The sequence below is a fragment of the Gopherus flavomarginatus genome, chromosome 3 (genome assembly GCF_025201925.1).
Source record: "Gopherus flavomarginatus isolate rGopFla2 chromosome 3, rGopFla2.mat.asm, whole genome shotgun sequence".
NCBI lineage: Eukaryota > Metazoa > Chordata > Testudines > Testudinidae > Gopherus > Gopherus flavomarginatus.
Window position 1 is genome coordinate 245794309 of NC_066619.1, and position 288358 is coordinate 246082666.

Sequence of the window (288358 nt, forward strand, 5' to 3'; positions counted from 1 at the left end):
GCATCCGAGTTCAGATTGCTGTTCAGAGCGGTCACAATGGTGCACTGTGCGATACCGCCCGGAGGCCAATACCGTCAATATGCAGCCACTCTAACCCTAATCCAATATGGTAATACCAATTTCAGCGCTACTCCTCTCGTCGGGGAGGAGTACAGAAACCGGTTTAAAGAGCCCTTTCTATCGATATAAAGGGCCTCATTGTGTGGATGGGTGCAACGTTAAATCGGTTTAACTCTGCTAAAATTGGTTTAAACGCGTAGTATAGACCAGGCCTGAGAAATGTCTTCACCAGGACAAATACCACCACCAAAGTGTCCGCCAGAGTCTCAAAGATGCTCATCCTGATTCCTGGAATAGGTGTGAAAATGTGAACAGGCAAAGTCCTTCCACTAATGCTGGATCTATGTTGCTGAATCTGTTTGAAGGGAGCAATAAAAAATGACTCAGCTGGATATGTTGGCATGCTAAAGGACTTTCAGTCAAGTGCAGCAAGAATGACAGACAAGTTCTCCCACAATACACAATGAATCAATCCCTAGAATGGCTACAGCTAGCAAAGGCACCAATAACCCTGGAATATGCCCCCAGAACCAAACACCTGCCTTGGGTCTGTATAGTGCAGTAGGGATGTACTTGGCCAGCCTTGGGTCTTCATAGTGCAGTAGGGATGGATCAGCATGGGTATGATGCTTGCATAGCAATTCAGTGTGGACACAAGCTTGAAAAGAATAGACCTTCAGGCACAGATCCCAGAAACCCAGGTTTACCAGATTGGAGATCTGGACAATTTTGTATTCAAGTAGCAAGGCCAACCCACCACACATGCTAACCCCAGCTACACTGCTATTTTTAGCATGATAGCTCAACACCTGCCACATAACGTTTCTTGACAGCCACAGAGATGGGAGCCTGGTTGCTCAGCACCCCCCAAAGAATATTTTAACTTTCTGCTTATGGACAAAAACTAATACTAAAATGAAGATATTAATGTTTTCCAAGAAATATATGTGTGCACATATGTAAACTTTAACATTAGAGCAAGACTTCCAAAAGCATTTGCTTCCCATTCAGACACCAAAATAAGTGATTAGCTAACAGGCCATCAGAGTCACAATGCGAGCTTCAGGGTGCTGATCACTTTTGAAAATCTGTCACTAATCATGGGTGCTGAGTACTTGAAAATCTGCTCCTGAGCTCTTCTGAAATCCTGTCCCCCGAGGTCAGGAAAGTTTTAGTGGAAAAAAATGAGAGCGAGAGGTGCAGAGACAGACATAGCTACTTTATTTAACATTTGTGAAGTTGACTTTAAAAAATTACACATTCTAATAATCTCTGTGCAAATGCAAACTGTAGCAGCCTCACTTTGCACATTCAAACTAATGGCAATGGATGGGACTAGATGGCAAGGAATAGGTCTTTCCATTTCTTTGACCCTGTGAATGTAAGTATTGATCTCTGCATCCTCAGCTACTGTAAATTGTCATAGCTCTATAACTTCAGTGGAGCTACACTAATATACACCAGCTGGCTCATTATTTTTTAAAAAGTATCTTCCTTGGCTAGAATTGTAGGGGTTTGGGGAATATTTAAAGCATGAGTTGGTCTCTAACTTCTTTGTGTTATTTGTGAAAAAAAATGCCTAAATTTACATGTCTACTGCTGTGTGGGTATTTCATTGATAGCCAATCCACATTCTGGGCATTATCATGGGGATCCCCCCCCTTTTTTTTTTAATCTATAGAAGGGTTTATATCATTCCTGACACAGAATTATTGCAATATTTGATTTAAGGCTTTGTGTGGCAACTGTGCTGGAAATGAGGAACTACTTGAAATTATAATGAAATACACAAAGGACTAGGATCTCAGATAGCAACTACTTTGCATAGAGGAATGGTACATACGGAGACCACAGGGTCCAAGTCTAACATTTTCATACAAGTTTAACTTTACATAAGTGCACAGTGGGACCACTGTGTTTGCAGGAATAAGCGCCAAAGCAAAGATTACAACACTTGGGGAAAATTAGTCACTTTATGTTTCTCTAATAGCACTGGTCTACAATTTTTGAGAAGTCGTCTGCTTCAGAGATAAAATGTACTATTTATTATGTATTTTGATGTGCTGAATTCAAATATGACGATTAAAACAACTGACTGGCTACTGTTTCTAAGATATTTAAGTTTTTACATTTTATGTCTATGTATATTGTGTAGATAGCAGAGTTTTAATCATAAATTGTAAACTTAGGTCTTTTCTTGTGTTTATGGTTGCTTTACATGATAATATTTCACCTGTCCTGTTTATGTAACACTTTAAAAATCAGCAAAAGGGTTCTATAAATAAAATTTATTATGAAACAAAAGGCAAAAAACTATTCTGTACATCGTTTAGTCCTATTCAGTGTCTACTCGGCGCTTCTTGGCTTGTCTCTTGTATTCATGAAATGGAGCATCTCTTGTCACTGTCCAGCAATAGTCTGCAAGCATTGATGGGCTCCATTTGCCCTGATAGCCTGCCAGGAGATTCCACTGCTGTAGTCTGGAGCCCAACAGCTCTGCCTTACTCTTGGGTAGTTCCAAATCCCCGACAAGGTCATTCAGTTCACCTTGTGTTATGAGATGTGGTTCAGAGGAGGATGGGAGAAAATGTGGGTCCTGTGACATTGATGGTTCAGGACCAGAAGCATCAGCCTCTTCCTCTTCCTCGTCTGACTCAAGTGAGAATGATTCTAGTGCATCAGGAACCGGCAGTCCTTCTCCATGGGGTACTGGGCGTATAGCTGATGGAATGTTTGGATAATGCACAGTCCACTTTTTCTTCTTTGACACACCTTTCCCAACTGGAGGCACCATGCAGAAGTAACAATTGCTGCTATGATCTGTTGGCTCTCTCCAAATCATTGGCACTGCAAAAGGCATAGATTTCCTTTTCCTGTTCAACCACTGGCCAAGATTTGTTGCACAAGTCTTGCAGCATATGTGTGGGGCCCACCTCTTGTCCTGATCTCCAGTTTTGCAGCCAAAAGAAAGATGATAGGCTTTCTTAACCATAGTGGTTAGACTGCGCTTTTGTGATGCAAAAGTCACTTCACCACAAACATAGCAGAAGTTATCTGTACTGTTCACACAAGTACGAGGCATCTCTGCTCACTTTGGCTAAACAGAAATGTGTCCCTTTGCAAAATCAAACACTGATAAAGAAGAGAGCACGACACTGTATGATTTCTAGAGCTGATATAGGGCAATTTGTTCAGCAGAGTGATGTAAGCTTCGTTATGATTGCATCGTCCATGACTTCTAGGAATAACATGATGCAATTCATATAATGTATGATGCAATACCAGCTTCAGATTGCATCATTCATTGTTTTGCCTAAAAAGCATGTACTGTCCAAACCCAGTCATAGATTTATTCATAGACCCAGCAAAGATGTATTTTAGTCATTTCTGGTTTAAATTGAGATCCCTTCCCTTTAATCCAAGAAAGAAACCAACAGGACTCCACTGGCCATCACAGACAGCCCCCAGCTAAAACCCCTCCAACGCATCATCAAGGATCTACAACCCATCCTGGACAATGATCCCACACTTTCACAGGCCTTGGGTGGCAGGCCAGTCCTTTCCCACAGACAACCTGCCAACCTGAAACATATTCTTACCAGTAACTGCACACCGCACCATAATAACTCTAGCTCAGGAACCAATCCATGCAACAAACCTCGATGCCAACTCTGCCCACATATCTACACCAGCGACAGCACCACAGGACCTAACCAGATCAGCCACACCATCACTGGTTCATTCACCTGCACATCCACCAATGTAATATACACCATCATATGCCAGCAATGCCCCTCTGCTATGTACATTGGCCAAACTGGACAGTCTCTACGGAAAAGGATAAATGGACACAAATCAGTCATTAGGAATGGCAATATACAAAAACCTGTAGGGGAGCACTTCAACCTCCCTGGCCACACTATTGCAGACCTTAAGGTGGCCATCCTGCAGCAAAAAAACTTCAGGACCAGACTTCAAAGAGAAACTGCTGAGCTTCAGTTCATCTGCAAATTTGACACCATCAGCTCAGGATTGAACAAAGACTGTGAATGGCTTGCCAACTACAGAACCAGTTTCTCCTCTCTTGGTTTTCACACCTCAACTGCTAGAACAGGGCCTCATCCTCCCTGATTGAACTGACCTCGTTATCTCTAGCTTGCTTGCTAGCATATATATACTGCCCCTGGAAATTTCCACCACATGCATCTGAAGAAGTGGGTATTCACCCACGAAAGCTCATGCTCCAAAACGTCTGTTAGTCTATAAGGTGCCACAGGATTCTTTGCTGCTTTTACAGATCCAGACTAACACGGCTACCCCTCTGATACTTGACACCATGCAAGGCACTGCATTTAGCCGTATGGAGTGGAAATCCATCAACCTCATGAAGAAACTTGCACAACTACAGACAGATATCATCTTCCTTTCCAAATGCAAACGGATGGACATCATACCAAATGGACTAAAGGTAAAAAATCCACTGCTATCTACATACTACACAGACCACAGTGAGAGATTATGCCATATTCTATCAAAAAAACTGAGGAACCACCTGATCAGCATCCTATACAGCAAACAGGAAAACATCAAAAAAGAGCTCTCCAACCTGGAGACTCTCATTAATAACCAAACTTCTATACAAACGGACTTCACTAGAATAAGACAGGAGATCTACATTACTCACTTCACCTCTCTACAAAGGAAAAAGGACTGTAAGCTGTCTAAACTCCTACCTGCCACATGAGGCCACAACCGTGGTACCCCTAACCCACCCAGCAATATCGTCAATCTATCCAACTACACACTCAGCCCAGAAGAAAAGTCTGTCCTATCTCGGGGACTCTCTTTCTGCCCTGCCACCCCCACCAACATGATACAGTTCTGTGGCGATCTGGAAGCCTACTTTCGCCATCTCCGACTCAAAGAATACTTCCAGGACAACACTGAACAGTGCACTGATACACAGGTGCCCTCCCACCAACAGCACAAGAAGAACTCCACATGGACTCCTCCTGAAGGTCGAAATGACAATCTGGACCTATACATTGAATGCTTCCGCCGGTGTGCACAGGCAGAAATCGTGGAACAACAACATCGCTTGCCTCACAACCTAAGTCGTGCAGAACGCAATGCCATCCACAGCCTCAGAAACCACCCTGACATTATCATCAAAGAGGCTGAAAAAGGAGGTGCCGTTGTCATCATGAACAGGTCTGACTACCAAAAGGAGGCCGCCAGACATCTCTCCTATACCAAATTCTACAGGCCACTTCCCTCAGATCCCACTGAGGAATACACTAAGAAACTACAGCATCTACTCAGGACACTCCCCACACTAACACCAGAAGAAATCAACATACCCCTAGAGCCCCGACCAGGGTTATTCTATCTACTACCCAAGATCCACAAACCCGGAAATCCTGGACGCCCCATCATCTCAGGCATTGGTACTCTCACTGAAGGACTGTCTGGATATATGGACTCTCTACTCAGACCCTATGCCACCAGCACTCCCAGCTATCTCCGTGACACCACTGATTTCCTGAGGAAACTACAATGCATTGGTCACCTCCCAGAAAACACCATCCTAGCCACCATGGATGTAGAGACTCTCTACACAAACATCCCACACACAGATGGAATACAAGCTGTCAGGAACACTATCCCTGATGATGCCACAGCACAACTGGCTGCTGAGCTCTGTGCCTTTATCCTCACACACAACTATTTCAAATTTGATGACAATATATATCTCCAGATCAGTGGCACTGCTATGGGCACCAGCATGGCCCCACAATATGCCAATATCTTTATGGCCGACCTGGAACAACGCTTCCTCAGCTCTCGTCCACTCACGCCCCTTCTCTACCTACGCTACATTGATGACATCTTCATCATCTGGACCCATGGGAAGGAGACTCTGGAAAAATTCCACCACGATTTCAACAGCTTCCACTCCACCATCAACCTCAGCCTGGACCAATCTACACGGGAGGTCCACTTTCTTGACACCACGGTGCAAAACCTACGGACCGCTATGCCTACCTTCATGCCTCCAGCTTCCATCCCGGACACATCACACGATCCATTGTCTACAGCCAAGCACTGCCTTCCCTTTATAACTCACTTATCCTCCACCATTCCCAAGTCAAGGGTCGTATATACTGACCCAATAGCATATCTTGAAAACTAGAGCCAATCAACAATTTTAAGCATCACTTTCGTTCTCAGTGACCCAGAATTAGTAAAGTTGGACTACATTTATTTCAGAAGCATTTTGGCTGTAGTGTAAAGGAAGCAGAAAACTGGTGCCATTTTCCAGATAGGGATTCATCCAGTGAAGTCAAACTCCTAGTTGGCTTCGAGGCCATACCCTGCAACTCTCCTAGAAGACAGCACGGTGGGTAAAGGGAAAGCAAAGAGTGCATTGTGTTCTGGCACTCTCCAGTTGGTAAACAGCCATTCTGCAGTCATAATCAGCAGGTGTAGATCAAAGCAGTCCTGTGGCTACTCTAAAGTATGCTGTGACGGGTGCAATGAACCAGCCTTAGGAAGAGGGAGACCTAGGGGTGTCTACACTGCAGCTGGGAGCGGTCCTTCCAACCAGGTTAGACAGACTTGTGCTAGATCCTCTCAAGCTAGTATGCTAAAAATAGCAATGTGACCGTTGCTGCATAGGCTATCCACCTGATTACAGACATGCAGGCTGAGAGGTGGGAGATGTTTGGCAGGCTTGTACTCAGGCAGTTAACCCAAATCACCACCCATGCTGCAATATCCACACTGCTATTTTTAGTATGCTAGCATTAGAGGAGTTAGTATAGTTCTGTTCAACATGGCTGGAAGACACATTTCCAGCCGCAATGTAGACATACTCTAAATAACTCCCTGCTGCACCCAGAGAATATTAAGTATAGGGGAGAATTTGGTTTATTCTGTGGTAAAAATAGAAAATATCAACTAGAGCACACACAGTATTGTTCCCTAAGAAAAATTCAAAACTAAGCCATATTTATCCATGTCCACTGTTAGAAACTTTGGTTCTAGATACAACAAAACAAAAATAAAACAAATAAAAATGTAATAGTGAAGAAGTAGCTAGTTCTGTCTCTGGAGACCCTGTAGCTGGAGATTGTTAATCACACACGGAAGTTTAGCTTTGGAAGTTAACAAAGCTTTGTGATAAGCAATAGAACTCAATTTTCCTGGGTTCAGCCACTTCTAGTTCACCTAATGACTTTTTCTTCCATATCTCCGTGGTTTCATTTTTCTTTCCAAGTGTAAAATGGATGTAGGAACAATTCTGAATAACAGAGTAGCTTTCAATGACATTAATATTAGTTGATATTAGCCTCTTCAATGGCCCATTTGAAGCTCATTACATAATTATTACATACCTATTATATATGAAAGAAGGTCACGTACATTTTACAACAGATATCAGATTCAATTTAAGGAATACTTTTGATACTACGGAAATATAAATGAGAAAGAGTAAAGTATTCTGCATGAAACAGCAGATTCTTTAGGCAGTGAGGTATTCATGGACAACTCAAGGTGTTACAGTATTAATTTGTGGAGTTTGAAGTATCAGGCTGGCAGTAAAAGTGGAAAAGAATTAGTTCAAGCCATTGATCCATTTCTATAGCATATCATCCACACCACAATATGCATCCCATGTTTAAGCTGGATTTTTTTATTATTTGAAACATGACAGCTGCTTTGGAGATTCTGGCCTTGCCTTCACTTATTGTCTCCCCTGATACAAAGGAAAAAAAGTGACTTGATAGATCGGTCAAAGTTGTGATTTATGCGTACACACAAAAGTTTGTTCTATGCTTTCGCTTATAGGCTATGCAAAATCATCATATTGGGACTTCTCTCCCACATTTTAACAGTTAGCCTTTAATCTTCATCTTCAGTTGGCATTGCATCAGATTTCTTAAGACTGAAATAATGAACTCACGCTGAAATTATAAATTAGGAAGCTTATTTCTTCAACAGCCCATCACTGTTCAAATAACCATTACTATATGATTTGCAGAGATAGTGAAATTTATTAGCTGAAAGGCTGTGAAAAATTATTGTAATACATAAAATCTAAGGATCAAATTCTTGATTTTGACATCTAGAAGCCAAAAGCATAATTCCAGCAGAGGGATTTAAAGAGTCTGCTTTTTGCTGACAAAACTGCAAATAACCCTGTATATTCTGGCACCCAAACTGCAAAATCCTGCAAACAATGTCCATAGAAATGTGCTAACAAAACAGAGCTGGCACCTAGGAAACTCTTCTCTGGAGATAGGATGAATGGCTTGTATTTGTAGGGAAAGTAGTTGGTGTTGCAATTTTTAGTTGCTTGAGAAAGAGAAAAAAGAATAGAAGTTGAAGGACTTGAGATACTTTGTGTACTTTCAAATGAATTGTGTGCTGTATAACCTACAGATAAAGCTGAATAAAAAACAAAAAGACAATTGAACAAGAGCAAACAATAACCTATGGCAAACAACTTGACTGTAGATGGACACATATATCACTAATGACATTTCAGAATGTGACTTGGAAACATATGCTGCAAGGGTAGAATAAAAAACAGGAATTAATTTAACTTTGAAGTCTCACAGGATGGACACTCCAAATCAAGGACAATCAGTTCCAACATATCTGTCTCTTCTGCTTTCCTGTTAGCACTCTAAGCTTAAAAATGACAGTGGATTCCTTTACAACAGCATGGTATACTTATTTCTAAAGGGTAATTCAAGTGTGTCATATAACAGGCAGAAGTGCAATTTGGCAGGGAATCTATTAGTAGCATATTCTTACTAAATATATTAAGTTCTGCTGTAAAGAGATTTTGTTGGTTTAGAGTATTGGTTAAAAACATCTAAATGCAAAGGTTTGCAGAGTGTTTTGCAAACATAACTTCAGGGTCAAATTTATGATTTTAAGGTGTATGGGCATTGGGTATTGTTGATATCTGTTTGTTTATAGCCTGCTTTTCATTGAATATATAGAAAAAGGAATATATGAGTCAGAACCAGCAAGTTGGGTATATAGGTTTCAATCCAGCAAATACTTAAACAGCTGCATATCTTTAAGCACACAAATATTGAAGTTAGTTGAATTGTTCATGTACTTAAAGCTATGCACATGCTTAATTATTTTGTTGGATCAGGGCTAGATAACATATGTAGTCACGCATTCTTCCTACTCCTGTTATCCTTGTACACCCTTCTTCATTTTCTGCTTTTGGCTTCAATCCTGCAAATACTTACATACCTGAGTTATGTAAGCTGCATGAGTAGTTTAATTGAATTTGATGGGGCTAGTCATATTTGTACAGTAAGGGAGCAATTTATGTGTATAAACTGCCCATGAGTCAGGTTTTTCAGGCTTGGTACCTTTTGTTGTTGTTGTTATTTTGTTTTTACAACCACTTATAATGTCTTATCTGAAATTAAATTGTAATCTCCTTAAGGCAGGGGCCATGTCTCTGAATGTATGCACATAGCACTGTATGATTGGTGATCTTTGAATGATCAAATTAACATCCCCCACTACATACTTAGGTCACAGAAATATTGCACATGCCCATTTACCTAGTTATCTGTTCATATTTTATCCCTAGCTTTTCAAATTAAGATGTCTTGATGAAGTCCTTTCTAATTCTTTTATTCTTTGCAATATATGAATACTGAAAACAAACACAGAAAGCAACACAGTGATTTAAGCAAAGAAAAATCTTCCCCTCCCTCAATATCCTAAAATATGTGTAAATTTCCTTTTACATGTTCTAACCTGTTTAATGTGTTTCACATAGTATACATTCTCTTGGACTAAGCCACAAAACTATACTAAAGCCTCTAAAACTTCTACTGTCAAAAGCCTTTTTAGAACTGGTTGGGCAATTGGCTGTCAAAAGGCTCCCTTGTTCCTGGTTCTGAGAATCATCATGATAGCATACCAGCATGTAACCTTTTCACTCATGACATCTTGAAATAATTTGTTTCAAGATACTGCTTACAGGTAAAAACTTTATAACTTTCAGATTGTTTTTTCTGTCTTCAGAAGAAGAAAGCAACTTGAAACTTTAATTCTAGTTTCTATTTAAACAATCCAAATGAGCAGTCTACTAACAAGGTCACCCATGCTCCACAGAGAATTTCTGTTTTAATTTTGGCAAACTCATATCCAAAAGCAGAACAGGAGAATGAATCACGGGCCTAATTCTGCTTTCACTAATACTGGTGTAAATCTGGACCTACACCAGTATAAGAAAAAAGAATGGGGGAGAGAGAGCTCAGTGGTTTGAGCATTGGTCTGCTAAACCCAGGGTTGAAAATTCAATCCTTGAGGGGGTCATTTGGGGAACTGGGGTAAAAAATCTGTCTGGGGATTGGTCCTGCTTTGAGCAGGGGGATGAACTAGATGACCTCCTAAAGTCCCTTCCAACCTGATATTCTATGTTTTCAGTGTAAGAATACTGTAAGTGCCAGTAGCTAAAAGGAAACAGAATATTTTAGTGAAACTCTCCCAGTGTTTGCAGCATTTCTTCACCTTTACAATTAGTTCTGCTAGGGTAGAGATGCTGGAGGACGATATGACTTTCTGTTCTGTTTACCTGAAGTACCATACAGGAGCCTGAATTTGCAGAGAAGCTAAACAAACAGAGTCTGTACGCAAAAGGAAGAGGATAAAAAAATTTCAAAGATACTTAATGCTTCAGCACGCACAAGCCAGGGAGAAGACTGCAGGGGAATACACTGGAACCTACTTTTTGTGAGCTTAGATACAGTGAAACTGTGTATTGTTCATTTTGAACTTCCATCTTCTTACTTCCATTTTTACTCAAGCAAAACTTTACTTACATGAAGGCAGGAGGAGTTTACCAAGGACAAATTAATAACTGAGTCCTAGTTCATTTCCCCTATTCCCAATTTGCAAAAAGAAGTTCACATTTGTGAGCAGATCTCCCAAATCCCAAACCATTTTCATTACATTGTTTCGTCTCCATACCACTGCAATGGAGGGACCTCTATCAATCCATGGTAGGGAGAAGGAACAATATAGTGAAGTTGGTGGAGAATAGGCTGGGACAGAATGGGACATACCTCATTGCTTCTCTAGCCCTGTGGAATTTGTACCAAAAAGATAATATATCCCAGCACTGTAGTATCTCTTCATGGAACATTGCACCTCAGAGGACCTGGTCAGCTGAACTCCACAAAAGGATCATCACTGAGATTTCCTCCTTCACAGGATGCTCACTTTTTAACCCCTACAGGAAGGCAGGATACAGGCAGGAGCTATGTTTTGAGGGTTTGCTATTAAAAGATGGTTTCACAGTATGGTTAAATCAAGTTCTGGAACTGTGAAGTTCTGGAACAGCATTCCAAGGGGAGTAGTGGGGGCAAAAGACATATCTGGCTTCAAGATTAAGCTTGATAAGCTTATGGAGGAGATGGTATAATGAGATTAGTCTTTGACTATTAGCAGTAAATATGCCCAATAGCTTGAGATGGGATGTTAGATGAGGTGAGATCTGAGTTACTACAGAGAATTCTTTCCTGGGTGTCTGGCTGGTGAGTCTTGCCCACATGCTCAGGGCTTAGCTGATTGCCATATTTCAGGAAGGAATTTTTCTCCAGGGGTGATTGGCAGAGTCCCTGGGAGTTTTTAGCCTTCGTCTGCGGTGTGGGGCACGGGTTACTTGTTGAAAGATTCTCTGCACTTTGAAGTCTTTAAACCATGATTTGAAGACTTCAATGGCTCAGACACAGGTTTGATACAGGAGTGAGTGGGTGAGATTCTGTAGCCTGCGTTGTGCAGGAGGTCAGACTAGATGATCATAATGGTCCCTTCTGACCTTAAAGTCTACGATTCTATGAGTCTGAATACAAGATTCTCTGAGCACCACTCAGGGAAAAGGATATTTGGCTTTACATCACTTTTATATATCTTTCCTGGGACCAGTGCAATATAAACATTTATGCCATCCAACTGCCTCTCTATAAATGGTTTAAATAAACAGAAATTATGACTTATCAAACCTGAGCGGCACGGTGTCTGATTTGTTGAGGTGGTGGCTGCTCTGGTTCCTTTCCTGTTGGGTGATGTTGCTGTCTATGCTCTGGCACTAGTTTAAGACCATGAGCCCACCCTTTGCCAGCCTCCAGAAAAGAATCCTGGAGTTTCTCTTTCCAGGGTTGTACTGGGTCTCCCCTTTGTTTCACAGGGAAGGGTGAACAGAGCTTGGTCTGTATCTACAGCCAGGTCCATACCTTCCACCTTCAGGCTCTGCAGAGACTCCTTTATACCACACGTATTCCATTATTATGGAGCATGCTTCCATTATTATGGAGTGGTGCTCCATTATTATGGAGCACCACTTCTCAGGGCTCCGATAGGACTGACAGCTCTTCTGTCTTCACCCAAGAGGTCTCCCCTGAGACTTCTTGGAGCTGCCAGTCTTTCACCAGGACCTCCTCAGAACCCAGAAGAAAGTTCCAACAACCAGGTCCATAGTGAGTGCCAAAGGAGATGATGTCCCCGCAGAACCCCTCCTACACAACCCCATCTTCATGTGCAGGTGGTGGAGTCCCCCTTGGTGTGTCAGAGAATGGTCCTGACAGGTCATCTTGCTCCCTAACTTCTCTCACTTACCAAGAGTGGGTCCTGTGAGAGGGCATTCCCTTCCCACCCCATCTCATCTAGAGCTCATTAAGGGGCCCTGACCCTGTAAGCCTCCCTGGCTGCCCCCAGTACACAACTTGATTAGACTCAATACCATCCAGCTGGTGTATCTCCAAACCACACCCAAGAAGCATATGTACACCCTTGTGCTTCATACTATCCATATCCTCAACCTCGTGTCCTGCCCTGACACCAAGGGGTGGGACCTGTTGCCACCTATAGAGGTAGGGGAGCCCCAGTGGGCCAGATTGTACACCACTCTGGTTCCAAAGGCTGTTGGGGATATTAGCTGGCAGCTCCTCCATTAAGCCATGAGCACAGGCATATTCCTGGCCTGATAACTGTTGCTGCTGCGGCAAGAGGGTGACCCTGGCCCCCACTTACATAGAATGTGCCAGGCTGCAGACCTTCTTCCAGCTCCTCCAAAGCCACTTATTGAAGTTCTGGCTGCACGTTTTCCCACACTTACTTATCCTTGGACACCCTAGCTGTGGCCCTTTGAATTCACAAGACATCTTCATCAACCTCCTCCTGGCACTTGCCAAGATGGCCAGCCATCATACCAGAAGGAGGAAACTAGATGATGGTGCTTGTGACTATGGGACCTATTTCTAGTCCTTCATCTGATCATGCCTCTAGGTAGCATTCCTCTGGGAAGCGTCCACTGACTCCTTGGGCACTTTTGAGGAGCAGTGGACATTGTTAAGGGTTCTCTGCTAGGCGTTGCTCTCTGATCCCTCATTTTTAACCTTAAATTTTATCTGTCTTGTTTTTTTGTTTGTTTTCCCCAGTATTCACTTATGGCATGGATTCAACAGTTCCTGTCCCTCAGTTGAAAAGGCAGACTTTTAGCTTTCTGCAGACTTAGGCCCTCCTATCTGTAAGCCCAATGGGGATAGATCTGAGTCTTCAATATTAAATACCACAGTAGAAAAACGAGGCCCTATATTTGTCTTTCCTGAATAATATAGCCAATAAATGACAGAAGTGGTTGGTCTCTAGTTCAAAGCTGGTTTACTGCTTCGTTGGTTGGTCTTTCAGATGCCATTGGCTTATGTAGAAAACTATTCATCCATTATGCAAGCAGTAGGTGCAGGTGTCATGAGACAGGTCTTATAACAGGTTAATGGGTTTTAGGAGAAGACTGTCTGACCTGATAGAAGATTGTGTGGAATGGCAGAATTGGTGAAAATCCTCAATTCTTTTTAGAACTGAGAAAATGAGAGTGAAACAGATCCTTTCACCTGAGGACCTACTCAGAAAACAAAATAAATATCCTTAAAATACTCACCTCTCTGGCCTTAAAGGGGAGGGAATACTTTTATTAGTAATTTTTTTAAAACAGGGTTGAAGGCAGCTTTTTTTATTTACTAGCCAATACAACACAATGATTTTTTTTCCTACCGCCGGACAGGACTGTAATTAAGAAAGCACACAAAAATTATGTTAATGTGTCTGAAAACTCTTACAAGAACCAGGCTCCATACATTTTAATACAGATAAGTAGTAAAAAAATATAAATGTAAAGATGAACTTCAAAACTATTTTTCACTTGGACAGAAAGAACACACTCATCTTTAGCTATCAACTACATGCCCTCATGGATTTTGCTTGCGCCATCTCCATAAGTTTAACTAATGGCAAATCAGTCGCAAGTGATATGTTTGGAGTTAGTGAATATATACTATACTACTTGCATCAAATAATTTATATCAAATAAATTATTTAAGTAGCTTAAAATGCTTAAATTAGATTAATAAACTATTATATATTCGGAAAGCTATCACTACACAGGCCATCAGAACAGTATGTGGTATTGCAGAAAGTTTTCAATAACTGGAGGTATTAGGCAACTCTTGTGATACAACTATATTCCCACATTTCAAACATTATTGGACCAGTTCATTCCACTTTTAACTTCATATTTTTCACATAGATTCATGACATTTTGCCTCCTTGAATATCAGGTATGAAAGTATGTTAGGATTAATGCAAACATTTGGTGCAGTGTTCTCTATTATATGTATATACAATCTTTAGCATAATGAGGCATTGGCTCTGACTGAAGCATTTGGATGACACCCTAATATTAATAAACAACAACAAATAGAGTGATAAAATGTGTGTAAAGGGGTTAGTCACAAGTGGTTTAGCCTTGCCTTCCATAGTTGCACTTCCATTGATGTTAATGGGCCCTGTAGGTACTCTGAGCCTCTGAAAATCAGGCCACTTATTTAGCTGCCTAAATATGGATTAAGGTGCCTAAATTGTGTCCCCCAAATTTGAAATTCTGAGTTTACTTCTGGGAGTCTTGTTTTCCATATCCATAAATTGGGGACACATGTATATATCCATTATAAGTAGTATTACACCAATTACAGACATATGAAATTGGCAGTACATGTTAAATATAAACAGATAATAGACAAATGAAAGGTAGATGAGAGTTACAACAATGAAGTATTGTCCATTAACTATCCTGGGTTGTTTTGCTTGTTAAATTTTAAATTAACAGTTGAAAATCTGGGATGGAAATCCAGGATGGGAGGCAAATGTACTTCAGAAAGGTCTTGTATAAATAATTCCTGTGGGTGCTATATAATAGCAAAGTATCATTCACCTGTCAGTAGCCATGACTGAAATAAAATGCAGCAGTTTGAAGCACTGAATACATTCCTATAACCTACATGACCTCTTACACCATCACCTCTTCCACAATTCACACACCGTTTTCACTCTGAGTGAAATATTTCTGCCAAATTGCTGCAGATTCAAGCACATAAACCCAGCAAATTTTGTAAAACTAATAGACAAAGATCCTCCCGTTCCAGCAAAATAGACATTATTATTTTAATGGACAGCAGTTATGCAGTATTCATAGGTCCCAGAGTTAATCTCTCTTGGAGATAAGATATACCTGCCTTTCTTGAAGCCAGTAGAGTAGTTTTTTATAAAATTCTAACAAGAGAAATAATAGAGCTCATGCACCATATTTCACCAGGATGGCTACAGTACTATAAACTTACCTAGTAAGCATTTAAAGCAATAGCAACTGGGGGGGAGTGATAGTTCAGTGGCTTGAGCATTGGCTTGCTAAACCTAGCATTATGAGCAGGACCGGTGCTAGTGTTTTTAGCGACCTAGGCGCACGGCCATTTCACCGCCCCGCCCATTATTGGGGGGTGGTATTTTTCCAGGGGGTGGGGGGGGCAGCAAGCGGCTCCGGTGGACCTGCCGCAGCCGTGCCTGTGGGAGGTCTACCGGAGCCATGGGAGCAGCGGACCGTCCACAGGCACGACTGCGGCAGGTCCACCGGCAAAATGCCGCCCCTCCAATAATCCTGGCACCCTAGGCGATTGCCTAGGCTGCCTAAATGGTAGCGCCGGCCCTGGTTGTGAGTTTAAACCTTGAGGGGGCCATTTGGGGAACTGGGGCAAAAAAATCTGAGGATAGGTCCTGCTTTGAGCAGGGGGTTGGACTACATGACCTCTTGAGGTCCCTTCCAACCCTGATATTCTATAATTGAGTAACCTAAATAAGTCTAGAGTGTTTCAGATTAAACAGAGAATGTAAAAAATGCTTTAGCTTGTCAAAGCTATATGTGCATTCTTCATTGTGCTATCCACTACTTATGAATTTGCATAGAGGTAAGAGCATAAATGTTAGTTCTGGCATAGACTCCCATGAAGTTTAGAAAATTATTGTCCTTTGAAAGAGAATGCCAGTGCTTACAATGAATGATATTTATGGGCATGCCAGAGTATACTTAACCAACGAGTTTCCACATGCAGCACCAAGGCAAAATTTGCAGAGGATACATTTCCTGAGTAGAATAGAGCAAAAGCTGTCATTTTAAACCATTTCCTTTCATCTTAAAAATAGAAATCACACACGCAACCAAAAAAATAATGCCACAAACACACCTTGGAGGGTCATTTTTAAAAATGAGAGGATTTGTTTGTAGAAGCTACCAGCAGAAATATTGAAATTGCATTACTAATTAGAGATCTGATTGTGCATAGCAAAGAAATAGAACAGGATGGAAAAAAATCAGCCTTTTTCTCTAAAATGCAAACTCACAGAGAAGCACAAGACCTAATAGAAATCTATGAGGTGTGTTGTGATTTAATTTCTTTACTGGTAATTATTTTGTAGGGAAAAGAAAAAGTATATAACTAATGGGTCATATTTATAAAAATATAAAATGTTTTGCAATTTTGTTTGGCTCTCTTGTCATTATGCCCTGGATTCCTATATAGAAATATGGTCCAATCTTCTTTTGAACCTACTATAGAATGACTTTGTTTTGTCCACATTGGAGTCATGACCACATTTACTACAAATCTGCACTAGCTGACAACATTATTCTCAAGTTGGATATTATCTTTGGAACAGGTAGTTTTTGTCATCCTCAAACAGTAACAGAGGAACATTTTCATGTATTGATGCAGAGGAGGCATCTGCATTGAAGTCATCTTTCACCTCATGCCTTTTTTTAAAAATTATATTGGTTCATGCCTTCCAGCCACTAAAACAGGCAACTATAAAAGAAAATTTACAATGCAGAAAAACTTCAATCTGAAATCTCTTGCAGCAAAATTCCCCTTGGAAAATGCAAGGTCTGATTATTTATAAAGCAACAAGGGACTACTTAGTACAACACATCTAGATAGTGAGTACCTTTTACTGCTTAATAATGAACCCTCCACATCAGGTTTCTTCCTTTTTCATATTTGTTCTCTTCCTTAGTACCCATTATTCTGGATATCAACTTACTATAACTTGGTCTTTCAAAAACATATCAGCATTAACACAGCCAACCTATACATAAAACTATACAGTAATTAAGCTTCCAAGAATGAATTGACACTAATAATGGCAAATGCCAGAAGGTTTGGTTGATGTAAGCCCTCAGACATCTGGATGCTTATCTAAATTATTTGATTCTTTACAGGTTTTCAACAGAGTTTTTGTAACATTTTTGGGCATCATAACATGCTGCTATTGCAGATCATTCTAGTACCACTTGTAAAAACGTATGGTGTTATTTATTGAATGAAATATTTATTTTCAAGCTAATTCCACTATTCATGATGGAAGTGATAGTCTCCCTTAATGAAAAAGGGGTGGGGGAAAAGCTTAATTAGTCAAATCAGACTGACTCATCTCTATGATTAAAATAATATGATTAAAAATGGATACTTGAGTAGAAAACCTTATGCTTAAGTTAATTTATAAAGATCAAACAGGTTTAATAAAATCAAGCCAAGCCAAAAAGTTATAAATGTCCAAAGAATATTACAAATTCTTCATTTCATTCAGTTGCTAAGTTCCCCCTTTCCTTTGTTTTACACCAATTGGAGAAATCCTTAGTTGGGTGGAGTGGTCTTTTCTTTCTGCAGTCAAAGAAAATGGATAGGTGACCATGTCATTTTAACATAGCTTTAGGATCTGTATACAAGGTCTGAAAATAATATTCAAGATAATGGTGGTTGTCTAACCACTGATTTTACTTATCAAGATAAACTCATCCAGATGTGTCAGTCCCCTCTACTTTATGCCCTAACAATTGAACATTTGGCCTAAATGTTAAGAGAAGGCCCAGTCATCAAAGGGAATGGACAATAGAATTGCATTTTATAATAGCTTTTACATATCCATGACACTGAAATAGCATTCCCTAGTATTATATATTTGTGAGGAATTAATAACCTTCTCCAACTTTAAAACTGTGAATTTTACAATTAGGGCCTGAGTCAAAATCTATTGAAATAATTGGAAAGGCTTCCACTGACTTCAATGGACAATAGATGAGTGCCAGAGTTAGAATTGCTTCTTCTCCATATGACAGATCCCCAAATAAATGAACTAGGTCATAATTCCCCTTCCAGTGAGCCAAAGCTTGTATTGCATTCCTAGGGACGAAGTAACCCAACATTTTAACTATTTCTATAAATTAAATTTCTAAAGCCTTGACTCTGATTTCATACAATAACCATCTTATGAGACATCTTAGTATGCCCTGGTTGGGAAAGCATAACATTTATAAAAGAGATGATTCTCCCTTCTGCCCCTCCACATCCTCTCCCCCCACCCCCACACACCACATTTGTTTCCTGCAACAGATTCCTCACTGTTCTTCCTGATTTCCTTTTTGTCTTTTAGAATAAAATATTTTTCAGGTCCTGTGGGGATTATAAGAAGGAATATATCTAAAGCTCAGAGTGTGATGAATTCCTTAAGGAAAAAGGAAGAATTACATTTCCAAGTATAAAATATTGCTACCCGCTTAGCACTCTTGCTCACTGGCACAAAAAAGGATATGCAATATTATATACAAAGTCATTTATTTGTATTACAGTAGCACCTAGGGACCCAAACTAATACTGGGACCAAATTGACCCAGGCATTATACAAACATGGAATGAGAGTCAGTCCCTGCCTTGAAGAGCTTCCAGGGGAAAGAAATTATCTTTTGCTTTAAAACTAGAATAAATACCATTTTCTGATACTGATTTTATTTGAAGCACATGGATTTCCAATCAATTTATTAAAAACACAGTCAAGATATAGTGGAAAGTTGCTAAAAAGTTGCATCTGACAAAGTGGGTATTCACCCACGAAAGCTCATGCTCCAAAACGTCTGTTAGTGCCACAGAATTCTTTGCTGCTTTTGCTAAAATGAGTAAGTTTAAAGTATATCTATCCCCTCTAATCCCAGTTCTAGCCAATCTAAGCTTTTGTTCCTGCATTCAGTACTAGAGTTTCAAAATTCACTAAAATGTGACATCATTAGTATGTCACAAGTTTTAACTGGTGCTGTTGTAATGACTAGGAACAAGTGCAGTATATCTTGGATTCCAATTCTAACAATATTTTCAGATATATCATTATGTTCTTTAAAAAGATTCAGGCTCCAATCCTGCAATGAGCTCTCTGTGGGTGAACCCCAACATGCACATGGAACACACTGTAGGATCACAGCATTGGTCATTAACAAGGAAATGCATTATGGCACTATAGCCCACATTCCCATCTTACCTGGTTGTTACCTCAGTCTTGGATACTACACTATTGAGTGCAGTACAAATGTCTAGGTTAGAGTGAGAAATTGAGGAATGTCCAGCTACGGAAAAAAAAAAAAATCTGGTCCCATCTTCAGTGCACCATTTCGCTATATAAAAATGCTCCTAGGGAACACTTTAGCACAAGTTCTACTTTATGCTCTTCATGTTGCAATCTCACTAGTATCAGTGAAGTCATATAGGATATGTGTTTGGACAAAATTTGGCCCTTTTTATTTATGGAAATTCTACATACTTGAAGCCAAGAAATTTTAAAACGTGTGGAGCTTGGCAGGGTTTGCTTTTTTTGCCAAAGCTATTATGGAGCTACTTTAAATGGCAGAATTCAGAGGTTTATACATCTCCTTTTTTGATTATCAGTTAGCAACGTTACCAAGTTTTTTCCCCACAGTGGAATCCTTTGTGTGTTCTTAGCTTCCGCTACTGTGAGAGAAAAGAGTTTCATTTTGTATGACTTGCAGCAAACATTGAATCCTCTTCCTGGAGTACATATGGACTATCAATGGAATAGCATTATTGTCCTACCGTGAAGCATGAAAAAATGATTTACTTAAGAAATAGAAAATGCTGGGTATTGGCAGGGGTTTGGAATGCTGCAAGGCCTCTGCTTTCCTTAGCCACAAAGCCAGGAAACACTTCTCATTACTTTTGAACGCCCCCTCCTGGATAACACAAAAGCAGGTTGGCAAACTCTAGATTAGAGAAATTGACCATAATGAATAATCATTTATTAGGACTGAAATGTATGCCTATGAAAAAGGACCTCAACATAAGATTGATGTGGGACTTGAGTGGTGAATAAGGCCTCATGCTATCCCTTTCTGCAGAGTGAATTTTACTCAGTTTGTAATTCTGTTGAAATATAGGATTAGACCTTAATTTAATGTGCAAATTTCTTCTTCTTTAAAAAGGAAGGGGAAAGAATACTAATGTCACTGCATGGCAGCTATAGTTTTTGCCATAAATAGAGCATCTACTAAAATAATATTGTATGACTCTACAAAAATATGAAAGAATCAAGTTCCAAAGCTAGGTACTATCAGGAAACTCCCAAGGATTAACTTTCACATTTCATTCAGTGCATGCGGGCATGATAATGCTCTTTGTTTACTATTGTGGTTCAAGTCATGATTGTGATTTAATATGTACTGAGATTGGGATACAAATTTCATATATATCTCATGTTTAGGGTTTAAATCAATCTCTAAATGTTAGGGATTAGCATGAGACCTCCATGCAGGGCAATTATCGCACATCCACTTGCTGTAGGGTTCTTGTATTTTCCTCTAAGGCTTTGTCTACACTGACAGAGGCATGTATGGAAGTATAGCTACATGGCACAGTGAAAGGCGGGCTGTGTCCACACTGTGGCATGTAGCTACATGCAGAAGTGAAAGGCTGGGGGGCAGGGGGAGACACACACTCCTTGGTTATGCAGAATATTTAACCTAGGGTTCTGGAGTGTCTGTATTCTACTCTCCTAAGCAGCTTTTCTCCATCTACATTGCTATTTATACCCATGCTACCCTCTACACACCAATATAAGTGTAGACATTGGCCAGCACCACCTGATTTAGTCTCTATTAACATAGAAGATTAATGTGACAGGTTGGATCACAGAAACCCCCTGAGAGCTGCCACCCAATGTGCCAAGACTACTTGCATCCCTGCTTTCCCTGCCAGCTCGGGACCCCAATACACTGTCTTGCTGAGTCAGACACATCCGTCTGTTCCTACACAGATCTGGGGTGTGAATTACTTGCCCCAAAGCTGCAGGTTGACCTGAAAGCAGCTAACAGAAGTGTTCCTGTCTTTAAAACTCAGATGCCCAACTCCCAGTTGAGTCTAAACCCAAATAAATCCATTTTACCCTGTATAAAACTTATACAGAGTAAACTCATAAATTGTTCGTCCTCTATAACACTGATAGAGAGAGTTGCACATTTGTTTGCTCCCCAGGTATTAATACATACTCTGAGTTAATTAATAAGTAAAAAGTGATTTGATTAAATACATAAAGTAGGATTTAAGTGGTTCCATGTAGTAACAGACAGAACAAAGTAAGTCACCAAGCAAAATAAAATAAAATGTGCAACTCTATGTCTAATCAAAATGAATACAGATAATCTCACCCTCAGAGATGCTTCAGTAAGTTTTTTCCTCAGACTGGACCCCTTCCTGGCCTGGGCACCATTCTTTCCCCGGTACAGCTCTTGTTCCAGCTCAGGTGGTAGCTAGAGGATTCTTCATGATGGCTTTTCTCCCCACTTTGTTCTGTTCCACCCCTTTATATATCTTTTGGATAAGGCAGGAATCCTTTGTCCCTCTCTGTGTTTTCACCCCCTCCTTCTGAATGGAAAGACACCAGGTTAAAGATGGATTCCAGTTCAGGTGACATGATCACATGTCACTGCAAGACTTCATTGCCCACTTGCCAGCACACACGTATACAGGAAGACTTACAGGTAAAATACACCCATCTGTAGACAATTGTTCTGGTTAATGGGAGTCATCATGGTTCCAAACCACCATTAATGGCCCACACTTTGCATAATTACAATAGGCCCTCAGAGTTATATTTCATATTTGTAGTTTGAGATATAAGAGTGGTACCTTTATAGAAATAGGATGATCACACTCAGTAGATTATAAGATTTGTAATGATACTTTATGAGAGACCTTTTGTATGAAGCATATTCCAGTTACATTATATTCACTCATTAGCATATTTTTATAAAATTATATGGACTGCAATGTTACAATGAAGGTTGGAAGGGACCTCAGGAGATCATTTAGTCCAATCCCCTGGTCAAGGCAGGACCAACACCAACTAAATCATCCTCGCCAGGGTTTTGTCAAGCCAGGCCTTAAAAACCTCTAGGGATGGGGATTCCATCACCTCTCTAGGTAACTAATTCCAGTGATTCACCACCCTCCTAGTGAAATAGTTTTTCCTAATATCCAACCAAGACCCTCCCCCTACCTCAACTTGAGACCATTGCTCCTTGATCTGCTTTCTGTCACCACTGAGAACAGCCGAGCTCCATCTTCTTTGAAACCCCCTTTCAGTGGTTGAAGGCTTCTATCAAATCCACCCTCACTCTTCTCTTCTGCAGACTAAATAAGCCCAGTTTCCTCAGCCTCTCCTCATAAGTCATGTGCCCCAGGCCCAGATCATTTTGGTTGCCCTCCACTGGACTCTCTCCAATTTGTCCATATCCTTTCTATAGTTGGGGGGCCAAAACTGGATGCAGTACTCCAGATGTGGCCTCACCAGTGCCGAATAGAGGGAAATAATCACTTCCCTTGATCTGCTGGCAATGCTCTTACTAATGCATCCCAATATGCCTTTAGCCTTCTTGGCAACAAGGGCACACTGCTGACTCATATCCAGCTTCTCATCCACTGTAATCCCCAGGTCCTTTTCTGCAGAACTGCTCCCAGCCTGCAGCAGTGCATGGGATTCTTCCATCTTAAGTGCAGGATTCTGCATTTGTCCTTGTTGAATCTCAGATTTTTTTTGGCCTGATCCTCCAATTTGTCTCTGGACCCTATTCCTGCCCTCCAGCATATCTACCTCTCCTCCCAAATTAGTGACAGGATACTACAGTTTGATCCTGTCTGGTAGTTCTTATGTTTAAATCTGCTTTTACTATTCCAAAGGTCTTTCCAGGCAGTATGCTCAGAAACTTCATGAGTGTTTCACCAACAATTCTGGGAAACCTTCATTTTTGTTTTACACTATATATATATATATATATATATATATATATATATATATAGGTCATTAATTTATATATATAAATTGTCTAGTTTGCAGATGAGAGTCTTCCATAACTCACGATCTCTGTATTTTAGAAAGAAAAATAAGGCATTTTAAAAATTAAACAGTTGTCAAAGTGAAGCTCCTGATTGTATGTTGCCTATGATTGGTCATATTTTCATTTTCAAATATTGGTGTATATGTAAACTGAATATTGAGATGAATATTTGCAAGGAAAGGGAGAAGGGAGAAGAGAATACATAAGTTTATAGTTAATTCCTCTCAAAACTTGAGATTCTTTCCCTTAAGCATAACTCCAAGAAATAGAAAGTGAGGAAGAGCATGGAGTCTGCTCGGTACAACAGTTTACGTGCTGGTTTTCTTTTGAATTTCAGACAGAGATTTAATTAAACTCTAGGCTCACAAGATAAGCAATTTTCTTGAAGTAAGCTTGCTTACCTATAAAACCCTGTCCAAGCTCTTCCAAATTAATCTGCAGTCATTTTCATTAGTGTATCCTTTAATCCATTCCAACTGGTTCATTTACTATAAGGATAGATAACATCACATCTAGCTGATCTGTGATTTATCGTAAACCTCCTGGATAATCTTGGAACCTAATACAAATTAAATCAAACTGACCCAATTTTACAATTTCATACTGTTCACTAGAGTAGACTGTGTCTTTAAGAGAAGTTTAGTTTATGAGGAGGAGCACTCTCTGACTGTAATAAACAGAGAAGTCAGCTCTATATCTTCCTCGGCATAGATAGGCAGACACTGATGCCTAATTTAACAATTTCCAGTTACTTCTATTTTTATTTGTTTGGTTTTAGGCAGTCTGGTTTATCAGCTATGCGTAATGATCAAGCTATTCTGGGAGGCTTTGAGAGATACCACACCTTCTCATTTACCGCTGACTGAAGTCCAATAAGCTTCAAAATAGCTCCGTCAGTCCAGATATCCAGCAGCCTTTATGTGCACCAAAGTATAATCAAAGCTTCAGCAGTCAATGATAGTGTTAGTTAGTTATAAGTAGAGCTGGGTAAATAACTAATTATTCAGTACTCTGACAGTTATAAATAGAGTTTGATTCTTGTCAAACAATCCAGAAATTCCCTGCAAAAAACTTAGTTACCAGGTACTTATTCACGTATAAACAAAGGAAAATAGGGCCCTAGACTCAAAAGTCAGCTGGAGGAGGTGGTGCCCCTTATAGCTTTTAGCCCAGTGGTTAGGAGATCTCAGTTCTTTCCCACCTCTGCCCATTGTGGCGTAGGGATTTGCACTTGGGTCTCCCACATTGCAAAGAGTGACTGAGGCAGTGGACTATAGGATAGTCTTATGGAAGGGAGAAGAGAGCTGATTATAGCCAAACAGTTAGGCGCTAACTTGGATGGTAGAGGACCCAGATTCATGTCCCTGCTCTAATGACTAATTGTTTCCTCACAGTGAAACAGCTTCAACAGGAGAATCTTTTAACCATAACCATTGACCTAAAATGTATAAGATCAGCATTTCTGCATCTGCCTATTTTGTAAATAGAAGGAAAGGCCAAAAAAATTCTTTTCCCCCCAGAACTGTTAGCTGAATCTATGTTAATTCATTACTAGTTTCCAGTCACCTGAAACTGCATTTTTTTTGCCAAATGAAATATTTGTCTGAAAAATTTTGGCCAGTTTAGTTATAAGTCCTATCTTTAACCATCAGAGGTAGTTACTATTTTGAGTCACTGGATTTAGGTCTTTGGTCAGTGCTTCTACCACAATTGTTGGTAGGAGCAGCATTAACAAGGTGAGTTTAAACTGGGGTTAAATACTACCAGATGCTTACCAGCTAACTATTTTTAGATGATGTTGTAAAATTGTGAATGCATTGTGCTGCAGACAAATGTATGTTGGATTTGGAGTGTGTATTTTCTGTGTTTGCATGCATATGAGTTTGCAGGCTCACAATCTGCCTTCTGGATGGATAGGAATTCAAATGGTAAATATACGGGCTGTTGATAAATTTGAAATTAAAGACAATAATTAAGAAAAAAGATGCTTACCTTACAGTACGTTAAATACCCACAACTGTCCCATGTCAGCTGATTCAGACTTGTGGGTCTCAGGCTGTAAAATTACAGTGTAGATGTCTGGGCTTGGGCTGGTGTCTGGATTCTGGGACTCTTCTCTCTCCAGTCCAAACCCGAATATCTATGACAAAATTTTACAGACTCACAGCCCAAGCCCAAGTCAGCTGACACAGGCCAGCTGCAGATGTTTAATTGCAGTGTAGACATAGATTAAGGGCCTGTACACACTACCACTTAAGTCAGTAAAATGTATGACTGACTTAAGGTGAATAAGCCACCTCCTTGAGCAACATCAATTACACCGACCTAAGTACTGGTGTTGACAGTGCTGTGTCGGTGGGAGAGCTTCACTTGCTGACATAGCTACCATTGCTCGCAGAGTTGGTTTGATAGCCCAGTCAGTTCAGATATCTAACAGCCTTTATGTACACCAAAATATAGTGAAAACTACACTATAGCAGTACCATGTAGCACTTCTAGTGTAGATTAGCCCTTAGTGTATAGATTAGTGAAGATCATTCTATTTAACTTATTTGCTTTGTTATTCCACTGCTGAACATTTTGACTGTGAAATGATAATATCAGAGGTGAAAGTAAGCTGGTCCGGTCCAGTATGGCGTACCGGCAAGAGCCAGTATGCTGTGCTGGACCACATCGACTTCCACGGCGAGGATTGAAAGGGCTCAGAGCTCCCCGCTGCTGCGGGCAGCCCAGAGCCCTTTAAATCCCAGCCGTGGCTCTGGCAGCCGGGCTGGGGCCAGGATTTAAAGGGCTCCGGGCTTCCTTCAGCGGCTCTTTAAATCCCTGCCCTAGCCCCGCAAAGCTCGGGGTTCCCCCTGGCAGCCAGAGCCCCGGGTCCTTTAATTTGCCACTGAGCCCTGGGGGGGTCCCAGCCACCTCTGCAGCTGGGAGCCCCTGGTTGATTTAAAGGCTCTTGGTCTCCCAGCTGGTTCCCCAGGGCCTTTAAATCTTGAGAGGACATGCCTCTTCTGGATGAGGCCATGCCCCCCTCAGGACTCCAGCAGTAAGCCCTGTAAGTTACTTTCACCCCTGGATAATATGTTTGCTTTCCATAGGGTGAATCAATGCAGTTTAGGACAGTGATACCCTGGCTTTCAGCCTGTGTGGATTTTATAAGGCTCTAAATCTGCCAGTCAGGAGGTAGGACAGAAAGGTAACAACTGCTAGTTAAATCAAATTGCTTCCACTAAATTGGACTCATTTGGTTAGCCCCTGATGCACCCTGGCCCAGGTCCATGTCAGCAAGGACAACTGCTGAAGCAGACTAAATTCATGGGTGAACAAAACACACTCGAAGGATGTCATAGCATGTGTTGACTAAGAAAGCATTTTTATGCAAGCAAATGGAAGTCACTTAGACTTGACATACAGACATGGCTAGAAACAAGGACTTGAATACTCAGTATAATAGACAGATACAGAGTTTTCCATGCTTTAGCAAATAAGAAACATCTTTATTCAGCTACTTCTGAATTTTAAACTGATACCTACACATTGTTAAACCTACACATTAAACTTCTATTTTTGGAAGACGGAATGTACAATGTCAGGTATGTTGTTCATAGAAGAATCTGGTAGCTATATATGGCCCTTTTCATTGTGAACAAATAGTAATTACTGCATTTATTAGTAAACAGTACAATCTTACCAGTATACAGCAACACCATCCACAAATTACATAGACTATATATAAGGGATCACATCATCTGACACTGAAATGCAGCCACCTGTAGTGTGAGACAAAGCAGTTTAACAAAGCACACAAAAATACTTTAGGACAGAAAATGGAGTAAAATAAAATACTGCATTTAAATGACCCTGCAGGGTAAATTTAAGTAGGCAGAGTTTAATGATGCCAACCACAGTCTGATTACGACACTGGGGAGTACACATCTGCTTCTGCAAAAAGGGCTATAAGATTTTTAATGATAATCTTTTATAATAATATGAAATCTTGTAATAAAGATTCTGAAAGAAATCTTTCCTGAACTTCCTCTTCTGGTATTCAAATACTCACCGCTCCCACAAACCTTGTCAAGCTAATCATCAAAAGCAAGTTCCCTTCAGACCAGGAACAGACCAGACAGTAAAAATAGAAGAAAAACCTGCAGTCACATCTCCATTACTGTGATGATCATTATCACCCCAGAATACACCTTTCAAGACCCATGGGTCTTACATATGCCTATCACAATATGGAGTACCTCATCGAGTGCATCAAATGCCCTAACAACAACTACGTAGGTGAAACTGGACAGTCATTATGCTCTTGAATGAACCCAGGCAGAACAAATGATAAAAAGCAAAAACACTCCATTATCCACAGGTGAACACATTTCACAACATAATCACTCCATAATCTGTCCTCAGTCCCCATCCTAGAAGGAAATCTGCACAACATCTTCAAAGGATGACCCTGAGAGCTTAAAAATTCACAACTCTGCTAGACACTAAAAAAAAATCAAGGATTCACTAGACACATTGGTTTTGTGTCTCCTTACAACAATTTGTAACTCACTAAATCTCCTTTGTCCTATAACATCTGAGGTGTTAATTGCCCACTTCACTTTGAATGGTTATTTACAATGTGCTAACTTCTTATGCTCAACAATCTGTTCCACAGTGTACTTAGCTGTGACACTCTGGGCTTGGCTACACTGGAGAGTTGCAGCGCTGGTGATGGGTTTACAGCGCTGCTACTTACTCACCGTCCACAGTTGCAAGGCACATAGACCGCTGCATCTCCCTGGCTGCAGCACTGGCTGTACTCCTGCTCTGCCTGGGGTATAACGATTGCAGCGCTAGTGATGCAGCGCTGCTCCACCAGCGTGCCCACCAAAATTGCTGTAATTGGCCTCCCGATGTATTCAGAGTTATCCCAGAATGCCTGTTCAGCCACTCCCAACAGAGCTGCAAATGCTGCAAATGTGGCCACACTGCAGCGCTGGTAGCTGTCAGTGTGGCCACACTGCAGCGCTTTCCCTACACAGCTGTATGAAGACAGCTGTAACTCCCAGCGCTGTACAGCTGCAAGTGTAGCTATATCCTCAGATTACCTTGCCCAGATCTCAAGAAGAGCTCTGTGGCGCTCAAAAGCTTGTCTCTTTGACTAACAGAAGTTGGCCCAATAAAAAAATATTACCTAACCACCTTGTCTATCTTATAGTAGATATAGCTGTGATTATCGCTCTTTACTGGCTAAGAACTGTACAGATACTATTATGTCAGCCTGTCTCTAACAAGTATCTAAGGCTTTGTTACACTAGTACTTTTCTCTGCAAAACTTTTGTCAATCACAGATGTGAAAAAACACACTCCTGACCAATATAAATTTAACTCACAGAAGTGCCAGTGTGAACAGGGCTATGTCAGTGGGAGATGCTCTCCCATTGACACAGCTACTGCCGCTCATTGGGGGTGAGTTAACTATGCCTGTGGGAAAGTTCTCCTGCTGGCACAGAGCAGCTACACAGGAGACCTTACAGTGGTGCAGCTGCAGCTGTACAGCTGTGATGCTGTAAGACCTATATTGTAGACATAGCCTAATATTAATAAATACATACATACATGTTTAGTTATCCTTTTTATGAATCCACCCAGAAGTCAAAACAAATCCCAAACCAACAAAACTAACCACATCCACACACACACACACACACACACACACACACAAATTACTCTTCTATAGAGATATTTTCATAGTAAAAATGAGTGCTAATCAGAAAACTGTTATAAATCAAATATATATTGTAATGGGAAGACTTGACAAATTTAATTCTAGTTAGTATTTCAAAGTTTGAAACAGATCTTCAGAAGTTCCTCAACACCTTCACTAAAAGTATTTTAAAGAGAATCTAAATAGTCTTTACCTTTTGCCCTCTGCTCTAACAGTGAAGGTTCTGATATTTGTCACTGGCAAGGCACAAAAATATTTCTTCTCTGAGATCAGCGATCCAGAAGTGTCTGCTAGGTCCTGGTTACAGGACTAAGGAAAAACCATGAGTGATTGAGTCTCAAGACTTGAAACTGAACTTTAATCATTCTTTATGACTGAAATTATAACGTTGTGTAGGTTGGAGAGAATACACTTGCATCCGGATAAATGTTTGGCAGCAATGTGCAGAAAAGCAGAGTTGTTCCAAAACAATGAAAAATAAAATGAGTCTGGGAAACAAGAAAGTGAGCTAGAAATGCTATCAAATGATGGAGATCATGATCTGGCAGATACAATAGCAGCTTGATGCAAATATTCTCCTAACTGGAATGTTAAAATAGATGCATTGTATACTGAAAGTTAAGACATTTTAAACTGCCACTATCCATCAAAAGTGTTTATTGTTTAATAATGAAGAATGTGATGGAAAAATGCATCTGCTACAGACCACCAATAAAGGAGGAGGGTGAGGGGAAAAAATCCTAGATGAATTTCAAAAGTGTTTCAAGATGCATGAAGATGTACCCAGGGGAAATTTCTCTGTACTTTTGGGGTAACAAGGAGACCCAAATACTTATAGCCAAGGAGAGTCTTCAGTTATTTAGAAGATAACTTTGTACTTGATTCAGCAATGAACTAAGTGCCCTTAAGTACTCTGTTGTATCAGCAAAAAGAATAGGAGTACTTGTGGCACCTTAGAGCCTAACAAATTTATTGTAGCATAAGCTTTTGTGGACTACAGCTCACTTCATCGGATGCATGTAGTGGAAAATATAGAAGGAAGATATATTTATATCTATCTATATTATATCTATCTATCTATCTATCAATAGATATAGATATAGATATAGATATAGATATAGATATAGATATAGATATAGATATAGATACACACACACACACAGGGCACATGAAACAATGGGTGTTACCATACACATTGTAAGGACAGTGATCAGTTAAGGTGAACTGTTGTCAGCAGGAGAGAAAAATAACTGTTTGTAGAGGTAATGAAAATGGCCCATTTCCAGCACTTGACAAGGAGATATAAGGAACTGTGTGTGTGTGTGGCGCGGGGGGAGATAAGCATGGAGAAATAGCTTTACTTTGTGTAATGGCACATCCACTCCCAGTCTTTATTCAAATCTATTTTAATGGTGTCCAGTTTGCAAATTAATTCCAATTCAGCAGTCTCTCCTTGGAGTCTGTTTTTGAAGTTTTTTTGTTGTAATATTGTGACTTTTAGGTCTGTAATCGAGTGGCCAGGGAGGTTGAAGTGTTCTCCAACTGGTTTTTGAATGTTATAATTCTTGACGTCTGATTTGTGTCTATTTATTCTTTTACGTATCATGGTTTTAAAGCAAGAAAGCAGAGAAGCCAACAAGAAGAGGAGCCATACTGAATTGATTTCCCACTGATAGGAAAGAACTGCTTTTGAATATGAGAATAACAGGATAGCTTAGAAACAAGGTCCAGGAGCTATTAGAATTTATCATAAGACGGGATGAGTTCAAAGACAACAAAATCCAACCCTGTGCAGAGAGCCATCAAATGGTATATGCATTGTTTAAATCATGTTAAAGAAATTTAGAGATAATCTCAAATTGAGAGTTGGGGTAAGTAACAGATAGATCAGATAAATAATTCAAAGGCACTTAGAGCATGTCTACACCAGAAACCCTACAGCAGCACACTGCAGTGATGCAGCTACACCACTGCAGCGCCTCTGGTGAAGAAGCTGTATGCAGATGGCTCTCCATGAGACGTGGTAGCTTTGTTGGCGGGAACAGCTCCCAGGGGGAGTGATTTATTCACATCCCCGAGCGACATCAATTATGCAGACATATACTGTAATGTAGACATAGACATAGTCTTGGAGAAATAAGAAACAAGGTCAAGAAAGAAAATAAGATTCGTCCTGAAAAAGTGAGAGCTAATGCAGACACAGAAAAATAATCCAGAATAAGAACTTTTCATAGGAAGGAGAAAAATCATCAACTAATTATAGCTGACAGCAAACTTCCCATGTGTTTGTAACATGGTATGAAAGGATAGAAAAAAAAAGAATCATATGTGGGCTGCATATGCAGAGGCATCATGCTATGGAATTGAGATGCAACAATCGCTGTCTATGTGATCTCACCCAGAATACTCTATTCCATTCTGAGTAACAGTAAATATAGACAAAAAGGAAGGCGTTCAGAGAAGATCAACAACATTTTTCATTGGACTGAAGGGATTGACCTAAAAAGGAGAGACTGACTTAAAAGGAAAGACAGTACTTATATATCCATTGGTTAGTCAAGCTATGTCTAAAACTTTCTGAAATAGTTGATCAATATTTGAAGTGTGAAAATTCAAAGGATATAGAGGAAATTCTTATGGTGATAATAAAAAGAGTAACCAGAAGCAGTAGAATGAAATCTAGACAAGGAAAACTTAGGCTGACTACTAGGAAAAATGTCCCTACAATGATATGTACTACCCTGCTAAATGGTCACCCAAGGAAAGTGTGGGAGCCCATTTTGGGGGGATATTTGAACACTGGAAAATTGCAGGGACATGGAACAAATGATTTTGCAGTTCTTTTCCATCTCTTACCAGTACTTCCGTTGGACTATGAACTTGAAGTCAAAAAAAGGCTCTTGGTCCTGTTGAATGTTTCTACAAATCCCTTCAAGCCTATTGCTCCTGAGAAATCTACATTCAAAGGGCCACTATCTTGCTGGTGTGGCCAGTGTCAATCCTGCCCACAAGTCCATTGGGCAACCCTTGAGGGGGGGTAGGTGGAATTACCCTGAAAACTGCAGTGGGAGAAAGAAAAAAAAAAACACTTTATCCACCACTCCCTTTGACTCTGCATACTATCCAAGCCTGAAGAACCAAAGGAGCTGTATCTGTTTCTGGTAGCTAGAAGAAGAAAGAGTGGGCTGCCTAAAGACATCTAAGAATATGTAGGTCTGGAGATTATAGATGGTCTGTGTCCCTGAGGAGAAGAATGTGAGTAATCCTGTTGTATTCAGAAGAGCTCAAAGAAGAGCTTGCTTGTTATCAGCTTCCTGAAAAAAACTAAGGTTCAGTTTGCATAATCCACACAAACCAGACCCAGCAAGGTTTGCCCAGCACTGGTGTCAAAGCTGCAAAAATGAAAAATAATGGGAAAAAACTATTAAGAAACCTTATCTGGATCTCATAAAAATATGATTTAAGTCTGGAAAAAAACAAACATTCAGGATGATTACTTTTAAATCCTAAAGCATTTATCCAGCTCTGCTAGCAATACTTAACAAACACCATATGGCATGTACTGTATATCGATAATAGCTACAGAAACTTGAAATCTTTCCTAAGAAGGGATGTATTTCTGTTTTTGTTTCTCCTCTCTATTCCCCCTGTGCACACACAGCCCCAATCCCAACCCCAGCACACCACTGCATGTATAGTGTAATATCAGATATTTACAGTGACTGTTTCAGGCTTTCTACCCACCTCTACCTGCAGCTGCTGGAATACTAGGTACCATCGGCAACTTCTGTAAACATGAGCATATCTTAGGCCTGGTCTACACTAGGCATTTAAACTGATTTTAGCAGCGTTAAACCGATTTAATGCTGTACCCATCCACACAACGAGGCCCTTTATAGCGATATAAAGGGCTCTTTAAATCGGTTTCTGTACTCCTCCCCAATGAGAAGAGTAGTGCTAAAATCGGTATTACCATATTGGATTAGGGTTAGTGTGGCTGCAAATCGACCGTATTCGCCTCCGGACGATATCCCACAGTGCACCACTGTGACCGCTCTAGACAGCAATCTGAACTCGGATGCACTGGCCAGGTATATAGGAAAATCCCCACGAACTTTTGAATTTCATTTCCTGTTTGGCTAGCGTGGAGCTCTGATCAGCACAGGTGACCATGCAGAACTCATCAGCACAGGTAACAATGCAGTCTCCTGAGAATCGAAAAAGAGCTCCAGCATGGACAGCACAGGAGGTACTGGATCTGATCACTATATGAGGAGAGGATTCTGTGCTAACAGAACTCCGTTCCAAAAGATGCAATGAAAAAATATTTGAAAAAATTTCCAAGGCTATGATGGAGAAAGGCGACGCCACGGACTCAGTTCAGTGCAGAGTGAAAGTTAAGGAGCTCAGACAAGCCTACCAGAAAACCAAAGGGAAGGCCTGAGGCAGGGCCGAAAACATACCGCTTCTATGCTGAGCTGTGTGCAATCCTTGTGGGATGCGCCTCCAGTACCCCCCCCATCCATGAATTCGGAGGCGGGGGTTGTAAACTCAGGCAGGGCTGAGGATTCTGTGGACAGGGAAGATGACGAGGAGGAAGAGGAGGACGAGCTTTCAGAGAGCACATAGCACTCCATTAGCCCCAGCAGCCAGGAGCTTTTTCTCACCCAGACGGAACTACCCTCCCAGCCCTCCCAAGCCACTAGCACAGACAGTGAAGCCATGGAAGCGACTCTGGTGAGTGTACCTTTGTAAATATAAAACATGGTTTAAAAGCAAGTGTTTTTTAATGATTGATTTGTCCTGAGGACTTGGGATGCATTCGCGGCCAGTACAGTTATTGGAAAAGTTTGTTAACATGTCTGGGGATGGAGTGGAAATCCTCCAGGGACATCTCCATGAAGCACTCCTGGAGGTACTCCAAAAGCCTTTGCAGAAGGTTTCTGCACAAGGCAGCCTTATTCTGTCCACCATGGTAGGACACTTTACCATGCCATGCATGTAGCAAGTAATCGGGTGTCACTGCATGACAAAGCATAGCTGCGTATGGTCCCGGTGATTGCTGGCATTCAAGCAACATCCATTCCTCATCTCGCTGTGTTATCCTCAGGAGAGTGATATCGTTCATGGTAACCTGGTTGAAATTCAGGAATTTAAGTAAGGGAACAGAGATGGCCATTCCTAGTGGGCTGTTTGCCTTTTGCTTAAAAGAAATCCTTCCTTGTACGTAGCCAAGCGGGGGGAGGGGAGGAAGGGAATAGTGCTGAGCTTTTTCGCCATTGGCTATCAGGGATATTCCCTGCTACCAGCCACGCGGTGGGGGGAGGGGTAAAGTGATCATCCCACAGAATTGGAGGGGGGGTGGCTTCTGCTGCTGCATGTTAACAGGAAAGAAGCATCACTGAATGGGATTTGCTTGGTATTTGGGAAAGGAGGGCACTGTTTATATGAAGGCTGCAGAAGCCGAAAGACAATGGCTTACCATGGCCACATGCAAGCTGAATTCTGATGCCCGGGCCTGCGTCTGTGAGATCTGTAACACCAGAGCCACAGGCACTCAATATTAAGATGCAAAATGAGACCTTGTAGTGAAATCACATGTGCTATGTAAGGTGAATAGTGTTGTTCACTGTGAAAGAGTATAACCATTGTTCTGTAAAATGTATCTTTTTAAATACTTCTCTCCCTTTTTTCCCTCCTTCATGCAGCTGCACATTTTTCAAGCCTCCCTACTCCATCCCGAAGGCTATCTCAGATAAGGCAGAGGAAAAAGAAGACGCGAGACGAAATGTTCTCGGAAATTATGGAAGTGACCCGCAATGAAATAGTTCATCTGAATGAGTGGAAGGACGTGGTATCAAATTACAGGAAAGATGACAATGAATGTGAGAATAGGAGGGACCAACGTGAGGATAGGAAGGACGAACGTGAGGCTAGGAGGGACACTTGAGATGAGAGATGGCAGTAGGAAGATCAGAGGTGTAGGCAGAAAGATCAACGGTGGCGGGATGCAACACTGGGGCTGCTGTGTGATCAAACTGATATCCTCCGACATCTGGTGGAGCTTCAGGACGAGCAGCGGGGTCACAGAGTGCCACTGCAGCCCCTGTGTAACCACCCTCACCACTCACCATGTTCCATGTCTTCCTCACCCAGACGTGTAAGAACGCGTGGGGGAAGGCTTCATGCACCCGCACACTCCACCCCCATGGATAGCCCATCCAAAAGGCTGTAATTACATTGAAATGTTTTTAGTGGCCTTTTCCTTCCCTCCTATCCTCCTCCCAAACCACACTCGGGATACCTTGTCAGTTCTCTCCCTCTTTTTATAATGATTTCTTAATAAAGAATACATGATTTTGAAACGATAGGGACTTTATTTCCTTAAGCAAGCTGTAATCAAAGGGGGAGGGTGGGTTGCTTACAAGGAATGAGTCAATCAAGGGAGGGGGTTCATTAAGGGGAAACAAACACAACAGTTACACGATACCCTGGCCCGTGATGAAACTCGTTTTCAAAGCTTCTCTGATGCGCACCACTTCCTGGTGTGCTCTTTTAATTGCCCTGGTGTCTGGCTGCGCATAATAAGCGGCCAGGTGATTTGCCTCAGCCTCCCACCCAGCCATAAAGGTCTCCCCCTTACTCTCACAGAGATTGTGGAGCACACAGCAAGCAGCAATAACAAAGGGGACATTGGTTTGGCTGAGGTCTGAGTGAGTCAGTAATGTGCGCCAGTGTGCCTTTAAACGGCCAAATGCACATTCTACCACCATTCTGCACTTGCTCAGCCTGTAGTTGAACAGCTCCTGACTACTGTCCAGGTTGCCTGTGTATGGTTTCATGAGCCATGGCATCAAGGGATAGGCTGGGTCACCCAGGATAATTACAAGCATTTCAACATCCCCAACTGTTATTTTCTGGTCTGGGAAGTAATTCCCTTGCTGCAGCTGTTTAAACAGAGTAGTGTTCCTGAAGATGTGAGCTTCATGAACGCTTCCTGGCCATCCCACGTGGATGTTGGTGAAACATCCCTTGTGATCCACCAGTGCTTGCAGCACCATTGAAAAGTACCCCTTGCGGTTTATGTAGTGGGTGCCCTGGTGCTCCGGTGCCAAGATAGGGATGTGGGTTCCATTCCACAGTTAGGGAATCCCATTGCAGCAAAGCCATCCACTATGACCTGCACGTTTCCCAGAGTCACAACCTTTCGTAGCAGCAGCTTAATGATTGCTTTGGCTACTTGCATCACAGCAGCCTCTACAGTAAATTTTCCCACTCCAAATTTATTCCCGACTGACCGGTAGCTGTCTGGCTTTGCAAGCTTCCAGAGGGCTGTTGCCACTCGCTTCTCCACTGTGAGGACTGCTCTTATCTTGGTATTCTGGCATTTCAGGGCAGGGGAAAGCAAGTCACAAAGTTCAAAGAAAGTGCCCTTACGCATGCGAAAGTTTCGCAGCCACTGCAAATCATCCCACACCTGCAAAACTATGTGGTCCCACCAGTCTGTGCTTGTTTCCCAGGCTCAAAATCTGCGTTCAATGGCTAGAACCTGCCCCATTACCAGCAGGATCTCCAAAGCGCAGGGGTCCGTGGTCTGAGAGAATTCTGTTTCTATGTCCTCATCACTCTCGTCGCCGCGCTGCTGTAGCAGCCTCCTCCTCCTCCTCGCCTGGCTTTGTAGGTCCCAGTTCAGCATAGACTGCATGAGAATGCGCGAGGTGTTTACAAAGTCCACGATTGTGGTATTGATCTGAGCAGGGTCCATGCTTGCTGTGCTATGGCATCTGCACAGTTCACCCAGGAAAAAAGGCACGAAACGGTTGTCTGCTGCTTTCACAGAGGGAGGGGTGAGGCTGTACCCAGAATCACCCACAACAATGATTTTTGCCCCATCAGGCACTGGGATCTCAACCCAGAATTCCAAGGGGCAGGGGAGACTGTGGGAACTATGGGATAGCTAAGGGATAGCTACCCACAGTGCAACGCTCCAGAAATCGACGCTAGCCTCGGACCATGGACGCACACCTCCGAATTAATGTGCCTAGTGTGGTTGCATGCACTCGACTTTATACAATCTGTTTTACAAAACTGGTTTATGTAAAATCGGAATAATTCTGTAGTGTAGATGTACTCTTAATCACCCAGGATACAGTCATCCAGCAGTGAAGAAGCCTATACCCACACCACTATCTGGCAGAAAAACAAACCTTGATACCTCAGGCTGAGGTACAGCACAACACAAAGATGATAGCATTTGCTTTTCTTTATGCTGATGAGGGTAAAGAGATATTCACTAACAAACCTTTCTAAACTTGTTTGTCTGAAGACTGGTGCAGTAAAAAAAAAAATCAGGAGAAAAAGCCAATAAACATCAACTGTTCCATTGCCAGTCACCATTCATAATGCTCAGAAGTTTCTTGGTAAGTTCTCTGTTACCTGGACAGCTGCTTATGCCCTGACAGTCCTTTAGCAGATGCCTTAACAGATATTTGAAAATCCACAGAGAATCAGAATATTCAATAAAAAAAGAGAAACATCAGTTTTCTACATAAAATTTCTGAAAAATATTAGTACCTGGTGTTTGAAGCCATTCCTACAGATTTAATATAAGCTTTAGAGGGCACCAAAACGAAATCAAAAGATATTACTTCTAAGAAGCCCATCTCCACACCTACGATTGAAATGTAAATGTATTATATATAATACATTGCATTCTCCCTACTTAAAATACTATACCAATTCCAAACAATTTTATAATATTTGGTTTAAATAACCAACATTAACAGAACATTATATTTGCATGGTGTTTAAAAGTTGAGAAATGACAGTATAGGTTTCATGTACAACCTTAGTGCTACCTCCTTTTGTGTATATAATACCATCATTTATTTTATAATCAACTACATGAATTGAATTATTTGCAATCCTTTTTCCTAAATAATAAAATATAATATGTTATCTAAGCCTTAAATAGGGTTGCTGATGTTTATTCTTCTATAAGTGAATGGGAGCTGTTAGGAGCTCAGCATTTTTGAGAAAGAGATTACTTATTTAAGTGCTTCAATATGGATTTCAGGTCCTAACTTAAGCCCTCCTCCCCACCCATTTCGAAAATCCTATCCATAACGTTGAATACTTATCCATGACCACATGAATAATGTGAGTTAAAGACCACATGGAGCAACCAATAAGTAATGAAATATTGTTTTCTATATTTTTTGCAACATTGTGGTGTTAATTTGCCAATTAAATAAATACAAAACCCTATTCTATCTCCTTTGTTTTTGTTATTTTTCACTTTTCTCTTTTCACTTCATTTTCTTTTTCCTCTGCTATATAATATAGTGGCTCTTTTTCTGTCCTCTTTAGCACATATTTTCCAGTCTACTTTCTATGATTTTTACTCCATTTTCTATTTGTCTCCATTCATCTCTTTCTAACGCCTCTGTTCATCTATTTTGTATTGTTTACTCCCATCCGCCAAGTTTTCTTTCAGTGATTCCCTACTGCACTTCAATCTTTCTTGCCTTCTCTAGCATAGTTCCCCATTAGTCTCAGAAGCACTGATGTAAGAAAGGGAAAGAAGATTCAGTGCTGCAGTGCTGTCATTTCACACTCACACATAGGTGATACAACAATAAGACAAAAAGAACAGGAGTACTTGTGGCACCTTAGAGACTGACAAATTTATTTGAGCATAGCGCATGAAAGCTTATGCTCAAATAAATTTGTTAGTCTCTAAGGTGTCACAAGTATTCCCGTTCCTTTTGCAGATACAGACTAACATGGCTGCTACTCTGAAACCTAACAATAAGACAATGTTTCATACAGTACAATCATTCATTGATTTTTGTGCTTGAAAAATGTGTTAAAGATTTTAAATGCCAATAGACTTAGAGAAACCATCTGCAAAATGGACCAAAAAAAGTTATTCTATGTGGTTCCACATCAGAGATGGTAAGGGAGGGAAGGGTCACAGATAAAAAGTTGTATTATTATCTCTATCTTGTTGAATAGAGATAGACCTATTAGTAGGTGCCTTTATTAACTTGTCTCCAAGATCTTGCTATTCAGGAAGGAGTTAGAGGGTGTTATTTGGTAAGTATATGTGCGTTGCTTGAGTTTGATATTCATAGTAGACTCAGATACCTGATTCCAGCAGCTACTCAAAGTGTCAGTAACCATAACACTTGAAGAATTTATTTTAATCACAATTTTTAAAGTTTAAAATACAAACTTAATTACTGAACACTGAAGTGTTTTTCCATTCTTGGTTATATGTTCTTGTATTTCCAATATATATGTTTTCAAGTTCATCTGAAGCGTGAATTATGTGCACCATAAGGCTGAGCACACCAGCATTAAAAACATTCACACATCTGTAAAATACTATGGATTGGTTAATCCAGAGATTTGCAATACATAACAAAACTGAGGATTGTAAAGGTATTTGCAGTGAACAAGTTAGTAAATCATTATAAATTAATCCTTGGAAGTTTTGTTTTTAATAGTCTGTCCTATTTGGGGGCTTTTAAAGTCAGTTCTAATGTTCTGATTTTAAAGGAGTCACAGTCAACATGGGTTTATAGAAAATAAAAGCTATCAAACTATCGGTTCTATGACCTGTGTTGATATCTTTCTTTGATGAGATTACAAGTTTTGTAGACAAAGTTTTGATGTAATATACTTATAATTCTGTAAAGTGTTTGACTTAGGACAGCATGATATTTTGATTAAAAAACTAGAAAGATGTTAAATTAACAAGGCCTATAGTCAATAGATTAAAAACTGGCTAACTGATAGGCTTGTAGACAGAGAATCATCATCAGGCAATGGTGATTACAGTGGGGTCCCACAGGGATTGGTTCTTGACCCTACACTATTAGACATTTTTACTAATGACCTAGAAGAAAACAAAATCATCTCTGGTAAAGTTGGCAGATGACAAAATTTGGGAAAGCAGTAAATAATGAAGAGGGTAGGTCACTGATTCAGAAAGATCTGGATTGCTTGGTACACTGGATCCAAGCAAACACTATGTGTTTTAATATGGACAAATGTAAACATGTTAATTTAGGAACAAAGAATGTAGGTCTTACTTACAGGATGAGGAAGCAATGACTCTGAAAAAGATTTGAAGGTCATGGTGGGTCATTAGTTGAATACGAGTTCTCAGTATGAGGTGGCCAGGAGAGCTAATATGATCCTGGGATGCATAAACAGAAGATTCTTGAGAAGGAGTAGAGGTTATTTTAACTATATATTGGACACTGCTGCAACCTTGCTGGAATACTGTTCCAGTTTTTGAGTCCACAGTTTGAGAAGGATGCTGATAAATTGGACAGAGTTCAGAGAAGAGCCACAAGAACAATTAAAGGATTAGAAAACGTGTTCTATAAAATAGACTAAAAGAGGTCTATCTATTTAGCTTAAACAAAAGGTTAAGGGTGACTTGATTATAGTTTAAATGGAGAACAAATATTTAATAATGGACTCTTCAATCTAGCATAGAAAAGAATACCACCACCCACTGGCTCGAAGTTGAAGGTAGACAAATTCTGAATGGAAATAAGGTATAAAATATTGACAATGAGGGTAATGAACAATGGGAACCATTTACCAAGGATCGTGGTAGTTTCCTCCATCACTGACAATTTTTAAAATCAAGATTTGATATTTTTCTAAAAGATCTGCCCTAGGAATTATTTTGAGGAAGTTCTATGGCCTGTGTTAAACAGGAAGTTATACTAGATGATGATCCCTTCAAGTCTTAGAATCTATGAATCTATAAAAGAATTCACAGCTAACAGGACCAAGAATTAAACATATAGGATTTGTGGATGGCATTTTTAATGGAGATCCCTCTTCTCTGGAATTTACTTTCCCTGTTTACCTGAGATGGTCCAAGTCAGTTGAAACACAGATCTCAGTGTGTGTCCCATCTCTTTGCTCAAGCATTCGGTTGATGGGGAGGTTTGAAGGGAGAGTTCCTTTTCCATTCTCCTATTAAAATTAGAAGGAAAAAATCTGTATAACTTAATGCATGCATCATTGTACATGAGCTTTGAGATATGTCATAAATAGAATATATTTTTATATTGTATATATACTCATTGATAACTTTGCAGGAAAAAAAAACAAATGCAAGAGTGGCCCTTTCAATAATCTGGACCATTATACATTAATAGCTGCTGTGTCATGCTGACTCTTGAGGACAACATCTTCATGACATTTGAAGGAGGACCAGTTGGAAGTATTGTAACCTTTTAGGGGAAAACAACAACAAACATCAAAAACATGCAATGTCAGAAAAAAAAATGTTATTTTTTGAAAATCAAATGAAAAACAGAAGCTGGCTAGAGTTATGATGGCTGACAGCACTAGCTCTGTGAATGAAATTTTTAAGAATTGTATTGCAAAGATTGTTTAACTATACTTCATAAGCATGCAATTGTTCTGGATATTTCCATAAATTAAGCTGCCAGTTTTAAATCTTTTTTTTTTTTCAAAATAAGGACACTTTACAACACTGAATATCAGTTATAATCTCTTTTTCTATCTTTTTTTTTACTATGAACAGTGCATAAAATTAATAAGTGAATATCTACAGTACTTTTAAGTAAAGCCAACCCATCCTGGTGCACCCTGAGATGCCTGGAATTGAAATTATCTGAAACTTAACACCTTCTTTCTATATAATTTCTTTCAAGGTACAAGGTCATCCTGACACTAACAATCTACTTTACAAGAGAGAGGACTTTAAAGAGGCAATTTGCATATTTTCTGATTTACCTCTGAGTTAGTGGTTTTCTATTCCGAGAAATTTGGAAAGAAATTATATCTATTCAAAAAGTAGAAGTTTCCCTTTATACTACTTTTCAAGTATACATATTTTCAAGCATTTTATTAGAGTGTACATTTTAGCAGATGAAGTACAGATTTGCAGGGAAAGGCATAAACGTGAATGAGTATCAGACCATAACAGTATAAGCAGGGACTTTGAGCTCCATATATGTTAATTGAATTGACTGTAACCAATAAGCAATCACTATAAGCTTCCTATAAAGACACTTGTGCTCACCTAAGTGACCCTATGCACACTCCCGGCATTGCCTAAGCATGATAACAATCTATAAATCCCAAAAATCAAGTAAGCCATAAAAGCCTAAAATTGGATCCACTGAGACAGATTAGGAGCACAGAAGCCCACTCCCATGACAATGGACCTGGGAAACAAGACCAAGGCTTACTTATCTTTCTCAGATGTGCAGACATACAAGAGAAACATATGGTCTCACATTCACCCAGACACACAGTCAGTGAGGGTATGTTTACACAACAAACAAAAACCCATGGCTGGCTCCTGGGGCCCAGGCTAGAGTGGTATTTGGTTGCTGTGTAGACTTCCAGGCTCGGCTTTGGAATCCTTCTACCCTACTAGTCCGTGCCCCACAAGCCCAAGTCTGCTAGCATAGGTCAATGGCAGGTTTTTCTTCGCTGTATTGACATACTCTGTGAGAATGTCCACATCAAGTGGACACTAAGAGATAGTAACACCTGTACAATGGCATGGGGCTGGTTATGACTAGAGCTGGCTGAAAATTTTTCAAAAAAAAAAAATTCTGTCAGAACTGGTGTTTTGTGAAAACATGCCAATTTTGACAAAATTTCCATTGGGTCTTGGCAGGAATTGAGACAGACACTACTGCAATGCTCGAATAGCCTGATGGATAAGGAACTACCCAAGCAGGTAGAAGACCAAGTTCAAGTCCCTGCTCTAAATTTCTTTCAAAAAAGCCTTTTCTATTGTTGTTGCTCCAATGTGAAACAAAAACATATTTCAAACCCAAGACATTTTTCATGAAATGGAATTGTTGTTTTCCAGCCGTCCCTACCTCTAATGCAACACAACATTATGACAACATCTAGAGACATTAAAATTGAAGGAAAGAATGGAAATGGTGGTCTGTAAGCCTATTGACACTAACAGCGTGAACCACTAAAGCATCCCCTCCACAAAAATGTCTAAATTGTTTACAATTGCTGCCCTGTAATTTAGACAGCTTAAAGGTAAGCAGTGTAAAGTTTCTCTTACTTCTATACATACAGAAATAATTGTGTGGCACTATCAGACTGCAAAGTAAAGAGAAAAAAAAACTACCTTCACTTGTCATTCTCAGAATATTAGTTTATTGTAAAGAAAATAAATGGGCACTGAATAACAATATTTAGAGTTTGGAATATTTATGCAGTTTTGATACTATGGTGGTAGATGATTTCTAAATGCTAGTAGATTCTATTCAATTAGAGACACAAATATTACATCTCTTATTGCTAAATACTAAATCATGTAAAATTATAAATTCCTTTGCATCCTCCAAAATGAATATGGGAGAAAAAAATAATTTACCATTGACACTACGCTATAAATGAAGTGTGAAAGAAGTTTAAAGTACAGGGAAAGCAGAGTGACAGATATATTTTTTTCTAAGGCAGATTCTTTTATGGTTTTATATATTTAAAGATGTTATATTTTAAATCAACATACAAGCAGCAATATCACTTTCTATCTCTACATAAAGTAATACAGTCACCACTTATCTTTGAATAAATATATAAACCAAAAACACACATAAAATCTCCCACAAAATATCTGTCAAGAACATCCCAGAGACAGTAAATACCATCCAGTATAGAAGTTAAATGAGCCAAATCTTTGGGGATGTTTCCAGAAGATATCCACTTTATCTTCCAAAAACCTTAATTCATGGACTGTCGAAAATGTGCTGCCAAAACATATATAAAACTCTGCAATACATTGTAAATTTGCTCATTTTTTCCTTCCATAAGCTGTGTTTTCCCATTATCCTATTCATTAGCTCTTATCTCAATCATTACTAATTAATTCTAAACATTTTAAAGTTACTATTAAAAATGAATCATCAATATATGTATACAGCCATCAAGACATCCACAGGATTCAGCTTGTGACTAACATCCATTTTCTTTTCTGTCTACCCATTTCTTTGTTGTTGTTTTCACTCACTGAGCTGTTTCAGTTCTTCAGAGAAGGAACCATTTATTTTATCTTACTATAAAGTACAGTAAGAGCACTCAATACTCTATACTTTTTAACTTTTTCCATATAAAGCCCACATTTCAGATACAGGGATGCACTCCCATTTAGCAGCGACCTAGACAAGACCCTCCTCTCAAATACCAACATGGGAAATTCAGTATGGTCACAACTACCTGACAGAAATTTGCAACCATGCTGCGATCACAAGCCTCAGATTAAGACTCCATGATATAAATAATAATGAGAAAAAAAGTTAGAAATTGAAATATAGCATTATCTAGACCATCATTGTCTAAAACTATTGTAAAACCATTTTCAAATCACAGTTGATTTGCCTTACCCCCTTTCATTTGTAAGGAAACTATTTTCTATCTATTAATCAACGTTTATCTTAGAGGTAAAGATTTTGGTGCTTACACAATTTGGCCCTATATGTCTTTTGCCTCTAATAAACATTTCTTATTCCCCCAAGCTTTATTAACTTGTAATGCCTTTACATTTAAAATCACCAGCACAGGCGCTTTATAAACTCCATTCCCAACTTTCATTTGAGGATACTAATATGCATACAGGTTGTTTCCGTATTCACACTTTAACCCATCTCTAAGTTGTCAAGTTCATAATGTGTTAGAAAGATCAGATGTCCTTAATTACAACTAGATACTTCCTATCCTTAGTTTAGTGTATTTTTTATACATCACTACCAAAATAAACCCTGGCTGCTCATTTCAACTCACAATAGAAGAAAAAAAATAATTAGCACAATTGCTAGTCAACAAATTCTGTTAAACTAAGTCCTTGTGTCTGGTGATTTTTGGAAGCAAACTGAGAAGTGCAATATTGTTTAGAAGTACAACAAAATTAAAAATAGGCCAACATTACTGAAAATGTAACCTATCTTCTCTATATTTGAATTTCCTTTTGAAAGGTCAGAAAATCCAGCTCAGACAACCCTCTGCATACTTTGTCTGCACAATTATTTTTGCCAGGTTTAGGGTAAACAGATAGTACTTTAACTTGTACTAAGAAAACACACACACACACACACATATACACAATGTCTGGGTGGCATTTGATCTGATTATATATTCTCAGACAATAGAAATACTCTTTTACTCTGACAGGGTCATTTCAAGTTAGGTTATTAGTTTTATGAAAAAAAGTCACCTGGTGTCTGCAATGATTAAATCCAATATCAAAACATCACTAAAAACACTAGGTTGTTTCTTAACAGTGTATCACCAGCTGAGTAACTGGGCCTAGCTAGGAAAAGGATAACTCAGAATAAGTTAAATAAAATGGGTAAATAGAAAAAAAATATGGCACAATAATGTTTCCCCAATTTCAGATCATACCTGTATTCCTGACTTCTACATCTGGAGGATTTTACTAGAGACTTATATTCACCATTCTCAGAGTTCTTCCTTACCATTCTGCAGAATTTCTGGGCTTTTCTACAGAAGAACTGTCTCATCTGCTGTTGATTGGTTATTGCTCCCCCTTAAATTATTGCAGTGCAGCCCTGGATGCAGCCTAATTAAAACCAATTATGAAGAGCTAATTGTGAATAGCAGTGAGAGATAGAGAGCAAACAATTAAATTTTCTTCTTCAAATAAAGGGCACATAACTCTACAAACTGGGAAAAAAAGAAGAGAGGAGACATATGAGACTTCTTTCTTCCCCACCTTGGCTCAGTTGCTATCATGTTACAGTTCTTCTATTTACTTGTTAAATAGAGATATAATACAAGAAAGCAAGCAGGAAAGAACAAACAAACAAAAACTTTCTGTATTCTGGGGAAGATTGGATTAGCTATATGGAACGTTGCAGTGATTTAGTGGGATTAATAATAAAGTACACCAGAGATTTATAATATTCCTAGTTGAAATATTTAGCTATATCTTTGCAGTTTTCTAGCATTATTAGTAATTTACAAGAGATCTAACCAAAGATTTAAAAGAAAGAAAAAGTCTTTTCCAATTCCAAACACTAGATATCAAATCCACAAGGTCTATATAAGCTTCTTTTTCCTACTCCCTTTTTCTTCACCAACTTTTTTTCTTCCCTGGGGCATTCTTTCCACCACCAGCTTATGAAATAATGCAGAGGGAAGGAAGCAAACACAACTTAGCAAACATTCTCATACCATTCAGTCGATCAAAGATTTCTGATCATGGGCCTGCTGGAGGTCAGACTTCAGATTTTTGAAGTAATCACACATTCTTTCTCACTCCTTTCACCAAAAAGCATATCACACTATATGATCAAAACTGTAACAAAAAATAAAGATTTATACTGATCCTGCAAGTTGTTTCATGTGAATGTGATCCCATTGACTTACAGGACTAGGGCCTAAGGATGTTATTCTTGATAGAATAAAATAGCCACTATACACTGCTACTGGGAAATGTTCAGAAAATACTGAATTCCTTCAAGTGGAAATGGTCTGAATTCTTCCTAAAGAGTAACTTGGCAGGTTTATTAATTTCATGCAATGGTTTAATTTTTAGCAGTAATTTTTGGTAGCAGAATGAAAAAGATTTTCCAATCACATTTGATAACATTTTGCAATCATTATAATCTTTATTAAACAGCTTATCTGGAGTATGCAAAAACTGTGAGGTGTGACAGTGTAATATGTATCAGCCATTCTACCACATAACCCCAACAGCTGCTACTTCACAGTTTCGTGAAAAGCTTATTCACAGGCTTTAGCCTTTAAAAGATGGGATAGATAGATTAGCATAGGGTGAATACCACAGAAAAACGTAATTTCAGTAAACATCCATTTGAATTTTTAAACAAATTGCTTCAGCCCCTTTCATATTGACTTCCAAAAAATATTCTAGTAAATATTATTTTCAATTTTTATGTCTGAGGCACTGAACTGGCCCCCGTTACTGTACTATCCAAGTATCTGATGGTTCTTAATGCAGTTATTCTCACACTAGCCGGTGAGGTAGAAAAATGCTATTATCCCCATTTTACAAATGGAGAACAAAATGACTTCCTCAAGGTCACATAGGAAGTCTGTGGTATAGCAGGGACTTGCACTCACATCATATGAGTCCCAGGTTAGAGCCCTACTTACCGAATCACTCTTTCTTGCACAATGATAAATTTATAGACTCCAAGGCCAGTAGAGGCCATTGTGATCATCTCTAGTCTGACCTCCTGTACAACAGAGGCCACAGAACTTTTAGAGAAAACATCCAATCTTGATTTAAAAATTGTCAGTGATGGAGAATCTACCATGATCCATAGTAAATTGGTCAATTGGTTAATTATGATCACTAAAAATGTATGCCTAATTTTTAGTCCAAATTCAGCCATTGGATTGTGTTATACCTTTCTTTACTAGATTGAAAAGCCAGTTATTAAATATTTCTTTCCCATGTAGGTATTATAAATGGTAAACTTCTCTTTGTTAAGCTAACTGGATTGTGCTCCTCGAGTCTCTCACGATAAGGTATTTTTTAATCATTTAATCATTATTGTGGCTCTTCTCTGAACTCTCTCCAATTTATGAAGATCTTTCTTGAATTGGGGGCACCACAGTATTTCCAGCATCAGTCATCCCAGTGCCAAATACTGAGGCAAAATAGCCTTTCTGCTTCTACTCAAGACTCCTCTGTTTCTGGATTCAGGATCACATTAGCCCTTTTGGCAATAGCATCAAACTGAGTGCTCAGGTTCAGCTGATTATCCACCATGACCCCAAAATCTTTTCAGAGTCCCTTCCTCCCAGGATAGAATCCTTCATTCTGTAAGTACGTCTACATTCTTTGTTCCTAGATGTATACATTTACAGTTAGCATATTAAAACACACAATGTTTGCTTTTGACCAGTTTAGCAAGCGATCCAGATTGCTCTGAATCAGTGACCTATCTTCTTTATTATTTACTACTACTTAGTTTTTGTGGCACATGCAAATTTTATCAATAATTATTTGATATTTTCTTTCAGGTCATTAATAAAAATGTTAAGTAATATAGGGCCTAGATCTGATCACTACAGAACCCCACTAAATACACACCAACTTGATAATGATTTCCATTTTATAATTCCATTTTCACACATATCAATTAGCTAGCTTTTAATCAATTTAATATGTGCCACATGTAATTTAATCTTTCTATTTTTTAATCAATCTGTCAAGCACGACATTAGATTTCTTCCAGTCATCTGGTATTCCAAAACATATTGAAAAATCAATATTAATGGTTCTCTTGTGTAAAGCTCTTCAGCCAGCTCTTTTAAACCTCTTGGATGCAAATTATTTGGACATGCTCATTTAAGCTGTTTAACTGTAGTGGATGATGTTTAACATCTTCCTGCAATGCTAGTGGAATGGAAAGAGTTATCATATGATATGACTATATCTCTGTTTTTCCCCCCAAACATAGAACAGATTTTTTTTGAATATCTGCTGTTATTATTAATAATTCTACCATTTCCATCTAGTAATGGACAAATGCCATTGTCAAGGTTCTTACTATTTTTAAATACTCCTTCTTATTATCCTTAACTCTGCTAGCCATACGTTTACCTTGTGTCCTTATCCATTTTCTACAATTCCTAGCTTCTGATTTATATTCATTTCTATCAGCTTCCCCTTTCTTCCATTTGTTACATAATATTTTATAGCTGACTTCACTTTCCCTCTAAACCAGTTAAAAAAAATAAATGGTATGGCCTTCTTCCTCCATTGTGATTGTGGGGGCATCTAGTAAGCCGTTCTTAAACAATTACTAATTATCATTCAGATATTCCTAATTCAATTCTTCCTCTCAGCTAATTTGTCTCATAATTATTTTCAGCTTTTTGAAATTGGCCCTTTTAAAACACCAAGTATATATACTAGGTGAGGACTTCATTCTTTGTGTACATTATAAATGTGATAAAGTCATGATCACTTTCATCTAATTTATTATTTTTTAGTTCTGTGATCAGTTCCTCTTTATCCATCAATGCAACGCCTAATATAGAATTTCCCTTTGTTGGATGCAACACTTTTTGAGTAAGGAAATCATCAACTATAATATTTAGAAATTCCAAAGATACTTTATATTGGGAGCAAGAGACCTCTACTATAAGTCACTCAAATTGAAGTCCCCCATAACCATGAAGCATTTTTTTCTTCATATACATTATAGATTGGCTCCTTTTGCACCTATCATGTGGTTCCTTAGTGTGATTTTGTGGTCTGTAGCATACATCAACTAATACCACATCGTGTGCTTGATCTGTTGGGACATTAATCCATAAGCATTCAATATCATTTTCTTTTGAGTTATCAGTGACTTGGAAACAGATAATGCTGCTTTGTTATAGAGTGTCACTCCTCTCCACTTGGGCTCACTTGATCCTTCCTGATTTTAACATTTCAATCATGGGAATCACCTGCACAAATTTCAATAATACCAACTAGATAAATTTATGCTTATAAATGAGCAATCCCAGTTCTTGTTTGTTATCCAGGCTCCTAGCATTGGTGTATAAGAAATTGAAGAATTATATTCAGGTCTCCATTGTGTAGGCATTTTACAATCACAGAGGTAAGCACAGTCATTGCACAAGGAAAATGTACAGTCTATAGCCCCAAACCTGCAAATTGCTGTGCTCCATTGACTATAATGGGACTCTGCATGGGTGCAGAGTTCTGCCTACATAGAACAACTGGCAGGATTATGTTCTAAGAACCCAATATTAACACATGCATAATTTAGTATTACCAATTCTAAGAGTTAAAAAAGTAATGAGATATTAAAAATAATACATTTGGGATTATTTTTATTTGTCTCCCAGTTTCTGAGCTATTAGGATGCACTTAGGTCATGTTTTTAAGCCATTCTCCACAATCGTGAAGGCTAGAAACTAACTGAGGAACTTTCTTCTCTCTTCTTCTATGTTTTTTAAATTAAAATGAGATTTTCCTGCAATCTCTTGATTCTAACAAATGAGGCCTTAAGAAAAACAACACCAAACATCATGAGATCTATGATCAAAATCACAAGAGTTGGAAACACTGATATCTTTACTCACATGATTAGTTCCAATGATGTCACTTGATTATTTTCCTGAATCAAGTTGCACATGTATTGAAGTATCTGCAGACTAGGGGTCCTAAGACAAGTGGCATGCAAAGGGTGGGAAAGAGAAGAAAGCTGTATATACATTTTTTATTTATAAATATACATGTTACGTTATCATTCCTTAACAAGCCCTTAGCTTACATATCTGTTGGCAGATTTATCCTAGGAATAGTGGCAGAAGTGAGTCTTGAGGAAGGATTTAAAGAGCCAGTATGGTAGCTGCTATATGGAGAAGTTGAGGGAAAATGTTTCATGAATAAGTGACAGCATGGAACTAGGATTTGTATGACTAGGGTAGTGTCAAGGGTGGTGTCAAGCAGGAGGTTAAAAGTGGTAGCATTGGCATAACATGAATACTAGATTTACTACTATATGAAATGTATGGATACAAAAATGCAATTTTAATCTTGCAAAATTTGCCAAAAAGCCAAGAGGAAACATTTCCAAGTTGTGAGTGGTGAGTCTTCTAAAATTCCTTCTCCTAAATTGTTTCCTACTTTTGCAAAACTACCAGTACCGCCACAGATACCAGTAGAGTTCCTTTACAGAAACTGACACGGAAGTTAATGAAAATAAATGAACTGTCACTATTGGTCCATATGCAATTTATCTTATCAAACATTTAAAAAGAAAATAAATACACTTAACTCTCATGTAACATTTTGTATCTATTGATTGCAATGCACTTTACCCTCATTTTATAGATAGAGAAAGTGAAACAACTAGCTTCAGTAATAGCAGTTCAGTGGCAGATAGGGAAACAGAAGTCTGCTCTCCTGACTCTCACTCCAGAACTCTGCATAAACTGCTTCCTATAAATAAAACTGAGTTTTCATGTGGGTCCATAAAACTCCACTTCATCCTTCCTCTAGGAACAAAGCTTTGCTACTTGTCAGTGCTTGACTGAATAAAATATTCAAAGGCTTTGCAGCTAAGTCAGCCAACAGTAGAGATGAAATAATATGGCAATGGCAGATGCTTCAAGGTGAACTATTGATAGAAAAAGGATTTTAAATAGAAATTGGCAATTATTTCTAAGAACTTGGAGGACAGGTGAGGCCTGAAGAGACTGGAAATTACACTTACTTTTCAGAGAGGGAAAAGTGGCAGGAAATAACAGACCAGTAAGTTAACTTCGATATTTGGAAAGATGTAAGAAATATAATAAAACTGTCAACCTCTTAGAAGTTAATGATTATTGTCACTGTTTTTCAATATTTATAGGATGGTAGTGCCCAAAGGCCACAGTAAAAAAACAGAGACACATTCTGCCACACTCTACACCAGCAGTTGGCAACCTTTAGCATGCGGTCCATCAGGATAATCTGCTGGCAGGCCATAAGACATTTTTTTACATTGACTTTCCACAGGCACGGCCCCCTGCAGCTCCCAGTGGCTGCAGTTTGCCATTTCTGGCCAATGGGAGCTGCAGGAAGTACCCTATAAGGGACCCTTATTCTGCATGATGCCTCACTGAAATTAATGAGGCTCTACACAGGGGAAAGGATAGCTCAATGGCTTGCACATTGGCCTGTTAAACCAACTGCTATGATCTCAGTCCTTGAGAGGGCCAGTTAGGGATCTGGGGCAAAAATCTGTCTGGGGATTAGTCTGGCTTTGAGCAGCAGGTTGGACTAGATGCCCTCCTGAGGTCCTTCTAACCCTGATATTCTATGGTTGCTGGTGTTCACCTGCTTCAATCAATTTGCAGGAATGTGCCCTGAGACTAAAACAATAATAACATGTAAAGGAGTCAGTAACATTGATGTATAAAAGTGAAACAGGCCAAACTAACTTAATTTCTTTCCTTTGAAAGGAAATCACCTTACCGTGTAAAAGAAATGCAGAGGACTAAGAGTAATTTATATAGTAATAGTTCATTATACATTTGATTTTTAAAGAGCCATCCATCTGAGAATCTTAAAGGTGTGTCTCACACATGAATATCATCAGCCTCACAACACCTATGTAAAGTAGTAACATTTTACCCATTTGCAGATAGAGAACATTTAGTGTATGAATCTGATCATGCTGTTACTGAAGTCAATGACAAAATTCGCATTGAGTTTAGTGGGGCATGAGCAAGCCATGTGACTTGTCATGTAATTGGTCACATAGAAAGTCTCTCAGAATAGGGAATACAGGTGTCCTAAATCAAAGATCTATACTATACCATCCTTAGTCCCTACCACACCATATTTCAGCGTTAAGTCCTCTCATCTAGTTCAACATGTTGCTCTCATATGTGAATGATATAACTGTAGAATACTAAAACTATTGGACCATGGAACTGTTTGGTTAAAAATAAATCAAACAGAGAATAAATCTTAAGAATCAAGAGTCTAAAGAGCAGATAGTATTGAGTGGAAATTTACAAGTCTAAGATTCTGAGTCATTATTGAGCTGCTAGAGGTAGAGAAAGGAATGCTATAATGACATAAAATCCAATAACCTCTTGATTAATTATAGAAATAGATTAAAAGTAATAAACTAACACTCAATAAAGATAAATGTAAATTTGCTGCAAAAATATGTGGCAGGGGATATGTGTGTCATATTGGTATGTTCCATACCTTGGGTCAGCTGTTAACCGTCAGACTTTTTTTTTAGTATGAGTGGACAATTATTAGAAAAAAAAAGACTACTAAAATGGTTCATGCAATAACTTGTCTGTTATAGCAATAATGTATACTTGTTCAAAATAAAATAACCCAGTTAAGATTGCTATGATTGCTATGGCTTAGTTTTAATACAGATTTAGTATTATAGTATTACACTACTAGATAAGGCAAAGTGGATTTTTAATAATAAATGATGAGAACAAAAATATATGGTTGATGATTATTTACTAGGGTTGACATTGAATAATTGTTTTAAAAGAGGTTTGTTCATCCTCCAGCAGCTCAGCTCACCCTACTTCCATACTGCCTAGTCCAACAGACCCACTGCAAACTTAACTCTCCAGACTTTAGGGAGAATTTAGCTTTAAGAACATTAAGTGTCTTAGGTAAGAATTGGCGTGTCCAGTCAATAGCGAAATGTGATGAAAACAGGACATCAGATGAAGATACTTGATATAGCTTCTTATGAGCTAGTTGTTTGATTGTCAGTACCATAAAAATGTACTTTTAAGCATATGTATTGCAGATAGTTAATAATATCTAGCTCTTATATAGTTAAGGTGGATCTTATGTAGTTAAGGTAGGCTGTTTCACTAGCTATTCTAAAAGAAAGAAACTCGAAAAAGAGATTTTAAAATTAGTTTGTAACAAGATTAACTTTTTTCAGTATATGATGCTGTGACAGAAGCAGCTCCATTTTAAGCTATAAAAATATTTCCAAAATCCTATATTTAATATTCTTCATAAAACCTAGGAGAACTGTACGGTAGGCACAATATTTTAGTAATATTTTGCCCAGGGCAGGCGAAATCTTCGTTGACATAAAACTGTCAAATGCAGCAGCGCTCTTATGCTTCTTGCCACCCCACCTTTGATCCACGGGGAACCAGAAGTTTCAAGTCAATACCAAGTCCTCATCATAGACTTGTCCAAGAAATACAGATGATGATTCTTGGAGATTCAATACTCAGAAGAATCAAAAGAACATTCTGCAAGGGCCAGGCAGAAAACAGGATGAAGTGGTGCCTTCTTGGAGCCAAGACATGAGACATCACTCTAAGGGTATGTGTACACTACGAAATTAAGTAAGTTGATTTTTTAGAAATCAACTTGATATAGTTGATTGTGTATGTCCCTGCTAAGCGCATTAACTTGGTGGAGTGCGTCCACAGTACCGAGGCTAGCGTCGAATTTTGGAGCGTTGCACTGTGGTAGCTATCCCACAGTTCCCACAGTGTCTGCTGCCTATTGGAATTCTGGGTTGAGCTCTCAATGCCTGATGGGGCAAAAACATTGTTGCAAGTGGTTCTGAATACATGTCGTCAGACCCACCCCTCCCTCAGTGAGAGCAATGGCTGAGAATCGTTTCACACCTTTTTTCCGCGCAGACACCACATGGAGCCACAGACGACAAGCATGGAGTCTGCTCAGATTGCCTCAGCAGTTATGAGCAGTGTAAACACCACACGCGTTATCTTGCAGTATATGCAGCACCAGGACCTGCAAAAGCAGGCGAGGAGGCGACGGCAGCATGGTGACGAGAGTGATGAGGACATGGACACAGACTTCTCTCAAAGCACAGGCCCTGGAAATTTGGACATCATTATGATAATGGGGCAGGTTCATGCCGTGGAATGCCAATTCTGGGCCCGGGAAACAAACACAGATTGGTGGGACCGCATAGTGTTGAAGCTTTGGGATGATTCCCTGTGGCTGCGAAACTTTCGCATGCGTAAGGGCACTTTCATGGAACTTTGTGACTTGTTTTCCCCTGCCATGAAGCACAAGAATACCAAGATGAGAGCAACCCTCACAGTTCACAAGCAAGTGGTGATTGCCGTCTGGAAGCTTGCAATGCCAGACAGCTACTGGTCACTCAGGAATCAATTTGGAGTGTGCAAATCTACTGTGGGGGCTGCTGTGATCAAAGTAGTCAACACGATCACTGAGCCGCTGCTATCAAGGGTAGTGACTCTGGGAAATGTGCAGGTTATAGTAAATGGCTTTGCTGCAATGAGATTCCTTAACTATGGTGGGGCAATAGATGGAACGCATATCCCTATCTTGGGACCCGGGCACCAAGGCGGCCAGTACATAAACAGAAAGGGGTATTTTTCAATGGTGCTGCAAGCACTGGTAGATCACAAGGGACGTTTCACCATCATCAACGTGGGATGGCTGGAAAAGGTACATGACACTCACATCTTTAGGAACTGTGGTTTGTGTGAACCGCTGCAGATAGGGACTTACTTTCCAGACCAGAAAATAACCGTTGGGGATGTCATCCTTGGGGATCTAGCCTACCCCTTAATATCATGGCTCATGAAGCCTTACACAGGCACCCTGGACAGTAGTCAGGAGCTGTTCAACTATAGACTGAGCAAGTGCAGAATGGTGGTAGAATGTGCCTTTGGACATTCAAAAGCACGTTGGCGCAGTTTACTGACTTAGTTAGACCTTAGCAAAACTAATGTTCCCATAATTATTACTGCTTGCTGTGTGCTCCACAATATCTGTGAGAGTAAGGGGGAGACATTTATGGTGGGGTGGGAGGTCTAGGCAAATCACCTGGCTGCTGATTATGCGCAGCCAACAGCAGAGTGGTTAGAAGAGCACAGCAGGGTGCATTGCGCATCAGAGAAGCTTTGAAAACTAGTTTCATGACTGGCCAGGCTACGGTGTGAAAGTTCTGTTCGTTTCTCCTTGATGAAAATCTTCCCCACTCTACTTCCCTGTAAGCCAACCAACCTTTCCTCTCACCTTTGATCTCCACTTGCAGAGGCAATAAAGTCATTGTTATTTCAAACTAATGCATTCTTTATTATTTCATCACACAAATGGAGGGATAACTGCCAAGGTAGCCTGGGCGGGGAGGAAGGAAACACTGGGTGGGATGGTGGAGGAGGGGAGGGGGGAAGGACAAGGCCATACTGCACTTCAAAACTTATTGAATGACAGCCTTTTGTTGCTTGGGAAGTCCTTTGGGGTGGAGTTATTGGGTGCCTGGAGCCCCCTCCAGCGTGTTCTTGGGCGTCTGAGTGAGGAGGCTATGGAACTTGCGAAGGAGGGTGGTTCGTTACGCAGGGGCTGCAGTGGTGGTCTGTGCTCCTGCTGCCTTTCCTGCACCTCAACAATACACCAGAGCAAATCAGTTTGATCTTCTAGTAGCCTCAGCATTGCATCCTGCCTCCTCTCATCATGCTGACACCACCTATCATCATGACGCTGATGCCACATGTCTTCACATTCATTTAGTGCTTTCCTGCACTCTGACAGTGTCTTCCCCCATAAATTCCACTGGGGTCTTTCAGTGTGCGAGGACTGCATGAGCTCAGAAAACATTTCATAGCAAGTGCATTTTTTCTGCCTTCTAATCTTTGCTAGTCTCTGGGATGCGGATGATATGGGGAACATTGAAATATTTGCAGCTATGGGAGGAAAAAAAGGTGAGTAGTTTTTAAAAAGACACATTTTAGAGAATAATGGGTAGACTCTTTCACGGTGAACCAAGCTGTTAATATTACACTGTTTCAAAGATCAGTGCCCTTGTCATAAACATATAGTTAAGGGTTAATGCCTCTTTTACCTGTAAAGGGTTAAGAAGTTCACCTAGCCTAGCTGACACCTGACCAGAGGAACCAATGGGGGAACAAGATGTTTCAAAAGGAAGGAGGGAAGTGTCCTTTGTTTAGACAGTTTCAGTTTCAGCCAGAGTGAAAAAGATCAAGGAACCAGCCTCTTATCAGAGTAGAAAGTGACAGCCCTCATTTCCCATACCAAGCATCCGTTGGGTTGGCCATTTAAAATGGGTAGGCCATTTAAAAGGCGGGGCTGCGGTTTTTGGGTTAACGTTCAGCACAAACCCAACTAACCCCCCCCCCATTCTCTGGGATGATCACTTCATCCCTTCCCCCACCACATGGTGCACAGCAGGGATGATTTCTGTTCAGTCACAGGCAAACAGCCCAGCAGGAATGGCCACCTCTGAATGTCCCCTTAATAAAATTTCCCTATTTCAACCAGGTGAACATGAATGATATCACTGTCCTGAGGATAATACAGAGAGATAAAGGACAGATGTTGCTTGAATGCTAGCAAACACCAGGACCATACGCTCCCATGCTTTGCTATGCAGTGATTCCAGACTACGTGCTGCTGGCCTGGCGTGCTAAAGTGTCCTATCATGGAGGACAGAATAATACTGCCCTCACCAGAAACCTTTTTCAAAAGCCTTGGGAGTACATCCAGGAGATGTCCCTGGAGGACATCCCTGGAGGATTTATGCTCCATCTCCATACATTTAACAGACTTTTTCAGTAGCTGTACTGGCCATGAATGCATCTCAAGTATTCAGGGCAAATTAATCATTAAACATGCTTGCTTTTAAACCATTTACAATATTTACAAAGGTACACTCACCAGAGGTCCCTTCTCTGCCTTCAAGGTCCATGAGCCCGCCTTGGGAGGGTACTGTCTTCAGGGTGATAAACAGTTCCTGGCTCTTGGGGAAAATGTTTTCTCCACTTGCATGCTGTGTGCTATCTTCAACATCCTCCTCCTCATCATCTTCCTTGTCCCCAAAACCCACATGCCTGTTGCATGAGAATCCATTGATGGAATCCATGCACAGGAGTGGGGTAGTTGTAGGGGCACCCCATAGAATGGCATGCAGCTCATCATAGAAGCAGCATGTCTGGGGCTCTGACCTGGAGCAGCCATTTGCCTCTCTGGTTCTTTGGTAGGCTTGCCTGATCTCCTTAAGTTTCACACAGCGCTGCTGCGGATCCCTGTTATTGCCTCTGTCCTTCACGCCCTTGGAGATTTTTTCAAATATTTGGTCATTTCGTCTTTTGGAATGGATTCATCTCCCCAAAGAGCAACCAGATCTAGTACCTCCCATTCTGTACATGTTGGAGCTCTTTTGCGATTCTGGGACTGCATGGTTACCTGTGCTGACCAGCTTGCCATGCTGGGCAAACAGAAAATGAAATTCAAAAGTTCACTGGGCTTTTCCTGTCTACCTGGCCAGTGCATCAGAGTTGAGAGTGCTCTCCAGAGTGGTCACATAGGAGCACTCTGTGATAGCTCCCAGTGACCAATAGCATCAACTTGTGTGCACACTACCCCAGATTTGATCCAGCAAGGTCGATTTCAGTGCTAATCCTCTCATCGGGGAGGAGTACCAAAACCGATTTTAAGAGCCCTTTAAGTTGACAAAAATGGCTTCGTTGTGTAGATGGGTGCAGGGTTAAATCAAGCTAACACTGCTAAATTCAACCTAAACTTATAGTGTAGACCAGGGCTTAGACTGGACAGGTTTCAGAAGTCAGTGGACAAGGGACCATTGGTGACAGTTCATATCAACACTAATGACACTGTTGCAGGATATCTCACAGATAGCAGATGACTTCACTGAACTCAGAAGCATGCTGAAAAAGGAGAAAGTCCAAACGATCTTCTGAGATCCTTCCTGTCCCATGAATAAAGGAAGACAGAAGGCAGAAGATTCTGGAAATGAACTTCTGGCCAAGTGGTGTAAGGTAGATGGTTTTGGGGAACACTGGTCTACATTAATAGGGTGAGAATAGGTGGTACTTTGGATGGCTTCAACATCAGTAGAAGGGGGACCAATCTTCTCAGTAACAGGCTGGCCAGAGCAATCAGGAGAGAGTTAAACTAAATAGCAAAAGGAGAAGGTAAGAAGAGGGAAGATATAAGCACTCATCAGAAAAATAAGGTGTTGATACCATAGTTACTCAAGGAACTAAAGGACATGAAGAGAAGAAATTCCTGAAATGCCTATACACCGGTGTTGGGAACCTGGTAGGAAACAAAACGAACTGGACTTGCTCATTGATGAGCAATACATTAAATCTAGTTGGTAATATTGAAATCAGGTGGGATGATTGGCATGATTAGAATGTTAAAATCAACTACTATACCCTATTTAGGAAAGACTGAGAGGGAAAAATGGGGCAGAGGAGTGGCATTTTATGTCAAAAATGGCATTACCCATTTCTGACTTACCAATAACTTGGAAGACAATCATCTTGAATGCTTATGGATCAATGACCTAACAGATAAAAGACAAGATGGGTATCAGTTGGTGTCTACTACAGACCATCAAATCATACTAGAGAACAGGATGACTGGATCTTTATGATTTTATCTGTAATATATATGGGAAATAAAACTTTGTGATCATGGGGAACTTCAGTTTGAGTGACATATTCCTGAGGTCTCATCTGCCAGTAATAGAACATCCCTGAAATTTCTAACTATTATTGATAGTTTCTTAACTCAAAATGTTGCAGCCAACATGGGGAAAATATTTATTAGATCTTGTCTTAACAGATAAAGATGAATTTATCACAGAACTAAACATGAATGGTTGCTTAGGTACAAGTGATCATGACTTGATGACTATGACAGAGTGGTGGCCATCAGCAGCTGTACCTGCACTATGATCACTGGACAAATACTGGATAAATGTCCGATAGGCTGGGCTCCTAGGCAGGACCACATCTGGTGTGATGCACCACAGTCCCCCTCGTGGGTGAACCACTACATATGTTATTTAGAGGTAGCCAGGCTCATGAAGGGGAATAGACACAAGGTCCTGCAACATCTGTTGGGGGAGAGACACAGATTAAGGATGAAAAAAGGTGAAATGAAATGTTTTGATTGGGTTCAACACACCAACATTTAATATTTTGATTTGAAACATTTCCATGTCAAATTTGTTTACAGCTTTCCCTTCCATGGAAAAAAATGATATTTCAACTTTCATCCCATTTTGGCAGGGAAGGAAAGATTGAAGTTTCTCAGAGGATGGAAATTCTGATTTTGACTAGCTCAGAGCACTGACAGAGATGAGAATTTAATTCTTAAAATATTGCTTTTAGGGAAATGTGTTATTTCAAGTGACTCCAATGAATGAAGAATGAAGACTGCTTCTGTTGTATTAAGTGTCATAGCTATAGGTGTAGATGGATGGAGGTAAGAAGAATGGCAGTCACAGTGTGTCCATAATCTATAGAGGGGTCATTTAATTACTACCAAAAAAGCAACAAATTGTCTCTGATCAGTTAGTAATCAGCCAGAAAAAGTTGTTTAATGCCTAACTGAAGGGACCCATGGAGCATACGAATAATGACAGTTTCACTGCAAGATATTTATCAAATGAAGTTCCCTTCCACATCTGCGATGTCTCATGGAACAGTGCACCATATGAGGATGTTTTAAAGTTACAAAACCTGTTTTTTTTTCCTTGTGATTATTACATCGTAAAGAGGAGAGATGCACTGCTGTTTACAAAAGCACAGCTACTCTGAGTAAATCTATTTATTCCAAATAAGCACTAGTCCAGGTAATTTCCACAGGGCTTGCTTCATTCCACCAAGTCTGTCCCTATTCTCAAATCAGATTGATTTTCTCCTTCGAAAGCAAAGCTTTTTAACCTTGCAGATCTAATCCCCTGAGCTAAAGTTCAACTGCTGTCTATAAAAGCAAAAGGGATTTGGTAGACTTCTTCCATATAGAGAACCTGGCAGCTCCAAGAACAGCACTCCACACAAGTAATTTACTTTTATAAACAGTATAAATAAAACATAAATAGAAGGAAATAACTCACCATTTCTCCTTTTACAGTACCCTGGATGGTTTACTTTGTTTCCTGCAGAAGGTCTTCAAGCTGTTCCAGCTGGCTATCTGTAGGAGGTCTCCAATCTGTTCAGGTGTAATTTAGGCAAGTAAAATTATAGGGTTTTCCTTCTTATGGAGTGGAGATACAAGTGAAGGTATTGTCACAGGCTGGTTCTTAACTGCCTGCATAATTCTAACATGTTTGTTGGTAATTTTACAGCTACATAAAAGTGTGTGCACAAATTTCTTTTAACCATAAGAATGAATTGCATAGGGAGGCTATAAGAAGTGAGTTCATGCAGTACACACATCCTCAAATAGAATGTGTACACAAAATCACTTTCCTGCATTATCATGATTCAAATGAAAATAATATACAGTAAGATTTGTCAATAGAAGATTAAGTAATTACTAGCTATAGAGCTATACCATCTGTGTAGTCAGTTTCATCAACACCCCACCAGCTAGTAATGGAGTTCTAAGATGTTTAGGGAAACAGAAAAACCAAAACAACCAATACCTCAAAGTCTGGAGACTGAACTAAATAATATTAAATAATATTAATAATATGCCTCTACCCCGATATAATACAGTCCTTGGGAGCCAAAAAATCATACCGTGTTATAGGTGAAACCACGTTATAGTGAACTTGCTTTGATCTGCCGGAGCATGCAGCCCCACCCTCTTGCAGCACTGCTTTACCACGCTATATCTGAATTTGTGTTATATTGGGTCACGTTATATTGGGGTAGAGATGTACTAATAATATTACAGTGAGTTGGAAAATATACAACTTAAGTAAATAAAAGTTTAGCATTTAGTAAATAGGACAGTAATGTTTCCCAGTAAATAAGGGATAGTTGGCACTGACCATATAGCAGTAGAATGTACTGTAAGTGCACCACTTTTCATTCTTAATAAAATGGGAAAGTGGAATATTAAAACCTTTAGTTCAACTTGGTTGCTTTGGTTTCTGCCATTTCCTGTCCCTCCACATGTGAGCAGCCAGTCAGGGTTGCTAATATTATCTGTAACATCCAAGGCACAATTTTATTAATTTATTTTCTTCTGTACAAAGTGATAGGAACAGAAATTCCTTTTCACTAACTCTGTTCTTCATAGACTTGAAAGTAAATCAGGACATTAGACACCCACATTTTCAAAGAAAATATCATTTGAATTAATTTGAAAATGTTAATTATTTGAAAACATACACCTTAGCAATATTCCATTAAGTAGTATGGGCACATAGGGTAAAGGGTAGAAGAAAGATGGCTGTCATGGTTTAATGGGGACTGGTAGTAGATAACATTTATAATATCATCATCGTCATCCTTCCTTCCCCATCAAGTGGATAAATTAGAAGTCATATAGCATCGATCCTCTCCTAGACTCAATTTACAGGTCTTTTATATTGAAATGTAATAATGTCATTTCTGCCATTATTGTGCTGCAGATTGTGTTTCTATGTTGGCTTCTTCTTCTCTTGCCCTGGGGTTGCCAAAGAAATGCTTGTTTAGGTAGCCTATTATTGGCATTCTTAACAGATGTCCCAAATACGTTCATCTCTTCTTCCAAATTATTTTTATAGTTAGTTGTGCACATTCTAGGACCTCTTCACTCCTTATTTTATCAGTCCATGTTACTTAGAATATTCTCTGTAGACATATCCTTAAATTTGCATTGATCTACCTTGAATGGTCTCTTACAATATTTGCTAGCTACTTATGCTAAACAATCTGTTCCACCTTGCATTTTGCTGTGACGCTGGGAATTCTTTTTCCAAACTTGAATAAAAACTCTCTGTGGTTCAAGAAGTTGTCTCTCTCACTAACAAAAGTTGGTCCCATAAAAGATATTACCCCTCCCACTGTGTCTTTCTAATGATCAGAATGATGTATTCTTGGCTTAGTATCAATGAACACTGAAAATCTAGCTCTTACATATTTAAATAATCCAGTGTAAAAACAGTGCAATCTATCCATGTGATAATGGAGCAATTTGGTATTGGCAGTAGTAGGTCTGATTCTCACTCTTGCTATAGAAGTATGGATCAATGTAAAGTACATAAATTATGGGGATATCCTACCTACTACAAAATATAAACATCTTCTGGACTCTAAAATGATTTACTGTTTAATGTATGTAGGACAGTTCTAGCTTTGATTTAAATATAAAGAGCAAATATTTAAGGACATGAACCTTATTCCATTCAGCTTCCAAATCACTTACTATAAATCAACAATTTTAGTCAGCCACAGCTCACTGATCACATTTACAACTAACTTTACTGAACTTCCTTGAGATTACGCTAAATGTAAATCTGTGACCTATTCGCTGATTAAACCCTTGGTATAATTATATGAGCTTGTAATTACTCTAAGGAATAATTAAACGTCAGTACACATGTGAACTTATTTCTGAACTACCTAGCCCTCATTCAGACCAAGTCATAAAAACATACCTACAATTTAGTGAGAAGCTAATATATTGTGTTTTAATTACTTATTAATTATACTAATAAAAGTTCTCCTTCCATCTTATGTAAAAGTGTAACTTGTTGAATTTTGCACACACGCAAAGAATATGTTCCTGCTATCTATTAGTAAAACTAGCATAATAATAAATAATAATAAATAATAATAATAATAATAATACATATTTATGGCAAAGGTGTAGAATATATTCTATTCTATTTGACTATATCCCTCTCCATCCACTCTTCATACATTGTTTTAGGCTCCAGTCCTTCAACTAGTTATACATGAGTGCAGGGGTTCACCCACAAGAAAAAAAACTTGCAGGATCAGGCTAGGGCCTTAAAATATAAGCTCTTTTGACTGATAATGTGTCTTCATTTGAGTTTGTACACCCAGCAACATGGCACCTTGATTGAGGCCCCTAACTATTAATAAAATATGAATGTTAAATAAGTAAGATATTACATACAGTTAAATATACCTTTACTACACCAGGGGTGTTCTACAATCATTTATGTAATGGAGTATTATATTCTCATTTCATTTTTATTATCTTTTTTCTTTCAGTATTTTGATCACTGGTATTCAGACCCTGAGGAACTAAATTCAAGACCAAGGTGGTGAGCAAACTAAAAGATTACAGTGGAGTTTATGGGATGGGCTTCACTCACGTATCCGGTTATTTGGGGAAGATCACCACTGTTTAACCAGATTTGAAATGTTAATGAGATAGCTATTCTGCCTAGTGAGTCATGCTCAGTTTGGTTCAGGACTTAATCCCAGGTACATGTACCAAAGAAGATAAAATTGTTTTATCTTCAAAAAGTATACTGTGCAATGGTTAATATTTTGCCTAAAACTTGTCCCTCACCCCCATGAAAAACCAAAGCAGAGGATAACAAGCCTTGTGGATAAGGGAGAAGCGGTGGATGTGATATACCTAGACTTTAGTAAGGCATTTGATACGGTCTGGCATGATATTCTTATAGATAAACTAGGAAAGTACAATTTAGATGGGGCTACTATAAGGTGGGTGCATAACTGGCTGGATAACCGTACTCAGAGAGTAGTTATTAATGGCTCCCAATCCTGCTGGAAAGGTATAACAAGTGGGGTTCCGCAGGGGTCTGTTTTGGGACAGGCTCTGTTCAATATCTTCATCAACGATTTAGATGTTGGCATAGAAAGTACGCTTATTAAGTTTGCAGATGATACCAAACTGGGAGGGATTGCAACTGCTTTGGAGGACAGGGTCAAAATTCAAAATGATCTGGACAAATTGGAGAAATGGTCTGAGGTAAACAGGATGAAGTTCAATAAAGATAAATGCAAAGTGCTCCACTTAGGAAGGAACAATCAGTTTCACACAAACAGAATGGGAAGAGACTGTCTAGGAAGGAGCATGGCAGAAAGAGATCTAGGGGTCATAGTGGACCACAAGCTTAATATGAGTCAACAGTGTGATACTGTTGCAAAAAAAGCAAACGTGATTCTGGGATGCATTAACAGGTGTGTTGTAAACAAGACACGAGAAGTCATTCTTCCGCTTTATTCTGCGCTGGTTAGGCCTCAACTGGAGTACTGTGTCCAGTTCTGGGCACCGCATTTCAAGAAAGATGTGGAGAAATTGGACAGGGTCCAGAGAAGAGCAACAAGAATGATTAAAGGTCTTGAGAACATGACCTATGAAGGAAGGCTGAAGGAATTGGGTTTGTTTAGTTTGGAAAAGAGAAGACTGAGAGGGGACATGATAGCAGTTTTCAGGTATCTAAAAGGGTGTCATCAGGAAGAGGGAGAAAACTTGTTCACCTTAGCCTCCAGTGATAGAACAAGAAGCAATGGGCTTAAACTGCAGCAAGGGAGATTTAGGTTGGACATTAGGAAAAAGTTCCTAACTGTCAGGGTAGTTAAACACTGGAATAGATTGGCTAGGGAAGATGTGGAATCTCCATTTCTGGAGATATTTAAGAGTAGGTTAGATAAATGTCTATTAGGGATGGTCTAGACAGTATTTGGTCCTGCCATGAGGGCAGGGGACTGGACTCGATGACTTCTCGAGGTCCCTTCCAGTCCTAGAGTCTATGAGTCTATGAGTCTATCAGTCATCTTGGTAGAAAAACCTCAATTCAGCAAAAACAGAAATTGCGTATGAGGCTATTTTTGACAGAATACAGTCAATTAACTATTCCTGAAACTGTTTTTAATTTACAACTATGATCTTTAAGATTTATAATACATATTGAACTTTGCATCTATTGTATGGCAGCTTTAGTTTCCTAATGGACTCCCCTATATAACAGTCAAAAACTACTTCTCTTTAAGAAAGATGGAGGGAGGGCTGAGTTGCCCTGCAGCCAAGGCCTTGGAATTCATATTTTAGTTCATCAGCAAGCACTTGGCTCAGGCAGTATAGTGTGAAATTAGATATGTTCCAGTCTTCTGAAATGGAAAGCTCACACATTGCATCTAGTACCACAGCAAGAATATAATATGCTCCTCCGAGCAATTGTACACAAGAATCAGCAGATGACAAAATAATGTTAATTTACTAGCAAAAAATGTGTAGTAATGAAAAGTTAAACCAGAAATATATATTTTCCTCACTTTAAAAGCTACTGTCATTTATGGTTAAATTCTCAGTTTTGTACTGACACTTTCCTCCAAGTAGTTATAGCATAACACTAAGTGTACCTCATAGTCACAGAGCCATTAGATTGAATTCAGCAAGGGACCTGCATTATCAGGTCAGTGCCTATCACTTATACGGTAATTTGTTTTCACTCTTCATTTCCCCCTTTACCAAGTTTCCTCTGCCTTTCACTTTTGCTCATTTCCCCTGACATCCCTCTGCTGCTGACATGGCAACATGTGTGCAACTAGAGGTTTATAAACAGGGATCAAATCTCTATTGAAAGTGAAGTCTCCCGTGTTGTCCAGTAAATCAAGTTAAAAAAAAATCTCACCAGTTAATGAATTACCACAATGGTTATAATTTTTATCCAGACAACTAATACTAGAGATTGAATTAGAATCTTTGGTAAAGAGCTGTAATTTGGATTAGGGTATAGTTGCTTTGAACTTTGTTAGTTTATAACATTGAAATAAGTAAGTATTTTGTTACAACATTACTAGAAAAGCCTTGGTTACAAAATTAAAAATACAATTTTTTTAAACTAGAGAAAGATTACACAAAAGATGTGCAAAATGTGCTAAAATGTTGTAATTCATAAACAACATAGTGTAACTGTCTGCTGTATACAGGCACTGGGTTAAATTCTGCTTTTTAGTAGACATATGTATATCCCACTAAAGTTGATGGGGTTTATGCACACTTAAACCTCAGGTTACTGTTTGATCATAAAAAGGTTAAATGTTATTGTGACTCTATCTGGTGTGGCTCATGACTGTGAGTGCTTACCACTGGGCATACTGTCAGAAAACAGGGCACACACCCAAACTGGGAGTGTGTTTTATAAATAGATTTCACCAAGCCAGTGACAAATGTGAACTCCTGGATTGCCATACTTGTCTTACCATGGAGTTACAGACAGTCCCCCTAGACTCTCTAATCTATCTTTCCACCCAGGCAAACTGGACTTTGTGATAAGAGCTCACTTAAACCAAAAATCACACCACATGAAGTTGCACCCCTTCCCAAGAGACCCGTAACTTACCGCAGATCAGTTGGTACTCTAGATCTTACACCAAAGACAATGCTGGAAGCCAATTCTATAGGAAACTAGCTAAAGGTTTATTAGCCAAGAAAAGGAAACGAGAGCTGCTGAGAGGTTAAAGCAGGTAAGACATGTATATGAGTGAGAGACAGTCTATAAATGGTAGCACAGATGTAGTAATCTGCCAGTTTCCAAAGAGTCTCTTAGGGCTATCCAGAATAACTCTGGGGAGCTCAGTCTTCTTGTTCACTTATTCTGTCCTGTTAGAATCCAAATAGTCCAGAGATGAAGGATCCTTCCTTGAATCCATAGCTTCTAACAGAAAACAAGCTGACGGGTCACTATCCATATGGGCTTTTCCTTTGATGATGAAGAATGAGGAATGCACTTTGATTCTTTGACCTCTGATCATTACACACAGTGACCACTTGCTTTGAAATTAACACTTTTTTGTTAAAGTTCTTCATTTGCATTTCACAAGGCATCTTTCTCGTTTGATTGCTTATTTGATAGGTTATTTAGTTACAGTGTTATTTACAATGTAAATATTTGCTATTACATTAAAACAGGATACAGATAAGTGAAAACAATGCTAGGAACATCCCATAGGGCCGACCCACAACATTTTGGCACCTGAGGCAGGGAGCTCAAATGATACTCCCATACCCCTTTGCGTGGCTCAAAACTAAGGATGGAGATTCTACCACCTCCCTAGGTAACGCATTCCAGTGCTTCACCACCCTCCTAGTGAAATAGTGTGTCCTAATATTACAATAGAATACAGTGCTTCAGATTCTTAAACCTTGCATGAAGTGCTGTAGCTATCTTCTGAAATCTCACATTAGTATCTTCTTTGAGTTTTGTCAAATCTGCAGTGAAAGTGTTCTTGCAATGAACAACATGCTGGGTCATCATCCACGACTGCTATAGCATGATATATATGGCAGAATGCGGGTAAAATACAGAGCAGGAGATCTACAATTTTCCCCCAAGAAGTTCAGTCACAAATTTAATTAATGAATTTTTTTTTTTTAACGAGCATCATCAGCATTGTCCTCTGGAATGGTGACCAAAGCATGAAGGGGTATATGAATGTTTATCATATTTGGCACATAAATATCTTACAATGCCTGCTACAAAAGTGCCATGCAGACATCTGTAAATAAGAAATGGGCAGCATTATCTCCCCTATATGTAAGCAAACATGTTTCTCTTAGAAACTGGCTGCAGAAGAAGTAGGACTGAGTGGAGTTGTAGGACTTGTGGGCTCTAAAGTTTTATATTGTTTTCTTTTTGAGTGTGTAGTAGGGTGGACCCCCGCTCTTGCCCTGAAGGGGTAAAAACAGCCCTGGGAGGGGGCTGTGGCTGGAGAAAGCAGCTTTTAGGCTGGGCTGATTGGGGGAAGTGGCTGCAGCTGGGGCCATGCCCCAAACAGACTCAGCTGGCCCTATAAAGGCAGAGAAGCCAGGGGCAGACAGAAGTCTCTCTCTGTTTGTAGAGGGAGATGGGCTTGGCTGCATGGACCTGAGCAGAGTACCTGAGTGAAGCAGGGCTGGGGACAGGCTGGGGAACTCTAGCCTGGAAAGCCACAGGCCGTGGCCTAGCAGAAGGCCAAGGACTACTAGGGGTTGCAGAGGGCAGTCCAGGGGTAGGCTAAGGCAGCAGGTCCAAAACCTCCTTGACAGTGATGAGCAGGCTGACACTGCAGTCTGCCCCAGGTCGTGGGGCTAGATGATGACTGGCAGTAGCCTTATACTGAGGTGAGGTGGGAATAGTGAGTGGGGGTTCCCTGGGGAGGGGAGACCCAGAGAGAAAGGGGTTACTGCCAGGGGGCAGCACCTCAGGTAAAAGGGCACCAGGTCCAGGGAGGGACACAGGAGCCAAAGGACAGGCAGATCACTGGCCTGCAGAGGGTGCTCCAGAGCTGGAACTGAGCCAATTCCCAGAAGTCACCAGCAGGAGACACTGCAGGAGTGAGTCTGCACCCCTACAGAGTGCAGTTATGTAACAAAAAAAATTTGCATTTGTAAGTTGCATTTTCATGATAGAGATTGCACTAGAGTACTTGCATGAGATTAATTGAAAAATACTATCTTTTATCAGTTTTACAGTGCAGAATATTTGTAATGAAAATAATATAAATTGAACACTGTATACTTTGTATTCTGTATTGTAATTTAAATAAATGTATTTGAAAATGTAAAAGAACCTTGAAAATATTTAATAAATTTCAATTGGCTTTCTATTTAACAGTAGGATTAAAAGTGCAATTATCAAGTTTAAATTTTTAATTGTGATTATTATTTTTTAATCTCATGAGTTAACTGTGATTAATCGACAGCCCTAGCTCAAATCCATTTACTTCTGAGATTTTACACCTATGTAACTCAGTGCAGAATTTAACTTTAAGAAATGTAAAACTCAGATATGTTAATAATGTGTTTAGAGGATTTCTGCATAATGTGGGTGCAATGTAACTATTACATAAGATAAAAAGACAGTTTGGTTTCACCTATAGAAAAATGCATTCTCCAGAATATCTCACTGCTGTTAATAAGCATAGATTAGTATCCTGATCAAGAGGACACCAAAGTAAATGGAACAACTCTCATTGATTTCAATGGGTTTTGAAACCTGCTATAGCTGATATTAATATTGCTTGATATGAATAATAATGGATTATAGCTACTAAATAGTTATTTTTGACTCCTGTAGTCATTGGAATGACATTATTCAGAAGCATGTTTCTTAGGGGCCTTATTCCTTCACCCTCTCACTTCCCTGGTCCTTCTAGCATGAACAGAGAGCAACAATACCCAAAGTTCAGAGGCGCAAACAATTCGATGTTTACTGGGGTGAACTTCCAGCAAGCATGATTCCAGTTTCCTTCCTTAGTGTCCCCCTCCCAGCTCTGACACCACAGAACCTTGCCTGTGTCCCTCTTCCTGTTCCCGTTTCCCCTTTAGCAAGATATGATTTTAATTCCCCTATCCCCAGTCCCTGTTCCCATTTCCCCCTTCCCCTTCCTGATTGACTGCAGACTATATAGTAAAACCTGAGTTTTGCTTAGCTATTCCTTAACCAATCATTTTACTGAAATTTAACTAACCAATCCTAATATAGTGTAACATGGTTATTTAACCAATTATATTCCACCACCTTCATTGGTTTACACCCAACAAAATTGATTATACAGCAGACAGAAACAATTACAGAACCAGACAGAGACCATGCAAACAAACATACAAACATACATAAGTGAGGATTTCACAACTACATCTATATAGATGTAAGGGTTTTCCAGCTGTGTCTATTGATAAGTGAGTTCTTGCCAGACAGGATGCTATTAAACTAAGCTTCCTTTTACATCTTCTAGGCTCTTCTCTTTCTCTGGAGGTGATAGGAATATCAGGACAGGATTGTATTCCTAATAGCCCAATAGCACCTTATTTCAATGTGACTAGTTTGAAATGTGAGGATGTGACCATACACTTCCCAGTTTATGGCTGCCTAACTACATCTTAGCTGAAGGCCTTAGCCTGTCACAGTAAGAGAAGGCCATTACACAGACAGTGATCTTTGATTCTTTCTTTTATACCTCTATAACTAGCTAAGTGATAAGAATACACCTAAATTCTCAAAGTATATGCCTTTGCAGACAGGCCTGAATCTCTATTTCCTAAAAATGTTAATCAAAATCTCAGCATTTTTTCAGTATGTTTATATTAATTAACATAAGTGATTAAAAAGTTTCAATATTTGCCCAAAGTTCTAAAGCCATTTTGTAATTAAAGTATTTCAGTATGACAGAGCATGTTTTATGGAACTGTTAATACATATCTCATATACATTACCTTGTATTCTGGAGTGTCTAAGAGTAAGTATAATATCAATCTTTAACTTTTTTGCATCCTCTTTCAAAGAGCACATATTAGTCTCTTCTTTTTATAGCTCTTAATAGTATGACAGGAGGCATTGATGGGAATGACAAGTGCTGGCTGGGTCATCTATTGCAATAGTGCAGGTTTCTCTGCTATGTACTAAATTTCCAAGCAGTTTATCTTGTATAATGTACTTTCTACTGACGGCAACACAGTGACTCACCTTGGAAATCATTCCATTTTCTAATTGATCTTAATGTTAAAAATATTTCCCTAATTTATAAACTACATTTTTTCTTTCCTAATTTCAGGCTATGCCTACTTGAAATCCTCCCTATGTCTAATCTCCTTAAAATGTAGTCATAATCAGAAAAGTTACCATTGTTGTGGAAAATTGACCACATGGTTGATTTTGGATAAGACAGCCTGAGGCTCCTTTATTTCATACAAGCATATATGCAGGGAGAGCCAGCATGGCCCCATGCAAGAGGCAAACTGCTCTGTTCTCCACAAATTTTACCAAGCTTATAAAGGCTAAAACTGCAAGCACGTAACACACTCGATACATTTTCAATTGCCTTATTTGGAATACAACGTTAATCAAGAGCAAGGTTAATAATTAGTTTTCCATATACGGTTTTTCGTGTTATTGCTATCCCTAGCCAAGTTTGCGGTTTGACTGTTCTAACACCTTTTCTGTAGTCCGAAAAGCAAGCTCAGCTGTTGTAACTTAACAGATCTCCTGCTTCCCCTTTATCCAATTCTAGTTCCTCTTTTTGGGGCCCTGACCACATCTTTCTGCCCCCACATGTCCTTTGTACAGAAAAGCAAGCCTAGCTGAAGCTCTTAAGTTTCATAGCCTTGGGAAAAGGCCTAAAGCATTGGGGGGGTGGGGGTTATCACTTTTCCCTGACACCATATTAAAATGGCACCTTCTTACCTCTTCACTGGTTTGTACATCTTCCAATAACACATGATCATGGCTTTTATCCCCATGTAGACATACATTTTGAGTCCTGACCTGCTCCTCTCCTTCACTCAGGAGGTAGGAAAGCTAAGATGAGGAGACAACCACAAACTGCATAAGACCTAGAGAGACACTTGCTCACCATGCATTAGTTTGTTCAGGATCAATGCACTTTGGCAGCCATTACAGGGATCTCAATTGGACGCTATCTAACCATGGACCCATGTGCAAATCTACCAAAGTTATGACAATTGTAATCTCCCCCTCCCTCCTCGCCCAACCCTACTTTGATGCTAGATGGAAGTTGAAAGAGCCTAGCAGGTTCAGATAAAAGGAGCTGCAGCCTAGCAATTCAGTTCCTGGCTGTGACTAGAGGGGCAAGGAACGGTGCTTCACTCTGTCCAAAGAAACTTGAGAAGTAGTCAGAGTATATTTTCTGGCTTCATTTTGCTTATCTGGATTTGCCAGTAGAGAAAGAGGCCTTAAGAATGTGAACTCTGAGATATGGATGAAGCAAAAGTGGCCAGATAAGAGGAGGCCCAGGGAAGAAGCAGCAACAAAATGGATCGAGTTCTACGTAGTTGCTGTTTATAGGGTCCCTGTGCTGGAACCCAAAATAATGGATGGGCCTGAGTTCCTTACCAACCACAGGTAAAATGGTGGAAACCTCAAGAAGGAGACATACTTAGGGGAGCCTGAACAAAGGAGTGATTTTAAAGAACTCATATCTGGGGCTGAAGACCCAAAATGAGGGCTGTTTAATGGTCTCTTTAATACCATTGAAGGTTTTCATTTGGAGATTGACTTGTCCAAAGGGCTAAGTCACTGAAGACCAGCTGACATCATCTTTGAGCCTGCAGGGATCTTCAGGGGTGAGAAAAGGATTGTGATCCACAACAAGTTGCTCAAGAGGTTAGTGCCTTTTTACAGTGTACATAAGCCACAGAGGAGAAGATGATACTGTAACTTTTAACATGAACATGCAGCAGTTTTGCTGCACAAGTTATGGCATTTTCTAATAGTAAAATATTATACAGGAAGCTTCTTCTCAGCTCCTACTAGCATCCTTCAGCAGTATTCACCTGAATTCTCCTGGTCTAATTTGTGGATGGGTTGTCAAGTGTTAATTGCTTGATAAGCACCTACTCATGCAAGTAGACCTATTTCCTTAACTGACAGTATTTGTGTAAGATAGACCTCTCCTGTGTGAGTAAGCATTGCCCTGAGCAATTAATACACTTTTCTGTCTACTAGGCCATGCAGTACCTAGAAATATAGGTCCAGATACCAAAAGGTACTTAGGTGTCTAACCTCCCATGGGATCTGAGCCCTAGGCCCTAAGCATTTCATTTGAAATGTAGGTATGCCACGAACAAACATCCCCTACTGTTTCTGGGCAGTCAGCATGCACAGCTATACTATTATGTGAAATACTTTTTTGCAGTATGAGAGGATTTTCCTCCCCAATAAACAAACACAACACAAAAACAAACAAATCCCACTAAGCAACTAAATAAACATGAAAAGTCTGAGCCAGAGCTCATTGATGTCACTGGGAGTCTTTCCAATGACTCCAAGGTCCTTTAGATCTGGTCCTAAATAATGTCAGGTATTTTAACATGCTAAATTAAAACTAAACAAACCCACTGCTAAATAACACGTTCTCTATGGAACAACTGTCCCACCAATAAGATAATTCAGGCTGTGCTTTCTCTGATCAGCCACCCACTTAGAAGATGAGGTTATGTTTCTGCCTCCTCCCTGCTCTTTTTACGTCATCTTGTACCTGTGCAGCTCTAGCAGGGAATAAGCACTGCTATCAGGAGAACACAGGGACTGCAAATGTAACTGGTCCCTGGGACACAAAGTGGGAGACTTAGGAATTTTGCACTGTATCTACTCTTTTCACTTTCACATAAGAACCAATCATAATCAGACCCTAAATGGGGGGGGAACCTGTATCATGGATAACATTGTTGGTAAATGATTACTTTTTAATGACAATCATAGTATAATGGAATCACTTTATCCACATTCCTGGAATGAATCCCAATGGCTCTTTGCCTGTATAAACCTGGCCCAGCTGTTCAGCATAGGAAGTGATGAACACTATTAGCCAAATGGTCAAAAGTAATGAGTGTTCGGAAGTTGCACTCAGCCCTTTTGAAAATCTGGTCATATATCTGGCCATATATCAGGGTTAAGTAAGCAGAGTATAAGTAGGTGCATTAAAATTGTGTAGGGATACCAGGGCTGTCACATTTCCCTTTGACACTGCCACAGGATTCCTGTCAACTTTTGGATCAAATGTTTTCATTTGAATCACTATTGTTCTCCCAATGCAATCTAATGGACATCTGTGAGATACTTCCATTATCAGCACCTAGTTGGCCATAGACTATAATGGCTCTGAAAGAGATATTATCATGTCAGTGCTTTCCTAAGGAGTCTTTAATCTGTGGATCATGGAAACAACAGACCATAACAGCACCTACAAGTTCTGATCTATTTTATGAGGCAATAATATTTTTCCTGAGTGGATAAACCAGGAGATGGAAGCCTATGTAGTTTATTGCAGTGATCGAACCAGATCACTACTGAGAACAATAGCACAGTGCTGCCATACTCCAGATCTCAACCCATGGAACCTGTGGATATCAGCCTCCTGCTGCACCTCTTCAATTTCCATCTCTGCTGCTTCTCTTCCCTCAGCAACTTCCCCAAGGCCCCAGCACCTTCTTCATCCTCTTCTCAGGGCTTTCAGCCAGCCAGTCCCAGTAGTCAGTCAGGAGCTCTCTCTTGCTCCTCTGGTCCCTGCTAGCAGCTGCTCTGTCCAAGGTACTTCCTATTCTCTCAGCATCTCAGGGATACACTTCTCACTCCCTGTGCACCAAGCAGCCACTGACTGCTCTTCTCCACAGTTTCCTTTTATGTGAGTCTGCTGGGACCTGATTGGTGGCTTCCTGTGCAGCCTCTCTAGGCTGCTTCGAAGTCTCACCCCCACTGCTCCTCTCTGGGACAGGATATGGCCAGCCCATGAGGTCTCCATTAATCCCTTTCTCTCTGGTGTAAGGTGAACACTCCATCACACTCCCCACGCCCCTTTCTAGTTGGTCATTTGTTTGTTGTGTATTATATGACTTACAGTGCCATCCTATTTGCATATGAGCCACAAGCAAATTCACAGTATGAAAGAAACAGCAGGTGGTGTCCTGTTTGTGGGGGTTTTTTTTGAAGGATATATGTTTGGGATAAAGAAACACATGTAATCCCTCACCTAGGAGGCACGCTGATAGTGTGACCATTTCATGAACGGACAGTCATAGCCAAGCCTGAGTGTAAAACATTGCAAGGATTTTATGTGACTAATATTCTACAAGATAGTTCAGTGGTTTGAGCATTGGCCTGCTAAACTGAGGGATGTGTGTTCAATCCTTGAGGGGGTCATTTAGGGATCTGGGGCAAAAATCTGTCTGGGGATTGGTCCCGCTTTGAGCAGGGGATTGGACTAGATGACCTCCTGAGGTCCCTTCCAACCCTGTATTCTATGAGTATCTTGTTAATTAACTCTTGGCACTAGAATGTGTGTTACAATTTTGTTTTATATTTAACCATTTGTTTCCAATACTTCCATTTCCTAGTTCTTGAATCTGTATGCTTTGTTAAATAAATGTACATTTAATTTTACTATAAAAATATCTAAGTGCTGTGTGCTAAGAGCAGTGATCTGAGGTGGACCTGGTAAGGTGTTGATGTACTGTTTTTTTTTTGTTTTGCTTTGTTTTTTGGTTTTGTTTTTTTTGTGGGGGTTTTTTTTGAAGCAGCAAATCTGTGACTATTGAGAGTGTACACTGAGCAGGGGCTGAATACTCTAAGGAAAGGCTTGGAAGGTTCAAGGGTAGAAGTATGCCTATCACTAACTTGTAGAGAAACAGCAGAGCCTATAAAGTTCTTAGGGGAGTGCTTGTGTTGCCCATGGGTGGTGGATCTGGAGACCTGATCCTTGGAGGGCACAAACAAGACTTCCTCATACTAAGGACATATGATAGTGAGGTGCTTAACAATCCTGCATACCCCTGGGAAGTATCACACCCAGGCTGTCAAAAAGAGAGGAACCAAGGTGAAGCGTGGGAGTGGGATCTTTTATTCACTTTGCTCTAGAATGCTGCCATAAAAGGACACGTGTATGCTCCCCCAAGTTTCTTGAATGGAATTCTATTGTCATAGGACTTCTGAGTGGGAATCTCTCAGGAAGCAGATTTTATTTTTCAGAATAGAATATCTGCACATTGAGAAGAGAGACACTATTAAGAAGGACTGGATCTAGATGAGAGCACAAATTGTACATTACTTCTCAAGCAATTTTGACAGCCTGAAAGTTGAAGATTCTTATTCTTATGTCCCAGTCTATATATAAGTCAAACTTCATGGGGAAAATAATAATGAATTATATTTTTCCTTGACTTATGCACTGAATAATTATAAAAGATGTGTCAATGTGGAAGTTTATATACTGTTAATTCCAGGAGTCACTTGGATCAAACAAATTAATTTCCAGTGCTTTCCATTTACAGCATATATTGAATTCTGCTGAAATACGTACAATAAGGTAGGTGTTTATTTGCTTTTGTTATATTCCTTGTTTTAATTTAATTTTCATAATGTTAACACCAGAACCCTAAAACATATACTAAATAGCAGAGCTACTTCAAAAATTAATTTTGTTTTATTTTGGGCCTGATTTGTAGTCCTTGCTCTTAAAGGCCCTTAAATGCTACTTTTATTGAAATATTGACTTGAATACAATCAGAAGCAAAGAATTCCATAGTTTTCTGTTTCTCATCTTTCACATGTGATGGGAATGAGTGCTTCTATTTTCCTTATTTTTGTTTAATGTGCAGCACAAGTTAACATAAAATAAGAAGCTTCTTTAGGAAAAAGTCTTCTTTCAAATAATACGGATAGATGTTCAAATTGCCTAGTACAAAAACATCTGGTTGTATAAGCTACAAAATACTAATTACAGCCCAGAGGCTTATTTCCTTAAAATCTGACCTCATAATTTTTGCTTAAGCGTTCAAAACGAGCAATCCTTTGTAGTTTCTGATTAACCATATTGCATAAATGAATAATAATATAATGGTTACATTTTTGAGGCTTGTTAACATTACTATATATGAAGATTAATCTCCTACATTAATTCCTTTTTCTGTTAATATAGGGGGAAAAGTTGCAATATTTCAGTTGTATTTCAAAATCATTTACATTTCCTAATAGGAAAATAATAAACTGCATTGAATAACATATAATATTTAGGGCCCAATCCCACATTTCTTGCTCTTTCAAGACTCCTATTGACTTCACTAACTGATGTTTCTCTTTTAAAAAGCAAAAACTCTATGGAAAAAATAAAAGCTTATGAAGTCTTCCTGTTATATCTAAACTTTAGATACTCTATTAGAAAATCTCAGCTCACTCAAGAGAAACAGATTGTTATTAATAAGGTCTTTAATATGTAGCATACTCAGCAGCTCTCATACCAGGAAACAAAACATTAAATGAAGAAGAAACTTCTCATGTCAAATAATTTTCACTGAAACATGCCTTTTCTGAAAAAGAGAGAAAAATGTGGCTGACAGGCATTTGAAAATGGTGTAGTTTTCTATAATACCTACAATAAGCAATGATGCATAGATAATAGAAAGAAAATTGGTTCACCCCATATCCCAAGATCAAAACTGAGTCTTTATGAAGAAGAAGTCTGTACTTGAATGATAGCCAGTCAGGTTTGAAAGGAAGATTACTTTTATCAGTTGTATTCCATGAATGGAGACGTGTCCTTCCCTGGCATGTCGGAGAATCAGATCTGTACAATTCAACTGCTCTTAGCAATTGTATCCAGGATGATTTTGTCACCAGTCTAGGGTTGGCTTAAAGAAAGAAATATATTTAAAGTGGGTTTGCAGGCTGGGCGAAGCAATAATTGATGTTAGATTCCACAGTTGATTTCCTTAAGCATTTTTAGAGTGTTGTAAATTTGATGCTAGAATCAGATTTAGATAGGGAACACAATAGTTGGAATTTGGTCTCCTCTGAAAGAATTGGTGCTGAGACACTAACATGGAAATGAATATTCAAGTCAGATGATGTAATGTTGATATGGGACTGATTGTGCTAATATCTGTGTGAAACCTCTGAGTATGCCAAATGGGTTTGAGCAGAGTACGTGTGTAGTTATAAAAGTGCTGAGTTTTCTGTCTTGATACATCTAATTCATGAATTCTTTCTAAATTGTTTGTCTATTTTTTTTATTATTCTTATGATATCTTATTCTTGCTATTCCTTGCATTTATCCTCTGGAGTTCCTCTTTCCTTTATTGCTATAAGTTAACTGATTGTCTTTCCTTCCAGTCCCATGTTAATTGCCTCATATTTATCCCACCCTACCATAACCCTCTTCCAACAACTCCCTTAACACTGCAGCATTCCCCAAAATCCTAGCCCTAGATTTAGAACAAGAAAAGCAAACCAACTGTTTTCAATTAAAACAATTTTTTGATCAAACAGAAAATATTAATAGAAAAATGGGACTGGTTGCAAATTTTCCACCTAACCAAAACAATTTTTGGTAACCAAAATTTGAGTTTTTGAGTAAATTAAAATATTCAGAGAAAGTGCTTGCTTTCCCCAAAACAATTCAATATTTTGTTTGGAAACCTGAAAACTCCAAAAAATCCTTCTCCTCCTTCTAGAGAAAACATGGAACAGGTCTCAAGGAATCCATTTTGAAACACTTGGAGGAGAAAAGGTAATCAGGAACAGTCAACATGGATTCACCATGGGCAAGTCATGCCTGACCAACCTGATTGCCTTCTATGATGACATAGCTGGCTCTGTGGTTATGGGGAAAGTGGTGGATATGATATACCTTGACTTAGCAAAGCTTTTGATTCGGTCTCCCACAGTATTCTTGCCAGCAAGTTAAAACAATGTGGATTGGATGAATGGACTATAAAGAGCCAGATCACTGGGCTCAATGGGTAGTGATGAAAGGTTCAATGTCTAGTTGGCAGCCGGTATCAAGCGGAATGCCCCAGAGTGAGAGGAATAGAGATAGGGTCTATAGTGACCTAGACAAATTGCAGGATTGGGCCAAAATAAATCTGATGAGGTTCAACAAGGACAAGTGCAGAATCCTGCATGTAGGAGGGAAGAATTCTATGCACGGCTACAGTCTAGGGACCAACTGGTTAAGCGGCAATTCTGCAGAAAAGGACCTGGGGATTACAGTGGATGAGAAGCTGGATATGTGTCAAGAGTGTACCATTGTTGCCAAGAGGGCTAACAGCATATTGGGATGCATTAGTAGGAGCATTGCCAGCAGATCGAGGGAAGTGTTTATTCCCCTCTATTCGGCACTGGTGAGGTCACATCTGGAGTATTGTGTCCAGTTTCGGGCCCCTCACTACAGAAAGGATGTGGACAAATTAGAAAGAGTTCAGCGGAGGGCAACAAAAATGATGGGGGCTAGGGCACATGACTTATAAGGTGAGGCTGAGGGAACTGGGCTTATTTAGTCTCCAGAAGAGAAGAGTGAGGGGGGATTTGATAGCAGCCTTTAACTACCTGAAGTGGAGTTCCAAAGAGAATGGAGTTAGAACATAAGAAGGATCATACTGGATCTGACCAAAGGTCTATCCAACCCAGTATCCTGCCTACCAACAGTGGCCAATGCCAATGCCCCAGAGGGAGTGAACCTAACAGGTAATGATCAAGTGATCTCTCTCCTGCCATCCATCTCCACTGTCTGACAAACAGAGGGTAGGAACATCATCCCTTACCCATTCTGGCTAATAGCCATTAATGGACTTAACCTCCATGAATTTATCTAGTTCTCTTTTAAACCCTGTTATAGTCCTAGCCTTCACAACCTCATCAGGCAAGGAGTTCCACAGGTTGACTGTGCGCTGTGTGAAAAAGAACTTCCTTTTATTTGTTTTAAACCTGCTGCATATTAATTCCATTTTGTGGCCCCTAGTTCTTATATTATGGGAACAAGTAAATAACTTTTCCTTATTCACTTTCATTATTCACACCATTCATGATTTTTTATATCTCTATCATATCTCCCCTTAGTATCTTCTTTTCCAAGCTGAAAAGTCCTAGACTCTTTAATCTCTCCTCATATGGAACTTGTTCGAAACCCTTAATCTTTTAGTTGCCCTTTTCTGAACCTTTTCTAATGCCAGTATACCTTTTCTGAGATGAGGAAAGTACATGTGTACACAGTATTCAAGATGTGGACGTAGCATGGATTTATATAAGAGCAGTAAGATAGTCTCCATCTTATTCTCTATTCCTTTTTTAATTATTCCTAACATCCTGTTTGCTTTTTTGGCTGCCACTGCACAGACGTCTTCAGAGAACTATCCATGATGACTCCAAGATCTCTTTCCTGATTAGTTGTAGCTGAACTAGCCCCCATCATATTGTATGTGTAGTTGGGCTTATTTTTTCCAATATACATTACTTTATATTTATCCGCATTAAAATTCATTTGCCATTTTGTTGCCCAATCACTTAGTTTTGTGAAATCTTTTTGAAGTTCTTCACAGTCTGCTTTGGTCTTAACTATCTTGAGCAGTGTAGTATCTCCAAACTTCGCCACTTCACTGTTTACCCCTTTCTCCAGATCATCTATGAATAATGCTCAGTGATGGCAGTTGACAGAACAAGAAGCACTGGTCTCAAGTTGCAGTGGGGGAGGTCTTGGTTGGTGTAAAGGCGCACGGCAGGGCTCGACTCTCCCTGAGGAAGACGGGAGCCACACCGGCCTCGATACACATCGTCTACGTCAGCCCCTTTCTTCAGGGCTGAGCGATGCTGCACAGTCGCCCGGGGCCCCGGCCTTCTGCTGTAGGGCGGGGCAACAAACACAAAGTTATAGAGGCTCAGACCGTCTTGGCTCAGGGCTGAGCAACAATAGTTCAGGCAGCTCGAGCCCTTTGGGGCAGGACCGAGCAGCGGCACAGTTAAAGGGGGCCCAGCCTTTGGTTCGGGCGGGGCACCAAACACACAGTTACAAAGGCTCAGACCCTCGTGGCTCAGGGTCGAGCAATCAATAGTTCAGGCAGCTCGAGCCCTTTGGGGCAGGACCGAGCAGTGGCACAGTTAAAGGGGCCCAGCCCTTGGTTCGGGCGGGACACCAAACACACAGTTACAAAGGCTCAGACCCTCGTGGCTCAGGGTCGAGCAGTCAATAGTTCAGGCAGCTCGAGCCCTTTGGGGCAGGACCGAGCAGTGGCACAGTTAAAGGGGGCCCAGACATTGGTTCGGGCAGGGCACCAAACACACACTTACAAAGGCTCAGACCCTCATGGCTCAAGGTCGAGCAGTCAATAGTTCAGGCAGCTTGAGCCCTTTGGGGCAGGACTGAGCAGTGGCACAGTTAAAGGGGGCCCAGACATTGGTTCGGGTGGGGCGCCAAACACACAGTTACAAAGGCTCAGACCCTCATGTCTCAGGGTCGAGCAGTCAATCATTAGACTTGATGGCCTCCTTAGGCCGGGAAGAGAGGGACTCTGCCACCTGGGAACGGGTGGCAGGGGGAACGCAGGCCCAGCCACTCCACTGCGTTCCAGCCTGGGGCCCTAGTAGCGGCTATCACCGCTAACCGTCAGTGGGGCTCCTGACCGCAACACACTGACATGGGTTCAGGTACACTTGCAGCCTGACTGGAGTCGGCTGCCCCCGGGCTACTTCCAATCTCCCCCTCTCGGTCTACCTGTTCTGTGGCGTCAGCCCCTGGGAAGTCCAGTAGCATGGGCCCCTCCCGGCTGGGGCTGGGTGGTAAATCCGGCAGTACATCTGGGAAGTCTGGCCAAGCATGCTCCGGGGGTTTCTCGGGGTAACAGCATGGATGGGGCACCTCCAGCAGTCCCTCCTCGTAGTGGGCGCGGGAAGCTCCGGCAGCTCCTCGTCGTAGTGGGCGCAGGGAAGCTCCGGCAGCTCCTTGTTGTAGCAGGCATGGGGAAGCTCCAGCCAGTCAGGGCAACTGCCCTGGGCCTCAGCAGCCTCCCAGTCACGAGCACCTTCTGGCAGGTCTGCTCCCAACGGCAGCTGGGCTCCAACTGAGCGCCGCCGGCTGGCTTTTATACTTCCGGGTCACCTCCTGACCCTCTGAGGGGTGGGTCCAGTGCCCTGTGGCCCAGCCTCTTCCTGCCCCTGGCAGGGCTCAACCCTCCCTGAGGAGGGGGGGAGCCACACTTCCTCGCTACAGTCGGATATTAGGAAAAACTATTTCACTAGGAGAGTGGTGAAGCACTGGAATGGGTTACCTAGGGAGGTGGTGGAATCTCCATCCTTAGAGATTTTTAAGGCCAGGCTTGACAAAGCAAGTCCTGGCTGGGATCATATAGTTGGGCTTGGTCCTGCTTTGAGCAGGGAGTTGGACTGGATGACCTCCTAAGGTCTCTTCCAACCCTAATAGTCTATGAGTCTATGATTCTTCTTCTGTTTTTTTGTTGTTGTTGTTTTGGTTTGTTGTTGTTGGTTTTTTGGGGGGGGGGGAGCTAAAGGGTTGCAATGCACTTTCTGTTTTTTGGCCAAACTTTTTCCATGGAGAAATCTCCATTGTCTGACCAACTCTTAGAAAGTTTTCTTTTTGGTAAATAAAAATGTTTGAAAATGGAATAAAAGAAATGAAACTAGTTCTAGGATAACTTGGGCCCCAGAAGGAAAATAGAGGCAGAGGAAGGAGCTACAGCAGCAGTGGTGGGCATGACAAAAAGGTCTACATCAGGAATAGGGTCTTTCTCGGGCAGAATTGCCTGCCTTGGGCTTCTCTCATCAGAAAGAAGGAGAGAGTTAATATGTAGGCCAAAAAAATGAGAAAGAATAAGTAACAAGAATTCAGGAAGAATGAGCCACATACCCAACCTCAGAGAACACTTTGCAAATTTTGTGAAGGGGGAAGGTATTTATTTTGGTCTCTTTCCTCCTAATCTTCTGTGCATTCTATTACCTTCTTTCTCCTCTCCCCGCTCTTAGGTTGGAGGGATAAGAAGGGGGCAATGTGAAGCATGACTCCTAACCCTTTAAGAAAGGAGAGGGTGAGAGAGAGCATTGTCTGATCATCAGCATACACTGAAAGTTGCCCTTCCCTAGGAGGCAGGGGAGTGGTGGAAAGGCAGCCAACCAGAAAGGATTTCCCTTTAGATTGATATGTTTGGACATAGCCATCCAGGAATGTGTGAAAACCCAAGATCTTGAGGGAAACCCTTAGTACCAGTAGCCCTGAGATTGATGTTGCTGAAGTCAGAGTTAAGAATTTGTATTTCAGTAAAAATTAGACCATTTTGGTGTGTGTTTTGCTTGTTACTAAACTGGAGGTGCAGAGTCTGAATGCATGAGTGGTGAATGTGATGTGTGGGTGTAATAACCTTAGTCCCAGATTTGGACCTTAGCGTCCAAAATCTGGGGGTTAGCATGAAAACCTCCAAGCTTAGTTACCAGCTTGGACCTGGTACCTGCTGCCACCACCCAAAAAATTAGAGTGTTTTGGGGCACTCTGGTCCCTCTGAAAAACCTTCCCTGGGGACCCCAAGACCCAAATCCCTTGAGTCTCACAACCAAGGGAAATAATCCTTTTTCCCTTCCCCCCTCCAGGTGCTCCTGGAGAGATACACCGACACAAGCTCTGTGAAACTACACAGAGGGACTCCCCCTCTCCGTTCCCAATCCTGGAAACAAAAAGTACTTTCCTATTCCCCCAGAGGGAATGCAAAATCAGGCTAGCGATCCAACACACAAATCTCCCCTTGATTTCTTCCTCCCACCAATTCCCTGGTGAGTACAGACTCAATTTCCCTGAAGTAAAGAAAAACTCCAACAGGTCTTAAAAGAAAGCTTTATATAAAAAGAAAGAAAAATAAGTACAAATGTTCTCTCTGTATTAAGATGATACAACACAGGGTCAATTGCTTAAAAGAATATTGAATAAACAGCCTTATTCAAAAAGAATACAAATCAAAGCACTCCAGCACTTATATTCATGCAAATACCAAAGAAAAGAAACCATAGAACTTACTATTTGATCTCTTTGTCCTTACACTTAGAAACAGAAAATTAGAAAGTAGAACTACTTCTCCAAAGCTCAGAGAAAGCAGGCAGGCAGACCAAAAGACAAAAGACCTCAGACACAAAATTCCCTCCACCCAAAGTTGAAAAAATCCGGTTTCCTGATTGGTCCTCTGGTCAGGTGCTTCAGGTGAAAGAGACATTAACCCTTAGCTATCTGTTTATGACATGGGTTTTAACAGATGGTAAAGAAAGTTCCCTACCTGCTCATTTATTTATTTATTTATTTTGCCTTTACAGATTTCTGTGGGCGGGTTTGGTACATAAATAATTTTTACTGGGTCTAAAAAAGTTTTTGTTGGTGACAATATTATACAACAAATCAACTTCATGAGAGATATAAGTACTATAAAATCGGAACACACACAGGGAGCCATGCAGCTACCAGTTGTTTCATGAGTGTCCCTTCACAACCCCCCTTGGCTCTTTGAAAAAGGCCTTTATCTATTTTATAATTCAAACTTGTTTTGGCACAGATAATATAGTGCAAACTTTATAGTAATTGAACCACCTATACTGTAAGCCAAATTAGAAACAGTAGCAGGATTATGTGAAGTTTTTTCCCCCCCTAATACTATCATGTTTGTCTTCTGTGAACAAGATTACAGAAAGCAGGCTCTGAATAAACAGGATAATCTAACTCTATTTTTTTCTTTTGAGAGATCCATTGTATTGTATTAGCAATCACAGTATATGTTGCATATGCATTGTTCACTCTGTTTTGTTAGGTTTTATTAATAGAATCCTAGTGTGTAACAATAGCATTTTTTTACTTAATATGATTTAAAGGAAATACCAATAAAATAATATTAATTATTTTTAAATTGCCAGAATACTACATTTTATTGTTGCTGTTTTTATTCATACAAATTCACTAGTTTAGGAAAACTTGGAAATGTTAAACAATGTATATAATGTATAGAAACAACATATTCAGCCTGGAAACATGTCATGCTGAATCCTTTCACATTCCAAAGGATTATTTTCTAGTGATTGTTCCTCAAATCTGATTAAAGTCCTCTGCCATGGGACGTTCTTTCTTCTTTGGCCTTCTCTGAAATTAGGCCTATTTGCAGTAACTACGGTAAAGGAACACAGCAGTAATCAACCTATTTTTTAACAAATATTCATTGTTCTTGGTTCCTTTATTGGGGTGAATGGAGCCATGCAGAATCTAGCATGGATGGTGTTATGCAATTAGATGCCTCTAAAAAAGCTGCCAGAATGGTAACTGAATGGAACCGAACCACATGACCATTTTATTGCCTGCATTGCCTTAACAAAGAATAAAGACTCAGCATGATCTGTAGGGATGGGATGGTAGCAAGACCCTCTTCCTTCAAGCGGGAATGTAAATCAGAACAAAGAAGGAGCTCAAAGACAGGAAGAAAAAGAAGGCTGGGGACTAGTAGGAAAAGAACAAACGTGTTCCTCCCTCTCCCTCTCAGGGTACCTTGACAGAAAAAAGCCTTTAAATACTTACCGGCTGAGGGGAGGCCTTTTTAATTTGCTTCTTTAAATTAATCTGTTTTTAGGGGCACAACACATTTGTTTCACTACGTAAAAGTTAAAAAATTCAGTTCTGTACTTCAGACTACTTTGCTTAGCTGCTGCCACTGCCCATAGATGTTCACAGTGTTAAAATCTCAGAACTAAATCCATTTTCTATATCCATGTTCTATTAGAATTCATATTTTTGTCCTGCACTTACTTACTAGTCAACCATATTTTCTTTGTGAATCAGGAATAATACATTGGACATGTTTTTATATGCATCACAAATGCACATTTATTTTATATAGAATCAAACTTTTTATAGTGAAAAATACAGTGTTTCAGATCAAAACGTCAAAGGTATACGCTGATGAACATATTTCTTTCCTCAAGGAAATTAGCTTTTATAGTTGACCTAACAGCAGGACACCAAATTAATTGTTTTCCATAAGGGCTATTAATCACAATAGTGACAATTTCCCAGAATGCACTGGCATAATAATTGAATATTGCCATTCACTTTGAGTATAATTTAAATCACACAGCATGGTTAAATGCTGCAGATGGAAGAGGGTGTAAGTTTTTTGGAGATGATCCATAAGCTAATTGCTAAGCAGTGGTGGCATTTTCATTTATTATAGTCAGCTCAACCATTAATTGTGTATGGTGATACAGTTCAATGGAGTTTCTCATTGAATAAGTTATAAAGGTTAACAACAGCTGAAATGAAAAGAAGACAAATACAATAGAAAATAAATGACTAAAACAAAAATTGGATATCAACTCATTGTCATATCACATAGACAATGTACTAAGAAATTATATAGAATTGTAAAAAGGCTGGTCAGTTTTTCTCATATAAACAGAAGAAATGATGAATGTGTTCATCAGAGTAATAAAACTGAAAGTTATATACTCAGATTCATGTCTGGGAAATGTGAGAGAGAAGTGATTATATCCTTATGATAGTAGTTGAGCCAAAGTCAAAGTTAGTGAACAACTCTGGTTGTTTCGGTTAATGAATTCATCAACCAACTTTTTTTTTTTAATGGCAGGGTTAAAACTAGCACTTGCCAAGCTATTATACCTCATTCCAATATAAAAATGAATGTATTATGATCATTTTTCTTCTTTTTCTTAATGAAAACTTCAGAGGAAACAACTTACCCTAAAAAACACTTTATTAGTATTAGTCATACTTTCGATAACAGATCAGGAGAACTGTAACATTACACTTCATATTTCAGTTATTAAAATGTATACAACATGAAGAAACTTGGGTTTTAGAGGGTTCTGAACTCAAGTATCAAGGGTGCTCTACTGGATTTACATGTAACTATTGTGTTATAAACAAGAAATATGTACAATATTCAGAGCTTTCATCTTGACACGTAACTTTGAATTCGGAACTCAAAAAAGCAAACCTTATACAGAGGTCAGTCTGTCCACCATTACAGACAAATAAAACAAAGAATAAATTATATGTAGGGCTATATGTTTGTCACTGTATATTGAGAGTGGTCCTGGAGTAATGGTAATAATATCATGGAAATCACAGAAAAAAGCATCAGCTATCATGACAAACTTACTCTTTCGGGCCCACATTTTTGCATATATTCATTTTAAATATTTTGGCAGTACGACCTCCTGAATGCTATACTTTCCCTTTTTCGTTTATGCAGCTTGCTTCATAGGATCAGGATTATTTGTCTTTAATCTTTTTTTAAACTAATCATGCTTTCAAATTATAGAGGGTGACTTGCTGCCAGCTCTTTTATGTTTTCCAATTGTGCCTTTTTGTTGTAGCGGTCTAATGCACAGAACTCTTTTAGTGAGTCCCCTGATCTGGTCCTTTGTGTCCCTGAAGACTTGTCACTGATGCTGATTCTCTTCTCCCTGTTAGCACCCTGTTCAGTGCTATGAGTTGTTATCTTAAGGCTTCCTGTAAGTCTGCAGTGCACAGCTGTACACCAGCTCGTTCACCTACCAAAGCAAAAATCTCAAGATGTCAGAAGTCATAGACACAAAAAGAAAAAGTCAGAGAAATCACAGAATCCAGGACTCTCTCGACAGCTGCTGTGACAAGCATTCATTATTACTGACAAGGAAGCTCTCTGTTTTCATTTTTTTAAAAAATGCCATTTGTACATAAATAGCATTGAGTCTGCTATGTACAGTATCTGTCATGAGCTCTAGTGTGATGGGAATAAAATTAACTCCTGTCACCACTACTGTAGAAGTGTGTCTGATTTTTAAATGTAGTGAGTTTGTCATCCAATCTCTCAGCTGGTTGTGAGTTGTTTATGATATCTAATGTATATCTGACTGCTGGATTCCTTAGCCTTTTTTCACCTGGTGGGCCTCTCTGAATGTAGTATTTAATCACTGTTTAGAGTGTAATATTAACAGTTGTGAAACAATGGTGCTGCCATGATAAGGTCTTGACTATGAATATAAATTTTATTGTCACAACAAAGTCAGTTATTACAGGCAGGAAGCAACAGGTACACATCAGGGAAATATCAGTGTTAAAAAGTACCAGAGGCTCTTTTCCAACTAGATACTATTTTAATTGTATATAATCGTCAGCTACAGTAAATTACACTGTGTTACACAGGAGGTCAGACTAAACGATCACAATGGTCTCTTCTGACCTTATCTATTAAATATATATATATATATATATATATATATATAAAACCAGAATCAAGGACCACTTCAGCTCAAGAAGAATTTCCATTATTGGTAACAATCGTGCATATATCTGTTTTATAGCTCTTCTCTCACTCATACTACAGTGTGAAACCATGACAGTGTGAGGTGATGTGGTGGAGGCTGTTTACTTATAATGGAAAACAACAAAACTACAGGTCTAGTCACCACCTCTTCTAGTAAGTGGAAAAGTAGATTAGAGAGGCTTTGGCCTTTTAAACATGAATCCAAATAAAATTAAATATTAACCTTTCTAATTCCATATGATTTTTCTGCATCTCGAAAACACTGTTCTGGGGTGCTTGGGGAATTTGCTCACATCTTCTTTTTGCCAGATAGAAGCACTAATGAAATTATGCTCAGATACCAATGACCCTTATTAGTAACTATTTTATTAATTAACCTTACATAGTATTAAAAAAATAGAGGAATATTAAAGGGATAGCCATACAAATAAGCACACCAGCTAGTTCCTACTCTAAGTGAAAGCAAAGTCAGCAAACTGTGGCAAAAATAAAGAACAATAACCCAAACTTTAAGGGTGACATATTGAAGACAGTGACAAAATTCTCATAGACTTCAATGGAAGCAAAGGTTTTATTCCTCCAAAACTTACTAGTATTACAATCATAAGAGGAATAGCAGCAATAGCTGAAATTACAGAGAATAAAACCAGAAACATTAGACAAAAATGCTCCAGTAGGGAGAGAGAACTGAAAAATTTAAGGAGGATAAGGGCAGGACTGACACATATATGACATAATTTAACTGGTGCTTTGCAATACTTTTCTTGATGAAAATGACTGACAAAAGCATTCCACAGTGGTGTAACAGAGTCACACAAAACTCTGGGGTTGGACTACGCTGGATTCAGCTAAGAACAGAGACAATCATTGCTGCTCCTACTCACACGTTCAGTTGTAAGCAAACTGATGTCAATGTCAGCTAAAGCTGGTTTGCAGCTGACATTGACACAGCTTATAAATAACAGTGTAAGGCTGCTAGAATTAAGAAAAAAATATTTCATATTGTAGTTGTAGTGTTTCTCAATATAAATTTCAGGAAACTTGCAGTTAGAGGCTTTAGTAATGTTGGCTATCTAAAACAGATTCTTTGAGTAACTTGTAAAGAACAGGTTTCAGAGTCCAGCCGTGTTAGTCTGTATCTGCAAAAAGAACAGGAGTACTTGTGGCACCTTAGGGACTAATACATTTATTTGAGCATAACCTTTTGTGGGCTACAGCCCACTTCATCAGATACATAGAATGGAACAATTAGTAAAAATATTATACACACACACATACAGAGAACATGAAAAGTTGGAAGTTGCCATACCAACTCTAAGAGGCTAATTAATTAAGATGAGCTATTATCGGCAGGAGAGAAAAAAAACCCTTTTGTAGTGATAATCAAGATGGCCCATTTCAAACAGTTGACAAAAAGGTGTGAGGATACTTAACATGGGGAAATAGATTCAATGTTTGTAATGATCCAGACACTTCCATTCTCTGTGCAAGCCAAAGTTAATGGTATCTAGTTTGCATATTAATTCAAGTTCAGCAGTTTCTTGTTGGTGTCTGTTTCTGAAGCTTTTCTGTTGCCAAATTGCCACCTTTAAGTCTGTTACTGAGGCCATGTCTACATCTAAAATTTTGCAGCGCTGGTTGTTACAGCTGTATTAGTACAGCTGTATAGGGCCAGCGCTGCAGAGTGGCCACACTTACAGCAACCAGCGCTGCAAGTGGTGTTAGATGTGGCCACACTGCAGCGCTGTTGGGCGGCTTCAAGGGGGGTTCGGGGAACGCGAGAGCAAACCGGGAAAGGAGACCAGCTTCGCCGCGGTTTGCTCTCGCGTTCCCCGAACCACCCTGCAAACCGCAGGGAAGGAGACCTGCTTGCTCGGGGGTTTGGGGAACGCGAGAGCAAACCGGGAAAGGAGACCAGCTTCGCCGCGGTTTGCTCTCGCGTTCCCTGAACCACCCTGCAAACCGCAGGGAAGGAGACCTGCTTGTTCGGGGAACGCGAGAGCAAACCGCGGCGAAGCTGGTCTCCTTTCCCGGTTTGCTCTCGCGTTCCCCGAACCACCCTGCAAACCGCAGGGAAGGAGACCTGCTTGCTCGGGGGTTCGGGGAACGCGAGAGCAAACCGGGAAAGGAGACCAGCTTCGCCGCGGTTTGCTCTCGCGTTCCCTGAACCACCCTGCAAACCGCAGGGAAGGAGACCTGCTTGTTCGGGGAACGCGAGAGCAAACCGCGGCGAAGCTGGTCTCCTTTCCCGGTTTGCTCTCGCGTTCCCCGAACCACCCTGCAAACCGCATTGAAGGAGACCTGCTTGCTCGGGGGTTCGGGGAACGCGAGAGCAAGCCGGGGAAGGAGACCAGCTTGATTACCAGAGGCTTCCTCAGGTATGCTGGGATACCTGCTTATTCCACGGAGGTCAAGAAAAGCGCTGGTAAGTGTCTATACTTGATTACCAGCGCTGGATCACCAGCGCTGGATCCTCTACACCCGAGACAAAACGGGAGTACGGCCAGCGCTGCAAACAGGGAGTTGCAGCGCTGGTGGTGCCCTGCAGATGTGTACACCTCCTAAGTTGCAGCGCTGTAACTCCCTCACCAGCGCTGCAACTTTCTGATGTAGACAAGCCCTGAGTGACCAGAGAGGTTGAAGTGGTTTTCGAATGTTATGATTCCTGATGTCAGGTTTGTGTCCATTTATTCTTTTGCCTAGAGACTGCCCGGTTTGGCCAATGTACATAGCAGAAGGGCATTGCTGGCACATGATGGCATATATTAAAGGTAGCAATGTTAAGTATCCTCGCACCATTTTGTCAACTGTCTGAAATGGGCCATCTTGATTATCACTACAAAAGTGATTTTTTTCTCCTGCTGATAATAGCTCATCTTAATTATTTAGCCTCTTAGAGTTGGTATGGCAACTTCCAGCTTTTCATGTTCTCTGTGTGTGTGTGTGTGTGTGTGTGTGTATAACACATTTATTACTATATGTTCCATTCTATGCATCTGATGAAGTGGGCTGTAGCCCACAACAGCTTATGCTCAAATAAATGTGTTAGTCTCTAAGGTGCCACAAGTACTCCTGTTCTTTTTGTGGATATAGACTAACACGCCTGCTACTCTGAAACTTGAGTAACTAGAGTGTCTCAGGGACAAGAATATGTTAGAGAAACAGCCTAGAAGCAGTGGTTCTTAACTGGCGGCCCAATCAACACACCACTGCAGCCCATGTCACATCCTCAGGGCCATATAGGTAGTATATATACATATGCAGTCCACACCGATAAATAGGTTGAGAACCACTGTTCTAGACCTAAAATATTCACTTTAAATTGAAAATAGTAATACATTTATTCAGACTGTAAATTTCTCGGATCAGTGGCTGTCTCTCATTGTGTGAATGTAGAAAGACTAGCAAAATAGTGTCCCGATCTGGATTGGGGCCTGTAGGTGCTATTGCAATACATACAAATAGAAACAAAGGCCAAACCAGATGTGGTTTTAAGTTTTAGTACCAGTTTGAAACTGAGACTAGATTCACCAAAGCATTTACTAATGTTCATGAATTTTTCATGAAAAGCTAGGTCCAATTTTGAGTTAAAATGAGATAATTTATGGTTGCATGAGAACATCATGCATATCTCATAGTTTTGATGTGAAACAAAGTGAAACTCAGTCGTTTTGACTGATTTTCACTTTGAGTTTATACTTTTCTTTGAACCAGAAAACTCAAAGTGAACCTTGAAGGGAGGGTGGAGGAGAAGATGCCAACCCACATGGATCAAAACCTAAGAAACTATTCACAGGACCATCTGTGAAGCAAAACTGCTAAGTTTCACATAGCTGTCTGCAGAACACATTTTGTCAAAGTAATGTAGGATCAAACACCTTTTTTTGGATTGTCTTTACTATCTCCATATCATCTATAGACATTTCCTGTGATCCTTCAGAGAAAGTTAAACAGGCTCAGGGAAAATCTTGGCTAAGTTCTGATAATATTCTGATGTCAAATACAAGATAATTAAAACTGATTAAGTTCACTCTGAAGAAACATTGTGAGACACTGTTAGCTAGAATCAAATAAATGGACAGTGTTTTTGAAATTCAAATGCCATTCTTGTACCACTTCATTTTTTCTTTCTTTACTGAATTCTTTATAAATCAATTAATTAAAAACTCTAGGTGTTCCATCTATAGTATTATTACTGTCATGTACAAACAGATAGACAGAGTCAATCACTCCCAATAGATAGATGCAACTACATATAAACTAACAACCCTAACACAGAGTTATTTTCAATAATATTTAAGGTAAGCTCAAATAAATAAGATGAGTCACATATACAGTAGATGAAAAAAACCACAGAAGAAAGCAGATTAATATTTAGACCAAGACGGAGAGAAAGGACATGGCCTACAAACAATGCAGTCTTGGCATTAAACTTGCAACCAGATATGGCTTCCTTAACATTAAAAAAGATTTTGTTTAAAAGAAATTAAAAAACAAAGGGGAAATACTTTGGGGGAATAATAATCAATGTACTAGAAAATGAGTATGTTGCCTACTGTTTGATAGTTAAATGATTACTGAATATACTCCCAACCTCCATGGGCTGTTTCTTGCATTCTATATAAATTCCTTTCACTTGAACAATTTAATAGAATTTGAATTGGAAACTTCTTTGAATAAGATATAAGAGATGACAAGTCTTTAGGACTTGTAAGTGGCTAAAACATACTGTTTTCAGTTGAGGTAAGTTAACTGGAATGTGCATTCTTTCTTGTCTTCAGTAATACATAACCTGTAGGCTTTTAATACGTCTTACTGTTGCCTTACAACTTACTTTATGCAACTCTCAGTGTTTAGATCTAGTTTGAGTCACTCAAAAATGGGGGGAAATCAATGTCTTGATTGCCTCTAATTGGACAATTACATGTATTTCAAGTGAATACAAAACTGATGCTTTTGAATAGAATGGAATAATAGGAGATACATATAACTACAATTGCTCAAATTTATATTTCTCCAGATCTACATTTTGTTTTCTTCAAATTTACTGGTGTATTAGGTGAGACAGTGTGGAAGTAGCTGGTTGCATCTGCCATGTGTTATTCTCATTTCCAGTAGTGACAGCTAACCAGTGTCAGGCAACGTTGCAGAGTATTATTAAATATCAGCTTTAGGAGCACTACTTTTGAGAACCACAGTTAAGCAATATAGTGAGACTTCCTGATTTATGAGTAGTTTGTTACTAAAACACTATGTATCCACAAGCCTTTGAACACTGCTGTGTGGGGCCCATATTTTGTTAAACTAGTCCAGCCCAATTCTAATATATATATTTTACTACTGCGTATACTCACCTATCTATGTTAAGAGTTTTCCATAATGCCCAACACTAGAGCACCTAAACACTTCTGCTGTACATTCAGCCTGCATGTGCTGGTTCCTAGTGGATTTTAAGGAGTTTTTCCCCCCCTGCTCTCTCCTCTTTAGAATACAAACACCAATTTAGTCAAGTCTCCTTCTAAGCATTAGGCTTAGATTTTCAATAATACTCTCCCTTTATAAAGCATTTTATTTTATGCCTGTATTTAAACTGTCTGTAAAAGGAACATGAAACAGCCTCAAGATTCTAGATGAAATGTTGTGAATAAGGCAATCATCATTTAGGTGTGGTAGTCTTTTCCAAAGACTAAAATGAAAGAAAATCATTCAAGCCTGAAATCTACAAAGGTCACTAAATAAATTGAATTTAGGTTGTTATATTGGAGTAAACTAAGAAGTATTCAGATCACAGCTCCCTACTAAAGCCAATGCTAATTGAGGTGAATTATCCCTCAGAGATCCCAAATCAAGTAGTTTCACAAACTTTAGGAGTAATGGGATGCATTGTTAATGATGAAATAAATGCCTTATACCCCTATTGCAGCATACAGATCTTTTTATAGTCATTTTATAATCTCATAATCCAAAATCTTTATGAACACTTAACATGTTTCATTTATTTACGCTGTCTTTTATGAAATTGAAATTGCTGATTGTCTGTATCTTTCAAAAGACACAAAATACAACCGCAATTTGCAACAAACTTTTATGTTTTCATTTTCATTTTAAAAGGTAAGTAGAAAACAATATTATGGCAGTATTTTGTTCCATTTTTATATTAGAAAGAAAAAGTCAAATAGGGTTTTACTACGTAAAGGTGTGTGTGTGGCGGGGGGAAGTCAACTGCTTAGATGTTTCATCTTCTTTTATTATGACAATTTAAAAAAATCCCTGAAAGCATGCCAGTGACCAGCTATGAAGAACAGTAAAATCCATCATTAATCCATCAGTAGGTAGAGTGAGAATGAAAGTTGTGTGAAATATTCAGTTCAAATCACAAATAAGCAAGAACTGGCTGAGGTTGCAGTACTACCTGGATGAGTGAAACTCAGAGTATATTCTCAAAAGGGCTGACGTTGCCTGTATAGCTAGGAAATCAGAAAACCTCATTTCTGTATTAAATTGAGTGATGTCAAAGCTACCACAAAGCATATGGTTAACAGCTACTCCATTATAAACTCCTGTTGTTTGACCTCATAATTTTCTTAGAAAGAGTTTATTAGGGGCTGAAGTTTCTTATGCTTAATCTCAAACCAAAAGTATTTTGTTGTTGTTGTTTTTTTAAATTTTTGAATATTTAATCAAATCAGTTAATTTATATTTGCACCCGGTCTGACACCTTCCTTAGTAAAGTTCAGCCAAGACAGAAATTTTATGGCTATATTAAAACCCCCCTCTGATGATAAAGTTCTCTAATAGAAATGCTGACAAATGAAGCATTACTGTGTCGCTATTGGGCAGTATTATAATGAATGTTGCATTCTGAAATGTTAATAGTAACCATATGCTATGTAATGGATGTTTCTATAGAGACTGTAATATGCATGTCATGTATATTGCATAGTTGCTAATATGATGAAAAATAGATTACCAAACATACTTCATCATTTTTTACCAAAACCAAACCTTATTGATTTCTTACTCCTAGAATAATGCTAATAACAAATGTAATAAAAAAATGAAACTTGTTATGATAGTAGTGCAAGGTTTGATGTTCACCAGAGTAACCCCCAAATAACTAACTATTGATTTATCTATGTCATTTACATTAATTTCAATAATACTATGCTCTGGGAGGGCAGGTTATGCTCTCTTCTGAGATTGCATTGCTGCACAATGGGTGGTAGGGTGGATGGAGACCAAGCCAGTTTATGGCTCTGCTTCCCTGCACGTTAATTAGCAGAGACAGTGTAGGCAGTCAGGAGGGAGGGGGATAATAAACTACCCCTCAATAAGGTTCCTATTCAGGAAAGCATTTAAGTTTGTGTTTAACTTTAAGCACATGCTGAACTCCCATAGAAGCCAATGAGATTTAATCACATGATTAATCTCATGTGTCCTTAGGTGCTTTCTTGAATTGAGGCCAAAGAGAGATAGTAGCAGGTAGCATAGAGGCTGCATACCTGGGAAATGTGGGAGGCATTCTGAGTGTCCAGAAGCAAAGTCCCTCCTAGGGAGCTGTGAGCCACTTCCAACATATAGCACTTCTAAGAAACAAAATTAAGCAGCCATTAAGTTCTGTATCAGGGTACTCAATTCAAACATGAAAGATGTTGTTTTTAATTTTTAATTTGCAAATCCTATACACACATCCTAAGCTCTGAAAGTCAAAATTAATTCCTTCTCTCTTGATGTCATCCTCAGCAATAAAGATTCAGTTACACCTGTGTAGTCCTGTCATCTTCAATTATGCCATCACTAAAATTCATGTAATCATATTGCCTTCAGTGGTTTTGCAGAGGCATAAATGACTATGATTGTGCTGGTCTACACTCATAGACTCATAGGCTCTAGGACTGGAAGGGACCTCGAGAGGTCATCGAGTCCAGTCCACTGCCCTCATGGCAGGACCAAATACTGTCTAGACCATCCCTAAAAGACACTTATCTAACCTACTGTTAAATATCTCCAGAGATGGAGATTCCACAACTTCCCTAGGCAATCTATTCCAGTGTTTAACTACCCTGACAGTTAGGAACTTTTTCCTAATGTCCAACCTAAATCTCCCTTGCTGCAGTTTAAGCCCATTGCTTCTTGTTCTATCATTGGAGGCTAAGGTGAACAAGTTTTCTCCCTCCTCCTGATGACATCCTTTTAGATACCTGAAAACTGCTATCATGTCCCCTCTCAGTCTTCTCTTTTTCAAACTAAACAAGCCCAATTCCTTCAGCCTTCCTTCATAGGTCATGTTCTCAAGACCTTTAATCATTCTTGTTGCTCTTCTCTGGACCTTCTCCAATTTCTCCACATCTTCCACTGATCTATGTACAAACTCTCAGGAAGGTGGATTACCTAGGACAATGGGAAAATCCCTCCAGGTGGCATAAGTAATGTCCACAATCCAGGGCTACAGTGGTGCAGCTGCGCCACTGTAGCAGCTTAAGTATAGACATACCTTTAGTTAACAGTTCTATTCATGTGCATATAAGAACTGAATTCAGCTCACTGATTTTTAGCCATGCTAGCTCTATGAGATTAGCAAGACTGTAAAACAGTAAATATTTATTTCTGGTTTCTTCAATCAGATATGATTCAAAAGGTCTCTGAGGGTAGAGGGTGCAATTTTTGTATGGTAACTTGTCAAAGTGGAACAACACTTTAAAGGTTTAAGTTTAACGTAAGTGATTCTTCCTATAAAAAATATTTACAATGTGAGATAATAGCATGCACTTTTTTAATTAGTGAAAGATGTCTTTCAACAAATTAAAGCTATACCTCAGCAATTTTTACATTTGTTTCCTCAATAGAGACAAACATATTGTCAATGCCTAAATTTAGCAGTAATAATAATAATAATATATTGGTTTATCTAACATTATGGTCAAAATATTTCACCTAAATTTTTAATAAGACACAGTGTGAACCACATATTTCCTCTTACACCTTCTTCATAGATTAAAGCTGTGAAAAAAATTGACCTTGGGTTGGTGTTTTTTGTGCCTTTGAAGATTTATCATGTTCAAATTTCAATATAACGTTTGTTAGACTTTATAAAAAAAGGTTACTCTACTTAATGAAATGAGAATACCCATCAGAGGATTTTCAAAGGCTGTGATGAGATAACTTCAAAAAGTTTTGCAAGAATCATAACATGAGTAAAGATGTTATGTATGCTACTGTTAAGTTATTGATATTATATTGTATAATGTATATGCTCTAAAAAAACTAAAATGCACAGGTTATATTTTTCTCCATTTTAGTAAAATATGTAAATTAAGGTTATCAATTTTAAGGTGGTTTTACGTATTTTGAAATTCCAAATAAATTATAATTTTTATAACCAATTAACTTTAATGTGAGATTTGTATAGTTTAAATCATCCCAAAAAATAAAGGAATGAATAAAAGTATTGAGTTTACTATAGACCCAGTTCAACCAACCACTTCCCTTTAAGCATGTGCTTAAGTACTCTTTGATCTTGGGGGACTCTCCCACAGAGCAGGAAAGGTGACATGCTCTGAACTACACCAGCATCTCCAATAAATATCTACTAAGGCCCAGCTACACAAAGCGATTTAGGACCCATCTACACTGCAGCTGGGAGCCTGACCTTCTGGATATGACCCAAGTGGCTATCCTGAGTCTCCGCCAGAGCCATAACATCCCCACTGCTATTTTGAGCATAGTACCTCAAATCCTCATTCATACGTTTATCTACCTGGGCTGGGAAGCTTGCTCCTAGCTGCAGTGTAAACGAGCCATTGTGGGTATGGGCACAGGAGCTTCTGACCATCACCGGCTAAGAAAAAAATCTCTAGAAATATATTTCAAGAAAAGTGCCTTCAAGAGAAGAGCAGAAGAACTGTCCTGAAGATCATCACACCACAGCACATAACACTACAACATCACCACTAAAGTGTGCAATGAAAGTGCTTCTGAGTTTGTAGGCAAGAACTGAGTTTGCACAAAGCACCACAAAGTGACTATTTAATTTAAACAATTTTATGTCTCTGCCATACTAGTTAGACAATTCTGGCTGGAACAGACATCCATACTGCCTTAGAGAAGGCAAGAAATATTCTTAATTGTAATTGATAATATCTCCAGCTACTGAACAATTTCTTAAGAGAGCTCAATGGGCTTTAAATAATATGACAAAGACTTTAATCTGTGGATACTTAATTTCCCTTGATAGCCATCCATAAACCTAAATTCTCTCTAGGCCAGATAACAAAAAGAGGGCCCCATTATGACAAGGGCTTCAGATATATAGATTAAATATATTGATAATTGAAACTGAATAGACTTATTGTCTGATTACTATAGTATGCTATAAGGTTCAGGAATTCACATAAAAGAGAATCAATTATATGGGAAGCTGACTGAAGAGAATGAAATGAAATTAGTTAATATATACTGACTGGGTACTTCTTATGGATGGTTATTAGTTTTTAGGTTTTTTTCCAGATCATTATGTTTATGGTTAAGAACTCTGAGTCTTAAAACAACTGAGAAAATCTACTCTGGTTTGGAAGCCTAACAGTACTTGACCTCAAGAAAAAGCCAAAACATCCAAATTCTCCCTAGAACCTACTTAATGCTTGTGTTCCCTAGAGAGGTTATCTTTTTAATAACCAAAAGATCAAACCTCACCATTTATTGGCTTGGATATCCCAGATCGATTTGCATAAAAACAGAAATGGTAATCCCTAGTATACTCTTTTATACTGTTTTATACTCTTAGTTTCAGCTAGATAACAATATTCCTTATGTTTTCTCTTAAAAACCCAGCTATGTACAGTTGCTGCCATGTTTCCAAATTTATTGGATAGGGGAATTGTTTCTTGTACATATTATCCAAAAACACTTTAGGATGTTCAAAAAGTAATTATACAACTGGAAATTTTTTTGAATTTGAGTTGTTAAAGCTCATTTGGGATTAGAACTCGATATCAATTTTAAAAATTCTACTTACGTATTTGGAATAATATTGAAAATCTCACTTTGTTTATTTGACTGTAATGCAAAGTGTTCTGTGATTCTGTTTCCATATGCTTTTCATTTTATTAAACCACACAGAAGTTCTACATAAAGTTTTTTTTTTTTTAAATTACTATCTTCCTGAAAAGACACCTAAATACTTCCTGGAACTGAAACATCAATCTTCCATGAAAAATGTAATTTATGGTCAGTTAACATTTATTAAGAAAATATCCAAGCTTGCATCACATCTCAGTAAAAATGTCATAGTACTTTAGGCATATTGAACATAAGAAGACTATGTCAATAGAGACAATGCTGCATCTCCATGAACCCAATAAAAAAGGCTAAGCGTTACCAATAAGGAAGCATGAGAAGAAGAAAAGTCATTCTTGGACTTGTTAAACATGAAGATAGTTTAAAGAACCATATTTGGTTTATTTTAATTCTTTGATGGGTTTTTAATAGATTATGTACATGTAAACTTAATATGAAAATTCATTTTATTTGCTTGGGGGGGAAAACACTTCCACTTAGAATACAAAACAATTCAAATTTTGTTCTAGGAATATAAAAGCAAATGATTTATACTTAGAAATTTGGGCAATACTACTGTTGTTCATGCAGTATGGCATGCATCACTTTATGCTTAATGAAATTACACATTATTGTTAATTAATTCTGTAAAATAGCTCTTGCTAACTAAGAAATATAGATGGTTCAGCATAACTTCACATAATGCAAGTGTGTGTCACCAGGCTTAAACAAAATTGGTTCCTCTTAAGCTCTTTTAACTTTTTACCTAAAAATATGGTAGAACTCTTCAATTTTGTCATTAGAAGACTATATAAGAAGAATCATGTTAAAATGAAATAGCCTACCAGACAACAATAAAGTATAAAACATAAAATCAGGGCTAACAGATGACAGGCTTAATTCAAAGTCAGTGAAATGATCTAGGTGAGTATCTCCATTGACTTGAATGAGCTTTGGATTAGGTCCAAAAACAGCAGTTTGAAAAAGATGGAAGGGAAATGCATGAAGAAACTGGTCAGGGATGGAAAGAAGAGAATTCCTAAAAGGAAAATAGAATACAAAGAAAGAGAAAAAGATAAATATAAAGGAAAGAGTTAGAGAGAAAAGCAGAGATAAAAAGAAACGTGATATTAAAAACAGCCAGAAGGATGCAGTGTGTTAGACTGCTATGTAAAAGATGGATGTTCAGAATCAGACTTTGCCTGGGACTACCACAATGAATATAATTCCAAAATAATGCTCTCTGTGCCCAAGTCAGAAATAAGGAGCCTTTCTGTGAGCTGTCAGAAGAGGAATGGGAGTTGGAGGTTAGGAAGCCCAACCCAAGCCAACAAAACAAAAAACTCTGAGGAATAAAAGACCAAGGAAAGAGCTTCACACAGAAAGAAGCAGAAAGGGATAGAATGTGTAGGAAACTGGAAAAAGTGGGACAAAAAAGACAAAATTGGCTGACAAGGGACAAAAATGAAAAAAAAATGGCTTTGACCTCAAGAAAGAAATGAAATGATAAAGGTTAAGAATTTCATGTAAGCAAAAAGACATAGTGCAAAGAGTATAAAAGACAAATGAGAGATGAGGAAAAGGTAATGATTTCCAGTACTATGAGCTAGATAGAAATGCTTTGTAATATAGAGATGCATCTAGATATAATCATAAATTTGAATATTCAGTTTACAGTTCAGGCAACATGACAAAATTACTGTGTAATATATTGAGCTATTTTAGTTTGTTTCAAATAGCCCACAGATGTTGCAAATGTTTTATCACAATCAGTTATAGGTCATAAATAGTTTGTCTTCAATATATTATTTTGTTTAAATTATTCCTACCATGTTTGAATTAGATATGTTTTTTGGATGTGTTTATGTGCAGCATCAATTACTTGATCCACAAATAACAGTTACTAGAGATGATACGACAAAGGTACATATCTGATCTATTTGTATCCTGTATGCTCCTGTGTTCAGAGATACCCAATAAGTATCAGACAGAGCTAACCTATACCTAAGTAATAACACTTAAATATCTTATTTAAGAGGCTTTTGTTAAACCCAAGGCTTTCTCCTAGGGACATGCACAGTTGCATACAGGCATAGAAGTTACATTGAAGAATATAGTTCAACTATTTAACCATGCTTGAAACCTTTCACTTTTCCTACAAAGAAGTGTTCCCTTCCCCCACCCGCCAAAAAAAAAACCTGGAATTTTTTTGATTTTTCAACAAAACCTCAAAACCAAAATATTTCAGCAATAAATGGGAGTTGTGGCATGCTCCTGCACTCCCATTCTCCTCTCTTGAGATCCCCAGTTAGACTACATCTCTCTTAATTCATTTCACTCCCTGATTTTGGTGAGGGGAAGCTGTGCATCTTGGAATGATGATGCTTAAAGGAAGATGTAGTCCAGCGAGACATCTGGGTCCATAGACAAGAATGGGAATAAAAGGGAACTACAACTCCTATGAGGCACTGCAATCCCCATTTTTGGCTGAAATATTTCATTTTTAACTGAAATATTTCAACAAAACCAAAAAAACTCCAAAATAAAAAACAAATTTTTCATGGAAAGCAGATTATTTTTGTGAAAAATAAAAATTTAATTTACTTGAAAACTCAGTTTTTCTACAAAAAACAGGTTTTGTGGTTGGTTGGACCCTACAGCTAGACATCTGGTAAAAGTTTAAATTCCTTCTAATAGCTATACTGATAGTTCTGTTTTGATTTTTTTGTTTATTTGTTTTGTTTACAGAAGCTGAAGAGATTCTATTAAAAAAAAAAAAACAAGAAGGGGACAGACACACCAGTAAGGAAGCAAATTTTGGTTTAAGGCTTTCTTACTTCCATCTTCTTCATCTGATCCCTTTGCAGCAATCCCAGTTCAGGTAAAATTCCCACGAGTAAATGGAGTTTTCCCTGGGAATGAAGAATTTTGAATGGAACTTTGGAAATAAATGTGGTGTAAATGTGGGTATGTCGATACTGCAAACAAAGTTCTGATTGAAGCTCAGTAGGATAACTTTAATCTAGCTAGCATGGCTAAAAATAGCAGTTAAGACTTAAAAGAAAACCTCATGGCAGTGAGTCTCAGAGCTTGTGTCAACTGACTGAGGCTTGCACTTTGGGGCTAAAATTTCAGTGTAAGGTTTCACACTTTGAGAACCGGCATGAGAAAGACTGTTTACACTGCCATTTTTAACCCTGTAGCGTGAGCTCAAATCAGTAAACCCAGGTTCTGAGACATGCTGCTGTGGGTATTTTTTTTTGGAGCTAGATATAGTGGCATGGGCTATATATGCCCACCCTGGACCTTGGATATGTACCAGTGCTTAATTTGTCATGAAAGAGGTGCCGAGGCTCAAGCTGGATGGCCAGAAAGCAACAGCTACTGGCCAGGCACCCAGCATTGAAGGCAGTGCCACCACCAGCAGCAGCACAGAAATAAGGGTGGCATGGTATGATGTATTGCCACCCTTTCTTCCGTACTGCTGCTGGCAGTGGCCTTGCCTTCAAAGCTGGGCAGCCAGAGAGTGGTAGCTGATGGCTGGGGGCCCAGAAGGTCTGGGGCTATGAACTGCCAAGCCTAGGTGCCGGGCCTTAGCTCAGGAAAGCCCCAGGACAAATTAAGCACTGGTATGTACTTATGTTACTAGCCTGCTCTAAAGCCTGTGCCAGTTTTAGTTATGCTAGCTAGATCAACGCTACTGTTGGCATACCCACCCAGGAGGCAATCATACATTTCATAGACCCTATGTAAATATTTTGAGTCCCACAGGCAACAGATAATTTTCAAGAAGAAATATCTCATCCATTTCGATAGATTTTCAAGATACTTAAAAAATCTAAGTCATTGACTAGATTATGTTGTATGTCAATTTTCATTTTTAAAATGAAGCCATTTTCCCCTATTCAACAATCTAAAATTGTGTAAAATGCTGTTTCTGATGGATTAAAACAATGCAAAAAGTCAGACAACAAGCCATTCTAAAAAAACCCAGCCAAATAATGTACTTCATTAAATTTCATCCTACCGCTAAATCTAACTCCTCTCCCAAATCCAGAGGGATAGTATTATTGTAAGTGCTATCATAAATTTAACTCTAGTGGCAGTACTAATACTGTTTGTTTATTTATTTATTCTGTTCCTGCACAGAAACATTTCAATAACATCAGCACTACTATGGAGAGATTTAATTTTTTAAAAGTCTAAATTAAAACAGACTATAAACATATCAAAGACTTAAATTACTTATTTAAAATTATAAGTTAAAGTTCAAACCAACAAATGCCAAAATGCTTCAATTAAAAAGAGAATTTTAAATTATGTTCATCAATCAACAGCCTTAACTCAGACTGAGATAATCCCAGATTTTGGATTTAAACCTAAAGAGGCTCGGCAAAGTCACAATGACATCTAGAAGGGCATTCCATAAATCTAAAACTATGTCAGAAAAAGACTATCAACACAAATGGAAGCCACAACATGAGGCATGGTTCCCTGAGAATACCTCTCAAGGCAAAGCTTACATGAGGAGATACAGGGAATAATAAATACTACAACACTTAAACACATTAACTGCCTCATGCTGCTTGATATGTCTGATACATCAGGCAAAATGCACCTCCATTAAATAATAACTGCAGTGATAACAATATTAGTGCCATCTCTGATACTTCATTCTGACATCCATGGAGTTCTGTCTGTCTCTTTATAGAATACCACTGTGTGTACAGATAGAGCAGAAAATGGCAGCAGATGCTTACGATAAACTATTTTGTGTTGTTAATTGAAATCAGTGGGGATACAACAATATGGGCAGTGTTTCAGTACTGTTATGAACTGCCCTTCCCCTAGAGCAATTCAGTTAAGTTTGAGAAAGACCAGGTGGATTTTAACCATTTATTGACAACTACAACAGAACCCAAATATTTGATCGGAGGCTACCTTACAGCAAGTAAAGTAAACAGTCTCACTCCCTACTGGGTAGTGTGGTGAGGCAGAAAAAACCTTCCTCTCTGTTCAGAGTCTGTCACCTCTCCACAACTCACTAGACATAAAAGCTTTTAACACCCTCCCCCCCCATATCCTAAATTATGCATATGCTTTGTGATGTTCACATGTCACATACATATGTCCAGACATGCCCCACCAGGGCTCCCCCTGCTGCCGGAAAATGTAAAACAAATGCTAAAAAAGATAAACATTAAACAAGAGTAAAAGTACCACACTCTGAAGAAACAGGAGTTTGTAAGGGTGCTGTCTGAATGGGGTCTCTCCAGTCCCCTAACAGAATCCACAAAAAATAACAATCTGCCTTTGGGGACTGCCACACTGAATATTGATCCTGAAATTTGCTAATAATGTGTTATGAGATACTGACCAGTCAGAACTCCTCAGCACTTGAAGCTAGATTTTTAAAAGTGCTCAGTACCCACAGCCAAAGCCACATTTTCAGAAGAACTCAGCATGTTGGGTGCAGCTCTATTTAGCCATCTGGCCACCTGTTCATAAGTTCCTGGGTGCCAAATTCTTAAAAATCTGTCTGTCATTTAGGTGCATAAGTGGGAGCTTAGGTCCACATCCTCAAAAGTTATTTAGTGCCTATTTCCCAAATAAATCTTTGTGAATTAGGCATCTAAATACTTTTGAGGATCTGGGTCTAAGCTCTGCCATGAATCCTGGGTTCTGAGCATTTGAAAATCTGTGCTTGACCTCTTGAAAGCCTAGCACCTTTGGTCAAGCATCTTTGTGCTTTAGGTCACCATATAGTTGCTGTCTGTAGTCTCTCATGTCACCCAGAGTTTAGCTTTGCAAAAATCAAGACTCCCCACAAGGTTTGTTCAACTTATTTCTAGGCCACTAACATAAAATCCTCAAATGTCAACTGTCATGATTGCTTTCCTCAAGAACTGAAAATGATAGCAGCCACAATCCTAATGACCATCTTGACAAAAATCAAACCTCATTCTGAAGCTGTCTATACAGCTGGAACAAAACTTTATTGAATATTATTTTAGCTATCCTCAGTCTTTGTAGGTAAGCAGGCAATCAGCAATTAAGGAGATTTTTACAATCTAAAACTGATAATTAAAAATTGTCAGAGTAGTACAGTGTTTGAGTCAGCAGGTATCATAATTATCAGCCACCCATCTGACAGCAAATCCCTGAAAACTACCTGGAAATAACTGTAGTTACTCAGCACGCTTGAGAGCCATTTCTCAATTTGTTGGTAGATATGACATGGACGCACACTCATAATTGCAAGACTTTGAATGACTGGCCGCTTAGAGCTTGAATGACTTTTCTGCATTTCTTATTAAAAAACTACACAGAATCTAGGCAGAAAAATACCCCATAGTGATAAATACAGCCAAGTGAATCCAAATGTTATTGCTCCATGGTGGCTTGACAAGTGCTTACATATGTCATGGGGTTTATATGTGCTCACAGAAACTGATTTTTTCTCTGGGTTTCATCAACAGCAACACAACGAAAAACTAAATTTCAAACTACTGCATTTTGCCAGGTCTAGGATTTCAACCTGAACTAGTCATAATCATAGTCCTAATATTATATAAGGGCTAACTGTTATCAGTCATAAGGTTCAGGTTCCTTACAAAACCTCACACCAAGGAATTTTGGCTGGATTCCAGGTCTTGTTATGAATTTTTTGTCTACTGCTAGTGAAGACTGTTTAGCACAGAGCAAATGGGAGTTTACATTCAAGAGTTTTCCTACAATATATCGTTGCAGTGTGTTCTCTGAAATATTGGGATTACTCATGTAAGTGCTAATCAGTATTTAGTAAAGGATTCATAATCTGGCCCTTAGCTTCTTTTCCTAAAATAATTGAGTTAGACTGTAACTTTACAATCTGCCCTGAATAAGGTGTGGTCGACATCTTCTCTTGGCATTTGTAAGAGAATGAACTGGGGTAAGAGTGTTACAATCCTTTCCCTGCTCCTATTATGCTGCACTATATTCTCGATTTCTTCCCCCAGTGCCTGGATTTTCAATCTGACCAGGGCAGAGAAGAAAAGTAAGAGGGGAGGGGAGCCTTACTCCTCTCACAGTCAAGTAAAGGCCATAGCAATCAATCCCATAGTGATCTAAAATAAAAGCCAAGTTTGATTAATATGGTTTATAGGTATTAAAGCTAAGAACATATACAGTAGGAATTTTTGCACATGTGCAGTAGAATTTTGCTTTGTAGTTATTTCACTTTTTAAGCATCTTGAGCAGAGTAAAATCTTGAAGGCTCTGATGGCTGAGTGATGGTTATCTGTTTGAAATGGTAGTGGATTTGAAAATATTTTTATGTCAGCAATGGAGCTGAACCATGAAATGTGAAATTGTATTCAGATGTTGATCCCTCCCCCAATATTTGGAGCCGGAGTATTGTATTCAATCCATTATAGAGATAGCCATCAGCCCCAAAATTAGGACTTGGATCTCAATAGTGAATCATGAAAAGTTATGATGTTTTCAGGTAAGGGACCAGATCCTCAGCTGGTATAAACTGCTATTGCTTCATTGAGGTGCAGTTCAAATTTACACCAGCTGAGGATCTAGCCTCTTGTATCTTGGATGAGCCGATATCTCCTCTTTATTAATAATTAATTAATCTAATTAATCCCAAACTAAATTGATGCAGAACATTCCTTTTTACATGTTACTTGCTAGAGGACAGTCACTACTAGCTCCCCTGCTCTGCAAACATAGATGAAGAAGATCACACTGGTCTGGAACACATATAGCACCTGATTATACAAACCTTATTCATGTAAGTAGTCTAGCAGGTAGTTCACTGACTTTAATGTGAGTACTCATGTGATTTAGTGTTCACCTGTGTGAACAAGGGTTGCATAAGCAACCCCTTCCCCATATGAATATGAGCAGTTTGCTAATGATTGTGCTCCACCTTGCTGCTGCTTGCTGTGTGGGAAGGTGGAAGAAGACTGCATGTGCTGCTGCTGCTGCTGCTGCTGCTGCTGCTGCTGCATAAATGCAATTCCTGTTGACACTAGTGCTGGTGACTGTAAGGCCAGTTTGACACTACAGACTTACACTGGTAACTGAGGGTATGGCTACATTTGGAATTTCAAAGCGCTGCCGCGGCAGCGCTGCGGGAGCGCTGCCGGGGCAGCGCTTTGAAGTGTGAGTGTAGTCAGAGAGGCAGCGCTGGGAGAGAGCTCTCCCAGCGCTGCATGTAAACCACATCCCTTACGGGTGTAGCGTGCAGCGCTGGGAGCCGCGCTCCCAGCGCTGCTGCCCTGATTACACTGACGCTTTACAGCGCTGTATCTTGCAGCGCTCAGGGGAGTGTTTTTTCACACCCCAGTTGCAGCGCTGTAAAGTGTGAGTGTAGCCAAGCCCGGAAGTGTGAAAAATCCACCACCCTAAGTGACACAATTACACCAACCTACCCCCTAGTGCAGAGAGAGCAAAGTCAATGAGAGGGCTTCTCTTGTTGGCAAAGCTACTAACTCTCACAAAGATGGATGAACTACACAGATGGGAGAAGCTCTGCCATCAGCATAGCAGAGTCTTCACTGAAGCAGTACAGTGGCACAGCTGCACCAGTGTAGATCTGCCCTAATGCTGGTGCCCCTTAGAGGGAGAAAAGCACACTACCTAGCAACATGCTATCCAAGGACCAGCCAGCATCAGTGCTCCATGGAAATTAATGGATGCAAATCCCTGAAAAACCCACAAAATCTGCAGAATGTATGTGATTCAGCAAGTTCGTGTTTCACATTTTTTGTTCTTAAGAGGGACTCTGTTTTCTTGAAGAGAGTCTCTACTAAAATTATATATCCTTTACTTCCCAAGATAACATTTAATCACTTGAATGCACAATGACATGCTCCGTACATCCATCTTGGGACAATGTGTACATCTCTATGGATATATAAACAATGTCCTTTCAAAAATCAGAGAGCTTTTTTTTCTTTAAAGTAAAACAAAAACAAGTGATTCATCCTGCTGCATCATTAGCTTGAATGACACGAGTAAAGTGAAGTGAGAGCCACGTAGCTGAGCACTCCTACAGATACACACAGACATACATATAGTGTCACATAAAGGTCAGACTTCTTCAACAAGCTATTGCTATGATATATTAACTCAGAGAAAATAATTTGCATTTGTTTACTTATTCTCTAGCAACAGATAGCAGATACAGAACTGTCTCTTTTAAAAAAGCAGATTTTTTCAAAAAACAAAACTTATTCCTTTAAAAAAGAAATATATATATATATATATATATATATATATTTTAAGTAATTTAATTTAAATATTTTCATAGCCAAGAAACTTACTGAAAGTATTAGCAATAAAAAATGTCATTCTTTGAACACTCCTGTATATTCCTTAATTCCCAATGATGCTTCTTGAGAATTTTAAATAAATATATTCTAAAAATACTTGTAAGTATGATCTTGCTAACATGACATTTGTGCCCTGCATCAAGCATGCTTTGACACTTCCAAAGCCAGAAAACGTAGAATCAAGTCTGGACTTTCTGTTACTGTTAAGGACTTGATCCTGTAGTATATACTAGGGTAATACTCCTGCTGTTGCAGTACATACTGTGCAGTTTGACAGCTAAATTCCTGTATTGTTATGTTCCATATGAAACTTAGCACAGTAGGTTAGATTAAGAAGAGGGTTTCCATGTTACTGACAACCCAAAATGTCCTTTCATGTTGTCTGGAGTGGCTCACAAATGTGAGTGTCAAGCTCAAGGCAAACTGTTACAAACCCCAAACTGGTTGTGTGTGTTATACTTTGATTTCACCAACCAAATATTAAGTGTGAACTCCCCAACACAATAACAGCCTTAACATGGAGTGACAGACTGTTCTCTTGAGTATTCTGGTCTGTCTTGACATCCAGGCAAACCTGCTTTTCTGATAGATGGCCCCTTACACCAAAAATCACATCAATATTCAGTTACACCCATTCTCAAAGAACCCATCAATTCCCCCAGGTGAATTGTATCTCAGATCTATCACCAAAGACAATACTTGCAGCCAATTCTATATTAAATTATCTAAAGATTTATTATCTAAGAAAATAAACAAAAGAGTTATTTACAAGGTTTAAGCAGGTAAAGGTATACACACAAATGAGTTACAGTCTTAGAATTCAAAAAGTAATACAAGCTGTGGTAATGTGCAAGCTCTATATGTTCTTTAGGGTTAAACCAAGCTAAATAGCTGAGGATCCCTTGCCAATGCTTAGAAATTTTGCCCTCCCCCCGAAGTCCAAGCAGCATAGAAATAAAAATTTCTTCCTGTCAGGGATTTTTATTCCCACACCCCAGAGCTCAAATGGTCTGTCATAAACAGACAGTTCAGGGTTAATTCCTCTTTTACCTGTAAAGGGTTAAGAAGTTCACATAGCCTAACTGACACCTGACCAGAGGAACCAATGCGGGGACAAGATGTTTTCAAAGAGGGAGGAGGGAAATCAGTCTTGGTCTATTCAGAAAAGTTTTGTGCTGGAGTGAAGGATCCAGGAATCAGCCATCTAACCTTTCTTAAAAGTAGTAAGTGTTTAGAGAAGGAATGTATTAGAATTTGTTTATTTTCTTTTGTGACTTCATTTTGCATAAGAGGGAGAATCAAATTGGGTTTCTTTTGTGTAACTTTAAGGTTTTTGCCCAGAGGGACATCCTCTGTGTTTTGAATCTGTTGTCTGGGAGAGTAGCTTGCATGCTAATCTCACAGAGGTATTCCTTTCACCCTTTATCTTTAATTAAAAGTCTTCTTTTAAGAACCTGATTTACTTTTCCTTGTTTTAAGATCCAAGGGTTTTTTGGATCTGGGCTCACCAGGAATTGGTGGGAGGTGAATCAGTCTCAATCCTGCCAGGAAAAGGGAATACAGATGGGGGAAATATTTGGGGGGAAGACAGAATTTCCAAATGACTCTCTCATAAAGGTTTGTTTAAACTATTTGGTGGTGGCAGCTACTAGATCTAAGCTGGTAAATAAGCTTAGGGGTTATCTCTTGCAGGTTCCCACATCTGTACCCTTAAGTTCAGAGTGGGGGTGACACCATGACACAGATGGGATGAGTGTTTGTGCATGTCTACTCTTCACAGGTATGGAGGGAACAATCAACAAAGTCTTTTGTCCACTGATGTTTCACAATGGCTTGTCTAGAGGCTTTCTTTTGTTGGGGAGGAGATGACACCTCTTGTGGTAAACTAGTATTTCACACTTGGTAATACTTCTCTCATGGGGAGGGGTGTCCAGTTTTAGAGCAAATATTTAAATATTACCTTACAACATAGAGTCCAGATACTATAAATAAGAATAATACAGGCTTATAACTCTAATATCTATTTTAACAATACTAACACACAAGTGAATCAGACTCATTTACAGCTATGCACTTGTTAGTGTTCAATGAGGCTAAGGGCCTTGGCATGAGCTGGCACCTTGTCTGCCAGCATCACACATGTATTTGTGTATATTTAATCATATCATATTTACATTAACAGCACCCAGTACTATATCAGACTTCCCGCTCCCAAAAGGTGACAGATGCAACCTTGTGTGGTTCAATGAAGAAAGAGATGACCAGTTTAAATCTCCTTCTTGAAAACCAGATGCTCTATTCTCCCTATGGTATGTTAGAGGCACAGAAGTCAACAGATTCATGCAATTTACACAGCAGAGGATGTCCCCCTTTAGGTCTAAGAAGACAGTCTTTGTCTGATGGGTTTTCTTTGTTCCCTGTTTGAGCTCCTGAATAAGACTCTGTACATTTCTCAATGTAATTCCATAAATCCAAGCCTTCATCTGTGTTCATTTGAAGGAGGAAGCTATTAGTGGTTGTTTTATGCTTAATATGGTATTATATTGCTACCACCACACTTGTCACCACACGTGGCCCGTAAAGCTTCCTTTGGACAGACATTACGGTGGTTGAATGAGGATATAAAAGCTAAGATTTCATTTTTCTCCCTCTCAAAATGTTCTAGTTAAGATACTTAGAAATTAATTAATTTGAGTTAAATACAGTGAAGCTTATGCTACAATGGCAGGTGATTTCTTACCCCAGCTGAGAAGGGTTGTTTTTCCAATTTAAAAATTCCTAGACCGTGTGGACATTGTTTAGCACTCCATTTTGGAAGGCTTTTTCTTTGTCCCTTGTCCATGATAAGTCCTGCCTTAAATAACATTCTTTATAATCTACTGCATTGGGTACGGTGCACACAGAAAGAAAGATTTCATAGAGGGTTAATTTCACATTAAGTTTTATGTTGATTTTTTGCCATGAATAACAAAGATCCCAAAGAAACAATTTTTATGAAGTCATCAACTCCCTGGTAGGTGTATATTCTATATATCCTCTTTGGCTTCCACGCTGACTGTAAGAACATTTTATAGGAGTAAACTTGCCAGTCAGTTCAGATATGCCCATATAATCGTTAAAGAACATCACTTTAAAACAATCCTTGGGGGTAGAGGAGAAATATTTCCACAATGTCACTATCCATACAGCTTGATTATAATGATTACAGCTATAGTATCATTGCTCATGAAGTTTCTACCACAGTGCAGTGTTGATTGTACCACTGCAGTGCATGACATTTTCTGGGATATCATAAAGGCTCCAGAGGCCATCAAAGATATGCTTAATGTACTACAGGACATGTCTCATAAAATTAATTACTCAGACAAGGCACTGCTGTGAACAGAGCCACCTCTAGCTTTCAAAGTGAATGTGTGCAACTGAAGCAGCAACATCTTGATTTCAAGCCAGCAGAATTTCTCGTGCACTTTCCTTGTCCAATTACCAAGCTTTATTGCAACTGGCAAGAAATAAACCTTTAAGTGATGTACGTTTGACAACATAAGATTTATCAGGATGCTTAGTAGATGTACCCAAGTTCTCATCTCTGAAACATTGGTTTGAAACACAATGAAGAACTGTGCCAGGTGAGTCTAAGGCCATATCTTCACTACCTGCCAGATCAGAGGGTAGTAATTGATCTATCAGGAATCAATTTATTGCATCTCGTCTAGACCAGATAAATTGATCCCCAAATTGACACCCATACTCCACCTCGGCAAGAAGAGTAAGCAGAGTCGACGGGGGAGCTGTGGCTGTCGACTTGCTGCCGTGAGGATGGCCAGGTAAGTCGAACTAAGATACTTCAACTTCAGCTACACGAATAGTGTAGCTGAAATTGTGTATCTTAGATCGACCCGCCCCCCAGTGTAGACCAGCCCTAAGACATTGTATAGATGAACCCACTAAAATTTTAGAGGTTTGAAATTTTGACTTAAACTTTAATATTATTTGGTTCACATTCTACTTAAAGAGACTGTGGAAGAGGGAACAGAAAAGGGGTGGAGAAAACTAATTCTGTAAACAAGTCAGAGTATAAAATAGAGCAGTGAATGGCAAGATTAAAAATGTGGTGGGCCAAAATAATATGAGTAAAAGAAAGAGAAGGCGTGTGAGAGAAAAAACAACGAGGAAATGAAAACAGTATGGGCATGCAGTGTCCATATTAATGCCCTATTGGCACACACTATTTTTGTATCTTCATGTGCAAGTTAGGGTGCCATTGCACATGCATATGTGAAAATCAGGCTTTACATCTACAGTAACATGTATAGGGCACTCTTTGTATGGCCTTATTTTGTGGGCCTTCATAGACATTTGTGCCAAAAGAGACCATTATGATCATCTAGTCTAACCTCCAGCATAACAAAGAAAATCACTCACTCAAACACATGCTTTCCTTTAGCTAGAAGATGTTCTTTCTTCAGTTCAGATCAGTCTGGAAATAAAGCAAGGAAAAAGAATGCTAAAAAACTAACTCATTTTGTGATTCTCTTCACTTTGCAAAATATTTAACTTCTAAAATTCTCTCCATCCTTTTAGATGTATGTTTCTTTGTCTCCTTTTACTAAGTGACCCCATTTAGCTTCTTTCCTTTCTTTGCAAACAACTGGCAAATTTCAGTCACGAAATGTACAAAGCCAAGCTGTTTTAGAGATTGAATAATATATCTATTATTAAAGAGGGGGATTTCAACCAGTGTATCATCTAAAATAAAGTTATAGCCATTTTTCTCAGAGCAACTTGAAAGCTCACTTAGTAAGAAACCCTACTCATTGTTCTTAGAGTACGAAATGTATTTGATTTTTTTTAAATTAAAAGTGGCATTTTCAGTGCCTCCTTCTTCCAATATGCTGTGTCTGCTGTTGGTGCAGGTAGTGGTGGTGGTGTTTTTCTGTTTTATTTGTTTTGCTGAAGAGACAGTATTTGTTATGCTGATGCCTTTATGGGAACTTTAATACATTTAAAAAAAACCCACAAAAAAAGCCAAAAAAAAATTTAAAACCAATTTCTTCCCTTCTGTGATAATCAGAAGAATAATGTTGATGTTACATTTTCCACAGGCATGATTTAATTTTTCGTTTGGTAACATCCCAACGTTTACAGTGTCCATGATATTAACACACCTAAGCCTGAATATAGATGGAACCCCACACACTGAAAAAAGACAGTTACAGTTAGTGAATAACAATGCATGAGAAATGTCATGTGAAGTGTTTAAGTAAAGGCAGAATTCAATATTTTTATGCTTCTATTTTTTTTGTTCGTTTTGTTTTAATTTTCTTTCCTTCTTTTTACTTTTGTGCATATGCACTGAAATGATCTTCCATAAAATTGTATTCATGCTCTTTTATTCATCTTATACAATTTAAATCATATTCCCATGAAGTTAATGGAGGGGCTACATATTTACACCAATATAAGTGAGAGCAGAATATGGGATTATATATTTGGGACCATGTTCTTTTAAGGGAAAGTCCTCCATTGTTAAAATGAGGTAAAAATAAAAATATTGGCAATAAAAAGTCACATAATGTCTCTATAAAAAGCAGCTGGGTTGCAGATATGAACACATTGGTTTTATCTGCTGAATGATGAAACTCACCCTATTGCCTTTGTATTACCTGTGTAAGGTAGCATCACAGTGCCCTTCTCCCCTTGGGAAGAGACAAAAGAAGACCTTTTGCACAGTCACCACAGGCCAGGGCAAATAAGCTTTGAGGAAAGGCAGGAGGGGCATATCTGGGTATGGGACCAGTATGCCCATGCAGCATATTCCCTTGCAAAATGGGCTGTATTTCTACTAGACTTTCATGTGAAAGTTAACTCAACTAGAAGCAGCATTAGTTTCTTCTATGCTGTGTCATCCACTGCCTGTGGACAAGGAGTAAGTTGTAAGCAGAGGTGGTCCAAATCCAGACTGAACTCAGGGTTTTTAAGGAGTATCACATTCCAGGGTATAATCTAGACTAGTGAGGGGTTGTGTCAGCACCTGCCCTGCAACCTATTCTCATAATGCTTTGCTGCTGTAGCTCCCAACCTGGCCCCTCACAAACAGCCAAACAGTATGCATGTCACACCCTGAGTGTCTATGTAGAGCTGCAGCCTGCCGAGAACAGTCCAGTCTCAAATTTCCCACCCCCCCAAATGTGTGTACTGTACTGTCCAGACCTTTCCTTGATGGTTCAGATATTAGAGGCGTGTTGCCTCTTTCAATATACAACAGCTTGCTACTCTAACTGGAGCTACCAAACAATTCAGTTTAAACAAAACATCTCATTAGTTTTGACTTAAAAGGAAAACAAATTTATTTAATTACAAAGACTTAGATTTTAAGTGTGTATAAGTATAAGGCATTAAACTCAGAAATGGTTACAAGAGAAATAAAGATAAAACAATTTCTAATAACTAAAATTTAACAAACGAGACTTGGTTCATGGTAAAATCCTTAACACATTTTCCCAACAACAGGGCTGACTAAATTCTCAGGTCAAAACTCCTACCAAAGTCCAATGGCTGAATCCTTTGTCTTCTTAGGTGAAAGAGAGAGATAGAGAGAATGAAAGAATACCTTCAGGTGTTTGTGTCCCTCCAGTAACCCTTTGAAATTCATTTTCCTGAGGATTACCTGTAGACAAAGTTCATTCCCACTGTGAGGATGGAGTCTCCTGGGGAAAGAGGTTCTATGCTGTTGTATTCTAAAATAGTGATCAGTCTGTTCCCATCTCCCTCCATTATCAAAGTATGACCACTCTACATATTGTTGCCCATCAGGTTTGATGACATTGGGCTAGAGGCATCAGCTTGTCCTTTGAGAAACAGGTTTACTCCATCCTCAGATTTGTCTGGTGAACACATTTCAGTCATAATTCAGCTTATTTTCATAACTATACATATAATGTTGCTACATACATTTCACTATGGTATTATTGACCAGTGAGTTGCTAGTTTTTAAATGATACCTCACAAGACATATTTTGTTCAAAGCTTATTACAGTAGTGAGTAAGGTGTGACTACAGAGGTGCATGTGGTCACAGGGAGACAAGCTGCTAGTCAGATTGACAGGAGACTGAAAAGCCGCTTTGAGAGGCAGTCTTACATATAATAGGTGATTCCTTTCCCCAGGTAACCATAAGGTTAAGAGGTTGTATCCCCTGCCTCTATCCATACCTCTAAACTTCTGTCCCCCAAGACAAATATTCAGAGGAAACTCCATGGCTGAATTCTCAGCCCCATTTAAGTCAACAGGAGTTGTAGCTTTGACTTCAGTAGGGACAGAGTTTAACCCCAGGAAATTAGCCTTTATATGGTTTCCTGAGTTCTCTGCCCCCACCCCCTTTCAGAAAGTCCGAGGGTCATAGTGTACTCACACAAAGAAAATTTATTTTAGCTGCTGTGTTCATTTTGCCTGAAAAAGGACTACCATTAACATCCATTGTGCTAGGTTAAGACATGCATAATACAAGTGTCATATATGGAAGATGAAATATGCATGGAACACGAAAGTGTGTCCTTACATAGATACAGTTTCCTTTCATTAAACCTTGAATAATTGATACTAGCATACTTTACACCATCCATGAGTTATTTTCAATTTTTTCTGGTATATGTGAGTAAAGAGTAGGAGGACTGGCCCAAAGTGCATTAGGCAAAATTTTCCATTACTGTATTTAGCTACCAGGGGAGGAGAGGACTGGCGATAATTACTATTTTAGAATTTCTGAGCCATTCTGTTGTTTCAGGGCAGGTTTTCTTGGGAAAGCATTCTGAGGTCCAAAAAACAACACTGTGTACAATGTCTACTATATAGCATTTAACTCAACCATGTCTTCTAAGCCGCCAGACCAAGCCATTCTGGGGACATGAAATGCCAAGTTGTGCAGATAGCTGTTCCCTGACTATGCTAGACTTGGAATTCTGCTGTGGTACAGAGGGTGAGAAAGAGGTTCCCTGCAACCCTCTTTCCCCTCTAGTACACCCATGTAGCAGAAGGTAGGATACAGCCCATTATGTGCAGGCAATTCCTTATCAAAAGAATGCAAATGGTAATGGAACATGAAATTAGCTTTTTCATGCTATTTTTTTATTTGATTAAATAAGCCCATTTCTTCCCTAACAGTCTCGGTATTATTGTGGATGACACACTTGAGTTGTTTTGAAAACAGCAGTGTCTTCATTAAACAATACAAGCGCTTCCTCTTGATCTTTACAACTAGCACTTGAAGAAGTGGCTTCATAACCTCTGTTTGCTGAAGTCAAAGCTCTAGAGAGTAGTCTCGGTATGTCTAGTGCATCACAGAGCCCTTATGCTATTTGTTTAAAGCCAAAACAAAATTATATCTAAAAGGAAAATTGTAATCAAACAAAATAAAAAAAAGTATTTCTTAACAGCACCTTTATAAAAGCTAGTGGATTAGAACAAACTCCTAGGAATATAGAGTTAAGTGAATATGTATCAGAATTTTATTTAACAATGAATAATATTTATCCATAGCAATTAATTAAAATACATTAAAATTAGGTTTTCCTAGCAATCTTGCTCATGAGAGAAATGAGTGTTACTCTGCATAAATGCATAACAACCATTAACAGAAGCAACTGCATTATTCTAGGTCTCACCAATATTCATTTGTATACCTGTAATTTATAGTTAGGTTATGCACGATACAGAATTTTAGAAATATTCCTCCTTTATCTTTCTAATTTTCTAATTGATTAAGTATCTAAAATCATTTGAGATGCATAATAGAACTTTGATCACATGATGTGAAACACTGAAATTATTGTATTTCTACTCTACAGGAATTTGCAATTTGTCATACTAATAAATGCATAGGCACTTTGCAAAATGTGCAATTATTTCACCAGTGTTAGGATAGGAAGAATGTATTTTAAAAAAATTACATCAATAACAAGTATTTATTAAATATCCTGTAGAAATCACTGGGTGAAATCTTTAGCCTGTGTTCTCATAGACTCATAGACTTAAGGTCAGAAGGGACCATTATGATCATCTAGTCTGATCTCCTGCACAATGCAGGCCACAGAATCTCACCCACCCACTCCTGTGTTATGCTGGATGGTTCGCTATGCCATAATGATTCATTCTAGCCTTAAAATCTGTAAAACTAGGAATCTATGTTTAAGGTCAGGGCTAGATATTCTAAGACCATCTCTGACACAAGGACTGAACATCAGAGGGAACAGCTTGTTAGAAAGACTCACCAGACCACCAACAGAATATTCCATATGCCACATTTTGGGTTTGGGCATGAATATTGTAGTTCAAACAAAGCACTAAGAGTAGGCCAGGCTACATTGTAGTCTCCAAGAATAAAAACGACGGCAGAATATGTAAATCAAATGGAACATCACAGGTCTGGAGATAATAAATGTGTTTAAGACAGGAAACAATGGAATACTACTAGATGGTGAGAAATTAAAGCAAAAGGAAACCAATAGATCCCAGAGGTAGATAAATCAATCTAAAATATAGGCTAAGAGTTTCTGGATCTGGAAAGAAATATGGGTAAAACATTAGCATGGTTTCTATGGTTATAGATACAGAAATGACTAAACTAGTATTATAAATGGATCCAAGAGATACATTTTGTTTTCATGTAAGAAAAAGGGAAGTTAAGAACATAAGAATGGCCATATTGGGTCAGACCAAAGGTCCATCTAGCCCAGTATCCTGTCTTCTGATAGTGGCCAATGCCAGGTGCCCCAAAGAGAATGAACAGAACAGGTAATCATCAAGTGATCCATCTCCTGTTGCCCATGCCCATCTTCTGGCAAACAGAGGGTAGGGATGTCATTCCTGCCTATCCTGGCTAATAGATATTGTCATAAACAGATAGTTAAGGGTTAATGTCTCTTTTACCTGTAAAGGGTTAAGAAGCTCAGTGAACCTGGATGACACCTGACCAAAGGACCAATGGGGGGACAAGATACTTTCAAATCTTGGTGGAGGGAAGTCTTTGTTTGTGCTGTTTTTTTTGTTCTTTGTTCTCTCTTGGAGCTAAGAGGGGCCAGACATGCAACCAGAGCTTTCTCCAATCTTTCTGAAACAGTCTCTCATGTTCAAAATAGTAAGTGCTAGATAGAAGGTGGATTAGTCTTTATGGTTGTTTTCTTTATTTGCAAATGTGTATTTTGCTGGAAGGATATTTTACCTCTGTTTGCTGTAACTTGTAACTTAGGCTAGGTGGCATGGAGTCCCTCTAGTCTATATAAGCTGAAGACCCTGTAAACATTCTCCATCTTGATTTTACAGAGATAATTTTTACTTTTTCTTTCTTTAATTTAAAGCTTTCCTTTTTAAGAACCTGATTGATTTTCTCCTTGTGAAAGACTCAAGGGGACTGGGTTTGAACTCACCAGGGAGTGGGGGGGGGGAGCGAAAGGGGGGGGAGGGTTAATTCCTCTCTGTTTTAGGATCCAAGGAGTTGGATCAGTGTATCTCTCAGTGAATGTCTGGGAGGGGGAAAGGAGGGGGAATGGTTTATTTCTCCTTGTTTTGAGACCCAAGGGATTTGGGTCTTGGGTTCCCCAGGGAAGGTTTTTGGGGGACAGGAAGCGTACCAAAACACTATATTTTTGGTTGGTGGCAGCGCTATCAGATCTAAGCTAGAAATTAGGCTTAGAAGGATACATGCAGGTCCTCACTTTCTGGATGCTAAAGTTCAAAGTGGGAATAATACCTTGACAGATATAGATTCAACTCTGTTTCCAGTGGAACTGCTTTTGCAATTGGACAGGATAGCTTCTGGATGTTTGTGATTGCTTATATATTAAGTTAATTTTAAAAGCTTGTTCTTCCATGATTACACAATTGTTAAAAGGCTGATAGCCTATAATTTAAATAATTAGATACAACACTTTGAGAAATTTATTACATGAACAAATATGGGTATCATCAGTTCTTCCTTGATTCCTACATAATGTCACAAAAAAACATTACAATTCTCAACTGTAATCTTCTGTCTGACATCCCACAGTGTTGCATCCTCTCCAATTCATCTATGAGACTGCAAACTTTTTCGGGGAAAGGGCTGACTTCATTTTTTGTCTAGTACAATGACAAGCACAGAATCAAGAATTAATAATAGTACATACCTATAAAAATAATCACCAATTAGTTCAATAAACTAATGTCATTTACAAAAAAAATATGTTGGCCTTCTATATTGATTCCCACAGAGCTCAACACTACAACTGTTGACTTATCAAGGCAAAACATTTTATCGTACTTGTGTTGTGTCCACTTGTCTAACATTAAATACTACATACTGTTTAAAATATTATGCCAAAAGGAACCAGCTCAGATTATGGATTGAGAGATTGAATTTCACTTTGTAGATATTGGCTTTTCTCAAGAGAAGAAGAAAAATAAGTCTAAATCACTTTGTTTTGGGTTTTGTTGACCTAAAGAAATAAAAGAGTGAGAAAAGGGAATTAAGAGTCTGATCCTATCATATCATGTTTCATAACTGGTACTGATCTCAATGGGATTTGAGTATACTTGGCTGCTCACAGGAAGCACTCATTTCCTTGCCCCTAAGAGTTTTAGTCAATACCTACAAGAAACAATTCCTTTCAAAGTTTGAGGGTCATTTGAACTTTTCTATTATTGCTGTTTGAGTGAATTCTTTTGTCTTCCCTTTAATCTCTCCTTAACATGTTATCTTCCTATGGGATTTTGCCAAGTTCTTTTTTCTCTTTTGCCCTCGGCCTTTTATTGGAAGGCTGAAGCTTAAAAAGTTTTGAAATGGAGAAGAGCAAAATGGCAGTAGAAATAGGAATGAATGATTGAGGAAATAGACAACTGGCAAAGAAGCAGAGTGGGAACCAGTGGGAAAGGGAGAAAGATAGATGAATTAAAGGAGGGAAATACTGGGACAGAGAGAGTCATGGTGGGGTATGGAAGGTATGAAAGATTAAAAAGGTGGAGAAGTTTTTAGATAGTAAAACCCTTGGAATATATAGTCTTACAAACTTATCCAGACACTATATTAAAAAAAAAACTCCAAACATCTGACCTTAAGAAGAATTTAACTTTGTTATTTTAAAATGGTTCTTGCTAAAGAAAGAGCAGAACTGAATGGTTTTGTACTTATTCTAAAGTGAGAGATCTAAATGCATTCTGCACCTCCTTCTTCTCCCTCTCCCTCCCTCCCACCACAAGAAGAAAGCTACCCTATGAACAACACATTGTTCAAAATTGTAAGAGCTACAATAACAATCTGTTTGAGGTAAGGAGGGAAATAGGTGGCATTCACATTCACAGCCTTTACCCAGCTACCTCTGGTTGCTGAATAGCGAACATGAAAAATCAATCACCCACAAGCATGTGAGAATGATGTGAGTGCAGAGTAGCTCATTATCATAATTTTGAAGGACCTCTCACTAAACTGAAAAAAAAAGAGGTCCTTTTTTGTGTTGATTTGGGGGAAATGATCATGGAGCAGATCCTCAGCTGGCATAAATTGGTGTAACTCCATTGAACTTGATACTATAAAACTAATCACCCTATCTTCTAATATGTCCTCTAACACAGTGTTATATGGATATCACACCTGGGACAGACAAAAAATATTCTTTTTAGGAAATTGTTTGCTCAGTGTAAAAGCTTGAAATAATGAAAATATGGCCTATAACACAAATACAGACCACAAAAATCTAAAAAGAGCTTTTTGGCCTCCATCCTACTGAGATGTGACCCACAGAAACTGCAGATCCTGACATGCAATGATCCTTCATCTGAACAGCCATTAACAGGATAATGGCTTACATATACATATTAGGTGTGGCTCTCAAGAAGCTGCAAATGAGGCTCTCAATTAGGCAAAGTTTGAGCGCTCTTACAAAAAGCCAGATATATTGTTGTATTGTGTTTGTTCAAGATTGTTAAAGATCATTATAGATAAAAATGCTCCTCTGCAATCTATACAGCATGTATCTTTAAGGCAATTCTAATTCTCCTATTACTAACACCAATAGCAGAGCAATCTGGAAATTGGAACTTCAAGAGGGGTTTTAACAATTTAATTTTTGCTTGACTTTCTGTTTCAGTTCATCACAAAAACTCAGCAGAACCTGAAGTGTCATCAGCCAAATTTTCACACTTTGAAATGAAACCAGATTTTTCATTATTTACCAGATCTGGTTGGGAAAGAAGTGAAAGAAAGAGATCAGTCAAAATAAACAGCCTGAATGTGCTTGAAATTGTATTCAAGATTCCTTGAAACATTTGTGTTAAAAAAGCTAGAAAGCCGAAGTTAGACCTGAATGTCAGATAGGTTAGGTGTAAGGACAGTTTCCATCATCTATTCTTAAGAAGTCCAGGGGAAGGAGACCAAAGACCTGAGGTAAGGGGCGAAGTGGGATATCAGGAGGAAGCACAAGCAGGAGAGTGAAAGAATGGAGGACTCCTGCCTCATACTGAGTAAGTAGGACAATCAGCAGGTTATCTTACGTGCCTATGCACAAATTTAAGAAGCCTGGGAAACAAGCAGGGATAACTGGAAGTCCTGGCACAGTCAAAAAATTATGATGTGTTTGGAATAATAGAGACCCAGTGGGATAACTCAAAATTGATTCCTTGAGGACTTACTCCATGATTTTTCCAGGGACTGAGGTGAGGCTGACTGGCCTGTAGTTCCCCAGATCCACCTTCTTCCCTTTTTTAAAGATGGGCTCTACATTAGCCTTTTTCCAGTCATCCAGGACTGATTGCCTGATAGCCATGAGTTTTCAAAGATAATGACCAGTGGCTCTGCAGTCATATCCACCAACTCCTTTGGCACCCTTGGATGCCATGGACTTGTGCTTGTCCAGGTTTTCTAAATAGTCCTGAACCACTTTTTTCTCCACAGAGAGCTGGTTAGCTCCTCCCCATACTTTGCTGCCCAGTGTAGTAGTCTGGGAGCTGACCTTGTTCATGAAGACAGAAGCAAAAAAAGCATTGAGTACATTACCTTTTTCCACCATCCTCTGTCATAGAGATCTTGAGGAAACTTTCCTGGAGGTAGTTTGCAATCCTCTGCCAAAGGTTTCTGGGGAGTCCTGCCTTATGTTTTCCACCCCAGTAGGACATTTTCCCATGCCATTCAACAATTTACTTCAGCAGACACAATTGCAGCACGCAGACTGAAGCACAGGGACTCAGTTTGTGGCCAGACTTGTGTAGGAGCTGTTACCTTTCAGCCTCCATTACCCTTAAGAGTGAGGTATCAGCTAAAATCACCATGCCCTGTGGAAAACAGTGTCAGTATTCAGTTTAATTGCCCAACCTGCATATACTCATGCCTGTGAACTCCTTCAGCCCCCCCCTCATTGTCCCAACACTTCCCCCCGGGCTGTACTCACCATGGCTGGTACTGCTGCACTCCTCTATGAACCCTAAGGAGAGGTGAGAATGTAATATTTGCAACTTGTGTGGATCAAGGGGAGTGAGTTCAGTATACCAAGTTTCCATGCATCTTGTGAATTCACTCACAGTAATATCTCTATATATTGTATCATTTGCAGCTGGAAATGTGGCCTTGATGGTTTCTCCATACACACCAGTGGAGCAGCTCTGCTAGATAAAGCTGTGAAGGAAGAGGACATGAGATGACATGTTCCAAAAGATCTTGAAAGCCTCTGATGCTTTGGATACCAAGCACAGGGTTTTGAGGATCACCCTCATGGACATAATGGACAGAGATAGAGCAGAGAGGAGAAAAGCATAAGAAAAGAAGACAGACGTGAAGCTGGAGATGCTAGCACTTCAAGTGGCACTTCAACAGAAATGCCGGAGACTCTTGTTGACCTTCAGGCTCAACTGACCTGTGCTTGCCTCCCTCTGCATGCCATAGAGAGTCGCTTTCCAGGACTTTCCTACACATACACCCCTAACATTCCATTTGGCATCTGCGGTGCTACACTACACCTACCACTGCACCATGGGGGAGAGTACAGACAATCACAGCCACACATACAATGACTTGTGAGAGACACAGTTGGTGAATGTATTTGTGAAAGGAAATGGCTGTTGTTTCACCTTCAATGATTCTTTTCCCTGTATTTATAAAGTTTCATTCAGATTTAAATATGCTGGTTGAATGGGTTTGGAACAAAAGTCTATTTATGGAAATTTAATTAACCTTTATTAGTTCACAACATATATTGGCTGGGGCTGACATCATTCACAGATAATAACAATGGGTATATTTTCAATGTTATATTACTACACACACAGCACTCACTACAAGGTTCATACTGGGATGCAAAATCAATGCTAGGCACAGTATATTACAGCAACATACATTACTGTGGCTTACTATTAAAATGGTCTTTCAAAGTCTCCATGAGCTGTATAGTTCTCCACTGAGCTCTTCTTATAGCCCTGCTATCTGGCTGCTCAAAATGAGCTGACAGCCATTCCACCTCCTCACTCCACCCCAGCGGAAACTTTTCCCCCTTTGCTTCACAGATATTATGAAGCATACAGCAAACAGCTATAACAATGGGGATATTTTTTTCACTGAGGTCTAATCTCATGCATAGACAGTGCTAGCAGCCTTTCAAAGGGCAAAAGGCACATTGACTTGTCATTCGGCATCTGCTGATCCTGTAGCTGAAGTGTTCCTTGCTGCTGTTGGCCGGTGCATGGCCGGTGCATGGCTTCATGAGCCATAGGAGCAAGGGGTATGTTGGGTCTCCAAGGATCAATATTGGCATTTCAACATCCCCAGTGGTAATCTCTGGTCTGGAAAGAAAATCCCATCTCACAGCTTTCTAGATAGGCCTGTATTCTTAAAGAAGTGTGTGTCATCTTCCCTGACCATTCTGCATTGATGTCATTAAAATGTTCCCGCTAATCTACCAATGATTGCAGGCCTATTGAAAAGTAACCCTTTTGTTGATGAGGCAAGGTGATCTGGTGCCATCTATCACCCCATCTCAGATCAGGAACCCCACTGCTGCAAAACCATCCACTGTTTCCTGCACATTGACCAGAGTCATAGGCCTTCATAGCAGGACAATTAATGGCCCTGCACACTTGCATCACAGCAGCCCCTACGGTTGATTTCCTAAATCGAAATTGATTCCCAACTGATCAGTAGCAATCTGACATGACCAGCTTCTGCATAGTGATTGCCACTCTCTTCTCCACCATTAGTGCAGCTCTCATTTTGTCACTGCACTTTCAGGAATGTGGCCTTGTGCATCCAAAGGTTACTGCTCATCATCCCTTACCTGCATAATGATGCAATCCCACCAGCTAGTGCTTGTTTCTCAGGCCTAGAACCGGCACTCCAGCATCTGCAGCTGCTCTGTGAATAACAACAACAACTTTGAATTGTTTCTTTCTATGTCCCACCAGCAATCTAGCCATTAAGGAATTCTCATGTTCCCTGCAGCTCCTCTGGCACGACTGGGTGTGTTGTGCTCACAACACTCATCATATAAGTGCATTGCTGTGCAGGATCGATGCTTCTCACAGAGATAGTGAATGTTTGGGTTTGCCAGACTTTTGAAAAGAGATGTAAAACATTATAGAATGCCAATAAAATTATGGGATGGAGAAAACTGCATTACTGCATGTTCCCAATCACTCTTACGTAAGTTGTTTGCCTCCATGAGGAATCGCAAACCTTTCACAAAACACCCTGCACTAGACAATGGTGAGTTACACAACGGGACAGCTATCTGAAGTGCACTACTCTCTGCATCAATGCAAGCATTGTACTGTCAACACAAGGAACATAATATGGACATGCAAAAGCAATTTAATTAATCTGGCAGCTGTACATCAACTTAGCTTGATTTAATTTTGTAGTGTAGACTTCCCCTACATCTATGGGGAGGAGAAACTTCCTCATGTGGTTTGCATCAGCAGGGTTTAGGAGGATTTAAACCAGGGATGCAGAACCATCCCTTGGGTACGGTGAATCTGGGCAACCAATTTGTGCCCTGTGGTTGGGGGGCCCCACAGGGAGGTGCGATTGGCCAGCGTGGTTGTTCCCACAAGTGATGGGTTGGTTTTGGAAGTAACAAATTCGTCACTTCCATCCTGGGCCCCGCAGCTCCCTAGGGATGGCCCTGGAAGGATGAATCTGATCCAAAGTCCAAAACCAAAAGAAATAAGTCATTTAGCACTTCTGCTATTTCTACATTTTCTGTTATTTTTTCCCCCTTCAGACCTACCCTGTCCTTGGTCTTTCTTTTGCTTCCAATGTATTTGTAGAATGTTTTATTTTTTTATCATGGTTTATTGTATAATTAGAACCTCTCAATAAGATAGCAGTCTTGAGTAACAGTACATAGTTCTATATGTTATTATTTTACAAGTAGTCCTTATTCACTGGTATCAGAATTAAATTGTCACACAAAAGTTACCCAGAGAAAAGAGTACATAACTAACAAGAACTACGCTAAACTAGTAGAGACAAATCGTTCCCACATAAAACTCTTTTATAGAATTACATGAGTGCCACTCACTAATCAATGGTAGGGGGAAGAAAAAAGATATTAAAAGTCAGAAGTGTCAACAAAGATACAATAGATTTCTTTTTTGGGGGAGTGGTAAGGGATGACTTACATGAAAGCAATGCATATTGCCATTGTTTACTGTTCAGGGCACAGAAAAATAAACAATATAAAAACAAATGAATGTGTGTATGTATATATAGAAAGCACAGATATAGACATATCTATTGTGGCTTGAAGCCTTTTGTATCAGTGTAGATGAGCTATTCATTAAAACAAAAATGAGACATTTGTATTTTATTGGTGTCAGCTGTAGAATCTCACTCTTAACTTCACTGATGCTTCCAAGTTTCAACAGAAACTCACAACTATCAGACTTCCATGAATGCACCACATAAGTTTGACATTCCGGAGATGTTCTTAGAGCCTCATATTTTATAGAAGTGACGTGGAACACAAAGGCGTCCATATTGAGAAACCCAGTATAAACATAACATACTAATATTAACACAAGCAGATCTTTACTGTAAAATATTAGCACTGGCTACTGTGAGCTCCCTGCTCTTTATCCTTGGCATTTTTCTATAATGTTATACAGACTTTTTTCTCTTCTTTAATAGATATTTTTTTCAAGAAAGCAAGTATCACAGGATCAGATGCTCAACTAGTGTAAATGAGCATCTCAATTGACTTTAATGGAGTCATGTAGATTTAGGAGTTTAGGAGCTTTCCTTATATAATCTTATTTTTTGTATATGTGTTTATATGTAATTTTGATGAAGAAACCAAATGTAATTAAAAAGAAAGGTACACCTCTCCTGAATATATAATTGAAAAAGGCTCTCTCAGGAAATAATGACTAGGGGAGAATCACATCAAACAATTTAGTGACCTGAGGTAGTTCTTGGGTGGAAGGAATAGCTGAAGTATTATTCTTAATCTAAGATGACTCATTTTATGGTCAGATCTTCAGCTGGTAAAAATCAGATTAGCTCCACTGAAACCATTTGCTTTTTAAATCAATGGAGCTACTCTGATTTATACCAGCTAAAGATATGGTCTTTAGTATTCACCAAAATGAGTTTAGTGACCTTGAAAACTGTGCCCACCACTTTTCATATCTGAGTTTTCAGTTTTTCTTAATATCTATATGGTTGTGCATAAACTGTATGCTAGTGAGACACTAGTTCTGCACGAAACTGAAACATGAAAAATTGGAGGTAAAATGCTAGAGGTTACTTTGAAGTCTTTTAAAATTTGGATCTTGAAAGCAAAGTTTCTCTCCAGCAGCTTCAGATATTCATCACATAGTAGAACTGTTTGCATTTCTTCTTGCCTTAATAATTTTGTCTTCCTTGTGTTCTCAGCAATGCAGACTACAAATACCCAAATCCTTCCTGATTTCTTACCATTTGAGAGAGTTACTTTCTTCACTATAGGAGAGGAGGAACAAGACAATTTTTGAATAGGAAATTCAGCACCAGGAGGCAGGATCATAGCAACAAGAGACATGCAGATCATGTCTTAACTGAGCACTAGGATAAAGAAATCACTCCAATAAAACAGGGACATACAGAGTAACCTCAGAGTGGTCGATTTAAAATTGACTATTCTTGCCTTCCTGTCACAAAACATCTTCTGTAACATTGTGATGGTGTGTCCACCCCCATTGGCCTGTAAGGGGTTAATGGAGCCCTAGGGAGGCTGTGCAGAAAGCAGCCAATAGGAAAGGGGCTGTGAGGAGCAGCCAGTCAGGACCAGACAGGTTTATATAAGATATGAGTCCCCCCTGCACCCGCACTCATCACTGAGGAAGTGGCTGGACCGTTGGACTGACGTACTGTCCCCTAGAAGTGGGAAGCACAGAGTGTAGCACAGCCATAGGGCTGTATCCTGAAGAGGATGCTGTAGCCCTTGGAACAACATGGGTCCAGGCGCAGGCAATACACCACCGGGAGTCAGTGTACTGACCTGTGGTGCAAGATGACCAGCAGGAGGAGTTAGTGGGGTGAGTCACAGATCATCACAAACATCTGTTAAGAATGTCTTTCGGTCCTTACTCTCTGTCAGTAATGACAGGGATCCACAACTGAATGAAAAATACAAGTCATATTGGCTGAGACTTGATTGCCAAGGCATGCTAGTCTAGCCTTCAAATATAGTGTATGTTTTCATATAGAGTTTAACTATTTTGTGGTGTCTTTGGAAGTGCAAAGAAAACATAAGAACTTCTCCAAATGCATTCTGTGTTGTGGTTATTGCCTTTTAAAAATGCAGTTGAATTTAAAGGTTATTCAAAATACAGTATCTATCTTATTAGTTTATAGAATTTTTTATTATTTGTCATGTATCTGTTTCCATTACTAGAGTTTGTTCTTTTCTTTCTTTCTCAGGTGAGGAGAGGTAATAAAGTATTAAGTAAAATAAATAAGTAAAGTATATTTATAAAGATCTTTCAGGAAGGTTTTACTGTCATGAGATCCTATTAGCATAGGTGTCATTTGGCATAAAATCAGTAGAATATCAGTGAATAAGAGTAATTATATTATTGGTTTGGCTTTCCACTTCTTTCTCATCCAACACCAATCAAAGGAAAGGTTCCTGTTCACTTGAACAGAAATTGGATCAAGCAATAAATGACTGTGAAGTGAATGTAAATACTTAAGAGTTTATAGTCATTCATAATTTTAGTGACATAAATTTCAAGGCTCCTTTTTCTGAATAACAATAAATAATAATTTGCATATATAGAGCCAGAAACTTACCTGCTCAGGACCCAGAATTGGAGCCAGAGTTTCAAAAAAGCTTTGCTCCAGTTTAAACACCTAAATAAGGGCTGGAATTTGAAAAGTGCTCAGCACAGGATCCCCCCATTATGACTCTTATGGCCAGATAGTCAAAAGAACGCTGACCTGAATGTGCTGAGCTCTCTTAAAATTCTGGCCCTGACTGTGCACTTTTTTGAAAATCTGGCTCATAGCAAACCATTTCATGTAGCGCTTTAATTAAGCATTCATTTATTAAACTACTGTTTCCGTTCAGACATGAGGATTTCTTAACAAGTGAGGAAATAACATTTGGCATTGCTATTGGAGATAGTCAGCTGAGAAAAGTTTTTTTTAATTTCAGTTTTCCAAGAAATATTTGTTATTTCCAAAGAGAAATACTGTGCAATTAATTTTCCCTTCACTAACTTCACACACTATATACATAGAAACGTACATGACAACAAAGGTTTAAAAAAAAACCGAAGAGGTGGACTGATCTAGAGCCCCAAAATGTCATTGGAAAGATTCCTATTGACTTCGTTGGGTTTTGAATCAGGCCTGTAATGCAGTATCTAAGCTAATATTAAATGTTAAGCAGCAAACTCAAAGACATAATTTTAGTATCATTTAGGTTTACAAATTATAATGTATTTTGGAAGGCATTTTTTTGTTAATTGCATAATGAACATACTCTGAAGATGTATTTTGCTGGCTGATTCACTAAGCAGCATTGATGAAAGAACAAGAAGTTCCTCCCAGAGAAATAAAAAGTCCTGCTGTAGTTATTGTCAATGAAAAATTTAAAATGGAGAGGGAAACTAGAGAATTAAGAATACGCTAAAAATGGCATCATGGGAAAAGCTATTGGATGGAGAGTTAAATAAAGTATTGAAAATTAGTATATTATTTTTCTTCAAAAGAAATCATATTAGCCATATAGTATTAATCTCCGCTGTGCACATAAACATAGACTATTATGAACCATTTCATTAGAGGCAACAAAAGGGTGCCTTGAGGCTCTTCAGCATTGATACAATTAGATGAAACTTCATTATTCTTTAACGTGCTGTGTTTTCCATTAGGCGGCGATCAAAGAGAAAATACCAAAGTAGATCTGTAGGATGTAAGATTGATTACAGACTGATTCTGCAGTGCAATCACTAGTTGGTGCAATCTCAGCATGAATGGAATCCCCAGAGAGAAGTTTGCTATCTGGTAATACTACACTGAGGAGAAAAATCAAATGACTTTTAGAACGTAGATTGGCTTGGGTTGCATTAAACAGGAAAGGATTATATCTCAGAGTGCCATCCATCCTGGCTTCCAAATGTGGTGCTTCTAAAAAACATTTCTTTTCCAGTTTCAGGTGTACATAAAACCCAAAGCACAGACCTATTTAGTTACTCAAATGAAGCTAGAACAAGACACACATTTCCTCTTCTGTGTTGTTATAAAACAAACAGAATCCCAGTCAATGGGCCTTCTGTTAGTATAGGATTTAAAATACATTTGTTCTTATATTTCTTAGCCTCCGTTTTTCGTTTTATATGAATACTTCTTCTCCTCAATCCTCCACAAACCACTGGGATTTCGTATTATAGTAGACAGATTGTATTAGAGGGTTATTTTATAACTCTAACAGCTTAAGCCATGTTGCAGGGAGAAGAAGAGATATGCCACTAGGCAGTGGTGTTGGAAGGCATTTGGCTAGTGGAGCAAACATCCACTGAAGCTGCACCCATTTACACCAGCTGAGAAATTAGCCTATAATGTTCATATAGAGCAACAATCAGCATAATGCCATCAGGAGTGTCAAAGAGGGCATACTTGTGAATGACGCTTGCTATAGTCATTGAACAGGTACAGCAAGTTCCCTCACCCAAAACAATCCTGTAGTCCTTTTCCAGTGTGCAGGAGGTGAGATTATGTCTCCTGTTGTCTTCTGGGGCACTGTGTGCTACAACTAGTGATATCAGCCCCCCTCGTCCCCCCTTGTATTCAGGGAATGCAGTAAGTCACATTATCAGGGAAGAGGAGAGAGGAGTGTTTCCTCAGCACTCCCTCTTTTCCACAGACTACTGGCAAAGGGCTAGCCATTCTCTAGTGCATAATTTGAACTAACCAGACACACCTGCAAGGCTTGCAAGGCTTGCTGTGCCTGGAGGGAGGAAGCTTATAAAGGGAAAGCCTACCACAGGATGGGGCAATAACTAGGGATAGATCAATAAAGAAGAAGACACAGCTGTGCCTCAGACATAGCTGGTGACAGGAATAGATATGCAAAGAGGAAGACAGTCTCAGGCCTTGCCAACTCTCAGACTGTATGGACCATGTACAAAGCAGGGTTATGAAAAGGTGAAGGACTAAAGAGGGACCCTAATCCTGACCAAGGTCACTAGAGTCCCAAAAGGGGTGACCAAGGAACTGCCTAATAAATTAACCAACTTCTTTTTAACTAGGATTCTCCCTATCCCCAGGGAGGAAAAAGAATCTTTCATTTGTTTGTTTGTTTGGACCTCTTGTATGACACAAGCAGGGGAAGGACTCTGCAAGTGCCAAAGAAGGGAAGCAACACAAATCATGGTCTGGTGGGGACTCAAGGAGGCCCCCACCCACCACAATCCTCGAAGGATCCTAGTGGAGTAAATAGGGAGTTATCAACATATGGTGAGATTATATCATCTCTTTTCCCCCCAAATACAAAACACAAATCATTTTTGAACACTTCTGCCTTTATTTTTGCATTAATGCAAATTCTGCTATTTCCATCTAGTCATTATTCTTTTTTTCCCTAATACACTTTTAAAAACTTCTTATTACCCCTAACTCTGCTGCCCATAGATTGCCCCTTGTGTCCCTTTGCTTCTGTTATCAATTCCTTACAGTTCCTAACTTCTGATTTATATTCATTACTATCAGTTTCCCCTTTCTTTCATTTGCACACATGTATACAGAGACTGAGAGAGAGAGAGAGAGAGCTGCATTTACCCATTGTGCTACCATCTCTGTGAAAGCTTTTTATATAAGCACTGCAAGGAAGAATATTGCATCCAGTCAAAATTGAAGGGGAAGTTGTTTACTTTGAATTGAAGCCAAAAAGGAAGTTTTGATAGTCAAAATGTTATTTAAAAGAGGAATACTCAATCTTTCAAAAAATGTGCCATGTGTTCTTAATGACCACAAAAGGTAAGGGCTTCTATTTACTTCTCAGTGAAATGATGGTACCTCCAACAGCACATTCTCACTACATCTGACTACCATGCTGCTGCACTGGTTCAACAGAAGACATGCTACCTACTGAATAACAATACTTAATGCAGCATGAGAGCTCATTGCCATGAACTGACCATGCTTTGCTTTAATGATATAATAATTCAGTGCCACAGATGGTATAGCTGTAAGATATGCTAAAGATGCATAAATCATTCAAACATGTTATGCTCGCCGAACGATTGCTATGTTTGACTGATGCGCATATGTTGGTTGCCAATAAATTCTTATTAATATTGCTGTGGTATTTGCATTAATCTGAATTATGTACTATATAGTAGAGTGGGCAGTGAAAATAATTTTCCATTTTTCAGGAAAATCTGTGTTGTCAATTTTTCGTTTTGTTCCACATCTGACTGAAATTACGACATTGTATCATTTCAGTGGAAATTCCACAATCCATTTTGGCACCTGCAAGCCTACTAGGAAGACTACTTTCTATCCAGGCGGCCCACCCACCAACCAGCCAGCCAGCCAGCAGTCAAGCCAACTTTCTGGGTAGCCAGCTGGACACTGGGGAGATGGCCAGCAGGCAAGCCAGTAAGCCAGCTGAGCAGCAGGGGAAACATGGAACTTTCCTGCTGCTTAGCAAGTCAGCAGGGCAATCAGTGTGCCCATCTGATAGGCACCCAGGAAGCCAAAGAGCAATTTGGAAATCCACCAGCTGGGGAGCTGGTCAACCCTTCAGGCAGCAGACAAGCCAGGCAATTGAACTGCCAACCAGCTGTCCAGGATGCCTGCCTGGTTCCCATTAAAGTTTTGATGATATTAAACACATTCTCAAAAACATTTTTATTTTTGCTAAATAGGCATTTTTCAATAGAAGACTTTCATCAGAAAAGAAAAGAAAAGAAAAGAAAAGAAAAGAAAAGATCAGATCTAGGCATATAGCACAGGGTACAAGGAATGTTGTGACTATCACTCACATTTTATTTCCAACTGGCAATTATAAAGCATTTATTGGCAATCACTATGTATTCTTTCTTTGTGAGATTTCCAAGTATTTCAGAGTCATGGATGAATTCCTGTTTTATCATGAAGCGTCTGTATTGGATTATATTTTCTAAGTAAATTTGCTTTTTCACAAGACATTTCTATTTTCTGCCTATCTTTTCAATCTCTCTGTCCTAATTAGTGCTTACAATCACTTCAAATTTAGTGTCATCTGAAAATCCACTTAATGCACTGTTTAATTTCCTTTTCTAGGTGATTAATAAAGAGGCTAAGGCTAGATCTAACACTGATCTCTTCAGTATCTCACTAGACAACTCCTTTGGCTTGACAAATTCTCCATTTACTATCATCTTAATTAGGGTCCTTCAGACACTTTTCAATCATGTGACTATTCCTATCAAAGTCAATTTGGATCCCATCCCCCCCTTCAGTTGCTCCTTAAAAAAGCTTATTACTCATTATCTCAAAGATATTTAATGATTTTTTTTTCATTTTTTTAGTATTTTTTCAACTATTTTACTGGGGAGAGAAATTAAATTCGTAGGATGGTAATTACCAGCATCATTATTGCCTCCTTTTTTGAACATTAATACTACATTTGTTTTCCTCTAGTCTTTCAGTATCTTCCCAGTTTTTTTTTTATAATTTAGGATATGCATTATTTGGACCAGCTGACTTGTACATGTTCAAATATTCCATACATTCACCTTCCTTTTGTTTATTAACAGTAGATATGTTTGAATTATATTCCTCAATGGATATTCAATACATTTTATGAAGTATTTGGTGAATAATTACAAATTATTTTTCCATTATTCAATCAACTCCAGTCAGCAGCTATTTCCCAAAGGTATCCTCACTTCTAAAATGTCTAAAAACTCCATATCTGTTTTTCTTCTTTAATACAAATAAAAAAGGTTCAGGATGTCTCTCATATTTGATTAATCACTTATTTAGACCCTTTCTTAATTTAGGTACTCAGTCAGCAAAGTATTTAAACATGTAGTTATCTTTATGTGATTAATCCAACTGACTTCACTTTTGGCACTACTTACATGTTTCGAGTTATGCATGTGTTTAAGTCTCTTGCTGAATTAGGACCTCAGAGATTTTTCTCTCTAGAACTTCTTCCTTTCTAATACATAAAACATATCCCTGGGGGCAGTAGGGGGAGAGATAAGTAGTAAGTTCTTATTTTTCCCATAAACCCTAAAGCAAACATTGATTCATTGGCCCAAGTTTAAGATTGCCAATTTTGGTTCGGTGTATCCCTGGAGGTTTCATCACATGGCATAATCATTAATTAAAGATTAATCTTTAAATCCTGGAGATTGCAGAACAATCTTGGAGGGTTGGAAAACCTACCTATCTTATGTTTCTTTGTCCTGTGTTATACATGAGGTCAGAGTAGATGATCATAATCTTACCTTCTGGCCTTAAATTCTATGAAACTATAGATCATTAGATTATTATATATAGGTATTGCTGGCTATATTTTAGTGCATTTTAATTTTTAGGATTCACAGTAGCATTTTAAATTTCTCCTTGAAGACTCAACATGGTAAAAACTCCAGTTAAACTTACCTACCAAGGTACAATGACTAATGTGTTTAAATGTGTGTGTATCAGCATTACTTGAGTTCCTACCTTGGAATTTTACTAAATAGATTTGGTGGGCAAGAGAAGCAGTTTGCTTGGCACATATTTCATGACAAATATATAAACATCTCTCACTTAAACAAATATCTCGATTCAAAATTTTACAAAATATATGCAAATAAAAAAATCACAAAATATTTGGGCATGCAGAATGCAAGGTGAGCTGAGGAAAACAGGAAATAAGATGTTCAGAGAGCACACAGCTCTATACATTTTTATATAAAACACTGTTATGTGCCTAGTTCTGTTATATTAATTTAGACGGAATATATGGGCAGAAGAGGTTACCATAACAGCCACTGTTCAATTTTAAACAGTTTTAAGAAAGGTTCAGGGTCTAGCACCCAGAGACTTCAGCCTGCTTAGTTCCATGTCAAACACACCATTAAACCATGCCATTTTATTAATGATACTGAAAGGGAATGAAAAACAATTCAAACATTTGAAATGTAAAATACTAAAGCAAGTTTTCACTTTAACATCTGTTGTTCCTGTTTCTGTTAGCTGATGAGAGTTTTTAGAAGGAAAAATCCCTATGTTTGACAGTTTCTTATATGGTATAAAAGAGAGTAAGTAATGTCCTTTTAGGAAGAAGAGAAGAACTGAGATGGGTTAGAGCTGTTGTTGTTGCTATTGCGAAGGTCCGATTCCATTTCCTTGAAGGCAAAACAAGACAAACATACACAAAAGAGAAACAACAGAATAACAAAGATAGAAAATACAGGTTCTTTCTTTGGTGTTTCTTTTATTTTCATCCTCACTGATGGAAAAATACCACAGCAACAGCACAAGGTCTTATCACTCTGAGACCTGACAAACTTGTACCAGCATCAGGCTGCTTAAGGCATTGCTTTTAGCCACCTCTCTGGCTTACAGCAGTGCTGAAAATATGTAGTCTTGGCTGGCTAAGCCAGACTTTTATTAGACAGAAGGAAAGGAAAAGGATAGGAAAGAGAAAAAGTAAGATGAGGAAGGAAAAGGACAAATTGGGAGGTATGAAAGGAGGGGGACTGTCTCACATCCCAGGGGATGTTTGGAATTCAGTTGGAGACAGTAGAGGTGGCAATGTCATCTGGGTCCTTTTCTCTGGCCCAGTCTGATTTGGATATTGCTCAGCAACAAGAAGAAGGTCTGGGGTCCCAGCATATGGTGGGGTTGTGCCATAGTGGCAAAGCTCACTGTCACTCTCACAGCCATTTTTTTGCCTCAATATTTATTTCTTGAAAGGCCTCGAAAGGGAGTAATGGATGGAACAGCCCATCCCCTCATTATTTTGTCCACTAGTTAGACCTAGTTTCTCACAAACCAATTTTGTTCTTTAAATGTTGGTCTCATAATATTCATGTTTACTCAATACAATCTTTGAGTTATATCAGTTAGCCTTTTTGTTTGGACTAATTCAGTCTGTCTCTCTTTCTTACCTTTTCCCATCGACATTTGTTGTTATAGATTATTGTGATATTTTATTAACTTTTCACAATTAAGCTCACAATTAAGGTAAATTTGTAAATTTAATTATCACAAGAGCTACCTCTACAATTAATGGGGAGAGATAGGCAATGAGAATATGATCAACAAAAGCCAGCACACTAGAAGGCTACTCACCTAAGGTAGCCAACAGGAGATGTTGACAAAATTGATGAGTACTAAGCCTCACCCCTCTCACAGAAATAGGTGCCTAAGACCAATCTGCAGGGAAGCACCTTTCTCTGTTATGGATCCATAATGGGGACCCCACTCCTGCAGTCAGGTAGACTAGGCACTTAATTCATTTATTGTAAGAATACAAAATATAAAATGACCAGAGGAGGTGGTAGTACTGCTGCCCACCTTGTATCTTTTACCCCAGTGGTTGGTGCACTCCCCTGGGATGTGGAATATCCATGGGTGGCGGGTACTATAGGCTGGGGGATGCTGTGCCTCCCCAAACAGCCTGGCATGGCCCCGCCAATGGTCTGCCCCCAGACCCCCACTCCTGCTTCACACCTGCAGTGTGTGCAGCAGTGTAGCTCCAGTCCCCCTGTGTGGTGGGTCCTGGTGCTCTGGGTCTGGGGGGTAGCCTCCTCCAGCCTTCAGTTCACGTACCACCTATGGAGATATCTTGGTTCAATTCCTGCTTGTGCCTAATGAGGATACAGGATCTGAATAGAGGTTTACTACCTAATAGGAGAGGGGCTCTAATCATTGAGTTAAGGAATATTTGAATGTGTGTGGGGGGGAGGGCCCTTAGTCTCTCCTGTTGAAGTTGTAATACTTAAAGAATCATTGGCCAGAGAGAGACAAAGAGAATGAATATAGAGTCTGATGGTTTGGGTATCCATGGAGGAGGCCCTATGTCCAGTTCCACTGTGCCAATTAATTTTTGATTATTTATACGTAGTGGAACAGCTTCAACAGGGAGATTCAAAGTATCCCACAGTTCAGTGCTTACAGTAGTCACTAATGAGTTGTTAGACCCCCTGTTCAAACCTTCTCTCCCTATAAGGTAGATTAGAAAATTAAACCTGGGTATCATCCCATATGAGTGCTCAGACCACCGGACTAAAAGTTATAAGAGAGACAACACCTCATCCTCCAGCACCTAGATTTTGAATGGGACCTGATCCAATAGGCAGCCGCTGAGTATGTCAACCAGATCGGGTCCCCTGTCAGTGATAAATAATCTTCTATCTACCTTCCCTTGCTTGTGGATCACTCTGGGGGTTAGGTGTCATATAGGCATTTGGATGCCTAGAGTGAGGCAGCAGAAAGCATAAGCATAAACTTAGACACCTAGGGAACTTCTATAGCAAAAATTTAGTCACTAATTGAACTCAGAGATTGGCACAGAATTCTATGGTGGCCAACCAGGAATTTTGTAAATTGCAGTAATGCCTAAGTCTGGGACTTACATACGTAAGTACCTTTATGGATCTGGGCCTTGCTCTCTCTCTGCTTTAATTCCCTCTTTGTAAAATGAGGATAATGATACTTCCTTTCCTTACAAGGCTGCTGTGAAGGCACATTCATAAGCTCAGATATTATTGTGATGAAGGCTAAAGAAGTATCTAGATAAGTAGTATCATTCTCCTGACACTTTCTGTTCATGTGCACTTACAGGGAGGAGTTTTCTATGGTATCTAAATGTGGGTACTTATAGAGATAGGCCCAAAGTAGAATCTGAAATCTTTGAGGAAAGAGGAGGAGTTGTTTGCATTCTGGATCCAATCATCTCTAAACAGTGTTTGTTTCTTTCATATATAAATGTTAATACAAGTGTCAGGTGATGCAGGTGCAGAGAGTAATGACAGGAATGACAAGTTTCTTCATGCTTATTCAGAAGAGTCCTAGAATGAAATCCTGGTCTCGCTGAAATCAATAAGAGTTTTGTCATTAATTTTAGTGGAGCCAGAATTTCCACCCTGATCCATCCCATTGCCCTGACCCTTCACTACTTGGATAATCCCCCAATAAATAGCCCCCTCAGTATAATTTTTAAGTCATCTAGCTTGTGTCTTCCTTACTGCCTTGATAAATGTACTCTCCTCTAGTCTACAGAAACCTCCTCCCAAATATACCTTTCTAAGTGATTCTTTATGGCTCTTCCTGGCAATCAGATTTTTTGAGAATGTAGCACATGATTTTGTTCTTCCACTAGCAAGAACTTTAGTGGGTTGTTGTAGACAGGCCTGTACTCCCCCTGGATCCAGAGGGATTAGCAATCAGAAGTACTCAGGAACAAGTATAAATACTCATGCTCCAATGATTCAGTTGAATTAGGATATTCCATGTTGCCACGTTTCTGTTATAAACACAAGCAGAAATTAAAAAAATCCCAAAGCCTAAAATTTGGATATTTTTTTCGTACACAAGATCATTCTCCCAGGAAGCTCTATTGTCAATGTTGATGCTTTATATAAAGTATGAGGGCCTGCAAATTTGTACATGCCTCTGTAAAGTACTGAACATGATATTCAGGAGCAGATCAAACTGGTAGACTTTAATGAATTTCCTCATAGTGCATTGTCAATTCAGTTCAGCCCCAACCTGTACATGTAAAGAATGGAGTCTCCTAGGAAGCAGGATGAGATCAGCAAACTCACAGCCAAATCATGGTATAGAGGGGTCAGAGCTGTTCTGGGCATAGAGCAGTGGGGAAATATGAATCACAGTTTCCTTCGCAGGGCAGATTATATCGTCATCATCTAGCTCTGAATTTTGAGACCCAAGGTCACCTTGAACATATTTCTAGGAATAAAAGGCCACCTACATCTCGCATCACCATCCCAAAAAATTTTAAAATCTCTTTAGCTGAAAATGATTGCTTTATTGATACTTTTGTCAATGGAAGATACTTCTGTGTACTGAGAAACTTTATGAAAGTCTCTGCATTAACTTACTTTAGATTAATACAGCATAAAAGAGAGTTGTCAAAATACATCTGACAAATAGACATGAGATTAGATTTGGAAAATATTACTGGGACACAAAATAATAAAGAACAAACAAGTTATTTCATGTTGCTACATGTTAAGATCTGGAACAAAGAACCTTTGATAGAAGCAAGAACCTTTGATAGAAGCAAATGGAATAGTGGGCCCAAGCTATATTGTTTATGTATATTAATAAGCTTTAGAGGCAGATTAACTTTCTTTGTTCAATATTTATTATTGTTTCATTTGCTTTGATATGATAGTAGCAAGCACTATAACAACTGGGTTGAAAGGTTGTCTTTTCTTTTTAATTTGCATAAGTAACTGTCATGTCCTCTGATATTACATTGTAACTTTGCATTGTACTATTCTCTAGTTAATCATAAATGACTGCTGCTATTCCATCAACAGTAATAAAACTCAAGGACCACTTTTATCTCTGTTGATGATAGAACACCATTGTCCAAAAAGTAGATTGCTTTATCCCAGAATCAATTATGTGACTATACCATCTCAGCACACCCCCTCACAGCAAGATCCAGCACTGAAATATTCTGCCTCATTTTCCCCACAATATTTTTCAACATACCCCCACTATAGAAGTGTCTTGACCCACCAGCCAAACCCCTTTAAAGAATTCCACCGCTTCCAGGTAACAGGGTCCTTTAGTCCAAGTCCAAAACAATATCAACACAAAAGATTCTTACCCTCACTTCCTCACAGACAAGCTTTCAGGAGCAATGTCCTGCCTTACCATAAGCTCCTGAACTACAATCATGCCAACAATCCTGTCATGGTATAATTCCCCAGTCTGAACCTTAGAGTCCAAAAGATGGGGTACCAGCATGAATTCCTCTAAGCTTAATTACCAGCTTAGATCTGATAAGCTGCCACCACCCAAAAATATAGTGTTTTGGGGCACTCTGGTCCCCCCAAAAACTTTCCCTGGGGACTCCAAGAGCCAAATTCCTTGAGTCTATAACAAAGGGGAATAAACCATTTCCCCTCCTTCTCCTTTCTTCCTCCCAGATCTTTCCCGCCCTGGGTACACTAGGAGATCACCGTGATTCAAACTCCTTGAATCACAACACAGAGAAATCAGGCTTTTTTTCCCCCCTTCTCTCCCCGTCCCAGGCGTTCCCTCCCTGAGCTATCCTGGAAAGGTAGACAGATTCAAGCTCCGTGAATCTAAACAAAGGGATTCCACCTTTCCCCCCTCCCTTCTCTCTCCCTGTCTCTCACCAATTTCCTGGTAAGTACAGACTCAATTCCCTTGAGCCTCAACAAGAGCAAAAAATCAAACAGGTCTTAAAAAGCAAAACTTTTAATAAAAAGAAAGAAAAAAAGTAAAAGTTGTCTCTGTAATTTAGATGGTAAAAGTTACAGGGTCTTTCAGCTTATAAAAGCAGCAAAGAATCCTGTGGCACCTTATAGACTAACAGACGTTTTGGAGCATGAGCTTTCGTGGGCGAATACCCACTTCCTCAGATCCATGCATCTGAGGAAGTGGGTATTCGCCCACGAAAGCTCATGCTCCAAAACGTCTGTTAGTCTATAAGGTGCCACAGGATTCTTTGCTGCTTTTACAGATCCAGACTAACACGGCTACCCTCTGATACTTTCAGCTTATAGACACCAAAGAGAAGCCTCCCCCCAGCAAAATACAATTTAAAATACTTCCAGCAAAATACACATTTGCAAATACAGAAAACAATCAAAAGACTAAACTCGCCTTTTCCCTGGTACTTACTAAACTTAGAACAGAAGAGATTTTTTCAGAAAGATTGAAGGAATCTGCTACATGTCTGGTCCCTCTCAGAACCCAGAGAGAACACGGACAAAGAAAGAACACACAAACAAAGACTTCCCTCCACCTAGATTTTTAAGTACCTTGTCTCCTGATTGGTCCTCTGGTCAGGTGTTGCAGGTTCACTGTTAACCCTTTACAGGTGAAAGAGACATTAACCCTTAACTATCTATTTATGACAAATCCAGGTCAGGTCTACCCACCAATCAAGGTCCTCTAGCAGGCCACAGTCATCAGCTAGTTCGTAGCTCAAGACCAGCTTCTTTCCATTTTCCTTCCTCAAATAGCATTCAACAACTGACTGTCCTCCTCAGTCAATCCACCTGCTTTCCTCTCCAGCCAGGACCCAGTTGTTGGGTTTTCCTCCTCTTAAATCCCACACCTTGGGATAGCAGGATGAGGAAAGGTGTTGGCTGACTGACTTGTGGCCGCTTGGATTTTAAAGAAGCAGGCTGTTCTGTTACATTATCCTTTCCACTTTTGCTATAATATGCAAAATTTGAAACAATCAACAATAAAATATCTATAAATCAGAAGGGGTTTTGAGTCACTGATCAGAAAATAATTTCTGTTCTATGAAAATGTTACATTTGGTAAATCTTTCTATCTGGGTTCCACTACTGTGCATACTGCCATAACTTCTGAGCAACATGCCATACAGGAAGCTTTCAAGGCAATGTGGATAAGTAGCCGAGCACTTACTCAACATTTGTTGAACAGAATGATTTCTCTCCAAGGCAAAACAAAAGCTGTCTCTACCTCTTCTCCACCCCTAAAACATAACACAAATGGATGGCAGAATTACTACCTTATGACAGTTTTGAAACAGAAGTTATGCAAGGCGTTGTCTACAGTACATAGGCTCTGCAAGGAACTGGCAGATCCTCCTATTGTATACACGGTGTATGATGACAGGAGGAGGAGTTCTGCTGGCATAGTAATACTCATAGGCACCGAGCTTCTAATCTGTTGTGGGGTTTTCCCCCTGGATCTGCCCAGGCCCTGCCCCCACTCCACTCTTTCCTCCTAAGACCCACTCCCGCCCTGCTTCTTCCCACCCTCAATACACCTCCACCCCACCTCTTCCCCACCTCTTCCTGCCCCCACTCCACCTCTTCCCTGCCCAGTTCCACCCCCTCTGACGAGCGTGCTGCACTCTTGCTCTTCTCCCCTCCCCTCGAGTGCCTCCTGACTTCGCACACCAGCTGATCAGCAGCAGGCAGTAGGTGCTGGGAGGGAGAGGGAAGTGCTGATTGGTGGGACCTGCTGACAGGCAGGAGGTGCTGAGGGGAAGGGGAGGTTCTAGGAGGGGGGCTGCTGGTGGGTGCTCAGCACCCACCATTTTTTTACAGTGCGTAGTCCAGCCCCAGAAACCCACGGAGTCAGTGCCTATGGTAACACCACCTCCCCAAATAGCATTAGCTATTCCAACAGAAGTCTTTTCATGCCAGCATAGCTGCAGCTACACTGGATTCTTTCCAGAATAGCTATGCTAGGTAGGCGTAAGGGTTGATTTTTATATCCCCAACTGACAAAGCTATGCTGCGAAAACTTTGTAGCGTAGACCTGGTGCAAATCTTAATAAAAAACATTTTTCATTAATATTCTCTCTCTCTTTCTGAAATGGTGGTTATACTATTCAAAGAGGGACATTTAACTTGTGATGAAGGGGAAAGAATACAAGCATGCAATCTAAGATAGGAATTTCATAAAAAATACCTAAATTAACCTTGGAATAAAAGGATTTCTTTTTTATCACAAGTTAAATGTCCCTCTTTGAATAATGGTATCAATTGTTTCATTAAGAGAGAGCGAGATTACTTTGTGATTTAATTCAGACTGTTATATTAGTATCTATTTTCATACATAATGACTAGAGCTGGTAACAAATCATACCTCTTTCACGATTAAAAAAATAGTTTCTTATTCTTTTAAAAAAGGAAAATACAAATATACATTGATTTGTTATTTATGTTTTGTGTTCTACCCTTTTCTTCCCCTCTTATCCCATGCCCCCTTCCCTCGCCAGTGGATCCAGTATTAGGATCAGGGTCTAATCTAGCTGCCTAAATATAGATTCAGATATACAACATAATACATCCAATTTGAAAATGTTGGTCATTGTCCAATAATTTTGACAATTATACTGAATTTGTACCCATGTTAACACTTCATAATTAAACTTGTTTTTGTCACAGGTATTATGAGTGGCATTCAGGGATATTTTTTTCCATAAAATGTCAAGGACATTTTTAGTCTGCCTGATATTAGTAAAGACTCTTCTATGATTTTTTTAAATACTTGGCTCTTTTTTAAGTTTGTTTTCTTTTTGTACTTTTTAAACTATTCATAACAGCTAATAAATACTTTTCTAATGGAAAATGAACTTGATAGTTAAGCCACTGTGTGCCAGGCCTTGTTCTACTTTTTCCATAACAAACAACCTTACACAAAATGCACTATGACATTATGATTTAAAATTTACATTGCAATGGCACCTAAAAGTCACAACCAGGTTGGATCCCATTGCATTAGGCACTGTAAGAAAACACATTCTTGGCCCCAAAAGTTGACATTATAAAGGGCAACAGATAGGTGGACAAGACTGCGAGTGGGTGAACTCACTGTTAGTGGCACTTCTTCCTGGCTTTCCTGAAGATTAGCTCTGGCCAGGCATTGCACGCTCCTCCAGTAATATTTCTCCTGTCATCCTCTCACCATCAGCCACTCATGGGGAGATGGGATATCAAAGTCTCTCCATACAAAATGGCACTCTTCCCTTTACTGCTCAAACCATGCCACCCCTTCAATGTCTGGTAGAGGACCCGGATCCCCCACTACTCCTGAGTCCCAGGAAAGGTCTGACCTACTCCATGCTTGCTGCTTTTCCCCTGAGCCTTGCCTACCTCTTTGACTCTCCCTCTTCTCTGGATTTGCCACCCCAAACTCCACAGTACCAGGGAGAGCTAATTTCTGGGTTAGGCTAAAAGGGGTAAAAAACACGGGTGATGTCGTGCTGGGAGTCTACTACAGGCCACCTAATCAGGTGGAAGAGGTGGAGGAGGATTTTTTCAAACAGCTAACAAAATCATCCAAAGCCCAAGATTTGGTGGTGATGGGGAACTTCAACTATCCAGATATATGTTGGGAAAATAACACCGCGGGGCACAGACTATCCAATAAGTTCCTGGACTGCATTGCAGACAACTTTTTATTTCAGAAAGTTGAAAAAGCTACTAGGGGGGAAGCTGTTCTAGACTTGATTTTAACAAATAGGGAAGAACTCATTGAGAATTTGAAAGTAGAAGGAAGCTTGGGTGAAAGTGATCATGAAATAATAGAATTTGCAATTCTAAGGAAGGGTAGAAGGGAGTACAGAAAGATAGAGACAATGGATTTCAGGAAGGTGGATTTTGGTAAGCTCAGAGAGCTGATAGGTAAGGTCCCATCGGAATCAAGATTGAGGGGAAAAACAACTGAGGAGAGTTGGCAGTTTTTCAAAGGGACGCTATTAAGGGCCCAAAAGCAAGCTATTCCGATGGTTAGGAAAGATAGAAAATGTGGCAAAAGCCCACCTTGGCTTAACCACGAGATCTTGCGTGACCTACAAAATAAAAAGGCGCCATATAAAAAATGGAAACTAGGTCAGATTACAAAGGACGAATACAGGCAAATAACACAGGAATACAGAGGCAAGATTAGAAAGGCAAAGGCACAAAATGAGCTCAAACTAGCTATGGGAATAAAGGGAAACAAGAAGACTTTTTATCAATACATTAGAAGCAAGAAGAAGACCAAGGGCAGGGTAGGCCCACTGCTCAGTGAGGAGGGGGAAGCAGTAACGGGAGACTTGGAAATGGCAGAGATGCTTAATGACTTCTTCGTTTTGGTCTTCACTGAGAAGTCTGAAGGAATGTCTAATATAGTGAATGCTTACGGGAAGTGGGTAGGTTTAGAAGATAAAATAAAAAAGAGCAAGTAAAAAATCACTTAGAAAAGTTAGATGCCTGCAAGTCACCAGGGCCTGATGAAATGCATCCTAGAATACTCAAGGAGTTAATAGAGGAGGTATCTGAGCCTCTAGCTATTATCTTTGGGAAATCATGGGAGACGGGAGACATTCCAGAAGACTGGAAGGGGGCAAATATAGTGCCCATCTATAAAAAGGGAAATAAAAACAACCCAGGAAACTACAGACCAGTTAGTTTAACTTCTGTGCCAGGGAAGATAATGGAGCAGATAATTAAAGAAATCATCTGCAAACACTTGGAAGGTGGTAAGGTGACAGGGAATAGCCAGCATGGATTTGTAAAGAACAAATCGTGTCAAACTAATCTGATAGCATTCTTTGATAGGATAACGAGCCTTGTGGATAAGAGAGAAGCGGTGGATGTGATATACCTAGACTTTAGTAAGGCATTTGATACGGTCTCGCATGATATTCTTATAGACAAACTAGGAAAGTACAATTTAGATGGGGCTACTATAAAGTGGGTGCATAACTGGCTGGATAACCGTACTCAGAGAGTAGTTATTAATGGCTCCCAATTCTGCTGGAAAGGTATAACAAGTGGGGTTCCGCAGGGGTCTGTTTTGGGACCGGCTCTGTTCAATATCTTCATCAACGATTTAGATGTTGGCATAGAAAGTACGCTTATTAAGTTTGCAGACGATACCAAACTGGAAGGGATTGCAACTGCTTTGGAGGACAGGGTCAAAATTCAAAATGATCTGGACAAATTGGAGAAATGGTCTGAGGTAAACAGGATGAAGTTCAATAAAGATAAATGCAAAGTGCTCCACTTAGGAAGGAACAATCAGTTTCACACATACAGAATGGGAGGAGACTGTCTAGGAAGGAGTATGGCAGAAAGAGATCTAGGGGACATAGTGGACCACAAGCTTAATATGAGTCAACAGTGTGATACTGTTGCAAAAAAAGCAAATGTGATTCTGGGATGCATTAACAGGTGTGTTGTAAACAAGACACGAGAAGTCATTCTTCCGCTTTACTCTGCACTGGTTAGGCCTCAACTGGAGTATTGTGTCCAGTTCTGGGCACCGCATTTCAAGAAAGATGTGGAGAAACTGGAGAGGGTCCAGAGAAGAGCAACGAGAATGATTAAAAGGCTTGAGAACATGACCTATGAAGGAAGGCTGAAGGAATTGGGTTTGTTTAGTTTGGAAAAGAGAAGACTGAGAGAGGACATGATAGCTGTTTTCAGGCATCTAAAAGGGTGTCATCAGGAGGAGGGAGAAAACTTGTTCACCTTAGCCTCCAATGATAGAACAAGAAGCAATGGGCTTAAACTGCAGCAAGGGCGATTTAGGTTGGATATTAGGAAAAAGTTCCTAACTGTCAGGGTAGTTAAACACTGGAATAGATTGCCTAGGGAAGTTGTGGAATCTCCATCTCTGGAGATATTTAAGAGTAGGTTAGATAAATGTCTATTAGGGATGGTCTAGACAGTATTTGGTCCTGCCATGAGGGCAGTGGACTGGACTCGATGACCTCTCGAGGTCCCTTCGAGTCCTAGAGTCTATGAGTCTATGAGCTTAGCCTACTTGCCTCTAGCCCCAGACACACCTCCCTTCTCCCAGGGAGTGACTGCAGACATCTTCCCTGAAGCCCCTTCTGTCACCAGCTTCTGGCTTATATAAGGCTTCATCTCTTCCTGCCCAACTGAGCTTCTTCTGATTAAATCCCTGCTCCTTGTCTTCTTCTATCATGTTTTTGATTTTGTTTGTATTGCTAATAAAATTTATAACAGGGGTAGGCAACCTATGGCACACGTGCCAAAGTCGGCACGCAAGCTGATTTTCAGTGGCACTCACACTGTCCAGGTCCTGACCACTGGTCCGGGGGGGGGGGGTCTGCAATTTAATTTAATTTTAAATGAAGCTTCTTAAACATTTTTAAAACCTTATTTACTTTACATACAACAATAGTTTAGTTATATATTATAGATTTATAGAAGGAGACCTAAAAACATTAAAATGTATTACTGGCATGCAAAACCTTAAATTAGAGTAAATAAATGAACACTCGGCACACACACCACTTCTGAAAGGTTGTCGACACCTGGTTTATAACATTGCTTGTCAGAGAACATGAAGTGGAGTGTTTCTTGTGGGCTTTTTGGGGTTCTCATTCTAATGACAACCTCATCACTGTGACTGATCAGGAGGCAGAACTCTCAGACCACTGCATGGTAGATAAAATAAATATCCCCTTATAGGTCAGGCTACATGTATCTCTCTTGTCTATTTAGACTGCAAGCATTTCAGGATAGGGACTGTTTAGTGCTCTGAGTTTGTATTGTGCCCAGCACAATGTAGCCCCATTCTCAGCTCATAATGAACATGATTCAAGATCCTCGAAGTGCTCCTAAAACTGAAATCGTTATTGTGAAGTTTGTTGTATAAATTGTAATAGAAAGCAACAGCTTTCCTAATCAACATGCGTAAGTTCATTGATCCCAGTAATGTTTTCTTAGTATTTCTATATTACTTTAAATGTACAGAGAACTGTACAAACAATGAGCTCCCTGCTCTGAAGAACTGAAATCTAAAGGTATTTATGGGACCAACACAGACCAATCACAAGTGGCATGTGGTCTTATATTTGAAATGTTTCACTAAAGAGCTGCACTTTCAGATGATTTCAGAAGAGGAACTGTGGGACTTGGCCTGCACTCAATGGGGGCTATTCCAAGCATTTAAAAAAACATATGAAAGAAGGCATAAAGTCAGAAGTGGACAAAAAAGAAATGGAGAAATCATGTGAGAACCTTGGATATACTATAAAAAAGGGAAAGAAGAAAATGAAGGCAGATACATAGGCATTCCTTATTATTGCAATTGTTTATTTTGGAATAAATGAAGTATTGTTTTTCTGCATGCAAGGGTTAATGTTACTTTTTTATTTATGTGGATTTGCACACTGACATCTTTAGGTAGAACTTACTATATGCATACAATGATCTATACTTCACTCCAAAATAATCTTTCTATATCTTTTCATCTACAGAGTTCTATGAACTATGAATTAAGCCTTATAATACCCTTGTGGATATTATAAATTATTATACTATGTTTATACTGAGGCTCATACAGAAAAAAACAATGAGACCTCAAATGTCTCCAAGCAAGTTAGTAGCAGAGTCAAGAACTGATATTGCTTTTTTCTCTAACCATTTCCTGACATTCCCTCTTTATGTAAATAGAGAAATTGAACCTACTATTTAAAGTCACAGGAATAAAACTACATTTGCAATGCTTATTTTGATTTGACGTATGGGTTTATGGTTATTTCTGGAACTAATTGGGATTCTAAACATCATGAGAAGGATGCTGAATTATGCTTGTCAAAAATGCAGCTCTGACCCGCTAACAGCATTCACAGAGGCACACAATGAGGATTTTTCTTTAAAACTTGGGTATAAAATGTGTAGTATAACTTTTGAGGGGAAAAAATGTGAAAACAATCTGACCCAATTCCATAAAAATATCAACTTGTCCTTCAAAATTGCCCAAAAGTCAGTACCTAAGAGACCTCTAAGACACATTGGTAGAGCATTCTAGTGAAGAGTAATGTAAACTGTTTTATATCTGACCATGTAAAAAAAGGAATGAAACTTCTGCTAGACTATTCTCTCTTAAAATAAGTAAATAAATGTTGATTTTGTTTTTTACAATATAGTACCAACTTAGTAAAGAAGTATGTGCAGCATTTTGGTATAGCACAAATACATGTTTTTAATTTTCAGGACAAACAGAAAAAAGTAGCAAATTGAGTTGTGAATATTTGGTAGTTTTTGCTACCATTTGCATTTATTAGAGGAAGAAGTACTTGCTAATACAAATTCTATCTTGAACTTGATTGAGGGTGTATAATACTGAGCTAAGGAAACTTACTGGACTGTACCTGCATTAAGTTCAGCTGTCCCCCAGAGAGTGGTCTTAAATTATTTAAGTACACAGCAGTTCTCTTAAAAGCTTTGGTAAGCACATACTGGCGGTTTTACTCTTTTACTCCACTACCACCACCCCAGAAACTTATGTAATCATCTGTGGTGTTATGTCAATATCAGAGGAAAGTAAAAGCCAGCAATAAAGTTTTAAGTAAGCTTAAATTGGGTTTAGAGTGTAAGCATTATCAGTGTTTCCAACTCTCAAAATGTTATCATAAATCTAGACATAGTTGATGATTTTCTTAAAGCTTTAGGAGTTGGAGTCAAGGGATTACATGAGCAACTCATATTTTTCTTATTTAGGTAAGCTTCTAGTCCTCATGGTTGTGAAAAAAAAGCTTGAAAATGTGACCCAAATACATGTGAAAGTTTAGAGATCAGAAGGCAAAGAAAAAGAACCTCAAAATTATTGTTATGAAACAAGTCCTCTGATTTTAAAGCTAATCTCATGATATTTTTGAGGCCTTGATTTATGATTTTTGGATGCTTAGGATTGATAATAGCATTCGCTTATGTTCAAACACACAAGTGTAGGGCAAGATTCCCCATGCCACTACCACCAGTCATTTGCCATCTTTGCTCACATTGAGTCATACTTTAACCCAGGAATAGCCTCATCAGTTTCAAAGAGGTTACCAATGGAATATTGGTATTAATCAGCATGATTAAGGATGGTGAAACTGGCCCTAAATGAATCAGCTTGCATTTTAACTGAGAGTTATTCAAAACTGTGCTACCAATGGGTAAACTTAAAGAGAAACTTTAAAGTTAACATATATCTTTTACAGTGTCATGTTTCCTATTTACTCACACAGAGACAAGAATCATTTGTACAGACCAGGCTAGTCTGTATCAGCCTCAGTATGATGTTTACATTTTAAGTTAGTTGTTGTTGTTTGTTCTCTCAGTCATACATAGTGATCACACATGTTTTAATTTTTGTTTGAACAATTATTGCAGATTGTTATAAAGTCCAGCAGCTCAATAACTTCCTGAAAACCTTGGCCTATAACCAAATATAATACACAGTCATATAGTTTAAGGCCAGAAAGGACCACCAGATCATCTACTATGTGATTCTATCTATTATAAAGTCACTACCTATTTCTGTAACATACTTATCACATCTATTAACTGTTTATTACACTTTACTAAACAGATCTTAGAGATATACAATAAGATCTACACATTTATCCCTAGTATCAGAATTCAGTCACATGGTAATTTAAATGAGAAAAGACACTTGAATGGTTTTCCCTCTTAAATTACCAGTACACTCCAAAATACATGGTAAATACAGTGGCTTTGCACCAAACTCTGAGTGAAAGTATTGCTAAAATCAGTGTAGCTGAACACAGGAGAATCATCATTGGTGTTATAGAACAGGTATAGCAGTTCCTGTATCCCTGCCCCTTTTGTTGCTGATGTAGGCCTGTTTGGTTGAAAAGGAAGTGGCCAGAGTTTTCACTACAGCATCTCTGGCTGTCATATCAGCCTTTTGGGGATATTGAAACTCTAAGAGATGTCTATATGGCATCTGGGAGCAAGCTCCCAGCATGGGACCATAGACTTGTGGTAATGATGATCACACTAGCATTTTAAAAATAGCTGTGTAGACATTACCTTTAGAGCTGGAGCTCAGGCTCTGAAGACCACCCCTCCAGCTTCAGAGTCTGAGACACAACTTCAATGCAACTATTTTTAGTGCACTAGCATGAGGCCCACTAACATAAGTCCATGGACCTGGACTGGGAGGCTTGCTCCCAGATTCAGTGTAGATATACCCTAAGTGATGGCAGGAGATTGATCTGAAACACACATGTCCCAGGATTTAAGTCAAAGCCACCTATGCACTTACTATGCACCTCTGGCACTGATCTATATAGTGAAGTTGGAAAGAAGTTGAGTCAGTATCTAGAATTAGAATTGACTAACACATGTGATTTCATTGTTCTTGAATTAAGTCAGGCAAATATTTAATTCAAGAAAATTATAAAAGTTGCTATTCAAATTTAACAACTTTTTAACATACATTTTAAAGCCTTGAAGAATCAAGTTTGTACAGTCTTGGTTTCACTCAAATGCAAAAGAAAAAATCAAAATAGTTTCAGTTCAATATTCCTTTTTCACAGTGAAATAATATTACATACCCCTTGCAATCTCTTGACGATTATATTAGTGCTGTTTTTTGTCATGGCAGTGTTTGTGTGGAAAGTCTTGACCTTGTTATGGTGAATAGGACAAAAGTAAAGAAATATTCTTTTAAAAATGTGAAAAAGTCAGAGTCAGTGTTTTATAAGTAATACAATCTTTATTTTTTTCCATTTGTAATGACAACACAAATAGAGCATGTATTATCATAATAATGATTGTAATTGAAGTAATTATTGACCATGGCTTACAAAAACCATTGACAGAAACTTTAGAAATACCGAAGATAAAGATAGAAAGAATACTTGTATGCTTTAAGCTTATCTCTGTAAATACATGACAAGGGCCCAATTCCTCAGCCACAAGGTAGCTCCTATTGAAGTTTTACACCTCATGGGGGAAGGTGGAGCAACATTATGAATGCATAGAAAATTAACACTCTCAAGGACAGTTTAAACAAAGTGCCTGATTTGTCACTATAATATTACCACTGAGCTCCTGGAGTAAAATCTGTGGCAAAACTCAACTGATTTCAATATGGTCAGTATTTCACCCTGAGAACTACACCTATATCCTGCAAGTTGTTCCATGTAGCAAAACCCCAGTAAACACATAGTGTCCCATTGATTTCTGTGAGGGTCTGCACTGGGGAAACATCTCCTGCATGGAACAGCTGGCAGGATCATGACCAAAACAGCTATTATATAGAATAGAATGAAACTTTGTAGTACTGTAAGTGTCCCAGTAAATGTTCAACTCATGACCATTACATTCCCAACATATATTCTAATTCATTGATTCTTCTATCTTGATAAATCAATTAATGAAAAGTATTCAATTTGAATTCTTAAAATTAAACACTTAAATCCATATTTAGGCACCTCAGTAAAAAACAGAATGATTTGTCACTGAGCTACATCAGTGAAAACCACACTACTTTTAATCAGGTCATTAAATCCAGAATTAGGTGTTGCATCCAAATTTTAAAACTTTGGTACAGCTCTCTGTGGACCTAATTTTGATCTCATACACTTAGATGAGAATCACCAATATAACTGTGCACATGCCAATGGAGAATGAGACCAGATGGGCAAGGATATTAGAACTCAGATGAGGAACCCGAGAAGCGGAGACTGGCACCAGCTTGGTGAGGAAACTGGGAGAGGACCTGAGGAAAAGTGGAAGACAAGAAGGATCTGAGGGGATGGAGGAGAGACAGGAATGGCATAAGGAGGTTCTGGAGGGGACATGCATAGGAGGAGTCAGACATGGAGGGAATAAGTACAGAAAGACTGCTCTGGGAAAGATTCAGGATGGGCAGTGAAGGAAGGTGTCTGAAGAAACAATGTCTCATTTGTTGCAGAAGTTGAAAGTTGTGTAGTGAATAGGCAGGGCATTTGCAGCGACGTGACGTTCACATGGTTAAGGCAGTGGAATGTTGCCCTGGAGACTTGGAGTCTATCCCTGTCTCTGCTACTGAGTTTCTATGTGTTACTGAGCAAGTCACTCAATCCAAATATTTCACAGGTGGCCATTAATGTGTGTTTCTCATTTTATAGATGACCAGTTTGAGACCTTAGGGCTGAGCACACAGACCTTCAAGTGAAACAAATGGGAGCTGTGCTTTGAATATATAAAGTTCTGTACAATGCTGTACTCTGAATAATCAAGTCCTAGGCATCTCAAATTGGACACAAAGCATTTGTGGACAATTTTGGGCCCTCTCTTTCTCTCTGTGCCTCAGTTCCGCATCTGTAAAATGGGGATGACAATACCCCTCACCTCACAGGAGTCTTGTGCAAATTAATTAATTTCTGTGAAGCTCTGATACTATAGTAATGGGCACCACAGAAATGTTCATGGAGAAATTAATAATTCTGTTGGAAGATCAGTGTGTAAATAGTGTGCAGTAAATAAGGCCCAGGGCCAGCCATTGTACACTGAGGATAAAAAAATAAATAAATGAATAGTGCTCATTTAATGAGTACCATCCATCTAGTACACTGAATGAGGCTGGGGTCCTGTGGGAAAAACAGTACGTGATCATGTGAGTAAAGATGGTATTCAAATGCATATGCTCAAGGGGGGCAAATTAAGGTTGCATAGCACCCTTAATTGCAGTATTTCCTAACTTCCGAGTGCTTGATTATGCAGCTTTACTAATGTTCTTTTAACATAGCTTTTTATGTGTAATACGTATGTAAAATAGCATACATCTGATCTTTTCCCTCTCTTCCAACCTTCTTGTGTTGCTTGTCTTCTAATATTTTATGGTCTTAAGATAGGGGCAACGTTTATTTCTGCGACCTTGATCCCACAAGTCTCTGCTTTAAATTAATGGAGCTCTCAATGAATAGCATGATTGGAGCTCCAACCATAACCAGGACAGCTATGTAATTAATAATAATTAATAATATTGTATTTGTCAGTGCCCCAAAAGTACGTAGTTCCAGCTTTCATTCTCTACCAGACTTTCTTTGTTTTACTGTAATCTAGTACAAATGATTAATTACATATTAATTAACTGTGATTCAGATTCTATCACTTTTCTGTTTTCCTTAGATATTATCACTACCATTGGATTTATGGTTTATGTGTCTTTAATATGACAAGTGATTTCCCTCCCCCTTCCCCCACCACCCTTTTGGAACTAATTCTGCCCTTCATGGCTCATTTTTTAGTCTGTGACTAATCTCTGCAGTTTATGTCTGCTTTCCAGAAGATCATTTTGGGTACTGTATACCTCAAGGTGTCCTTGCTGAGACAGAATTGTTCCTAATCTGCATGCTGCCAGTGTCAGCTAGGCACCTGATTCTCAGGCAAAATTTGAGATTCCACATGTATGCTAATAAAACCCAGCTGCATTTTTCTTTAGAACCTTCCATCCCTGAAGTTCATCTAGTATTGTCTGAATTTTTAGACAAGCTCAAAAGCTTGTCTCTCACCAAAAGAAGTTGGTCCAATAACAGATATTATCTCACACACCTTGTTTCTAAGATACTACATTTTGGATGACTTCCAATGTTCTGCAAGTGAACAGTAAACATGGCAAAAACAGAGACCATTTTAATTGTTTCTATAATTCATCATGGCTACATGATCTTTGTTTTATATAGATATATTATTTAAATTGGAAAACATATTATGGCTACATTATCTTTCAACTCTCTGATGTGTGCTGTTTCAAAGTCAGTCTTCTTATATTGGAGCTCTTGAGCCCAGCAAGGATATCTAAGGTTCATTTCTAGCCTATCACAAAGGGCATCTTTATGTAATCTGTAAAAGCATCATATTTCCTTAATCTGGTGCACCTGTTGATTGAACCCTCATTCTGCATTTAGTATTACACCTAGACTGTGATATTTTCATATCCTGATGGCCAGATTACACATTAAATATATTAGAAGTAGACTATAGTTGATCCAAAAATGTGTAACTCTGCTGATAAATAAATAGAGATTTGTTGAAAGGGTGTAGCAACAATTCCATCTGCACTAGGTTTTTCAACAAATACATCTCTTCTCTGTCACTGTTTCATTGTTCTCTCTCTCACTTTCTCTAAAAGTGTAAAGGGTACTAAATTTGAATCCCTTGAAAGCAAGAACATTTGACAAAACTCAGTGTCATTTAACACTTTTAAAATCTGAACAAAGTCTTTCTGTTTGGAATAGATGGTTTATGGTTTGCTTTTCACCCCAGGAAAAGATTAGTCATTCTTTGTACTGAAAATTCTTAACATTTAGAACTCTCTTTGTGCATATGTCATAAGGCAGTATCATATGTACATACAAGTGTATAAATATGAAAATAATAGGCTAAACTAATTCTTGGTATAACTCCACAGGAGTCATAGACTCATAGGTCAGAAGGGACCAATGTGATCATCTAGTCTGACCTCCTGCACAAGGCAGGCCACAGAACCCCACCCATCCAATTTTATAACAACCCCTAACCCAGGACCGAGTTATTGAAATCCTCAAAATTGGTTTGAAGACCTCAAGCTGCAGAGAATCCACCAGCAAGCGACCCGTGCCCCACGCTGCAGGGAAAGGCAAAAAACCTCCAGGGCCCCTGCCAATCCGCCCTGGAGGAAAATTCCTTCCCGACCCCAAATATGGCGATCAGCTAAACTCTGAGCATGTGGGCAAGACTCACCAGCCAGCACCCAAGAAGGAATTCTCTGCAGTAACTCAGTTCCCATCCCATCCAACATCTCCCCGCAGACCATTGAGCAGACCTATCTGGTGGTAATCCAAGATCAATTGCCCAAATTAACGGTCCTATCATAACATCCCCTCCATATACTTATCAAGCTTTGTCTTAAAGCCAGAAAAGTCTTTTGCCCCTACTACTTCCCTCGGAAGGCTGTTCCAGAACTTCACTCCTCTAATGGTTAGAAACCTTCGTCTAATTTCAAGTCTAAACTTCCTAATATCCAGTTTATACCTATTCGTCCTCGTGCCTACATTAGTACTAAACTTAAATAATTCCTCTCCCTCCCTAACGTTAACCCCCCTGATATATTTATATAGAGCAAGCATATCCCCCCGCAGCCTTCTTTTGGCCAGGCTAAACAATGAATGAATTACATCATGGAAGTATTTGGCCAATTATTTTAGATGAGAACAATCCAGTTCTTATTGCAGTCTTGATCCGGTTTATCCCAGAATTCTGTTTGAATTCTTTTGTTTTGTTTTGGTACTACAGAGAAACATTGTTGATGATTTCATTGATTTAAGCAAACTCTAATCTATTTCCTGATTAGCAGAGTGTATGATTCTCCCATGTAATATATACACACTTTTTGACTTGTCAAGCTCTACTATGAGATATATCTTAATGGAATCTCAACTAATCCTATTATTAATGGCTGTTAATAAATATCTGCATTATGCTGAATGTTTGCCACTTTATTTTCAGTATTAGTAGAAGAAAGCCCATGTTGTGGCAACTGGGCCAAGCAATCCACCATCTGTGCTCTATATCTGTTTCATTTTTCCTTGGTGTTTCTTCTTCTAGCCTCTTTGAAGCCAGTGGGGGTATCTTTCTTTTCCAGCATTGCTTCGGGGAGTACTGGTAACAATATGACTATATATCGGTACATATGGGAACTGTTTTCACTTCTGCCCAGTTTTGTAAGGCTTGGAATTGGATTTTTCAGTACTTGTGGCAGGCCTTCTCATGCATATCCCTGTTTACTATATCACTGAACACCATAGCAGGAAACATGCTATCAAAATGCTGCAGTAGTGAGCATACTAACACAGCACAAAGCAGCAAGTAGACTCATAGACTCATAGATTCTAGGGTCAGAAGGGACCAATGTGATCATCTAGTCTGACCTCCTGCACAAAGCAGGCCACAGAACCCTACCCATCCACTTCTATAACAAACCCCTAACCTATGTCTGAGTTATTGAAGTCTTCAAATTGTGGTTTGAAGATCTCAAGCTGCAGAGAATCCACCAGCAAGTGACCCATGCCCCACGCTGCAGAGGAAGGCGAAAAACCTCCAGGGCCCCTGCCAATCTGCCCTGGAGGAAAATTCCTTCCCGACCCCAAATATGGCGATCAGCTAAACCCTGAGCATGTGGGCAAGACTCACCAGCCAGCACTCAGAAAAGAATTCTCTGCAGTAACTCAGATCCCATCCCATCCCACATCCCATCACCGACCACTGGGCATACTTATCTGCTGATAATCAAAGATCAGTTGCCAAAATTAGGCTATCCCATCATACCATCCCTTCCATAATCTTATCAAGCTTAATCTTAAAGCCAGGTATGTCTTTTGCCCCCACTACTCCCCTTGGAAGGCTGTTCCAGAACTTCACTCCTCTAATGGTTAGAAACCTTCGTCTAATTTCAAGTCTAAACTTCCTAGTGCCCAGTTTATACCCATTTGTTCTTGTGTCTACATTGGTACTAAGCTTAAATAATTCCTCTCCCTCCCTAATATTAATCCCTCTGATATATTTATAAAGAGCAAGCATATCCCCCCTCAGCCTTCTTTTGGCTAGATTAAACAAGCCAAGCTCTTTGAGTCTCCTTTCATATGACAGGTTTTCCATTCCTCGGATCATCCTAGTAGCCCGTCTCTGAACCTGTTCCAGTTTGAATTCATCCTTCTTAAACATGGGATACCAGAACTGCACACAGTATTCCAGGTGGGGTCTCACCAGTGCCTTATATAACGGTACTAACAGCTCCTTATCTTTGCTGGAAATACCTCGCCTGATGCATCCTAAAACCGCATTAGCTTTTTTAACGGCCATATCATATTGGTGGCTCATAGTCATCCTGTGATCTACCAATACCCCAAGGTCCTTCTCCTCCTCTGTTGCTTCTAACTGATGCATCCCCAATGTATATGTAAAGTTCTTATTATTAATCCCTAAGTGCATGACCTTGCACTTTTCACTATTAAATTTCATCCTATTACTATTACTCCAGTTTACAAGGTCATCCAGATCTTCCTGTATGATATCCTGGTCCTTCTCCGTGTTAGCAATACCCCCCAACTTTGTGTCATCCGCAAACTTTATTAGCACATTCCCACTTTTTGTGCCAAGGTCAGTAATAAAAAGGTTAAATAAGATTGGTCCCAAAACTGATCCTTGAGAAACTCCACTAGTAACCTCCTTCCAGCCTGACAGTTCACCCTTCAGTACGACCCGTTGAAATCTCCCCTTTAACCAGTTCCTTATCCACCTTTCAATTTTCATATTGATCCCCATCTTTTCCAATTTAACTAATAATTCCCCATGTGGAACCGTGTCAAATGCCTTACTGTGGAACCGTGTCAAATGCCTTACTGAAATCGAGGTAAATTAGGCCTACTGCATTTCCTTTGTCTAAATAATCTGTCACCTTCTCAAAAAAGGAGATCAGGTTGGTTTGGCACGATCTACCTTTAGTAAAACCATGTGGTAATTTGTCCCAATTACCATTGACCTCAATGTCCTTAACTACCTTCTCCTTCAAAATTTTTTCCAAGACCTTACATACTACAGATGTCAAACTAACAGGCCTATAGTTACTCGGATCACGTTTTTTCCCTTTCTTAAAGATAGAAACTATGTTAGCAATTCTCCAGTCGTACGGTACAACCCCTGAGTTTACCGATTCATTAAAAATTCTCGCTAAAGGGCTTGCAATTTCATGTGCCAGTTCCTTTAATATTCTTGGATGAAGATTGTTTGGGCCCTCCGATTTTGTCCCATTAAGCTGTTCAAGTTTGGCTTCTACCTCAGATGTGGTAATATCCACCTCCATATCCTCAATCCCATTTGTCATCCTTCCATTATCCCTAAGCTCCTCATTAGCCTTATTAAAGACTGAGGCAAAGTACTTATTTAGATATTGGGCCATGCCTAGGTTATCCTTAACCTCCTTTCCATCCTCAGTGTATAGCGGTCCCACTTCTTTCTTTGTTTTCTTCTTATTTATATGGCTATAGAACCTTTTACTATTGGTTTTAATTCCCTTTGCAAGGTCCAACTCTACTTGACTTTTAGCCTTTCTCACTTTATCCCTACATGTTCTGACCTCACTAAGGTAGCTTTCCTTGCTAATCCCACCCTTCTTCCACTCCTTGTAGGCTTTCTGCTTTTTCTTAATCACCTCTCTGAGATGCTTGCTCATCCAGCTTGGTCTACAGCTCCTGCCTATGGTTTTTTCCCCTTTCTTGGGATGCAGGCTTGTGATAGTTTCTGCAGCTGCGACTTAAAGTAATTCCAGGCCTCTTCCGCATTTAGATCCACAAGTTCTTCAGTCCAATCCACTTCCCTAACTAATTTCCTTAATTCTTTAAAGTTAGCCCTTTTGAAATCTAAAACCCTAGTCCCAGATCTATTTTTGTTTATCCTTCCATCTAGTTTGAACTGAATTAGCTCATGATCACTTGAACCAAGGTTGTGCCCTACAACCATTTCTTCTATGAGGTCCTCACTACTCACCAAAACCAAATCTAAAATGGCATCCCCATTAGTATTAGTGAACAGGAAAGCATAAAGAATGGCAGTAAAACCACAAAGGTATGTAGTACTTTGGGGCTCTTGTGGCCATATGCTGTGGTATAGTGAGAAAAGTTGCTCTTTGTATGTGTTCCCAGAAGTTTATGCACGGATCTGCTTCCTGGCTCAATCACCTCTTTATTACCCCACAATGCTTTTACTTCCACCTTCTCTGATCAACTGCCACATTCTATCTGCCGCATAATCTTTGGACCCCAATATTTTATTTGGTTCTCATCAGGCCCAGAGATAATTAAACCTGGTGGCAGTCTAAACAAAAAGAGCTCTCAGCCATGCCTGTAACTTTTTCCATTGCTTCACACTGAATCAGACAGACTTCAACTGACACACAGACAATAAGAGTCCTGGAAGATTTGTGTTGATCTGTGCAGGTGGTGAATGAGAGGTGTTTGCTGCTGTGAGAGGCTTTCTCTGTTGGGATTATTGTTTGGGTTAGATCTGAAGAACAGTGGCACTTGAGGCAAGTAATTCACTATCTGTTCAGTCTTCCTCATACAACCAATGAAATCGTTACATGCAAATTAGCTGTTAAGTAAGGGTGGTGACTGGATGAGTTATCTCTGATATCACAATGGTCTAGGACTCATTGTATGACATAGATGCATGCCTGATTATAGCTGTACATCACAGGGGTGTAATTAATAAAGTTAAAATTACTAAAAGCTTAAATACTGTACGGTAATATACTGAAAAAGCCAGTAATGTTTCTGCCTGCTGATATTCTTTAAAAAAAAATTGCTCTCAACTATGCTTGTAGAGGCTTCCATTGCTTCACTTTATCCAGATATTTTCAGCTTCAGACTGACATTCCTGGAATGAATGCCTAGGGTATTTTTACTGCACTCTTTCACCTTTAGGTCAGAGATTTAAATCCAGTTTTATATGAAAGCTATTCATGCAATCATAAAGAACAAACAAGCAGTCTTAGCCCTGTCTTCAGTGGAAGAATGTCCACATCAGAAAAAACACCCTCACAGCTGGCACTAGCGCCCAAGTTAGTAATCTCACTAAATGATGCAAGAGATTGACTGGGTTTGTAAAATGGATTCTTGTTTCACCTCAGATCAAAATTTCAGTATTTTGTGGGGAAGCTTGAACTATTGTTGACCTCCTGTACTTATTATGTGGACAGATAGAAGATTTCACTTTACAGGATAATCAGCTGATCAACTTTCTTACCCTTAGTTCCTTTGCAGCCCCTCTCTTCTGACTAAGCTGTTGATTGCTTGGGTGGTCTAGGTTCCAGAACTGTATCTGTCTTTAACTGTGATTAAGAAGCCAGCATCTTTCATAAAGACTAAATTCATTTGAGAGAGAGAGAGAGAGAAATAGATAGACTTTCCAGAAATTACTAGTTGAATCACTCCCAATTATTTTATTTAAACGTTCATACTCCTCATGCTTTCCTTATCCCTCTCCTGATCTTGCCCTTGTCGTACCTCCTCCAGCTTCATTGCAGAGACAAGGAAGCTGTAGGACAAATGAGACAAAACCTTCTGAAGCTTCAGACAGGGCCCTCATTCCCCCAGGGGAGATGGAGCATCTTCTCACTGCAGCTAGTTTTTTCTGGCAACATGGCAGGACCTGGCTGGGTGTCAGCAGTGGGGAGGGAATTGTGCTGGGAAGAGTACAGCAGCAGCTAGAGGAGGGCTATAGACCAAGGAGAGACTCCCAAAATATCAGGGATACAGCACACTCAATCCCTCAACATCTGTGCCCATTTGCAAGGGAGATATGCTGGATGATCTATCTCAATAGTCTTTCCTTCCTCACTTCTGTGATCTGATATTTCCCTGTCTGTTCCCCAGAGTGCAGTTGGTCTACTTTAGGGTTAAAGTTCTGGAACATGAGATGACTGATGAAGAGTCAGCTGAAGGTGAGGATTTGGACTTCCACTACTGAATGTTAACATCTCTGGGGACTGAGTAACTCAACCTTCCCTAAATAATGTCAAAAATATAGGAATACTCTCTGTCAACTTTGTTGGAAAAGTGCACTGTCCCAGTAAATGCTAGGGAAAGGAGGGCTATTCAACAAACTGTTGGTTTTGATTAGAAGAGGGAAAACAAACACTTCTTGTTGTATCTGAGCAAATGGTAATATTTGCATTTACTCTAGTCATTGGGTTTTGACATGACTTTTTTGGAAAAAAATATTCTTTGTTTATCATGGTATAAATAAATCTGACTTGGTCTATGTTATCCAGTAATTCTGTTTTGTAATAAGGAATAGAAAAAACAAATATTTAGCCTTGGTTTGAATGGTGCAATATAAATATAAATTGAATAGGAAAAAGGTAAGCAATTATAATTATTCTAGCAATGTTTGCATAAACTAATATTATGAAATTTGTAATAAAATATGCAGACAACTCAACCAAAGTAAAGGCAAAGTCTACTAGTAAACTTCAGCTCTTGATATGCAGTGTAAAAATAAAGTAGGTTAACAGCTAAAACTCCTGAGAATGACTAATGACAATGTCAGATTTATTTTAGAAGGAGATATCACTATTTCCAAAGTATTCAGAAGCCCATGAAGCTTTTCATGGAAAGTGCACAAACAAAACCCATGATCAAGGTCACCATTCATTGTGAAGAATAAAACAACATAATGATACGGACTATAGGGAACGTCAAACATTTTATCAAGCAGGGAAAATGGAATTACTGGAGAACAAGTGCACAAAAAATATCAAGAGGCTTGACTGAAAATTGCTGGTTGGGCACATTTTGAACATCAAATACTTCACTTTTGTATCCAAATATACATGAAGGAGGAGTGGGATATATCATACAAAGCAAAGTGCAACTATTACCTTCAAAACCAGTGATCAGGATTTATTTTGCTATGTAACCCTTTCACATGATTATATTTACTAATCAAGTACGTGCAATCCTGCATAGCACTTTCAATCTGCATTAATAGCATGCACCAGAGGCTGAAACCTCAAGGCTAACAAAGATGTATAAAACATATGGCATCTCACAGAAGATAAATTAAAAATGGAAATACTAATGAAAGAGATCAAGTATCAGAGGGGTAGTCGTGTTAGTCTGGATCTGTAGAAAGCAACAAAGAGTCTTGTGACACCTTATAGACTAACAGTTATATTGGAGCATAAGCTTTGGTGGGTGAATACCCACTTCATCAGACCCATGTCTGATCACATGCGTCTGACAAAGTGGGTATTCACCCACCAAAGCTTATGCTCCAATATGTCTGTTAATGAAAGAGATGACAAACATTGCATCAACTTTCATCCTACTTAGCTATAAGCAGAGCAAAGTTGAACACTTGTCAAAGGACCAGTAAATTATAAATTGTTTTACCTACAAACAGTAGACAGTTTCCACAACACCTTTAGTTGGAGACTGTATGGTCAGGTATTCTGTCTCTACTTCATTCTGTCGAAACATAACTGAAGCTATGAAGTAAATTTAAAGCTATGAAGTAAATTTGAATATTCCTGAGTGGTTTATGAGAACATATATAGCTTTCAAAGCAATGTCTATTTCTAATTATTTTTCACTAAAAGTAAGGGTTTTATGTTTGAAATGCTCTAATTAAACATATTACGGTATAAGTAAGTTATTAGACTACTGCCATGGGTTTTGTATATTTTAATGGCTGTTCGTGAAATCAGGATGTGTGATAAGTGCTGCATTAAAGTGCATTAAAGGCCAATGTCATATCTCATCACATTACAGGATAAGAACTTGCAAAATGTAGTTTGATTCCTGGTACCAAGCCAAAAATCTAATAGTAAATATCCCAGTTTTGATGGAGTAGGTGAAAGTGAATTCCTTAGAGGATGAAAAACCTTAGATGCAGTGTTGTTTGCTCACTCATCAAATACTACTGGATAAATGGTCAACACTGACTGTTCTCTTTTTCTCTTTTCTTTTATCTGTTGCAAAAATGCCTGCATGGCCACTGTTATCAGTGACCAGTGAATATCACTATGGATATTGGATCAAGAAGATGACATCAACAGAGGGTATATGTAAACTACAATGACACATTCAGAACTGACTTAGATAGATATGCCAATTTAATATTCCACAAATAAATAAAGGTGAAATTTAATTATAGAAAAGTCAGGAATAAAACTGAGATGCAACTGATTATACCTAAATTTATGCATTTCCACAGAGAGTGGGGAAAAAAACCTAATTAAATATTTCTGATTATGCAAAATGTTGAGATACTGAATAATACTTTATAGGAAATAGAGATTAGAAGTATTGTCTGACTATTTGTTTTCTGAAATTTGGAATACAGAAAAAATGTATTTTCCAAAAAGAGAAAAAAGGGTAGGGAAAGAGGTACAACATAGAAGCAAAATGACCTGAGTGGAGATGGGTTTATGGCTTGTTAGTTCAATTTCTTCTTTTTAGTAATAATAATTTATTTGTATGCATTTATATGTACTTTTTATGAGAGTTGGGATTGGGGAAGTAGGAGTGCAGGTGGGATATATAAGTAGAATCAAGGGAATGAGGAAAGGAAGGAAGAGAAAGGAGAGAAAAAGGATAAGAGGCACTAAGGATGAAGACGGCCATGATGAAACTGGCCGTGGAAAGAGGATGCTAGATCAAACAACCAGTCAAAGAACCAGGGGCTATGAAAGGGTGAATGCAAAGAATACCAGGAGGCCTAACTAGATCTGTCTCCATTCCAGTGCTACTGCTGCTCCCAGATATTGTTGAGGAAAACCCTGCCTGTCCCATTATCTTCCTCTGCCTTCAGGAGATCCTACTCTTCTCCCAGAAGCTATGAGATGGAAGGGGCACTGCTGTGACCTAGTGCCACTAAATAAAAGGGGGCCTTTCAGCACCTGAGTCAAAAGAGGAGGATGCACTGTCTTGGTCCTTCTCTGCCCTGCTGCTTTTCCTGTTCCTTTCAGCCACTAACCTGTGTGGAAAAGGTGGAATGACCAGCCATTTAAAAACACAGGGTGACATTTCTACTCCAACAGGTGATTCATAGACCATTATGAGTAGAACAGTAATGGTTCAGCATAAATAGATTTTCTTAAGAATGACTTGCACAATACACTGAATGCAAACTAGACACATTGCATCCTTTCTGGAAGTTATAACAAACAATGGTAAAAGCTAGTATGATAAACATGGACATTTGGATACCCTGGTTCTATAGATTATTCACCATTACCTGTTTCAAAGGTTATTTGTGATTTCCATACTATGTGTTCTTGTCTGCAACTAGAAAATCATTTTTTTCTTTCTTTTTAATACAGCTGCTGTGTATGTGACTTGCATTATATTTTGGAATTGTGGGTGGGGGTGGGGGGAATGACCAAAACAAATGGCAGTACAATTCAACATCATCCCTCCTACTTAGTCACTGGAGTCATGCTATATCCCTCATCATGCTCATAAATTCCTGGTGTTGTCAGATATAACCTGCTTCACCAGTTATCCAAATTACTTACAGATAGTTTGTTACATCTCTAGCATCATAGGAACATCTGTCACATTATGCCTCACAGAAGTTAACACCAACTAACATCTTTGCCTTCCAAATTTAAAGGACTTTGTAAATTTCTTAGCAATTAAAAGTTGATTTTGTCTCTCCAAACTCTGCCGAAATCCAGTTTGAATTTAATTTAATTTAATTCAGTTAAAATAATCAGAAGTAGAATGTATTTATAGCCTAAAATGGGATGTACTTATGATTCCAACTAAATGAAAAAAAAAAAGTCTGTTAAATCAAAGAAAATCACAAAGAAGTATTACATTAGGAATCCCATCCCTCCCACACAATTTTCTATAAATTATTTCAGCTATCAAGTTCAGTCACCTGAAAGATGCCAGGTAACCTCTCGATGTAGGAGATGAATGTTTAATGTACCAGTTGTGTGTATGTTTGAAGAAAGTAGAGAACAGAGGGAGGCAGAAAGAATTGTCAGCTTTTATATGCAGTTATAATATGCTTTCCAACATACGGTTGCTGCAGTGTGCTTTCGCAGTTTGCAGTCTGTTAGCATGACAGTCAGCATATGCCAGTTCTCTCAACCCTTGAAGAGGAAATAGCCTTAATTTGAAATTAAAAAATCTTCTGAACTGATCAATAACCACCCTCTCATAATTTAAGTAGGCGTTGTGCTCTATCTTACATCAGATTTGACAGCAAGAGTATGGCTCAGGTTTTTAACATTGTATTATTCAGTGGACAGAAGAAATGAAGGAGCTTTCAAAAGTAAAAATAAGCTCTCTCTGCAAGTAAAACTCATAAAACTGGCTTGTTGATGTGCCTCTAGCCCCAACTGCAGCAGCTCTAATATAGTGTCTTTATAACTGCAAAAAAAATAAAAGTACTTACATGAAGTAGTCTGCTTCTAGGGGGTATCAGGTCTGTGCCACTGGCAACACTGTAAATATATAATATCTGTAGTTGGTTTCATTAATTTATGAGCATTTTCATCTCTGCAGCCCAACCAATGTGTCACAGATTGAAGATCAAGTCTTGTGTATTTTAATTTTTTTACTTTACCATAGGCTTTACAGATCTCAAAGTTATATGATGGGAAGCATTACAAAAAAAAAAATGAAACAATGTTAATGTTGAAGGTCTGATTCAAAGCTTCCAGAGCAAGATATATAAAATGATAGAAATAAAAGATTGTCTTCCACTGTTGTCTGCTCACAAGTCAGGGGTATTTCATAATGACTAAAAATTAGGTTGTGTGAAAAATTGCTGTAGAAGGAACAGTGAAGTGTTTAGGGTCTTAGTCTAAAGTTGGAGATCAACTCAAAGCCACAAAATCTCAATGGAACTTATCTGACCTTTTCACAACATCACCTACCTGCCCCCATGCTTCTCGTTCTCCTTTCCTCTCAAGGTTTTTTCTGTACCCTGTATTCACAATCAGATGTCTTCAGGGAAGTTCTACTCCTCCTATGTTGTCATGCTGGGTGCTCCGTTAGGGGCTTCCTTATACTTTTTTGAGTATGATAAGTTTCTACTTCTCACTCTCTAGAAACTTTTAATGGCCATGCAAAGCCATTCCTAGAACAATCTTTGAGAAGCCAAAGAACTAACTTGTCCCTGCAATAAAACATATTAAATTGGGAAAACGTGTCCCACTTTTTAAACCACACTCATCTAACACAGGTAACACTCTACAATATTTGAACAGGATAGATAGAGATCATTCCACACAAACTGAATCAGCAGCCGTGTTCTTTGATAACCCCCATGAATCAAATGCCATTTATTTAATCTATAACTGAACTCAGAAGTGATTAAGCAGCCCTAAATGAATCAAGGCTAGAGTTCACACCCATTCTGGTTATTATTTTTCATCTTAGTGTCACAAGATAACATTTTACAAAAAACATTAGAAGGAAAAATAAGAGCAAGGATGCAGTAAACCCATTACTCAATGAGGAGAGAAAGACAAAAACAGACAATAGGAGGGAAAGACAATAACAGAAACATGGCAATATCCAAAGTCCATCTCTTTTTTGTTACAGTTTTCACCGAAAAGGGTAGCAGTGATTGAACAACTAACATAGTAAACATCAGTGTAAATGGGTTAGGATATGAATCTAAAATAGGGAAAGAACAAGTTAAGAATTATTTAGACAAGCTAGATGTCTTCAAGTAAACAGGGTCTGATAAATTCTAGCATACTTAAGGAACTGAATGAAGAGTTCTCTAAGCCATTAGTAATTATCTTTGAGAACTCATGGAGGATGGGAGACATCCCAAAGCACTGGAAAAGGGCATATATTGTATCTATATATTAAAAAAAGGGGGAATAAGGGCAACCCTGGGAATTATAGACCAGTCATCTTAACGTCAGTGCCCGTAAAGATAATGGAGCAAATAATCAAGCAATTAATTTGTAAGCACTTAGAAGATAACAAGAAGTAACAGTCAACTTAGGTTTGTCAAGAACAAATCACATCAAACCTAATATCCTTCTTTGACAGGGTAGCACGCCTTGTATATAAGGGAAAGCAGAAACTGTGAGATATCTCAAATTTAGTAAAGCTTCTCATGAATAATCTAGGGAGCTACAGCCTAGGTGAACCTACTATTGGTTGGAAAACCAAACTTAGAGAGTAGTTGTCAATGTTTCACAGTCAAACTGGAAGGGTACATGGAGTGGAGTTCCTCAGGGATTTGTCCGGGGTCCAGTTCTGTTCAATAACTTCATAAATGATTTGGATAATGGAATAGAGTGTATACTCAAAGTTTCCAGATGATACCAGGCTTGGAGACGTTGAAAACCCTTTGGAGGACAGGATTAGAATTCTAAATAATCTTGACAAACTAGAAAAAGGGTCTGAAATAATTATGATGAAATTCAATAAAGAACAAATGCAAAGTACTGCACATAGGAAGGAATAATCAGTTGCACAAATACAAAATGGAAAAATACTAAAGGGCTACTGCAGAAAAATATCTGAAGTTATAGGGGATCACAAACTAAATATGACTCGATAATTTAATACTGTTGCAAAAAAAAGTGAACATCATTCTGGTATGTGTTAGCAGAAGTGTTGTAAGCAAGACATCAGAAATAATTCTTCCACTCTACTCAGCATTGATAAGGCATCAGCTAGAGCATTGTGTCCAGTTCTGGGCACCACACTTCAGGAAAGATGTTGACAAATTGGAGATATCCATATGAGAGCAACAAAAATAATGAAAAGTGTAGAAAATAAGACCTAGTGGGAAAGACTGAAGAAATTGGGTTTGTTTAGTCTGGAAAGACTGAGGGGGGACATGATAAAAATTTTCAAGTATCTAAAAGGTTATTATAAAAAGGAGGGTGATAAATGGTTCTCCTTATCCAGCGAGGACAAGATGAGACAAGAACTAATGGGCTTACACTGCAGCAAGGGAAATTTAGGTTAGACATTAGGAAAAAGTTCCTAAGTATGAGGGTAATACCCAAGTACTAGAACAAATTATCCAGAGAAGTTGTGGAATCTACATCATTGGAAGTATTAAGAAAAGCTATACATACACCTATCAGGGATGGCCTAGATAATACTTAGTCCTTAGACTTCTGGATCTTAACAACAGTTGAGCCTCTACTGCCTGACTTAAAAGACACACTTGTTAAAAAAGGCTGTAGCAGGCTCTTCAACTTCTAGCTGACATAGTCACCACTAGACAGAGATTGAGCATCTATGGCTTACAGTCCTTTTGTATACAATTTTGATTTTGACTTGTTATATATGTAAATGTATAGCTGTATTTTGGATTTTTATATGCATATGTTATATTTCTTCTGTTTATGACAAATGCACAGCCATTCCATTATGCTGTCTGGCAAGGTATCAGTTTTAGTGTATTCACTTTTTGAAAACACTTTGAATTTAAAACCTAAATATAGTTCTGCAAATAAAGAGCAAATGTTTAACTGCTTAATGTTAACAATGTTGAATTGTATTTAGACTGAACAGACTTTGTTTAGAAATTTTCCTAAAGAAGCAGAGGGTTCATGTTAAAAAGTTCCATAAGATTTGACAGTGTATCTTCAGTAGTAAGGAGACCCAGTAAAAGCTTGACAGCTATTAGAAAATATTGCTATTCTATAATAAAAAGCAAACCTTCTGATGGGCTATTTTAAAGCTTCTATTTCTGATTTTTCCATGTGAACAGATGCTGTTTTCTATCTAAAAAGTAGAATAGCAACCTTAATCTGCAGCAAGGGAGATTTAGAAAGTTTTTTTTTCTAATAGCTAACCTAACTATAAGGGTAGTTAAATTCTGGAATAGGCTTCCAAGGGAGGTTGTCGAATTGCCATTATTGGTGTTTTTTAAGAACAGGCTGGAGAAACATCTGTCAGGGATGGTCTAGGTTTACTTGACCCTACCTCAGTGCAGGGGGATGAACTAGATGGCTTGAAGGTCCCTTCTAGCCCTACATTTTTATGATTTTATAATTAACAAGCACATGTACAGATAATTTGGGTTTTCTGTGCCACACCTCCAATTTTGTCTTACAGACTTAAATTTGGAAGTAGCAAACAGCTTGTGTAAAACAAGTCAATGGAGGTAAATTAATTTACATCAAGCTGAGGTCTAGCCCTTAGAGTTTTATAATCAATTCCGCCCATCCCCCAGTACCGTAAGCACAGACTTTGACTGTCGGTCTGAGAGAGAAAAAGTTTGTGACTGATGCTTAATAGCCACACTGTTTAAAAGTGAGCAACCAATAGTATTAGGTGATACCATTGGAGGACTAATGAAAGTCTTTCTTCTGAGGTGACTGATTTGGCCTACAGTGGCACACCAATAAAAGCAGTTTGATCGGTTTCGCTTTTTAATCTTTGAGATACTTGATGAGATGCTGGCATCATAGAAATTTTCTAACTACTAATGGCCTGAACCATATTAATTCTGGATTAGAAGCGATGATATTCAGTATGCTACTCACAGTAGAATTATAGATATTTTTTCTTGTTTTTCCCCCTACAGTCTAATTATGACTAAACAAACTTCCTTGACAAGCTTTACAAACAGTAAAATTCCAAAGACACTTTGAGAAGGTGCAAGAGAGAAATTTGTTACCAGCTGGCAGACAGTTTCAGTTAAAAGTTGTAAATCCAGGTATGACAGGATACTGTGAATTGCCAGAGACAGATTTTGCAAAAAATACAGATACAGATATTCAGACAAATACCCTCCTGATGCAACTCGACGGACAGCTGTCAAATTACATCAGGGATTAATTTAACCCATTATCTACAGTTAGGCCTTTGATTTAGGCAAAAGGGTGAGAGTCAGCTGTCTTCCTGCAAAGTATAGTAAAAGTCCACTTCTGTAACTATTTTGTAAACCAAAACTAAAGGCAAATCCACCATATACAATTCAAACAGTCAGTCAGGATCAAATATACACAAATGGAAAAATATGTTTTAAATAAAGTTATACACAGGTTGAGATTATATTAGTTTAAAACTTATAAAGGGAAAAATGATTAATAATTAATAATCAATAATCAATAATTATTGCTTTTCCAGTGCTACAGGAAAAGGACACACAGGAATAAATAGGAGTAGTGTGAGCATGAGCAACAGAAAAGGGGACATGCCAAATAAAAATGAAGGATGGCAATAGTATGATTAATCCCTCTCCCCATGTAAAGGAGAAAGGGTTATGTTCATGACATACACACAGAGAAGTTAGATAAAAATAGAAATATTCTTGCTGGAATGTTGCAAAATAATATTACTTTTTTCCTCTTAGAATTCAGAACAATAACACAAAGCAAACGGAGATACAACTACTCTCCCATCTTACTCTAGCTGGTTCTCTGTAAACTGACTCTACTAGGCCCAGATCACACACTTCCCTACAGCGTCCTCTAGCCTGTAAGGAGGGCCAGGAAAACCCTTGACATTGAAAGTGCTAGTTTGTAATTATAATACTTTTTTAAATACAGAATAGGAAACTGTATGGCAAAAGCATAGGAGCATAGGATTAAGTTGCAGTAGACTGCTTTAACATATGTGTTTGCTGTGCTGTTCACTCTCCAGGTTTCATTGATACATGCTGAGCTATTGTCAGCAGCGCTGCTGACTACATTAATTATATTCTAAGCTAAATATAGTATGACTCAGAGGTGGAGGGTCCTCAGATATTGCTAGACCATCTGTCTATAACCAACAGAGTGGTAAACTGTCTTCTAAGTGTATGACTACACTTTAATTAGACATCAAAAGCTCGCCTAGGATCCTAGAGGTTTTGCTCCAGTCTGAGCCCAGATGTCTACACCGAAATTAAACAGCCCCACAGCCTGAACCCTGCAAGCCTGAGTCAGCTAGCACGGGCTAGCTGTGGGTTTTTAATTGCAGTGTAGACATACCCTAAGGCACTGAGAAGACTCATTGTCAACCCAAACTCCAGCCAAGCACAAATCCCCTGGGAGAACAGATCCCTTCATTGCTGGGGACATGTTGGTGCCTACACTAGCATCAGAATTGTTATCCGTGGGCACATAGTATACTTCAGAGACCCTGGAGTAATGGTTAGGAGGCTCAAAGACTCACAGTTCTACCTATATCTGGCCTGAATCTTATGACAGATTGCTATAGAACCCTTCTCCCAGCAGATATCATTACATTGATTCTGAGTGTATCTTTTGACTAGTGGTTGCCTTCCTGTGCTCTTGTCCTCTATGCATTTGGAACAATTACTTCAATGCAAAGCTAACCCTACATGGGCATGCTGTGCTCCACGAGCCACCACCCTTTACTTCCTGTAGGCAAACAAATATCCACACTCTTAAAAAATTGCCTGTAGATATAATGTAGGTCCTTTTCTCTTCAGCTTTCAGCACTTCCTTCTCTTGACTGTAAATTTGTGTAATTGGGCCCCTGAACTTCTCAGAATCCTTAGACAAAGTCCCTTATAGAAGGGAATTAAGGAAACTAAGTAATTATGGGTGAGCAAAGTGTTGTCTTGAATTAGAAAGTGACTAAAATATAGATGCCAAAAGATGATCAATGTTCATCTTGGCCAAGATCCATATTAAACACTGTGTTATTTAATACATTAATACATTATCTTAAACAGGATATGAACAGATGACCCAAAATTTAGATAGCAAATAAAGAATATTGTGATGAATTCCAGAGGGACAAAAATTTCATGTTGAATTTTCAGCAGGAGCCATATAAAATAATGGGGCCTAAATTAGCTGCAACCATTCAAGAAAAAGATCTTGGAATCACTGTGGGTAGTTCTCTGAAAACATCCACTCAATGTGCAGTGGCAGTCAAAAAAGCGAACAAAATGTTGGGAATCATTAAGAAAAGAATAGATATTAAGACAGAAAACATCATATTGCCTCTATATAAATCCATATTGAATACTGTGTGCTGATCTGGTCTCCCTATCTCAAACAAGATATATTGGAATTGGAAAAAGTACAGAAAAGGGCAACAAAAATGATTAGGGGTAAGGAACAGCTTCTATATGAGGAGAGATTAATAAGACTGAGAGTTTTCAGCTTGGAAAATAAATGACTAAGAGGGGATATGATTGAGAGCTATAAAATCATGACTGGTGTGGAAGAAATATATAAGGAAGTGTGATTTACCCCTTCTCATAACACAAGAACTAGGAGTCAGAAAAAGAAATTAATAGGCAGCAGGTTTAAAACAAACAAAAGGAAGTATTTCTTCACACAACGCACAGTCAACCTGTGGAACTCTTTGTCAGAGGATGCTGTGAAGGTCAAAACTATAACAAGGTTAAAAAAAGAAGTAGATAATTTCATGGAGTATATGTCAAACAAAGGCTTTTACCCAGGATGGGCAACTATGCAAAACCATATTCTGAAGTGTCTCTAGCCTCTGTTTGCCAGAAGCCAGGATTGGCTACAGGAGTTGGATCATTTGATAATTACCTGTTCTGCTCACTCTCTTTGAAGATCCTGGCATTGGCAGGATACTAGGCTAAATGGACCATCGGTCTGACCCTATCTGGCCATTCTTATGTTCAGGATGGCAGATGAAATTTAGAATTGATTATAAGATTTTCATTTTAGTGTGCTTTGCTATGACTGTCCAATGCAGTGAGAAATCCCTACACATATCCCTAATAACAAAACAAACACATTAAATAATAGCATGGAACTATTAAGTGTGAATATTGGATAGCATAATCAAGATTTAAGTAATACTGTCAGTCTAGCAATAAAATCTGACCAGGAATTCCTTGTGAACAGATTGGCATACCTAATTGATTTTGATTTGTTAACATTAATTTGCAGGTTTTAGAAGATACTAACCTCACCCCAAATTATGATCTTTTGTGTTTGGAATTAATTTATTTTATTTCTGATCTATTGGCAAAGAAGGTTAAAAAAATTAAAATCTATTGCTCTGTGTGGAAAATATTTGTCTAGTTTTAATATCCAAATACAGTATATAACTTTGGTGGGGTTTTTTCCCACATTTTCTGTATCGTTACTCCCAAATCTTTTAAACAAAATCTGTTTTCTGTCACTACATCAATTTTCACTCTCCTGTAATTCTGAAAGTAGTAACTCTCAGTTCCATCCTACCTCAACTCTCTGATAGTCTTTCCCTGCAGTGATGGGCATATGGTCATGATATTCTAATTCACTTGAACATATTGTATTATTGAACATGAACATAGTGATTTATAATAAAATCTGTTTAACTCACTGGAATAGAGCAAATAGAAAAAAACCTATAAATGACTATTGATTATTCTGACCCGTTTGGCAATGGATAGGAGGTCTATACCCAGGGACTTGTCTAGACTTATCCATCTGGGCATGTTTTCCTATGTTATCTGAGACAATACCAAGGTTACATTTCTGATCCTGGATGGTCAGTGCTTATTTCAGAGCTTCAACAGGATCCTCAGAAAGATGCTGGATGTTGTATTTTTGGTAGACATCTGGCTTGCAAGCAACAGCTTTCTAACATCCTCATTAGGAAACAAGATGTCTCTCCCTGCTCATCAATGGTTGAGGTCTTGGACAGATAGAAAACACCTTATGAAAGCATACTGAACCAAGAATTTGCTGATAACTATCCAGAGCTATGTGACTCAATAAACTTCAGATCTAGGAATGAGCACTGATCCTCAGTCACTTGAATTACAAAAAGCCATCCGAAAGTTACAGAATGGACATGCTGCTGGACCTGATGTTAGTCTACCTGAGTTGCTCAAACATGCATTGAAACCAGTGAGCATCAGCCTGCATCAATTGTTCTGAAAGGTATGGGCATCAGGTAAAGTAGCTGTGAAATGGAAAGATGGCATCCTAGTGTCTCTGTACAAGGTCAAAGGATCTCACCCCAAGTGTGGCAAGTATAGGCAAATCTCTTTGTTATCGGTTCCTAAAATGTTCTTCACATATGTTCTGCTTGGTAGGCTGCAGCTGCTTGTTAACAGACTTAGCTGTTCAGAACAATCAGGTTTTACTGTAGGGCAGTCAACAATGGACACTGTCCTTGCCATCCAGCTTCTGGCTGAGCTGCATGGAGAATTTAACTGCCTGATTCATGTATCATATATTCACTTCAAAGACGCATTTGATTTGGCTGAAAGGTCTGAACTTTCACTCTTTCTGAAAGGAGCTCATGTTCCAGATGTTTCGCTAAATCTGGTGCACAATCTTCACACCAGTGCTTGTGAACGAGTGCACATTGGTTCATGGCTTTCGCTGCATTTCTGCACAACCACAGGTGTGCAGCAGAAATATATTTTTTCCTGGAATTATTCTGTTGAGCCATCAATGACATATTAGGACTTGCTTCAACACATTTTGGAATCCAGGCCAACCAACCAAAGCCATGCTGACTTGTTTGAAGAAAATTTGAAGAATTTCAGTCCCACCCCTGAGGTCTCCAAAATGCTGCCCACACAGTAGGGTTGAATATCTCATGGCAGAAGACCAATGTCCAGAACCGCGAAGACAGGCCACCAGAATTCCCAGTGCTGAAGGTATTAAGTACCTTTGACAGTGCTGATGAGTTCATTTATAGGCAGAGCTCAAACACTAGTAACAAACCAGATGTTCTTCAGCAAACAGGTTTTTCAACTTCCTGCATGAAGTCCACATCTTGATTATGGATGCAAAAATTACCCTGAACATACCATGTTAGCTGTGTGTCCACCATTGCTGGCAGAAAACAAGGATCTTGCAGTTCTGCAGTATTGTGATGAGCATTATGAACACAACATAGCTGGTCCTGCAGTATTTCATGAGCTGCAGATCTGATGACGACAACACCATGGTATCTGCCCTGCCGTGTGCTATGGACAGAAACAATTCAAGGTTGCTTTTGGGATTCATAGAGAAGCTGCACACAGTGGACTGTTGGTTCTGGGTTCGAGAAACAAGAAGTGAGTATTTGGATTGCACCATTATGAAGATATGAGATGATGATCAGTGGCTGCAGAACTTTTGGATGCTCAAAGCCACATTCTTGGAACTGTGTGCAGAGCTCGCTCCTGCCCTCCAGCTCCAGACCATCAAAATGAGAGTTTCCCCACTGGTGGAGAATCAAGTGGCAATCACAGTGTGGAAGCTGACAACACCAGACTGCTAGAAATCAGTCCTGAATCAGGTTCAAGTTGCAGTGATGCAAGTGTGCAGGACCATTAGTCGTCTCCTACTATGAACGACTCTGACTCTTGGCAATGTTCATGGCATAGTTAATGATTCTGCAGCAATGGGATTCCCCAACTGTGGTGGAGCAATAGATGGAACACATATCCCCATGTTAGCCCCAGACTATCTTGTGATAGAGTATATCAACAGAAAAGGCTACTTTTCTATGGTATTGCAAGTGCTGGTGGATCACTGGGGTTATTTCAGCACCATCAGTGCTGAGTGGTCAGGGAAGGAGCATGACACACGCATCTTCAGAACACTGGCCTGTACATAAAGCTGCAAGCCAGGACTTTATTTCCAGACCAGAAGATTCCCTTTGGGGATGTTGAAATGCCCATAGTGATCCTTGGAGACCCAACCTACCCCTTACTCCTGAGGATCAGGGAGACTTACACTTGTAACCTTGACCGCAGCAAGAAGCGCTTTAACAACAGACTGAGCAAATGAAAAATAATGGTTGAATCTGCCTTTTGCTGTTTAAAGGGGCACTGGTACTACCTTTTTGGCAGGTTAGACCTCAATGAGGAAAATATTCCCATGGTCATCGCAGTGTGTTGTGCTCTGCATATTTGTGAAGCTAAGGGAGAGAAGCGTCTGCAGGAGTGGATTTACCTATGGGCTTTTGTCTTCTGCTCACTTTGAATCTAGTTTAAAGCCTGCCTCACTAGGTTAGCCAGTCTGTACCCAAAGAGTTCAACAGACCAAAAACCTAACCTCCTTATGCCAGACCTTCAACCACTCTGGAGTCAATAGTCCTTGTGTCAGAGGGGCTTTTGTACCCCATTCTTTGGCAACCAGTAGGGGCTCCCAGACAAGGCCTCTGCTCTGGGTTCTAGCCTAAGGACCCTGTACTAAACTGATAAAGTCTACTTCCTTTGACTCACTACTGCATTCTCAGGCTACTTCTCACCTTCATCTACCACCCTTTTCTTAAAGAAGGTCATTCTAGGGCTTTCTCCCTAGAGTCTCCAGCTTCTCATGACATTTCCTGCCAGCTTATGCAGAGTTCTCCTCACACTCTCTGGCAGCCATCCTGATTTGCTTGGTCTGTAGTTCTTGATGGCCTATGAAATCACTGCAGCTGAGGAGGTAGTTACTGTGCCTCTTAACTCTGTAATGGATGTGACAGGCTGGTGTTTAACACCCCATCATAGCTGGCCAAAATTATGGTTTTATGGAAAATGCACTTTCCGCAGCGTGAATTTTATCATTGGAAATTTTCATTTTTTGCTGAAATCAATGGGAAAAAAATCAAACCAAAGTATTGTTTCTTAGTTTGATATGATCTGGTATGATTTGGTATGACAGTTTGGTATATTTCAGTTTATTAAACTGACCTAAAATGTGTTTCAAGTTAGTTCAGCTTTCAACTGTATTTTCCTTTGGTATCGCATTGCTTCATGGGAGTTCTAATTTGGTGTCTGAAGACCCCATTCCCTTTTAGGGGCCAGGCTCCCCTGCTGGACTACATCTGTCATGATGTATTGAGAGTTACATCACTGCAGTGCTTAAGGTTTAGTTAGGCAATCTAAACACTATTGTTTGCTGTAAGAAATATTGATGACCCAAAAACAGTCAATGATGGAGAATGTCTATGGTGCTGCAGCCAGCTACTTGATTTTCAACATGACCACTGGAGCTGTTAAATGGGAAAAAAATAAATGTTTTGAAGTTCAAAGTTGTTTCTATTTAACAAAGGTTGAAATGGATTTTTCTTAGAAAAAAATTTGGAATATATTTTTGAGACGTGTTGAATTTTTGTCACACCCCCTTTTAATTTGTTTTTGTTTGTTTTGTTGGGTTTTTTTGTTATTTGTGGTGGGTTGTTGGGTTTTTGGGGGGGTGAGAGCTGTTTTCTGGGGTGGGGAGGTGGGGAGGTGGTTGGGTTTATCAAAATAACTCTAATTATATAAGATACTAGATTCAAAATGTATTTAAAGGTTCCTGAAAATCATTGTGGTATATATACACACTCATATATATCCACAAAGAACAACATTATAGTGTTCCCACTCTCACAATGTAGTCATGCATCTCATCACTTTCAGTATTTTTTTCTTCAAATACCATTTCCTGGATCTTTATGTTTCCGGGGAATCTTTTAAAAAAAAAACAAAAAACAAACCAAACCCAGATAATTAAACACAGTATATTTCTGCCATCATGGTTAAAATCTTGAAAATGTGACTGTAAAGGCTCAAATACCAAATGATAAATTAAAAAACAACAAACAACAATAGCATTTATTATTTTTCGAAGCATCATTTGTAAATCAACCTCATGAGGACTTTGTCGTTCTGAATCCTGCTTTTTGAACATTCAGAGATGATTATACCTACCCACCCTAAAAAGATATTATTGTGGCAGAAAGTTCCCAGCCAGCTGTGAGGGGGTATATGAAATCCATCCTGCCACAGTCAGTTAAGATACAGTAACTATCTCCTCAGCTGCAGCTAATTGGTTGGATGTATATATATTTAGAAGAGCGTTATTTCAGTTGTACTAAATATCAAGTGGCATGAAGGTGACTCCCAGGTATGTATTGTGTGCATAATATAAGACCCGTTTTAATTCCAAAATAGTGATCTAAATTCTATTCACATATCTGAAATTCAAGAACAACATTACATATTTAATCATTTTGTCATAGTTGAGAGGGCAACGTTGTAGTAAATTAGGTGTTTTCCTATCCCTTGCATCTTTGAATGAAATTCAGAACAAGGGTAGAAAATATTTAAAAAACCTCCACTTGGAGTTCTGTCCACGTTTAAATCCTTTCTGTTATCATTTCTCAGTATGCAATACAAAGTCTGTGATAATTCAACCATAAAGTAACAACATTGCTACGGTGAAAATCAAGACACTTCCTTAGCCATTTTCCAAGAAAAGTACACTGCTGAATCTAATGGATTCGCTACAAAAACAAAAGAAGTGGCTGTTACAAAGCGAGTAAGGTAACCCACTTTGTAGGGAATGGTTTACAATAAAACACAGAAAAAAAAAGCTGGATCTGGTGTAAAGCTGGATTCTTTCTACCCTTTAAAACAATCAAATCATAAGAATGCTTCTTTTTTTTTTTTTTGCATCTCCGTGAGACACCGAGTTTCAATACACTTTTTAAAAATCCTCAATAATTCTATGGAATGTGGAATACAATTTAGATTCCTGAAATTAGCTGCTGTCTTTCAGGCCCAGCTCCTGCAATCATATCCACCACAGGATCAAGATTAAATATGAATAGACCCCTCATGGTGAAATAACTTACATAGATGTGTTGGTTTTGACTAAACCAGTTTACAACAAAACAAAAACATTATATTGCCCAAGACAGACATTCTTATGAATGAAAAAGAGACTTGGCCACTGATGCCAGTGAATATTTTGAAATTGACTTAACTGCACTAGGATTTAATCCTTGTTCCGTGGAAGACCACATAGAAACAAATGTCACTTTTTTCTCATGGCTAGAAAGTTCATTGTATTACTCTGTGTGAATAGTTAAGATTCTTTCATCCATCATGTGCGCCTTATCTTTCAAAAGATGTAATATTATTAACAGATGCCAACAATCATTCATAGGTGTTCTTCAAACCCAGAGAAATCACCTAAACAATCATCATCTAAAAAGAAGATGTTTTGATCCCATCTACCACTCTGGTGTAAATAAAACAGAACAAGAATAGGAATGTTCCATTTCCCACTTCTCACAAAGGAAAACAAAGGCTTAAATATAGAAGGCCAGATCCTTCACTGTTGTAAGTCAGCATAACTTCATTGAAGACAATGGAGATACACTAATTTACATAAATGATGATCATGCCCATAATTTCCTATTGTCAACTGACAAAATATGAAAGATTGGTGTACCCATACCTTTTGAACAACATTAACAGTGTTGGTTTAGAAATCAACAGTTAAACTGATGCAACTCTCTAGAGTGGTTCTACCAGTATATATTACTTTCATAAATTTACAAGCATACCATATTTCTATAGCACCTTTACTGGTTATAATTGCATCTATATAGTTTTTTACTGATATAGTTAAAAGAGTACAAAAAGTGTGTGTAGAGACATCCAAAGTAAAAATATAAATAATTAGTCAAGAACAATTCTAAATAATAAGTGACACTTATGTACTGGGAGAGGGTTGAAACAGATGACCTAATAGATCTCACCATCCCTGATTTCTAGTATTCTTCTTTACTTATCAACAGCATCTGTGGCAGAAAAATGTTGCACCCTGAAGGGGGCAGAGAGGTATTTTCTTGTTACTTTGCTACTTCCTACAAATAGTATTGTACTTGGTTTCTGCACATAAGTCATTTTACATGCACACAGTAAGATACTTCTCAGCCTGAATAAGGGAATCAGAATCTGCCCCTTAAAGATCTGCTGACAACCACTGAAACACATTCCAGAGGGTTTAGAAACAAATTGCAGAAGTCAGCTCTTTTCATTTTTCATTATTTTAAGGGCATTTAAATAAAAATTGCATCTTTGCTCATCTACCCCAATTGCTTATTCTTAATCCACATTTTAATAAATAACCCACTTTGTGATATTAGTTACTCGGTTTCTATGAAAGTGGTTATGATGGCACAAAGAGAGGATTTTTAGTTTGATTGGTGTATAAGCATTAGAAGATATCATTTCTCAGTGCCTGTTCCTACTTCCACTGAAATCAAGAGTAAAATTCCTACTGTATGTGTAAAATAGGGTTGTGGCCTTAAATAACAGAGTTCCTACTTTTAAGAACTTTGGAGAAGTGAAGCGTGAAAATCATCATCATTTATCTGAAAGTGGAAGGTCACAAAGGGACTGATTAGTTTTATGGTTTGGATGGAGCAAAAGAGATAAGATGAAAAAGCAAAATAAGATGAGGGTCAGAGCAGGAGCCTGCAGGTGACAAAAATATAAGTTTAGTTTGGTTCAGAAGACACAGAGGAGCCAGTGAGTAAATATTAAGTGTAGCTAAGCCTGGCTAGAGTGATGGACATGATAAATTATTTGGGTGCAACATTACAAATTGATTGAAGGCTCTGGCAGCAGATGGGGCAAGAATGCTAGAGATGAGATAGACACAGTAGTTGAGTCTAGAGATGAATAGGAGTTGAACAAGGAGTTTATTAGGAGGGGTGAAGAGGAATGAGAGGATTTGCTTCTAAAGAATTCTCTTTAGTCAATGAGATGCTGGTCAACGAATGCTAGTTTTGTTACTTTGGGGTTTAACTCTCAATGACAAATTAATACTGGTGCAATTCCAGCAGTCTTCAGATTTCTGTGGCTATACAGGGCCAACATGTCATATGACATGTAAAAGTCTGCTGTCATTGGCCTGTACTTCAATATTAGATATACAAGTTGGGGAACTCTATCTTTCCTGTGTCTCTTATTCTTGGAATAGCATCTTTTGGTATATAGAACCCACCCCCCATTTCTATAAGCAAACTAGCAAAGCACTTATTATCCTGACATCATTGTTAGATATGAGGATAACTGGGGAATGTCTTTTGAAAAAATTCTCAATTCTGATACACAGAAGAATACCTGGTCTTATTTAGTTGAACCTTCAGAAAGTTTCAAATTTTAAAAAAGCTAAAGAAATAAAAGTATGCCAATTTTCAATACCCAACCAGTGATTCATAATCATGTAATTCGTGGAAATTTGAAAATGATGTTTAGAAAAGTGTTATTTCTTCTGGTATAAAGAATAGTCTACATATAATACCAGACATCCTTTGGATATCACAGCATCAATGTACATTTTCACAGCTGTGACAGAATGTTGCAATTTCTAAAAGTAGCTAATGCCACTAAAAGTGAGGTAATTTCCATGCTATGATGATCATATCAGTACTGGTGGAGCATCAGCCTTTTAAATACATTTTACAACAGAAAAATCTGGGAAAGGTCTCTAAATTTTGTCAGGTTGTATATTTCAGGAAAGAAGTGCCCAAGGATCATGTTTATAGCAGTTGACTTTGAAAGCCAGCAGAACAGTCATTTAAATGTCTTAGTTTCTTTCACCTCAAATGATTCCAAAACACTTTACAAAGTAACAAATGGGTGCACCACCTGTAACAGGGATAATTAGCTTATATGGCAATACTATCATATGGATGAAGAATAATTTAAACATTATAAAGAGCAGTGTTAAGCTGAGGGAGCTGTTTAAAGAACCACAGGGATGGGAGTTTGGATCCATCTTCACAGATTCTAAGGCAAGATTGAACCATTGTGATCACCCAGTCTGAACTGTAGAGTACAGCTTCAGAAATTCCCCAAAGTAGTTCATAGAGAATATATTTTAGAAAAATATCCAATCTTCATTTAAATGTAGTCAAATGATGGACAATCCATCATGACCTTTAGTAAATTGTTCCAATGGTTAATAACTGTCTTTGTTAAAATATGCCTTGTATCAAGTATGAATTTTTCTAGCTTCAGCTTCTAGCCATTGGATTCTGTTAAACATTTCTCTGTTAGATTGAAGTGTCCATTATTACATATTTGTTCCCCAGGTAGGTACTTATAGACTACATCAAGTAATCCCTTAACTTTCTCTTCATTATACTAAGTAGGCTTAAAGAGCTCAGTCACTATAAGGCATGTTTTCTGATTTTTTAATCATTCTCATGTCTCTTCTCTGAACCCCTCTTCAATTTTTCAACATCCATCTTGAATTGCAGGTACCAGAACTGGACATAGTATCCCAGCAGTGGTTGCAACAGTGTTAAATACAGAGGTAAAGTAGCTCCACTATTCCTACTTCAGATTCCCCTGTTTATCCATCCCAGGAGCATATTACTTTTATGGCCTCAGTGTTTGTCTGGGTATACCGCAAGAAGGACAGGAGACTTGTTATGGGTTTTAATCAGGCCGCAACTTAATTATACAGATGTCTGGGACTACCCGGAAGATAAAGTGTACAGTGCAGGAAAATCCGTGCTTATTTAAATCAATTCTCCGAGGCTTTCACCAGCCCCCCTTTGTTTCCATCCAGGTCCCCCAGCTGATCCATGGCTTGGACCTTATCATCCACCAGCCTCAGAAGAGGGTTAAGAAGGGCTATGAGAATGGAGGGGGTTGGCTTCCTGCCATACCAGTCATAGGAGTCCCCAAACCTCCTCCCCTGTTCTGTTCCTTTATCCACAAACTCCTTTTAAGTCTTTTACCAGGCCATTTATCTGGTCATTGTCTGCTCTCCCTATGGAGTACCTGCACTGAACATCCACCTAATATTACAAAATAAGTTGCGACATATGGCCTACCTCCTTTGATATTCACCAGAAAAGATCCATCCTCACACCAGCTGTGAGGAAGGCTAAAAAAACACACTCCATCGAAGCCAATTCTGGTGGTGTAGGAAAAATTCCTTCCCAGTCCCCCCATTAAAAGGGGCAACTAGCATAATGCCCACAGCAGGTTCTCACCCAGCCTGCCGTTCACCTCCACGAGGGAAGAGAACGTGGCTGTTGGCTTCCCCACTGCTTGGACATAGAGACTTGCCCCACCCAAGCTTTGTACCTTTATGCACATTCCTGGGGGTGGGAGGTTGGTGAGTCACCGCTGCAACGCACCTTTTGCAGCAGTTTGTGACCTTTCTCGTTACCCCTTCCCACCCAACCACAAAGCAGAGCTGCCCTTCTCTGCATAAGCATAGCTAAATGCAGTTGTGGCGCAGTCATTCTGCCATTGGCGGTGGTGACCAAAGTAAGTCAGTGGAACTCCATGGGGTTTTCTTTATTCCTCACCTCTGGTTTTGATATTTAAAAAGAGGGCTTCAGGGTAGGCCCAAGTAGTACTCTTCAGCCAAACAAAAGAAACAAACATGACACAAAAAGGGAACCATAACAACTTTCTCTGTCTCATCTCCAGGGCATTGCCTTATTATGCTGTCTGCTGGTTAGGGCCAGTTCTTCCCCGAACATCCGTTAGATGGTTTGCTTCCCCTATATAGGGGGCAGCAGCCTTCCACCCAGGACAAGTCTTTTCTTCCTGCAGCCACTAACCCTGCTGAAGCTTATCTCTCATTTCTCCTCCACTTCCCAGTGCTGATAGAGGATCCCAGTCCCTTCCTCTACACTAGGCTGTTAAAATTTGAAGTGGCATAATACACTCAGCAGTGAGACAGAGTTAAGAATCAACCAGAATGAGCTGAAATATTGAAAACGTAAGAAGTCAGAACTGATTCTGGCTCTGAACTTTGTGGCTTAGATCCCTCACTACTTGGCCATACACAGTGAAGGTTTTCATATAATCAGCTGAGTTTAGTGATTATAGGGGTTTCTTGACCTGATTACATTCAGAAGGATTTGAAATTGCTGAAGCTCAAGCATGCTGCATCTGGTAATGTAGCAAGAGTACAACCCAACACACCCTTGAACATGTGGACAACAGGTGCCAGCTTCTCAACTGGACTTTTTCAGGAAAATATGATTTTCTTGATTTATGCTCCATTCCAAAGAGTTTCTCAGAGTTTCTACTTTCCAGTACTTTCTATCTTTATCCTTTGGTCTCATAATCTGATGGACTTAAAAGGGAGGGACATCATACCACAGTGAAAAATGAAAAGGTTTATCTATGAGGTTTGTTCTACTGAAGCTGTGATGTATGGGGTCAACTTAAGGATCAGACGAATATTCAAGGGAAAGGAGGGGGCAACATTTGGCTTTTGTATTATGTACACACACACACACTTTAAGGACCCAAGCCACTGAGTTAATAGGTGTTTTTCCATTGATTGACAGGTGTTTGGTCATCCTCTCAATAAACATCAGAAGAGTTGCTTTTTCCTCAAGCAAACAAAACCTAACAAAACTCTTGAGGCTTGTCCATCCCCAACCAAAGGCATATAAAACAGCTTTCAGTGGGAGATATTCCCAAACAGGTGAAAGAGCCAGAGCTGTCGGTTTCACTTGTGTATTATACTATCACAGTTCTCGTCCAGACAGTGATCGTGATTCAGTGCTTCTGTTCTGTATTATTTTATATTTCAGCAGCTTTGTATAAATTCCCCACAGGCTTAGCAGTGCAATTTTTGGCTGCTTTTCCTAGCCTTGTTCTTCATTGTGAGACTGGTAGGGGCATTCAGCCTTTTGATAAAGAGGGAAGCTAGCAGACAATTGTTATTGAGCCTGGGAGCTTTGAGTTACCTGTTTGCCAAAGGAAAGAACAGCTTGTTACATCTTTATTTTACATCCATTTCCGGACTGATTTTATAGATTCATAATTGGAGTGCATTTAAAATTATATTCCTTTCTACATGTTGTCTTTTCAAGGTCAAAATTTCAAAAACTTGTTGCTATGGAATCTGCAAGGGTGGATCATGTACAGTTATAAATTAGAAATAAGAAATTGTATTTCTAAATGGCACAGTATTGCTTGTCCTCCATTCTATGGTACGTTTGTTGCTGACTGTAAAAGGTATGTGCACAGGAGTTATTTAAAACTGGCATAAAGTATCTCCACAATGAGCATTCTGACAGAAGAGTGCAGCTACACAGTTCTTACAAATTGTTATGTTTGCACAAACTGATTTGCAGACACATTGGTACTCTCACTATGGGTAAGATAAGATTGGATAACTGTTTCCATTCTAATCTCAGATTTCAATCACTTGTAACTATCTGAAACACTGATATTGTGAGCCGAATATTTCAGGGTTGGTGTCTATCTGAAGGTAAAATTTTGGTCAAGTTTTTGACAAAACATTTAACCTTAAAATTAATAGGGCAACCTCCTTTTGAACAGGGCTACAGCTGAAATAGAGACATAAAGCTGAAGTCTGGCAGTGAAATTAGCCCTAATTGAGAAGGGTCTTTGCTTTCTCCAGAGATTTTTTTTTTAAATTTGAATGAGGTATAAACATTTGAAAAAAAATCACATATTGAATTTACAGTAGATTTTTTTTTCATTAATATCATAAAGTGTGCACTAAGGAAAGAAGTTTTGCACATATATGTATTCCTAATTGAACTTTGTAGTGAAAAGTCTCAAATATAAATGTGATGTCCTGTCCTTTTAAATGTTGGATCACTCCCTCCTCCCCTATGCAAAGCCTCACTTTCATGTTGGTTTCATTTTTGCAGCCAGGATAATAAAGCAAACCTTGCAGACACTGAGAGAGTTGTACTTCTTTCAGTTCCCTTGGTATCTGTCCATCTCCTTCTCTGTTAGGTCCAAATATAACAGTAAGTCTAAACTGATGCTTGGGGTCCTTACTTCAGCCCTTATTATATTTCACTGTGAGGAACCATCCCCTAGTTGCACACTTTGTAAATATACACACATAGCATGTTGTAGTGCTTTGAACAGTACTATTCTGTTTATGCCATAGAAATAGAGGCCAGGAAAGTTATTTGGAAAAAAAAACACAACATAGTTAATTGTACTTACACAACATACTGCAGATTAAGTACAACAACACAGAGTAATAGTGCAAAGAAGCAATATGGTTCAGTGGATATAGTACCCAACTGGGGCTTAGAAGACCTTGTTTTTATTCCCAGCTCTGTGACAGTCCTTTCACTTCTCTCTGCCTCTGTTCTCTCTCCCATACATAGCCTTAATAAACAATACAGACAAAGGACCAGATTTTAAAAGTTATTTAAAGTATTGCTGCACTCAGCATTGCAACACCTAACTGGTTCATGAGCCTAAAACTAATTTTCAAAAGGGATCCAGTCACTTAAATATCTAATTCCCATCAACTGTTCATGGAATTTTAGACTCCTGAAGTGCCAAAATCCCTTTTGAAAATTAGATTTAAGTACCTAAATCAGTTAGGTATTGCAATGCTGAGTGCAGTAATATTTTAAAAACTCTTTAAAAAATCTGGGCCTCAGACAATGACAATAAAAATAGGTTATAGAAAATATTGAATTATTTGAAAGATCATTTGTAATTGTGTAATTAAAGACTATAGACCAAGTTCCATCCTAGATGGAACTTGCAACATTCCTTTTGGCTTTATTTATTTTACTGGAGTAAATGTTATCGGCCTGACTTTCAACTGGATTTGAGCCTAGCCTTTAATTTTGTGCCAAGCACTGCTTCCTATTCAGTGCATCAGAAAAGAGGGCTCTTGAGGTACATAGTAGCCAAATTATTTCTTAGATACCACTTTTTGTTTTTCTGCATGATCATGAATAAATAGAAAAGTTTCCAGGTGGATTTTGATACACACAGAAATACAAAGCATCAGACTGAATAGTCACTTACTCCAAAAGTAGTCCCAATGAGTTCCATGGGACTGCTTGAAATATAGAAGGGAAAAATTCCTATACTACAAGTAGTCCCATAGCAGTAAATTGGACTACTTCTGGAGTGAGGGACTATTCAGAGTAAGCAAGGCCTTATATGTATGTATATAAAAATCCATCCAAAAACTCTGTTGATTCATGATCCCAGAAAGACAAAAAAACACTTTCTCCTCCTGTTGGGAAAATAATTTGGCTAATAATAATTTGGCCTCAAGACCCATCTTCTGTAGTTAATGGAAAAGAGCACTTTTCTTTTGACTGAGGTAAAGAGTCTTTCGTTTTAAAAAAATGGATTGTTTCCTTTTTTAGCATTACTCCTTCTGTCTCTAGCTGCCCATAAAATTGTCGTTCTTGGCCATGCTATTATGGTTCCTACCTCTCACTGGTTTAAAAGCCATTTCCATATAAATTAGGTCATCCTTTGCATTTAGTACCACAAGTACTGGAATCTGTTTTTCAGAGAATAGTTTCTTCTCTTCCCTCTAGAAGCCTGGCAGTGAATAAGTTGACACTCTTCACTTGACTCTCCACCATTTCCATCCAATTTATTATCAATCCTGAGTGCACTAGTGTTTAAAACTTGGGTTTTTACTACTTCCAACTCATCTACCTTCAGTCAGACTATGTGATTTTAAGGTAGAGTCCTAGATATCATATATGTGATCCATACCAGTAATTTCATACTTAATTTCCTATAGCTGAACAATCAGAGTTGGAGAAAGGAAAAATTAAATACTGCATTGTTTAGTCTGAATTGCTAGGATCTTACTGAAATATAATTTCAAACTCGATGGATCAAAGTCAGAAGGAGCCACGGTACTGTGTATGTGAGGGGGAAGCTTCAGTTATAAAGAAAGACCAAGCAGATCCATAGTGCATGGAATGGGGGCTGTGCAAAGTTTACTACAGATTTGTCAGTGCTACTTGAGCATATGGCAGTGTAACAATCCTATGCCTCTCCCTGAAAGGTAGCTGTCCTGCTTTCCTGTAGGCATATGGGAGAATGGGGTAAGTTTCTGTGTTCTGTTCCAGTAACTAGAGAAACTCAGTGAAACTTCCTCTCAGGTGACCAGAAGGGTGAAGAATCCCTGCTGCTTCCCTAGGGATAGGAAGAAGGAACTTCCAGAGAGTAGTTGAGGGAAAGATGTAATAGAGACTGCCTTTCTTCTCTCAGAAAGAGAGAAGGCACTATAAATTCTACTCCCTTTCTCATTTCAAAGCATTTTAAAATAAACGTTAGATTCTGGGTACGTCTATACTACAGGATAAGTCCGATTTTACATAAACCGGTTTTATAAAACAGATTGTATAAAATCGAGTGTACGTGGCCACACTAAGCACATTAATTCGGTGGTGTGAGTCCATGGTCCGAAGCTAGCATCGATTTCCGGAGCATTGCACTATGGATAGCTATTCTGTAGCTATCCCATAGTTCCGGCAGTCTCCCCCGCCCCTTAGAATTCTGGGTTGAGAGCCCAGTGGCTGATGGGGCAAAAATCATTGTCGCAGATGGTTCTGGGTAAATGTCATCAGTCATTCCTTCCTCCGGGAAAGCAACGGCAGACAATTATTTCGCTCCCTTTTTCCCTGGATTGTCCTGGCAGACCCCATAGCACAGCAATCATGGAGCCCGTTCAGCTTTTTTTTTTACAGTCATAGTATGTGTACTGGATGCCGCGGAGAGAGGCAATAATCCAGCGCTACACAGCAGCATTCATTTGCTTTTGCATCATACCAGAGATGGTTACCAGTTGTTCTGTACCGTCTGCTGCCAGTGTAATCTGGCAATGAGATGACGGTTATCTGTCCTTCTGTGCTATCTGCTGCTATCATGGGTGCCCCTGGCTGAGATCGGCCGGGGGCGCAAAAGCAAAACTGGGAATGACTCCCCGAGTCAATCCCTCCTTTATGGTTTCTAAAAATAGAGTCAGTCCTGCCTAGAATTTGGGGCAGGTGTACTAGAGAAGCAGTGTATCAGAGAGCACAGCTGCTCCGTGTCAGATCCTGCAGAAATGATGAGCTACATGCCATTCACGGGGGGTGCCCCTGCAACAACCCCACCCGTTGCTTCCCTCCGCCCCCAACCTTCCTGGGTTACCGTGGCAGTGTCCCCCCCATTTGTGTCATGAAGTTATAAAGAATGCAGGAATAAGAAACAGTGACTTATTAGTGAGATTGGCAAACCTTAGTCCCAGATTTGGACCTTAGCGTCCAAAATATGGGGGTTAGCATGAAAACCTCCAAGCTAAGGGTTAATGTCTCTTTCACCTGAAGCACCTGACCAGAGGACCAATCAGGAAACCGGATTTTTTTCAACTCTGGGTGGAGGGAAGTTTGTGTCTGAGTCTTTGTTTTTTGTCTGCCTGCTTTCTCTGAGCTCTGGAGAAGTAGTTTCTACTTTCTAGTCTTCTGTTTCTAAGTGTAAGGACAAAGAGATCAGATAGTAAGTTATATGGTTTCTTTTCTTTGGTATTTGCATGAATATAAGTGCTGGAGTGCTTTGATTTGTATTCTTTTTGAATAAGGCTGTTTATTCAATATTCTTTTAAGCAATCGACCCTGTGTTTTGTCACCTTAATACAGAGAGACCATTTGTATGTATTTTTCCTTTCTTTTTTATATAAAGCTTTCTTTTAAGACCTGTTGGAGTTTTCTTTACTTCAGGGAAATTGAGTCTGTACTCACCAGGGAATTGGTGGGAAGAAGAAATCAGGGGGAAATCTGTGTGTATTAAATTTGCTAGCCTGATTTTGCATTCCCTCTGGGTGAAGAGGAAAGTACTTTTTGTTTCCAGGACTGGGAACGGAGAGGGGGAGTCACTCTGTTTGGATTCACAGAGCTTGTGTCTGTGTATCTCTCCAGGAGCACCTGGAGGGGGGAAGGGAAAAAGGATTATTTCCCTTTGTTGTGAGACTCAAGGGATTTGGGTCTTGGGGTCCCCAGGGAAGGTTTTTCAGGGGGACCAGAGTGCCCCAAAACACTCTAATTTTTTGGGTGGTGGCAGCAAGTACCAGGTCCAAGCTGGTAACTAAGCTTGGAGGTTTTCATGCTAACCCCCATATTTTGGACGCTAAGGTCCAAATCTGGGACTAAGGTTATGATAACATGCCATTCACGGGGGGTGCCCCTGCAACAACCCCACTCGTTGCTTCCCTCCGCCCCCAACCTTCCTGGGTTACCGTGGCAGTGTCCCCCCCATTTGTGTCATGAAGTTATAAAGAATGCAGGAATAAGAAACAGTGACTTATTAGTGAGATTGGCAAACCTTAGTCCCAGATTTGGACCTTAGCGTCCAAAATATGGGGGTTAGCATGAAAACCTCCAAGCTTAGTTACCAGCTTGGACCTGGTACTTGCTGCCACCACCCAAAAAATTAGGGTGTTTTGGGGCACTCTGGTCCCCCCGAAACCCTTCCCTGGGGACCCCAAGACCCAAACCCTTGAGTCTTACAACAAAGGGAAATAAATCTTTTCCCTTCCCCCCTCCAGGTGCTCCTGGAGAGATATACAGAAGCAACCTCCGTGAATCTAAGCAGAGGGAATTCACCCTCTGTAATTCCAGTCCTGGAAACACAAGCACTTTTCTCTTCACCCAGAGGGAATGCAAAGTCAGGCGAACAAATCCAACACACACAGACCTCCCTCTGACTTCTTCCTCCCACCAATTCCCTGGTGAGTACAGACTCAATTTCCCCGAAGCTTCCAATTGGTGGGAGGAAGAAGTCAGAGGGAGGTCTGCGTGTGTTGGATTTGTTCGCCTGACTTTGCATTCCCTCTGGGTGAAGAGGAAAGTGCTTGTGTTTCCAGGACTGGAATTACAGAGGGTGAATTCCCTCTGTAATTCCAGTCCTGGAAACACAAGCACTTTCCTCTTCACCCAGAGGGAATGCAAAGTCAGGCGAACAAATCCAACACACGCAGAACTCCCTCTGACTTCTTCCTCCCACCAATTTCCTGGTGAGTACAGACTCAATTTCCCTGAAGTTTCCCAGTAAAGAAAACTCCAACAGATCTTAAAAAGAAAGCTTTATATAAAAAGAAAAAAAAATACATACAAATGGTCTCTCTGTATTAAGGTGACAAATACAGGGTCAATTGCTTAAAAGAATATTGAATAAACAGCCTTATTCAAAAAGTATACAAATCAAAGCACTCCAGCAACTATAGACATGTAAATACATGATCTCTGTACTCACAACTTGGAAACAGAAGATTAGAGAGCAGGAAATAGAAATCACTCCTCATAGCTGAGAGAAAAGCAGGCAGACAAAGACTCAGACACAAACTCCCTCCACCCAGAGTTGAAAAAATCCTGTTTTCTGATTGGTCCTCTGGTCAGGTGTTCAGATTACTTCTTTCCAGGTGAAAGAGATGTTAACCCTTAGCTATCTGTTTATGACAGAGATAAAATGAGGGGGAGGCAGCCTCTCCGTGCTATGACAGTCCAGGTAGGACATTAAGCGGTGCGGGGGAGAAGAGCCCAGCATCCCGCTGCTATGATAGTCCAGGCAGTACAGAATATTTTCTTTACACAGGAAAGGGAGGGGGCTGATGGAGCTCAGCCCCCAGCGGCTATGATGAAGACGGTTACCAGCCGTTCTGTCCCATCTACTGGGAATAATCAGGAATCGTTCCTATTTTTACCCAGGAGCCCCTGAGCCCAGCTAGGGGTATTCAGCAGTTATCAAGCATGTACCGTCTGCTACCAGGGAGGGGAGAGGAGCGGATACTGTTCTTCACTGCTGCAGCATCGCTTCTACCAGCAGCATTCAGTAGACATAGGGTGACATTGAAAGAAGTCAAGAAACGATTTCTTTCCCTTTTCTTTCACGTGGCAGGGGGGAGTAAATTGACGAGCTATTCCCTGAACCATACCGGACAATGTGTTTGAACCTACAGGCATTGGGAGCTCAGCCAAGAGTGCAAATACTTTTCTGAGACTGCTGTGGACTGTGGGATAGCTGGAGTCCTCAGTACCCCCTCCCTCCCTCCATGAGCGTCCATTTGAGTCTCTGGCTTCCCGTTATGCTTGTCACGCAGCACTGTGTAGCCTGTAGATTTTTTTTTTCAAATGCTTTGGCATTTTGTCTTCTGTAATGGAGCTCTGATAGAACAGGTTTGTTTCCCCATACAGCGATCAGATCCAGTATCTCCTGTACGGTCCATGCTGGAGCTTTTTTTGGATTTGGGACTGCATTGCCACCCGTGCTGATCAGAGCTCCACGCTGGGCAAACAAGAAATGAAAATCAAAATTTCGCGGTGCTTTTCCTGTTTACCTTGCCACTGCATCCGAGTTGAGATTGCTGTCCAGAGCGGTCACAGTGGTGCACTGTGGGATACCGCCCGGAGGCCAATACCGTCGATTTGCGGCCACACTAACCCTAATCCGATATGGTAATACCGATTTTAGCACTACTCCTCTCGGGGAGGAGTACAGAAACTGATTTAAAGAGCCCTTTATATCGATATAAAGGGCCTCGTAGTGTGGACGGGTACAGCGTTAAATCGGTTTAATGCTGCTAAAATCGGTTTAAATGCGTAGTGTAGACCAGGCCTCTGACTGGTCTTTTTGGATGTGCTGTGTTTGTGTGTGGCAGGGGATGTAAGGATCCTTCCAATCAGAACTATAGTCTCTCGGCTTTGTGAACACAGGAGCTGCTCTGTACCTACTATGCAAACAGCACACTGTGCCTCAAGTGGGGTGGACAGGAAGCTGGACTATCAGTCTATAGGCAAACACTGCCAATGGAGCTGGCCAGCCTCCTGGGAAGGAATAACCCATACACAGTCAGGGTGCAATAATGAGTACACAGCAGTTGCACGCCCAGTCACTTACATATTTTCCATAAAAATAATATTCTAGTTACAGACCAAATGTGAATTTCTAGGTGGAAAGGAGTTTGAGGAACATTGGTTACAGCACTATTAATTTGCTATAGTTCTTATGTAATGTGGTACATACATATAGGTACACAAATATAGAGTGATTAACAGCACAACTCTCTGGAAGTGTTGCAACTGGAAGCATAAATCAGCAGCACAGTTTGAAATTTCAAAGTTGTAAAACAGAAAACAATTATTTAGTTTCCAGTACACTTATGAGGGATTATGGGCCAAATCCTCAGCTAAGGCTAGTGACGCTGCACCCAGTGGCTGAGGAGCCTCTAAATTATGTGTGTAGGTGCTTGAAATTATTTCTGATAAGTTTATCAAAAGTAATATTAAGACTAATTTGGAAATCATTTTTTTTAAAGTTTGCTCCAAAAAGCAATTATGTAATACTGCAGAACAATGACTGTAGTTACAAGTGACGTAGGCTTCCAGTGGCCTCATCTGAGGGTGCAATCAAGTGGTTAGATGTTTGAATTCATTGTGCCTGGTGATAGTGGGCTCAACATTTCAGACATAAAATTAAAGGTTTCACTAAAGCTTTTAGCCCTAAGTGTTCCTGTGTTTCCCTCCACCCCGCCCCAATGATTCGTCTGGTTTAAAGAAATTTTAGTAATACTTAATTAGCTTCTGTAGACCAACATACTTGTTCCCAACTAATAAAAGCTTCTCACACAAATCCCTAGTTAAAACAATTTAAGAGTTTAAAGCAGTCTACTAATTTGTAAGAAACTTATACATATCAAAGCTGCAAAAGAGGCTTACCCTGTAAGTATGTTAATTCAGCAAAACCAAAAATGATCTAATTACCAGCATTGGTTAACCTAACTTGACATTGTCTGTTTGGGGTTTTGTGCTATGTGATTATTGGCCCCCACCACATCAAAAACTACGTCTCTCTTTCTCTGGCTCTCTGTGTTTTTACTACATTAAATTCACTCTACAGATGGAAAGGCAAGCATTGCTCAATGAAACAGGAAGCACACACTGACACTAGGCCAAATTCTGTCCTCAGACCCATGCAACCCTATTAGCTTCAGTCAGATGTGTCTTTCCCCGAGATACTCCAAGCCCCATTAGTTCCAAAGAGAATGATGTTCCTCCAGAAGTTTGAAATTCCTACTACATGCAGAAGGAAGTTTACTGTCTAATGTTTCAGTGAAAACAAAGGAAGCAGTCAATTCAGTGGCCTTGGTATTATCCATGTCTAGGATTGATTCCTTTCATCAGAACTGTGCTCAGACTCTGACCATGAACATGACATTGACCTTTCTTTAGGGGAAAAAGGATATTTCCAGTCATTATTGTACATTTAAGCTAAAGTGTCCTTAAGCTATGATACAAAACAATGAACTATGTGCTCAAAAGCACTCAGCTTCATACTGGCTGGATAAGAAAGCTGCACAATATCAGAATAATTCATTTTAAAAACAATTAGTCTACTCAAATATGTTGCTGTTATGATGTAACATGTAGGTAGACAGGCATAGCTGTACAAAGGATATTGCCTAAAAAGAAGCAGGGCATTTAATCTGTTGTTTTTTCCTCTTATGAAACCCCTTTTTGTTCACTGTCTCCCATTATCCTCCCGTCTATGGTTTTCTGTTTGCTCACTCCCTTTTAGTGCTAGGTTTACTTCTTCCAGATGTGTACCATCTGGACTAACCCCTATGGTATTGACCAACCAATATTTAATGTTTTAAACATCTCTAAATAAGATGTTTGGCATGAACGATTTTCTAATTGTGAAAGGTCAGTTAACAGTTGGATGACAGCAAACTGGGAGAGGAGGAGCAAGAACTTTCTACTGTAACCCTTCTCAGTTATGCCTAAGTAGATGGGATCTTGGTCTTTTTACTGTCATTTTTCCAAGACGGTTTTCAGTGCAGTTCTGCAAGATGTGCAAAGCTTAAATTCAAACTTTAAACCCATGACATGGCCAAAAAACAATTTTGAATCATTTGCAGTAAGACATTTCTGAGCTTCCGTTGAATAAACTGTACAAAAAAAATCCCCTTTCAACAAATCCGTCCCTTAAGAAGAGTTTTAGAAGAGAAAAGCTGACTTGCTAAAGAGACATCAGACTCTGCCTTCCTGACTGTACATTTTTTAAAGCATAATCCATAAGTCTACAACTGAGTTTCAGCTTAATTTATGCCTGTCATGGAAAGAGCTTCCTGATGTCAGGTCTAGCTCTGTGGAGGGCTGTGCAAGGGGATCAAGCTGTGCTGCTGTTTGGGAGCCCTGCCAAACAAGTGACATTTTGCAAGAACAGAGGCAGAATTTTAAGAAGTTCTCATTGTCCTTCTTAAATAATGAGGTTAAAGGAGAGTTAAGAAAAATATCTTCAACCTGGTTGGGGTATATGAAGAAAAGGAACAAAAAGAATGCACAGAGCTTTTCTGAGCCACAACTAGTGTTTCCCTTAAGAATAAACTATGGGACTGAATGGTTCTTTTTTTTGTAAATGGCTTTATTTCTAATTTTAAATATTTAGGTAATTAGAATATTTTTGAAGATATGTTAAATATTTATAGACTCACTGTTAAACTGAAAAGCCTGCTGTTCTTATCAATTTGTCACTGATTCATCAGAGTGTGGACCAGCAGTGGGAATAATAAAGATGGCAAGACCACAGAACAGAACTTCAAAGAGACCTGAACATGATGCATTGAAAGTTCTGAATGTAGTTAGCACTATTACATTAAACTTTTCAATTAAAAGGCTCCTTTAAAGCTGTGGTTGGTCAGACAATTATTGGATCTGAACATTTTGGACATAAAAGGATAGGAAGCAAATAAAGATCCAGACAATTAGGTATCTCAGCAAATGAGAGAACCTTCATGCTTCAGAGCATAAGCTGGTATCTGACTCACAGAAAGTTTCTTTGTAGCTCCTTGTAGGTAGGTTATTCCAAAATTGCTCACTTCAGGGGTTCTTATCGTCTTTCTCTGAAGTATCTGAAACTGGAGACTGCCAGAAATAGGATGTTGAAAGTAGATGATCTGATCAGGACTGGCAATTGCTATATTTCTATCCAGATTTTGCTCCTGATAGGATAAAGAAGTGTACAAACAAATTCCAGTAAGTTTTTATGACAAATCTATAAAGCTACCATTTTTTTATTGTTGATATAATTGTGAAATGCAGTGCTTATGAAAAAAGTCACGCTGATAGCTTGGAGACTAAGTTCTTCTGCGTACCGTTAGAAGAAATAAATATTGGAAGAAGCAGTCCAAGTTTCTCCAGGCTTCCCCTGATTGTGTTTAACCACTGAGTTGAAGGAAGCTCCTCTACGGAGAAAAGGTCTCCTTGCTTCTTGACCTCTCTACTGACACTGATAACAAGGATCTCATATATTGTGACGCAGAACACCAATCCACAAGGAATTGAACTGATATTACCAATTCATTTACTATTTAAATTAGCATTAGGATTAGTATTATTGAAGTACCCAGAAATGCCTTTCAAATAATTGGCGCCCCATTCTGGTAGACACCATATAAACAAGACGATAGTTATTACCCTGAAGAGTTTACAATTTAACACAATACAAAACATAAAAAGTAAGGAATAACAGGAAGAAATGGGGTGGGGAGAGGAACAAAGAGTGAGGGAAACCATGACAGCCATATGGAGTTTGGGCCATCAAAAATTTATAGAGCTACTAAATTGAAATTAGATCATCTCAAGTCTCCCAGACCCATTAATAGTTTGTTAAAGAACTGAACTCAAACAACGCTGGCCTTTTAGAAGTGTTCAGAAATACAGAATAGTTTGAGAATAATAGCATGGAGATTAATTTGATCTTCACTTGTTTATGGATTCTTTGAAGTATTCTTCATTAGAGCCTCTGAAATAATTAGAGTATGATTACAGACTAAAATTAAACTACAAAAGGAGTTTTGTTTTATAAGTTGAAGAAAGCCGCTAGTTGCAGTAGACCTGTATTAGCAGTAAAAGATTTGTAGTTATCACCACTGTAACAGAACCACTTTATTGTGAAAAATATATACACTGTGCCACTTTCTTATTATCTAACCTGCACCTTGGAGTCTTTAAACCAGACATAGGTTAGGTGTTTGATACAGGAGTGGGTGGGTGAGATTCTGTGGCCTGCATTGTGCAGGAGGTCAGACTAGACATTCGTAATGGTCCCTTCTGACCTTAAAGTCTATGAACCTGTCTCTCCAGCAATTTTGTTTTAAAAGATGTCTTTCTGTCACCTCCTTTACTTGTTGTAAAATTTCAAAAACACTTTTCATTTTATGCAAACTCATGGAAATATCTTTTGATGGTAACTTATCTCTGTAATTGATCAACGGATGCTGCGTCCAACGCTTGTGAGTCAAGTACAGAGAGTGAGTAGGTACTGACAATGCAGGAAAAACAAGCAGTTTCCTTATTGTCTCAAAATACTCAGGACTAGTCAGACTCAGCTTACATTTTTAAATTCGAACACTAAGATGTGTGTTTTATAGAACAGTATTTGTGGTGATCAGTGAAGAAAATTTTATACTGGTCTCAGTTTATCCACAAGAGAAATCTGATAATTTTCCCTATATCATTAGTAAATGACAGGGTTTTTTTGTTTTTGTTTTTGTTTTTTCTTTCAAGAACCGCTTGTCATTTTCAAAGCAACAAAAAAATTCAATGTTAAAACACAGACTTTTCACAGAGCTATCAAACATGATTTTTATGGAAGTTTTGCTGGCAATGCAAAATCTTCCATGCAGCTCTAGTGCAAAATTATATTATGATTTATTATTTCAGCAGTATCATAGCTGTGTAAGACATTTACAGACAAATAAGACAGTGGAGAAATAACAACAACAAAAAAGAATTAAAAACTATAAATAGAAACATGGTTTTCAGCCTATTGAGAAAATTTCTACCCTCATTTTCCCATCAAGAAATACATGAAATAACATGAAAAATACATTACTATATCTTGGAAGAGACAAAAATACACATTGAACAGAAACTCAGTGATAAGTTGCTGGTATTTTAGCAGTTTGGGAGAAATGTATCCCCCCTGTATAAAACCTGTACAAGCACCTATTTTCTTAGAAAGTAAAGGTGTATTAAGTGTCATTCCCCTATGCTAGACTTTTAGTCTCTGTTTTCATTCTTCCAGAAATAAAGCTTCTGTCCAATTCCAGGACCTGTTGTGAAAAGTTGCTTTGATCCATGCAGTCATGCAAACTGATGGTTTTGGCAACCACTTTGAAGATAATAGTCCATAGCCATTCAAATTAATATTGTCCATATTTCTGTGATGATTAAACTTCCTAGATCGGCACAAAGAACTAGGTACTCCTCTTCTAAAAGCCTCTCCCCTGACATCATCATCACAGGTACTGAGACATTAACCACAGAAGCTGATGATATTATATCAAGTCGATATATATAAACATAGCAGATCACTCCAGTGTGTTGCCCCCAAAAGTGCCACATACCAGATGTTTTGGAAGAAGTACAAGGACCTCAAAGTGGGAATCCCAGAAAGCCTGGAAATCAAGAGTTACTGAGCAAGTCATTTCAGAGACCTGCAACTTATCATCAGTCCAGCAAAGTAGAGATGATGTGCAGAGGTTAAAGTAAAAGTGAATTCTCCCTCCTCTGTTAAAAGCAGAGCTAGAGTTCCCCCAGCTTTTCCTCCTTTGGGTGTGAGGGAGTGCTGCTTCCTCAGAGATTCTCATTTGTTCTCACTAGCTTGTGGAATGATACATCAGGCATGAAAAGTAGGACAAAAATGAGGAATTGTTGCCTGCCTGGGGGGGTTATAGGGCTTCAAACATTTCCACAGATATAAAGCATCACTGGCACCTGAGGGAAGAAGGATTGCCTGAGTTAGAAGTGCCCTATCTACTTCCTCTCTCCTATGGAAAGACTTGTTCTCATGTTGGTGTCCCTACTTTCTAGTAGATAGAGATGGAAAGAGGCTATTTGCCACTTCCAGGGGAAGAAGACCCAAATACTGGATTTCCCTTTCCCTAGAAAAGAATGCATGGGAAAAACAAAAAACAAGCCCAAAACCGCCCAGAATACTAGAGCCAGGAGCTTTCCTTTCTCTATTTCTGCCACTGTTGTTACAGTTAAAACTGCACATGTTGCAGGGATGGTGGGAAATTTATGCCAGAGAACCCTCGTGTAGACAAGACCAGAGTTTTCAAAGCATCCTCTCTTCTGAAGTGAGACATTTGATGTTATGGGAATGGCCTCATGAATTCATTAGTATTTGAGAGTCTCAGAAATTACTAAAATAAACCACTAAGGCCAAATTCTCCACACAAACACAGCTTTACTCATATAGAGAAATCTTACTCAGCTAGTATTTGCATTGTGTTAGTTTCACTTATAGAGTACAGCACTACTTAATGTTGAGTGAGGCAGGAAGAGAATGTGCCATTAGATAAATAAAATCCAGGTGACCTGAGATCCGCTTGATAATCTGGTTTCATTCACATGTATGGACAGCCATTCTGTATTTGCCTGGCCTCTTCCTTCACTTGGCATCATGACGCACTCATGGAGAGTATTCCCATTGAGGGCCCGGCTTTGGAGAGACAGAACTCTCTCTTGAATGAATGTGCATTAGTGTGCACACATATGTGAAGCAGGGAGCATGAATTAATGCTGCTCTGAAACACGAATTAATGTATATTTAAAAAAATTGTTGTGCTTTTTCCCCTCCATTGTTTTATCTAGAAAAGAAAAGAAAAGAAAAAAAAAAGAAAAGAAAAGAAAAGAACTGGATCAGGAAAGCCAAAGTATGCTTAGTACGTCCCTTCCATTTAGCATGTTCCAATTTATGTGATTTACTTGTGACATCTCCAAATACTAACAGTTTCTTTTCAAACTTTTTTAAAGTTTATCTTTCATATTCAGTTCTTTCATGGCTGGTCACAATTATATTTCACAGCTTTCACTCTAAATAAGGTTATTCATTCTCCATAACCTTCCATTATCTCAGATATAGATATTAAGTTAGGATCTTAGTATTTAATTGTCATACATTTTCATTTCCTCCCATATATTTCACTTTGGCATTCACAATCTCCTCAATAAGGCCCTGTTCCTGCTCTCATTGAAACCACCAGCAAAAATCTCATTAACTTCAGTGGGAGCAGCAACAAGACCTAAATGTGCCCACTTTTGCACTCAAAATAAATTTTAGAGCTCTTGAGAGGTGCCAGATTGACACAACTGGGCTTCTAGTCTCAGAACAGAATTCAGCACTGGGCATCATTGGCAGTGCTATGCCCTTGGTGCCAACATGAAACAAGATTACACAGCTTTAACAGCCACCATATCTGACAGTGTCAGGTTCCTTTTAGTAGATACTTGTAGCACCACCAGGGACTCTTCTGTTTTCACTATCTTTTATGTAGCTATTCTCACTTTCCTTTATATTTCTCATTTTATTATGTCCAGGGAGAATTTGTACCCATGATATGTCAAGCCAAAACGATTACTAGATAGAATAGAATGTTATAAAAATCCAATTTCAGGTGTTTTATCTTTACAGCTTGGTCTTCCAGTTACACAGCTTTTACAAGAAGGGAGAGGAAGAGCGAGTCTTTTGCTTTTAGTTCAGTTTTGCTTTTTTTTTAGACAAAAGTTGTAATCACTATTTTGCTTTAGATTCTCTTGCTATTTTGTTCAGCAGCAACAATGAAGTGATAAAGATGCCTTTTTAAAGGATAAGGTTTTAGTCCATGGAGTTGTCAAAGAGTTTATATTTTTGAAGATTGCATTGACAGTTGAGCAGAAAAAAATCATTGTTTAAGCTTTTGTTTAAAGGCATAACAGTGGATATAATGAGCAAAATTAGTATTTATTAAGATAAGTTATTAACACTTTGATAAGGAGAACTTCAGCCAACCACAGCCAGAAAAATAAGTTATCTATTGGAAAATAACTGATTGAGAATGACTCTGATTACATCATTCTTCTCTAAATAAGTTGTTCCCTTTGTCTTCTTCCTTGATCGGACAGTCATCTTATTTTCTCTAAAATGTTCATTTGTAATGTATAGGGATATTTGCAGGTAATTAGAAAAGCAAAATATACATAGAATAGACCTAATGAAGCATAGAGTTTTAAAGATTAAAAAAATCAGAACTTTTTCTCTTCCCGCTTAGTTACATTATCTTCATTCAGATGGGTAAACAACTATCCACTATGAGATTTATTACACTTTGCTCTGAAAAATCTGGTACTGATTATTGTCAAAGATGGGATACTGGAGTATCTGGACCTGTGTTGCTATGTTCCTAAATATTGCTGTGACAGAACACTTGATAAACCATGAAGATTCAAGTATAAATATGTGCAATGGGGCAAATCTTGTCCCTGACCCACACCCAGATGTCCTGGGGGCTCAAAGACTTCCCCTTGTGGCTCCTCATAGCCCAACAGGTGCATTCCATTTAGTATCCGCTCAAGACCTTTCAGACAATTACCCAGACCAGATTAGTTCAAACCTATACCATCCTTTTTGGGGTCTGGTTTATACACTGATTCTACAAGGGGTAGCTCACTTATTTAGCCACTCAAGTTCATACCCATTCTTGGACCATCTAAGAGTCATGGTCCCAGAGAAGTGCTGTACTTCAGACAGTCCCTTTGTCCCTCAAGACAGGAGACTCCAGCTTTCATCCCTGGAGGCGGAGTCATAATTTAGGCCAGTTGTAGAGCCTGAGGCAGCTTCTCCTTCAGCTGGCCCTTTTCTGCAGTCAGTCTTTTCACCCTCAGGCTAGGAGGGTTCAGCAGGCCAGCCTCCTTCTGCTACTGTCTGTCTTGCTATGATGGAAAACACAATATGTGATGGTCCCCTTCCTCAAGCTCATCCCCAATTAGTAGAATGAGAAGGGATCTGCCTGTCTCACTCCGCAAGTCTGGTCCTGTCCCCTTAAAGAAACACTAAGGAGAGTTCCTCCCAAAACACTTATCCTTGGACTTGTTCTTTTCTATTCCCATCTCTTTGATCCTTCTATTTATCAGAAGATTCAAAAATCCTAAGAGGCCATGCCGCAGGCTAGGAATGGACTGACTGCTTAACATCAGTCCTCTGAAGTGGCAGACAATCTTATCACACCAGGAATGACACCCCTTGCAGTGGAATAGAGAACAGCATTTGTATAGCTCACATAAGGGTTGTGTACCCCTTACATGTTCTGGAGCTCAGTTCCATAGGAACTCCTCTGAAGTACTTGAAGGGGGATCTGGGAGTGGTGCAAAGTCCAGGTAAGTGAGTTTGGGTGATTGATCTGATGCTACACAAGTCCACTTTTCAATTGCTCTGTCTCCTCCATCCTCTGTAAAGTGTGGGTTGCAGCAGTAGGAAGATCTACCACTCTGTCTAAGTAGTAGTTACAGAGCACCTTCACTGCTGTTCATTGGCTGTATCCCTTCCCCATCTTATGCATCAAGACAAATTCCTTAGGCTTGGCTCAGTTTAGAGGAATAAGAGGAGAGGATTTGGCCTTTAGTTTGCTGTTGCTTGGTTTTTCATTTAATATTATTAATTTAGTTCATTATTGGTATTGTGGTAGCTCCCATGGTCCCCAATGATAGATGGGGCTAGGCCATGAACTGAACCCAGAATTTCTGATCATGAGTGATTTTTTTTTAATCAAGTCAGTATACTACATGGTGACCCTGCCAGCAGGTAGGGGATCTTGGAGGACAACTACTGCACTGGTGGGGTGCAAAATAAACTTTATTAAGAAAATGCAAAAACAGGGAAAATTCAATAGTGAGGGGTATGGGGTGTGTTAAGGTAGACAAGGGGTTTCTTTTAGTAAATAGTATGGGGGTTCAATAGTGGGGTACAATACAGTGGGGTACAATACAGTTGGTAACCAATTAACACTGAAGTATAAATGTAACAGGAAGCTAACAATTTCTATGTAAAGGGTGTGTCACAGCAGCATATAACCAACTAACAGTTATGGGTAAAATGTGTTAAATAACCAACAACTCTAGGTAAAAATGTGTCACAGTGGTGTAAATGTAAAATGTGAGGTGTGTCAGATAGAAAAAGGGTAACCAATGGGGTTTTATGCTAGACTTCAGTAATACAATTGAGGTTTGGCAGCAGTAGGAGCGGGATGAACACGTGGGGGAAGGGATTAAAAGAGAGAGAGAGAGAGAAAGGCAGTGGTAGAGGAATGAGGTTAGGGGATGGGGGAAGAGGAGCACGTGGTGGAGCAGAGACCAAAGGCAGAGGCGCTGTGGAGGGAGATTTAAACTCAGGGAGACAAAGAGAGCAGACAGGCTGCAAGTTTAAACAGCAGAGAGACTGCAACGAGTGACTGGGGAGATCGGGGGGAGACACGGGCAAGCTTGGAGGGGGTTAGGGCAGCGGGAAGGCAGACTTAACCACAATTATACTGAACACAGCAAAATCTTATTTATGATCTAACTTAACCAAGACTACACAAATTAGCAAGTAACAGAACACAATGCAACAATTCTTTTTTAAATCTAACTTACAGAGCACAATACAAACAATTATTTAAATCTAACTTAACCACAGCTATGCAAAATGAAATTACAACTTATCTAGACTAAGAACCTGATTCTAATAGGTGCACCTTACACTATGGTGATTCTTTGATCGGGAGGGGGAGCAGTTCCAGAGGGCAGAGTGGTGTGTGCCCAGGGTACAGCTCCTGCGGGGGGGTGACTGCAGCAGTGGGGCTGCTGCAAGCTGGTGGCCCAGGATACAGTCCCGGAAGGCACAGCTTAGCAGCGGCACAGGCTTATTTTTAGCAGCAAGGTGCTGCGGAGCAAGAAACAGATTACAGATACAGACCAAGGAGTTAGCTTGGGTCTGTCTGCTGGGGAAACAAGGCCATCAGCTAGGACAGGGGGAGTCTGCAACAGGGAGTTCTTACCAATCCCCAGGACAGCAGCAAGCACTGAGGCAGGAACAGCAGTAGCATCGGAGGATGGAGAGAGGACTCGATTTGCTTACAATAATCAGGAGATCTCTAGGCACAAATTCGTTGTTCGCCGCTGCAGACGTTCCAGGGTGGTTGAGAGGTTCACCTTTTCCACGCCACCGTCTTTTTTCCCGTCGTAGTAGACACCGTCAGGCCACTCAGCATCCTCTCCCTGGACTGCAAACTGACAAACCTGTAAGTCTCTGGAATAGAAAGGCTTGAGAGAATTAACATGGTACACTTTAGGCTTTAGTGAGGAATTGGGAAATGCTATGAGGTAGTTTACAGCTCCCAGGCGCTCTTGGACCGTGAATGGCCCTTCCCATGATGCTTCCATCTTATGGGCCTGTTGTGCCTTCAAGACCATAACCTGGTCTCCTACCTTGAAGGACCGATCTCTGGCATGTCTGTCATACCAGGCCTTTTGCTCTTTTTGAGCATCCTTTAGGTTCTCTTTAGCAAGGGCTAAAGAGTGTCGGAGGGTGCTTTGTAGGTTGCTTACAAAGTCCAGAATGTTAGTTCCTGGAGAAGGCGTAAACCCCTCCCATTGCTGCTTCACCAACTGTAATGGCCCCTTAACCTCGTGACCATACACAAGTTCAAATGGTGAAAACCCTAAACTGGGATGTGGTACAGCCCTGTAGGCAAACAGCAACTGCTGCAACACTAGGTCCCAATTATTGGAGAATTCGTTGATGAATTTTCGTATCATGGCCCCCAAAGTTCCATTGAACCTTTCCACCAGGCCATTGGTTTGATGGTGGTACGGGGTGGCAACCAAGTGATTCACCCCATGAGTTTCCCACAGTTTTTCCATGGTCCCTGCCAGGAAATTAGACCCTGAATGTGTAAGGATGTCGCAGGGCCAACCTACCCTGGCAAAGATGTCTGTTAAGGCCAGGCACACAGTGTTAGCCCTGGTGTTGCCTAGAGCTACTGCTTCTGGCCATCGGGTAGCAAAGTCCACTAAAGTCAGTACGTACTGCTTTCCTCTGGGCGTCTTTTTTGGGAAAGGGCCCAGAATATCCACAGCTACTCGCTGAAATGGAACCTCAATTATGGGGAGTGGCTGGAGAGGGGCCTTGACCTGGTCTTGAGGCTTTCCCACTCTTTGGCATACCTCACAAGACCGGACATAATTGGCAACATCCTTGCCCATCCCCTCCCAGTGGAAGGACTTCCCCAACCGGTCCTTGGTTCTGTTCACCCCAGCATGGCCACTGGGATGATCATGGGCTAAGCTTAAGAGCTTCCCCCGGTACTTAGTTGGAACCACCAACTGTTTTTGCGGCTGCCATTCTTCCCGGTGTCCACCAGAAAGAATTTCCTTGTATAAAAGTCCTTGGTCTATAACAAACCGGGATCGATTAGAAGAGCTGAGAGGCGGTGGGGTGCTCCGTGCCGCCGCCCAAGCTTTCTGAAGGCTGTCATCCGCTTCCTGCTCAGCCTGGAACTGTTCCCTTGAGGCTGGGGTCACCAGTTCTTCCTCAGACTGTGGACTTGGGCTTGGTCCCTCTGGAAGCGATGTAGGTGATGGGGTTGTTTCCGTTGCTGGTGAACCGCTCTCCGCTGGTGCACCTGAGGGTATTTCAGGCTCTGGCTGAGGCTTTTGGGTATGGCTGTCTTTTGCTTCTGCCAGTTCTGGCTTGCTGGCGCCCTCTGGCGTTGAGTTTGAAGATGGGGTTGCACTTGCTGGTGCTGGTTGCTGTTCCAGTTCCGGGCCTGGGACTGGGGGTGCTGTGGCTGTTTCAGTGGTTGGCATGGAATCCGGGTCCACTACCTCTGTCTGGGTCTCTGGTAACACAGACGGGGCCTCTGTGGACGGTTTAGGAACAGGGATGGGTCTGGAAGCTTGCCTGGTTTGGCTACGTGTAACCATTCCCACTCTCTTGGCCCGCCTCACCTGGTTGGCCAAGTCTTCCCCCAGTAGCATGGGGATAGGATAATTGTCATAGACTGCAAAAGTCCACATTCCTGACCAGCCTTTGTACTGGACAGGCAGTTGAGCTGTAGGCAAGTCTACAGCTTGTGACATGAAGGGGTAAATTGTAACTTTGGCCTTTGGGTTGACGAATTTGGGGTCAACGAAGGATTGGTGGATAGCTGACACTTGTGCCCCCGTGTCTCTCCACGCAGTAACCTTCTTTCCGCCCACTCTCAAATTTTCCCTTCGCTCCAAGGGTATTTGAGAGGCATCCGGGCCTGGGGATCTTTGGTGTGATGGTGGTGTAATGAATTGCACTCGCATGGTGTTCTTGGGACAGTTGGCCTTGATATGTCCCAGTTCATTACACTTAAAGCATCTTCCATCTGATGGGTCACTGGGCCGAAGTGAGTTACTGGAGACTGGTGAGGTGGAAGAGTAGGGCGTCTGTGGCTTGACTTGGGTTGTATGTGGGGTCTTTGGCTGTCCTCGGTTGTAGGGTTTATGGTCTGTGTGCCCCCTGGGGTAATCGTTCCCCTTGACAGTAGCTTTCTTGCTTTCTGCCAGTTCCATCCATTTGGCTCCAATCTCCCCCGCCTCAGCGATATCTTTGGGATTTCCATCTTGTATGTACCGTGTGATGTCTTCAGGAACACCATCCAAGAACTGCTCCATTTGTATGAGGAGGTTTAGTTCTTCCAAGGTTTGAATGTTGTTTCCTGTTATCCAGGCCTCATAGTTTTTTGCAATGTAGTAGGCGTGTTTGGGAAATGACACCTCGGGTTTCCACTTTTGGGTTCTGAAGCGCCGACGGGCATGATCTGGGGTTATCCCCATTCGGTATCTGGCCTTGGTTTGAAAAAGTTTATAGTCATTCATTTGCAGCTTAGGCATTTCAGCTGCCACCTCTGCTAAAGGTCCACTGAGCTGTGACCTCAATTCTACCATGTACTGGTCTTCGGGGATGTTGTACCCAAGACAGGCTCTTTCAAAATTTTCCAAGAAGGCCTCGGTGTCATCACCTGCCTTGTAGGTGGGAAATTTCCTGTGCTGTGGAGCAATATTTGGCGCCGGGTTGTTAGGGTTGGCTGGCACATGCAGCCCAGCTTTTGCCAACTCCAGTTCATGTTTTCTCTGTTTTTCCTTCTCTTCATTCTCTTTTTGTTGTTTTCCATTTCTTTTTGGTGCTTTTCCATTTCTCGGCGGTGGGCCAACTCTTCTTCTTCTTGTTTCCTTCGGTGGGCGAACTCTTCTTCTTCTAGTTTTCTTTTGTGTGCTGCCTGTTTGATTTGTTCTTCTCTTTCTTTCATCTCCATCTCTTTTTGTTTTATTTCCAGTTGTCGCCTGTGTTCAGCTTCTTTGATTTGCTCTTCGGCCTCAATTTTTGCCTTAGAAGTCATGATTCCTGTTTTCTTGTGTTGGGGTGCCCTCCGGTGTTTATCTTCTGAACTGCAGGCTTTGTTGCCTCCTGAAGTCTGCCTAGCAACAGTGCTGTTTTTCCCTTTCTCTCTCTAGCTAATGTTCAATGAAGGGAAACCAGAAAAACCACTTTATTTGCATGCATATAAGTGCTGGTACTTGCCTCCTAATGGGAGGGCTATTGCATGACAAAAGACCCTCAACAGTCTCTTAATGGCTTCTCGCTTAACATGCAAGCCACAAACTGCCAGAGAGAGCAGAAAAAAAAATTCTCTCTGGTTCCCTTTTAAAACCAACTGTTTCTCTCTGCTAAAAAGCCCTTAGCAGAGAAAAGAAAAATATAATATTTCTACTGGCTTCTGGATTCTGTCTATATCCCACCACTGCTACACCATGTCATAACTTTATTCCCAGATTTGGACCTTAGCGTCCAAAATATGGGGGTTAGTATGAAAACCTCCAAGCTTAGTTACCAGCTTGGACCTGGTACCTGCTGCCACCACCCAAAAAATTAGAGTGTTTTGGGGCACTCTGGTCCCCCTGAAAAACCTTCCCTGGGGACCCCAAGACCCAAATCCCTTGAGTCTCACAACAAAGGGAAATAATCCTTTTTCCCTTCCCCCCTCCAGGTGCTCCTGGAGAGATACACAGACACAAGCTCTGTGAAACTACACAGAGACTCCCCCCTCTCTGTTCCCAATCCTGGAAACAAAAAGTACTTTCCTATTCCCCCAGAGGGAATGCAAAATCAGGCTAGCAATCCAACACACAGATCTCCCCTTGATTTCTTCCTCCCACCAATTCCCTGGTGAGTACAGACTCAATTTCCCTGAAGTAAAGAAAAACTTCAACAGGTCTTAAAAGAAAGCTTTATATAAAAAGAAAGAAAAATACATACAAATGTGCTCTCTGTATTAAGATGATACAACACAGGGTCAATTGCTTAAAAGAATATTGAATAAACAGCCTTATTCAAAAAGAAGACAAATCAAAGCACTCCAGCACTTATATTCATGCAAATACCAAAGAAAAGAAACCATAGAACTTACTATCTGATCTCTTTGTCCTTACACTTAGAAACAGAAAATTAGAAAGTAGAACTACTTCTCCAAAGCTCAGAGAAAGCAGGCAGGCAGACAAAAGACTCAGAGACACAATTCCCTCCACCCAAAGTTGAAAAAATCCGGTTTCCTGATTGGTCCTCTGGTCAGGTGCTTCAGGTGAAAGAGACATTAACCCTTAGCTATCTGTTTATGACAGTGGGACGGGAGTTTAAAAACGAGGGTATGCTCAAAAACAAACGAGAGTGGGGAGAGGGCCCCCCAAACACCCCTAGCTGATCAGACCAGGTGGCAAAGCAAGGACCTTCTCCGAGGTCTGATCAGAAAATGTCCGGCTATAAGGCAAACTCAGGCAGTTTCCCACCAGTACTTTTGATTGGCTCCTCTTGATACAGGGGAGGAGAGAAGGCAGGGAAAGGCTGCAGGTAAGCATAGGCATGCCTGGGCATATTCTGAGCCACAGGTTTGACTCATATGCTTAATTAGTTGGCCACTTCAGGTCTTGCATTTCTGGGCAGCGCCCCCCACACCGAGCCCGGGTCTGAACAAAGGAGCCAAAGAAGCAAGAAGCCCCCTCCCTAGGCAGAATAATGGCTCCAGTTAGTCTGTACAAGCCATTCCTATGAACAGGGCTGTGACTTTAGTTAGCACAATGGACGGGAGGGGCAGCTACACAGGACAAACAGAAAGGAGAGGGGAAAAAGGAATGCAGCAGGGGGACAGCTGTAACAGACACATGGTATTTAAGAGACCCAAATCTCAGAAACACAGTATGTCTGTGGTGCAGATCTGAGTATAAAGAGCAGATGAAACCCTCAGCTTAAGGTGTTAATACAAACAGTTTTCAAAGCTTCCTTAGCTCTACTGATGAATTCCCAGATGTTCCAGATTTGTAGACAAAGGTCAAGAAGAGGTTACTTTTATACACCCCACATCACAGTATCATTCTAAGTATTCCAGATTCATTCCATTTCTGATACCATTTTGCTGAGGTATCTTGCATCAACACTTGATCTGAATGACCTTTCTGAACATTCTTAGTTTTAGATTTGAATTATAGTTTTTGTCCAGAACTTTGAGGAAACAAATCTTATGTGCCAGAATGTGAAATCACATCCAGACATGGATCTTGGGAAAAGCCAAATAGTGTTTCAAACTGAACATAGTATCATATTTGAATAACATAAAACTGAATACCATATAAATTATAATAAATCTGAATTGCTTATACAACAGATGATTTTGTCAGCTAGGAAAGAGGGATACACTGTTTACATATAGATTTTGCATTCCTTTTTAAATATTCAGTTTTCACTGTTACTAGCACTTGCAAGGAAATTTAAATGTAATTTTAATCAATTATGAAGTTAAATTTTAAATTATCATCCTCTCATCTTCAATGGACCAGATACTCAGCCAGTGCAAATAGCATAGTTCTATTGACATCAGCACCCACCTGCTGAGCATCTGATCCTATATATTTAAATGTCAGAATGCTGCTAGTTTCCCAACAAAGGATGAAAAGACATTCACTGTCCCTTTGGGATCCCTTTTTATGCCTATGTATATTCACTCGACCCTTATCACAGCTCCAACAGAAACTCCATGTTCCTAAAGTAAAAGGCAGATACAATTGTTTTCATTCCAAACTAAGCAAAATGTGAAATATGTTGTTAGCTAATCAACTCCTCAAGTCTTTTTAATTGTAACATATTTAGAGTGTTGAGTCACAATTAATTGGGACCTTTAAATGAATGGGAATTAGCAGATTATCTCAAGAGGCAGGACTCATTCAGAATGCTAGCCAATGCATTGAGGGCCAAAACATGTCCTTCAGGAGGACAAAAGTTGGGAGGAAAACTCTGCAACCTTGAGGCTATAGAGTTTCCTTTAAAATATCACACAAGTAGGGTATAGTTTAGTCCCACACAGAGGAGACAGAAGGTATGATCCTCCTAAAGTATGAATACCCGCAAATATTTGGAAGAATTTCTCAGATCTTCCTTTCTCTGTCAGCTTGTGCCAGGGTAGGAGAAGGATATGACAAGTAATTGTTTAACATTAAGAAATCCACATATCATAACAATGTGTTATTTTATGGGCTTGAAGGCAGATGATGCTGTGAAGAATGGCTCTTCTTAGCATATTCCTTTCTCATTCAATCCTGAAGCCTGGGAGCTGCAAACACATCTAGGAGATAGGCTACAGTTTTCCACTAGAAGCACTAGCATAAGACCTGATTCCAGGTAGCTGATATCTGTTGCCTAACCCTGCTTAGAGGGCCTGCATATAGGGCCTTTTACAAGTTCTGGCAGGTGAGGACTGAGGAAATAATGACACAAACTCAGTCTCCCACCTACAGCATTTCTCTGACCTGTTTTGCATGGTTCTCTGGTCCTCTACGCAAAAAGTGCAAGCAGGGATACTTTTCTCTTATCAATAATCTTCCCATGATGCTGAACTTTAAAAGCTTTGTAGTAGTGATGATTACTAAGAGAATAATAAAATTCTAAACAAGAGGGAAAAAAGATAAGTGTGGCATGCTTAGAAGCAGATGAGCGACGAAAAGATAGTCGGGTTTTCACTCCCAGATAATGTATTACTGCATCTCTCCAGTGGGATGTTATGAAACCACGGAAATAATCCAAAAAATGAGGAAAAATGTTTGTAATAAATGATTATTTAACCTAAATTAAAGCTGAATCACTACTTTTTGTTTTGATTTTGAACTCTGCACGTGTTAATTACAGAAATTCTGTTTTTATTGAGATGACTAGTTTGGAATTCCATGTGGATGATCTATGAATAGATGATGGGAGGGGTCAGACAACAAAATGTACTATTGGAAGTGCAGAAAGTTTTTCACTGTTGGCAACATTCCTCAAAAAAGAGATCACCTTTTACAAAACATTTGTTTAGGTTCTCTTTTATTTTATTTTGACTAGTTTCTGTGAAAACAAAGCAGTGCCAATGACTAGAAAGGAAACTATCACTTTACTGGGGAAAGAGAGAATTAACATTAAAAATATATTTTCAGGAGTTCTAAGGAATAGAAATAATACAGCAGAAAATATTTAAGAATATTCTTGCAAATAAAAACAGTGGATTCACTTTGATGATCATGGTCCCTTGTAATTACTTACACATGAACAATCACCTAAGAAAGCATATTCACATAAAATAGTGTCCAAGTAAATTGTTTGAGACAGAATTTAAGTCAGATATTTTCCTCCTATGGCCATGTTAAAAATACACAGTAGACATTTCAAACAATCATAAATGTTCATAGATAATCTCAATGAGAAAGGTACTCCTCGTGTGCAAATCTTAGGCCATCTGATCAAGAAACAAGAACATTGCCATGAGAAAGACCTCATAGCTGAAGGAGCTATGGTTGTTTTCAGCAATGCTTGCAGCCTCTTGTGTCACCCCACTGTTACTGAGAGAGAGACTCAGGGACTTGCAGCCTCCTTGCATGCTTTATGAGTCTTAATGCTGGCAGTACTCTCCATAGCACTGTGTGCCACAACCCCTTCTTCAACATGCACCTTCTAGCCCACAGTCCCACCCTTGGCATCCCACTCCAATACTAGGGCTTGTGGGGCGCCTTCAAAGGGCAGCCAGTTGTTGTCTCCCAGTACACCTGCATGAGGGAAATCTTCCCTTTTCTGGATTTGGGGCTTTGAGGGGCCCTTTACACTGTCCTGTCCCTTTCATTTGTCCACAGTGGGGTGGAGATCTCTCCTCATGTGACCTAACGGTGAATAATGAACATTGCACAGCAAATACTCACAACAGACAGTCCATGAATATACACATGATAAGATATATTTGCACAAGATTTAACAACTGCAATTGAAAACAGAGTGCGACTATGTGAAAAACCAGCACCTGTTTCTGGAGAATTCACAAATAGAAGAAGGGTCTAAATTTGAAAGTAAAATTATCTATAGTGACATTCAAACGTTTCTGTTCAGGAAGAAAACACTGGCAATTTTTGCACCACTCTGTTGTGAGTGCACTTGTTTAATGCTGACAATGAGCTGTACCATTTAATTGATTTGAGTTTAAAATGCTTTTCTATCTCTTCTAATCTATCCTAAACTATTGGGGGGCTGATTCTTATTTACAGACGCCCCTTTCCACCACTAAAGTGGTGTGAAAGGACTGGACTGTAAATAAGAATCAGGTTCCTGTGTGCACTCTGGAAGGAAATTTCATTTTAAAGAGTATTTTATTCAAAGTGTCTTATAATAATCAACACTGGGAAACGTATTATCTTTCTTTTTCTTGTCAGTATCTGCTTTTAGTCCTTTGTCCTTAATTTTTTTTGTCCTTGATATCTGTGTCAGAAAGTTGAGAGGATGGAGACAGTGATTAATATAAGCTGGGCTCTAATTCCTTCTGGACAGTACAGCCTGTGTCTGGTTATATTAACTGTTCTCAGAAACATACAGTTAATTATTTCCATTACATGTTAAGTTCAAGGTCACTCATAGGTTAAACAGCTTCTGCTTGTTCTATGGATTTAATTTATTTGGTATTGCTCCATGCCTTCAAAGCATCATGTCTGTATTTTGTCTCCTTGCATAAAGCATTCTGTGATACTTTGTATGAAGGATGCAGTGTAAAAATAAATTGTCCTGTGGGCCCAAGATGGTTCTACAGTGCTTTTTTAAATCACCTTGCAAATAATATTATCAGCAAAAGAAACAATTATGATTTAGTAGCACAGAATAATGGTGGATAAATGATACAAAGGGATTAGAGGTTTTTAGTCTTTATTTTAGAAAAGATACATACCCAATTCATTGCAAAATTATGTTATTGATTTCATTTTAAATGAATTAAAATCATTATGTCTTGTTGACCTGAATTTATGGTATAGTTTATTATGGCTCACAGCTGATCTGGTCAGAAGGTATTTTATATTCTTCTCCCAATTCAGACTTCAGGGATAGAGAACACAGAGAATTCAATATTGTGAGAGGACTCTCGGGGTGTATGGCAAGGACACATACTGAGGACAATAGCAACTTGTTAAGATCTATATAAAAATGAATGAAAGAAGAATAAAGGTTACAAAACAAAGTCACAAAGAATTCTAATACAATTCTATGGCCCCTGGTGGTAACATTTCTATTCTAAAAGACTACTTAAGATAGCATTCTCACACTTTTTCCTGAAGACCTGGTAGTAGGAGACAGAGGACTAGCTCATCTCTGGAATGTCTGAGGAATTGATGGCCCAGGCTTCCCAAGTTGATAGGGATTAGGGTTGAGTGTTGAGTAGCTAGGCTGTGTTGCAAAGCTGAGCTAATAGTGTGATAGAAGATAGGAAAAAGCAAACCTCCTACATGGTTGTTTGCCCTCTTATAGGGTCCCAGTACTACCCACTGCTAGAATCTAGGCCCATCCTACCATGCTGAAATCTTATTTCCTCATCCATATAAATCTTCAGGTACACTTACTCTATAGGTTAACATATTATGTCATATGTTCATAGAATGTCAAGTTTGGAAGGGACCTCACAAGGTCATCTAGTCCAATCTTCTGCTCAAAGCAGGACCAATCCCTAGACCCCTAAATGGCACCCTCAAGGATTAAACTTGCAACCCTGGGTTTAGCAGGCTGAGCTGTTTGTCCCCCCTGTATTAGCTCATTCCCTAAACCATTACCTCTGGCCTAACTCATGACTTCCATGTCCTCTGGTGTACCCTATGGTTCCTGCTCTGCTCCAGACCTAAGGTAAACAGATTCAGATCTTTGTTCGGTTCCCCATTCAGTTCCCCAAAATAAAGGGGATTGACCAGTAGGCCATCTATCGATGCCAAAGGTTGCAAACACTCATACTAACTTGCCCTAGTTAATCGTACTGGATACAGGCCTGTAGGTTACTTGCATTACAGCCAACTATTATGAATAACTCTTATGAATACCATAAACTGGAATTCAGCATAAACAAAATCCAAGAAAATACTATGATTCACTAATAATAAAATATGATAACAAAATAATGTGTATCAAATAACAAAATATATTGTGCAATATAGCAACCTAGCAAACTGGCGTTATAGGCTACAGCCTAGGGCCCTACTAAATTCACGGCCATGAAAAATGCATCATGGACCTTGAAATCTGGTCTCCTTCCATATTACTCCAAAGAAAACAGCTAATGGCCAAACCTGCCTGGCTCTGCCAAAACATGCCGCACCCCTAGTGCCGCCCGCCCGAAGAAACAAACCCTCCTTCGCCAGCACCACCCCGCCGAAACAGTTGTGGGCCGAAAAGGAACGTGGGGGTGAGGGGAGAAATGGCACACATAGGGTGACCAAATCACAGCAGTAAAATAGGACTTGCCCTCTCCCTGCTTGGCCCCACCATCACACCCCTCTTCACCCGCTAGCCCCTGCTGGCTTGCTGAGTCCCTCCTAGTCAGTCCCCCACCCACCACTCTCCTACTTTCACCTTCTCCCTCCCCTGTCAGAAACCCCAATGCCTTCCCCTAGAACTCCTGCTGGCTCACAGCTCACCTCTTTGCCCACCTGCTGCTTGCTCATCTACTCGCCTCCAACTTGCTGCTCGCCCCCTACCTCCCCCAAGTATAAAGCCTCATTCAAAGATCCAGGGGTCACTACATTAACTGCACACAGCAGTCAATCAATGCAGTTGTAGATAAATCTCTGCATTGTGCATTTTTGTATAACTTTTATATGACTTTGTATTGAACCTTGGTAATATGTTATAGCGGGCCCCTAAAGTAGTATAATTAAGGTAAAAGAAAATGTCTTTTTGCTAGAAGTAGAATAAAATCTTCCCCCCACTTTGTAATCAATTGCCCTATTGAATGAATGAGGTGTGAATGAGGAAGGCATGGAAGCCAGGCACCTCCAGACAGCTGCAATCCTTGGAGAGGGGATGGGAGCCAGACCAAGGACAATGAAATTTGTCAAGTGGGCTGACTAGAGAAGAGCAGACATACTGATGTCCTCGGGGGTTAGAAGCAAGCACCTTCCTTTGGGAATACCCTTTTTGCAGCACTGGGACACCCCCCAGCCCATAGGAAAGCGGCAAAAAAGACCGACAGACATAGTCCCAGATTTTGAATCTGGGAGATTTGCCCTCCGACTTGCTGCTCACCTCCTCCCCCGCACCCCCCCAGTATAAAGCTTCATTCAAAGACGAAGGGGGTCACTATATTAATGCACACAGCAGTCAATCAATGCAATACCAAAAATTAAAATACTGAAAATGGATGCCCCCTGCCATCCACCGACTTGCCGCTCACCTCCTCACCACCCCTCCTCCTCCAAGTATCAGGGGCAGCAGGTTCGTAGAAATTTTGGTGGTGCCCAGAATGCCCAGAGCCTGTCCCCTGCTCCCCCCAATTTCGCCCCACACCTGCCTAAGGCTCTCTGAGGGAGTTTGGGTGAGAGGCAGAGGTCTGGGGTGCGGGCCCTAGGTTGGGGCAGGGGACTGGGGTGTAGGACGGTTGCGAGGTTGGGATCTGGGATGGAGGCTGGGATGCAGGATCTGTGATGGAGTTTGGGTGCTGAGTGCAGGCTCCAGGCTGGGGCACAGAGTGGGGGTGCAGGATGGGTGAAGGGTTGAAGTCTCTGGGAAGGAGTGTGAAGGGCTGGGTGTAGGCTCTGGGAGGGAGTTTGGGGGCAGGAGAGGGTGTGTTTGAAGAGGTGGAGGTGCAGGTTCTGGGAAGGAGTTTGGGTGCTGGGTGCAGGCTCTGAGCTGGGGCAGGGCCTGGGGGTGCAGGACAGGGTAAGGGGTTCATATTATGGGACAGAGTTGATGTGGAGGAGGGGGTATGTGGGAAGGGGGTGGGGGTACAGACTCTGGGATAGAGTTTGGGTGCAGGCTCCGGGCTGGGGCACGGGGTGGGGTGCAGGATGGATAGAGGGGTGCAGGCTCTGGAGGGAGTGCAGATGGCTGGGTGCAGGCTCTGGGACAGAGTTTGGGGGCTGGAGAGGGGGTGTGGGCTCTGGGAAGGGATGGCGGGTGCTGTGAGGGAGGGGACTGCCATCACATGTGGCTTTCTTCCTCCCCTGCTGGCCCTGGCCATAGCCTCCCTGGCGATGGGGGTTGGGGCTGCCCCTTACCCAGTGTTTACAGGTGGCTGAGGGGCAGGGAAGATCACAGGGTCAAATGCTCACTGAAGCCCCAGCAACTGCTCAGGTGAGTGAGGTCCACTGCAGAAGATCCTGTCTTCCGCTGGAAACCCTCTCGGTGTCTCCTCTAGGTGGGTGATGAGGGAGTGGAGGGCTGCGAAGCACCTGTGTGCCTCTTTCTCCCTCCCCCTCCTGATGTGCAGCAGCTGGCTGCCTCAGCCTTCTGTTGGTGTCTCTTGTTCCATAGGCAGCAGCAGCAGGGAGACCTGCACACAGCTTTTGTTCCATCAGGGACACTCCGGGGACAGGGGGGTGGGAGGGAGCTCTCAGTGAGCTCTCAGGGAAGCACAGTGAGCCCACCTAGTCACCCCCTGTGGGGCACACAGTGAGCCCACTCTGGCCACATGCCGCTTGGGGGCCATACATTGTGCAGGACTGCCCTATACTATACAGATTTCACAGGGAAGACCAGTGTTTCTCAAATTGGGGGACCTGATCCAAAAGGGAGTTGCAGGGGGTGACAAGATTATTTTTTTTTGGGGAGGTCATGGTATTGCCACTCTTACTTCTACACTTCTGCCTTCAGGGCTGGGATCCTGGCCAGCAGCTGCCGCTTTCCAGCTGCACAGCTCTGAAGTCAGTACCACTGCCAACAGCAGTGCAGAAGTAAGGATAACAGTTCCGTCACCTCCCCTATAATAACCATATGGTCCCCTCCTCCCCCTCCCCACAACTCCTTTTTTGGTCAGGACCCCTAAAATTACAACACCATGAAATTTTAGATTTAAATAACTGAAATAATGAAATTTACAATTTTTAAAATCCTATGACCATGACATTGACCAAAATAAACCGTGAATTTGGTAGGGCCCTAATTCTGTCATTTGATTGATCTCAAGGCTTGCCTCACCAGTAGAAGCAACTAAGGAAATATTGTTTGACCAGCCCAAGAAGGTTCTCATATGGGGGTCTTGAGTGGTAACCATCATCTTGGTTGATACCAGAAATGTCCTAAGCTAAACGGATGAATCACTACAGCCTGAGCTAAAAAGCCAACCTCTCAAGTTGAGAGCTGCATCCTCTCTGGATGGAGCACACAGAAGAAACCTAGAACACATTGACCAGTGGATTACAATTACTGAGACAAAACTCCCACAGATATCAGTGATCTGGCCCCAAAATATTAAGCAATAAATATTTGAGATAATAGTAAAAGTCTTCCTAGGCGATGATCCATATGGAATATTTTAATTTGCCAGGGTTCACTTTGATGCATTCCAAAGGCAAAAAGCTAGCTCTTCAGATCCTTATAAATCAGAGTTTAACATAATTGTTATTTCCCTGGAAGGAAGGACTAGTTTACAACAGTATCCAGTGGGAAAGATGAACTCCTTCTACACAGTTCTGCTTCTACAGCTATATTTAAGCACCTAAACAGAAATGTCCAGATTTTCAAAGATGCTGAACTCTTGCAACTTACTTCGATTTCAGGGGAGCTGGATATGCTCAGCAACTCTGAAAAATAGGGCACTACAATTTAGGCAGATAACCCAGCTTTAGGCCTAGGGCTTGAAAAAGTTGGCCTGAGCCTAATTATAGCTCACCTTCCCCCCACAAAACAATGAGAAAAATAGATTGTGTAGCTGTCAGTAACCTAGTCCCAGATTTGGACCTTAGCATCTAAAATATGGGGGTTAGCATGAAAACCTCCAAGCTTAGTTACCAGCTTGGACCTGGTACTGCCGCCACCACCCAAAAAATTAGAGTGTTTTGGGGCACTCTGGTCCCCCCAAAAACCTTCCCTGGGGACCCCAAGACCCAAATCCCTTGAGTCTCACAACAAAGGGAAATAAACCTTTTCCCTTCCCCCCCCTCTCCAGGTGTTCCTGGAGAGATACACAGAAGCAACCTCCGTGAATCTAAACAGAGGGATTCCACCCTCCTCGTTCCCAGCCTGGAGAACAGAATTACTGAGAGTCAATCTCTCTTCCCCCCTCACCCAGAGTGAATGCAAAGTCAGGCTAGTACATCTAACACACACAGGTTTTCCCCTGACTTCTTCCTCCCACCAATTCCCTGGTGAGCTGCAGACCCAATTCCCTGGAGTTCCTCACTAAAGAAAAACTCCAACAGGTCTTAAAAGAAAGCTTTATATAAAAAAGAAAGAAAAATACGTACAAATGGTCTCTCTGTATTAAGGTGACAAATACAGGGTCAATTGCTTAAAAGAAATATGAATAAACAGCCTTATTCAAAAGAATACAATTTAAAGCACTCCAGCAACTATAGACATGTAAATACAAAACAAAAAACCAACTTTGTACTCACAACTTGGAAACAGAAGATTAGAAAGCAGGAAATAGAAAAATCCTTCTCTAGCTGAGAGAGATTCAGGCAGAAGACAAAGAACTCAGACACAAACTTCCCTCCACCCAGAGTTGAAAAAAGTCTGGTTTCCTGATTGGTCCTCTGGTCAGGCGTTTCAGGATACTTTTTTTTTTTCAGGTGAAAGAGACATTAACCCTTAGCTATCTGTTTATGACAGTAGCGCAATAAACATCCAATGGAAACATAGCAGCAAAGAGTAGAGAGAATGAAGAATTAAGAGAAACTAGGGGCGGGTGAGGGGGCAGAGAATGGGAAAGAAGATAAACAAAAAGCAAATAAAGCACTGCATAGAAAGCACCTACTCTTGCCAACCTAGGTTTTGGGGCAAAGGGACCCATTCTATCACTATTACACAACAGGCTTCCCTTGAGCTGAAAAACAAATAAGGCTTACTCAATTACCTATTCCAAAAACATAAGTTTACATTATCATTCTTGAACCTTATTTATGGTAAGTTTTATAAACCTTCTGAAACTCCAAAAAAATTTCAAGAGATTGACAAAACCTCCATTTCCACGGTGTCCAGTTTGTGAAATACTTTTACCCTCAGAGCAATACCTCTGTGAGAGCTATTTGGCAAGCACTGTAGACCGCAACAGTTTTCTTCCTATTTGTGTATCTTCAGCACTTTTACATCAGTTCTCTCTCTCTCTTTGCTACTTATCATTTCTTTCATTAGAGATACTTAGTCTTTCACTTAGTGCAGTGTATTCATTAAAAATGTCCAGTCTGCTCTCTTCTAATCACTATTAGTGCTCAATCATTCCAGCATTATTTCTCAAATTGCATGAGCATATGCTGACATCTGAAAATGTGTCTCATTGAATACTGCTCATTAAGACACATATAATAATGGTAACTTGCTTTTCAATATCTCTTTACATCTGAGGATTTCAAGTCACTTTATACACATTAATGAATGAAGCCTTACAACATGCCATCCGATGCAAGTACTACCTGTATTTTATAGATGGGAAAACTGAGTCCCAGAGAAGTTGACTGGCCACCAAGGAAGTGATTAGAATCCATTTCTCACGGCTATGAGTCTTGAGCTTTAACCACAAGACCTTTGTTTCTGACTTGCAAAGCAACACTTGCAATTAAGCAAGAGCTGTTAATAATATCTGAATATTGTGTTTGTTTGATTAATGAAGTACTGTGTGGTGATTTTTTACTGTTTGCAATTATTCACATCACAAATATTTTCAAAAAATTCAATTCATACCTTCATTTATTGGTCTCAGTTATCTATTAGTCTCCAAAAGATTTGCCAAAAAATTCTCAGAAAGAAAATGGAAATATAAAAATATATTAATAAAAAAAACCAAACCATTAGAAGAGACAGACCTTAGAATTGATCTCTTGCCTCCTGTGTGGCATGTTCAGAATCAGAACTTAAAAATGGAAAGCATAGTAAAACCTCTAGTTGGACTACAGTCGTTTAATGTCTGTGTGTTTGCACTGGTTCTGTTAGGGCTCAGAAGCTGGAATTTTGGAGCAAAACTTGAGTTAAAGCTTCTTTCTCACAAAAAGTTCTGACAAAAATAGACATGCTAATGACTTTAAGCAATTGGAAGAGTCTTTTCTATTGCATTAATTGAACAATTTAAAGAAGGGGACAGATCCCAAGACGGTATAACTGGCATTTGTTCCACTGAGAGATGGGCCAAGATGTCAGAAAATTCCGGTTCAGAGGCTGAATTTGAGGTTGCAGGGATACATATTTGTTTTAAAACCCTGAAGTAAATATACAATATACAGGTATTACAAATACTATATATTCAAGAAAACAAAAGAGTGTATGTATATAGCCCATTGGCCCATCCCCACATCCCTTGATATTTAGAAGCCACATTCCTCAGCTATGTAAAAAAAATCCAATTGATTTTGCATAGCTCTTGTGTCAAACACAGTGTGCAGGGTAAATTTGTAATAGAGGCCAAAGTTTTTGATTGTGTCTTTTAAATGAAAATTGATGCAATGTAGGGCTCCAACTAAAACTCTCCTATCAAAGACTGCAATTGATTTAGAAATTAACCACAGTAGTTAGGCAAATCTTCTAAGGTGCACAAATAATACTGCAGAGCCACAATGTTTTCTGGAAGCACTCATACATGTATCCAGGACCCATTAAGCTAGACTCTCACCTGATGTAAATTATAAAGTCAACAGAGTTACACTAATTCACATGAACTGAAGATCTGGATCATTATCTCAAAACTATCCTGATTTCCAACCAGAAAAGCTGGTTATACCTAAAATATAATGCAACTTGCACCTTTCCCTCATTAGAAAGCAGTAAAGGGAAGGAGAGAGAGTAAAGCCTTCACAAGTAAAACTATTTTTATACTAAAAATATTCTCCTCTAATAGAGCAATATTGTGATATGTAGCCATTAGCACTGTAATGGGTTTCACACACCACTGGAGCAATTTCTTGGGGTAGGGATCAACTTTCACCTGGTCTGGCATTTCCTTCCATCAGCTGCTCATACTATAGTCTCTTTCTCTCTCAAACTCAGGGTATTTCCTCTTCCTGACTTGGCCCTCCAACCACGTCACTGTTTAGTCTTTCCCTTTAGAGGTGTCAAAATCGCCCAGCAAGCTATCTGTATGAGATGTCAGGTAGTCTTCTGGGCCACATCCAGGTTCAATGCCACTTTCCCATGGGCTGATAGGGAAACCTGGGCCTGTCCACTACTTTGGGTTCCAGCCCAGGAATCCTGTATCTAGCAACCATAGTCTAGTCCATCTCAGACCCAGTTGCTATTTCCCTGATCTCCTTCCTACCTCACTTCTCTGTTTCCTGATCCACCCCTGAGTTTACCAGCCCAAACTTCCTCCACACCCAGTGTCTACTCCCCTTCTCTTTGCTTTTGTCAGAATCTGTAGTCAAGGGCAGGATCCCAGTGCTTACTCTTCCCCTAGAAATCCTCCTTGTCCATAGTCAACTCCCTTTCAATCTAAGGAGTGACTGCAGAGCACCTCCCTATAACATAGATACTGAGTCCACGGGTGCTTCATGCAGCCAGGTGTCCCCTCCAGTGCCTCCTCCTTGCCAGTGGCTCCACCAATCAGTGCCTTCCCCTCCCTCCCAGCTGTTCTGCAATGTGCACGAGGGGCTGAGGGGACGAGGGAGGAGCCAGAGTGGGGAACACTTGAGGGAGGAGGTGAAACAGGCTGGGGAGATGCTGGACAGGGGTGGAGATGGGGGTGGAGCTTAGATAGGAAGAGGCAGGGCGGGCTGCGAGAAGAGGCAGGGTGGGGTGAAGGCTTGGGGGATGGGATGGAGTGGGGATGTGGCCTAGGGCAGAGCCAGCGGGGGTCAAGCGCCCTCCGGCACATTAAAAATTCATGCCTCTGACCTATATAGCCCTCCTGCTCTCAACTTACTGGCTTTACACAATCCCCAGCCTCTCCAGCTGGACTTCATCTTCAGTTACTTTTTCAGTCCTTGTCTCTCCTCTCAATGTAGCCCATAAGGTTAATTTGTCCATTTTAACCTGTTCAGGTCTCAGGAGAATTAAATGACCAAAGCAAAGAGGTGTAAATGGAAGATAAGGTTTCTTGTGCACGGACCTCTCTCCCACTCTATACCAGTGCAAAAATCAGTGACAATTTGACACATAAAGTACTATTCTAATTTTATATTGTAAATTAATTTCATTTGTGTTCAGTATGTAAATCTGCCATAGTTTGGAGGGAAGCATTATGGAAAGTAGTAAACTTAGATGGAGTTCCAGATAGGATAACTTCAATTTTAGAAGTTATATATGAAGAATTCTGCAGTTCTGTAAGAATTAGTGGAAAAATAAGCAACTATTTGAAGTCAAAGTTTGAAGTGAGGTGAGAGGACATGGAATGACTCTCACTTTTAATCACATTCTTAAATTTGGTATTAAGAATGGTATATAAATTGGAGGGTGTGACATTTGCTGATCTGGAGTTAAGCTCTCTAGTTTATGCAGACGTTATCATGTAGAAAACCTGGACTAGTTGCCGGGCAGAGTCAGCCATGGAGGCAGCATCATTAGTTGCCAGGAGGAATCAGCCATGGAGGCAGGGTCACTTTTTTCCACAATGAATATAAACAAGTCAAAATACCATACACAACTATCTGATGCACACCTTGCTGAAATCCTGAAGGTTTTAACTGCTCAGTCACTGGGTCCAAACATCAACAAACTGACAGAACTGACAGAACCATTGCCAGGTGTCTGGCAAACACTAAACACTCTCTGGCAGGTGAAGAATTGTATAAAGTTGTATGACAGTTTTATTATTTCTAAGAAATTCAAAATAAAAAATACAATATAAACATTTTATTTTCTGAACCCCATCTTCAGTGACATTATTGACCTGCTGGGAGGATTTGAAGACTGGCACTGGCCCTGGCCCTAAGGTAAATTGAGTTTGAGACCGCCAGATTAAATCAAGACTTGCCTCTCCTTTTGTGGGTTCCAGGAATAGCTGTTCCAAGAAGCAGTCATTTAAGGTGTCAAGAAACTTTATCTCTGCATCCCTTCCTGAGGTGACATGTGCCCAGTTAATATGGGGATAGTTGAAACCCCCTATTATTATTATTTTTGAGGGTTTTTTATTATTTTTATATCCTCTCTAATCCCCCTGAGCGTTTCACAGTCACTATCACCATCCTGGTCAGGTGGTTGGTAATACATCCCTATTGCTATAATCTTATCATTAGTGCATGGAATTACTATCTACAGAGATTCTATAGTACAGTTTGCTTCATTTAAGATTTTTACTTCATTTGATAATACACTTTCTTTCACATATTGCGCCACTCCCCCACCAGTATGACCTGTTCTGTCCTTCCGATATATTATGTATCCTGGCATAACTCTGTCCCATTGATTATCCACATTCTACCAAGTTTCTGTCATGTCTGTTATTTCAATATCCTCATTTAATACCAGGCACTGTAGTTCACTCATATTATTTAGACTTCTAGCATTTGGATATAAGCACTTTAAATACTTGTCACTTTTTAGATCTCTGCATTATTACACAATGTAATTGAATAAGACTCTTTTTCATTTGACTGTTTCTCATCACATCCTACTGTATTTTATCATCTTCCATCCTCTTTTCTTTACTAGGACATAAAGAATCACCACTAATAGAGCCTCACCTAAGGAATGTCTCAGTCCGAATCATGTGCTCCACCACACCTGTTGGCTTTCCCCTAGCCCCTGGTTAAAAAAACTGCACTACAACCTTTCTAATTTTAAGTGCTAGCAATCTGGTTTCATTTTGCTTTAGGTGGAGCCCATCCTGGAAGGATGGGCTCCTCCTTTCATAAAAGTTCCCCCAGTTCCTAATAAATCTAAACCCCATCCTCCCTACACCATTGTCTCATCCATGTATTGAGATGTTGTGTTTCTGCTTGTCTAACTAGCCCCGTGTGTGGAACTGGAAGCATTTCAGAGAATGCTACCATGGAGGTCCTGGACTTCCATCTCTTACCTAACAGCCTAAATTTGACCTCCATGACCTCTCTCCTATCCTTCCATGTCATTGATACCTACATGTACCATGATCACCGGCTCATTCCCAGAACTATGCATAAGTCTATCTAGACATCTCAAGAGATCCACAACCTTTGCACCAGGCAGACAAGTCACCATGCGGTTCTGCCAGTCATCACAAACCCAGCTATCTATGTTTCTAATGATCAAATCACCCATTACTATTATCTGTCTCTTCCCAAAAACTGTAGTTTCCTCCCCCATAGAGGTATCCTCAGTGTCCGAGGATACCATGCTATTATCAGGAAGGAGAGTCCCAACTATGGGATTGTTTCCCTCTGCCCCAGTTGAATGTTCTACTTCTCTGAGACTTTCATCCTCCTCCATAGCACGGAGGCTGTCAGACAGGGGTGGAGTGGGATGATTCTACTGTGTCTCAGAAAGTCTCATCTATGTACATCTCTGTCTACCTTAGCTCCTCCAGTTCAGCCACTCTGGTCTTCAAAACCTGTACATGGTCTCTGAGGTCCTGGAGCTCCTTGCACCGAATGCACATGTATGTCACCTACTCATAGGGCAAGTAATTATACATGCTGCATTGGATGCAATAAACTGGATAGCCCCCACTCTGTTGACTTCTGCCTGCATTCTTCTTTTACTCCTGAAGCTCTTACCTTTTGTTGATGTCTTTCTTTTATCAGGGGCTGTTTTGGGCTTTAAGTTTAAAGAATGCTTAGTGTATTTGGCACCCCCCACACTTGTCTAAACTCCCTTGCAAAAATCCCATTAGCTGCTCCTGTTTGCTAGCTCTTCTGGTCGCTTAGGGACAGGCTTTTTAAAGCTCTGATCTTCCTGAGTAGCCCCTCCCCTCCTCGGGTTAAGGGTTGATTGGTGCTAAATTATGGACTGATAAAAATGTTTGGTTCCAAAGTGAAAATATATGATATCACTGTACTAACAGTATTACTCTATGCAGACTGCATTAATTGAAACAGATAACAGAAGGCTGGAAACAACAGAGATCAGAGTTCTTCGGAAGACCACAATTGTAAAGTGGAATGATTTTAAGAGTGAAAGATAAGTTAGAAGGAAAGTAGGATGTGAAATCCAGGTACAAAGACTGGTTGCAATCAAAAAGATTAGCATGGTGGGGACACTGTAAAAGACAAACAAATGATAGACTGCCAAAGAAAATATTGCAAATAAAACCAAGGTCGATCAGTTGCAGAGTCTGTCCATTGACTAGATGGAGGGACATCATATGCAGGAATCTGACCAGGCTGGAATTAATGGAGGAACAAGTCATGAGCAGGAATGAATGATTGACATTGTACTTCTCTCCATGTCTGTAAAGATGCTTTGGGATGAGAAGTTGTGTTTCTCTAGCCTACTTTTTGTGGTAGTGGCAGTGTCTTGTGGTGCTGTTGGAATGTAGGAGTGACCTTGGACAACTTACTTCCTGGCCTACCAGAGGTTGACACAGTAAAAAGGCTGTTTAGTTATTGTGTTTGAGAATAACTGAAATTCTATTCAAGCACTGCCCATTCGTGCATGTGTGGCAGGAGAAGATCAAATACAGAAAAAGCAGACCTGGAAGAGAACAGTGATTAAAAATCTCACAATTATTCAACTGCTAGACCATGTTGTATAGATTTAGGCTATGTCTTGACATGATTGTTGGTATTTAATTTCCCAGATTGTTGGTATTTAATTTCCCAGAATTTTGTTATATATTACCCAGAAATGTATGTTTCATTTTTATCTAAAAAACAAGCAACTGAGAATATAAAAGTAGCTTCAAATTTTTTTTAATGTACTTTTTTCCCATACACATTTCTATAAATTATTTCTTTTTTAAAAAATACATCTTATATACTATGTCCCAAACAGAGTAGACATGATTTCCTGTTATTTACACCTGTGTAAATCAGGAGTAACCCTACTGTAATCAAAGTAGTTACACTGGTACAAAACTGTCGTGAGAGCATTATCAGGTCTAAGTTTGTGCTTCTTTGACTGCAATATGTTTCAACCTATGAGGTACTAGGAGAGTAAGAGCTAAGAGCATGTAACATTTTTATGATGAATATGTGCAAAGAAAAGCTCTTCCCATTTGTTCATCTAAAGTGAGTGTGAATGTAAACAGAAGCAGCATTCAAATATATTTCAAAGATTATAATAGATTAAAAAAAATCTTCAGGAAAATAAAGCAAGAGCTTTGAAGTATATAAGTTCAAATATTTGACATCTGAAAGGAAGCATCAAAAATGAATGATAAGAAAATAAGATTTAAATATAAGTCAAAGGCACAAAGACAAACGGACAAAAGGAATTGTTCAGAAGGAAATCATGTGATGGGTGACAGCACCAAAGTAGCACAGTGAAGACAATATATATAAAATCAATCAACTGAGAGGGATCCTGACTACAGTTGTTGCAGATTCAGTGTTTGCTAGAAAAACTATTTTGTGCAAATGTGAGATTTGATCTTTATTTAAAATATATGTCCTTGGTACCATAGTAAAAATGAATATTAGCAGTGAGTTCTGGCACAAATTCAGCCTGTCATTTCTGAAAATTGTATTGAAGGAAAATGTTAGCTATTTTATTATTAATTATTTGTGTTGCTGTAGCACCTTGGAGGCTGAGTCATGGACCCCATTGATATTCAGTTGTCACTGAAGTGGATTTATATTCAGTTATAAAACCTTGAATGTATCACTTTATTGATTTTTAACATACCTCCCATCTTTTTCTGTACATTTATCCATTGCTGCAATATCTTCTCTTTTGATTTCTCTTTTTTGTGCCAAATTCTGGCTTTTTTTTTAAACCAGAGGCATGATGGAGGTGAAATGGAAAGTAAAGATGCTGTGGCTTGTGGACACATTGTATTTGTGTAAAACAGCCAGTATTCTATTCACTGTGTGCCAAGCACCTACCTTTTCTTTCAGAGCCTGCATTAATCTCCTCAACAACAGTCACTCTGCACCTGCTCATTCTAGAACATTTGACCTATGTTTTGTATTCATAACATATAATATTATATTACAAACTGTTTGATGAACAGATCTGGGGCCACATTCTGCTTTAAATTCATTTAAGTTCATTTAATTTTTAATGGAGTGACTGAATTTACACCAGCATAACCAGAAACTGGCTCGTTGGCTTTTGAAATGCTTTGGGAATACTGACAGTGCTGTTTTCTCTAATAGTTAATCATAAAAATCACTTGCAAAGAATTTTGAAATAGTAGTTGAACCAATTCTGAAGATAATTAGAGTCTTTCAATAATGGAAACTGAAGCCAAACACTTTTGTGTGCATATATAGGTAGAGATATACAGACTGTACTTTGGAATTAATTTTTTTGTTTGTTTGTTTCTGTTTCCTCATCTGTTTCACAACTGCAGTATATAGCTGTAACATTCCAAAGCCTGGAGATGCCTTTAGGGAATTCCCTAGCCTATCTACCATCTTTCTTTCCTTTCCATTTTCTTCATAAATTTCTGCTTTAAAATATATATATATTTTTAATAATTAACAAAAATAGGCAACTTAGTTCTGTGTTATACATTCTTGTTGGCATTACAACATCAGAGCGACGTCACTTCAGTGATGAACTGCCATGATAAATCATGCAAAGTGATATTGTTGTGATGATGTATTGTGTTACACAAATATATCAGTATAGTCACACTTATGCTTTATTAGTATAATACATCATCCAAATTATGTGACTTTGATGATGTACTACTGCTCAGTGTATAATGCTGGCAGAAAACCACCTTACTCACTGTTATACTCTGCAACTTATATTTTATAAAGTTTAAAATTGCGCTATCCTCCCCCAGTTCTCTCCTTCCTCCCTGACCTCTCCATCCCCAAGAAAACAGCTACATGGATATTGGTAACCCTTTAGGAATGAGAGATGGAAATTCCAAATTTGGAACACTAATGCACAATGATTAAACTAAATGACATGATAACTATCAAACAATGGAAGCCTATTCTGCTATAAGTTGCTGATTATCATTCAACCAAATGAAAGTTACACCCAGCAGCCAAAAGGTTTTATTTTTATAATCAGCTTGGAGAAGTCCAAGGGTTCCTTGGGACATCAGCTTACCTGCCCTTAGTGGGCCAGATTTTACCAGGGCTACATCAATTTCATGCCAATGGATTTGTCTTACAGAAAAGAACAGGATAGTATTGCCCCCAGACTAATTCCCACAGTGCGATTATAGGAGTTTCCTGAGCAAATAAAGATATTTATTCTTGTCTTGTTTGTGGTGTGCATCTGAAGTTCAGATCTGATGGATCTAAGGATTTAAGCAACAGACAGTTGTGAGGACATCCTAATATTTTTTCACTTTATTCTGTTTCTATGTCTTACTATATATATAGAGAGAGAGTAATTCCTAGAACTAGTAGAAGAGGACTATTTAAATATTACATTCAGTGAAACTTGAAATGGTTGTTGCTTCATGATGCATTCACAGACAAATCCCATTAATTACAAAACTATTTGGTATTCAGAACTGTTTGGTGAATAACAAACAAAAAGATGATTACACATATTTTCCCCACCCTCATTTGCCCCTCTTAGTCCTAGGGAAGCCTTGCAGGGTCTGTACTGGGGAGTCAGCAGAGACAAAGGAGGATGGGGGAGGAGTCAGTGAAGCTTTGCCCCTACTCCTATGTATTTATGGAGGCCATTCCAGGGTCTGTGGCATGGAGAAGGGAGAGAACTGGATAGTGGGGAAGTGTCAGTAGGATAAAGGGAGAGACACATCATCCACTGTCTGGTTCTGTGGGGTTTCCCCAACGATAGTGCCTGGAATGTATTATCATTTCCTCCTGGCCAGGGAAAGCCTCATCTAGACAGAGTCTTTAGTAGCATGACTTCAATGCAGCTGCATTGTCAGGGAGCAAATGGGGAACACTGGGTATCAGAGCTGGTGAGAGTCACATAGTCCCCCTTCATGGATGGCCCTGAATTCCAATGATTCCTTAGAGAGTCATCAGGCTGAAGTCTGGGACTCACAACCCATGCAAGAGTGATGAGGAAGAATGATCTACCCCTCCGACAGAACAGTAGAACTCTACAAGACCCAGACCCCACTCCCACTCTTTTGTGCAGCCTGCGGCCCAGTTGAAGAGCGGGGAACATAACATAACATATTGAAACATCCCACAGGCCTGCTCTGAACATCTGGGAGATCTCTGAGGAGACACATGGAGTTCCCCATGAATTAGTGCAGTTCTGCATTGTCCCAAAGCAGGGATGTGTCTATCAGCACAATTCAGCTCCATGCATACAGGAATATTTACCCATCATCATAATGCAACCTCACCTGAGGATGAATGTGGTAATTGTTTAACACCATACAACAATACTACCCAAGTCTTTAGGTCATGCAGTTAAAAAGCATTTAGCCAGCTGACAGTTAGGTTATTTATTGGCAGATGTATGGCTGTCACCTAACAGATGGAATAATGGAATGCAAAAATATTAAACTACAATACTATTTTATGATACATATTCAAAATTCCACAATACTGCTTACACAATTAAATTATATTTGCCTTGGTTCCTGAGGGTGAAAGAGGATTGTCTGTGATTTTATATGACAGCAAACATTTTACAGTCATGAAGGAAGAGGAGAAACATGTTAAGATTTTAATATAAACAATGTTGTGGCCATGACCAATTGTATTCATAGTTTGTCTGGGCTTTGCTTCAAGACTGGCCAAAAGAATGACAATGCAGCATTTGAATGAAATAAATATCAAGCAGTGCATGGGTTCTGAAAGGGTACATGCCCCCAAAAGGGAAAGTGATTATTTAACATGAGAAAAGAGTTTACAGTTTGGAATAATGGCATGAATTTGAACAAGGGAAAATTCAGCCTGAATAGCAAGAAAATCATCCTGACAGGATGAAGGACTCGATTGCGGAATCACCTCCTACAACCATGAAAAATACCCTAGACTGATGATATAAAAATTACACACACATACAAAAGTATTGTTCCTCCTGGGCTCGGCAGAACATAACTGTGATAGCCAAAAGACCATAATCATAAGAAATATGTCCTTTTCCTGTGCCTCTTTCTTAAGTGAAAATAGTTCTGCTGCTCTCAGCTGCACAAAATCTAATCCTATCCTGTCTAATAGTAGAAGAGTTAAGAAGGATAAAAAACCAAAAACAAATAATCACTGTCTGCCACCTCTTCCTCTGCTAGTCCGTTAATCTTCTTTATTATCAATTTTTTTATTAAAGGTACACAGAATTGTTGGCACTCCAAGCCATTTTCTTATATAAGCATCAGAAGGGATGGTGTCAGATATACAAGATAATGCAATGTACATAATCAGAGCAACTGAGATTATTGGTACACACATAGTGTTCTTATGGACTTTTTTTTTTAATTAGACAATCCCACTTGGTCCATCTTTTCTCAAATATTTCAGTTGTTAATCTAACACAGAGAGTAAATTTATCCATTTCTATTAATGTTTTAATTCTCCTCACCCATATCTTTATGCCGCTCAAGCAATTAAATACATTTATTAGCTGCATTTATAAGTATCCTAAACCATTGTTCCTCTTTGTTTAATTTAACTACATCTGGACAGTTAATACCATAAAAATAAAAATTGAGGAGTATTCCCTGAAATAATTCTTGTACAGATTTTCTAACAGATATGAAAATCAAGTGCTGGAGGAACTAACTAGGGGCCATGCTCCTCTTGATCTACTGCTCACAAACAGGGAAGAATTAGTATGGGAAATAGGAGTGGCAACCTGGGCAGCAGTGACCATGAGATGGTCAAGCTCTGGATCCTGACAAAAGGAAGAAAAGAGAGCAGCAGAATATGGACCCTGGACTTCAGAAAAGCAGACTTTGACTCCCTCAGGGAACTGATGGGCAGGAACCCCTCGGAGGCTAATATGAGGGGGAAAGGAATCCAAGAGAGGTGGTAGTATTTTTTTTTAAAAAGCTTTATTGAGGATGCAGAAACAAATCATCCCAATGTGCAGAAAGAATAGCAAATATGGCAGGTGACCAGCTAGGCTTAACAGTGAAATCTTCTGTGAGCTTAAACACAAAAAGAAAGCTTACAAGAAGTGGATACTTGGACAGATGACTAGGGAGGAGCATAAAAATATTGCTCAAGCATGCAGGGGTGCAATCAGGAAGGTCAAAGCACAATTGGAGTTGCAACTAGCAAGGGATGTGACGGTAACAAGAAGAGTTTCTACAGGTATGTTAGCAACAAGAAGGTCAGGGAAAGTGTGGATCCCTTACCGAATGGGGGAGGCAACCTACTGACAGATGATGTGGAAAAAGTTGAAGTACTCAATGTTTCTTTTGCCTCGGTCTTCACAGACAAGGTCAGCTCCCAGACTGCTGCACTGGGCAGCATAACATGGGAGGAAGTGAGCAGCCCTCAGTGATGAAAGAACAGGTTAAGGACTATTTTGAAAAGCTGGATATGCACAAGACCATGGGGCCAGATCTAATGCATCTGAGGGTGCAGAGGAAGTTGGCTGATGTGATTGCAGAGCAAATGGCCATTATTTCTGAAAACTTGTGGTGATCAGGGGAGGTCCTGAAAGATTGGAAAAAGACAAAAATAGTGCCCATCTTTAAAAAGGGGAAGAAGGAGAATCTGGGGAGCTACAGCCTCACCTCAGTCCCTGGAAAAATTATGGAGCAGGTCCTCAAGGAATCCATTTTGAAGCACTTGGAGGGGAGGAAGGTGATCAGGAACAGTCAACATGGTTTCACCAAGGGTAAGTCATGCCTGACCAACCTGATTGCCTTCTACGATGAGACAACTGGCTCTGTGGATATAGGGAAAGTGGTGGACATGATATATTTTGACTTTAGCAAAGCTTTTGATGCAGTCTCCCACAATATTCTTGCCAGCAAGTTAAAAAAGTATGGATCTGATGAATGGACTATAAGGTGTATAGAAAGCTGGCTTGATCATAGGGCTCAATGGTTCCATGTCTAGTTGGCTGCCAGTATCAAGCAGAGTGCCCCAGGAGTTGGTTCTGGGGCCAGTGTTGTTCAATGACTTCATTAATGATCTGGATGATGAGATGGATTGCACCCTCAGCAAGTTCATGGATGACACTAAGCTGGGGGAAGTGGGGGAGGTAGATATGCTGGAGAGTAGGCATAGCATCCAGAGTGACCTAGACAAATTGGAGGATCAGGCCAAAGGAAGTCTGATGAGTTTCAACAAAGAGTCCTGCACTTAGGACGGAAGAATCCCATGCACTGCTACATGCTGGGGACCAACTGGCTAAGCGGCAGTTCTGCAGAAAAGGACCTGAGGATTACAGTTTACGAGAAGCTGGATATGAGTCAACAGTGTGTTCTTGTTGCCAAGAAGGCTAATGGCATATTCGGCTGCATTAGTAGGAGTGTTGCCAGCAGATTGAGGGAAGTGATTATTCCCCTCTATTCGGCACTGCTGAGGCCACATCTGGGGTATTGTGTCCAGTTTTGGGCCCCCCATTACAGAATGGCTGGGGTACTTGATTTATGAGAATAGGCTGAGGATCTGGGCTTATTTAGCTTGCAGAAGAGAAGAGTGAGGGGGCTTTTAATAGCAGCATTCAGCTACCTGAAGGGATGTTCCAAAGAGGATGGAGCTAGGCTGTTCTCAGTGGGGGCAGATGATAGAACATGGAGTAATGGTATCAAGTTGCAGTGGGGGAGGTCTGGGTTGGATATTAGAAAAAAAACTATTTCACTAGGAAGGTGATGAAGCACCAGAATGGATTACCTAGGGACGTGATGTAATCTCCATCCTTACAGGTTTTTAAGGCCTGGCCTGATAAAGCCCTACCTGGGATGATTTAGTTTGGGGTTGGTCCTGCTTTGAGGAGGGGGTTGGACTAGATGACCTCTTGAAGTCTCTTCCAACCCTATTCTTCTATGATTCTATGAAGTTTTTAAATTTCAGATATTCCCAAATGCAAAGCATGGCATTCCCTCCCACATTTTGCTGTGCATTTTCTGTCTGTGTTGCAAGTCCAGTGTGTGAAAATATCAATTCATAATTCTCCACTGGTATTTTCTCCAGGACACTGAATTTGTAATACTCATAATGGTTAGCACTGTAACCCTTGTATCCTCTGGAGAGATTCATTGATTCACTTTCTTTTCCCAGTCTAGTTCACAATGTCTATATTGTTTCATAGTTCCTTTGACAGAGACAGTGAAACTCTCTGTGATTTAGTTTATTTGCACAAAGATATATATAGACAACCAATTTTTAATCCAAAGGGAATCGTTAGTCCAGAGATATAAATCTTTAAATATATGGAGGTGCTGGCACAATCTTTACATACTTTATTGCATCACAGTCTTGACACTAAGATTTTTCTTTTTAAATCCAAGATAATTTCACCTATATTTAATAAATACAAATTTTAAAACATCAGTTTCCTCACAACTCACCTATTTAGATCAGCCAGAGCTGTAACAGTTAATTATATTTTAATAGCACATTAAAAGTCTATACAGCAGGATATATAACATCTAAGGATGTTCAGTGAGCACTCTACTTCTTTAATAGTCTATAGCATAATTATACAATAAGTGTTTACATAAATTTGTATTCAGCTACTACTTCATAACATTGTTATTCTTTGCTGCTACAAATTGAGATGAACCTATATGACACCTTATACTCAGACTTTCTTTATTCACTCTGACTCCCTGAAACATATTTACACCTGCTCTGTCGATGGCTGATGGAGTCTAAGTTGGTCTAATTTACACACTGAGGAGTCAGGAGGAGATGTACAAAAATAATTTAAAATAGCTCATTTTTAAATTTTCATTTGATGTGTATGCAAGACCACCATAGACTGTTAGACATCAGGAGAATGCATGTAAGGGAATCTGAATATAAGGAGTCTAACTGAGATTAAGGGGGTCTATAGTACACCTGTACTTCTGAATTTGAACTAATATCAAGTGGGACTTCAACATCAGAACATGAGTTAAGAAGCTGAAGAGAAATACATCAATATTTTGAAACTTCCTTGATACACCAATATGTTTCTCTATCTAATTGTTAAGGAGTGTGAGGCAGAAACTGCATTTAGTAAAGGATAGTCTCTTCAATGGAATGCACATAAAAGTTTCTTTAAAGTTAATAATGACAAGGGAACTACCAGAGTTGCAGCGGGATGAACATTTGACCTTGCAGTAGGTGGATTGTGGACTATCAAACAGGACTTCTCTTTCTCAAAAAATCATGAAAACAAGCCAGCTTTCATTCCCATAAAGTTTTTATATAGCTGACATCTTAAAATATATACTTCCATCAAAATTTCTTTGTCTTTCCTGAAAGTTCATGTACAATATACATGAACTTAGAACTTGAGGACTAATGCACCCTAGAAGGTGTATTTCTATATCTTTCATGAAAGCTGCTCTCACTGTGCACACTTCTTTTTGTGTCCTCATACTGCTTTCTGACTCATCTGTTCACATGCAATTCCCAATGTTTGCACTCTTTCAGGTCACTGGAAAAGCATTCACTTTTGAATGTCAAGAAGCTGGCATTGAAGGTGATGCTTCATATTTTGATTCTCTTTGCAGCAGTCTCAAGTATTGGGGCAACTGATGTAGCCCCACTTTACCACTGAGTCTCTAGACTGGACAACTCCAGTCTGAAGTTGATTAAGGCAACCCCACATAGTCCAGGTTTGATAAGCACTGGGCGGTAGGTGCTTGACTGGTGGAACCCAGAGTCCTACAGGATCATTCCCTACTCTTGTTAGCCATAACTGAACCCATGTCTGTTTGGGTGATAATGTTAGGGGTTTAATGGTGGTGAGAAAACTTTGTCAGCACTTCAGTTGGCTCAGCATTGGTATTATATAGTGATATCTTGGATCTGCAAATTGCCTTATGCACTCTACTCTGCAAGCAACTTCCTGACATATCTGAAAAGAAGCAATACCTGCAAGGATGAAGAGGCTGTTGATGTGAGTGGGTATCCTGTAATATAGCAGCAGGCAGTATTAAGTACAGGGTCTTGCTTCTTTGTGTGAGGGGATTGTGCCCACAGTGCACAGCATATTCAGCAGAGTAGCAGCAAAGTGCCAGTGCTGTTGATCACAGAATGGATGGGTTGCACCCACTTTGATGTAACTGGCTTATTTTGTATGCTAATCTTTACTTTAGTTTTCCTGATGTGGGCTCTAAAGGAGAGTCAAATCAAGAGTAACCCCGAGGCACACAGGATTTATAGAGTAAGTTTTGTCCCAAGCCAGATGATGTTGGGTTTGCATTAGGCCTCTTGGTTTTTGAGATGGAATGCACTGACTTGCATCTTCGCTGATTTTGTATGCAGTTGTTTGGCTGCATAGTACTTGTTTAGTGTGTTAAGTGCATTCACCAGATTATTCTCCTTGTGCTATGTGGTGATACATAGATCATATGCATAGTTAAAACATGTTGTGCCAGGGCAGCTTGGCAGGTCATTTGTATAGATGTTGAATAATATATTTGCTAAAACACTACCTTGTGTGAGGCCATTCTCCTGTTGTTGCCTTCAGCTCCATTTGGCACAAAATTTCACAATCTTTTGTTCTCTGGTATGGTCTGTATTAGTTAGTGAAGTGGTGGTTCTTTGTTTTCATTAATAGCTAGGAAAGGTGTCCACAACGATTGACTATCTCTTAGCCAGCTGAGAGATCAACAAACACCACTCCCAAAATCAATCATCTTTCATATTATCTTTGATATGTTATGTCAAATCCAAAGCTAATACATGACCAACTCAGGCAAAAGCCAGATTGTTCATTGATAAGAAATGGTACTTCCACTTTTCCACTCTGTGCTCTGATGGATATATGACAACAGAATAGAGATCTGTTATACTATAGTTTGCAGAAACAGAAAATATGATTGCATTTTTCATATCATATCAGAGAGATAAATACACATAATCTATGCTTACAGTACCTCTAACATATTTTAAATACAATTTTCCAATATTAAAGGTTGAAAATGGTCTTCTGGGTTGAAGAGACATTTGTCTCTTAAAGTAACTTAGACCCAACTGATCAAAGGATCAATATGACTGATTCTCACACACTCCTGTTACTGTTCATCTATCATTAGCAATCACTTATTCACAAGTAACCAGTAAAAAAATATTTTTGTTAAAGTAATACATAGGAACTTTGAGAAATAAGAAAGTTCAGAATCCAGTAAATTAGGCATGGTAATCACATATTTATTAATTCAAATAAAAAGGAATATTGAACAGTTTCCTCTTTCAGTGAGCACTGTCCATCGTGTGCACTGAATGTAATTAAAAACTGTATCATATTGCAATCCAAATATCATTATTCTAACATGGGAAGCAGGTTGGGGTGGAGGTTGTAAGTTTATTTTTATGTTTAAATAGCACAGACACATCAAAATAATTTTTCCATTCCCCACTTTTCTACACAATTTTCATTCCAAATGTTTCCCTGTGAAAGTTGATTATACAAAACTACAAAGAGAGTATTCCTCTCCCACAACAAATCCATTCATTTGTAGATCAACTGCACTAAATATCTGATCACTGAGCTAAATATACTTTGTGTAAGATTATTATCACTCTCAACGGCAGGGAATCTGAAGGGATATTAGAACTATCCTCAGCTCATCAAAGTGTCCTAGAAACTTGATAAATTTCTACATTTGGAGAAATGCCACAATATTTGCTGCTTAAGTATGATAAAAATAGTTTTATATAAAAGCAGTTCCAGAAAATCATGCAATTTCTTGGATTCCAAAGGTTTTGGTTCCTGAACATTAAAAATCAAAATGACTCTGAGTTAGGTCAACATTTGATAACACTAGCAATTATCCCATTTCATTCCCTAGAACCAGGCCAACTAAAACCCATCTGGCCATCTTTGGATTGACATTGTGCTCATCCATTATAATTATAATTGTAATTTAAGAACAGATTACTCAAATCACAAGCCACGTCAGAGTAGAGGTATGCACCTTGTATATAGCTTACCCAAAGCCTCGGATCTTTTTCCACTTCAGCTAGGTGGAACACCATAATAAGTATAATTGCCAAAACAGTAGGAAAAGAAGCTTTTTTCATGCTATTACCAGCTTTTCTCACAACACAGCAGGATGACATATGCCATTGCTCTTTATGCAATATGCTGCATTGCATAGCAATGTCCTATAATATAATGCAATATCCCATGTAAAAATAAATGGAGAAATTAATACAATATTAAGGTTCAGGAATCAAGAACTCAAAAGCAGGCATAAGGTTGAAAGTTGTGCACCTTTGTGCAATACATTCTCTCTTTAGATCTTTTTACATTATTTATCAGTTAATGCAATATGAAATTACTTATGCAACTATACATACAACATATTCTGTTCAATACAGTTTTTAATCTTGGCTTGATTTTTAAGTCTCAATTAGAGCTACAGAACAATTTTGAAGAATAGTTATTCTTCTGTTACAAAATGTGTAAGGATGATCTTATAGTCACTGAAAGCAGATGAAAGCTTTGCTTTTAAGATCTTGGACCTGATCTTGCTCCCACTTATATTTATAATTGATTTAAATGGGAGCAGAAACAGGATGCCTGTCCTGAGGATCATCTATTCAAGGAGTCATCAAGGATATATTAGATATACCAGAGTGACCGCGTCTTATTACTACTACAGTATGTATGAACAAATCCATTCTTTGTGAAGCATAGAAGCAGCACCACTAGTACCACAACAATTGTCCATTGCAGAACAAACTGAAAATAATAAAATCATCATACTAATTAATAATAATAAGCAAACAAACAAATCACCCAGCAATTTGAAGTCCTTGATCCAACCTTTTGTTTGTTGGTTTCATATCTAAATTTGCCTGAAGCTGAGCAGAAATATTGTCAGTTTTTAAAGAAATCCACTTACTCACTCTTCTGAAGGAAGAGCATATGACCATGGTTATCTGAAAAGGGTTATAATTGAGCAAAGGGAAAAATACTGTTTAATGTCAGGGGAAAATTCAGACTGAAGAGTGTCCTAAAGTGTTGGAAGCCCTTTTCTTTAGACCATTTAATACAGACTAATACTGGTAAATATATTATGGATAGAGTTACAAATATTACAAGTGGAACAATCCCTACAATTCTAGATAATGTGGGATGCATCAAAATCTGGCCATTATATGAGGCAGCTGAAACTAGGTATGGTTTGATTCATTCTACACAACACCCGGAATTTTAATTTAAAAAAGTGAGAGTTGTTTAACTACTTCTTTTAAAAGGGTGAAAATTCATTTTAATAAATTTAAATACATTAAATTCTTGAAAGATTGAGATTGGCAGACCACAAGCATTTTCTTTTCTAGTACAGGTCGGCATATGTACAAGACTTACAACAATGACCCCACCGCATATGAAACCGAGGTGGTAAGGGAGGGCATTGTCCAGGCTTGCCAGAGGAAGGATAGAAGTGCTTTATGGGTGTGGGTGGGGAAGGAGGTCATAAGCTGCTGCAAAACCCATGGGTTTTGACTTCCTCCTTAGAGTGTATGGATGGCCTCATTTTTAAAACATTGGTCTGGGCACAAGGAGATCTAGGATCAGTTCCCAGCTTGGCCACAGACTTCTGGTGTGATCTTGCGTAATTTAATTTTTCTGCGATTCAGTTCATGAACTGTAAAACAGAAGTAATAATATTTCCTCTCTCCCATGCTTTGTCTGTCTTGTTTACGTAGACTGTACATTTGATGGTCTCCTACTGTGTGTATGTACTGCTCTTGCTTGGGGCTTTAAGAGCTACTGAATACAATAAGTAGTAATAATAACAACACTCATTTGAGTGGAGCAATGCACATACTTATGTGTTTGTAGAATCAGGCTCTAAATTTCATATCCTGCAATTTAACTGCATAGGCTATGGACTTAATTTTAGGGATGGTGGTAGGTGTACCTCTCTAACACCCCCTTCATGAGAGGATAGGTACTCCTTTTTCAGAAGCCAGGTCACTACCCTCTGGCTGTGCTGTTCAGGACATCTGCCTCATTGTGGTGAAAGTTAATGCAATCCAAACAGACAATTGGTTTCTGCCAGGCACAGATCTTTAGGGGTATGTAGAGTGTTGCTGTGCTCAGAATTGCAATGCCTAACTTATTTATGAAGACTCTGGTCTTCATAAATAAGACTTAGGAGTCTAAATCCCATTAACTGTCAATGGAATTTTGGCTCTTACATGCCTAAATCCCTTTTGAAAGTAGTCAAAAGGAAAAAAAAAGAAAAGAGAAAAGTAACATCCTTTACCCTTCTCAAGAGAGTCCAGTCTCTCAAGTAGTTTTCCTGGTCAGCAACACTGGCTTCCAGGAACTGGTGAATGCTAAGTTGCAGTCCTGCTTCTTCAGACTGCTTCCATGCACTGAGCAGGGATTCTCTCTTTTAAAATCCTGTCCATCTCCAGCTTCGTCATAGCTGAGAGGTATGCCAGGCTGAGGTTGATTATGCCCAGAGAATCTCTTTAACTTCTTCCTGACTGGGGAGGTGGTCTGCCCCAACACATATACCCCCTGTCAACATGGAACAGAAATTCCATCACTGCCCAGGAGTAGATGTCTGCATTGCCGTGTTTCTTTCCTATGTGATGTTGTACTCTAAAACTACAGTGTTGGAGAGACAAGTAGCATTGAATAACATACAAGTTCCTTTCTTTCATTGCATTTAACCACTGAAATGGAATGTGATCTGTAATGAGTAAGAAAATATTACCGAGTGAATAGTATCTATGGGCTTCTATGGCCCATTTAACTGCCATTTTTTCTCCTCCAACCACCCAGTGGGCCTTTTCCGTGGGGAACAACTTTCAACTTAGATACAGGACTGGGTGCTCCTTGAAGTTCACCTTGCGTGAATGTACCATCCCCATGCTTACATTGGAGGATTCCATCTGTAAAACAAACTTTTGAAAAAATTGTATTGAAGAGGATAGGAACCGGGCACAGCTAGTCTTTCAAAGGTGTTACAGACTTTCTTCCAATCCTTTTCTCAATGAACCACCTTCACTGTCCCATCTTTTATCAGGTCCATCAGAGGGGCTGCAATGGTAGCAAAACTGGGAACAAAGCTCCTACTTTAGCCATCTAGTGCCTCATCTACCTCTTTGTCTGAGGAATGAACATGCTGACAATACCTGGCCTAAGTTGCTCTCTTTCCATGGTACAACCCAGATAAGTCACTTCCTGATTCTCCAACTTGCATTTTGCTTGATTGGCTATAAGGCCTACCTCAGCTGGAAATTGTAGGACTGTTCATACCACCATTAGTGATCATCCCAGTTGTTGCAATATATAAATATGCAGCAGCATACTGATGGTGAGGTCTGAGCACTCTATCCATTAATTGTTGAAACTTTAGATTTGTTTCATGTAGGCCAAAAGGACATTCCCTTGAAACGGAACAGTTTCAAGCATATTGGGAATTCTGCTGCTTACTGCAATGCAAATGACAAGTGGATCTTTTGTAAGATCTAAAATACTGATATACCTGGCCATTGCTAAACATTCCAACATTTCAAACATTTATCACATCAAGTACACATAAAACTTCAAGAATTTATTAACTTTTTGAAAGTCGGTGCAGAAACATGTTGAACCATTATGTTTGGGGAAGAGTATTATGAGATTTCATCAGTCACTTTGGAACTCCTCTACTACCCATAGATCCAGTATAGCCTGCAACTGCTCCTGGAGTGTCTCCCACATCATCTGCGGTTAAGGGCTGACTTGATGTGGTGGTGTATCACCATTGATGTGGTGAGGGGGCAGTGGAAAATACATGGGGAAAGGCCTCAATTAGATGTAAAATCTGAGCTTTTTGCTTAGATCAAAGTTTGGTACCCATCTTCACTTGTGCTGGCTCTTGGTGAATGGATGCTTAAGGCACCAGTTCTGACTCTGGTGGGTAAGGCATTTTTGACATCCCTTTTCTGGTTTTCCAAAGGCTTCAGAGGTTCACATAGTAAAGCCTTATTTATTTCCGCCTCCTGGGCTGATGGAGCTCATAGTGCACAAGGCCAATCTAAGGAACCACTTAAAAAGCTCCTGGCCATCTAGCTAACAACTTTGATTCCATGTTGGGAAGCAATAACAGTACTTGATCCCCCTGTTGGAAAGTCTGCAGGTCATCCTGATAGCATGTTTACTCTTGTACTTGCTGGGCCCAAACAGATTTTCATAAGCAATCACCCCCACCATCTTGAGGCTCTCCCTGAGCTGTCTAACATATCAGACCATGCTGAATGCCTTTTAGTCTTGATCTTCACAGCCCTTGAGTAGGAGGTCTAACATTCCTCAATCCGGGGCTTGTACAAAAGTTCGAAGGGAAAAAAGCCAGTAGAAGTTTGTGGTATTTCCATTATAGTGAACAAAAGAGGAGGAACTAACTGGTCGCAGTGCTTGAGGTCAGTGCCCACAAATCATTTTAGCATCACCTTCAGGCATCTCTCAACTAATCCACTCATTTCTGGATGCTGGACAGAGGTATTCAGCAACCTGATCTTCATTAAACAGGATAGCTCCTATATTATCTGATCTGTGAATATTTCTTGGGAGATCCCTACTCGAGAAAAGAGTTTTCAGGATCTCTGGAACAACTTTACAGCATGCAGAGGAGTGAGTAGCATGGTAACAAGAGTGTATTGGTGTCCCAACACACTTTTTGCAAGGTGGCCTACCATATCCATGTCAATTTGCTCAAAGGGAGTGGGATCAAGTAGTCCTTTGGGATAGTTAAAATTGGCAAGAGTCTGACCCTGGTGGATGCAAGGTCAGTAGAAAGGAGACAACACTCAGGACTAGGTCTTCTTCTAGCTTAAGTGTCCAATACAAGGGATGTAGTGTGCTATGCACAGGAGTACCTGGGTATCAGTAATTGGGTCCTTACCTCTCTGGCTTGTTTATCACACTCAACACAGTATAGGCAATCTCTCCAGAGAATAAAAAGGGGCCACTGCCACTGGCATTGAAGATTCTACCACCTGCTCATTCACAGCATTAAGTTGATTGAAGGCCTTGTTCAGCGTAGGGTTCCCCCTTTGTTCACAGACAAAAAACTGTTTCAGAAGTCAGGGCTTGTAAATCTGTCCACAGCTCCTGTCTGTGACCTGGATGGGTGACCTGTGGATCTCAAACTCCCCATAAGGGGGTCCTCTGATTCTCCTTATCCAGCTAGTCCCACCATTCCCAGAGACTGGATTCCAGCCTGTGCCCAAACTTCCACGATGCAGTTAAGCAGCTCCTTAGCCTGTGCCCCACCAGCCCATGTCAGCTGTTGTCTGCAATGTGCAGGAGGTCAGACTAGATGATTATGATGATCCCTTCTGACGTTAAGGTCTATGAGACATGGGCCAGCCACAAGCATTTAATTGCAGTGTAGACATACACTTCAGGCCAGATTCTTAGCTGGTGTTAATCAGCATCGCTTCATTGATTTCAATTTACAATAGCTAGGGATCTGGCTCTCAAATTTTAACAAGATATGTAGTCATGTAGAAAATTTAAGTCAGTAGTGTTGGAAATTATAAGAAAAATACAAAAGATAGGATTTTTTGTTGTTAAAAAAGAGAAAATATACATACTTAGCATTGCTTAATATACCTGCAGAATGCAGCTCTTTCATTAATACATGCTGAATGTCCCAACATGTCTTTGTTTTTAGCAAAATATTAATAGAATGCAGCAACTGGAGTGTAGAACAATTTATACAGTAGTTACTTTTTTAAAATATTTAATCCAATTTACTAGGTAAAGAAAAGTTCTCAAAATATAAGTAATTCTTTGGAAAATCTTTGCTAAACTGAGGAAACCTGAATTAAGGATGCGTAGCAAACTGTTGCTTAAGTTGCTGGCAATAAACTGGAGAATTCTATGTTAAAGATAATAGAATTGAGTCACAATTGGAGTTTAATATTAACTATGCCAAAGAACATGTTCCAGAAATTGAAGCCTATGATCATTTCTTTTACACTTTTCTGTTTGCAATAATTTTAGAAGTTCATAAAATTCATTTTTCCCTTCAAAACTTTTTTCAGAGCCAGCTCCAGTGAAAATGCTTTGGTTGGGAGGATAAAATGAACAGGAGAGGAACTAATTAAAAACATTCTTTAAAGGTGTGGTTTGGGAATTCACAGATTGATATTGATTTGAAAGTAATGGGTTGTAGTATAATTTAACATATTTTATACAAGGATCATTAACATGATTTGTCATTGAAGTGTCATTGCATGCTCTTCTAGCTATTAGATTTGAGTTCTTGCAATAGTCTCCAAAGCAACTCTCCAAAACCACTATCATTCATCTAATTTTTATCAGTCCTGTCATCTTCCATTTCATACACCCATTTAAAGGTAGAGATGTACTGTACATTTACAGGTTCTGATTTGGAAAAGGAGGTTTTACAATGTGAGTGTAGATTCACTGGTTGTGAACATTGCCACTATTAGTTTGTCCATAGAGTAATCTCTTCAGTGTGGGCAAGCAGCATATTGATTAAATAAGGCTTTGGTGAAGCTAATCATTGTTGCTTTTATAAGTAAATCATTTTAATCTGTAACTGCTTTTATCTTCAATGTATTTTTCTCCTGCAGTTCAGAATACTTGTTATCATATGTACAGTGCATGAGAACATTAGACACAACCGGAAATAAACAGAAATTCTAATAAATATATATGAAGGTATACATTAAGCATTGTAAGATATTTCTTTAAGTTCTCCAAATACCTAAAGATTTTTGCTTGGTTTCATAAGAGGAAGCTTTGAGTATCATAAAAATACCCTCAAAGAATGATTAGAACAGGATGATTTGATGTCACTTATGTTCAGGCAAGCCTCCTTACTCCTTGCTTCCCCTCCTCATGTCAAATGACTGCCTATTGCTGCGTGGAGGTAGCCTCATATGTGTGACTGAGTATATGAAGACAGAAATCTAGTGTTGGGAGCCAAAATTGGCTCCATTGTGTGATGGAGTGAGAAATGCAGGACTGTTGAGAGGTCTGGATCAGATCATCTTTCTCTTTTCCATTTCTTCCCCTCTCACTATCTGTCATATGCATATTTATCTTCAACCTCATTATAGCCTTTAGAGACCAGACTGGCCAACTCCTAGCCACTCTTTATGATATGATCAGTTCTAATTATTTGTATTAAAGAAGAGAATGCTGAAAAGTGAGAAAAGATGACATGGCAATCAGTGATTTAATTCTAGTGAATGTAGTACCCCTGTTCTGTTCATAAGCAATAAGATAACATATAAAACTGCCAAGCATTTCACTTATTCTGCAGGATGCAAAAAACTTGAGAGCCTTGTTTCTGACAGGTTTCGGGGGGTAGCCATGTTAGTCTGTATCAGCAAAAACAACGAGGAGTCCTTGTGGCACCTTAGAGACTAACAAAGTTGTTAGTCTCTAGGGTGCCACAAGGACTCCTCATTTTTGTATCTGATAGTGTAATGAAAATCTGATACTATTACTTCTAAATTGGGTTGTGTTATTTTTTTTTAAATACAAGACCGTGCCTCAGATCTTTTATTAAGTGCCATAAATATCAGTAGCTGTTCCTACCTGGGGTTTTTGATGTGGACTCAGCAGCAAAATGAGGACAGACACATGCATGGAATTAAGTGGTAGGCCGCAATTTTGATTAATCTTTAACACAAGGGAGGGGTGTTACCCGTCTATCACTTGTGCTCTCCTATACCAAATATTTAATCGGTTACAGTGTTGGGCTTACAGGGCTCCTTATCATACTACCCATATTCAGTGTCAGCTCTTCTCAGCCTACAGCACAGCATTCAAATCTCTCTGAGTCCTAACATCCTTCCCCTCCACCCCCACCCCTCACACGAGGGGGACGAAGGGTGCACTAAGGTTGAGACCTTGGAAGGGCTGTAAGATCTGACTCTATCCTATGAGCACAAGGCCTATCACCAAAATCCCAGGTCTTTTACCTTTCAGAAGTGTTCATTTTATTCTTTTAAGTGCACTGAATAAACAAATCTACCACCTGAGTTAGGTACTAAGCACATTCCTGCTTAATCCACTATAACTTGCAGGTGCTTCAAGGAAGACAAAAATTTCCCTGGTCCTCTGCCAATTTGGCCTATGAGAGAAAAAATCCTTCTTGACCCCCTAAACGGTCAATTGACTACACCTGTAGCATCTGTCAGGCCAGGTTCCCATATCTAGTTCAGGTGGATAAGTGGGCTGCTGGAATGGCCTGCCCTGGGCTGAATCCTGGGAGCAGGGGAATGCTGACCAAACAAGGAGAGACATTGGGGTGGGGAGGGAAAGAAGGGAGTCCTGGATAGCAGTGAGAATGAGGAAAGCCATGGAGAGACAGTGATGGAGCAGGATGAGAGGAGATCAGAGAAAGAACCAATCAGCAGGTGTGTGGTACAAGTTCAAATGTAAGCCTATTGTATTCTTGGATCTCTGTTAGGGGACAGCAGAAAAGCTGACACAGTGTCTCTGTATCCAGTGTGACTATGCCCTCTCCTCAGATATTTTTATGGTATCTGACTATATGGATAGTTTCTGCATCCTGTATTGGGGAGTCTGTGTCTACTAGCATGGCTGAATGTGTCAGCCTAGCTGACAAGCAGCCTTTCTAATAGCGCTATGAACCCTGCAGCAAACAGAGTCTGTCTGACTTACTCTTACTCCCAGACTGCAACAGAGCCAAAGAGCTACCTTTGCATTTAGCAACATAGGGCCATCTATACTTCCTCATGTTACCGCCTTCTTTAACCAGTGAGTGTAAAGGAAAAGAGTTAAAGTAGTTAGAGAGAGAGAGAAAGTAGAATAGGCATATCACTGCAAGTCTACATCAACATGTATTCGTGGTAGAACAGGATTTCACTGCTGCTTGTACTACCTAAGCATGCTTAATGAGCTAAGAGACAAAATCAGATATATAGTGTCCCATATATAACAATCTTTACAAATAAAACTCGTGATGTAAAAACCAACCAACTACATGAAACAATCCAATTAGGTTTATATATCACTGCCTTCACAATGTCATTGCCATATAGTGTATCTATCAAGGCATTTCTAAGGCCTATATTGGTACCTATATGCAAACATAACACAGTTGCATCACAATGGTATCCAAATCAATAACAAACCAATATCACTGAAGAACTCGGAATCAGAGCAGTTATAGCATCTTTAATTTAGCTTCTAGTGCCTCTGTAGATAGCTAAGTGCTGACACATCTATACACATGTATATCATATTCATACAATTAAACAAGGAGACAGAATATATGATGGTGTGGTATAGAGCTTTTATCAGCAGGAGGTTTGGATAATTGCATTACTGACAAGTGACAAATCCTGTATTTTTCATTCATTACTGAGAAATTATTTCAATAATATTTAGGACATTAAAATATTTACTGAGACTATTTTTTTTCTTTTTGCCTTCCACCTGCAAAGCCAAGCATCTCAGTTACCATGAGTCCAACCATGCAGAGGTCAGACGCAGATGTAAAAGACAACATAGATGATTTCACATATCTTTACTATATATTAAAATATCACAACTTTTAAATCAGTTGGGCAACATTCTTTGCTGTGCTCTGACTCCTTTGTGCTGCACCATTTCCCTGCTCCATTGACCTTCAATCTGCACTGAGCATGCTCCAGGCCTGAGTTTGAGTTCAAGATAAGAACAGCAGTAGCAGTCATCTTTTCGACTTATGTAAAAGAGGGTGGGCTAAGAATCCATTATTCTAGTCTTGAATTATACAAACAGTAAGAATGCTTTCCTCTTGTTAAGGCATTACACTGGAATTCAGGAGAGCTCGTGCTAGTTGTCCTGCAGATGTCCAATGTGAAGTTGAGCGAGATTATCTAATGGTTACACACAAGGGGGCCAAAGCAAGGCTGCATAGATAGCCCTAATTTTGTCATTTCCTAAATTTTGAGTATTTGCCTTTGTAACCTTGCTGTTCTTCATGATGTAATATTGATATTAGAGCTAATCAGAAATTTCAGTGCTAACATTATGATTCTGATGTCATTTTTTCAATTTTCTTGATGGAAAATTCAAACAAAATTCAAACAAAACAAACAAAAAAAACCTGCTATGAGTACCCGCATGGCCCCACAGCATGCCAACATTTTTATGGCTGACTCAGAAGTACGCTTCCTTAGCTCTTGTCCCCTAATGCCCCTACTCTACTTGCACTACATTGATGACATCTTCATCATCTGGACCCATGGAAAAGAAGCCCTTGAAGATTTCCACCATGATTTTAACAATTTCCATCGCACCAGCAACCTCAGCCTACACCAATCCACAGAAGTGGTCTATTTCCTAGACACTACTGTGCTAATAAGTTCCTCTTACAGTTGGCATGGCTACTTCCACCTTTTCATGTTCTCCATATGTATAAATATCTTCTTGCTGTATGTTCCAGTCTATGCAGCCGATGAAGTGGGCTGTAGCCCACAAACTTATGCTCAAATAAATTTGTTAGTCTCTAAGGTGCCACAAGTACTCCTGATCTTCTTGTTTTAGGTAGATTTGAGCTGAATCTAAATATGTTGGTGTATGGAACTGAAACTAAAATATTTAGTTTTCAATCAGTTCAACATTGAGCTTCATCTGCCTATGGTGCCACAGAGATTGAGAATGGTACAAATGCCCAGGTTAAAGTGACTCCCATTCTCCTCTATAAAGTGGGATCCTTGACTAGACTACATCTCAATCAGGCATCATGGGAGAAGTTATACATAACAGATTTTTTTTAAGCCTTTGAAAAAAAGGATAGGAAATTTAAAAGAATGTTACTTGGGTTGCAAATTTAAGCAGTCAGAAATTAGGAATTACCAGATGCACAGACAACTGTGCAACCTTAATTTAGCAACTTGTTTGTTTTCATTGCAATACAATACTTAATTACATTATCAGATACTATTTTTTCCACAGGACTCCTGCTTCATTCAGTGCACAGACTGGAAACACAAGGGAGACAAATTAAGGTTGTATGAGTGGTGCAACCTATATAAAGTTTTAAAACACAAAACAAAATGAAAACATTTTTTTCTGTACACAATATGTATTGCAAAGAAAAACCTACATTACATGCTTGAAATATAAAAGTATCCAATATATTCTTTTATTTCTTCTTTTGAAACTTAGTTTGTGCGCGTTGTATTCAGCTGTGGTGCTCTGTTCTCTAAATCTTTGATGGAATCAGAGAAAAAGTAAACTTGAAACAGTTTCTCTCATTTCAGAGGCATTTTTAAGGAAGCTCTGTTGCTTAATCTTAATCTCAACACCATAGCCATAAAGATAATTCGGATACAGTTAAATATAGCACAACTAATGAGTAAATAGTTTGAATGAGCTGTTTACCAGAGAATCAGAAAAAGAACGAATGTGAAAAATATATTTTGATTGCACTAACAAAATAGAAGAAACATTGTAGGTTTCACAACCGATTTTTATCAAAGGGAATATTAGGTGAATTTAATACTAGCAGAAATTCTCCAACTTCCTTACTCTGGCATTCTTTATTCTTGAACATAAAGAAGCTTATGCAAGTCTGCCTTGTTCCACATTTGCATGGCACTTTCTTATAGAAATTAGATTATACACTAGTTTGAAGTACATTCATGCAGTTAATACATTTATCTTTAAAAGACCAGATGGACAATTTGGTAGTTAAAATGTGGTTTTAAAATTTAAACCTTAAAACAAATTTTATTCACCACTAATTGTATTCTTTCATGCTTTATAAATACAATTTTTGACCTAAACTAAGTGATATTTATGTTCACAATATACATTTAGAAAGAAGATTCTTATATTGTGCTTTTTCCTTCATGCTTACTTTGTTTTTTTCTAAACAATATGACTGGCAACCCATTTTGTAACAATAGCTTGACTGAATTTAAGTTTGCATCATTATTTATTGTCTATAAAACAGAATGTCAATCTTCCTCCCTTAATTATTATTACTGTTTTTATTAGTAGTAATATTTGTGCAGGAAGGGAGAGAAAGGGAAGTGATTGTCTCTCAGAATCACTGTCCTCTTCATTTAACATATTTACCTGTCTGAGTGTCCATTTAACCCCTCAGCTAATTCTTTGATATTCTCCTGTATAGTTATAGGTAAATTTTAAACTTTGCATAAGCAAACAGACAGGATTAGAAGTAATCTAGGGAACTGGATTTGTGTTGTGTGAGAAAGCCAGGCAGAAATGTGAGCCCATTCAATTAGTATGATTTTGGGTGGTCTTACTTGAACTTCTTTGATTAGTTGTTCATCAAATTATTAAAAACACAGCATTGTTATTTATTTGTGCTTGATTTTCTCTTACCTTGTGTCATAAACAGATGGTTAAGAGTTAATGTCTCTTTTACCTGTAAAGGGTTAAGAAGCTCAGTAACCTGGCTGACACCTGACCAGAGGACCGATAGGGGGTCAAGATACTTCCGAATTTTGGTGGAGGGAAGTCTTTGTTTGTGCTTTTTGTGTTGTTCGTTGTTCGCTCTTGGGGCTAAGAGGGATCACACTTACACCCAGGCTTTCCCAATCTTTCTGAATCAGTCTTTCATGTTTCAAAATTGTAAGTAATAGCCAGGCAAGGCAGATTAGTCTTATGTTTGTTTTCTTAACCTGTAAATGTGTCTTTTTGCTAGAAGGATTTTTACCTCTGTTTGCTGTAACTTTGAATCTAAGAAAGGGGGTGGGGTCCCTCTAGTCTACATGAATCTGAGTACCCTGTAAAGCATTTTCCATCCTGATTTTACAGAGATAATTTTTACCTTTTCTTTCTTTAATTAAAAGCTTTCTTTTTAAGAACCTGATTGATTTTTCCTTGTTTTAAAATCCAAAGAATTGAGTCTGAACTCACCAGGGATTGGTGGGGGGAAAGGATGGGGGGGGATGGTTAATTCCTCCTTGTTTTAAGATCCAAGGAGTTTGGATCTGCATGAAGTCTCTCAAGGCAACCCAGAGAGGGGAAAGTCTGGGGGGAAAAGGAGGGAAATGGTTAATGTCTCCTTGTTTTAAGACCCAAGGGGTTTGGGTCTGGGTTCCCCAGGGAAGGTTTTGGGGGAACAGAAAGTGTGCCAGACACTAAATTCTGGCTGGTGGCAGCGTACCATATTTAAGCTAGTAATTAAGCTTAAAAATGATCATGCAGGTCCCCACTTTTGTACCCTAAAGTTCAAAGTGGGGGAAAAAACCTTGACACCTTGCAAGACCAGACATCAGCAATTTTCCTTAGGTTATATTCCAAGAGCTTGTGATGGAATCAAGTTCTGATTGGTCTAATAGCCACTTGAGGGGAGAAATAGAAGTGTGATCCAACTGGATCTGTTTTTCTATGTGAGAAGAATCAAGGGCTGAGAAGTGAGAGATGCAGAAAGCAAACCTAATTTACTTAGTTTTGAAAGAAAGAGAGAAAACAGAAGTTGTTTAGAAATGCATTTTAAAGAAATGTCTATTTTTCCTATTCTCTTCTATCTCATAATTCCCTCCTCTCCCCCAGAGGTTCACAAGCATCCATTTTGAAGCTCCGATTTGCTCTTCATTTTCCTAGGCTTTTTATAACTGTCTACCCTCAAGGCCCCATATCACAGCTATTGTCCCTCAGGACAAGCAAGACAAGATGAGATTCCCACTGGAGCGCCTCAGACATCATGCAGCTCCATAATTAGCTACAGGAGCCTTTCCCCCAGGGCTGAGTACTCAGTGCTACTTCTACAGTATTCCTAGCTAGGCAGTTTGGCAGAACTCCCAAAAAGTTTGGAAAATTTAAAGAGGCTGCTGATGCACATCCAAATTTTTGGATGCTTATTTCAGCTAAACTCAAACAAAACTCAAATGTTATTAAAAGTACAATAAAAGGTACAGGCAATGTTAACTGTTCAGTCTATTGGAATCCCCTTCCAGGCGTAAGTCACTCCACCTAATATGCAGGAGAGTATAAAAAAATACAAGCTTAAAGAAAATACATTGAAATTCTTTTCCTCACAAACAAAATTAAATGTGGCATACTGAGGTCTTTGAAATCTCTCTCTCTCTCACACACACATACATACTCCACAGCAACTCACTCTTTAACTTGTTCATTTTCCCCCTTAGAATATCTATTAAATTGATAATAGTTTTTATTTTAGCAGTGTGACTTTCCTCTCTGCCTAAGTTTATGTTTGTGGTCTATTGTTCACTCACTTCTTCCCAAACTCTTTCTTTCGCTGTCTGGCTTTCTTTGCAACTTCAGAATATCCCCGGGAAATGCTTTGATGATGGTCAAATGTAGTTCCATTATAGTAGTCATCGCGGGAATGTCATCATGAAATTCAGGGGTTCTGCTTCAGTCCCTCCTGACCCCAGGTGTGTGATGCATGAAATTTAGGGATTCAGGTCTGCACACAGTCACTTTAGATGAAATTTCTGGAGTAGTTGTGTATTGCTATGTGAGGGTAGATAATATAGCAAATGCCAGCATTTGATAAGTCTCATTGCACTGTACAGTCAGCAGTGTTATTTTTGCTACATTTGTTTGGAGTGCAGATGGTGCAGGGCACAGCAAAAGGACTGTAAAAATAGATTTTTCTTTGTTTTGCTTTGCTGTGAGGAAGATTCTTTAGAAATACTTTGTGTTAATGTTATACTTGTCAAAATTGTTTGTGTGCATATATAAGTATATAGAAAAATAGGCAAATTTGGAGAAAAAAATAAAAATCTCAGGGACCAAAGAGCAACCGGAAATGGATGAATGAGAAGAAAGTCACATTTTAATGTAATATCCACAACGAGAAAATCAAGAAGGAAAGATAGAGTGACCGTTAGAAAACTGGGTGAAAGAAAAAAAAGAGGTGGAATTGGGTTAAGGGAGGCCATATGTGGGGCTATTATAGGCTTAGTGATATGAGCACAATCCTGTAATGTGTGTGTGTGTAACTCCAATGACTATAGTGGGAGTCTGTGTGTGTGTAAGTATGGGCTGCATGGATCTTAATGCTGGACTGATGCCTTTCAGCCTGACCTAAAGCCCAGTGAAGCAAATGTGAGTCTATGGTTGGGCCTCTTTGTGGGCAAATACTACCACTGTGTTTGTGAAGACATCCCATTATGTGGTTTGAAACTTTCTAAAAAGGGGAGAAAAAAATTTGCCTGAGGCAGACACTCAGCATGAAAATTTTTAGCTCAAATGTTTTAAGTTTGACTTTTGAAAACAGCCTTAAAATGGAAAGGGTGGGACAACCTTAACAATAGCCATCACTGCCTGTGCTGTTTATAATATGGAGTGTACATGGTTATGTATTGTGGGTAGAAAGTTTTGAATGAAAACTTTCAGCTGTGATCAAGTGGTCACAGTCCCCAGCACCTATCTGGAATCAGCCTTATACGCTTAGCTATTAGATATGTAACATAATAGTTTTATGTTTATATTAACATAAACTATCTTGATTTTTCTCTTTTTAGTGTTTGGTAATGTAAGCATAACTGAAATATATATAACTGAACTAGAAAGCACTATACTTGTAATTTGAGGATGAAAGAGGACCCAAACTAAGAAAGAGGAATTGAAAGAGCACTGCTCAGCAACCAAACACTCTCTTTTGTTGAGTATTCTTTCACTTGCATATAAAGAATCTAAAATATCTATGTGGCTTTGTTGACCAATCATACACCACAAATTATGAATAGAGAGAGTTTGCAAACAGCACATATGGTGAAAAACAATCACACAGTTTGGAAAGAACTTCAGATAAGGATTTCATAAAAACTGTCTGCTTGCAGATAATTCATTCAGAGAAAAAAGGGCTACACTATAAATTATTTATAAATTAGTCATCCAGTTAATTGTTAACCATTGGCTTATTTTTTCTCTCCTTTCCAAGTCAAAGAGATTTGCTATTGACATCAATGGGAGAAACATTGACCCATATATCATAAACAACAGGTGTCACCACCAGGTGATGAACAGACTGACCTAGTAATCAGAGCAGGAGCCAAGAGACAGGCTGGGTCAGATACCAAGAATTCAGATTCTGAGCCAGACCAGAAAGCAAACCGGAAGTTCTGTGTGAGGAAGCAGGCAGGGTCAGGTTAGCAAGGAGAACCCAGTTGCATGGACAACTTCCTGTTCCTGTGCTTGGCTTAAATAAGAGTTTGGAACCAACCAGGACCCCCAGTGTTCCACAAATCTGATCCCAGGACTTGATTCTCTATCGGAATTTAGATTCTATGTTAACACCAGTTAGTAGGTGGCAGGTTGGAACTGTCAACTGCCTCAGAGCCCTGTAAACCATGGTTTAAAACCTATGATCCCTGGCAGAGGGAGGCACTAGCAGGGGATATCTTTAGCTAAAGACAAATTGTTGCTACAGTTGTTCAAGAAAATCCATTCATTGACAACCACTCTTAACTGTGATCTCAGTGTTGTTTCTTACTCTCTTGTGGAACCACTTTGTGTCAGCCCAGCAATCTTACCACCTGCCTCTGCTTCCTACCCTATTAGCCCTTTGAGCTGCTCTTAGAAGGAGCTGGTTGCTTGTCTGTATTTCTCTTCAAGCCCTTCCAAAGGGTTAGAAATGCACCTAACAGCCATCTCTAGGAGGGATCCAGGGCATTGAAAATGCAGGTTTTCCTCATCCTCCTAATGATGGCAATTCAAAAGGCTGAGAAGGGTCAGGAGAAAGGAGGGGAGGGGAGGGGAGGGAAGTGAATATGAAATGCAGAGCTCAGTCAGATTGTACAAGCAGGAAGCCAGTGTTCACCTCTTCCTGGTGACTCCTTCTACAAGTGACCATTGGTCACAGGGAGTGAGGTATTGAGCACCTTCAACTTCTGCTATTTTAATAGACATTGAGAGCACTCTGAGCGGTGAGAGGAGAAAACATCTTTGAAAACAAAAAGAAGAGGGAAATAATGAATTGAGGACATTAATTTATAAAAACAATAAAAACAAAACCAGGACATGAAATGTCTTTTATGTATCCTATGTCTCCACTTTTAAGAGTGAAAATGAGGTCATGTGTCCTTTAAAGGGTTACTGTAAACCTTTAGGACCTGCATACCTAAAATAGTTGGCTTCAACTCAGAAATTTTAAAATAGATTTCAAATTGGATTGTGTATAAAAGTCTCATTGCAGAGTGAGTATTAGTATTCACAGGAGACTTCCATAATTGCTGCCAGGCTCTTTCCAAGCCCAAGAAAGAATTTATTTGGCTCAGCATAGCCTGAAGGTTGGAAACCACTGCTCTGGGCAACAGACATTATGGATATTCATCTAGTAGCTTATCCTATGTCTCCGTGTATGTGGAAGACCGCACCATTTTTAGCTATAAAAGGAGAAAAAAAATCAGAAATGTTATTTTTAGTTTAATACTTGAGGGTTTGTTTCTATGCAAAACATCATTTAAAACAGTACTTGTTTGTCAAAGGGGAGGAAGTTTGGCAACATGAGTTTACATTTACCTTCTACTGAATTCTGGATAGCTGCAAACTCCCATTTACCAGTGTACATAAATAATTATTTAGAACAAACTTACTTAATTGCAATAATAATGACCACTTCTCTTCATTGCTAGTGACCCATTCATAACATTCTAAATTTCATTGTTTGGCATTATCAGTGAATCTAAAATGAAGTTATACGAAAGCTATGGAAAACTGAACATTGAAGTATTAAAAGCTATTGTTGTCATAACAGATAGAGCAGAAACATGGACAGTCATCATGAAGATGGAGCAAAAGATTAACACTTCTTGATGGCATATGGAAAGATGTATACTGCTTACTACTATGTGAATAAACAGAGGAACAAACATACAGGCCAAAGAGCAAACCAAAATGAACAATACATTGAAGACTATAAAGTATCTAAAGCACTTATGTCAAAGGAAGAAGAGAAGAAACATGGGCAACACTTATTTAGATTGTAAGCTCTCCAGAGCAGGCACAGTCCAATATTCTGTCTAGTTGGTGCTTAGGCAGGTGGGGCCCCCTTCTTGGCTGGTCCCTACTGGCATAACGAACATGAATAGTAAGAAGAAGAACAGTTAAGAGAAGATTTGTTTTTGAAAATTGTAACTGTGATGATGCTGTATTTTCTGAGATGGAAATGGGATATCATTTTCCAACTCATCCCCCTTCCAGTGAAGAATTGTTCTCTATATACATATTTTAATATTTTTAAATATATCCAAATTTAAAAATTCACAAATAATGGACCTTCCACCATATGCCTGGGTGGCTATTCTATAGATTAATACATCTCAAAGTTTAGATTTTTTTTCTGATATTCATGATACCATTTTCCTATTCTAGTTTCATCCCATTATATTTTCTTCTGCTCCCATATATCATATTACTCATCATCTTTGAAATGGACATTGAAATTGTTATAAACTTTTGTCTTCTCTTAATAACCATTTAGTCAACCTATACATATTTACTCTTTGCCCATAAGACAGTCATTTCAGTCCCTTCTAATTTGTCAGTATCTTTGTGTTAATGCCATGCCTAGATTTGAATAAAACTTCCAGTAATATTGCAGCAGAGCCATACAGAGACAAACTGTTGACTGCCTGCTCTAGAACTTGATACCTTTTCACATGCAGGCCAAAACTCACATCCACATTTTCTTTTTCTTTCTGTGTTGTCTAATTTGATATCTACTATCACATCTAAGTCTCTTTCCAGCATTACTACTCATCAAGTTTCCTCCAATTGAGTAAATTCTTTGTGAATGTATTAGTTCACATTTTCCAGTTTTTGAATTCTAGGATAATATTTAATTCAGTTATCAATTATCATATGGTGTGCAGGCATAGAGATGTTGAAGTATCAGAGAAGCAAATCATGAGAGTCACTGAGCATGGAAAGAGCACTCAAATAATACCCACTAGACCATTGGAAAATTTACCTCTGAAAATTTAGCCTAGCATGTTTAAGTGCTTTCCTTCAAAAACAAAGATTTTAATACAAATATTCTTAACAATAAAAATTGATTTGTATAGTTACCTCTGTGTACTATTAATGACATATACATTTTTTGGGGAAAAAACTCTAGGAGAGACAATCATTGCACTTCATACCACATTAGTATGCATTTCCAGTTTTACCTCTGAATCAAATTAACCCCATGTCCTCATGGAGCAGAAATCTGATGCTGTTTGAAACATATCCAGTCTTGCAAACCTTCATTCATGAGAAGATTCATTAATCTTACGTCAATGGGTTTATTCATTTAAGTAACAGTTTACAGGATCAAATCCTAGGTCATATGCAAGAGAAAGGAAGGACACAATACTTCAACCTTATTGGAAGTAGGATTGACAAAACTAGTAATAAAACAGAAGGAGAAAATAAGATGATATTCTTTAAAAAATGTGAGGAAAAAAGTATATAGAGACTTTGGGAATTTTTAAAAATCAGAGGAACTGAGTTAATAAATGGTACTGTATGAAATGTCTGCAACAGAGTTTGAAACAGCACAAAATTCACCTAGTTATTTCTCTGATTCTAAATTGAAAGTCAGCCCAGTTTCACTGAAAGTTTTCCAAACCTTTCAAGTGAACCTTGTGATGATTTATGGTTTCATGTCCAAATCATTCATATCATGCTGTTTATCAGGCCCACAAAGAATTCAGTATACATCTTTATCACATATCGACCTGACATTGTCATAGACATATTTGTGTTAAACAAAGTAAATATTGATACGAGAAAATTCATATAGCTCAACTCAAGACAGAATAACAAAAAATAAAATATTTGAAAATGAAAAATGTAACAAAAAATGTAATATAAGTGTAACAGAAATATAGGAGATTTGGAAATCTGAGTATAGTAGGTGTAGATCAAAATTCAGATAAAAGCTCTAAAAGAAGACAGCAGAGAAAAATCTAACAATGAATATTATGAATAATTATGATATTATGAATAAAAAATGCCATACAAAGTCTACTAACAGCTACTTGAATAGTGAAGTAGGATGAAGAGTTCAAAGCTCAGAATTAGCAAATCTAAGGCTGTTTCTTAGGGGAAGATGATTTTGTTTAAGGATCAGTAGAGAATAATCAATCCTGGTAATATAGAAGCCACTAGAAAGTGTCCAAAATACCATAAATAAAAAATACAGTTATACTATTTGTGTGCGTATAAAGCTATCTATAGTGCCATGGAAGAATGAGTCATATTTTTAAATTGATAGTGGTGAGAGTGAGGAGGAAGAATAATATTAAAATCTTAGACATATATATAAATAATATTAAATTGAGTCTGAGATTTTCAAAATAGCAAAGGAATTTGGACACACAATGCCTATTAAATTTATGAGCCTATAAGTGGGATGTGGAACTTATTTCTAGACAATGGACAGTAGCAACCAAAATCATGTAACATGGGCTGGCTTTCTAATGATCTGTGTAAAAGTTGATAGTTTCATTCCATTTCAGTTCCATGAAATTAAATAGGAATTGGATATCAATAAAGCAGGTCAGGATATGTTGTTTGTTTCCATTAAAAACTGATAAAAAATAAAATATTTTGTTCCATAAAAAATTTCTTCAAAAGCTTTCTGGATTTCATCAAAAATTTACCAAAAAAACTAAACATTTTCATTTTTGCAGCTGTAAATTGTCAGTTTTTGGTAGCTATGACCCCCAGATTATTCACTTTCTTTATGACTTACCCAACCGGTCCTTGGTTCTGTTCACCCCAGCATGGCCACTGGGATGATCATGGGCTAAGCTTAAGAGCTTCCCTCGGTACTTAGTTGGAACCACCAACTGTTTTTGCAGCTGCCATTCTTCCCGGTGTCCACCAGAAAGAATCTCCTTGTATAAAAGTCCTTGGTCTATAACAAACCGGGATCGATTAGAAGAGCTGAGAGGTGGTGGGGTGCTTCGTGCCGCCGCCCAAGCTTTCTGAAGGCTGTCATATGCTTCCTGCTCAGTTTGGAACTGTTTCCTTGAGGCTGGGGTCACCTCTGGAAGAGATGTAGGTGATGGGGTTGTTTCCGTTGCTGGTGAACTGCTTTCCACTGGTGCACCTGAGGGTATTTCAGGCTCTGGCTGAACCTTTTGGGTATGGCTGTCTGTTGCTTCTGCCAGTTTTGGCTCGCTGGCGCCCTCTGGAGTTGAGTTTGAAGATGCGGTTGCAATTGCTGGTGCTGGTTGCTGTTCCAGTTCCAGGCCTGGGACTGGAGGTGCTGTGGCTGTTTCAGTGGTTGGCATGGAATCCGGGTCCACTACCTCTGTCTGGGTCTCTGGTAACACAGACAGGGCGTCTGTGGACGGCTCAGGAACAGGAATGGGTCTGGAAGCTTGTCTGGTTTGGCTGCATGTAACCATTGCCACTCGCTTGGCCCGCTTCACCTGGTTGGCCAAGTCTTCCCCCAGTAGCATGGGGATGGATAATTGTCATAGACTGCAAAAGTCCACATTCCTGACCAGCCTTTGTACTGGACAGGCAGTTCAGCTGTAGGCAAGTCTACAGCTTGTGACATGAAGGGGTAAATTGTCACTTGGGCCTTTGGGTTGATGAATTTGGGGTCTACGAAGGATTGGTGGATAGCTGACACTTGTGCCCCCGTGTCTCTCCATGCAGTAACCTTGTTTCCGCTCACTCTCAAATTTTTCCTTCGCTTCAAGGGTATTTGAGAGGCATCTGGGCCTGGGGATTTTTTGGGTGATGGTGGTGTAATGAACTGCACTCGGATGGCGTTCTTTGGACAGTTGGCCTTGATATGTCCCAGTTCATTACACCTAAAGCATCTTCCATCTGATGGGTCACTGGGTCGAGGTGAGTTACTGGAGACTGGTGAGGTGGAAGAATAGTGTGTCTGTGGCTTTACTTGGGTTGTAGGTGGGGTTTTTGGCTGCCCTCAGTTGTAGGGTTTATGGTCGGTGTGCCCTCTGAGGTGAACTGCTCCATTTGTATGAGGAGGTGCAGTTCTTCCAAGGATTTAACATTGTGTCCTGATATTCAGGCCTCATAATTTTTCCCAGCGTAGTAGGCGTGTTTGGGAAATGACACATCTGGTTTCCACTTTTGGGTTCTGAAACGCCGACGGGCATGATCCAGGGTTATTCCCATTCTGTATTTGGCCTTGGTTTGAAAAAGTTTATAGTCGTTTATGTTCTCCTTAGGCATTTCAGCTGCCACCTCTGCTAAAGGTCCACTGAGCTGTGGCCTCAATTCTACCATGTACTGGTTTCAGGGATGCTGTACCCAAGACAGGCTCTTTCAAAATTTTCCAAGAAGGCTTCGGTGTCATCACCTGCCTTGTAGGTGGGAAATTTCCTGGGATGTGGAACCATAATTGGCGAAGGGTTGTTAGGATTGGCTGGAGCCTGTTGCTTAGCCTTTTCTAATTCCATGGCCTGTTGGTGGGTTTCCCTCTGGAGTTCCATCTCTTTTTGTTGTTTTTCCATGTCTCGGCGGTCGGCCGCCTCTTCTTCTTCTTGTTTCCTTCGGTGGGCCACCTCTTCTTCTTTTAGTTTTCTTTTGTGGGCTGCCTCTTTGGCTGCTTGTTCTCTTTAGCAGGCTGCCAGTTTGATGCTTTCTTCCTTTTCTTTCAGCTCCACCTCTTTTTGTCTTTTTTCCAGTTGTCGCCTGTGTTCAGCTTCTTTGATTTGTTCTTCTGCCTCCCTTTTTTCCTTGGAAGTCATGGTTCCTGTTTTCTTGTGTTGGGGTGCCCTCTGGTGTTTGTTGTCTGAACTGCAGGCTCTGTTGCCTCCTGGCGTCTGCCTAGCAACAGTGCCTTTTTTCCCTTTCTTCCTCTAGCTAATCTTTTCAATGTAAAGTAAACCAGAAAAACCACTTTATTTACATGTGTACAGTGCTGGTATTTGACTCCTAATGGGAGTGCTATTGTGTGACAAAAGACCCATAATAGTTATTTAATGGTTGCTTGCTTAATATGCAAGCCAGAAACTGCAAGAGAGAGCAGAGAAAAAAAAATTCTCTCTGGTTCCTTTTAAAACCAAACTGTTTCTCTCTGCTTAAAAGCCCCTAGCAGAGAAAAGAAAAATATAATATTCCTACTGGCTTCTGGATTCTATCTATCTCACCACTGCACACCATATCATAACCTAGTCCCAGATTTGGACCTTAGCGTCCAAAATATGGGGGTTAGCATGAAAACCTCCAAGCTTAGTTACCAGCTTGGACCTGGTAAAGCTGCCACCACCCAAAAAATTAGAGTGTTTTGGGGCACTCTGATCCCTCCAAACCTTCCCTGGGGACCCCAAGACCCAAATCCCTTGAGTCTCACAACAAAGGGGAATAAACCATTTCCCTTCCCTTCTCCCTTCCAGGTATTCCCCCCCTGGGTTCCTGGAGAGATAAACAAAAGCAGACTCCGTGAATCTAAACAGAGGGATTCCACCCTCCCAGTTTCCAGCCTTAAAAAACAGAAGTACCGAGAGCTAATCTCTCTTCCCCCCTCACCCAGATGGAATGCAAAGTCAGGCTAGTAAATCTAACACACACAGATTTCCCCCTGACTTCTTCCTCCCACCAATTCCCTGGTGAGCACAGACTCAATTCCCTAAAGTTCCCCACTAAAAAAAAACTCCAACAGGTCTTAAAAAAAAAGCTTTATGTAAAAAAAAAGAAAAATACATAAAAATGGTCTCTCTGTATTAAGGTGACAAATACAGGGTCAATTGCTTAAAGGGAGTATGAATAAACAGCCTTATTCAAAAAAAATACAATTCAAAACACTCCAGCAACTATAGACATGTAAATACAAAAAACCATATAAATCACTATCTGATCTTTTGTACTTACAACTGGAAAACAAAAGATTAGAAAGGCAGGAGACAGAAAAAATCACTTCTCATAGCCGAGAAAGTACAGGCAGAAGACCCAAGAACAAAGGACTCACACACAAACTTCCCTCCACCCAAATCTGAAAAAGTCTAGTTTCCTGATTGGTCCTCTGGTCAGGTGTTTTAGGTACTTCTTTCCAGGTGTAAGAGACATTAACCCTTAGCTATCTGTTTATAACACCCATCCCACAAAATGCTGTCAAAATGTAAAATGTAAAAAACAAAACAAAAAAAACCCCTTTTTTTTAATGAAAAAGCTATATATAAATTATAAGTGTTCAGATCACTTAGGCAGCTTTGAAAATCTCAGTCTGGATGTTTACTCTGCCCATATGCCAGGTCAAGTTAAAGACTGTGGGGGAGCTTAATGTTTATCTTGGCCTGCTTGCTCATGTAAAAACTACATACTGCCTTGATTTCACAAGGATTTTATCTCATGATAGTTACCATGTGTTAGCTAACCTGATTAAAGAATATAACTTATTTCCTAATGAAGACTAGGCCAGTGATTAAAATGAAAAGTACACTGTAGGTTACCAGTAATATTGTTTGTTATATATATATGCAAGAGACATAAAATCCCACCTCATCACTAAGTATGATCATTAGTTTTAGATTGGATATTTTAAGGGATTGGGATGCTTATCCTTTTTATGTAGTCCAGATTTAGTACTAGCAACCAAAACCTTGTAACAGCTGATGGATCTCTGATGGTCTGTGTGAAAGGTGGTGGCCTCATTTCATTTCCTAGCTAGCATCACAAAACTCAATATCACTTTGTTAGACTCTTGTGGCAGTTTCTTCAGTAAGGTTACATATGTAACGATGATGGAAACCGAAAAGCCCTCTATTCCTCAGAGCTGATTCTTCCAGGCCGCCCATCAAGTAAAGTGTTGTGGGAAAACTGTACTGTTGTTACTAAACAGAAAACTTAAGTCTCTAGTACTATCAGACCTGCATTTTCATGACTGCTAAAATAAATATAATAAAAATGAATTTGTTTCAAATGTTAATTTAATTAGCACTTCACGTAAAAGCCACCTACTTTTAGAACCAGAAACTTTGCAAAAAGCAGCTATTTTACTCACATTTATTTTTTAACTCACAGCCAAAAGACAGGCATATGTCTAATTATTAGCACTAAGCCCTTCAATTTATGAAGTTTCTCTCCTTCCTATTTCAGTCTTGTGGGTTTTAATATTATCCCAATACATGAGTATAGTTATTTTTGTTTACTCATCTATGAGTAAAAAGTCTCTTTTTCTAAGTAACATTTTACAAATTTTAGCTTAATGGATTCCTGGAAGAAAGGTCACTTTAAGTTTACAGGATAACCTTTAATTTCAGACCTGATTGTTACATTTAGTTTATCTTCTGGAAAGAAAGCTAAATAATGTCAGCATTCTGCTGGCAGAGCCATCTCATAACCAAATCTCCTGGGATTAGAAGCAATGGAATGATAAATGATATCTAATATCGTAAAACTTCAAATAACTACACAAAACCTCAAAGGCATGATTTTTTAAAATATGAAGATTTAAAAACTTTTTTTTTTGACCTTTGAATCAGAACTCACATAAAATTAGAGTGAGAAGATACTTGAAATAGCCAATTCATTAAGGGTTTTATTCAGTACAAAACAGCCTCTATATACGCTGTCCTTACTGAAGCCCTACCAATCGGCCTGTACAAAACCCAGTTTGGGCTTCAGTGTTTAGGCAATCCTAATCCTGGGCTTGGTCTTCACTCCTTGAGTTTTGCTTGCAGTTTTGGGACCATAACAAATTCCAAATGAATGTTGGATGCACAATAGTGAAGTCGATGAATTTCATGATGAAAGCAGCAGTCAGCATGTCGCTGCGGCCGGTACTGCTTTCCACAGCTTCCATTGGCTGGGAACAGAGAACCACGGCCACTAGGAGCTGTGGGCAGCTTTTCAAATTTGAACAAACTGTCTGGTGGCCTGCCAGTGGATGACCTTGATGGGCTGCATGTGGCCTATGGGCCACAGGTTTTCCACCACTGATTTACAGCCTTATATGTTGTCAGACTAGTATATAATAGTCAGAACAGGGACTAAAACTGATACTTCAACAGCATGTATAGATTTGTATTTATCTATGACACAGAGGTGTAATACTATCATCTATATACATATGTGTTTATATGTCTACACTTACTGTATTCTGTCCAAATAACTCTTGACTTTCAGAGTACCTAAAACTGTAAAGGACTCCACACTAGAACACAATCTATCCTTGATGCTGTAGATTAAGAAAATCCCTAGCATTTCTTTTTCAAAACAGCATTAGCAGGTAACTGTTCTTCCTATTTTTCATCTTTACGACAGAAGCCTATTGTGCATTTTCAGCTGCATGCATGATGAAATGTTGGTTTCAAATAATTCAGAATGAACCATTTTAGTCTCTTTTTCAGAAGGTCTCATTTTTGCCCCTTTATTGAACAATGATTTTCATTTCCTGTTTATAAAAACACAACATTTCCCTTTTCTCTCTTAATGCAATTATCTGGTATTCATCTAAGGTAAGAAATATAACTTTTCAAGGGCTCCACTATTTTACTTTCCTTTGTGGCTAAAAAAATACAATTCACTATATACAATGGTCGAGATTTCCAACAGTGGCTGCATCTAACTTTGAATGGTGGAATGATTAAAAATGTAAGAAAACAACAATTTAATCAAAAAAGAAAAGAAACCCACTGCATTCTTATATCTGATTTAAATATCAGAAACAAATTAACACCACCGTGCTATGAAATGCTGTTTGACTACTGAACATCTACATGTATTTCTGTACTGATAAAATACAGTAGAAATGGATGGCATTATAGGAGTCAAAGTATCAATTTATGTCATCTGTGCCTGACAGAAGGCAGGAAAATTTTAGACTTTTCAAATGCAAGAAATGTCTTTACATAACGAAGCAAATTTAAGATTCATATTAGTTACCAAATAAGTATTTTCAATAAACACAAAGCTAAGCTAGGTTTTGTTTTTTTGTTTAACAGCTACACGTTTTGTAATATGGTGTGATTACAGGATATTTTATTTCACTTTGTTACAAAGCTATTAAATTTCTTAAAAAAAAATCATGTTAGTGGCTTACTCCAAATGAAGCCTGGTAAGATAGTTGTAGGGAATAGTATTAAGTATTGTTAGTCTTGTGGCGCATGTAAAATAGGTACTGTAGTTCCAGTGGAAAAGCCTTTCTAAGACATGAGGGACCTGATGAATTCAATGAAATGATTCCTGATTAATTATTAATGAGAAAGGAAGCTGACAAATGAAATTAAATTTAAATATTTTATGGGATCATGCAACATCATGACCTTGTGGTCACATTCTCTAAAATTATTTGTAAAAAGAGTGGAAGCTTGTTCTGATCCCATGAATCTTCGTTATTTTTAAAATGATGGTGGAGCCTGAGTAGTAGCAATTTTTTTTTCTCATCTAAGTCTTTTATATTTCCTGAAACAGCATTATGCCTGTGCAACTTTCATTATACTAGTAGAATGGCTTTATGCCAAGTGACGTACCATTCTGTTCTTTCCTTGTGAACTGCAAGCTCAAAATAGCGGTTTAGGTTTCCATTGCTTTGTTTAGTCTAAATGATGGACTGGAACACTTTTAGTATTATATACAATTTAGAAAATGTACACTTTACCAGTAAAGGTCTTTCATTAAGATTTGTTAATTATATGCTAGAGATTAAACCTAATATTCCAAATTACATGTGTGAGGAAGAAGTTTATTCTTCACTTAACTGTTTATTTGTCTGAAAGAAAATTATTCAGTTAAAACAACTCTGGAGGTTAGGAGAACAGTGAAACCACATGTAATATTTAAAAGTATATAAAAAAGTTTCTAGTCAAAATCTGTACATGAATTGTATATAGTTAGGGCTAAATTCTGTACTTTTGAAGACATAATAGTCCAACTTTCACACATTAACAATATTTACTTACAACCAAAGTAGAAGAATTTGAGATTCTGCCATTTGATAACTGTGAATTGGAGAATTTATGTTTGAGATTCTGCATATTAACAAAGTTTCCAGATTTTTATTTCTGCCAAATATGTTGTTAGTCCAAAAATCTCTATTCAAGAATTGTTATCTACCATGTCTCACTTTAGCTATCTAATTCAGAAAGGGCTTTCTGTTCACAATCTGTATGGCAGAGAGCTTAAACAATCACAAGTAACTGTAGTTAGCATTAGATATGAACTAATTCAATTTCTCTGAAATGGCAGAGTCCAAAATGATTATTCAACATATGCATGAGAATTGGAAGAAATATACTTAATCACCCAGAACAATGTCACAAAATGTATTAAATCCAGCAAAAAACATTCCTCACCAATATTTATTGCATCTTTTGTATAAGCAATTTCCATCCTTTTGTTTACTTTTACACATGAAATTATAAACCAGTAAAATGAAGACTATTTGTACATTAGCAACTTGCTTTAAGTTATCTATGGATTAACTATTAAAGGAAGGATATCAGTATTATATATAAGATGAAATAGAGAGAGAGAGAGAGGAATGCAATTACTGATATTTAATATTAAATTATGATTGGCATTTAGCTATTCTACTCAGATTCTTATGCTGTCAACATCACCACTGGATGTTTTTCTAAAAGATATGCTCTAGGAATTATTCTGGGGAATTCTATGGCCTATATTATATATAGGAGGCCAGACTACATGATCACAGATCCCTGTTGGCCTTGGAATCTATGAATGAAAACCATAGTATTTGAGTAAGATCCAAAAATGTATTAAGCAACAAGATACACACAAGCTTTTGTCCCATGTGGTTCTCTTCCCTTTTACTCCTCTGGGGAAGATTAAGTGAGTTTGGACTTAATTTAAATTTGTTTTGTATTTAATTACATCTGTGATACACATATGGCTTTTGTTTGCATTTTTATTTTTATTGTTAAAGACAACAATGTCAAAGAACTATTCTGAAGTAGTTAGACTCAGAGACTTTAAAGGTCAGAAGGGAACATCGTGATCTAGTCTGACCTCCTGCACATTGCAGGCCACAGAACCTCACCCACTCACTCCTGAAATGGACCCCTAACCTCTGGCTGAGTTACTATAGTCCTCAAATCAAGGTTTAAAGACTTCAAGTTACAAAGTATTCACCATTTACACTCATTTAAACCTACAAGTGATCCGTGCCCCATGCTGCAAAGGAAGGCAAAAACAAACAAACAAACAAAAAAGACTCCCACAACTCAAGGGTCTCCACACATCTGACCCAGGAGAAAATTTCTTCCTGACCCCCATATAGTGATTGATTAGACCCTGAGCATGTGGGCAAGACCCATCAAGCAGATACCCGGGAAAGAATTCTCTATAGTAACTCAGAGCCCTGCCATCTAGTGTCCTATCTCCAGCCATTGGGGATTTTTGCTCCTGGGAGCCACTGATGGACCACATGCCATCATAGGCAGTCTAATCATACCAACCCCTCCATAAACAAATCAAGTTCAGTCTTGAAGCCACTCAAGTTTTTTGCCCCCCTTGCTTCCCTGTTCCAGAAATTCACTCCTCTGATGACTGAATCATCATTAACTGGATAAATTATTGGTTAAACCACAAACAAAGAGTAACTATTAATGGAATGATGTCAGATTGGAGGGAAGTCTCAAGTGGAGTTCCTCATGGATCTGTTCTGGTTCCAGTGTTGATTAACATCTTTATTAATGACCTGGAAGTAGGAATAGAGAGAGCATGCTGATCAAGTTTGCAGATGGCACACAACTATCAGGGGTTGCCAATACTTTGGAAGATAGAGCTAAAATTCAGAGGGATCATTGATAAATTGGTGAACTGGGCTATAGATAACAAAATGAAATTCAACAAAGACAAATGTAAGTGTAGCAAAGCGAAGATTCACCAGCATGGCACCTCCTGCTGGTCATCTTGGGAATTAGCTTAACTCCAGCTCCAAAGCACCCTCTTCTGGCCGGTGTCAGGTCCCATGTCCCTCTCAGACCCCAGTGCCCCTTTACCCTCTGGGTAAACTGCCCACAGTATCCCCTCACTGTGGGTCTCCCCTCCCAGGGGAACCCCCAACCCTCTAAACCCACCTTGCCTCAGTGGCTACTGCCAGTCAACATCTAGCCTCCATTCACTGGGGTAGACTACAGTCTGTAATGGTCACATCATTGGCAAGGGGATAGGACCTGCTGCCTTTGCTTATCCCCGGGCTGCCCCAGTACCTTCTGGTAGACCTTCAATGAGGTCTGAAGCCTGGGGTTTACCAGGCTGAAGCTCCCAAACTCCCTTTGCCCTTCACCAGCTCTGCTCTGCTCTGCTCTGCTCTCAGGCAGCTAGCCCTTCCCACTCCAGGGCAAAAAAGAGACTCCTCTCAGCTCCTGGCCCACAGCCCTCTTATCAGCTGACCACACCTCCCTCAGCTGCTTTCATTCCTCTTCCCAGCTGCAGCCCTCTCCAGGGCTGTTTTTAACCCCTGCCTACAGAGTAGGGCTGCTGCCTCACTACAGTAAGGTACTACACTTAGGGAAGAAAAACCAAATGCATGAATACAGAAGGGGAAAACTAGCTTAGCAAAAGCACTGCTGAGAAGGAGCTGGGAGTTGTGGTGAATCACAACCTCAACATGAGTCAGCAATGTGATGCAGTTGCAATAAAAGCAAATGTAATTTTAGGTTGCATTAACACAGGCATAGCATGCAAGTTATTGGAGGTGATAATATTGCTCTGCTTGGTGCTGGTTAAGATTAAGCTGGAGTATTGTCTTCAGTTTTGGTCACAAATGTATAGAAAGGAGATAGAGAAACTTTAAAGAATCCAGAGGCGAGCAACAAAGATGCTCAAAGGGATGGAATGCATGCCATATGAGCAAAGGCTGAAGGAACTGGGTATGTTTAGTTTTGAAAAGAGGCGATTAAGGGGAAATATAATAGCAGTCTTCTGATACTTGACAGGCTGCCATAAAAAAGATGGAGAAAAGATATTCTCTTTTGCCACACAGGGCAGGACAAAGGGCAATGTGTTCAAACTGCAGCATAACAGATGTAGATTAAAGCTCAGGAAAAGCTTTCAAAATGTAAGAACAATAGGACAATGGAACAGACTGCCTCTGGAAGCATCTTCAGTAGAAGTTTTCAAAAGTAGACTGGATACCCATCTGCCTTGGATGGTTCAGCCACAGCAAATCCTTCTTCTTGGCAGGGGTTTAAACTAGATGACTCTTGAGGTCCCTTCTAACTCTGATTCTATGATATGTAAAAGTGCATGCTGCTGAGAATATCTATTAGGGAGGGAGCAAGGGTGTCTTAAGTGGTGCATATTATACCTTGCAGACACAAGGTATAATATGAATAAAGTATACAAACAGGAGTCAAATAGGCCATTCACACACACACACAGACACACACACATCATTTTCTGATATTCAGATGCAGCTGGTTAAGCAACCATGAGTTTTCAGTTTCCATCAAAATGAAATTTAGGCCAAAACAATCACAAACCATATTTTTCGTTTGCCAGTTGGCTCTAGTTGAATTTGATGGGAGCTGGGAGGAAAACCAAATATTCATGGTCCTAGACAATTAATTTCTATCCTGTTTACAGAGTGGAGTTGGGAGGGAATATTCAAATTTGGGCAACAATTTCAGTCTTTCAAACTGTGTTTTTGCTTTTGTAACTCTAACCACACAAAGCTTTATCTAAGGCATTGGATCATGTAAACAATCCTTCAAACTTAATGTTTCAAAGATATAACTGTTCAACTGTTGTTTCTTAACTTTACTGCCCATGCAAAGCAAGCATTATGAACAGAGTTAGAAGAAGCATACACTGCACGTTGACTGTATATCTTAATTTTAAATATATGAAACATAGGTAGACTGAACATACCACCATTTTTGAAAATGGTTAGGATGGTGCTGTCCACTACAACAAATACATAATTAGTTCAGTTGTCAGAGGCAGAACAAGGTAATTGTGTGCTATACTCTTCAAGTATATTAACCTAAACTAAAGAATGTATGAATTCTCAAATACTGGAGCTTGAATCTTAGTTTATAGCATATATACATGTTTGTTATTTAGCAATACCTCATCACAGCCTGAAGTGAGGCAGGCAATGGTTATTTCTCAGAGCCAAAGACTTCCCACCTTGATTCAAAGCACCATCATTATTATAGTCTTGAGATGCTCTAGAGCAGCAGTTCTCAAACTGTGGGTTGGGAGCCCAATGTGGGTCCAGACCCTATGTTTTAATGGGCTCACCAAGCTGTCTTAGACTTGCTGGGGCCCAGGGCCAAAGTCAAAGTCCGAGCCCCATCACCCAGAGCTGAAGCTGAAGCCCGAGGGCTTCAGTCCTAGGCAGTGGGGCTCAGGTTACAGGCCCGCTGCCTGGGGCTGAACTGCTTGAGCTTTGGCCTCCGCACTCAGGGTGATGGGGCTTGGGCCTTGGCCTTGCCCTCTCCCCATCTGGGGTGGCAGGGTTCAGGCTTTGATCCCACGTCCTGGGGTTGTGTAGCAATTTGTGTTGTCAGAAGGGGGCCACTGTACAATGAAGTTTGGGAACTTCTGCTCTGGAGATCTGAGGCCTAGGAGAACACATAGGCCCTTCTCCCACAGAGGTTATTTAATATACCACGTTCACACACACAACCCACCAATTAGAGTCCCAGCTGACTCTAACAGAAGCCTTTTGGATAGACTGATGGCCTGTTTTCTTCTTACTTACTTTGATTTTGCCCTGGTGTAAATCAGTTGTCTTCAGTGGAATTATTTTTGATTTCTACCAGTGTAAGTGATAGAGGGGTATCAGGCTCTGAATTCCCAAATGACTTCCCTAACCATGAGGTTAGACAGTTTAAGGCTTTATATAAAAATAGAAACACTGAGTTAGGAACAGAAGCTTTATTAAAAAGTGGACAGATTTAATCATGGTAGCAAACTACTCATTAAAGTGATATTCAACAGCTATTGCTTTGTTATAGTTTAATTCTAGCCTTCACAAAATAAAAGGTATTGTCTACATCCCTGCTGACTTGCAAAATTTTGTTCAACTGCATCATCTGGATCTCTGCTTACTGTGTTGGAGGGTCAATGTGGAGATGGGGAAAGTAAAATTAACATAGGCTACGGGAGTTGATAAATAAGCAGAAAGGGGACACAGCCTCTGAACAGCTGATTAGCGAGGCCACCGAACAGCTGTGGCTGGTAGGTGTTGAGGTTTTTTTTCCATGGATGCTCCAGCCCCAAAACATCCATGGAGTCAGTAAGGTAATATCTTTTATTGGACCAATTTCCATTAGTGGAAGGTACAAGCTTTCAAGCTTCCCATGGCTGTTCTTCAGGGAAGGAAGCCATAGTCTCTGAGCTAAATATAAATTGGGAAAGATTGTTAAGCATAAGTGGATTACAATGCTATAGTAAACCCGTTAAAATAAAGTGGGCAATTAAAGGTTAGTAGTCAGTGGGGTATGTTACAAATTATTGTAATGATCCATAAAACCAGTGTGTATGTTGGGTCCATGTCTTTTAGTGCAAAGCAGAGCTAAGTTGCCAGGCTCACCTTCTGAAGGTGTTGTGTAGGTTTCCTTACAGGATGAGTACTGAGATTTCTTTTCTGGTATATGGACAAATATCATTTATGGACCATTGGTTGAAACAAATTCATTTTCTCTTATAATGTAAGCAGGATTTAAAGCCATGTTTTTAAAGTGAAAAGTTATTAAGCTCCCTCACAATACCTTTAGCCTCCAGGATATCCCAAGTTAAAATTATGAATAAACTCCAGGAAATGAAGCTAAAATAAATTAATTTAAAATAAATTGTTTAATTTAGCTTTGATTATTAACAATTCAATTATTACCAATTCCAAGTCTACTTAACTTTGAATACTAACAATTGTGTTTAGAAAGCTAAAAATATTAACATTTGAATGAATTTAATTTCTAATTTCATTTTTAAAAGAGCAAAGCTTTGCACATGTCATTTATCATCTTCTTCCATGAGTAGAACTGCTGAATTAAGCAAGATGGCATTGCATCTGAAGTAATTATGCTGAAGGTTTAAAAGATAAGCCAAAGTGGACATTAAGAAATATTGACAGCTGTGCCTCAGAGAAGGACAACTCATTCTGAAATTCAGAACCGGCACCAATAAAACTGAAGGTAATTTTGTTGAAACAATTGGGCTACGGTAGCAGTATCCTTTAAAATAATAACAGGATACTTCTGGTTCAGCAATCTTAACTTTTACAGATATATGGTAGTCAAAATGTATTGCCATTATGCCAATGTAATGAATAATTTACAACAACTTCCTCGAAGGAATCATACATTTTTGTTTAAAGTTATTCCATTCCAGTCAGGGCCAGTGCAACCATTTACGCAAATTAGGCAGCTGCCTTGGGCGCCTAGTGGTTGGAGGAGCCTAAAAGTCTCCTCAGGCGAGGAGGTGGAGTGGAGGTGAGCTGGGTGGGGCAAGCGGGGAGGGCTGCCCACAGTAACGGGGGAGGAGGCGCACAGGGGAACAGCTCCCCGTCCCAGCTCACCTCCACTCTGCCTCCTTCGCTGAGCACACAGCCCCCCCCAAAGTCTCCTTCAATCAGCGCCGCAAGCCTGGGTGGGAAGGAGAATTAGAGAGGTGCCAGCGTGCTCAGTAGAGGAGGCGGAGGTGAGGTGAACTGGATAGGAGAAAACCCAGGCAGGGTTAGCTTCCGCAGGGGGAGTCTCCCCAGGCAAGGTTAGCTGCCATGGTGGGGGCAGGGGAGGTTTCCCCAGGCAGGATTAGCTGCCACCAGAGGATGGGGGAGAGTCTCCCTGGTGGGGTTAGCTGCCGTGGGGGAACAGGGGAGTCTCCCCAGAAGGGGTTAGTTGCCGTGGGTGGATGGGGTGGAGAGGCGTTAGCTGTCATGGGTGGGGTAGCTGCTGTGGGGGAGGTGGCTCCCCGGGTGGGGAGCTGAGTTAGCTGCCGTGGGGGGGCGGGGTTAGCTGGGTGGGGGGTGCAAGGTGGAAGTTTCGCCTAGGGCGCGAAACTTCCTTGCACCGGCCCTGATTCCAGTGCTTGCCTTTCAGAAATTTTCTTGACCGTGTAGTATTGACCATGGTATTTCATATTTCATAGCATATGCCACGTGAAAGTTGTCAAGTGTGAATATTTCTCTGTTATAACTGTTCTAATAATTTATTGGCAGTGTTGCATGCCTGAGTTAATGATGACTTAAGATTGTCAAATAACAGGCTCAACTGAATTTTTTTAGTAAAAGATTATCAATTAGAGATTAGTAAAGCATTATACAGAATACAGAAAGAATAGATATATTATTACTCTTTGATGTGATGATGATAAAGAATTGGCTCTGTATCTCTCCTTCACTGTATCTAGAAGGACATGGCAGATTCATTCCACAACTAAGTTCTCATACCAATGTCATTATGTATGATTTTCAAACAAATAAAACCTCTTTTGCCAAAACATGTTTGATGTCATTTCTATACATTATCTGTTTACCTGAATTGTGTGTGAAGGCATGATTATTTACAGCTGAGAGGACTAATAATTCCTCAAGATAATCTATTTCAGTGAGTCCTTCTTCCCCCATAATTTTTCTTTCCTGTTGATTCCCCAAGAGAAAAAAATCTGCTGCAATAATCATCTCTTACCAGGTTCATATATATATATATATATATATATATATATATATATATATATATATATATATATATATATATATATATATATATATATATATATTAAGGGAATGGTTTCCCAGACTAGAGAGTTCTATGGACATAGAGGCACCCATGATTACTATATACAGTCTAACATAAGAATTCTTGAATAAGGTTACTTATTGGTCAAGGACAAATGTTCTGGGCCTTAAAACTCAACACTCTTTGTTAATATCCTATAGATTCTAAAGAACAGTTAATATATATTAATGAATCAAATATACAGAAAGTAAAGGATTAAAAGGGTTAGTATTTACTAACAGGTACTAACCGTATGAATGGAAGTTATGTGTATGGCTCAGGGATATAATGTAGCCCTCCTTTGTGTACTGCTGTGATGCTCTACAGATAAGTAATAATTTATGGTATTTGCAGATGACTTAAGAATTGCAATATCCAAAGAATAAATGTAATTTAATTACTCCTTTTATCTTTTATGGAATAACTCCCTAATGCCAAATGAATGACCAACAAAGCTCTTAGGACTGGCTGCCAGACATTCAGTTTCTTCAACTGATGACAATGTTCCCTTCATTTCTTTTTTTTCTTTGCTATTTTTTAAACTATTGTTGATTTATGAACTGCCTACTTAAATTATGCACGACATATGGGCCTGATTCAAAGCCATTAAAGTCAAAGGATAGGCTCCCATCAATTTCACTGGTCTTTGGATTGGGCCTTATCATAGCTAGAACTGGTTAAAAATGTGATGAAGTAAAAAAATGTTGATTTTCTGAAATGGAATTTATTTTGTGGTAAAGCCTCAATTTTGATTAAAATTTTTCAAGTCCGGGACAGAATTTCAAATGAGAGAGAGAGAGAGAGAGAGAGAGAGAGAGAGAGAGAGAACCACCTTAGAATAATGAATAACCTGGCAGTTAGGGCACTAATCAGGGAAGAGAGAGACACAGATTCAAGTCCCTGCTCCAACTCAATATTATATCTCACCAGAGTAAGGGTCTTTAACAAATGTTAAAGCTAGGTCTATAGGCTACAACGTCAAGTCTGTCTGTGTGTGTCTCTCTCACCCTTCTCCCTCCCCCAGTTGGAGCTATTCTACTTTGTATAAATATGTAATTCAGTGGAGTAGATACTTGAATTTAGATCTCCTTCAAACCAGTTGAGTGTTTTAACCACCAACCTATTAGCTATTCTGAGATAGCTGTGTATCAAAACAAGAAATTTTTCTGAAATATTGAACATGTTCACAGGACAGGAAACCAGTTTCTCATTCAACTCTAATCATAGCAACCTATCTGTAAATCAACCATGATAAGATATTTAGGGATAAAGGATGTTATTATGGTCTTTGACTGTATTTTCTGCAACCCTCTGACAACAGATTTAAAATTCATGTTTTTTTCTGTATTTGTTCATGAGATTCCTATAGCTTTCTTTTTCATCCATATAAGTGTGTGTTCATGCTCGCTCGCTCTCTCTTCTCAGATAAAAATATGCTAAAATGCAGTTAAGTTTGAGAGCACATATCAGAATATAGTGTTAAGTATATGATAACTGAAAAATATCTATCTCCAAAACATACATAATCCCAGGAAAATCAGAATTAAAACTAACCTTGAAAGAATCCAGACCTGTTAAGTGGAAATGTACAGTTAATGCACACAGGCACACTCTACTTTATCCAGTAGTGTCACCATACAATAACCAGGCAATTATAATTAGTGCATAATAATGTCTTAGGGTGAGGGAGGACTGAAAAATGAAAACAGTACTAATAGCTGCATTTTTTGTACTTTTTTGTATGAAAAATGCAGATTAACACACACTTGTTACAAATTCAGGTCAATTTCACCAAATTGTTTTAGTTCAGAAAACCTAAACAAATAGAGGGGAAAAAAAATAAAAGATTCTGTTTCAACATTTCCAAAATGACATTTTTCAAACAAAGATATCAATAAGTGACCGATAAAAATTTAACTTTTTGATTTTGTCAAAATGAAACATTTCATTCAAATTGAAAAAAAATTATTTTTGACTTTTCAAATCACAGAAGTTTTAAAACATTTGATATTTGGTTTGACCCTGAACATTTTTTAAAAAATCAGAATTGCCAGGTGGGGAAGGAGGGAATCTATTATTTGCCCAGATTTAAGTAATAACCTTTCCGTGAGCATGATCATGTGACATGGTGAGCACCCTTAACTCCCGTAGACTTCAGTGCAGGTTGACAGAACTCAAGACTCTGCAACATCAGGTCCTTTTATATTTAGCATCCCTTTCTGCACAGCATAACTGATCTGAGATATTATTTCACACTCAACATCTCCATTAGCCCTCTCTCATACCTACTGTATGTACAAAATCAGTTTTAGATAATCTGATTGCTTCTTTAATTATAGCCGCTTAACACGTTAGTTCAACAGTAAAATGCATGTAAACTTTAAATAACCTTTTTAAGGTTCCTGAATTTTTTGACATTTCTAATTTTGTCAGATGAGGCGTATCAGTTACCAGAGCTAGTACTTGCTCACTCTAATGATTTGCAGGACATAATTTATTTTAATATTTATAATATTTGATTGCAGGAGACCTAAGTTTCAAGTTGTATTATTTAGTCAGCACAGGTTTTCAAAATCACACATTCATCTGATTATTCATGCTTCCTATTGACAAGGTGCTAGAAATACTCTTTATTTGCATCTCTGCTTAAAAAAAAAAAAGCTTTGTTTACAGATCTCTCACTTCCTACTTTTCACCAATCTTTTTCTGTCTGTTATGGAAAATTATTAATCTCTTACAGAAGATGTATAGGAAAAGATCCTCTACAAAATATTCTTAAACCTAAAAAGCAAATTCTTTTATATATGTCTGATAAACTCAGTTTGATGGGAGAAAACCTGGTGCCATTGAAAACAATGGGAGTTTTTGATAGACCCCATTGAGATTGGGATTTCACTCCAGGAATCTGAGATCTTTATTTTGTCATATTTTTCAATTTGCTATTATCATCTTACCCGCCAAGGCCCAAATGTGGGAAAAACACTATGACTGAGGGGCAAAGGACAAAAAATCGTGCAGGAAGCAAAATGCTGATGGATTCATTTGTTTTGTGTAATAATTTTTATAAGCTCAGTTTCATTATTTTTGTTTGTGATATAACACAAATACCTTTGAAAAATATCGAGCCCAGCTAAAGCATGGAAATACTAGAAATCTCACGGGCATAGCAGAACTCAAGAGACTTTGAACTTGAGCTCTAGACCAAAAAGTTCACATTTTTTTTATCCAAACGGAATCTCTAAACCTTTAGAGATTTTTTCAACAGTGTTTATCATTCTGTAGGACTTCTAAAAGAGAGAGGCTTCTGGACAACAGGCTAAAATTACAGAAGCACAAAAAGCTACATTAATAGAATAGTGTTAATTCACTGAGAACAATTGTATATGTAACCTCATTAATATACAATAGTGAACAAAATCCTGTGAAACAGAAAATTATTATTTTGGATTCATAGCATAATGGTGTATGAGATCCATCTATTGCTGGGCCATATTTAATTCCTAGACAATGTAGTGCTGCCTTTTAACATTTGTCTTCTAGGATGATTGTGACAAACTCACCATCCCAGAGTGCCTCTTCATTACAAGACCTGGCATTGCAGCCCCTCTGCTTCACTCTTCTCAAAACTTAAGTGGTCTGTGTGTTGACTTGATCTTCTGGCCAGGTCACAGTGAATGTCCCAATCCTTCAAGAGTAACAATGTTACGATTCAAAACTCAAGAGAGCTAAACAGTTCCACCCTTCTTCGGATCAATCTTTCACAGGACTCTCCACCTTTCTTCTGGCCTCTTCAAGTTCTTCTTCACTCTGTCGTAGAGTATCAGGTTTCAGGGCTTTCTCACTGGAGGTCCAACTCCTCCCAAGACACTGACCCTAAGGGCTTTTTCTATTATCCCAGGCCTGCTGTATGGTTCTCCTTCTCCCCTAAAGCAAGTCTATTTCTTCAAGGACAGTCCACAGTACAATCTCCTTTCTACAGTCCTCTCTGTGTTGCCTTTTCCAGCGAGAGAAACTCAACTATCTCTCTCCTTGACCTCTTCTCCCTCTTGCCCTGCAGTTCTTTTATAATAATCACCCAGACTTGTTCTTCCAGCTGAGTCTAATCCTCAAGTACCTGTCTCCCATCCATGTGCCACAGAATGAGGTAACTGGGTTCTCCAATTCCCCTTAACACTGTCACTGCCAGTGTAGGATATATACCCCATCAAAAGGATAAAAATTGGACACAATAGCTTATGACTTTCCAATGTTCAGGAACAAGTCTTTTTATGTAATACAGTAGGCCCTGTTTGTCTTGAAAGATCAAACTTCACTTTTGCTGGGTGATGTCTGAAGTCATTTGCATAACCTCGTGCCTAGGTGACAATATGTTTCCCTTGCTAATTTTCTTTTGGGCTTCAATACATTTAAAAAACTACTCTAATACTTCACTTTTACCATCCTTTTGTGTTAGTGAGCTGGGGGCAGGGAGAAAAAGATGTTATTTTTATTTGTTTACCTTAGATAAAAGAATAAAAGATGTGTATCATCCAGGTAAGAATATGATTAAAATTCTGATACTATAAGGCTCTTAAAAGTAAATGCAGAATTTAACTCATATGGATACTCTAATGGAGATTAATACTTTGCAGAATCATGACCTTATTGAACAACTCTTGGTAAAATTATCATCCCCCTTATCCTTTCTCCCTCCCTCCCTCTTCTCTCTGTTTATGACATACATTTGTTGTTTAATGTTCAGTTTAGATAATAGGATTATTTATTTTTATGAGGCACCAATACCCTTCTGGGCTGTCAAAATAAAATATTAATAATAAATAATGGAACTGTAGATACAGATCTGATTCAAATTTGTGTAAGATGACAACACAGACAAATGCTCAAATGAGGACTGTAATAATAAGAGTTCAGTCAAATTTCTTAACACATTGGAAAGCAGTGTGAAAAGTGAATGAGTTCACATGATCATTTAATACAGTCAATATAGTGAATGCCAAATAAAGCAGCACATTTAGGTCCTGCTGTTACAAAGAGCCATGCAGGTGCAGGGGTTCTCCTGCATATGCCTCATTCCTGGAGCGAGCCTGTAAATTATATTTTGACAACATATTTGACTTGAAACTTTTACTAAGGTGCATTTGAACTAATTTTAAATTAAGAACAGACAAAAGGAAGTTAGTAAGAGTTAAGCAACTGTAAAGTTAACTGTTACTCCTTTTGGCTTGAGTGGTTAGGGAATATAGGGGCCCTACACATTGTTTCCATTAGGAGAAGAAACTGATGATAGAATCAGGTGTTTCTTTGATTTAGTCCTGTTTATTTACAATGAATATACACGAAGTCCTCTTTCTCTCAGCACAGTAGGATCAAATGACAGAAAGCAGTTCTCTTGCTCACAAGTCTAAGTCTGCCTTTCTAGCCAGCAGTCTGTCCCAAAAGCCCTTTCTCTTGGCTTTCTCATAGAGCCACACTCCTAACATGTCTTTTGGTGTCTACTGCTTTTTTTGCTTGCTTTCTGGCTGCTTCTGACAAACAGATGCATACAGCCTCTGCCAAGCCTCAGCACCTATGTTTGCATTCTTTTGGTGGTGGCTTCCATTGTTTCAGCTATCATTAAACAAAGGGACATTTAATTGTTCCCTTGTTTGGCCTGAATGGAAGGCAGTGAGCATGCCCATCAGTTTCAGCAGTCTGTAATTGCCCATAGATTAAAAAAACGATTGCTGAGAACCATGCAACTTCCAGAATAAGAGTAGCTATCACTGATAGTCTTGAATTGCATTAAGGGAACATACATGTTTTTAAATCATTTTAATAATGATACAGGGTAAAAAAAAGTATAATAAAAGCATTAATTAAATGTTATGCCTTATTTTGAAGTAAATATGCATGCGGTGTTATTGCTGTGATTGAATGTATATTTTCTTAGCAATTCTGTTAAATTCTTTTAAATGAGAAGATTAAAAAAAACCCACTTATGAAAAGGGATGTCTTTTTGACATCTTTGCACCTAGTTAGATTTTGGTTTTCCAGTAAATCAGATCCAAAGCTTCCAGAATAAGATCACAGGAATCATAGTCTTGCATACAAACTGTCTTTTACTTATTTATTGGGTTACACAGTTGGTGTCCTTTCTAACCCTGTCTATAGGGAAACATAGATCTAATTAGTGTACTACTTCTCTCATTATAACAATTTTCTATGCATCTGGATGGTTTTTTGACATTCAAAGACATTGAAACAGCTGGACCTAGGTTATTTCTGTGTTTTGTGGTTATGTGATAGTCTATTTTGCTTCACATTCTTCATGCCATCCATAAATTTTGATGGCAGTTAGTTCAGAAGCTTCCTTTCCAACAGGAGTTAGAAATTTCTCAGAGTGTGCCAAAAAATCAACTATGAAAAAAAATGCACAGAAACCAACTTAGTTTTAGTGGTAGGTGAACAGCATAGAAAATTGAACCATTTTTCTCAATTTCTAGTCATATTTTGAATTGACCATATTCATGTTCCTTTTAATTTGTTTGTCAGTTAATATTTATGTGAGTGGGTTTTGGCTCCATGAATATTTAGAGAAGATATTTCATCTGTATGAATCTTAATATTCATGCTCATTCAGACATATTTCTGCTGGAAATGATTGACTCATCATCCTGCTACCCATCGTCTGTGTAAGCATGGGATTCAGTGTTACACAGCAGTCAAGGCTAAAAAGATTGTAAATTCATAACTTTGCTAGACACTAAAAATCATGGTATGAATAGAGACGCTGGATTTATGGTTTATCACTGTCATAAACAGATAGCTAAGGGTTAATGTCTCTTTCACCTGAAGCACCTGACCAGAGGACCAATCAGGAAACCGGATTTTTTCAACTTTGGGTGGAGGGAATTGTGTCTCTGAGTCTTTTGTCTGCCTGCCTGCTTTCTCTGAGCTTTGGAGAAGTAGTTTCTACTTTCTAGTCTTCTGTTTCTAAGTGTAAGGACAAAGAGATCAGATAGTAAGTTATATGGTTTCTTTTCTTTGGTATTTGCATGAATATAAGTGCTGGAGTGCTTTGATTTGTATTCTTTTTGAATAAGGCTGTTTATTCAATATTCTTTTAAGCAATCGACCCTGTATTATATCATCTTAATACAGAGAGAACATTTGTATGTATTTTTCTTTCTTTTTATATAAAGCTTTCTTTTAAGACCTGTTGGAGTTTTTCTTTACTTCAGGGAAATTGAGTCTGTACTCACCAGGGAATTGGTGGGAGGAAGAAATCAAGGGGAGATCTGTGTGTTGGATTGCTAGCCTGATTTTGCATTCCCTCTGGGGGAATAGGAAAGTACTTTTTGTTTCCAGGATTGGGAACAGAGAGGGGGAGTCTCTCTGTGTAGTTTCACAGAGCTTGTGTCTGTGTATCTCTCCAGGAGCACCTGGAGGGGGGAAGGGAAAAAGGATTATTTCCCTTTGTTGTGAGACTCAAGGGATTTGGGTCTTGGGGTCCCCAGGGAAGGTTTTTCAGAGGGACCAGAGTGCCCCAAAACACTCTAAGTTTTTGGGTGGTGGCAGCAGGTACCAGGTCCAAGCTGGTAACTAAGCTTGGAGGTTTTCATGCTAACCCCCATATTTTGGACGCTAAGGTCCAAATCTGGGACTAAGGTTATGATAATCACAAATATCTGCAACCCACTAACAACCCCCTAAAATGTTCTATCCTTTTTCTTTCCTCTCTATGACTGGAGGGATGTTAGCAGGCCACTTCATCTTCAATGGTCCCTTGAAATATGTATGAGCGACTAATGCTAAACAATATGTTCCAACTTGTATTTAGCTGTGTTGTTCTGAGGCTTGGTCTACACTACCAATTTATGTTGATATAACTACATTGCTTAGAGGTGTGGGATCTAAACCCCAGTGTAGAAAGCGCTATGTTGATGAAAGGATTTATCAATATAGCTACTGCCTCTTAGGGTGGTGGAATACCTATGCCAACAGAATAATCTTTCCCATCAGCATTGGTAGCATCTTTACTAAGCACTACAGCAGTGCAGCTGGACTGCTATAAGTGTAGATAAGCCCTGAGTAAGTTTCCCAGATCTGAAGAAGAGCTCTCTGTAAGCTCAATTTTTTTTCTCTTTCACTAACAGTTTGTCCAATAAAAGCTATTACCTCATCCACCCGAGATGCATATATTTTCAGGGCTCTATCCAAGTGAGCAGTCTCAGGGAACATGAGACTTGTGTACATAATCTGATATCCCAGGTCTTGAACCCAGGGTGGGAGTCCCTAGACAACTGCTGCATCCTGGCCACCACACAGTGCCTGCTGAAACCTGGTGGGCTGAGGAGCTAGTAAGATTATAGCCTAAGCTGAGGACCTTGTTAGATGGTTGCCTGGCTCCACTGATTGATCCAACTATGGTATTTAAGACAGAAGGAGGCACAGAAAGTTTGTCTGAGGAACACGATGATTTCCTGTTGTGTCTGTGTTGGACCCTGCTTGTGCCTGTCTTCTCCACCCAACCCTGTTCCTGATTCCTGCTGTGCTTCTGGATTCTTCCACAAGCCTCACCCCGGTCTTCACTCTTGTTCTCAGTGTGCTCCTGCTCCATGTTTGATCCTTTCCTCTTCTCCAGTTCCTCTCCTTACACCTCTCCTGCTATCACCAGTTACCAGTCCTGGCTCTGATCCTCAGCTTCGATTCCTGGTTCCAACTCTTGCTCGACTGTGGCTCTGGTAATTGGAAGTTGACTCTGGTGCTAACACTTGGCTTCATTCCCAACCTGGATGCCTGCTCTGCCCACTAAACATGACTAGTCTGACTACTACGCCAGACTGCCTACATCCAGCCATAACATATATCAAACCCAATTCAATGATTCATCACAGCCTTAACAAAATAATAATAAATCATTATTGCTGCCTAAATTCTCTTTGGGTATGCCTACACAGCAATGTAAACCTAGATACAAGTCAAATCTCCCTTGCATCCACTCATCAATTGTGCTAACCTGGGATTCAGACTCAGGGTCCCAGGACCCTGCAGGGCTGGGGTGTCTGAGCCCATGTTAATTTGGCACCTAGTGTCTGAGCCTGATTGCTTTCCTATGTGCATGAGGCCCTGGCTTGACTGGGTCCCTGAAGTCGTCCGGATGTATACTAGAATTCCTGGGAGCAGAGGAGTAGTGCTGTTGGCAACCAGCACAGCAGATGGAAACACCATTACTACCTGGCTGAGCGAGTTTCTCCTTCTTGAGCCAGCTGCTCCTAGCTGATCTGTGGAGTTTGTCTGGAGCAGAGATCAAAGATGATGGTGGGAGGTGGCTCCCAGCTGCCAGTATTTTGGGGGTCATCTCTCTCCCTGATGACCTGGGAACTATGAGCTGGGAACTATGCTGAGCTGGGAACTATGCTGAGCTGGGAGCTCTGCTGCTGGGAACTATGCTGAGCTGGGAGCTCTGCTGCTCCCACTCTGCAGGGCAGCTGTTTGGTCCTACTCCATTCTCTGCTCCTGGGATCCACCCCCCCCCCACTGCCCTCTCTGGGGCTTTGTGTGCAGGGGTGCCTAGGCAATGTGCACTGTGAGAGTGAGAACCAGCCCCAAAACTTCCCTGCAGCCAGGGAAAAGTGCTCCCCAGGGGGCGCACTTCACAACTGGCAGCAGCCAGGCTGGTGTGTGTGTGTGTGTGTGTGTGTGTGTGTGTGTGTTTTTCCTCTGATATCTTCCTTTTATGTCAAACTTCAAAACAAGCAGACAAAAATAAATTAAAAAACAATCCAATATAAACACCTTCATTGAATGACCCATTTTAAAAATTAAGAATTGCAAACTTTTAATTTAATAGTTTGACAGCCTCGGAGATGGATGTCCTAATTATCCTCAAAACAGGTCCACATGGGCATTTTCCTGCCAGTGTGACTCAGCCTAGAGCTAGAGAACTCAACTCTCAGTTTAGATGGTAGTTCAGTATAAAGCCATCTCAAACTGAAGTTATGCTGCAGAGACAGCCATCAAATGAGCTAATTAAGCAGTTTATGTACTCATGAGTGCCTTATGGGAATTTGAGTCCCATCAATAGTATTTCCATATTTAGGAAACAGGATGGGCAATAGAGTTTTCCTGCAGTGTTCCTAGGACCAGAGTTTCGAAATTTGGGAGGCAGGGGGCACTAGGCACTTTGGGATATGTTTACTTTGACTTGGGTCTATGCACTGCAGTGTAGATGCCAGATCCCTAGGACTGAGCACCTTAACTTTGGGTTAAAATGCAAAGTAGACACTTAAGCCCAGGGTTCCCTGACACAAGTCAGCTAATTCAAGTCACTAACCCTAGGCTTACAATGCTGTGAAGACATACCTCTTACTCCTAAAAATGTTCTCAGAGATGCTTGTTGGTCCAAATCTTAACAGTTAAGAGCCCTTAAGCTCTTAAGACTACCATGAAAAATGTAAAAGTGCCTTAAGCATCTAATAATGTCTTTATTAGAGTAGTTTTAGAGCGGTGAAAGGACTAAATACTCTTAAGTACTAAAGGATGCCTTTATTGATTTGAATTCACCTTTAGCACAAATGGTGGCTTTACAACTCTCAACATAGTGTTAAACACTTAAGGACACATTTTTCCCCCCTCAAGTTTCCTTTCAGTACTCACTTTATTTTTATTATTATTCTTTCTCCCTTAATTAACAAAAAGCCCCCTGGAAGAATGTAGGGGTAGAGAATGAAAGGCTATGCTTGAACCTCTAATGACAATGTCTTTATATATAGAAAGGCTTCATTATGTTGAAAGTGTGATTTTGATTACTTGGAATGGACTTTGAGCCAGACCCTTAGGTCTTTCAAAGGAGCAAATGTGGCTCAGAGCCATCTTTCTACTCCCCAGTCAGGGAACCACCTAGTGGGGCAGTTTGGGCTAGTATGTCTAAAGGACAGTTCCACTCTCTGGGAATTACCAGAATCCAAGGCCTCTCTAATATGTCCCTTTTGCCAAAAGGGTCAGGAGTAAGATGATGTAGGCCATTACTCTAGCTCTACACCAGTTAAGGAGTTCCTAGTTGTCCAATAGGACAACATTATGGCTGCTTTGCCTTGCCCAAGTAAGCACAAAACAGCTAACAAAGAGCCAAGGATCTAACCTGTAGACTTTACATGTGTGTATAGGAAATACATTTACATACACTAATTATTTATAGCAAAACCAATGGAGGTCAACCCTCAGTGTTTGATATGGAGGTTTTGTAAAACTCTTGTGTAATGAAAGGTGTGCAATGGTAAATGCAGTAAAAAGCTGCTCAATGATTCACTATATTTCAATAGAAACCACTATATGCTTGCATTGTACACACATGCGCACATACACACACTTACACACGAGCAAGACAGTCTCTGCCTTAAACTATTTACAAACATAAAAGGTAAACTTGAATAAACTTGAAATAGTGTTTCTAATTAGTTGAAGTTATCAGTATATTTAAATCTTCCACATCAAATTGCTGAGGCAACATAATGTTTACTGTGTTAATAGTTCTGAAAACTAATGCAAACTTTTCCTGTAAGCCCAAAGAATACTGTGGTGGTTGAAGGCTATAACAAAATCAGTGCCCCAAACTTCCTAGACTCTGCAGTAAAACAGAAAGGAGCACTGAATCTCTGACTCTTCTGGCATAGAACATTTAGTGCTACTGGAAGCAAGACGAGGTTGAACAATGCCGTTCATCTTCCCAATGTACACTTCATTATTTCCTTAGAAATTATTTTCTTTTCCATTTTACATTTCCTATTGACTAGTTTTCAGAATAAAAATAGTGTACTTGTTCTCTAAGCAGTTTTTTACATTTCTATGATGAGTAAAAGGGTGGTTTTACAAGAACTATATCCTTAATTGGTCATATTGGACTTGCAAAGGAATCCATATTACCTTAATACAAGCACCTTTATTATATACACAAGGACCATTATCCATAATATCTCCATGAATAACATGTTAATTACCATATCACACAATTACTCCTATAGCCACTAGAAAAAATTGCCAAATATTGCAGACACATTTATACGCTATTATGGTATTCTTATGCACAGCATATAATTATATACTGGAGCTAGATGATTAAAGAAGAAAAGTTTGTGAATATATTCATACATAAACGGCTCAAGGATGTGTTATTTGTGAAAGGTATTATTCATTATTTACATACTCAAAGGTTCAAATTCATTAATCTTGAAAGTATCACAAACTCGCACCTGAATTGCATGATTTGGTATTTGTTATTCACCGAGTTATATGCACCATTAATTATTCTCCTGTTAAAAAAGTTTCAGGCATCAAACTGTGTACCAAAATGATGTGGCTTTGAACACCTTTTTCTGATCAAGGACACCAAATATCAAGCTCAGATATTTTGTGACTAACCCATAGACTAATATGTTCAATATACTGTATTTGCAAAACTCAGGACGGGTCTGTGAATGATCCACAAAGTCAAAACCACCCAAAATTTTACATTTGTGAATTCTGTTTGACTTGCTCCATTACGCAGACAAAGTGCATATACAAGAAGAGGACTTCAATTCTACTGACAAGTATCCAGTGGAATCAAATTGTAATAAATCTGGGCACACAAAAAGTTTAATAGAACTTTTTACTGTCATAATCTTTACTTTACATTTACTTTTACTTTATATTAAGAAAGTTTTGTCTGAGAATTTCATTGTTTTCTTAAAGAAATATAAGCTCATAAATTCTCTTACCAGTGCAAGACTATTTTTATTTACTGTGGCAACTATATCTTTAAGTAAACAATGTTTTAAATATTTTTCAAATGTTTTATTTTGTTTTTGCCTGGGAATTTCAGTTGTTTTAAAGAAAAATATATTATACATTATATTGTAAACCAAATATATGGCAGCTTCTTTAGGTATTAACAGTCTTTATTCAGGCAACACACATATGTTTGCAATGGTATTGCTGCCTTCCCATTTCCTGCAGTTGTCAATATTCAACAAAACCAAAATTAGACAGCCTCACATTCCCTTGTTTAACTATCTGCCCACACTCCTTAGGGGCTAGTTTATTATACACATTATAACATTCCTTCCTTTTAAGTATTTACAACTTACAAAAACAACAATAATAAATAATGATGCATTTCAAATTGCATTTCAAATTGCAAATAATGATAAAATAAATAAACAAACTAACATGCAGTCACTATTATACTGTGTAATATTTGAAGTATGCAGGTGGATGTTTTTCACATACTTATAGTATGCCTCAATTCGATTTCTTGAAAAGGTAATTCCGCCATCACTGTTGCTTAACTGCAGATCTTTCAGGGTTAGGCAGCTATTGAGCAGGTGTCTGGAGCTGTGGGTCTCAACCTTTCCACACAACTGTACCCTTTTCAGGAATCTGATTAGTCTTGCATACCCCGAGTTTCACCTCACATAAAAACTACTTGCTTACAAAATCAGACATACAAATACAAAAGTGTCACAGCATACTATTACTAAAAATTGCTTGCTTTCTAATTTTTACCATATAATTATTAAATAAATCAATTTGAATATAAATATTGTGCTTACATTTCAGTGTATAGAATATAGAGCAGTATAAACAAGTCATTGTCTGTATGAAATTTTAGTTGTACTGACTGCGCTAGTGCTTTTTTTGTAGCCTGTTGTAAAAGTAGGCAGATATCTAGAAGAGTTTATGTACCCCTTGGAAGACCTCTGTGTAACCCCCAGGGTTATGTATATCCCTGGTTGAGAACCACTGGTTTAGAGGATCAATTTCTCAGTTTGCAACTGTCTCCATACCATAATGTTATGTGTATTCCCATAATTTCACACTTTTTTTTCAAAGTCCCACAAACTGGTGGGACCCTTTTTTCTGTCTGCCATCTCTGACAGCAGCATGGAGCCTGCACAGCTCTTCACTATTTTTATGAGTGTTGCAAACTGAGGAACATGATCCTGCAGCATTTGTAGAACTGCAAAAAGAACAGTAGGAGTGGGGAACATGATGATTTTTTGGAGGACAGGTTATTGTGGAACATAGCAAGAACAAATTCAAGGTTGTTCCTGCTGTTCACAGAGCAGCTGCAGATGGTGGAGCACTGCTACTGAGCACAAGAAAAAAGCACAGACTGGTGGGATCATATCATAATGCAGGTTTGGGACAACAAGCACTGCCTGCAGAACTTTTGGATATGCAAAGCCACATTCCTGCATCTGTGCACTGAGATGACCCGAGCCCTGCCAGTACAGGGATACTAAAATAAGAGCTGCATTAACAGTGGAAAAGTAAATGGAAATCACACTGTCGACATTTGCATTGCCAGATTGCTACCAGTCAGTCAGGAATCATTTTGGATTCAGGCAATGCACTTCGGGGGCCATTATGATGCAAGTGTGCAGGGGAATTAATCATCTCCTGCTATGCAGAACTGAGATTCTAGGTGATGTGCAGGATATAGTGTAGATAGATTTGCAGTAGTGGGGTTCCTGAACTGCGGTTGAGCAACAGACAGCATGCACATACCCTTTACAGCACCAGATCAACTTGCCACTGACTACAACAACAGAAAGGGCTTATTTTCTATGATTATGCAAGCATTGCTGGATCACAGGGGATGCTTCACCAACATCAATGTGGTTTGGTCAGAAAAAGTGCATGATGCTCACATCTTCAAAAACACAGTACTCTTCAGAAAGATACACACAGAGGTTTTCTTTCTTGAATGGCTGATTACCACTGGGAATGTTAAAATGATAATAGTGATCCTGGGGATAATAGTGATAATAGCCTACCCCTGGTTTCCCTGGCTCACAAAACCATACACTGGCCACCTCAGCAGCACCAAGGAAAGATTAATCTACCATCTCAGCAGGTGCATGATGACAGTATAATATGCTTTTGGTCATTTGAAGGGATTCTGGTGTTGTTTACTCACAAGATTGGACTTCAGTGAGAAAAGTATCCCAGCATTTATAGCTGCCTGCTGTTTCCTGCACACTATATGTGAAGCAAATAGGAAAGGTTTCCTCAGGGGCAGAGGAGGAAAGGATGAGTCTGCTGAATTCGAAAAGCCAGAGAAAAGGGTGATTAGAATAACTAAACACAGAACTTTATGGCTGAAGGAGCTTTAAAAGACCATTTTAGCAGTAATCCAGAGTAGTGTTATCACAAGGGCCACTCCCTGTGCCTCATTGAGGCCAAATCTGGGAATTTGTTCTTTCTATTTCTGATAACCCCCTCACTGCACACCCTGACACTGTTCTCTCACTCTCTGTGACTCAGGGTACCCTGCCTTCATGGCTCAGCACCCCAACCAGATCACTGTTTGTTTTCCCCTTCAGGGTTATCAAAGTTTCTTCCTCCAAGATGGCAGTCTTCCTATCACTGTCAAAACCAGTGCCACTCCCCAGTGGCAGGGAGGGGAACCCATGCCCACCCTCTACTCCAGGTTCCAGCTTTGGAACCAGCTAATTATCAGCCAAGGTCTGCATCATCTTAAACCTTGCTACTTTTCCCTGGGCCTTTTCCAGGGGTGCCACTTAGGAGGTACAGGGGTATTCCTACCCTTTCCCACCCTGAGTTTTATACAGGAGAGATGTTTGTGGTGCATGTCCTAGCCCCAGGTGGAGGTCTTAACTGCAGTACAGCTTGAGTGTGGAATGTGAGCTCTGCAGAGGAGGAGTGCTGCTCCCAGATTGTGCCCCTGAGGCAGAGAGTCAGTATTTTGTTTATAAACAGATGCAAGGTGATTAAGATTAAAGGGCTGGTAATTAAATTAAGGGTCTGAAAGTCATTGGATGATCCTGTAAAAAGGGGCAAGAGGGGGCGGGTTTTGAAGAGAGAATGCAGAGGACTCAGCAGAAAGACAGCCAAGCCCTCTGTACCA